The sequence below is a fragment of the Stegodyphus dumicola genome, chromosome 5, assembly GCF_044657685.1.
Source record: "Stegodyphus dumicola isolate Sdum_Otavi_A_Nest chromosome 5, ASM4465768v1".
In the NCBI taxonomy this organism is placed as follows: domain Eukaryota; kingdom Metazoa; phylum Arthropoda; class Arachnida; order Araneae; family Eresidae; genus Stegodyphus; species Stegodyphus dumicola.
In genome coordinates, this window is record NC_140772.1 from 154,747,319 (window position 1) to 154,957,950 (window position 210,632).

The 210,632-nt window shown below is 32.5% G+C and overlaps 2 protein-coding genes across 8 annotated transcripts; one reads left to right on the forward strand and one right to left on the reverse strand.

Moving 5' to 3' along the window:
- Nucleotides 1–26,691: 26,691 nt before the first annotated feature.
- LOC118203459 (transketolase-like) lies at nt 26,692–124,552 on the reverse strand. Of its 4 annotated transcripts, none has more exons than XM_085817278.1 (11): nt 124,534–124,552; nt 58,457–58,574; nt 54,345–54,458; nt 51,365–51,462; nt 42,513–42,704; nt 41,980–42,107; nt 38,875–39,074; nt 35,522–35,843; nt 33,596–33,810; nt 30,865–31,081; nt 26,692–27,001 (listed from the first exon to the last, which is right to left on the reverse strand). In XM_085817278.1, the coding sequence occupies exons 2-11, from the start codon at nt 58,538–58,540 to the stop codon at nt 26,832–26,834; spliced, it is 1,740 nt and encodes a 579-aa protein (XP_085673404.1). In that variant the 5' UTR covers nt 58,541–58,574; nt 124,534–124,552; the 3' UTR covers nt 26,692–26,831. The 4 variants fall into 4 exon arrangements, with proteins under 4 accessions (XP_085673404.1, XP_035231654.1, XP_085673403.1 ...); XM_035375763.2 differs by lacking the exon at nt 124,534–124,552 and adding an exon at nt 101,347–101,635; XM_085817277.1 differs by lacking the exon at nt 124,534–124,552 and adding an exon at nt 62,671–62,960.
- Nucleotides 124,553–140,732: 16,180 nt separating this feature from the next.
- On the forward strand, nt 140,733–203,856 carry LOC118203544 (uncharacterized). Of its 4 annotated transcripts, none has more exons than XM_035375916.2 (6): nt 140,733–141,202; nt 183,393–183,527; nt 188,551–188,685; nt 195,371–195,479; nt 196,656–196,788; nt 197,253–203,856. In XM_035375916.2, the coding sequence occupies exons 1-6, from the start codon at nt 140,953–140,955 to the stop codon at nt 197,976–197,978; spliced, it is 1,488 nt and encodes a 495-aa protein (XP_035231807.1). In that variant the 5' UTR covers nt 140,733–140,952; the 3' UTR covers nt 197,979–203,856. The 4 variants fall into 4 exon arrangements, with proteins under 4 accessions (XP_035231807.1, XP_035231749.1, XP_035231932.1 ...); XM_035375858.2 differs by having other exon boundaries at nt 140,735–141,202; nt 196,644–196,788; XM_035376041.2 differs by lacking the exon at nt 140,733–141,202 and adding an exon at nt 170,723–170,896 and having other exon boundaries at nt 196,644–196,788.
- Nucleotides 203,857–210,632: the final 6,776 nt, after the last annotated feature.

Genomic DNA, 210,632 nt, shown 5'->3' on the forward strand with positions numbered 1-210,632 from the left:
TGTGGTCATGTTGGAAGAAATAACCGCTGTAACGGTAAGAAAATTATTAGACATTCCTCCTTTTTTACCGACAATAAACTAATTGCTGTCATTTTAGCTCTTGTGTACGAAGCTTTCTTATTTACTTATTTTAAAGTATTTAATTTAAGTAATATTTTAATTCTTTTAAACGTTGGTATGAGGGTTTTTAATTCGATATTCAATTTACGTAATATTTTAATCCAATTAAACTTTGGCGCAATGTTTTTTATAGTGGTATTTTTATTCTATTTCTATGCTATATGAAAGTAATAATTTAACCTTTCTTTATTATTTTATACTCGTAGTAAATGTATTTATTCTATATAATATATATATATATATATATATATATATATTATATATATAACGTATTTTAAAGTATTTAAATTTAATAATATTCTAATTCTTTTAAATGTTGGATGATGTTTTTTATTTCGATATTCAATTTCAGTAATATTTTAATCTAATTAAACGTTGGCACAATGTTTTTATAGCGGTGTTTTTATTCTCTTCTTTGCTATATAAAAGTAATAATAACCTTACTTTAGTATTTTATACTCATAGTAAATGTATTTATTTACATTTGCCTGCCATCTTAAAAAACGACATTTTCAACAAAAAAATTAATCCATTATTTCTAACGATACTTATTTAAGTTTCGAATACTTTACTATGCGTAAAAACAGCGTTTTTCAAGATGGCTGACGTTTGTAGAAATCGCGCCAATAATTGCGCCAACGTAAATCGCCAAAAATCCGTGCAACCGTCTACCAAAGTAGCACCACAAACTGCTTTTCATTTTGAGATCGCCGTTTGAAGAAGTCCGGGATAAATTAGCAGGACTGGTTTCTGAGTCGTTGAAGCTGTTTCAGCACTTTGTACTGCAGCAAACAAGAACCTATAAATCAGTCTCCAAGGAGAAAGGTGTTTCGAAGCCGCACCGCCAAGAATCCTCGGTACTGCTAAGTATCTTCGTCCTACGATTCCTATAAATAGATAATTCCCAGGAGATTTGAATTTATTGAAGAGAGTCACTTGTTTACAGAGCCGACAGACAGACAGATGTCTTGTTTTGCACCCGCTAAGTCTTTCTGCACCGATAGGCAAAAATCAAGCTTAGGTGCGAAGGAAAGGTATATAGAAAGGGGGCAATTTTGGTTTCCAGAGGAGAGTAAAAAGAACTTCGTATTGTTTTATACGAGTTCAAAAGACCTGGAAGAAAAATTGGAACAAAATAAATTTTAAAATAAATGGCCCATAGTAGTTTAGAGGAGAAAGGAAAGGATTTAAAAAAAAAAAAAAAAGATGGGCCTCGAGAGGAAAAGGAAGAGAAGTAGAAGATAACTTAAAATGTTATAGCGTCCACTAGGTGTGTGTGTGTGTGTATTTGTGTCAAAAACAGGAAAAAAGAGAGTGGAAAAACCTATGATTAGGAATGTGAAGTGAAGTAAACAAAATGATCATAAATTTGGTATATATCCTAGCATAAGTTTGTAAATGAGCATGTAAAGAAGATTTAGTTTTGTGACTTATAAGGTATATAATATATCATATAATTCTGAGCACCACTGGGAAGGAAAGGCATGCTAATATAAAGAAAACCTTACCAGTATATATTGACAATATTAATCAATGCGTAAAGCATTCCAACAGTAGGTAAGCAAAATAGCACTTACCTGAATCACCGGGTTCTTCATTCAGGTATATCCAAAAAAACACGCACAGATTCAGCTTTTTAAAATTTTAATCTGTACACAAGTTATAAAAGAGAGATTATATTTATTACAAGAGATCAAGAACTACGCATCCATTTCGCAAGCCATTCAAAAATAAACTAAAATAAAAAAAGAACGTTGATTACATCATAAATCGTTGAGCGCGCGGTTAAAACTTGCGTAATCAGTTCAATCCGTTATGCGCGCGCACAGGCGGAAGTATCACATATCCAACAGTATATACGTATACAAAACTGTTTTTCATTTTGAGATTCCCGGTTGTCGTTTGAACGATAAATTAGTATGACTGTTTTCTGAGTCGTTCAAGCTGTTTCAGCACTTTGTATTGCAAGAATCAAGAATCTGTAAGTAAGTCTTGTTGTTATGAAGTGACTATAATTTCGAATAAATAATCCTAGCTGCAATTACCTGATGAATATGTCGTCTACAACTCAAGAACACTAAAAAAGGGAATCCTGAAATAAAATTTAAAAAAAGGGGGGAAGAAAAGAGAACTAGCAACTTATGCGAAAAATTAGGGCAGGGATTATATTCTATTCTAATGAGGTAAATGAGGTAATCCTAACAGTAATCGCATGATGAATATGTCGTCTAGAACTCAAGAATACTAAAGAAATGAAACCTGAAATAAACTTTAAAAAAAAAAAGCGCCGCATGATGAATATGTCGTCTAGAACTCAAGAACACTAAAGAAATGAAACCTGAAATAAACTTTAAAAAAAAAGCGCCCAGACAAAGAGCGCTGCGAATATGCGACCGCTTCAGTCGATGGTCGCAGCGCTCCTCCCATATGAACGACAAATTTTCCCCTGAATTCCCTAAATGAATAGCCTTCCTCCAGTTATTATGATCACAGGCGAATATATCGGGGTCAAAACATCGTGGAGAAAACAACGCAAGGCGAAACATTGTTGGAGAAACATAGTGGGAGAAAAGAAAACAAAGAGAAGACATTGTGGTATAAAATATCGTTTTCTAAAATAAAGCTTCCAAACTTTCGAAACGAAAGCTAGAAAACTTCGCAGTTTAAAAACATCGCCGTCGAAAATATGGTAATAAAATAAAACACCTACAAACACCGCAGACATGCCTTTTTCAGGCTTTAAAAGTTGCAAATACACATTCACATAATGATTTGCTTACGCAAGAAGGAATGAAGAATAGTTTTACTTTTGTACAGGGTTAGCAAAAAATAAGTTTCTCACTTCAGCAGGCTATAGAACGCGTTCTATTGGCGCAAATGAAATAAAATTTGAACTACAGATGATTAAAATGATGCACTTGTCATTTATTAAATAAAATTTTAGTACAAAAACAGCCGATGGATGGCGCCATAATATAAATGATACGCCATTTGCGTTATAGAGCATGCCTATTAACATTATACTTGGGATAAAAAGAAAGCGGCTTCTGCACGAGAATTGGTTACTTCCTTGCACATCGAGCTTACGTTGCAAAAAAAGCGCTACTCGTAAAATTGTTCTGCCAGAACCAGATGCATTCCTGTGCAGCTGTAAAAGAATTCCGTCCTATGAAGCAGATACGAAGAGGTCCAACTTCTCTATATGCCCTACGTAAGACGATAAAGAAAGTTGGAACAACTGAGCAACTTGGCGTTCTTTCAGGTAGAGGACGAAAGCAAATCCCGTTGTAGCGAAGCGGTATCTTAACTTTAAATTAATAAACCTAAGAATACATCACTGCGAGTGGACTGTAAAATTTAACCTTTATTCGGCGGTTTGAACTTTCGAACACAACACAGCACAAAGTAAAGCGACAGAGTTACAATGAGCGGTTTTAAGAATGCAAGAACAAAATGCGAGCTACGCATACAATCTGCGCATTGCGAAATAATATCTCACAGACAGGCAGAGAGCTCTGGTGGCCGAAACATTCCGCCCGGCGTTGAAACATCGTTTCAAACTAAATAGCTTTTACAAAATGAAATTATCATAACAATATTAAATTATGCAAAAATGTATCATTAAAATATTCACAAGAAAACGTACTATGAAATTATGCAATGAAACTAAATTGTTCTCAAAACAGATGCACAGAAGCCTTAATACAATTCAGGAACTTATATAGCTAAAGCAAAGTACAAAGTTATAATGCTTTAGGAAAAAACCTTAATCATTGATAGGCAAAACACTAAGTTTGTGAATTGGCCTTTTGAAAACTCCGGTAGCAGTTTTGATCTTGATATTATCTGAGCTAGGAAAAACTTCCAGCACTCTTCCCAATTTCTATCGTAGCGGGGGTAAATTGTCTTCCTTTATGATAACTAAATCATTAACCTTTAAACTAGGTTGCACTTTCAACCATTTTGAACGTCGTTGCAAATTAGAAATGTATTCATTGGACTATCTTTTCCAAAAGCTTTGAAACATTTTCTCAACAAGCTTCCAACGTTGCAATATAGGAATTTTTTGATCGTGTAAACTTTCTTCTGGTAAGGCAGTTAGCGGGGTACCAATTAAAAAAATGGCCTGGCGTAAGTGCAGAAAATTCTGATGGATCTTCAGACAGTGGACACAAAGGTCGCGAATTTAAACAAGCTTCAATTTGAGCTAGCAATGTCGTAAATTGTTCTTGCGTTAGAAGTTGTTCACCTATGGTTCGCTTGAGATGTAACTTTGTAGATTTGACTGCAGCTTCCCATAATCCTCCAAAATGTGGCGCTGCGGGAGGATTAAATATCCACTTAATACCTACAGTAGAGCAATATTTATTAACCAATTCATTTTCCTTCAAGGAGTTTATTACTCTTTTCAATTCCTTATCTGCAGCAATAAAATTTGTGCCACAATCGCTATGCACTTCTATCGGTTTTCCTCTTCGAGATACAAAGCACTTCAAAGCGGCAATAAATGATTCTGATGTAAGATTACCTACTAATTCAATATGTATAGCTCTTGTAGTAAAACACACGAATACACAAATGTAGCATTTCATTGGTTTTACTCCTCGACCTTGCCTGGGCTTCACTTGAAATGGCCCGGCGTAGTCAATTTCAACTTTGGAGAAAACCTTTGACGGAACGACTCTAGACGATGGTAAATCAGACATTACCTGGGTAGATGTTTTAGCTCGTACACGATGACATTTCACACATTTCCAAATCTGTTGTCTTACAACTGACCTAGCGTGGATTATCCAATATTCTCTTCTAATTACTGATAGCAATAGCAGGGGGCCTGCATGAAGATGAGATTCATGAAAATGATTCACTATAATCTGTGTTATGTGATGTTTCTTGGGCAACAAAATAGGATATTTTCTGTCCTGCGCGATGTTGGATTGTCTTAATCTTCCTCCAACGCGTATAAGTCCATTCTTATCGATAAACGGGTTCAAAGAAAGGATCTTACTATTTGAGTTTAACGGTTGATTCTTTTTCAGAAGATTATATTCATTAAAAAACTCATCCATTTGAACTACTCTAACAATTGCATTTCTAGCGTATTGCAATTCTTCGGTTTTAAGGCAACCCTTAATCCTTGTTGCGGTAGATTTAGCTGAATTATTCGCAAACCGAAAACACCATGCGATGATTCTTTTAAGTTTCAAAAATGATGAAACTTCATTAAGGACTGGAATTTGCGAAGCGACTGTTCCAATTGAACAAGAAATATTTTTCCGTTGTTCCCTTAAAGACTCTTCTGAAAATGGTAAGTTGATAGAGAATGGAATATTATTTGAATCAAGCCACTGAGGACCTGTCCACCACAAGTCATGAGTAGAAAACTCTGAAGGCAAAAGACCTCTTGATGCGCAATCAGCTGGATTCTCCTTTCCTTTTATGTGATTCCAATGCGATGAAGGTAAGACTGATTGAATTTCTGAAACGCGGTTGGCTACGAAGGTTTGCCAGCGTGTTGGTTCTGATTGTATCCAGGACAAAACTATCATTGAATCACTCCATGCGTAAATACTGTCAACATGAATTTGCAATGAATTCTGCACTGCTTGAACCAAATGCACTAATAGAACTGCAGAGCAGAGTTCTAAACGAGGAATAGAGATTACTTTCAGGGGAGCTACGCGAGTTTTTGATGTTAGTAGCTGCACCGAAATTGAAGAATGATTTGAAGACTTTAAATAAATCACTGCGGCGTAAGCTTTCTCTGATGCGTCACAGAAACAATGAAGTTCTACATTTGTAGATTTGGGCAATAATACTCTCCTAGGAATATGAATGCATTCAAGATTTGCGATATCTTCACAATAGATTTTCCATCTTTGATTGATTTCATCTGGCAAGGGATCATCCCACGAGATTTGTAATTTCCATATATCTTGAAGCAAGATTTTTGCTGCAACTATAAAAGGTGCTAACCAACCAAGTGGATCAAAGATTTTCGAAATAGAAGATAAAATTATTCTTTTAGTAGAACACTCTCTGTTTTCGAGATTTCCAAAGTGACAAGTAAACTCGTCTTGCGTTGGATACCACTCCAAACCCAATAATTTTATTGATTTAGTATCAACTACTGCACATGAAGAATTTGAGTTCCGAGCACTCAAAGCAGTTTCCAAAATCGAGCGATCATTTGTACACCATTTATGCAATTGAAAGCCACCTTTTTGTAAAAGTTCACTCAGTTGTGAAATTAACTCTACTGCGTCTTCTATTGTGTCTGAACCAAATAGGACATCATCAATATAACAATTGTGTAATATTGTTTCAGCTGCCTTTGGGAATTTAGCTCCTTCGTCAATTGTTAATTGTTTGAGTACGCGAGTAGCCAGGTATGAAGCGGAAGTAGTGCCGTACGTAACTGTGCACAACCTGTAAGTTTTAATCGGCTTCAATGGATCATCTCTCCAAAATATTTTTTGGAAATCGCGATCTTCATCATGAATTTGAACTTGTCGATACATTTTTAATAAGTCGCTAGTAATGGCTATGGGATAGCATCTAAACCTCAAAAGAATAGTAAATAAGTCGTCTTGTACCTTGGGACCATTCATTAGCGTGTCATTAAGCGATATCCCTGATGTAGTTTTGGCACTAGCATTGAAAACGACGCGCAGTTTTGTGGTAAGACTGGATTCTTTTAGCACGTGATGATGAGGTATATAATAATGAAAATTTACTTTATCTGGATTATCATCGGATAATTCTTCCATGTGTCCAAGTGATAAATATTCGGACATGAAGTCTTTATACTGTTGATATACTTCAGGAGTTTTTATTAATTTTTGTTCTAGACTAAGAAAGTTGCGAAAGGCTGATGGTCTGGAATTACCCAACTCATTTCTCTTAGGCTTGAATGGCAGTTTTACTGAGTAACGACCCTTTTCACTACGCACGTGATTTTACACGAAATGATTTTCACACAATCTTTCCTCTTTAGTTAAAGGTTTCGATGTGGGAATTTGTTCCAAATCCCAAAATGATTTAACTAATTCCTCCGTGTTTACGTTTAGCGTATTGACTGAAACCTGCTTACGGTTTGGGAATTCAAAATGTGTAGTTCCAGCAATTATCCATCGTAACTTAGAACAACATGCAAATGGAAGATTTTTGCCCCTTTTAATTACCTCGCCATTTATTAAAGTAAGGAATACTTTAACTCCAAGTAAAATATCAATTTCTCCCGATTCATGAAATGTAGGATCTGCTAAAGTTAAATCTTCGAAACTTTCATATAAATTCAAAGGTAATGTTACACTTGGAATGTTTCCTGTAATTTTGTCTATTATGTAAGCGGATGTTGAAATTCTGTAATTAGTATTAAAATGAGGTGTAAACAACAACTCAACTTCTCCAGTAGTAGTTGTATTGAAAGTACCTAAGCATGACACTAATATATTCGAATCCTTTATGCTCAATCCTAAATTGATAGCTGTTTTCCGACGAATGAATGATTTTTCACTACCTGAATCTAGTAAACATCTACAATTTATGAAATCATTTTTTGAGTTTTGAACCTTAATTAAAGCAGTACACAAAAGTACATGACTACGTTTACCATTAGCATGAGCAAATTACAAAATGTTGATTTTCATAGTTGTTTGCACAAACAGTTGGAGAAACCTCACTCAAGTTGTTTTCTGGTTTAATTTGCGATTTCGGAACAAACACTTGTGCTTCCGGTGAAGGGAATCTAGATGCATTTTTTGGTTTGAAATTATTTCCTAAATGCAAAATGCTATGAGGATGCTTAAAACAATGCTTGCAGGTGTTTGCACTCTTACACATTTTAACTTTATGGACATTAGACAAGCAATTAAAACAAAGTTTATTAGTCTTAACAAACTCTATTCGTTTTTGCACTGGTAAATTTAAAAAAATTAGGACACCTGTATAAAATGATCTTCTTTACAAAATAAGCAGGTAGAATTAGTAATCAGAGAAGTAACCCTATTATACACTGGTTTATCTGATTTATGCGTTTTACTAATTAAAGGTTTACTGTTCTGTAATGTTCTAGCGTAATTCTTCAAAAATTCTATCAAGTCATTCAACTTTGGTATTTCGTCTTTTTTTAATTGACGCTCCCACCACAGCTTTGTCGAAACGTCAAGTTTTTGCAAAATAATATACAACAACAAAGTATCACTAAAATTATCTATCCTTTGATCTAATATTTCCAATGAGCGAGTTATTTCGTTTACGTTATCTACTAAACTTAATATCGAGGATGCAGATTCCGTTTGTAATTGTGAAACGTTAAGAATTCTTTTAATAAAGGCAAATATCTGTTCTCTCTTATTAGAAAATCTCTCTTCTAGTAAATTCCAAGCAATACTGAAATTTTGATCAGCTATGGGAATTGACTGAATAATGCGATAAGCATCATTTTTCAAAGAACTCTTTAAATATTGTAATTTTTGAGCTCCAGAAAGATTTGGATTGTTGCGAACACTATCGTTAAATAAATCTTTAAATGTTATCCATTTAGTTAAATTTCCGCTAAATGTGGGTAAAGATAATTTCGGTAACTTTAAACTTTCAGAGATTGATTCAGGTACAACAGGTTTGTCGCCATTTGCATTTACGATTTTGTAAATCTTTAACTTACGAATAATTTTTAAGTGAACCTCCTCAATTTTCTCTAAAATCGACTGTTCTTCCTCAACGAAAGTGTCTATTTTTTCATCATCACAATTTGTATAAATTTCTCTAAATAGAGATTTAAAATCTTCCTTAAAGATTTTACATTTTTCTAAGATTAATTCAGCTTCAGCATTATCTAAGTTATCATAGTCTATTCTCTCGATAAATTTCGTTACCTGTGTTTTCAAAATTTTCTTTCGTTTTTTTTTCTATATCTGACATTTTGAAAATATTCTAAATTCACGATTTTACTAATACTTTAAACACAACAATAGTAGCAATAAGGAAATCTCAAATGCAATTAAAATGCGTTAACTCTTTCACTCACCTCGAACACTGTATCCATTCCGTAACTCTTGAGAATTCTAAACCGAAATTGCATTATCAACTCCATTACGGACACGTAGAATTCTTATTCACAAGCGCGGGTTTTTCTCGAAGCTCCGGCGTAGGACGACCAAATAATGTAGCGAAGCGGTATCTTAACTTTAAATTAATAAACCTAAGAATACATCACTGCGAGTGGACTGTTAAAATTTAACCTTTATTCGGCGGTTTGAACTTTCGAACACAACACAGCACAAAGTAAAGCGACAGAGTTACAATGAGCGGTTTTAAGAATGCAAGAACAAAATGCGAGCTACGCATACAATCTGCGCATTGCGAAATAATATCTCACAGACAGGCAGAGAGCTCTGGTGGCCGAAACACCCGTCTTCTAGTGTCAAAAATATGGCTCGTTGAAGACAACAATCAGTCGTCGCATGGTAGAATGCGGGTGCCAGTTGTTTTCCGTGTATTGGATATGCCGTATTACACCCTACCGAAAATTTGACGAAGAAATTTGAATTTTTATCCCTACAAAATCAAGCCTGTGCAGCTATTGCAGGACGGAAACTTAGAGGTTCATAAAACTTTTGCACTTCAGTTCCTTGCTCGAATGGTGGTTGACTCACTTGGCCATGGAACATTCTGAGGACTGAGGAAGCTCACTTTTGCCTCACTGGGTAAGTTAACACCCACAATTGTAGAATTTGGACAGCGGAAAAACCCTCACCCTATCCAGAAGCAACCCTTGCATCCCTTGTGGTTTTACATCTACCTTTATCATTGGATCATATTTTTTGAAGAGATAACTGGAAATGGAATCCAAACCTGTTCCGTAACAGAACAACACTATCGCAATATGCTGAGAGAGCAATCTCACAATTTCAACAGTACGGATGCCTTCAGGACATCATTTTCATGCAAGACGACTCACCTCGTCGTCGAATTAAGCAAATGCTAAGACAGCATTTCACAGATGAACGAGTAATCCTCTGGCATCTTCCAACAGCAGGGCCTCCTCGTTTGCCGGATTTCTCCCACCTGCAACTTTCTGTTGTGGGGTTTTCTGAAGAGCAATATCTACCGTTAAAGGCCAGAATCTGTGCCAAGATCTGAAAGACAGGTTTCGTGCCAGGTTCTGCATATTCCGGCAGATCCACACCAGTCAACTGTGAAAAATATGGTTCTGCGTTTATAGCGCATTGTTGAAGAAATATAACAAATCTGCACTTGTGATCGAGCATGTAATATTACAAATATAAAAAAATCTGATGTGTACACCACATGACTTCCTTGTACGGAATATTAAATTACACGCATTTTTCTTGCATTTCATTTAAATTTATTGGATTGAATTAAATCTGCTTCGTCGATAGCGCATAAACCACAATAGAATAAATGCACTCTTTAAAATTGACGATATTTGTTTACCATAGCTACACTCTGGCGCTATACTAAGTTTCCTTATCAGCGTTACATTTCATTCATTTTATAACTTCGACTTGTAAAACATATCGCCGGAACTATTACACAAAAGTGTACTTTTGCCGGCTCAGTGAGAATGAAGCTTAAAAGGCGGATGACGATAAGAGTTTTCTGGCATGGTAATTTCTCTAAGGAGAAAGGGGAGAACGAGAAAAAAGAAGGGGGCCTTGAAGCCTGAAATCAGAGAAACGGTCTGACTGATGAATAAGCTAGGATTTGATTGGACTGTTCCTTTTATAATTCAGAATGGACAAAATTTATATCATCTGAAGAATTATCTAATCGTTGCCACACGTACTATTCAAATATTATAATAAATCTAAAACGATGTATAAAAGAAATTAAAACCATACAAACGAAAACAAAAAGGAAACAGTTTTTCACAGACGATTCAGTATTTCTCATTCAATTAATTCAGTCCTCACTTCTCTACAAGGTTAAAATACATAAAAACTCAAAATATCTATATTAAAAATTACGAAGTAAATATTAAACACTTATTTCCTCGAATAAATTCTAGAATAGATTAAGCATGATTTAATTCGCGATAATTGGTTTTGCACAGGCACTATAACAGGCACATTATAATAAACTTGGGAAGAATGGACTGTATTATATCACACTTTATTCTCATTAACTTAAACCTTTCATGGCCACTCGAAGCCACTATTTGTCTCACACGCTCTTAGCTCACAATCTTATGTCACAAACTCGAAGAGTTCAAGGCGCATGCGTAGACGCCAGTAATGAAATGCGGGCGCAGACGCAACAATAATAAAAGAAGGCGTTATCTTTGTTGTCGCGAATCTTAGTTTCTCTAGATTGGCAACAAATCACTATTCTGCCAAGTTTCAATTGTAAACAAATATGGCCGTTATGGAAAAATAATTAGGCTTAGCCGCGATTAAACAACTTTTAAATTGTCGATAAAGTTTAAATTGTCTGATAGGTGTCTGATGTTTAGTAAAGCACTGAGTAGCTATAGATACTCTCTCTTCACCTTCAATTTCATCGATCAAAAATGAAAGCAAACCATTTAAATCCATGCGATGTGTTGACGCATTTTTCTCTTTTTGCTCACTACTTTCAGATTCTCTCTGACTGCGATTAATAACTCGGAATCTTTGCCATGCTCTTAATGTATCATCCGGCAATGACGATTCGACTAGAGGATATAACATTGCCGCATATTTATCTCTAGCAACACCCAGAACTTCTAACGCTCTTAGTTTCGACTCTAAGTTATCATAGAGTTTTCGTAATGAAAATTTCTGCTGAGAGTTTTTTAATAATACTAACGAAAGTAGATCTCTAACATAGACTTCTATAAGGTCTTCTTTCCCAAAACGCGATTGCAGTTGTTCTAAAGTTTTACTATAACTTTCGCCACCGGGCGGAAAGCTTTTGATTAACTCTTCAGCAGATGACCCTTTTTCCATAGACTGCAATAAATATGCAAATTTATCATGATAATCTAAATTGGGATCATTATCGATCTTTTTAAACTGGCCCCAAAATCCTAACCAGCTGTTAATATTCCCATCGAAAATCGGAAGTTTAAGCTTAAGATAACGTATAGTAGCATATTGAGTTAAGCTTTCATTAACAACAGAACCGTTTTCCTTTTCAGCTAGAATCGAAACTAATTTGCTTTCTACCATTCTCCACTGATCAATATAGCATTCTGACTCATCAAACTCATTATTTATCACAGTTTCATCTTTTTCAATTTTAATCAATTCTTCTCTATAAGTCTGTTCTATTTCAATCATAAGTTTCGCTTTGTCTTCAACTAATTTAAGTTTCGAAATTTTTCCGTCTAAAGATAAATCATTTTCATTCTTCTCAAAATCATTTAAAGCTTTTGTAAACAATCTCCTAAATTGAGATCGTTTGCACTTCAAAACATCCATTATAAATAAACGAAAGAATTCTACTTACAGATAACAGTCCAGTCAGAGGACGCCAAATGTTAAAAAATTCTCACCAAATTTGTTACCTCAAGAACTATTTATTACTCGAAAATAACTATCTATATCTATTTAGTTATTTAAGACTGTACAATAATTAAATAGTTCTTTTATTCATACTCTCAAATGATGAAAACAAAAGTTACACTTTACTCTCTAAAAAACGAACAACATCATAGTATGTTCCCATTTTCTGAAACATAAACTGTTACAAAACATAGATAATAATAATATGAATAGATAATGAATAAAAAAAAAACCTATAGAGTAAAGAAAACGATTACATCTGCTTGAAGCTCGTGCAATATTACTCAGAAGTTGCAGTTACAAAAAAATATAAACAAAAATATTATAGTCAAAATATTGTTCACATTGTTTGATTAAGGAGTTAAAACAGATATTGTAATTCTCTACTTAACCTTCATAATACGGAGCAGTTCGCTGGGCTTCCGATCACCGAGGCTTTCGCCTGCTAGCAACTGACGAATTTATTGAGTCTTTGACTCGGAACATCTTTCGATAATTTTTTTTTTAAAATCCTCATATGGTTTGACTTTATCAGGCTGAATCATAACATAACTAACAACAGCGGCTATATTAAGTGGTAAGTGAATCACGACGTAGTTGAATTTTGTCTTTTGCTCCGCTATCTGTTTAGGAATAGCTAATTCAAGCGTCGTTTCCAACATGTGAAACTAAAGGGATGGCTCAACTTGAATAAAAGGTGAACTCACCAAAGAGAAAGTTTCGGAATCAGCCGTTGTTCAAGTGGAACACGCGCCAGCGGGAAGAATAAAAACCGAAAGTATCCGTTATTGTAAACCATTTCACGACGTAAAGTCACCAATAAAGGTGATATTGATTGATCTGACTCATGGATATGAATGGAAAAGCATTTAGTATAAAAATATATTTTATGTCACACACAGAAACGAGATTCATACCAGGAGCATTGTACAGAAATCTTTCTTCTCCCAAAGGCACGCGCCAAAATAGACTCTGAGGCGAGAGGGAAGTTGCGACGAAAAACGTTACACGTGATGTGCGCTAATAGCTGACTGGCTGCTGCGGCGCATCTATCGCTCGCAAGAATGAAGTGCTACACATTTAAACCACATAAAATTCAATTCAGCAGGAATATCACGAAATATTTAAAAACAGCATACCTTTAGAATTTCCGATAAAGAGTCTCGCGCTATGGAGATAATTTTTTTTTTTTTTTTTTTTTTTCTCCCGTAGAGTTTAGCTCGCTTCGAAATCGTTCAATTTGTTAATCAATCAAAAATTATTTACAATACATGTTTAGAAGTTTTACAACATTAAATAGGTAATGAAACATTTGTTTTATTTGTCGAAATAGAACTTCGGACGCCGAATGTCCAAATTCGCTGTAAATGTCATACGCCGAATTGTCCAAATTCGGGCGTCTGTGTACTCGTGTTCGGGCGGAGGATTACATTATTCAAAATTTGATGGCTCTAGTTACCGTCGTTTTTTTACAATGGGAGAAATCATTCATGCAGATTCTTCATTATTTAATTTCTTTAAATATAATACATACCGATAATATTTAGTGGTAACAATTTAAAAAGTGACAGTTAAACGCCACAAAATGCCCTTTTGAAACTAATATCTCTTCTGGGCTACTATTCCTTTGGACTAATGATGCCGATTTTTTCAGACGTAAAATTATATAGAGTATTAAGTAATTAAGTTGAACTTATACTATTTAATTAATGACTCAGTAAGACATTTGAATTTGAGTGGCATCGTATTTTGAGTTACTTTTGTCGCTAAAGATTACTACAAAAATTAATTTATAATAGTTCTCTTACTTGTGAAATGTCTTTGGCTCCTATGATGAGCGATCACTGCGTATAGGAGTATCTTTATATTCCGTGAAACTGTGTGTCAGCTTTACATTCCGTTAATATTGGCTGGGATGCCATCTATTATCCAGAAGGTTGTTCGCAGTTCGAAATGCCGAATTTTCTATCTAGAAACGAAAGCACCAAATATTTCTTAGTGATTCTTATGCTGAACTTGGGTGCTCAGATTTTTTGCTGAATTTTGCATGTTATTTTGTGACTAAAGTAGCCGACTGCACATTGTGACTAAAGTAACTGACCACTGACAGCAAGCCTAACTTGAGTGATTCAAATAAGCGTTAATCCCATAAATGTAAAGTATGAGATGCATGTCAAATTTACTAATTTCGTTCTTAGGTAATGACATTGTTATGGTAGTTTAATTTTGGACCTTGGGTCATTTTTTCTGGAAACGTTACTTTTTTTTAGAACTCGAATCATTTCTCTCTCGGTCATTTGTTGTATGTTTCTGTTTGCTTTTTGTTATTTTAAACCGGTCTATTTTTAAAAAGTTAGAAAAGAGAAAACCTCTTTTAGTATTTTCATTACGTTGGAGTGTATGAAGGTGAAATGTTTCTACGGGTATCGTGATTATGGCTGGTGCTTCCTGGCGAAGCTATGCGCGATGCCGTGGTTGTGTCTGATGTCGAGTTTGTGCAATTCTTTCGTGATTTTTTAGCGAAACATATCGCTGGGTACATGGGGAGAGAAACAGCATTATATCGTATATTATGTGGCGTGTATCATTTTTGTATTTTTAATTTTCAGTTATTGTATTAACTATAAAATGTATTTTTAATCATCTTTTGTGGTTTTAATATTTTCTTTTTGATATGTTGATATATTTTCCGACATACGATGAATTTCGATCGTTTGACAGTTTTTAAGTCAAATGTCGAGTTGCGAAAATTGCAAACTTGCATTCGATAACTAATTTTTGCATTATTAAAATAATCTTGAAAAATTTACTTATCAAGTGCAATTCAAATAGTAAACACTTTGTATTCAAATAATTACTTAGTGTTTGCTAATGCAATTGAATTGCTATTGCAATTGAATGATTTTATTTTTCAATTTGAAATAATGCTTATTATTATAAATGTTTGGTTTTTATTTTCATATCTTATTGTGAGAAATTAGGTTTTTGCCAGTTATCGCATATTATTATTCACTAATATGTGATAACTGGCATAACTGGCGATAGTTCAGAAGAATTTAAGCATAAGCTACACAAGCTGTAGCTTAGGCCCCCCAAATTAAAATATAATATAAATATAATATTAAAATATAACAGACTTATAAAGGGCCCCATAATCTTGAGTAGCTTAGAACCTTTTTTGCTTTAAATATTATCGCATTATGTTGTTCTTATCTTACAGTTAATGCCTCTATGCCTTTAATTAATCTGCATGCAATAGCTGTAGAATTATCAGCAATTTAAGAATTGTTTAAGCGCAGGTAAGCCTATTTTTTACCACAGCAGCCATATTTTTTAGCCTTAATTGTTTATTTTTGCGTAGAAACTCTAATATTAATTATAAAATTTTAAATTGTTTTAATTGTATTTGGTGTTTCATGTTTTAAGAACTGCCCTGAATTCAATTGTACACTATTTGTACCTGACAAAAAAGCAGGGATAACATTTTTGGTTGACAGTGGTGCGGATGTAAGTCTAATTCCAGCCGCGTGTAATGACAAAATAAGTGACAACTTTATGCTGCAATGTGAAATCCCGTACTTTTTGCTGTACTGAAATCCCGTGTTTCGGATACAAAATTTTAACTCTAGATTTAGGTCTTCGCCATAATTTTCAATAGTCATTTATCGTAGCCAAAGTTACTAAAGTGATTTTGGGTGTAGAGTTTCTTAATCGGTTTAATTTATTGACTGATATTTAAAACAAAAAGCTAATTATTGGTGTAGCTAAACTGAGCATTATTAGTGAAATTACATCGACAGCCGTTTAATCAAATGTAAGCACCTTAAACAAAAATACGTTTTTCTAATATTTTGACACAACTTTCGGAAATAACAACACCTGATTTCCTAATTTCTAAAAGAAAGTACAATGTTGAGCATTATATAACTACTAATGGCAAACTAGTTTATTAAAACGCAAGACAAATTCTAAAAGATAAGAAATAGCAAAAGATTAATTCAATTTTATGCTTGAAAACGGTATTATAGAACATTCAAAATTACCATGGGCAAGGCCACTTCATTTAGTCACATAAACAGACGGAACTATTGAGCCCTTGCGGAGATTATTGCCACTTATCCCCTTAAACTATAACTACGTATGAGACACAGGACCAAAGCTGATTATCACGGGCCTGGCCTGTAGTACATCGGTCGAGCCAAATTTGTAAATATCACGGTATAGCCCGTGGTACAATGATCGAGCCAAATGTAAATATCACGGGCATGGCCCGTGGTGCGACGGTTGCGCTTTGTAATTTGCTCCATCACAAACAGCACAGATTGTGATAGATTCTTAATATCTTTTTATACCATAATCAGTTAGATGTTATTCTTGGTCACGTTCTCACTTTGAAATATATATTTTTTAAATATTACAGAAGTATCCTCACAAGATGTTTTCAAAAAGAAGATTTTGTGATGAGAACAGTGAGAGTTATGCTGATACTTTTGCTATCGAAAGTAACAGTAGTTGCATTATACGTTCTATGCGGGAAATGCACGAAAACTTTATTGAAGATACCTCTGACGAAGATCAACTACCAGAACTCTAAGTTTGGAAAAAAAATAAGAAATAGTCCAAAAATCTGGAACCATATGATGACATAAAAGAGCCTTACGTTAGTTATGAGGAAATAAAAGAGGATTAGATATATTTAATACAATATTTGATAACATGTCCTGGAAGAATATAACCGAGAATAATCGATACACGGAGCAAATACGAACCAATCCAAACAGAATACGAATAATGACACTTCATTTCCTGTGGATTCTAATGAAATTAAAAGGTATTTTGCATTGTCCACAATAATGGCTCGGGCGGAAAAACCAAGAATTTAAATGAATTGGTCGAAAAGGACTGTTATAAAATCCCCCATATTTAGAAAAGCAATGCTGCTAAAAAGATTTCTGAAAATTTCAAGAGGTTTGCATTTTGCAAATAATAATCTGGTAGCCAATAGAGCCAAATTGAGCAAAATAAAACCTGTGATCAATTTTTTTAATCAAAAATTTAAACAAGTGTATATAGTGAAAAAGGGCATTACTATTGTTATGTCGCGAATTTTAATTATATTAATATGTGTTTTAAGTTATCATTATGCTAGTATTTTTATTTGTACTCATGCATATTTTAATCTGGTAAAAAGAGTTTTCTTAAGTTGTTAGGGCTTTATTTGGTTCGTTATTCTTGAGACTGTAGCGTAAACATAGACAAGAAACGGTTGCAATAGCCTTTTTACTAATGGCGTTGTAACGAAAATCGTCTTCCTTTCGCTTTGTTGTATTTGCAATGTTTCTTTCAGTAAGCTTAGGTAATTGAACTTTCTAATCGCTAGTTTCTGCTTGTTAGTTGTGGAGTTTAGTTACCATGTTTTTTCCGAAGTACAGATGTTTGGCTTCATTGTCAGATTTTTCTGATTATTGATTCGTCGTGGAGGATGGAATTTGTCAGTTAAAGATAAAGTAAAATTCTGGGATTGGTAAGATTTAATTTGATGATTTTTTGTAGGCCAATGAAATTTTCGGGGGGGGGGCGGAGATGAGAGTTTACCTCAGTGCTTGCACCATGTTAGAAATCATTCGGATTCTGATTTTTTTCGAACAAAAAAGAAAAGGAGAAAAGAGTGGGGATTGACCCCTTGCGGGTCTTGCTCTCGCGTTTTGGAGCAGAGTCTGAGATTGGAAGTGAATCTTGACAAGACGAGATGTAAAAATAAAGGAAAGAGTGGTGGCGCTTCCCTTCTGCAGGGCGAGCGCCGGCTGTTGATTCAGGATTTGGAGCTGGAGTGATGTAAAGTTTCGTTAAAAAGGTTCGAAGGGCATTTGCCTTGTGGCGGGGCTTGTCCTCTTGCGGGGGCCCGCGAGTTTGGTAACATTTCTCTCCGTTTTGCTGCTGATGATACTTTTAGAAAAAAGGAGAAAATGCTTTACGCTATTCTGCAGGAAAATTTACTGGTGTCGGCTTTCGTTGAGTTTCAGCTAATAATCCGGCTAAAGCAGTGTAATGCGGGAAATTCTACTTTACTCAGAATAAGGGACTTATTCTAGAAGTTATCGTATATTCTGGTTCGAGGGACGAAGGTTTTTCCTGACTACTAACTGTGAGTTCCCCCCCCCTTTTTTTTTTTTTTTTTTTTTTTTTTGCAGGAATCATACATTATTTGGCGCGAAAATGTTAACTAATCTTGCATTTTAGTTTAATAAGGGGAAATTAATTTAGTAAGGGGAAAATTAATAATGATATATAAAATTGCTTTGTATCTTAAAGAGAACTAGAAATTGTTGCCTTTAAACTGCATAATTTTTTAAATTGTAAAATTCTTGATTAGTTTAGGTGAGATCCACCTTAAATCTATAATTTAATGTTAGCGAATAATCATGAGAATCTTTTATTCTGTTAATTTAGAAATTTGATCTTGATAAATGAACATTTAAATTGATACGTAATGTGTAATATCAATAAGTGTTGTATGTAAGAGTAGTCTGGCCAGCTATCTGAAATTAGATATTCTAGAAATTAATAAATGTGTTTGGTTATATTTTATGTTTCATTTGTTTAATTTTGTGTGTAATTTACTGTGGCCTATCATGTCACTAAATTTGTTTGAGCCGGTAGGTTTTTAAGAAACATGGAGTTTTATTTGAATTTGGTATTATCGATTTTTCTTTTGCATAAGTTACTCACAACGCGAATCTAAAATTTAATTTGTACTACCACTATACGATTGTTCTTACGATATGATATGAAGAATGTGATTTATTTTGATTTTTAGTGTGTTCGGCACCTAGAAAGTTTAAAGGGTTAAAGTTGTAAAAGTAACAACCCGAAATTTTCAGATATTTAACACTATCGATGTATCGCTCATGAAATTTAAGGGACGCATATCTTATAAATTATTCAATCCATCGAAAAGAAAAAGATTCGGCAGTAAATTTTACAAATTATGTGAGTCAGATTCAGGTTACTGCTATGATTTAAACTATATACAAACCATGATAAAATAAATTGTGATGATAATGTTTCTGAAAGTGTTGTCAAAGAGCTATCAAAGCCAGTATTGCACAGAGGTCACACTTTATACACAGGTAATTGGCATTCTTCGCCAAAATGATTTATGACACTGTTTAATTATAAAACAAATGTCATTGGCAAAGTACGTGGGAATAGAGAGAATATGCCAAAATATTTGTGTAAAATAAAATTACAAGGGAGGAATACACAATGAGAACTTGCAATCGAATACGCTGTAAAATGGAAAGATGAGCGAGGTGTTTATATTCTGACGACAAAATACTAAACAGTAGAAATGGCTACATAAGGATCCAATCGTATTTCGAAGCCAAATTTTATTATCAAGTACAACAAGGGAATGATTGGAATTTATCAACAAGACCCAATAACGCATAAGAAAATATACAAAAGGATATCGAAGAATTTTCTTTATCTTTTCGGTCAAACAAAGTTACGTTAGGATCGAGAGAGTCGAATCATTATTGAAGAATATGCCAGAACCAGATTATAAAGAACGAGGACAATTATAGTACTGAGATATACCAGAGAGACTGCACGCGAAACATTGGGCTCATTTCCCTAAACATATTGACCCAACAGCATCAAAATTAAGGTCATCAAGACCTTGTAAAGTTTGCACGAAAAAAAAAAAGTTGTGAGATAAAGTGGGAGTGCAAGAGGGACTATAGGGCTCTACGTTGAAGACTAAGAGCAAATTCTCGCTATGTCTTTAAGAACAAAATACTGCAGAAGAAAATGTTTAAATAACCTTTTTATTTAACTCAAAAATTAAAACACATGCACGTACTTCGTGCTCCCAAATAACCACCACTTGTGGCTATGAAAACAGAAATTAAGTATGTAACAATTCGATACTAATCTAAGATAATCTAACGCTAATTCGGCTGCACACAGCAAAGCCGAGCCGACGAATATCAGTATAAACTAAAAGGTGCCAAACAGCGAACTAGAGAGCTAATTTGAAACTCGCAGCATGAACATCAGAACTAAGTCCTCAATACTCTTTTGAACTCTAGAAACACAGCTTTAATACTGCTTCTGAAACTCGTTGAGAGTTTACATGTATGTCAACAAAATTTACATTCCAGCAGGAAACTGAAATCGGGAGAAATAGAAAAGTTAAACTCAAAATAACTGGTCGGACTAAAGTGAAACCTTACAGTGCAAAGCTTCCATTACATGTACCAGTATGTTTTGAACGATAGCACACCATTGGAGATTATTAATATTTTTATTATTGATTTTTTTATAAATGCTAATTACGCCCATTGCTAATTTTTTCAGGAATTGCAGATAAATGTTATTGATTTATGCTATATTTTAGTAACTGATAATACACCTTTTGGGTATATCTACCACAATTATTACATCAGGTTGTAATTACTCATCAAATATTCCACAAAATTAAACCGGTTGTATCTTACACATGTATTTACATTCCGTAAGCTGAACCATAGAAAGGCTCCAAGGCTGCGCAATCTGGTTTACGTTTTGGACCAAGGATGTTGAAACGTAAATCGTAGGTTAAGGGGTTAAATGATATCACAGTACCAGAACGCTATCCTTTATCCAGAATTGAAGACTTCAATCACATTTTAAACGGTAAGAATATATTTTCTAAACTTGATTTACTTAAAGCCTATTTCCAGATTCCATTAGTAGAAGAAGGTAAACAACAAACAGCGATAATAACAGCATTTGGAATTCTTGAATCTAATGTAAAGAATTTTGGCTTAAGAAATGCTTCCTCCACTTTTCAAAGAATCATTAATACAGTTTTCAGTATACTAGATTTTACCTTTCAGTATTTGGATGACATCCTAATAGCGTTGGAAACTGAGGAACAGCACATAAAGAACTCTTACGGAAGTATGTAATAGAAGTTCAATAGTATGGTCTACGCATCAACCAATCGAAATCAGTGATGAGAATGAACAAATTAAAATTTTTAGGATATCCGATAACACTAAACAGCTCAAAACAGAAAAAGTATGTCAGAAGATATTCAAACTTCCTAAAACTATTCACGAACTTCATAAATTTTTATGAATGATTAGCTTTTATAGAAGATACTTAAAATATAATACCTAACAGCCAAACTCCATTAAATGAATATTTAAAAGGTTCAACAGAAATCAATGACAAAACAAAACAAAACAAAAAAAAAAAAAAAAAAAAAAAAAAAAAGGGAAAATTCCGTGGACAGGAGAAGCAAAGAAGTTCTTTGAAAAATGCAAAGAAAATTTTGCCAATCAGACTCTCAACAAGATAACGCTACACATGATAGTGACAAGATAACGTTATAAATATAAGCAGCTAATGCGAGTTGGATGTGTATGTAGTTTATAAACCCAGTACTTCTACAGCATTTATACTGTATTTGAGAGTGGTTTAGCGATTAAGAATCCCATACCTTCCTCTCCATTGGTTTCCGACATAAATTTTCTTCTTGCTTTAATTGAAATCTATAAAATTCAAATTTCATGGATCAAAGGACATAGCGGCCATTTTCGGTAAGCAGATGCATTAGCCAGAGAACAGCTCTTATTAAGATGGTCTTGAAATCACCCTTGCATGGCCTCCTCGTTCAAATTTCAAATACCAACTAAAATAACTTGCTTCGAAATATCGACAAGATTTATGGAATAATGCATCACAGACGCACATATAATTTGATCCCCAATGTAAGCATCGCATCTCTGTACTCGAGTCCTTCATTGAATTACTAGATAGCAGGACACGGACCCTTTCCCATACTAACATACGCAAGAAGTATGGCGAACTTCATCTGCATGTTTGGAGAACCGGCAATTCCTTATCACTACACTTTTTCCTGCTCCTTAACTGAGGATAATCACATAAATTCTTCACAAAGTGATCTTCTGGCATTCCAAAGGTTTCGAATTTAAGATACATATCAGTATCTGAAGTTTAAAAAAATTACGCAGTGACTCTTTTCCTACGTCCTAGATCTTTTTCAAGTATATGTTTCTCATGTTGCATAACTTTAATGAACTTTCCAAATGAATTCCATTTCTGAACTTTATAAAACTATAATAAACTTTTATAACTATAATAACCCCACGGACACCTCTTTAGCATTATTATTACATTTATTATAATATTGTGTTACCAGAACTTATTATATTTACCTCATTATGTTTATCTCTTACTTATTATGCTTATCCGTTATTTTTGTTGCATTAAAACAAATGTTCTCAATTCAATTTGTGAATTTCAGATTCTATTAAAACTATACTGTAATCTCTTTGTATACTAAATCATTATTTGTAATAAATAATGTGTGTCGTGATTGGGACTGCACGGTTGCACTATAATAGGTAAATTCTAGATCCTTTGGTTTGGTTTATTAGATTACGGCAAAGCACTCGAGGGCTATCTGCCTTAAGAGAGGGATGTCTGCATGGAGGACTTTTTAAGGGAAACTGCCTCGTATACACGTTACACATGGGGAAAACCGCGAAAACACCCATGCAGCCAGCACGTTTGCGGGATTCAAACCTCGGACCGAACTACCAGTGTTCAGCGACGTTACCGCTCGGCCGCTGGTGGAACTAGAGCTTTTAAAAAGCTTCAGTTGCTCATTTATTCAGCATTTCTTTGTAAACTCTTATAAAACTTGCAGTTTTTTTTATTAGTTAGTAAGGGAAGAGATTACCAGTTGACCCATGGTACATCGCTCTTGCTTCCCTATACATTTACCTGTAACTGTCTGAGGATGGTAATTTAAGCGTGAATAAAAGTATAGAAATAAAGAAAAAAGAAATAGATTACTTGCAAACCCCATAAACCAACGTTGTAAAAGGACTAGAATAAACAATTTTTGAACATGCGGGGAATTTTTGAACAGGGAAGCATAAAATAAATCAAAATACACTCATGTCCATAAATTAAGGATAATTCGGAGTCACGCGGAAATCGAACTCTAAAATAAATATATCACTAAAATCACTACACACATCTTCAAGAATCATATGCAAATTTCAGGAAGTAACCAGATGACACCAATGGTACGTCACAATGACGAGAGTGAAAGAGAGTGATATATAAGGAATACAGGCAAAGAAGTAAAATTGTTCGTAGGCGCTTTATAAGCATTTCAGTGCAATAATCGAATAGTTATGACACAAAGGACGCATTTGGATGATTTTTTACGTTGTAGAATTATCGGCCGTCTGGAATGTGGGCGTACCCAACTGTAAGTATCAGACGAACTTGGAATTGCCCAGAGTGTCATCTCCAGGCTTTGGCAATGATTCCAAGATGATCGTTATGTGAGTAGACGTTACAGCACAGGTCGCCCCAGAGTTACAACGCCGAATGAGGACCGGTATTTGGCAGTTACTGCCAAAAGAAACAGGCGGAGCACAGCCTCAGACCTGTCTCGTCAGCTCTCTTCAGCCACTGGTACGACAATTTCAAGGCATACCGTGTACAGACTCTTAGGGTACATTGGTCTATATGCTCGTAGACCTGTCAGATGCGTTCCACTTACTGCAACTCACTGTCGCCTGCAGTTAGCCTGGAGTAGAGAGCATGCATTGTGGACACCGCAACAGTGGGCTTGTGTGATGTTTTTCGACGAGTCCAGGTTTAGCTTGCAGTCTGATTCTTACCGGACTTTCATATGGAGAGCTCCAGGTACCCATTACCACCAAGAAAACCTCATTGAACGACACCGTTACGGTGATGCAGGAGTGCTCGTTTGGAGTGGAATTATTCTGCTTTCAGAACTGACATGCATGTTCAAATTGGAACCATGACAAGCCAAATCTATCGGGACGTCATTCTGGAACAACATGTACGTTTGTTTCGGGGAGCCATGGGAGCACAATATGTGTTTATGGATGACAACGCCCGTCCTCATCGTGTAAACATCGTAATCGAATGCCTTCAATCGGAGGATATCACCCGTACGGACTCGCCAGCATTCTCACCGGACTTGAATCCAGTAGAGCACGTGTGGGACATGCTTGGCCAACGAGTTGCAGCTCGTCAACCTCCTCCTACATGTCTACTGGAACTTCGTGAGCATTGCTTTTTGAGTGGTGTAATATCTCCCAAGATCAGATCGATAATTTGATACTCAGCATGCCTAGGCGTTATACGGACTGTATTGCATCGTCTGGGAGACATTCAATGTATTAACAATCATACCAACCATGTAATATTGGATTTTTGTAAATAGGTTTTTTTGTAATTTGCTCCAGGGAGAAAAAATCGCTAATTTTTTTTTTAATAATATCAAACATATAGCATCTTTTTTTTGCTCTTTACCTTGTAGGGTTTATATTTATTTTAACTAACATTTATTTTAAGTTTAAACTATCTTTCCTGTCAAGCCTTACTTTCCCCTGGAACTGCCAATGCCAGAATATGTAAATTTGAGTAGAACGCGCAAGCATTCAAATTATCAGCGGAAGTATTCTGATTTAAATAGAATGAAACGAGTTCGGTGTGATAATTCTTACTTAGCGAGCGCGGAGGTAGTTAGCGAGAATTGAAGAACCCCGCGTTGCGGCCTATGTGCTTGGCGGGAAGTAGTGGTGATCGTTCCAGTGAGCTTCAAGTCTGCTGAATTAGCAGCGGTATTGTAAAACGCGGTGAGTTAGTTATTTTAGAGAGCCTCGTAGTTAGAATCTTGTCTTTACTTTCTTTTCAGTTTATTATTTTTATTTGACTGCCAAGTGGGCACCGTCTGTAAGCGTCAAGAGAACGCAATTGTAATTTATTACGTTGAATAAAAAGGGACTTAAACCCTTCACAAGGCTCTATCTTTTATACAAGCTTTCACAGTCACCTCTTGGTTGCGTGCAAGTCAGAGGCGCGCAACGTTATAACCTTTTGTTTAATAAATGAGCTTTACAAATAAGTCAAATTTGTTTTGATTCTAACTCTTCCTTTGCCTGATTTTGCATTATCCTTAATTTATGGACATGAGTGTAAAAACAAATCAAACTGTGAAATAAATATTTTCCTTCGCCGGGTATCTATTTACTCTTAAATTATAAGTAAGTATAACTAGAACTATATTTTATTGAATTATATGCTATTTTTATACTAATACTCTTTGTTACTACGCTCTCCGGTAGAAGTGGTGAACACCAGAGTACCTGGCTGGAATAGTTTACCTCCATAGAAAAATCTTCATTCCGAATATATCTCCACTAAGTACAAAAAGGCTTAGCACCCTTCAGAAAGTACCACGTTAAACCGACCTAATAAACAAACGTTAAATAAAACACTCTAACAAACAAATACCACGCTTATACACAAACTACTAAACAAATTACCAAGCTAATAGAAAAAACACCACGCTAATAAACAAATAACAAACACTGACTGCTGAGGAAATCTCTAAGAGAGAATTAGATTAGAGAGAAAAAAAAAAAAAAAAAAAAAAAAAGAAATTTGAGGAAAAAAAGGGATCGGGTTCGAGACTGCAAGTAAAAAATATGACCACTGTCTCTTTAAAAGCAAGTACGTCATCTGATAACAATCGTACAGATGGATGATTGGGTTATGCCATAACGAGCTTTTTCTCTCTCATTTGGTCTCAAGTTAGTTTCTAAGAAATTCTAGAATCTTGGTTGGTGTTCATTTGGTGTCATTTAGTGTCAAGTTAGTTTCTTGGTTCTCATTTGGTGTCAAGTTAGTTTCTAAAAATTCTAGAACCATCGCATTTATTTTACTTCTTAAGAAAGAAGCGCATTAAAAAGTAGTCAGAGATCATTGAATACATGCCAGTTTTTTTTCCTTTTCGACACATTTATTTTATAAAATAACTTAAAAGTGTCTTGTTGGAATAAGAATGCCCTGTGGTTCACACGCTTTGAATTAAATTAGGGATTGAACTAGCTCATTGTAAAATTAACAAATGTCTAAAGATAATTTACTTCTATTACCTTACCCAATCTTGGAATTAAACTTTATTTCAGAAATTCTGTTTGGTTTCTAAAAAGATCATCACAAAACTTTTTAAAATTAAGAAAATGTTGATCAAAATTTATTTAAAATATACATAGTAAGGAAAAAAGACAAAAAGCAGATTTACATTATGTGCTTGTATAGGCTTCTACTCCTTTCAGCTGAAGTTCAATATTATCGGACGTATTCCTTGACAGCTTCTGCTATACATCTGGAACTTATACCAAACATGTCCAAGAGAACATCTCCAGGTCCGCTTCTTGGAAGCTTAGTGACTGCAATTCGTTTAAGAAGAAGATCTTTTTCCTCACAAGTTATTTCTGATACGGCATCTCCTAAACCACCTATGAAAATATCTTCTCTCAGTTTAATTTATATTAACAATTTGAATTTGTATTAAAAATTTTCACAAAACTGTGTGATAAATATAAATCTCTATTAAGACACAATTCATTAAGATAACGTGATTGTGTTTTCTTCGGGAACTCAATTTCTTCATGAAGTAACACCGAGAGTCTGCGATACAAGATATTCTCTATGAGTTGAAAAACAGAATTAAAAAAAATGCACTGAAATTTTGAATAAAGCAGTTTTTTTTTCAATGCACTATACTTTCCCCCCATGCTCTAATGAATATTCAAACACACAGCTTATTACTACATCCATTTACAGACCTAGTATTTCAATCCATTTTAATTACAAAAAGACGTAAATCATTTTTTATAAACGTAAAAGCCGTTATCTATATATTTCTTAGTCAGGAATCAAACTTTTAAAACTGATACTGTAAACTGAATCAAAGAAAATTAATCTGAAATTCATATGTACATTTAAAATTGCTTATTATTACTTATTTATGTTTACTTAACTTTTGCACTAAAACAATATAATGAGTGTCAAAAAGAATTCTATTTAAATTGTCTTCGATTATCATATTTAATTAGCAAGTTTTTTAATGTTACATCTTTCCTGCAGTTCTGTTTTCCGTCAGCTCCATCAAAAATGCAGATCTAGTGTAAATAATAAAGAAAATCAAAGTTAAGAGACAGTATTGATATTTTAGATCAGAAGCCCTGTAAGCTTCAGTTTCTACTCTCTATAGTGCTGTACTGATGGTCGGTTAAATTTTGGCTTTCGATTTGCAGTTACATTAGAAGAAGCGAAAGCATAGGAGTCAGATTCTTGGTCTTTTATTCTTATTTGAAAGTAACTGAACTATTATTATATTCTCAGGGCGCAAGAAAGGAAAATATTTTAGTTTTTGTGACTTCAAACGGAAGTATAAATAAATATTGGAGTAACTTCTTTAATTATAATCACTATAATTAGTTGTAAATACTTGATTTATTGGATCTAAATTAATGACAAGAACAGAATTCTTCTTGCAGTTTAGGAAGGTTACCAGTGTCTAAATTAAGGCCAATTAAGATATAACATCATAATTAAAATTAAATGCAAGAACTAGGCCAGTTTAAAGAAGACGAAAGTGATTGAGTATTGTTATCTTAATCTAAATGACATGCCTAAATTTGCATGAAATATTGTTTTTATAGATTCTGTTCCTATTCCCGAAAGTGACTGAAATACGATCAACTGATTCCGGAATGCGCCTAACTTTGAAACATTTACAATGATTCATTATAAAAAATTCTGTACATGTACAGTAAATCCCCTTTACCTCTTTAACAGGAACTCGCTTAGGGCGAATATTTAGCTAACATGAACAAAATTTCGGTCCTGGCAACGACGTACATACATAATCTTACAGAAAGTTTTATCGGTTTTATCGGATATTTCATTTATCGAAATTCGGTAAACTGTTTTTTAGTTAATTGCGTTAATTGTTTTTTAGTTAATTTTCTTTTAACATGAAGTTTCAAAGTTATTTATATTTTGTCCTGTTATTTTTCTGCTAGGGCTGGGTTCAGAAATATTCTGTCATGTTAAATTGAAAACCTCAGATAATACACTGACTGCATTCTTGAAACATAGCCAGCATAAGTAACATTGAGCGACAATCGCGGTCAGCAAGTCGCGAGCTTCAACCAATAAATGCAATTCCGTGTTCAGATGTGTTTCTCTATTCTTTAAGATTTAGCTAGTATTGCTAATGTTAATCTTGAACAGTTCTTAATTAAGATGTTGCGAACATTGATGTTACATATCAGGAGCTCTGCAGGTGACGATGTTGTCGTGTGTACTCCAGCGAAGTCGGTTGTGACAGAAGTGCAAGAAATGTCATCAGAAAAAAACGTGAGGATGACAATATCATTCCTTCCTCCCGCCAGGAAGTGTTAGGTGCCTTGGACACTGTAGAGTGTTTTGCTGTAACATGCAAACTTACCGCTAGTTTTACAGAAGATATGGATGAGTACTACTGACCGTGAAGTTGGCAGGCATTTTCTTTCCTATCTGCGACAGAGCAACATATAAGAATTTTTCACCAGAAAATAATCAGCGAGTGCAATTTTTCAAGTTACAGTGTAGTAATTAATGCCGTACTGTGATGGTTTCTTTGACGACATGCATAACATACTGCATTATGTATGTATCTATATAGTATAAAGGGTTAATATATAGAAAATAACTATTCCAAAATTTTGAGTTCTTCAGCTAACCAAATTTTTTTAACATGAAATCTTGATTTTTCTGTCCCTTGGGATTCGTGTTACCGAGGCTTTACTGTAGTACAATTTTTATTGTTATAAACAATTCTGTTATAGCAAGTTATATGGATAATACAGTTTTTACTGCTATATGAACATAAAATTGTATAATTATATAAGAGGAAGGTTAATATTTACATTATTCATAAATAAACAGTACTTACATCAGCACAACGTAATTCGGTGCAAAACATATTTCTTTTAATATCTTGGAATTTTAGAACACCAATTAAGTCATTATATTCAAATTCATTTATTTATACATAGCTGTCTCAATTTAATGCTGTTTAACGATTGAAGAATTTTCATTTCTGCCCTTTTTACTATAGATACAACGCGTTTAGATGCTGATGTTTCTTTTTGTCTGTACTTACTACTCAATCTTTCATTATCTCGCATTATAAGACGTACTTTTCTACAGAAAGGAAAAAACATGGCTTAAAATTGGTGTGTGTCTTACAATCTAAAATTAGATGATACCTCAGTATTAACATAGATTTTCTGAAAATAGTCGGATGTACTATGAGTGTATTTCATTTTTCGAAAAACTTGGATTTATTTTAATTTCCTTGTCCTTCACTGCTCAAATCTTAAGAATTTCTATGATCTGCAACAAGTGTACATTTTTTCATTAAGTGTAATACGTAACTGATTCAACAGGGTTTACTCATTCTTTAAAAATTTTTCCCACTTTTCCGAGTAATCAGGATAATCATGTGCATAAATTGTTATTTGCGAAATTTTTTATCATCGTTATTTACTAACATGAATTCATTAGCGATTTGGCAGTGCACGAATAAATGGTTAATCGTAAAACGTGATTATAACTATTAATGTACATAACTGAGTTTAAGCTTCACATTTTGCTCAATTTTTATGCGCTTAAATTTTATTTTATGCATTTAATACAACATAAAATAATTTTAATAAAATAATTTAATATTTTATTAAAATTGTTTTATAATTAACACCTTAACTGCGCAGCAAAACAGTAGGGAGCAAAATTAAAAACTCTGTTTTCATCCTTATAATCAGAAAAAAAAGTAGAACATTTAAGAATAATAGAATGAGTTTAATATCAGCATAAATCTCATTTTATAATTCACATTTAAGTCAATGAAGGAAAACAGAATATTGCCTGAAAATAATCTATCAAGTCATAATTCATAGACCAACGATAATCTTTGTTTTCATCTATGACCTCTTACACGAATTAAAACTGATAACTGAATGCAAAGTTCGACTACATTTACCTATTTACTTTAATGAGTTAATTTTAATGCAATTTACTGAGTTGATTATTTCAGTTTTGAGGATTTATATAATATATCAAGCATACAGGAAATAATACAAATAAAGTTTTGCATTTACTTATGTGACATCAAGGCAGAATCTCAGTAATGTTTCCCTGAAAAATTTCCTGTGCAACATCTAACACGCTGTCCAGACTGATTTTATATAATTTTCTCATGCTCAGTATTTTAGTCATTTTTTTTTCTGCAGATATTTTAATTAGTGCTTTAAAGCCACTATTAACTTACCTTCTGGATAGTGATCTTCAACAGTAATAATCTTCCCCCCACATTGACGAGCATTTTCAAGTACTGTTTCTTTGTCGATTGGTTTTATCGTAAAAGGATCCAGTACCCTGACATTAATGCCACCTTCAGCCAATATGTCACAGGCTTTCATAGCCTCATGCAAAGTAACTCCTGCACCTATGATGAGAACTTTGTCTTTTTCCGATTTTTTTAAAACCTGCAAAACGAATAGAAATAGTATAAAACAATTTAGAAAGTTAATTGAAAAGTCTTCTTGACAACACTGAGAAAAACAGCTAAAAAAATTGTTATTATACGTAAATTAAGTATACGATATAAGTTAGCTAATATATTATTACATTGTTATTACATTGTCTCTACATTGTAGAGACATTAGGTGTTTTGGAAGCAGGAAAGATGAAAAATTATTTCGGGTGCCACTGTAGAGATATTAATTTTTTGGGGGGGAGGCCGAAGAGATGAAAAACACGCAACGCCTTCGCCGGGAATTGAACCGCAGACCTCCCAATTACGCGCTGAGCGTGCAGACCACTATACCACGAAGGCTCGCTAAGAAGGCGCGAGAAATACCTTATAACATATAATAAGAGAAAGAGTCTGTCCGGGATATTTGACATTAAAATAAGCAATCGTATTCAAGGACTGTTTAGTTTGTGTACAGACCTTGAATACGATTGCTTATTGCTACGAAATGTTTGCATTTGTACGTAACTAAAAATGAAATATCATTTCGAAAAATGTGTCTTGTGTTAAGAGATTATGTGAAAAATATTTCTTTGCAGAGTAATGAAAAATACTATTTAATATAATATTTTCAATATGAAGATCTTATTCGCAGAATCTTATAGATTTCGTCTTCTAGAAAACACTGGCAGGTTTCAGTATTGACACATAGCCAACTGATAGCATTATTCGCATAAATTAAATTAAAATGTATCTAGAATGAAAAAAAATCATTTTTAAACGATGATTATTTCATTTATTTAACAAAAAGTTAATTACAGATTATCCTTTCGATTATACACAGCATTCTACTGAATTGCAAACTTGCGACAAATATCACTGGGAGACACCTGTCACTTACATGCTTAATCTATGATTAAAAAATTATCTCCTACAATAATTTTTTTATTAACCAACTCTCAATTTAAATACATAATGATATCAAATATCATAAAATTTTTATTAATTATCTCGATGAATTTTTGTGTTTTATTTTATAAGCCTTATGTATTTTATTTTTTACAATGAGTACAAAATTTTACCTAAACATAAATATTCAGAGGAAGTGTAAAAAGTAAGATTTCAACTTTTATACAAAATTAATTCTTGTCTTAAATTTTAAAATACAAAAACATGAATATTTGCTTCATTTAAAACATTTTTGTAACTCGAAATGTATGTCTTCGACCAACGGCTGCAATAATAAAGGCCGGGTAAGGATTTTTGTGGACACGGATCTTTACCTTATTTGAAGTATGCTACTGAAATGACAGCTAAGTATATTTTCTCTGTATAACCTTGATAATTTTTTGCAACAACTCACTTCCGAAGATTTAGGCTCTCGATTGGTCTACAGCTCATTTTATATGATTACGCGTAGAATTCAACATCTTCCTTCTGCGTAGTAAAACATAAATTAACTGACCGCTTTTAATTTGGACCTCCATTTTGCAACCTTCGGAGCTCAGTAGAACTGTTATTATGCTCCGTAACAATGTATGAAAAAGAATAGGCGTAGAATCCGAATTGACTACTTTTGTGTTTAAAACTAGTCTCTCGCATTCGATATTGTACGAAGGTCTAAACTTTAGGCTTTCCTGACTCTAATTTCCGGATGCACAATGCATGTTAAAGTACTAATTCCACATTCTGTGATCATCAGAACTCGCATTCATTCATCATGTAACATCTGAATTACTGTCGTATGCCTTGAGCCTGCCGACTGCATTAAATCGCAACCCGTTTGGCAAACCATGCATCTTTTTTATAAAATTTTCATAAGATTTTATAAAAATGTCCTTTTTATAAAAGACAGGTCTTTTTTATAAAATAGCTATTTTAATTTATATTTAGAACATGAAATAACGATCTATTCCCAAACACCTGCTAAAAGATGATTTAAATTCCTACAGCCCAGACCTTTCATATGATATACTGTTGCAATAAAAGTCGTTTATTTGATATCCTAAACAACTTTAATAAAAATTATAGGGTAACCAAGTAATTAGAAACTAAATAGAGTAATTATAGAGTAATTTAGGATAGTAACCACCCTTTTATTGATTGTTTCTTGGTTGTAAAAATTGTACTATATATTTCGATCTTCTGCCAATATTGATTTATACTGTATCAAATCACTTTACCATTTCATTCTTGGTTGTGAAATTGTACTATATACCTCGATCTTCTGCCAATACCGATTTATACTACACCAAATCCCTCTAGCATTTCAGTTCACTATTTCTGTACAAATTAGACATTGAAAGGAGCTAATAATTATGATAGCATTAAAGAAGAATAAGAATTCATGAATAACATTAATGACATATGATGCAGTAAAGAATCAGAAGATATATCTTGAAAAAAAAATCCAATTCTGTAAAGGAACTTTTTACATCATGTGCCTTATAGTTTTGACGATTAGGCAAACCGATACTACAAAAATAAAGAAAACTTAAAATAAATTTAAATATCAATATAATGTTACCTTAGCCTTGCCAACTTCGAAGTTTTCAGTATTTTTGTATATAACTGGAGTTTCAGGGCGTGAGGTCCTAATGTAGCAGATTCCTTTCGTATTCGCAGCTAATTCACAGGCTCTTTCCGTTGATACTGCATCGCTCGGGTAGAAAACTGTACTACCCGGTATGGAACGGAATAAAGCTAAGTCCTCCAGTCCCATTTGTGAAGGGCCATCCTCCCCTATAAAAGAAATGGGGGAAAATATCGATTTAGAGAAGGATAAATTTTAACACTACCTGATTTCTTCTTTCATTCCCTTTATTTTTTACTACATAGATTCATATACAAGTCGTCTCCATCTTCTAATAAGAAGACATATGATTTTTGATTTTAGATGCAGGTAAATATCCCGTGAATTCAACAGAATTTCCTCTCTGATGTAATGAGTATTTAAAGGTAAACGATATGAAAACTGCCAGGAGAAACAGGTGTTTCAAGCAATATTGTCGTAATGCATAATAATCGAAACGGAAAAAACTTTTGGATTATTAGACATCTCTGATATCTACCCCTGTGGTGCAACCTAAGCAAACCTCTGGGTGATGGGATGGATAATGAGTAATGTGTACTGCCACTCCTGCCATAGCTTAATGAGCAAATATCCATTTGAAAAAAAAATTAATACTTTCTTGAAAGACGTAGAATCATAACACCTTTCGATATAAATACGTAAGAAGATATACTAGCTGTTCAACATTTTAATTTATAATAAGTATCGAATCAAACAGTTTTAAGGATACATCCATTAACGGAAATCTTTTGAGCACATTTAATATTAAAATAAGTACAAACTTTGATGTTCAGTTGATAAGATGAATTAGGGAAATATTAAACTGAAAAACAGTTGCTACATAATTGATAAAATGAGCTTTTATAGAATAAATTTAACAGTTTGATTTTTACACATAATGCTTAATTATTTTTTTAATTACATATTTTATTTTGTGCTCTGCCATTAGGCTCTACACGGAAAGGGAGGAATGTCCCGTGAAAGACTTTCTGAGGGAAGCTGGCTTGTATCCATGTTACATATGGAGAAAACCATGAAAATGCCCATGCAGCCAGTAGGACTGCGGAAAGTCATAAGACACGAGGTATTTATCTGGTTGAAGTTTTAGTTACAAAGGGCAAATTAAGGTAAAATGTCTCGTCAGCTTCTGAAGAAGTATCTTAAACCAACCCATGCCATTGTGGGTCCTTATCTTGCCGAAAGATGGAAAGTGCATAAATAGAGGATCGCCCAGTTGTCCAGATCCCTTTCCGGGAAACTTTCTACTTCCCCTATTTTTGGTATAATTATTTACAGCAGGGAAAGCAAGGATACCTGTTTAAGGGTAGGGATGTCTTCGAGGAAACTTCTGTGCAAAACTGATTAGTATTTATGTTATGTATGGGGAAAAACGTAACATAAGTACTAATCAGTTTTGCACATAAACTGATTAGTAATTATGTTGTGTATGGGGACCACCTGGTCTCTGAGAAATTTCCATGAATCACCTAGCTTTTTGTCAATGATAGATGTTTAGATTATCGATGTCAATGTTTAGAGACGTTTTGTGGAACACATTGAACGTTTTATGCAGCACTTCTGTCAGAAAGTATCTTTAACTGTCTCGCGAAATGGAGAACTGCAGGCTGCAGTTTCTTTGTAATACATTAAACCCATCGGGTCTTATAACCATGCTTCAACAATTCATTACAAAACATTTGAAACGCAGTCAAACTGCGCATATTTTGCATTTGAAATAATGAATTTTTAGAATACTTTGAGAAGCAAATGCTTCTTTTCTAAACGAAGATTATATCATAAAAGACTCGTGGCAATAGAATGATTGAAATAGATTGCATCATAAAAATTATGATCGGGAAGATAGAACGAGTTTATTATTACCTATGGATACCCCGCAGTGGGAGCCGCAGCAGTTGATGTTTGATTGCGATATAGCCGCCATCCTTAACTGATCCATCCCTCTGGTAAAAAATGTGGCAAATGTGCTGACGAAAGGTACTGTTCTTCCTCTGCAAGATGCTCCTACGGAGACTCCCACCAAGTTCTGTTCAGCAATGAAACATTCTACGAATCGTTCCGGAAAAGCTTCACGAAATTTTACAGAATGTGTTGAGTTTTTAGTATCTCCATCCAAAGCTACGATGCGGTTGTTACTCCGACCGAGTTTGGTAAGCGCTGTTCCATAAGCCAAACGAGTTGCTACCTTTAAAATTAAATATAATTAATTTTAATATAATTTTATTTTAATAAAATATAACAATATTTTTTATTATAAATTCATTTGTAAAATATAAAAGGATCTATGAATCCAGTCATTTATGAAAGAAAAATATTAAAATTTTTGTATTTTAGATACCAATCAGAACATCCTTATTTTGTGCTATATAATTTTCTCCTTAAACTAATGCTGCAGAGCACTTTTGGGGATGCTAGCTACTGTGAACTCGTATAATTCTGAGAAAGGCTCTTTAAGTTTTACTCATCCCATGCCGTTACGATTGCGTATTTAATAAGTATTAATGCAATAACCACATCCTTTTAACAGAGATTTCGAAATTGCTCAAAAGTCTATTAAATTTCCGATTGCAACTTTCTCTCCTATGATTCCGAAAAATATAGAATTTTACGCTTTTAGACTTTAACTTGCAAATCTTTGTAATAATAAGTTATTCATGTTTTTATGTGTTTTTTGATTATAGAAACAGTTACATGGAATAAGTGAAGAATATATTTATGCCATAAAGTTGGTTGCTTTACATGCGATGTCTGTTACTTAAGTTCTTTATTCTTCTGTACTCTGATATTGTTTATTTCTGTTTATTACGCAAATATTTAAATAAAGAAAATAGAGATGATATTTATGCCATGAAATTGCTTTCTTATATTATTATTTTTACTGTAAAAAGAGTAAGTTTTTGGTAAGATAGGGACAAAGATATCGTTCATTGCAATTCCCTAAAACATTCACTATTAAAAAAAGAATTTACAATGCTTTTTATTCAAACTGCATTTTGTTCAACATTTAGGCTTTTATTAACATTAACAATTACTAATACAAGTTTCTCTTACGTTAACTTTTAGCATTTGCTTATAACTATTATTTATATTCCCAAAGGCATGATAAAATTGTAGCAAATGCTATAGACATAAAGATCCACTAAGGGTCTTTAGAATGTTCTCTTATAAGGTATTTCTCCCGCGTTCTTAGCATGCCTTCGTAGTGTAGCGGTCAGCACGCTGGGCGCGTATTCCACAGGTCTGTTGTTTAATTCCCGGCGAAGGCTTTGCTCATTTTTCATCTCTCCTGCTTTCAAAAAATACCTAATGTCTCTACACTCTAACCAGAGAAAATTATCTATTTTATTGTGAAACTATCATGACTAAACTTTATGTCAGTAATACAACCGAACAAATGATCTCGCAGTTGATTGCAAGGCAAGATGCCGTTAAATTTTTGATTAAATTAAAGTTACGAAAATAAAGTACATTAAATACTAAATCTAAATGATAAATTGACATTTATCATCAAAAGGGTTAGTTTAGATTATTTGTATTCGTAAAGAACACGGGGACTATCTATTTAAGTGATGGGATGCCTTCGTGCAGATTTTTCTCAGGAAAACTAATTTGTATTCACGTTGTACGTGCGAAAATCTACGAAACCCATTTATTTTACCGTGCTACTATTATAACTAAAATAATCGTTCGACTGGAATCGAGCCCGGTTCAAAATCGTATATTCATTAATTTTAACCACTCGTCCACTAATGGGGCTCCTGAAAAGGGATAAGATTTGACTGATTGTACCTGGTTACAAATCCTTTTTGGATATTTTGATAGAGAAATAAATTTTAATGATCTCAAACTCAGTCAAACATTATAAAAGGGTGAACTAATAAATTCGCACTAATTACTTATCGTCTTTTTACTTGAAATTTTAACTTTTACTTAAAATTTAACTTTTACTCGAGATCTTGCACTCCTACTGTTTATCTACTAAACTGGAGAAGGAGTGAAGTACATTTCGTTGAAGTATTTAACAAAAGTTGAAGTATTCGTTGTATTTAACATAATACCTAAATTTTAATTGATGATGTATTTAAATTTAATTTTCCAACACCATTTATACGAACCCATATACACACCATACATTATTTTTTATTTATTTAGGTGCATAAAATATCCTTTGATTCTAAAGCCAGCGAACAAAGTCTGCGTTGACAGAACAGTTTGACAAAGAGAAAAAAAGATTGATTTGGTACTTAATAATAGACAACAGAGACCTCTTTGTTTTAGGGAGTTGCTCTCGTGGAATACTCTCTAAAGAAAATTGATTTATATTTCCCGTATGTATGGAGAAATCACAAAAACTCTAATTCAAGCAGTAAATAAGTCTGGATTCGAATCCCAGAAGTTATCTGGTTTCGGAAGCTTTAATCAATAGGCCATAAGTAAAAATCCTGAAAATTGGGAACTTCAAAGATCAGTTAACTCTATATTTGAAGTTCAAATGGTGTATTTTGTCACTTTTTAGGTAATTATCAGCACAAAAAGCACAGAAAGACAATTTAGTCCCATATTTGGTTTGTAAGGATTATGTTAATTTTATTAAAAGTTAAATTTTGAGTTAAACTTCTTAATTTCAGCTTACCACTTCCGGCCAGAACTTAGTTTTAGAATCACGTTTGAATGCTAATGGGGAAGAGCGATATTTAACCGCGAAGTTTTACTGTCTTAGTGAGAGAGATACCAAATATTCTGGCTGCACGCGTCCGCCTTTTTAGGCTACTCTGTTATTACGATCGGCCGTACTTTAGGCCCTTGATAGCTTCGCAGTCAATTAGCGTTAAGGGGCCAACACTGTTAGAATTTTGATAGGTTCGGCTATATCTCTTTATTTAAGATTAGTTTAGTTTGATTCTTAGTCTCTTAAGTTCAAGCCCAAGTACAACTCCAAGACGGAGTTCTGTTAAACCTTATAACTTATTAAATATTTATTGCAACGTAATGCCGGGAAAAAAAAGAGGAAAATTATTTCCAGTGCTTCAAATCAGATTTACGATTTATATATCTAAATACTAACCATATGCAAGATAAAATAAAGATTGGTGAATATAATTACCATCCTAATTTAAGATTATCAAATCACATTTTTTTAAAAAAAGGAGTATAAAATTTAATAGAAATTTTTCTCCGGTAGCAAGTTAAAAACTCTTTTCGACAGAAATAATTACTTTTTCTCCCACTGTGTAATTTGGATCCTCCGATAATTTTATATTCGAAATATTCACTTCTTGCACTTCTCCCTCGGGTGCCGCTGGAGAAGGTTTCGTTGTTGCTCCTTTCTTCGCTAACTCATCCTGAAGTAAATTGATAATTTCAGTACCTTTCTCTCCTAATGGTTTGCCATGCCAGTTCTCTTTGTCTTCTATGTCTACAAAAATTACAGAAACATTAGGTGATTTATTCAATTAATACGTTATTTCTTATGAACAAATTTCTTGCAATCCTACTGTTTATCTACTACAACAGAGACTGCAAATGAAGTGAGTTTAAATAACAAGCAAGAATCTAAGTTTAGGAAAGTAAGTTGGCAATCTCAGCTTGCTTTACTCCTCTGTTACCGACTGCTTTTAGCTCTGTACTACTACTTGATAAATGTATTTTCGGTTAAATTACGTTAGTAGAGCCAAACTATTACTAGGATTTAAACTGGTACTGATAAATAATTTGAACTGTTTTCTTTTTAGCCTACAGCAAGGAGAAGTTAGTCTCCGGACTCGTTTCTTAATTTCACAACTTCAATTAATTTTAAACATGGAGTTTATAACTATTATGTATAAAAATTATATGTTTAGGACAAAATTCACTTTAGCTCACTTCACTTAGGAATTATTTTAAGCTTTTCTGTCTGAATATTTTACCCTAGAAAGGATAAAACCATAATTGTGAAACAGTATATGTAATAATAAAATGTTTTAAACAGTGTTGAAAAATTAAGAAATTTCTAATTTGTTTATGATTGGTTTTGCCATTGGCATTACAGTTAGTTTTTAAAAAGTGATGAGAAATTTACTTTCTTTTTTAAATAGCTTACTTTACATATACTTAAACATAAGTTACATGAATTTTTCCCAATAAAGCATATAATTACTTCGGAGGATGTTGGACGTTTTAAATTATTAACACAACAGTTTTTTTTTCTTATACATCTTATTTAATATTTATTTATTTATTTATTTTTGCATTAATATTTAAAAGATGAGCCATTATACTGCGTTGGGATATTGGTTCAACAGCAATAAGTCAGCGCAGGATGTTCTTGAGTTTATTAACGCAACTCAAAGAATTCTTATGCATGTTAATTATTCGAGAAAACTATCGCATTCTGAATTCCTTTTTCAACTTATTTCACTGATTAAATATTTTATACATATCTTAACATCTTATGCATTATCTTAGGCTCCTCAAAAGGTAATGGATTCTCGATTTGCATCTGTTCAGACATAACACGTTTATTGTTTTTTTAGTATACCCAAATAAATTCTGCTGACTGAATTCAGCTTTTAAAAATTCCCTGAAACTGACATTTTCTACATTAATGATATTTATTTACAATTATTTTTCTGCCTATACTGCAAGCTGCACCTTATATAATATCAAACTTACTGAAATTTAAATAACCACATATTACAGTTATCATTCATCATTTTTATTTATTTATTAATTTTCTGCGCAAATTTCCTCTCGGACATAATTTACCATTTTGTACTTTTCATGTGAATTTAACTATTGTAGACTGAAAGTTTTGTTTTAAGTCAGATTTTTCATTTCTGGAAAGGTTAGCTGCGGAATTGTTCTGCTGTCTAGTTCTTGTGTAAAAAGTGCTAGATAGATTAAGAAATAATGTACGACTGAAAAAGACATTTCAAATGGGAAAAATATTTTTTTTCTGGTTAATATAATATTAAATATTTCGCCTTCTATTGACGGCACATTACTTTTAAATGATATGTCGTTTTATACGACTTCAACTTTCAAGCAACGTTTACTTCCCATTTTAGAATAGTCTTTTGAGTTTGTAGCAAAATATGCATTTATTAAATTTTTGACCTCCTGATGATTATGGAATTATGAGTCCACCAAAAATATTGCAGTAATCTAAAAGAGGTAATTATTGAAGGAAACCCTAACTGGATTCCTAGGAACAGAATATGAATTTCCCATTGTTATACTTTTGAAGAGTCACTCATACTGAATGTGACTGAGCGTTATCTTGATGAAAAATCACATCAGATATGTTGATGAATATAGATCTCTCGGTGGTTAAAAATCGCTTCAAATTATCTAACTAATGGCAATACATACCTGATTTTAATGGTCAGGATTTTTCCCCAATTATTTCAAAACAAATCACTCATTTTTAAATCGCATCATAAGCAGAAAAATACTTTGTTTGAATATATTCTCTAAGGTGTGTAAAAATTATAATAATTTATAAAAATTTGGAGTGTAGAATTTGGATTGTAGAATATACAACTACGCACTCAAATTTTGGCAAGCCAAAATCCAACATTATTTTTCGATCATCTTATTAATTAAGAGCTAGTTTCTTCTGAAACAATCTACCATATTCAACATTAGTTGTTAAACTAATAAATACAGATAATGTGAAGACATTATGAAGACAATGTGAAGCATTTTTCTCAATTTCTCTATCAAGATCTTTCACTCTTACAAGAGAGACAAAGAAGGCAAGCATTTATTCGTATCTAGGGTTCCAAGTATTTCCCGAAACCGCTCAGATATATAATAAGATAACTGAATTACCAAGAAAGGTGTGCGAATTCAATATAATGCTTTGATTGAGAAACAGCATATCAATAAAAACATATATTTTATCTTCACTTTTAATTATCACAATTCCTAGTTCGAAGCGTTTAGGCTTTAGGTCACCTTCCAGTTTACTTGTGTCTTTTTATTTGCACGTTTTGTTCACTTCCTGAGTACGTTTTTATATTTGTTCTCCTATTTTGCTCGAATTCTGAAATTCATTTGAAAACAAATCTTACCATTTCTAAGAATATTCTGCATATAAGTATTTAGGAAATGGATTTCTATTTGGATGGGATTAAAATTAATTGGTTCATGTGCTTTTGCTCAATAGATAACGTTTTTTTTTTTAATTTTTTTATATTTTTTGTAAACTAAATTTGTGCTTTGTGCTTTTTATTTAGGCGAGGAATTAAATATGAATTTAAGCAAGAATACAAGCTCAGTACATACTAAGAATACAAAGTCCACACGATCTTTGTGAATTTTAAATAAATTACACATACCTGGGAATTTTCTACCTTTAAACGTCTTCGCAACAATAGCAGTAGGAAATCCTTTAATTCTTTTTGCATCCTCTAGTTTTTTGCACAGTTCCGCAACATTATGTCCGTCTATCGTGTACGTTACGCAGCTGCGTTTGATTGAACAAAGAAAAAAGCAAAAATAAATATGAACTTCTATGTTTAAAGCTAAAAAGCATTTCTATAAATACCACATGATTATATGGCATTGATATATAGAGTATTTTAATATTTTAATTAAATAAAACTTTTAGTTGATAATGACTTAAATATAAATCTTTTTGGTGCAAGTTAAACATTGAAGTTGAATCAAAATGCATTTAGATGCAAATAAAATCTTGAAATTATATAGAAATGATTTTGATAAATGCCTTGCTTTCATAGTTTACTTTTCCTCTTATTTAAGACATTTGTATTTTCAAAAAATATTTTTTGAAAAATTCTTGGATTTATTTTTTTCAGTTAATTAATTTATCTGTACTCTTTACTTTTAGTGTAATAAAAATACAAGTTACCCAAATGCTTCAAGCCTGGATTTGTACGCATCTAAATTATGTTGTAGAGGTGCGGCTTCACTTTGTCCGAGTCGGTTAACATCGAAAATAGCCACAAGATTGTCCAATTTGTAGTGAGAGGCAAAGGATAAGGCTTCCCAGACTGATCCTTCTGCTGATTCTCCGTCTCCCAAAATGCAATATACACGATAGCTATAACATGAGCAAAAATTTCTAATAAACACATTACAAAAATCACATAATTAACGATATTTGTCGTACTTTAACGAATGCAGTTGTATGACAGTGTTCATGTAAGATTTGAAGAGAAAGATAAAAGAGGATTTTTCCTTTAGCTAGATGACAATTTCGTGAGCACAAATTTCGTTAGGCAGCGAATTCAGTGTAACATATCTTTCATAAATTGAAATAAATTAATTTAGTATTACAAACGTGTAAATTTGAATTAAAGTATAGTTGAAGAGTAGTATTTTCAGCAACACTTCATTTTCACATGTATGCATATTTTCTTAATTCTTTAACTTTTAAGTAATTGTTAGTATCGGTATAGTAACTCAAATCATTATGCCAAAGTATGAATATTAAAAGATTTCTTTTTTCATATTCACTATTCCCAAATTACGAATGAGGAATATTTAATCATTACACTAAATAAATTTGGAATTTTAATTACGGTATACAAGTATAACTGATAAAAGAATTATAAAATTTTAACTATTACACTAAAAATTTTAATCTTCTCAAAATAACTAGAACTTCTATTCCATATACTTCGAAGATGTGAATTAATAATAACTAAAACAGTTTTGGATTTTTAACTTAAACCATAATTTCAGTTTTTTTAAAAGAAAGGCTTATGACAGAGATTTAAGTATATGTTCAAAATTTCCTTTAAATTCTAAATATCATTATCGTTTTAGAAAACTAAATTCAGCAATTTCAGATTTACATATTTCTAAGCATAAAGAAAGCATCGTGATCTCTTTCTGCTTCTGCAGTATCCCGTTCATCGAAGTAAAATTTTGTATTTCATATTCTTCAAGTAATGATTTAAACCTTTAATCTTAATCGCCAGCTCTAACGGCTTTGTTCATTCTGTAACAATTATAATAGCCGGATTTTTAATTTCTTTCTTTCAAAGAAAAAAATTAATAAAAGCTGTGTTAAATTTCCTTTTATGTTCAATAGCATGAGCTCCTCATCAAAGAAAGCACTCGTTGTATTCAAGTAATAATATCATCTCTTCAAAGAAACGATCATGAAAATTTTATTAACTTTTCTTCACCACCAAATAATTATTTCGTTACTAAAACATAGCTTACATTGCAAAAGTACGCGGCCAACCTTCGTCTGGCTTTTAAATGTATCGAAAAAATGTGTAAAGGGAACACCAAACATTAAGCTTAAAAACTGCACAGAATTTTACCCTATAGAACAACAACATTAAAAAAAAAAAATTAAAAAAAAATAAAAAAATCTGAAATGTTTCAGATTTTAAATTACGTCCGAAGGGGCGTTTTTTAACATTTTGTGTGTTACCTTTCTTTATTAAATATCACGTTCCTCGCACTTAAACCATAAGATCCAGTGCAACAGCAATATCGCAAAATAGTTAAATAGTTTTAAAACGAGCATATCTTTAGAATTTCCGATACAGAGACTCACGCGCTGGAGATAAAAATGTTTTTTCTGCACAACGTTGCCATTGCTCGCTTTGAAATCCTTGAGTTTGTTAATCAAAAATTCGTCAAAGTTTTAAAAAATAGGAAATCGATCATAAAACAAATTTCAAATTTCAAATTTGGTCTTCCACATGCTCATATTCGTTGGAGGATTACGTTATTCAAAAGTCGATGACTCTATGTACCGTTATTTTATGACAATGTGAGAAATATACATACATTTACGCAGATTTTCATTATTTAATTTCTTCAAATATAATGCAGGACTCTAACATTTTATGGCAACAGTTTGAAAAGTGAACCGACATTTATCCGTCCGACGCAAAATGCCAAAACGAAACTAATAGTTCTTCGGGATTCAAATCCCTTTGGACTAAAAAAAAAAAAAAAGACAAAACTTTCAATAAAAGTATATTACATATAAAAAATTACAATGAAATAAGCAATATACCTTAATACAAATATTAAATATCCTAATAAATAAATTAAATAACTTCCCGTTGCCTTCTCTAAACAAACATCCAGTACCCAAGAGAAACATTAAATTTAAAAACCACACAGAATTATCGCTCTCATTTTCTCAAGTGGCAACAGTGCCAGTCAGCAGTCCAGTATACAAAGCATTGAATGACGAACTGTTGTCGAAACCATATTTCTAAGAGAATGAAACAATTCAAAAATTCGTCGAAACCATATTTCTAAGAGAATGAAACAATTCAAAATGATGCGATTTCATCAATAAAGATAAAATAAAAAAATCTGATTCAAATTTTGAAAAAAATTGCTTCGAGGTGCACTGGCTCTGGTCTAGATGCACCTATGTACCAAATTTCGTAGCCCTGGGTCTATTAGCTTAATAATTTTAATTGAATTGAGAACAAATTACCATTTTCGTACATCAAATGTAAAATTTCTAAATATGTTTTCGAGGCATTCTTTAAATGTTATTCTTTTAAAATCCATAATACAGATATATCCGGTTATGCATGTATGTCAAAAAAAATAAGTGCAGAGGAGCTTTCTATTTGAAATAATATAGATAGGCAGATCGGAGTAAATTCATAAAACAGATAAGATATTAATAATTTTACAAGTATTTAAGTAGCGCAAAATGTAAATACAGATGTCCTATATCCAGGAACAAAATTCTTATTCCCGTGTTTCTGTTTATGTCTTGAAGATGGAAAATGAAAATTGCTCAAAATGTAAGGTCTCCTAATCACTTCAAAGCAGCCTAATAAATCAAAGAACGCATTCTGTAAATCTGATATCTTCCGCTAGATCCTGAATTTTATCATAAAAACGTTATATTTAGTTGTACATTTACTTCAATCTTAATAATCTCACAAAAGTAATTGTACCTCTCATATGATAAAATTCAGATAACGTAAGATATTTTATCTTCATTTCAGGAAGGGGAAAATAATTTTGCTTTTCTCTTATACCATATATTCTGCGGAGTTATTTGTAAAGAACTTTAGTGATATTAAATGACATTTACAAGAGCTGAAATACATTTTAAAAGGAAGAGAATAAGATCCAGTAATTGCAGTGTCTCCGAAAATCACAAAGTTATTAAGTTTCATATGGAATCAAACACCATAAAATTAATTATTTCAAAATTCTGAATACAATATTACGTTGGTGATAACATTTGGTCCAAACTGAAGAGACGGAGAAATTAAGTTCATGTGAAATGTTATCTAATTCTCAAATCTACACATAAAAACACTTTTAGCATCTGTCACGCGTTATAAATTTATGCTTATTTAAATTTTTCAAATATAAAATGGCAACATTTCTTTACTTACGTCTAGATGAAAAGACTAACTACTTGCACGGCTACCCACGTAAAAATAATTAATATTAAAAAGAAAATATACACAATTATTTTAATGAGTTTAGCTAGTGCAATTCCATGGGTACAGCTAGTAATTAGTACTGATAGAGAAGAATAATTATATTTACTGCTTTTAAGTCGCTTAGTTTGTTAATCAGTCAATAACAGGCGGTTTAAATCTAAAAGAAAAATTAAGTATCTTACACTCGGCAAAATAGCAGTTCACTGGCGCATGGAACATAAAGATATTTCATTTCAGGCAGCAACAACATATTATTTTTAAATTGCTAAGATTGTTGTTTAAATTTGAAATACACATACATTTCGTTTGCCGAGTGACAACCTATTTATTTTAAATCGCTGACTTGAGTTTTCTGATTAGATGTGAAACTCATTGTACGGAATTAAGCTTTAGCCTCTAACTTCACTTTTAAAGGAATGTTAGTCACAGAGAAAGTCATGGCTATGTCATGGAAGTTATTGTACTTCGTTCTACACAGGATCGTGCTGTGAAGCCCAGGAACCTGAATCTAACGGATAATCTAATTCATCTTAATAATATGAAACAGAAGTATCTTACATGAAATCTTTAAACAAATGGCAGCAGATTGCTATTAAATTGCTCAGTTTGTTAATTAAAAAATCGTTAAATTTTCTAAAGGTATGAAATAAACGAAAAAGGATTTAAAATTCTGGCCTGGAAATGCCCGAATGCCACAAATGTTTCAAAAAGGCGGGTAGAGAATTAACTGTGTTCAAAATTTGATGGCTGTAATAGTCGTCGTTTTTCCACGATGTGAGGCACATACATGCATGCACACGTGTATGCATGTGCACATATGTACATGTATGCAACATACATATACAGGGTGTGAGTCAGAAGTTTCAAGACTGGTTCATTTCTGAGTAGGGGGAGTGCCGGTTCCGCCGGGTGGGGGAAGTAAGGGGTTCTCAGAGAACGAATTGACGTTGCGGCTGTTGCCTCCGGAACCCTGGAGAGTGCGCATCGTTTGCAGCGTGAGTGCGCGTTATTGACCTCGGTCGAAAGTGAGTCGGTCGAAAAGTGGGAGAGGCGAAAATGGAGCAGCACTTGGAGCAACGTTATGCGATTAAGTTTTGCGTGCGACTGAACAAAACCGCCACGGAGACTCTCGTCCCGTGCAATGGTTTTCATGTGGCACAAACTTTTCAAAGATGGCCGCGGGAATGTTGAAGACGACGACCGCTCTGGGAGGCCATCATCAAGCCGAACGGATCAAAATGTGGAGAGAGTGCGGGAAATTTTAAACAATGACCGTCGTCTTAGTACTAGATTAATTGCCGATGAACTGGGACTCAATCAGAGTACGTGTGGAGGATTGTGACGGAGAATTTGATGATGCGATAAGTGTGTGCTAAAGTGGTGCCAAAAGTTTTGTCGGTGGATCAGAAGAAACGGCACATGACTGTTTGCCAGGAAATGCTCCAACGGTTGAATGTTGATCCGACCCTTCTGGAGAAATTGGTTACTGGTGATGAGACCTTGGTCTACGAGTACAATCCTGAGTCGAAGCGTCGAAGCTCAAAATGGCACACTGCTTCCTCGCCGAAGCCCAAGAAAGCTCGCCATGAGCAAGTCGCATGCTGATTGTTTTTATTATTTTTTTTATGGTAAAGGATTGATTCAGTTTTTCGTGGAGGAGTTTGTTTTTCGTGGACAGACTGTCACAGGTGACTTTTACGCTGGAGTGCTCCGCCGCTTGAGGGATGGAGTCTCCCGCGTTCGCCCGGCGATCAAGGGCGATTGGATTCTTCACCACGACAACGCGCCCGCTCATATGTTGCGCTCCGCCGCCGAAGTCTTGGTCAAGTTTGACGTGACAACACTGCCGCAGCCACCCTACAACCCCTACTTGGCTCCAAGTGACTTTTTTCTTTTTCCCCGAATCAAGACAGCCCTAAAAGGGAAGTGATTTGACTCCATCGACGCCATCCAGCAGGCTTCGACGAGAGTCCTTGACAGCATGACGCCTGAGACCTTCCAAAAAGGCTACGAACAGTTGAAGACGCGCTGCCAGCGCTGTGTTGATGCTGAAGGATCATATTTTGAAGAATTTTAGTCTGCTGTACTTTAAATGTCCAATAAATTTCTAGTTCTGAGGTAAGTCTTAAAACCTTCGAATCACACCCTGTATGTATGCATGCGTACATGCATGCACACATGGATACATACATATTTTTCATAATTTAAAAATAGAAACAATCGCAAACATCGCAATAGATCTGCAGCAAGTAACAGCGCTAGTAAAGTGTACACTTGCGTCATTTAATGGTATGGATCTTGAGCAATAAAATATGAGTGATAATATTTATAAAAGACGCGAAAGACTTAAAAAAACCGTATTAATTATAATTAAAAAAGCATCTTTTTGCCAATATATCTAAGAAGTTCTTCGCCAAATTGCCTCTGAGGCTAACATTTGTGAGCAACCTTCGAACAGTGTCGATTCGATTTCAGTACATTTTGTTTTCGTGATATAGCATCTGACGCAAAAGAAGTAAAAGACAAATAAGCGAAGCGAACTTTGAAATCGTAGGATATTCAGTATTAGTAGCATCAACAGATCTACAAGAATCTGAAAAATTTCTCAGAGAATTGAAGTCGAGATTCAGAATCACAACTAAACCAGCAGTATACTTTCTTGGACTTGAAATTAAACATTTTGAAGATGGAAGTATTAAAATTAGTCAGCAAGCTTATGCAAGAAAAATTCTTCAAAAATTTGCGATGGAAGATTGCAAGCCAGTGTCAACTCCTATCCTGAAGGAAGGTCTAACTGAAAAGAAAAAGGAAGATAAATCAAACAGAGAAATTTTTCCTTATAGAGAAGCTGTAGGAGCTTTAATGTATCTTATGTTAGGCACAAGACCAGATTTAGCTTACTGTGTTGGCATTCTATCACGTTACCTAGAAAATCCTTCGAAAGATGATTGTAAAAAAGTGAAACGTGTATTCAGATACATAGCAGGTTCTTTAACTAAAGGTGTTACATACAAGAATAAATACAAACCAGGAATTCTAGAATGCTATAGTAATGCAGATTTTGGAGGCTGTCAAGAAACAGGAAAATCAACGAGTGGAGTAATGATATTATATAGTGGTGGAGCTATATCATGGATTAGCCAAAGGCAATCAGTTGTTGCAACTTCGACGACTGAAGCAGAAGTAATTGCAGCTAGTGAATGTTCTAGAGAAGTAATTTGGTTAAAGCGACTATTTAGTGATGTAACCAAGTTACGTGAAACTCCAGTAATTCAAGTAGACAACGCCGCTGCAGTGAGACTGTCACAAAACCCGGAGTTTCATCGACGCACAAAACACATTGATATCAAGCACTTTTTCATACGAGAGAAAGTTCTAGAAAAGGAAATCATTGTGCAGCAGGTACCTACAGAGGCGCAAGTTGCTGACATAATGACTAAACCTTTATTTAAACCGAGACTGTTAATTCTTTGTGATAAGATGGGACTTTTGTGACTTTTTTCTTTTAATTTATTATTATTATTTTTTTACAAGGGGAAGTATTAAAGTATGTTAATAAAAATAATAATAATATAATATATAGTTTAGATAAGCTCTGGCAACAGTGAGTGTTGTCGTCATCAGGAGATCGTGCTTCGCGATACTGTTGTTCAAAAATAGCTATAGTTTGTAATTCCAATGAAAGCATCGTATTTTTCCTCTGCTATTTGTTTTTCTCTTTATTTTTAGAAATACCTTTTTAGATTATGTATTTTTAAGAAATACTTTTTTAGGTTATGGACCCAGCACGCTTCCACTGCGCATTATGGGATGGAAGATTGCAAGCCAGTGTCAACTCCTATCCTGAAGGAAGGTCTAACTGAAAAGAAAAAGAAAGATAAATCAAACAGAGAAAGTTTTCCTTATAGAGAAGCTGTAGGAGCTTTAATGTATCTTATGTTAGGCACAAGACCAGATTTAGCTTACTGTGTTGGCATTCTATCACGTTACCTAGAAAATCCTTCGAAAGATGATTGGAAAAAAGTGAAACGTGTATTCAGATACACAGCAGGATTCCAGCATCTGGGGTGGAGAAGTTGCTAATCATGCTTATTTTTAAAGGTAGGAAAGCTCTGACCATGTATGAAAACGTGATCAATAATTTTCTGAAAGCTGCTATTTAGCCATATTGTTGTGAAGGCTTCAAAACATATTTTTAAAGTTATGCAAAAATTCGTATTATATAATTGATTGGCTCTGTTGTAAATAAATTTATTAAATGCTTGAAATGCCCGAATGAATGAGCTTAACTTTCTACTAGCAGCAACCCTTCAAAAACGTTTCATTGACAACAACAAATATTGCATCTAGTCGAAATAAAGTCTCATCTACAGTCATTTTGACGATATCGATTATGGTTGGCAGTAGTATCAATTTGCTTTATGATTAGTATTACCTTTAGTACAAATAGCTAATATATTTAGTAAACTTAAACTTTGATGCCAATATTTACATTGCATTTTTCACAAATTCGTCACTAAAGAAGAAAGAAAAATAGGAAAGCATAAGAAAATCCATGAACCTTTCTCAATCTTCTCTTAACGCTCAGAAAAAGCCTTTAGAAAAACGACTAGATATCCATAGATCTTCCTGAGTTTCAGTCTTAACAAACATAATGAGTTTTGTTGTTTCCGTCATTTATTCCAAAGTTCAACCTTATGAGAAAAACCTTATGAGCGAAAGAATTCAACCTTATGAGAAACCAACCAAAGAAATTCAACCTTATGAGAAAAACAATGCTTGTATAATTTCCAAGCCCGTTAACCAGGTGTCTAGCGCCGCTTGAGATAACCACTGACCTGACTTTGTTGTAAAAATCTTACAGTGTTAATAATTAACCTTTTGCCAAAAAAGGGGGCATCTTCTGCCCCCCAAAAAGTCTGAAAGCTTTCAAATTTTATATTACGCCCAGCAGAATTTCGTTTCCCTTTTACACACACATACACGTTTCAAGAACAATTTCGTGAGAGTTTGTGCTAAAAATATTTAAAAACAACATATCTTTAGAATTTTTGATAATCAGTCTATCTCGCTGGAGATAAAAATGTTTCATTCCATACAGTATTGTCACTGCTCAATTTGAAATCTTTGAGTTTGTTAATCAAAAATTCGTTAGATTTTATAAAATATGAACAGATAACAACACAAATTCGAAATTAAAAATTCGAGCTTCCAGGTGCCGGTGCTTGTTACAAAAGAATTTTTATTCTTTTAGTATTACGCCTTAAAATCTGATTATACAAATAAATAATAAAATTATTATACTTACCTAGCTTTATCTATGTATTTTCCAACATATGCCATTCCAGCTGCATAACTCAGGCCTTGCCCCAGAGAACCAGTAGCCACATCGACAAAATTTAGACGCTGTGAAGAGAAATATTATTGAATAATAACATTTTCTAAACGTATCCTAATATTTATCTCTTTTCCAAATGTACTCAGACTGAGCACATAAAACAGTGAAAGATTAGAAGTGTTAAAAGGAGGTGTCTTCTTTCCCTGCATGTCTCAATATAATATTGGACTTCTCTACTTTCATTTAAAAGGTCTTCTCTACCAAAACATCTTTTTAAAAACTAATTAACATCTTGGAGTAAATTGGTATTTTTAAAAAATATGAAACCGGCAAATGCTGATTGGTTAGAGCACTTCAAGACAGCTGTGAGAGTTTCTTTCTGGAGAACATATTTTTAATTGATAAACAGAATTTTTTTAATTCTAAACCGAATTTCTTTATTACTGCAGAAAAAAAATCGTTTAGGTGTTGGAACTTAAATTGTTAAAAAGACAAGTTACTACAAAGTAGTTCATAAAAATAACAGGAACTTTTTAACACTTCAATAGTCTTGAGATCAGTTGTGCTCAAGAATTACTTATTTCGATGACATATAGCATTCATGTGTAACGTGTATACGAACTAGTTTCCTTTGTAAAGTCCTCCGCGAATACATCCCATCCCTTAGGCAGATAGCATTGATTTGCCAGCATACTAAGTGCCAATATTATGATACAGTTAAACAAAGATTTAGGAAAACAATAAAAAAATTCAGTTATCTTTTATGTCTTAGCTAATCAGAAGCTATATAAAAAAATAAATTACAGTGAATCAATAAATATTTATTCAGCTTGAGAATTATAGGTGGCTTCAAAAGCGACTCTAAGCTTGAGCTAGGGATCCATCTTAAAACGACACAAAACTTCGCGTGTGTATTTAGAAATTAGATGATATGACATTCGAATGTTTATCGGAATGAAACTACTATATTATTTTTAGTGTTAGAGTCCGTTGGTGTAGAAAATGAAGAAATTTATTGTGTTAGAAGAAGATTTAAAGTTATAACTCGTGCTTAGAAAATTTTCCTGTGTCTGCAAACTGTGATATCAGTGGAATCTTTCATTATGCTAACAGTTACAGTACATCAGTAAATTAGTTTCGGAACTTAAGTGCTGGCCGGGCATAAGTGATAAATCATGAAATATAATTTATGCAAATTTCGGTATAGGACGCCAGTCTAAATTTTTTTTTGTTTGATTAATGAACATACAAGTACAACAAGAACCTTTAAGTACAACTATATATTTAAGGCAAGAGATGCCTTTGTGGAGGACTCTGTCAGGGGAATTAAATCATTTTCTGGTTGCATATGTCAAAATCGTGAAAAGACTCAAGCAACTAGCCCGTCCGCTGGGTTTCAAACCCGAGCTGACGTAGTAGACCTAATCGCGAACACTCGAGGGCCCAAATCAAAAGTCATTAACTTAACAACCATATGGAAAAAGAAGCAATATGATTTAAACACATAAATTTAATTTATAAATTGTAACTAAGTATTGCTTTATAGAAAACCCGTGTTAACAGAAATTTTACAAGAGAAAAAAATAGTTTAAAGGACTTGTAATGGAATTTTTTTTCCTTAACTGTGTTTCATGATAAGAAAACTATATTTGGCGATTTATCATACTATTAGTTTCGATGCATCATGCATCACGAAATCATTTTTGTGGCAATACGCTGTTTTATTTTTTGTCATCGGAGATATATAAATAACAAAGATTGACATATTTACAATTGCTAACTACAAAAAGGTCATGATTTAAATATTATCACGTAAATTTCAAATCGAGTATATTTAAAGATGTACTATGGTTAACTGTATAAAACAGGAATTCTCGATCTTTTTTGCTCCATGCACCCCTTTCGTCAGTGCTAGAATTTCATTCTCCCCTTTCCAAAATTTGAAAACATAAACTAAAACTAAATATTGAACAGCTAAATGAAAGGTAACTTTGCTGATATCCGTAGCAGAAAGATCTTCGTCATTTTTCTGTTGACAGGGGGCTAGTTATCAAATGTGGTTATCTATTTATATTGCGTTGTGCGATTATAATCTATGTAACGTTTAATGGGCACAGTGCCTAAATTATGCTATTCTCTGATGTTTTTAAGTGAAATCAAATCGCTGTGAGCATAGAGAGAACGAAATTGTTATTCTTGCGAGCGGCCTTGGCACTGCACATATTAAACATTGTACGGTACTTACGGATTATCCAGTCGACCATGAAGCTGTCTTCAAGCAGCGAGACTCAGCACCAGTTTCGGATAAGCGAGATATCACGACACACTTATAATATTTGCGCCTTCGTTTGATGTAAGCCTGACCGATTCTTGATAATCCATCTTTTGTTTTTTATGAATAAGGATATAAATTAACAGCTATTGGTGTATATGTTTTGCACGAATCACATGTGACCACACTTCGGTTCATTTATTACTGGTTGAGAGAATTAACATTCGTTGAATAGAGAATAGATGGATATGGCTGACAAAACAGTAACAGATTGGAACAATCTTAAACTTTAAGTTTGTACTCACGAACGTTCTAAACAGAGGGCCTAACAAAACAGAAGTCAAAGAAAACGTTTTTACAAAGCGCAAAGAACGAAACGAGTCGATCACTTCGGCAGCGTCGATTATTTAGTGGGATCGCACAGAGACTAACGAATGTTTTATTGTAAGAGCTGCAGGTAGAAGTGCGGCTTAAAATTCCGCAGGAACAAATGGTGCAATCTGGCAGGATCTCCGTCAACTTTGATTTCTTGATTTTAATTTTTTAGCAGCCTTTGTAATTTGAATAATTAAGGATTAAAAATATTGATATATAAATAACTAATAATACAGCTTTTAAAGAATTTCTAAATTTGCACAAAAGATAAAAGTAATTAAAATATAATAATATTTAACATACCGGTGTAGGATGACCTTCCAAGTCGGAATCCACTTTTCTCAGATTCAGTAAATCATCCACAGAGAATAAACCAGCTTCTGCCCATGCTGCATACAATATTGGCGCAGCATGACCCTATAAACATAAATAATGAATAGAAGTCTAAATTTCAGTAATTTAGAAAAAAAAAAAGTTTAATCAGGTTTTGAAATTTATTTCATAATTAACTTAAGAATTTTGGGGCGTAAAAACACAGAAAAATAAAAGTTATAGCCTCTCGCACAAATGTTTAAGACAGAAATTTTTTCACAAAGGATGGCATCCCAATGATTATAAGTAGTGAATCGGAGAAGAAATATTTTTATTATCATTGCCACTATGAATGAAAGCGTGGCTTTTAAAGAAGTACCATTAGATAATGCAAAAACTACTATACGGAAAAAGCATTGTTTATGTCCAGCATTAATTACTTTTATTAATATAAAGGGTGCTGCTAAAAACGAACGAATTCCAAAGAGGGATAATTTGCATGAAGGCAAAGAAAGACTGTATTTTCAGGTCACTAATCTTGTTGGTTGTTTCAAGACAGTACTATATGACAGAAATGTGATCAGGAGATAAATTTACATCTATTTAATTACTATTTGAGAAAACTCATGAACATTATCTGAACTGATCATTGTGGCAACGAATTAATAAGGTACGATAACGGCCCACAGTGAAAGTGAAACTATTAATCAAGTAGAGTTTTAACGACACGGTATTTAAAGAAGTTAGGCAGCACACTGGCATTTGCTTTCGGAGTATCGTCCAACATTTTTTGCGACAGCGGAGCACAAACGAATTGTTGAATCGACTGTCGGCTGAAAAAGCCCTTTTTTCACAAGACTCAACTCCCCTGCCACCCTTTAATAGTAGACACGCTCATATTTGCGTGTGAAGATTGAGATCAGTTTGTACAGTTGGATGTATACATTTATGTATAGGAGGAATATGTAGGAATTGCGCGTACTTAAGCGATTTTACTCTTGATTGAAAGTAAAAACGAATTAATCCAAATATTGATATGAAAAGGCTTCTATAAATATTTTACCAATAAACACTTACAGCATCGTAAAACAAATCGAACAATAGGCAAAATGAAAATAGTTATTTGCGCGCCAAACTTCTTGGGATAATGATGCATATGAGGAGAAAAATCGCGGAGAATATCGCTTAATAAAACCTTGATCTAATATTTTCTTTCTCCGGATTGATTCTTGTATTCCAGAAAACATTTCTTGTTTTATCTTCCATTTTTCTTCCGGATGAGACGATGGGCTGATGGACGACTCCATGTAATGATTGGTACCTGAGTTAGATTGCATATTACTTACTGTATACAGAGAAAAAACATATTTATTATAAATCTACGAGAAGCTCTATTAACAGTATAATAACAACAACTGGAAATTATATTTAATGCATGGAAACAAATATTTTGTAAGTAAAGACATTGTCCTTCTTATACGAGATTGTTAGCCGGACAATGCCTTCTTGCTAGCCACAACAGTCTGCCTAGTCGAGGACCTTAGAGCGTTCTGAGATATTGTTCTGTCTAAAACTAATCGCAGACTGAATTAATGACGTTTTCTTATTTTTTGGCTGTGTTTTACGTCGCTTGATTCGCTATAGTAGAAGACGATATTAAAAGAGCTAAAGGGTCATTGGTTTGAGAAGCCTTAATGAGAAACACAGTGCAGATTGCTAAACTCTCTCTAGAAAGCGATTTTCGTTCCTCTTCATAGTTTTTAGTTTTTCACAGCAAAATAAAACTACAAATCTTATAAAATTATTTTGAAAATAGTGCGGTTAACGTACGTTTCAAAAAGGCGAAAAAATTCTTGGTTACTGGTCCTACACCTGAACCAAAAATTATTTTCTCTCAACTGAAATAATTGAACTGTAAAAACAAATAAATTTTTATTTCAGTTTCTTCTTAACTACAAATATTTATATAAATTTTGATATTAATAATAAATTCATGATAGAAATTTATAGCCTGACACAAAAGATGAATTCTTTTGTTTCTAGATAATACACAGCATTTATTTATTTATTTATTTTTTGTTAATAAGGCTTCACTTGGCTCATGCCGAAACTGTGAATGAGACCAAATTTCTAAAAATTCTCAAATTTTTTGTTTTAAGCAAATCATCAAATAATTAACACAAATTTGGAAACACACACTGTCTTACGCACATCTTACGCACATCTTACACACACTAAACAGCGCATAGGTATTCATGACGAGATATAAACAGGCTATGGCATTTAGCGCTTGGCATAAATTTGGAAACTGGCGACTCATTAACAGAAATGTATCCAATGCCGGTTTCGAGCTTGTTAACATCCTTTGCCGATAGTTGTTAAAATGTTGTCTGTGATTCTCAGTTAAAACCTTCGGAAGCGTTTTCAGATACAAAAAGGATTCAGTACAAATCGTCTTTCATTAAATGTTCAAGACATAGGGAAAAGATGAAAACAAAACTACGATTCGAACGCACGGCTGGGCGCAAGAGCTTCTAATGCCTCTAATAACCAAAGAAATTCTAGCCCGCTGTGTGCGTTGTTATGTGTAATTACATAATGTCAGTCATCCAAACCTCCAGACGATTTTGTGTTTTGGGAAATGGTGTGTGTGTATTTAATTATGGCAAAGCTCACTAGGGCTATCTGCCTAAGGGGAGGGATGCCTTCGTGGAGGACTTTCAAAGGGAAACTGGCTCGTATACACGTTACACATGGGGAAAACCACGAAAACACCCCTGCAGCCAGCCCGTTAGCGGGATTCGAACCTCGGACCGAACTACCAGTGTTCAGCTACTTTTACCGCTCGGCCGCTGGTGGGCCGTTTTGGGAAATGAATTTGTGTCTACGTTACATAAGGAGAAAGTTCTGAAAATTCCCTACATCTAGTTCGTTTGCATAGAACTGAATCCGGGAACCAGTATTCAGTGGTCCTATCTCAGCAGATAGAAATTAATCAAGGAAATGTTATCCTCATAAATTTTGCTATATCACTTGAAATGTATTTAGCCGAACCATAGTTATTATACGAGAACTGGTAAAACATGTATTTAAAAGATGCATGGCACTTTTCCGAACTTCATAAAATGGTCCACGAATGACCGAGCGGATAAAAACTGCCTGAATAGTGATAGTATATATAGGATTATGTTTCCTTGCGAGAGAGTTATCGGCATACGTTTTTTCGGAATTCGCCCCATATAAAAACTTCTTTCTTTTAAAAATATCCTATCAAGTCATATCTCTTAGTCTTTGTGTGCTTTGCCGTAATTCTATGAATTAACCACACCCTTTCCTCTACTACGACTTACCTCTTCTCTTCTACTTAATAAAATAAAACATGTATTCGAGCGGCAAAAGGTTAAAAATATTTTGCCACACAATCAACTGATACTGCGACTAATTCAATCTCCTTTGCACAGAGCGATTAATCAATCACTACAGTACCTTATCTTTAAAAGTTTCTATTAATTAGATTATTTAAATTATGGCAAAGTATACAAGGGTTATAACGTCTAAAGAAGGGAAGTCCTCGCGGAGGACTTTGTGATGGAAACTGGCTCTTCTTTATGTTGTATGTGAGAAAAAATTTCAAACCTCCTATGTAGCTAGCCCCTTCTTCTGGATTTGAACCTGTGTCAAATTAGCAACGTTCAGTGATCTTACCCCTTGGCCATTGGTGAGCCTTCTACTAACTCCGAATCACTTTGGATACTGCAGATTTTTTTCTTGAGAATTGCCAGATTCTGAGTGGTCTTTCATGGATCGCATCTGTCAATAATATTTATTCAAACTATATGTAAAATTAAGGAATTTAAAACTGGTCGAATTCAGTTTTTTTTATAGATTACCACTGTTATCTATTCTGATGAAAATGAAGTAAATGAAGAAATGCATGACTCTAAAGTAATCGATGATGTTACTTTACACAACAGACCTGAAATAGAACAGCATAGAAACAAACAGTATGGAAACAAACACCTGAGGAACAAATGCATGAATAATTCGCTTAAAGTATTCATAAAAATATATATTAATTTATTTATTCCATTTTATAAACTTACTTTCGATAGAATCAAACGATCACTAGCGGGATCTTTGGGATTCGATATCTTGTACCGCATAGTGTGGAAAAAGAGCACAGACATAATTTCTGCGATGGAAGAACATGATGTGGGATGGCTGCAATAAGAATAAAGCAACATATTAAAAATGAAATGGAATAATATGTAATTTAAACAGAGTATTCAAATAAAGTGATTACCAGTTTTACTTCTTTAAGTACTGGTTGGACGGCCTAGTTATTTAAGACTAGATTAAAAAAAAAGAAATGCTTAGGCCAAGTATGCGTAAGTTACCTGTTTTAAGAAAGTGTGGTGTAGTGTGTGGTGTATTTAATTATGGCAAAGCACACTAGGGCTATCTGCCTAAGGGGAGGGATGCCTTTCGTGGAGGACTTTCTAAGGGAAACTGGCTCGTATACACGTTCCACATGGGGAAAACCACGAAAACGCCCATGCAGCCAGCCCGTTCGCGGGATTCGAACCTCGGACCGAACTACCAGTGTTCAGCGACTTTACCGCTCGGCCGCTGGTGGGCTGTTTTAAGAAAGAGGGATACTTTTACAAACGTATCTGCTATTCACCTTCCACATGGGGAAAACTATTCTTAAATAACATGAAACGGTACTTACGTATTAACCCGTTGGACGCGAATGTTAGCTATCATCGAACCATAAAAGTTTGCGGATATCTCGCCAAAGCTGCCGCAAAAGGTTTCTCCTGAATTCTGAAGGAATTGATTCCTCTTTATTTAAAAGCCACTTTTTTGACACACTTTGTGATAGTACACTTCGTAAAAAGGCTTTCGTTGATTTCAACTATATTGTTAGGCTTTCTAGTTTTACTGAAAGTTCTGCTTAGAATGTAATAAGTGCAAACTTTCTGCAAATTAGTTATTCCAGTTTTTTATTGTTTTGTCCGCTATATTCAGCTGACCGTATCGTGTTCATTAATGTACAATTTTTTTAATGGTAGGCTCCCATGCGTATAAGAAATAATTCACGGCTTGCTCTTCTTTAGGAGGCAGGCTCCAAATTTTAAAATACTTTTTTTTTTTTCAAAATGCAAGAAAAATATATCAATAACAGCTCATTTATATCTTTGCTGATGCCTCCCAGACGGTAAGTGCCTTAGGTACAGAGGACAATACCGAAAAGCCTGGGTTCGAATCCCAGAGAAAGCATAGTCGTAATTGTCCGTCCCTTCATAGGAAGTAACGGTGGCCCACCTATTAGGTACTTCTACAGTAAAGTGGTCATTACTTAATGGCTGTCAAACCTAAGTCGGCTAAGTTCCCGCCGGTGGAAAAAAATATTCTTTCTTATAAAAACAAAAAGTGGCTTATCCAGTATCAGTCGGGGGGAAATCAAAGGAAAACGCAGATGTTATGAGTGTGTTGTTACATCGCACTTATCCATAATTACCGCCAAGTCATACTGCTTGGCGACAATTTCACGGTCGACGGGGTAATACGTAAGTCCCCATATAACTACTAGATATGAAATTTTTCAGGCAAAATTTTATGAATGCTTTCTCAGTACTCTTAGTGGAAAGAGATTTGTAAAAAGATTTTTTCTGATTACTACAGGATAAAAGCATCAATTAATACATTAGCTTAATTATTAATTAAGCTTTAATTACTGAAACACATAAAATTCGACAACTTTACGTGTAAAGATATTTCTGAGTTTTTCTCATAAAGGTTTACTCGTGAAAGAATTTATTAATGAATTAACTTAATCATATCACTTTCGCATTTTTATTGTGCAGGAAACTCAAGCATAGTTACGATACAAGATATGAAACTCAATTTAGAGTAACTACAAATACTGCTTCTTAGATCATTAAATATTTCAAGCTCGTTAAAATAATAATTGTTACTCAGTGTCTCGTAAGCTGATTTACTTTCAGTTTAAAAATTTATTAGGCGCATGGCAGCTAATTTTGTTCAGAAATTTATGGAACTTCCTTTTATCTAATTTAAATACAATGGGCATTTTTACTAATTGAAATTTTTATTCTGTAGTAGATCATATTTAAATTTAGGTCCAAGCAAGATTGTAGAAGAAGAAAAAATAAATACTTAATTTTTTGTACTACTTAATGAGACAGTCTAAACTGTTAATATACTTTTTATTCGTTTTTCTGTCTTTGTCTATTACTCTTTTCCTCTTGAAATGTATGAAAGGCCTATAATTTACAACAATTACCTCCATCGTAAACAAGTGATTCATGAAGTAGTACCTACTGCTTTGACCTTCAGCCAGGTACATATAAAAAGCTTACCTCATTCAAACGGCGGGCTTACACATTTCGAGTAGCTACTTAAGAGAGGAGGAGGTTTGTAAAACAAGAAACGTCAGTTCTCCTTAAATACAAACAGTACTTTATTCTTCTAAACATACCTCCCACAGGTAAACGTTAGCTTCGACGAAAGTCGAGCCTCAAGGCCGAGAGCGAATTGCATCAGCTGCTGAAATAGCCATGACAATGGCTTTCCGTTACTCTGCCAGTTTCATACCATTCCGCACTCATGCGTAACGTCCGTCAATGGACGCTATTCATACATGGTACCTTTTTTCTCTTAATTGCTATTTCAGCTTTTTAGAAATATGCCATTTTTCGCTGTTTTGGAGTATAATTATTCATTGTTTATGCTAAAATTACAGTTTAAAGCGAGAAAAATATGAGGAACTAGTGGATACTACATCTCCAGGAAACGGAGAACGGCGTTATGTTTCAATAGTTTCGTTGCAATAATAGTAGAAGAAAAGAAATATGTTTCAAATCAGTTTTAATTTGGCTGGCAAAAATTAAAAAGAAAGAAATCATTAAAAGCTTTAAAAAAATTCTAGAGCTTTCTTTGGAATATAGACATATTTGAAAGGTTAAAAATCTTATTTGCAAAATTTAATTATTTCCAAGTGACAGAAAAATTAACTATAGTCATTGAAGACTTTTGAGGTTCTTTAATAATATTTAATTTATTTATATTTTTAGTATATTTAGTTTTTAAATTTTATTTTAAACATAAAGATAAAATTAAAACATTAGGTATTTTTAAAATTTATACTGTCAAGTTTAAATTTTAAAAATACCTATTTTCTCTGTAATGGAGTTAAAACAATTTTTAATTTCAATCTGGTGATTTTCAGTTGTCCTTTCGTTCTAATGCAACACCCCCCCCCCCCCGCGCTTAACACTGATGTACAAACTTTTATAGAATGCGTGTAAATATGACTCGATTAAATATCTTTTGAATAATTAGTCGTAGGCAATCGTTCTAGCTCAGAAAATGAATCAGATAAGTTAGGCCTTTAGAATATAACAATTTTGTGTACTTAGTACTTTTCCAAAGGTGTACCAAATTAAAATTTTTATAACCATTTCCTGCAAGTGACGGTGACGGAAAGTGGAGACTCCTGGTGGCTACCGAATGATAGCAGGAATTGTCTCCTCTCTCCTAGACCATTTCCCGCTGAAGAAATTCTAATTAGTAAGATGTTCCGTGTAAGCATTTCAAAGCATTTTATACATCGGATTCTCTAATAGTCGATTTCGAAGGTCGTATAGTAGTTAAATTTCATTAGATAAAAACATAAAATTAGTTTATTTATTCTATTACACTGCTATTTTGCTACATAAATTTTGGAATGCAACTTGTATTACTCTTAGAGATAAGCAAAATTATGTTAATAACTTAAGTAAAATTATCCAATTTGAAACTTTATATTTCTACATTTGGTAGCTGAATACTTAACTTCATAATCTGCTAACATTCCACTACGGTTCTGTCTGTCCTTAAAGTGTCCTTCAAAAGTTTAAAGTAGTAATCCTATTGTTGTGAATTATTAACTTGTGCATATTACACAGAAGTATCTGTAGAAATAAACTGGTTACGGTAATCCGATTATTGATAAATATCTTTTGGAGCATATCCTCAACTTACGTACGCAGTCTTAGAAAAAAATCAAAATTTAGTTTGCAAATTAACACATAAATTTGCAGTTTAGAAGCGTAGTTCTGAGTATTTTAACAATTAATGTGTTATACTAAAATTCTTTACTGGAAATACTTTTAATCTGAGTTCTTTGCAAAATTTCAGATCGCGGTATTTAAGTAAAAAAATGGTGGAAGAACTTCCGTTGAATATATGAAGTTTACCGAAATAAATGACAAGGAACCTTTTCATTCATATAATAATACATAGTACGTACTTTTGATATCTGCAGTCTGAATACCTTTGAGAACACAGAAGTCAGATTTTTGTAAGCACAAACATTCACTCAAATACGTAACTACTAAACTCAGTGGCATAGTGCCCGAAAATCTGCTTTCTTGACCGTGGGCCCGAGGTGCGTAAACATATGCCCTGAACAAGTGGTCAGCTTGTCACAGGACTCCTAGTTTTTAGTCCCCAAGCGAACCTGGTACTGTTTTATCGACCGAAGTGGTGGAAATTAAGGGATGAAAGGCTGAGTCGACCTTGCCCAGTCCGGGAGTCGAATCCCGGACCTGTGGTGCTGCTGCGCGATCCGCTAGCCACTGCGCCACCGGGCCTCCAAATACTTAACTGACACGCAAATAATAAGACAGTGAAGACCGAGAAGATAAAAAAACGTAAAGAAACCCAGCGTATAAATTGATGCGAAGGAAGTCGGTTCAAATTTCCTGATTACAGCGTTAATAGCGTTTCGAAAAATCGTTCGCATGGGCGACCACAAATCGGGCTGACTTTCTAATATGTTGCTAGTTTACAGGTACAGTAACGAGAATTCGATAAAGCTTCTCATATCTTTGTTATCTTATGTTTTTTGCATGAATGCGGTTTGTGTTTATTTCTTATCAATCACTTGGCAATAAGATGTTTGCTTTTATTGATTACAAAAAGATATCGATTATCAAAAATTGGTACACAGAAGAAAAAATGACGCAACGGAATTTGAAATAATTCAGATATCTATAATCAAAGTAAGTAAATTTCTTCCAATAGCAACATCTCTTATATATTAAACTTCTATTTTATATTAATGCCAAATGTAAGTTAAATTCCCCGAACTATTAACTGTTTTAATTCGCTATTAACTTTTACTCTATATTCATCAAAAAGCCACCATTGCTCAAATAAAAAGTAATTATAATAATTATTTCATACCGTATCTGACCAAACTTATAAAAGTGCCAAAAGTACTTCATAGGAATCTCACGATTTCTGCAGATTAATAACTCTTATAGATAACTTGAAGATTAGATAGCTGTTAGAGATAAGATGTTTATCTGTAATTACTTGGAAAAGCTTTAATGCATAGATACATAATGATAACATAACGGAGGAAAAAAAACTTGCAGACGTGGCGTTAATAACAAGACATATAATTTTATTTCTTGACACTTAATTTTTGAGGTTTATATTCTTGCAGACGCATCATTATTGAACCACACATCATTATTGCACCACGTATAATTGCACCAAACATCATTATTGCACCACGCATAATTTCACCACACATCATTATTGGATGCAAAATGCACCTATCAATTTTGTGTATCTTACGTATTTTGAAACAGTGGACAAAGCAAAGCGAAAAGCACAAGTTGCCAGCAGCAAGCGGAGCGGGGGAAAAAAGTGGGTGCGCGTGAGTAACAACAGTATTTTAAGACTTGGTGTCTCGAGCTGCAATTGGATGACAGCAAACTTCAGTGCAGCATGATTACATGAACGGATTAATTTGGAAGGAAGCAGTCCAACAAAATTATTCTAAGCAGTTAAAACAGAATGGGGAGATAGCCAAATTAAAATGATAAAATAACTTTAAGTTGTAATTTTGATTTAAATAGTTTTTACCTTACCTTCTCTGTCGCCAAGCCTTTTCGTTTGTGAAAAGGGGAGTAATATGCAAGATAAAAATATGTAAATCAAAATTATAACTTAAATCAGCAACAGGCCGTTAATTCCTTCTTTCAGTTTGAGTATTTCGCCTCTCTAAAAATAGTAATAACGTTTTCTGGGCTGCGTCATTTTTAGAATAATCCATATTATACGACTTTTACATAATAGTGATGACGCAGCTAATTTGGAACTTAAAATTTTCTGAACTGAAAAATTTCTTTTAATAAGCTGCCGTACTGGGTAATTACGCAATTTGCTTTTACCTCTGTTGCCGCTAAGACGGTGCTGCACTGCTTTCTTCCTATAGCAAAAATGAAAATATTACGAAAATAGGCACAATTAGAGTGCCAAGTTGAATTGTGACCACAAATTAGAATTGAAACAGAAATGAATATTTAACCTGTCTCTGCTTTCCAAGACTGCTGTCCGTTATAGATTAACATTATATACGCAACGCAATCAATATCTCTACTACAAGATTGTCTGTATGTCTCATTTTTGTGACCTGAGAAAACATTGCCAACAATATTTAATCTCATTTCATTCTAACGAACAAAAATCAGTTATGCATACAATTTGTTTAAGAACCGCACTATTTTAAACACTTCTCAGGCAAAATCTCGACTACTGTAAGCAACTGAATTAAGATGTTTCTGTCCTTCTTTTATATATTTTTAACCATGCACGAGAACATTCTGGTAAAATCTATTTTCTCGATTTTTCTGGATAGCAAAACAGTACTATTACCATTAAATGCGCGTGCTCCTGTATTTTTACTTTTCGGCGTAGCTTTCTCTTCTCTTGAAATAAGTCTCGTTGCTGCATTGTACGGGGATATAAAACAATTTTAATTTCAATTCTACTAAAAACAGCGAACCAAATACAAAAACCGTAACCCTAAGAAATACTTCTAGATAACTACAAGCTCAGATGTTATGTTATGTTAACCGTTGACCAGAAATTGACGAAGAAAAGAACAGAAACATTAATATGAACTCAGTGTTCACATAAATGGTTTTTGTCACTTCTTTATAACATTTTAAGAAGCACAGAATCTCTGTATTTCTTTCAGAGCTGCTTTTGTCTTTATGCCACAAGTCCCAGCTCTCCTGTCGTTCTACAGAATCTGAATTTAAACAGTTCATATACCCAGAAAGGCCACCATCGGCAAGCAATAAAACTGCCGAATAACTGGTAGTTTGATATGGTTTACAAGCCAAACTAGCAGTATAGTGGATTTTCCATTGAATGCTAGCCAGGTTTCCTTCATTTTAAGGTTTCCTTAAAAGTCTTTAATAGAGGCTTCCTTTTTTCCCAGATAGCCCTCGTGTGTTCGTAATAATATAGGCAACCTATCTCACTGTTAAGTCCTATTATAGCCTGAACATGATATGACAAACTGCAGTTTCTGTAAGTCACATTCAGCCATCCTCGCTTAAAATTTCTGATTTATTACAGAACATTTGCTAATCAGAATAGCAAATTGAGATATTTTAAAATAACAGATATATAATATTAATCTTTATATTACTAATATAAATTTAGAAATATTATTATAACTCCGTATATTATATACATACTCTACGGAATTTCTGTTTATTGAATAATATTTACTTAAAACATCTGAAACAAAATTTTCTCTTAATTTGAATAATTATGAATAATTAGAAGTGTTCTATCAATTACATTAAACCAATTATTGTTTACAACTATATTTGTAAATATCTGATGAGAAAAGATTAAAGTCAAACAAAAAATTTACAGCAATTTTAAAACAAACATCACCAAAGATCTTGTAGCTCTTGCACTGACTTACTGAAGTGCGCGGAAGATAAATTTTATAATCATATAATGAACGCGAAGGCCCAAAAATCTTACAGAGGTTTTATTAAAGACCGATTTTATTAACATCAATTATACATGCAACAAAAACTCTTAATTTTTTTTTTGTTTGTGCAGATTGTTCGATTCCAGGCGAAGGCGGTTGCATATTTTTTATCTTTTCTGCTTCCAATTAACCTAATGACTCTACAAGTGGCGCCCGAACTAAAAAGGGTTGGGGATGATGATTCTCCGCACCCAGGATTTGATGATTAGGTCCTCTAAAACCCTAGTCGCCTTTTAAAAAGGGGAGTATATATAAGGTATTTCTTCCACTTCCCTAGCGTGCCTTCGTGGTGTCACGGTAGCACGCTGGGCCGGTATTCCAGAGGTCCGTGGTTCAATTCCCGGCGAAGGCGGTTGCATATTTTTCATCTTTTCTGCTTCCAATTAACGTAATGACTCTACAGTGTGTCTGCATTTGCCGTCTGGACTCTGTACAGACTCGAATGGGATCTTTTGCCACACCCACCATTTGCCACTCCACCTTGACATCGCTCCTACGGACTACTTCCTTTTTTCACACTTGCAGCTACCGTCTTGCTTGCGCTATCTTCCATTTTGCACAGGACATCCGAAATGCGGTTCATCTGCTTTTGGACTCGCGGCCACTCGGTTTCTCGGCCAAAGGCTTTAAAAAACTACCAAAATGTTGGCAGCAAAACATGGATTTGGATGGTGATTACTACCCGCACTAAAGGTACTACTTTTATGTTTTATTTTCTGATTTTATTAAGAACGTTTTAAAGGCAAAAAACTTTCATTACAGCCAGATATTTCCTCTCGTTTCAGTGTTTGATTGGCATACAGCATTTCTCTAGCAACTAGTCAATTTTATTTTCGTCGAACAAAGAATAATTTTTATACACTGCATTTTGCAATACAAATATATTTAATGAATATACAATGAGCTAACAAAAGATCATAAACGGACAAAAAATTAAAATTTTAAGAAAACTCCATCAGAACAGCAATATTTTTTTTAACATGACGTGCGCCTAAATGAGAAAAAGCCCAAATACTACTTAAAAATACTTTAAAAAAAACTACTGACATAAATTAAATTAATGTTGATTAAATAAACAAAATAAATCAAATGTTTTAGCTACAAAAAGGCAAAGTTTCTGTCGAGGTCTGCCGCGCTTTAACAATTCTTTTTTTCAGGTAACTATGTATGTTACATATTATATGCAGACTGCTGTCACTATTTATAAATATTTCTTTTGCATGATACAAATAACTTTATTTAACTTGCAGGCAAGTTGATCGTCAAAGGTATAAAAATTAAGAAGACATTGAGCTAAACTGTTTTTATTTGGAAGTATAAATACATATAATCTACTCTGGAGATTATTTTAAGATTATACAGCTGCCATTTGAAATTAACAGGCTTTACACAAGAAGATATTTAAGTCAAAAATCTTGTTTCTGAGATTTAAAAGACTGAAAATGAATTCATTGTTAGATTGCAATAATGGACTGCAGACTGTAAGCTAAAAGCAAAGATTCTAGCCTATTATTAAAAGAAAACATCCTGGGAGAAAATAAAGCAAAGAAATAACATTGCAGTTCCAAACATCGCGGCAAAAAATAAATAGTGCGAAAATATCGTAGTTTTAAAACATCGTCGTACAAACTATCGTGGTAGAAAAAGACCACAACAAAACATCGCAGACATACGTTTTCCTGGCTGTAAAAATTTAAAGAGAATTTTCACGTAATGATTTGTGAGAAGTAAGCAAGAAGTAAAAAGTAATATTTTTACTTCCTTGTACGAAGTAAAAAGGAAGTATTGTAATCGCGAAAAGTTTCAGGCAGTATATTTCAACGAAAATATCCTTTTTGACCGCTACCGAATGCAATTTAACGATGTTTTTGCGTGATATCTGTACGTAAGGACAGAATAAAATACTCTTTTCCTTCAAAAAAATTATAAAACTACTTTAAAATGAATTCTGAAGAGAAATTTTCGTGGCATCTGTACGAACGTATGTACGTACGTGCGTACGTACGTATCTCGCATAACTCGAAAACGAGTAGCTTCAGAACATAACTCTTATATGTTGGTAAATTGTACATTTTTTGTTTTAAAAATGATTGAATTATGTTTTTATCTTCCGGTTAAGGATTTTATGCCTTTAGTAAATCTGTGTGCGATATTTTTAGAATTATCAGCAATTTTAAAGTTCTTTAATTGCCGCTAAGCCTGTTTTTAATGGCGGCCATTGATGTTTACATTTCAAACAGGAGACTAGTGGATTTGTTGCCAATCTAGAGAAACTTAGCTTCGATATAACGAAGATAACGCATTCATTTATTATTGCCAATTAAATCATGCTTAATTCTTTCTGGAATTTTTTCGAGGAAATAAGCGTTTGAGCTTTACTTCGTAATTTTTAATACAGATATTTTGAGTTTTTATGTATTTTTGCCTTCTCCCGAAGTGAGAACTGAATTAATTAAATGAGAAATACTCAATCGTCTGTGAAAAACTGTTTCTTTTTTATTTTGTTTGCTTAATTTATTTTATACATAGTTCTAGCTTTATTATAGTATTTGAACAGAACATGTAGCAACGATTAGATAATTATTTAAATGATATACATTTTGTGCATTCTGAGTTATAATATGAATGAAATATAATACTGTCAAGTAAACCTAGCGCCAGAGTGTCGCTATGGTAAACAAAGTGAATTTTAAAGAATGCATTTATTCTATTGTGGTTTATGCGCTGTCGGCGAAGTAGGTTTAATTCAATCTAATAAGTTTAAATAAAATGCAAGAAAAATTGCGTATAATTTAATATTCCGTACAAGGAAGTCATGTGATGTACACATCAGATTTTTTACTTTTGTGCTTCATCTATATTAACTAATAAATGTTTACTGAAGAAGAAGCCAAAAGCAAAAAGGAAGCAAAAAGGAAGCATAAAGGAGGCAAGAAGCAAAAAGGAAATTTCAGCATTCAGAATCTGGAAATAGTAAATGTTAGTGACACGTTTACCAGTTAATAGAATTTTAAACTTATGTTGCAACTATTAAACGTCTTTATTTAGTTAACTTCTTTTATCAATACGTGGGAAAAATATATGTAAAGAATATTATAAAGAGGAACATGAATAGGTTTAAAATTCTATCATCTGGTTACACATAGTATTTGGTTTTACTAATTTCCAGCTTTTGAACGCTTAAATTTCCTCCTTGCTTTTTCAGTAAAAATTTATTACTTAATACAAAAATATGAACCAGAGAGGTAAAAGTTTTACTTGCTTCTTCTTGTACTCACAATGCACTTAAAGTGTTGTTCAGATTTGTAGGTACTTTATTTTTACCACAATATTTACCCTAAGATGCTTTAAATTTGCAAAACTTTTACAATGCTTTATTTTCTACAAAGTGTTTCAAAACTGTATTTTCTCCTTGCTTTCTGTTCTCCCACGATGTTTTTGCACGACGACGTTTTCCTTTTGCGTCGTTTTTCCGCGACATTTGCGTCTATGATGTTTTCTTCTGTAATTCAATTGCCTTCGGTCGGCAGTTTTACCGCTCAACCTCTGGTGGTCTTACATTTCTAAAAGTTGCACTTTGATTCAATTCACTAAATATAAATGGTGTAAAATAAATTATTACTTTGATAATATTTTACTACACATCATATGTGTTATTTACATTCAATCCGCAGTCACCGCATTTATTATCACAAAAAAAAGTGCATTGTCCGCAGTAAAATGATTTATGATTTTAATAATTTCTAGGATTCTAAGCTAATTTTTCAAAGATTAAATTTTCATTCGGTTCTATTTGTAAATAAGGAAAACCTTTTGCTTGTTACCTCTTCATTCCTTATTTTATATTTTTTATGCCAAGATTGGTTTATTTTATTATCGCAAAGCACCACTAGGACTATCTGCCTAAGGGAAGGGATGCTTTCTTGGAGGATTTTCTAAGGAAAACTGGGGGAAACCCATGAAAATGTCCATGCAGCCAGCGCGTTCGCTTGGATTCGAACCCAGGTCGGAACTACCAATGTTAAGTGATCTTACCGCTCGACCGTTCATGGGCTTCGTAATCCAAGAATCGAATAAACTTGGTGAACTTCTTAATCCAAGAATCGAATAAATTTCCAAATTTTCAAAATAGATTTATATATATTTTATCTATATCTCTATATATGTATATACATGCATATTTTCAGAAAAATTAAGCGTTCAATATTGGAAGACCTTCTTTGTAAGTTGCATTCCTTTAATCGCAGTGCTGAAATATCATTTTTTTTTTTTTTTTTTTTTTTTTTTTTTCAAATTGATTTAATAATCCCGATTTGGCGCAGTTCAGTTCAATATCTACACTGCTAGCCACCCAAATCGCTACACCAAGAAAGACAAGAGATATCACAACAAAATTTATTTAGTAGATAACATGTTGACCAAGTACCAAATGATTAAATTTATAGACTTCTGTGAAGTGTGGTTCCTTCCAGAATCAGTAACCAGAGTAGCCGCTATTGTTGGAGATCACCGCTGCCACACGCCTCGGCATTGATTCAAAGAGACTTTGGATGTGTGATCTTGGGATACAGCAGACAAAGCAGCTTCCACACGTTGCCAAAGTTGATCTGGTGTGGCAGCTTGGGATGAAATCTGGGTCAATCATTCAGCAACCATGGACCTCATGTTTCCTATCAGCGAAAGATCCGGAGAGCGAGCCACCCAGGGAAGCAATTCAATCTGGCGATTGACGAAGAACCCTTGGATAATGCGTGCCACGTGTGGTCGCGCATTATCCTGTTGAAATATAGCTGTGGGCAAGCCCTGAAGGTAAGGAAGGACAACTGGCTCCAACACCTCGGAGATGTAGCGCTGGCTGTTTAAAGTACCAGCAATGCATATTTAGAGGAGTGCGAGAGTGATATCCAATACCGCTCCATACCATAATGCCCGGTGCAGGATCAGTGTGGCGGTGCATAACGCAGCTCTTCAGCATCCTCTCTCCACGGTGTCTCTAGACTCGAATCCGACCATCGTGGTGTTGCAGACATAAGCGTGACTCGTCAGTAAAGACAATTTCATTCCATTCTGCCGTCCACATCCTCCTTCCATCGCATTGGCACGGAGACGTCTGTAGTTCTGCGTCAAGGGTAGACGAAACAATGGACGTCTTGCGGACAGACCACTCTGCTGTAAACGGCGTCGAATGGTCCGCGCAGACACTGAATGATTCGTTACAGAATGAATGTGCTGTGCTATGGTTCGTGATGTGACTGAGCGATTCGTCACTGCCATGCGCACAATGTTCCTGTCATCACGTGAAGTAGTGCACTGAGGTGGATGCAATCGAACACGTCGGTCCGTCGTACCCTTCTGCATCCAACGGTCACATATCCGCGTTACAGTTGCTTGGTTTCGTCCAACACGACTACCGATTTCCCTGAAAGATAATAAACACTCTCGGTAGGCCACTATCTTCCTCCGTCGAACTCGGATACTTGATCAAACGATGATCGCTGTTTACAACGAGGCATAATTGATAGCTTTTATATATATATATATATATATATATATATATATATCTGATGTGTACACCACATGACTTCTTTGTACGGAATATTAAATTATACGCATTTTTTCTTGCATTTTATTTAAACTTATTAGATTGAATTAAACCTACTTCGCCGACAGCGCATAAACCACAATAGAATAAACGCATTCTTTAAAATTCACTTTGTTTGCCATAGCGACACTCTGGCGCTAGGTTTACTTAACAGTATTATATTTCGTTCATATTATAACTCAGAATGCAAAAAATTTATATCATTTAAAGAATTATATAATCGGTGCCACATGTTCTATTCAAATACTATAATAAAGCTAGAACTATGTATAAAATAAATTAAGCAAACAAAACAAAAAAGAAACAGTTTTTCACAGACGATTGAGTATTTCTCATTCAATTAATTCAGTTTTCACTTAGCGACAAGGCAAAAATACATAAAAACTCAAAATATCTGTATTAAAAATTACGAAGTAAATCTTAAACGCTTATTTCCTCGAAAAAATTCCAGAAAGGATTAAGCATGATTTAAATAATAAATGAAGGCGTTATCTTTGTTGTTGCGAAGCTAAGTTTCTCTAGACTGGCAACAAATCCGCTACTCAGCTGTTTCAAATGTAAACAAGAGCAATGGTTGGTTGGTTGGTAACGGAGGACGGGGACGCCTGATGTCTAACAGAGGTAAACAGGCATGTGTCCCGCGCCCTCCACTAACCAGGAACAACTCCCTGGGGCCTCAAGAGGCCGCCTCGGGAGCTTTTTAGGATGTTAACAAGATCATTTACATGGCCATACAAGGGCAGATTGCATTCGTTTTACGGTTTTGACATTTGTTGTTGCAATTTGCTATGGTAATTTTGCACATTCACAATAAAATTCTAATAAAATACAAATTAAATATACAGATACAAAAATACAGTTACAAAATAATAGGATCAAAATACAGGCTCATAGAGAAAAAAAAATAATAAAATAAAATAAAATAAAATAAAATAAATAAATAAAAATTAAAAAAAAATTAGTATTATGCATATACAGAAGAGGAAATGTTAAATACATTTGATTGTGCATTATTTGAAAGGTGTCTGTAATAGGGACTTATGTAAATTTTAGGAGTAGTCTTATGTGTCTGAGAATGTGGAACTGCATGCTGACTTAGTTAGTGTATCATGTCTTGAGAGTTTTGGTTAATGAGGAGAGCACAAATCTTGGCCCATTCTCTTGAGCTTGTTAACAACTTTGCAAATTGTATTTACTGCCAGTTTGTGCTTTATAAGGAAGCGGTGATAAGCTTCACTATTGTTGATAGGAAGAGGGAGGTGATTTCCTGCTGTCAGATGGCATTCAAAAACATAGTGGTCTGGGGAGCCTTCCGCTCCGCAGGCGCATATGTCCGTGGTTGTTATGCCATGTCTATTGAAGTAGGTCGGGAATGGGCCGTGTCCCGTAATATAAGCCGTAAGAGGAGCTATTGCAATGTTGCGTTCAGTGCTGACTTTCGGGAGATAGCTGTATGTACGTCTTCCAGTTGTGCAGTGCGTCCAGTCTTCCTGCCAAAGATTTAGGCCTTGACCCCGTAATAGCCCTTTGAGGTAGGAAGGAGGGGCTGGGATTGTGATTTTTTCAGCTTCTGGATCAGTGGCTGCTTGCTTGGCCAGGCTATCAGCTGCTTCATTCCCTCATTTTCTGCATGTGCCTTGATCCATGTTAAGGAGAGATGTTTCTGCGGGTTGCGCTGTAAAAGTTGTTGTAATTTGATGATCAAGGGCGAGGTGTGGTTGTGATTATCTAGTGCTAGAAGCGTTGACATACTGTCAGTGAAAATTTTCGCCCGTTCTATATTATTATTGAAAATGTAATCTACCGCGGTTATAATTGCTTGCACCTCCGCCTGGAACACTGTTGTTTAAGTCAAGGCGTCCTTTCCATACATGGATGATTCTTCCTTTGTCATAGTGTGCAAAGGCGCTGCCTACTCCGTCTTCCTGCTTAGAGCCGTCGGTGTATATTTGCGTATCCCTTGAAACTCGCGTCATTGACAGTGGCTGTATCCGTGAGATGTTAATTCTTATTCCTGTGCCTTTACGTGCAGGATGAGTGTGAAGCGTGTTACCTGGGCTTTGAAATTGCAGAGGGCTGTATGTTATGTTGCCAAATGTTGCATCTTTGCGGAGGTATATGAGGGTGGTGTACACTGCCTCTTGTTCTGCCCGTATGTGGAGTGGAATGAGCCCTGCAAGGACTGTCGCTGAGCTGGTGGCTGTGGTGCGGTACGCTTTACAAAGATTCAGGGCGAATGGTCGTTGAAGAGATGTAAGATGTTTGATCTTTCGTCTTCCCATCGGTTGGGCCCATACGGCAGCAGCATACAAGACTATTTTTTCAGCTACCACATGGTAGAGGATCTTCTGAATATGATGATTCTGACCCCAGTTTTTACCTTGGAAGGTGCGGGCCTTTCTGGCAATAGCTGATGTTTTGTTTTTTAGTTCTTGGATGTGAGGGATCCAGGTTAGTTTTTTATCCCAGATTACACCTAGGTATTTTAGCGTTTGGACAATCTTTATGTTGGCTCCTTGTAGTGTGATGCAGGGGCGGCGCGTTGGATTCGTGCCTGCTTTGGGTATTATTATTGCTGATGACTTTGCGGTAGAGATTGTAAGCTTTAAGTTGCTGCAGATATTGGCGAGGAGGGAGCAGACTTCGGTGCCGTTTTTCTCGAGCTCCGCACGAGTGCGACCTTTGACAAGAAGAGCTGCGTCGTCTGCGTAGGCGATGACACTTGTATGTCGTGGCCAGTTTGCATCCAGTACAGAGTTGAATGTTAAATTCCAGAGAATCGGTCCAGCACAAGAGCCTTGGGGACATCCTCTTTCTTGCACTTTGAAGGTAGTGTCGTTGTTGATGGCTATGAGAAGACTACGATTCTCTAGATAACTACTAAAAACGCTGAAGAGGTTGGATGGACACTGTGCGTCTCGGGCCGCCATCAAATTAGGCTTAGCGGCACTTAAACAATTTTAAAATTGTTGATAATTCTAAAAATATTGCATTCAGATTTACTAAAGCCATAAAACCCTTAACCGGAAGATAAAAACAACATAATTCAATCATTTTTAAAGCAAAAAATGTACAATTTACAAACATATAAGAGTAAAGAAACTGAGATCACTGAGCCGGGTAACAGAGTGGATATATTTATAAATATATTTATATACGTTTGGCGCGGCCCATTGAAACCAAAATACGAGGTGCACATCTACATGTTATAGTAGTCCTTATATATAAAATTTCAACGTTCTGAGGCTACTCGTTTTTGAGTTATGCGAGATACATACGTACGCACGTACGTACATACGTTCGTACAGACGCCACAAAAAATTCTCTTCAAATTTAATTTTAAAGCAGTTTTTTAGTTTTTTTGGAGGAAAAGAGTCTTTTATTCTGTCCTTACGTACAGATATCACGCAAAAACATCGTTAAATTGCACTCGAAAGCGGTCAAAGTGGATATTTTCGTTGAAATATGCTGCCTGAAGCTTTTCGCAATTACAATACTTCCTTTTCACTTCGTACAAAAAAGTAGAAAACCGCAAGAAAAACATAATTGCCGAACTTGAAATCGTCGAAAACTCTAAGCCTTCAATAGCGCTTTGAAGTGGCGCTACAGTCGTGCGTGATGTGCATCTACGCTGAAATTCTAATCATTTGCATATCTCACCTCCGCTAATGCATGTTTTAAATTTCATGTTATTTGCATGCTTCCTTCAGGATGTTGCATTTACGGTGGCCAGCAGTGTATTAAGTTTTTGTTGCAAATCCAGAAAACATTTGCCATTGTGACTGCCCAATTAATCACGTTGAAATTGAATATTCCTAATAGTCTCAGTCAAATTTACTCACCTGCGGTTTCAAGATTAAGAGTTTTTCCATTCTCAAATACGCGCGATATCTGTTAGTCGTAAATTTTGTAATGCGAGTTGTGTTCGTTTGCGCTCATTGCAGTAACGTAATTAGAATTGGATCTGACAGCTCGTTGAATACCACCAAAAAGTTAATAACTGAGCAGAATATAGTTAGCTATTGCATGCAGAGTATAAAAAGATAAAAGAAAGAAGTATGAAGGTTACAAGCAAAAATAAATAATGAACATTTCGTATTTGCTGAATGATAAAATTTTACTCAAGCAAAGAAATGATGGTTATAGGTAAAACTATATGACCAAAATATTGCAATTTACACATCTAACAATTTCAGATAATCTCATCTAGGGTGTTAACATACAAACTGAAAGTTTTAAATTTAAACATTCAAAGAAAAAGTGAAATATTAGGAAAGATTTTAACATACTTAGTGCTCATAAGAATTCCTTACTACTGTTAATCGTTGACAACTACTTTCCAAATGCTGAAGGTTATTAAGCATCCTAGTTAGTCAAATTATGAAATCTGAATTTTAGAAGGTCTTAAGGCTAATTTAAGTATTTCAAAATGATGTAACATAATTTGCAGTATTTATCATTTCTAAAACAAATTTAACACTAAAATATATCACTATTAACAATGCAGGAATTTTTTTCTTAGGAAGAAACTCATCTAAAAAAAGGGAAATGGATGCATAACAGTTCAACTTATTTCTATAATCAACATAATTAGGCAAATAATAATTAGGCAAAAGTTTTTAGAAGTAGATTTGATCTTTAAAAAAGGAAGTTTTGAATATGGATTTTCTTGTTTGCGAGTGAATCAGATTTCTTCACATTTAAAACTTTTGAAAAACAATTGCAAGATCGGCTGTTCTTTCAAGAAACTAATTTTTGCCCGAATATTTGTTTTATATTTTCCTTCTAAACTCATTCTAAACAAAAAAAAAAAAAAAAAAAAAACTTTTTACTTTCTATTTGAAACTCTTATGAAAGATTTCAACATTCCTAATACGAAAATGAATGAATCCATTAAGTTGAAACTATGAGCCATATACAACGCGTTTTAAAATGGGTTAATTTTCCTGATTTAGAATTGAAAATTTAATAGTTAGAGCTTTATTTTCCTTATTTATTAATTTATTCAGAAAATCAATTCGTTAAATTATATATATATATTAATTTTCAAAGGAGTTTAGCATATTTTGAAATATTTGCAAGTGTCATTAATAGGTTAAATTTTTTAATTTCTCCATTTCTTGATTACATTTGTCATCATTAAAACTTGGTAATGTTTTCATAACCATTATATTAAACATTTTGGAATTCGGATTTCATTATATTTCTTTTAAGTTTGTTTTTAACATACTGTCAGTTGTAGTATTTCCATGAGATCAAGTGTTTATTTATGTTAATATCGACATCAAATTTTTATACAATACAGACACCTTTCGAAATTTATTCTAGCATAAGGGACATGTAGAAAAAAAAAGTAGAGGTCTTAAACCAAAATTTTTATTTTCGAGTTGTCCATTGAGTTTTAAATGTATTAGAAACCTAGAAGTAAATGTTTGTGCTGATAGTGAAAGTTTTCTAGTTTCCTAGAAGCAACTAACGCAATACATTCGCCTTTCGTTTCCAGGACAAAAGAAACTACCGCAAAGGGCACATTCTTACTATCAGTCAGTAGCTTATTTGCTGCTACATCTCTAATGTATGAAAATCGATCGCATGCTCGACTGCTAATCCGGTTACAGACTACTAACCTTGGCAACCACTACAATGACCTATCCATATTATTGCGAGCTACGGGCTCGCTACGGTTTTGTGATAATTCATTGCAATTCAAAAGAGTACACACCAAAAATAACAGATTAAATAACTCAAGGAGAACGCAAAAATTAAGTAAATTCTTCTCACACGAGAAGTATCGTAGATTACCGAGATCATTTCTAGGGAAATTTAAAATACTATTGATCCAGCTCACTTTTGTCTATCACAATGTTTCTAAAATCACTCAGAATCGACTATCAGAGTATTATTTATATGGTGTTGCCAGACCTTCTGGAAGCTTCGAGAAAAATCTTTACTAGAGCTTCAAAAATATACTCTTCTGAAACTTTCTCATGTGCAACTACACTAATTTAAAGATGTGTACAGTTACATGTTATGTAAGAAAAGGGCGTAATAAAAGTGGCGTTTTTGAGCTCAGTTGTTACTAGAAGACTGGAGAAATTAATTTTAAGAATGAAATTTTTAATAACCACTGCAGTAAGAAGAGCTTGTTTTGAGTAATGGAAGCTTTCTTTCATTGTTCATAATATTTTTACTCTGTTTCTTATACTGTACTTACTTATTTAGATAAGAAATATGTCACTATCATGGTTATTTCTTGCTATATTTTTAAACTTTTCAGATAGCTTTATAGAAATTTTTTCTTTCAAGATGTGATAAATAATGATAGCACAATATGAATATTCAACTAGACGAAATTGCGATTTAATCTTTGATGACACGAGAGAAAATGTTTCTAAATTAGATTGATAAATTTTATTTTCTAACTATTCTTCTAAATTACTAATTTTTGTTGAAGAACTCTTAGAATGTTAAATTATGTTATTTCAAGCTTGTTTCTTTTCAAAACATAGATGTGATTTAAAGAGCTATCAACCTTATTAATTTCAGTGATTAGCAAAGTTTCCTTTAAATATCATGGCGAAATTACTTTTTCAACAATATGTTTCGTTCCATTACGTTTCAAACTATAATCTGAAAAGTTCATCGAATTTTTTTAAAATTATGGCTCATTTACTTTGTTTGAAACTTATTACAGACCAGTTTAATTTTCGTTCCTCAAACTGGCTTTTAAGGCATCGATGTTTTTGAAACTTTAAATTAAGTAATTGACCTTAGAAAAGGAATATGAAAGTTATCATTGGGGAATGAACTGAAATGTTTCTCTAACAGCCTTTTAATTTACTAATTTACCTTTTAAATTTTAGTATACATGAGCATTTTTACTTTTACGCATGTTTAGACAGGGGAAAGGAAAAAAACAGAATGTAGAGCAGAAAGAAATAATATACTGATAATTAATTTCTGAAATAGTAGCTTGCGAGTTGTCAATACATTTTTGTAAATGTAGTAATAGTAATGCAGTTCTTTATGATTATTTTTTAAATGATTCATTGAAAACTTACAATCTTTTAAACTCAAAAACAAGTAACATGTGAAAAAAACACTTTTTACATTCTGAATTTAATTAAAAGTATCGTTTACTAACTGAAATTGGTACTTTTCCGTTTTGCCGGAGCAAACGATAAAGTCGCCAATAATGGTACAACTGATGCTAAACGGAATATCTTCGCTGGTAACCTTTTACGCCTCATTTTCAAAACAAGTCGCAGCCATTTCTTAACCAGATTGTTTTTTTCAACACTTCAATACTGGCATACAATTACATAGAATATTTACAAAGCTAATTAAATTTTATGCCCTAAGACCATTCGCGGTAATTAAGTCAAATTGGATGCAATCACACCGCTCACCCGAAGGCGAAAATATAGAAAAGACAAAATCAAGGGTTAAGTTCATCCATTCTAATGAGAATGCATTAGCGAAGTAAAGCACTTCGGCTTTCCATAATTTCTGAGTAGGCTATTCGTACGAATTGATATAATTCTTGCATTTAAACTTATATTCCAAATTAACTTGTAATTAATGTAGATAATTACTGAAAGAATTATATTTTTGTAGCGTAGTTTGTAGTAGATGAGATCACTTGGACTCACGTGATACGAACTGGCGAATCAGGATATTGAACCATGATAGTATAGTAAATTCTTAAATTAATGTCTTTTTACAAATTTATTGTCTTTTTACAAAATTTTAAATTTATGTACAAATTACTAGATATAATGATACATTTAAGTCTTTCTGCCATGAAAAACAGGTACTTACATGTTATCGTAACAGCCTTTGCACAAATCTCCAGATTTTTAGAACGCGCCAAACTGTGTTAACTATGCGCATTACGATTCTCCAAGCAACCCTCCTATTAATCCTTCAGTTAATCAACGTTGTCATTTTCGTATGCGTTATTTTTGCTGTATTTCAAGTTCCAACGGCTTTTATAAAAAAATTTTGATAGTTTTCGTCAGACATCTAATATGCGCTTATGGAACTTGCTAGTGATGCAAGAAACAGCGGTAAAATTGTTATAGAGATACAGAATATTGATGCAAAATCTCTAGAGGGAACAACGAGAAGGTGCCGTGTGATAGATAACCGGTGTTACCGGACTTTGAGCGAAACTGAGTCTCTACAGTTCTGTCTTGGGGCAAAGAATAGCGAAAAAAAATTACAGAAAGATTTGAAGAAGAATGTAAGTGTTTTATTTTTTAATTCATCATATAATCTCTATTTAAAAATTGAAATTTGTATTTTGAATTGCTAAACTGTAATTTATTTTCATAGGGTGATAATGTTTGCCGACTTAAATAATTATCGATAGTTTGGGAATATTTAAAAAAAGTGTCGCGAAAATCACCACTTGTATTCGATAAGTAACTTTCATCTTTTCATTTGTAAGCATCTGAATAACATTAGTACGTAAGTATCTAAAAATATACAAGATTCAACGAAGAAACAGAGTCAGTTTTATGGAATAAAATAAATACGTTTTAAAAGATGTGTCAAGGCTTTTTGTTTCAAGAAATAAAAATATTTACCGGAATTGTTTTGGCTCTTTTAAGAATATAGGTCAGATTCTTTTAAACCCTTAGAGATTTTTAGACATCATTTTAAGACTTGTAGGAGACATTTTGCTGATCACAGAAAAATTTCTTGCACCCTGAAATGACAAATGCCTTTCTAAAAATTGACTTCAATGCAAATTTTACCTAATTACTTACCTGAACTAGCGAGGTTTTCTTTTGTTTTCTTCATGCCATATTAGCAAGAGCAAACACTAATTATTCATTTTATATAGCTTTCTTATACAGCATAATGATGATTATTCGAACTTTAATCACAAGAACGTGTTTGCATGATTGATTTTATATTTAATAGAAGTCTATTGGACAGTAGCGTTTTATTCTGCAGCACTGTCGAACTATGAGTTTTATTTCAGAGTAGGAAGCATGAAAATTGAGCAATACTCTCACGTTGATTCTAACTCCGGCCTCCCGATTTTTAACCGACTTGCTTTTAATTGCGTCATGAAGGCAAGCGGTAATGAGGAAGAAAATTCCCTTACATAACCTAATTTCGGTACTACTCTTATATACGCCCTCAGATGTATGGCGTCGCCAAATGTGACGATGTGTGTTCTGCGATGGTTTTTGACGCGATGTTGTTTGTATGGCAACTCTTTCGACGTTGAAACTTTATTTTGCTGGAGTGGTTGTTTAAAATACGGAGCTGATATGAGAACTCGTACGAAGAATGGCATTTCTGATGGACTTCTGTGGGTTTGCAGGCAAATGGTTGCTGTTAAAGTATGTGGTTGTCAGCAAAGTTTAAGATTTAAATCCTGGTTTTCGTGTAGTAATTAACTTTGGAGGAAGTTTTTATCGTTACTTTCGAAATTTTGAATCGCAGAAAGACGTGGGATATAAAAATTGTGGCACTTTTGTTCACAGACGTAGTGTGACTGCGAAATTTTATTCACGAATGTACGCTGGACTTTGTATGCTGTGTGTCTCAGAAGCTAGGGGGGGGGGTGGATAAAGTGGTGGAAACTGATGAGTTTTGCTGATTAAGACACAATAACATGCCAAATAAACTTCGGCGTTGTTTGACTTCTGAGTTTTGCTGATGTTCGAAATTGATATTTCTGCTGTTTGAAGCATTCACAAAGTTAAGTGAATTTTATTTTATTATTGTTCTTATTTTGTAAAACATTATGTTCATTGTTTTTTTTTTTTTTTTTTTTTTTTTTTTTTGCGCTATAAATTTCTGTCATTATTGTCGTTTTTTGAATTGTTTGTAATTTACTTTAGTTTATTTTGTTGATTTGCGCGCAATGCCGAGACTGTGCGCGATGCCTAGATTGTTCAATTCGTTGATTTTTTTAAAGTTAAAACAGAACTCCGTGTACATGGTATTCTTTGAAATTTATTGTGGTTATGTTAGTTTGTTTTAAAGAGGTGTGCATAATTCCGGTTCCTACGCTGCATAGATTGTGCAGTTCTCTGACGTTTTCTTAAATTAAAACAGATCGCTGTGTACATGGATTCCTGTCAAATATTTTTTATTAGAAACTTTACGTTTTTGCTATCTAAATTTTTTATGGTAAAAGCGCAGAATAGGCTGCATCAACAAAGTTCAGTAGGAGGAGCTTCGTAACGTCATTAAATGGGTGGGACTCAGCTTATGATGTCACAATGTAGTCTCGCATTTACACTATGTGCACTTTCTATTTTCTCTTAAAAATAACAATAATAAATTGTTTATTATTGTAAATTAATATCAAATTCTTTACTTTTAATTTACATTTATAACATTTAAGCTTAGGCGTTACTGATAATAAGTATAATAAATTGTTTATATTTAAAATTACCATGATACAGTGAGCGAATTCTACCAATTATTAAAACGATAAACAACGTCGCAGTCTCTAATAGTTGTATAGCTTCAATATTTTCAAAGATTTTTATTAAATTATTATTTTTTTTTATTAATTTTTTTTTATTTATACAAATAAACTATTTTTTTTTAAATTTAAATTCATATTGTGGAACATTTCAATTTTATCATTTTTACAAATTACCTTCTTGCTACGTAACGACATAATTCCTTACATACCAATAATTAGACGATTTTCATTATTTCTAAAAATTTTAAACTTTACATTAATAAAAAAAGAATATTTTTTATTGCATGTGAACATCATTACACAGCTTTCATATCAGTTTATAAAATTCCTAAATCACGCCATATTCTGTGTAGATATGCTAGAATTCTACGCATTAATAAATAAAAAAATCTAATTTCTCAGAAGATCCCTCAAAGAAAATAATATAATAAAATAAATACAACAAACTTGGAACACTAAGCAATGCTTCACATACGCACACACACACATATTATCAATGAACTCATATTATCAAGTGCAATTACGATACCAAACACTACGTATTAAAATATGAGGTAAACGTTACTTCAAGGGTTAAAGTTTACAGTTTTGCTACTGTTGAGTCGATCGTCGAACTATCCATATATATCGTAAGTCGGAAAGCGTTATAAACATATCAAAAAACAAAAAATTAAAAATACAATTTAAATGAAAAATTATGTCTTAAATATAATTCACAATTAAAACAACAATACAAATTTAAAATACACAAACGATGTGTTAAACATTGCACATAAATAAAGTTACATTACTCCTCGACATCACGCACAACCTCGTTTTCCCTTTTACACAACGATCAGTATTCCCTCGAAAAACATCAAAGAATTCCACAAACTCGGTGTCCATGTGCTCATTTATCTATTTTCACTTAAAGAAAAATCAGAGAATTGCTCAAACTCTGCATTGCGCACCACATTGGCTTTCCCCATGTGCACATCGATCTATTTTCACTTAAAAAAAATCCCAGAATTGCACAAACTCGGCATTGCGCACCACATTGAGTTTGCCCATGTGCACATCGATCTATTTTCACTTAAAAAATCATCCCAGAATTGCACAAACTCGGCATCGCGCACAAACTCGGCTTGCGCACCACATTGGCTTTGCCCATGAGCACATCGATCTATTTTCACTTAAAAAAAATCCCAGAATTCCACAAACTCGGCATTGCGCACCACATTGGCTTTGCCCATGTGCACATCGACCTATTTTCACTTAAAAAAAAATCCCAGAATTGCAAAAACTCGTCATTGCGCACCACATTGGCTTTGCCCATGTGCACATCGATCTATTTTCACTTAAAAAAACATCCCAGAATTGCACAAACTCGGCATCGCGCACAACCTCGGCATTGCGCACCACATTGGCTTTGCCCATGTGAACATCGATCTATTTTACTTAAAAAAATCAGACATTAAATAAATTCTCCATTGCTCATATACTCAGAAATTTGCTTTCACTTTAAGAAATCAGAGAATTGCAGAAACTCGCGCGGAACCAACTCCATTGATTCGAGTTGCAAAAAATGTGTCCAGAAAAATTATACAAAACAAAAATAAAGCTGCCAGAATAATGCAACTATCAAACATCCAAACTGCCATATTAGAAAAGCACCCAATATTTTACTTAAGTCAATAATAATAAATGAAACTTACCTTCAGTCCTCTCCTTTTGCAGAATATATGGCTGTGATCTCACTGAGAAATATACGCATCAGTTGGCTGGCGTCAGATTTCTTGTGTTTCCTTCTCCAAATATATTCCGCAAGATAGGAATCAAACTGTCCTTTTGCCTTACTAGAGTCACGGAAACTTCTTTTGATTGCCGCCCAAGTTTTTTCAATACTATTGGTATGCGCACCTGTTTATGGATCTTTAAAACTCAAGCTATGATTGACTTTCAGGTGCGCATACCCTTCGAACTCGAGACAGTCGTACGCTTTCCAACAATCGGATATAATAATCGATCCTGGTAGAACATTCTCTTTAATGATTTCTAGCAATGTTTCGGCACCTCTGTTTTCAACAACTCTAAAGACGCATTTATCTGTTCCTCTCTCAACCAAACCAAAAACCCATTTTCCTTCGACTCTTTCCCCTCTATGATACTTTTGCTTGCCAAACTTGCTTTCGTCGATTTCGACAATGACACCTTCCCCACCGAACTTAACATTCTCCTTCAAACATAACTCCATGCATACTTCTCTACAAAAACTTTTCCAATCTGTCACCGTATTTTTAGCAATACGTAATTCCGTTCGTATAAAATCATTCCCGCACTTACCCAACCACATATAGGTAACTCGCAAAACATCACACATGCTCAATTTACTCTTCGCAAACCAGGAGTTCTTTCGAACTGACCTTGAAATTTGATGCCTACATTCGCCTCCAGTAACTCTGCACATCCACTCATAACCGTCTATACGGTTTCTTCGCTCTACTAGTTTCATATTTGTTCCACAAATCGGGCACTTATACGATATTGCAATCAAACCTTTCTCCATACACCACTCAATAACGCATTTTTAATCTCTTCGCTCCAACTGATAAAAGAAATACAGATTCAGATACTCATCCATTCTGCAGTTAGCACCGAATTAGACACACTCATGAATAATCAAAACATTCTTTAAGCAAAAGAATTCTTTTCTGTATTTTCAGAAGTTACGGTTATAATTTTTAATTCATGCATTCAATATTTTCAATCGTTTGCTAATGATCATTTTCAATCGTTTGGTATCTTAATAATACATTTGTGAGAGATAATTCGTTGCGTTAAATGCTAACAATACCACACAAAACACAAAAGTAGATTTATAATTTAAAAAATCTCGCACAGAACATTATAAACCTACCATTTTAACTGAGTTAAAATATAATTCAAGTTTTCTTTAAATACGAAGCTATAGCATACTTATAACTTGTTTTGAAGAAGAGGCGTAACCAATATTACGTCATAAAAAGGCGTGTCCAAGCATAAGAGAAGTAAACACAGCATCGACTGATGCAGCCTATTCTGCGATTTAACCTTTTTTATTTTTGTTTCGGATTTTTGGCGTAAATTGTGTGTTAAAAACATGGTTTTTGCATGTGCGGAAACTGCGTTTTTACAGACATTATGGCTTAAAGGTTCGAAATGTAGACAAAAAATTTAGTACGGGCTGGCCGCCAAGGATTAATGAAAGAAATAGGCTCAAAATAAAAGACGAACCCACACTAGGCTAGCTGAAAGTCAAAACAATGGTAACGAGAAGTATTAGGGATTCAAGAATTAAACGATCCGGTTTGGGAGCAAATGTGAGAGAAGATTTCAAAAACATTTTGTTTACCTACCGAGAACTTTGCTGCATTGTTTAAACGAGTTTCAAAGAGGTTTGAATAATCTATCGCTCAGTTAACAGAAACTCATCTGTATTCAGATTTTAGAAATTTATAGAGGATTAATGGATAAATTAATGAAGAAGAGACAATTAAGGCAAATAGTCATAAGTTGTAATGAAAAAGTGATATTTTTCTTACGCTTCATTATTTGCTTTGGTGTAGAATCTATAATAACTAATAATCCTAACATATTGATAGTAATACGTATTCTAGCAAGCCATTAATATCTGACTATAAACAAAATGTTTACAAGAAATAGCAACTTTTATAGCAATAAAGATTAATCTCTTGTATGCTAACACGTATTTACAAACGGTTGACCCTTCGTCAGGATTTAGGTTGAGTGCTAGAGTCACTGATGTGTTTCCAAGCGTTAAAGAGTTCTTAGCTTGGCTTGAATAGGAATCAAGTCTGATTTTAGTTCACTTGAGATGAGTCAAAGGCAAAAGATTCTTTGGCATTCTTAACGCCTCTGTTAAACAGAGCAAGATTTTTTTCACTCTTATCTATTTAGGTGTTTAAAGAAAACTTCCTTCCCCTTTAACCTCTGTACTAATTGTGTACCATATTAGTCTGAAAATGACTGCATGTGTAATTTTGTTTTCATTATCCTTGTTTTTAAAATCAATATTTTGCACGAAATATAACCAATCTTGCTTTTATGCGCTCGTTTATTTCCACAGAAGCTGTTAGGAAGAGGAAAAAAAGGAGAAATAGAAAGTGCAAGAAAAAATATATTAGTTTCTGATAGGAAAAACCGCTATAAAAATATTCCGCTTGCAAATGTTAAATAATCTGAATTTAGTTTTTAACCAAATTCAGTTAATTTTTTTTCATAAGATGTATGAATTTCTAGAGATGTAAAACTTCGATAAATTATTCTTCATAAAGAAAATATTATGCCACTAATTCAAACATTTCAAAATTGTACAAAAACCATGAGTTATATGGTTATTAAATGGATTTTATTTGACATTCATTTTGATCACTATCTACTATGTCATTTCAAATTAGTTCGATTTTTTAGAGTTTTACTATCAACATATTTTCTTATTTCCCTACTTCAGTAGTATAAGTTTGCTATCTAAACGGTCGTAAGTTGGCAAACTAAAGTAAATAATTTATAAGGAAAGATAGTTTCCGTTATTTACGTAGAACATAGTGTTAAAACTTGATGTAGAATTATGCTTATGTAATTTTTCTTGCAAGTTTATTTAAAATGAATGTAAAGAAGGTGTATGTATAATCAAAATTTGTTCAAAACAATTTGACAATAAGTGGTATCTTAAATATATACAGAAATTCTAAACATTTTCCTTATATTAGTAGAAATATTTTTAAGAATTAAATTCAACTGGAGACTTCCCAGCAGACATCTAATATCTAATTAAAATATATCAAGTAAATAAAGAACCCTTGAAAATGATCGGTATATTAAATAATAGGGTTTGTAATCCAAAAAATATAAAAATCTTTAAAAGGGGGAGTATATAAGGTATTTCTCCCGCCTTCTTAGCATGGCTTCGTGGTGTAGTGGTCAGCACGCTCAATGCGAATTCGTGAGCTCCGTGGTTTGAGTCCCGGCGAGGACATTGCTCCTTTTTCATATCTCTTGCTTCCAAAATACCTAATGTCTTTTCAAGCTGATATTCCATTTCTAAAAATTCATACAAACGTCTATGCCGTTCCCTGAAATCGAAACTAAACCTATCAACATACAGCTTGCCTTCACTAATCTTCTAATTGATGAGATGTTCGTTCTTGGAAATAAAAGATATCTTTCACTTTGTAGTTACTTTTAACTATTCCTTCCTTCCCCTTGAACTTAAAAAGTTAAAAAAATAGGTCATCATCGTTTTATAAATGGAATATTTATGCTAAAACTACTTAATAGAAAGAGACATATTTATTGGAACCCATTACAGACCTGCTGATAGGACCGCTGAACTCTAATCCTTTGACCAGAGTTTAGATCTTAACGAATAGGCTGACTGCGGAGGTGCTTTCGTAGTTTCCCCATATGTAATGTGAATACTAGCTAATTTTCTCTAGAAAGTCCTTGAACAAAGGCACTTGTCTTTAAGGAAGATAGCCTTAATGCTTTGCCATAATCTCATAAATCCAATCCGAAGAATTATGCTGAATGCTTTGGTTAACTGAGAGGGGAAACACATAAGAGGCAGTACGTAACAGAGAATAGCACGTTAAAATAAGGTATTTTTGAAGAAGAGTTTCCAATGGAAACTCACCTTTTACCTATGCTGCGCTTCAGGAAAGTCATGAAAAATCCATGTAGTCAATCCGTCTACCAGAATATGAATGATTGAATTAGCAATACTCAGCTCTGTTATCCATTTCGTCATACACCTGAGTTTCAATCACATAAAAGGGGTCTTCGGAGGTTAAAGTACCTAACATATAAAAATAGCGGATGCAGTCAATTTATTGTTTGACATACTTTTAAATGTCTATTTTAGAGAAAATTTGAAATCATACGTTCTATAAATGTTCTACATTATTTTGAAAACAACAAGAATTAAAATTACAATAATATTTTCATTGCTTATTTAAATTCTGCACAAGTTTTCAAGAGTTTCCAGGTCATCATGTTGTGAGAAATATTACATATATTTTGTAACGGGGGGGGAATTTGCTTCTATCTAGAAGCTTTTAAAAAGAAGGAGAAAGAAAGACATCGTATAAATATACGATGTCTTTCTTTCTCCTTCTTTTTGTCTTTTATATAAAAAAAGTCTTCTTTTTGTCTTTTATATAAAAATGTCTTTTATATAAAAAAACGTTTAATTTAAATTTTTCTGAAACAAGTAAATAATTGCCCGGCTGAAAAAAAAACTGGAAGCAAATCGCAATTTTTTTTATTGTAAGCAATCATCTTAAAAAGGGCGCCCAAACGGTATAAAAAATTTTAAACAGTCATACAATCTTTCATAAAAAAATAAAAAATACAACATTTCCTTATTGAAAGAATCAGGCTGTTTACTCATATGCAACACAAGTACGTACCAAATTGTGTATGCTTTGGTATAACCGCAATAGCGTTACCCTAGTTCCGACTGTGTTCGTTATAGAATGCTGGTATTAACTTTAAGAATTTCCTTTCTGTTTCTCCTTTTTAACTTTACAAAGTCTTGGATTAAATCTTGCCTTTGACAAATTTCAGCAGAGAGAGAGGGAAAAAAAGAATAATAAGTTAGATAAATATGTTTAGGTTCTGCCTCTCTGACATGAAGGATCCTTTCTCTACACTAGGCTTTTGGACAAACTTAATTGCATTCAACTGGAAGAAATGCAGAAAGGGAAGAAGAAGAGTCAAAAGTTATAATAATTTAAATCTGTTTAAACGCTTCTGTGTCACCTTTTGTTTTATGCAGTTTGAATGGCTAGTTACTAGAACAGTTTAACTTACAGCTTAATTAGGTTGCATGACGGCAGTGGAGAAGGCTGTTGACTACATGGATATTTTCGAATTTCTGTAACGTAAATATCAGTTTTCCTCAGGAAGCTGTTCAAGAAAGCACTCCTTTTAACTACTCTATATAAACCAAATGATCTGTCTAATTCTTTCACTAAAGCAGCAATTTCTTCATGCATTTGATGTTAATTTGTTTTTAGATTGAACTGTGAATTATTTTATATGCATTGGGTATCCAACATACAATGAGAGACTGCAGACATTTAATTAATTAAAAAATAATAAAATAATAAAGGTAGGTTTCTGTTTTATATTTAACTTATGAATATTTCTGTATTTGTTACTAATTGCTAGATTATCTCATAAATAAAAAGGAACTGATCGTTGTGTACCCAATGTATCCAGCTAACTCTGAAGTTAATTTACAACTCTGAAAGAAGTAATCCTCTTAAAATAGGGCACATCTTGCTAACAATCAAACGTTTCAGTGCTTATCAGATTCAATATTGATTTTCTGGAGCAGTTTCGATGGCGTGTGACTAATGAATTGATAACATCGAAAAGCCCATACTGCTTTCGAAGAAGCTGATTAATTTTGTTTCTCCTTTTCTTTCAATATCAATAAGGAAAATTTTTACATGTGTTTCTTGTGATATGGTTTTTGCACTTAGCTCAGTGACTGGAAGCGTTGGAAGCAGACTGAAAGTGACAAACACATATTGATAGGCATGAAGGCCTTCTGGGAAACTAATATTTGCTGGCCATCAAGATGTGTGTACAAATTTCGATACAGGAAATATAACAAGGAATACTAATATAACAGTTTTATATAGTGAAAAATGTATACAGAAATATATGCTTATCTTGATTTCATTTCAAATACCTACAGCAAATCAGAATTTAAAAAAATGAAAATAATATGCTGCAGTCAAAAGTTCTTTTAAATTATAACACACCCTGAATATCATTAATTCATTCGAAATTTCGAAGCTGTTTGAGCATATCACGTTATGTGAGATATATTTTGTATTGTCAAGTACCCATGTGAGAAAAAATAAATGCTGAACAGAGTTAGGAATAATATAATGCCAAAAATCCGCAACCAGTCCACATGGGATTGTTAAGATAGTGACAACTAAGGCCAGCTTCAGACATTTGCGACATAAACAAGCTGCTTAGAACGTCGATTTTTGATGAGCGCCTGTTAATGTTTTCTCGCAGTAAAGGTACATTTTAGAGTTATGTATTTTACTTATACGAGGGCAAATCGCACTCATCACCTGCGCGCCGAAAATGCTGCTGCCAAGCCTAGTGACAACTTTTATCCGCATGGTTAGTTATATATATTTAAGCATCTTCGGGTAAAAAGTAATATATAAATGTATCTTCAAAATACATTTATAAAGTATCATTAACACTTCTATCAGGGTATTTCGTATGTGCATATTAATATTTCAGAATCCAAAAATTTCATATTTGAAAGCCCTTCTAGCTTTAAGTATTCCAAGTAAGATGGCAGCCAGTCATAAATTTAAAACTCATCTTTGGAAGGAACTAGTATGAATGCTTAAAGATCATTTCTTATATTTTTGATTTTAAACAACTCGGAAAGTACGAAACATTTTTCATATTTTCAGTCTGTTACAGTGTAAGAATTATGTTAATTTTATTAACAGTTAAATTTTAAGTTAAAGTTCCTTTCCTGTCGATTCTTAACTTCAACTTACTACTTCCGGCCAGAATGTAGTTTTAGAACCACATCTGAATACAAAATGAGGAAGAGCGGTATTTAACCGCGCAGCAGAGTTTCTGATTAGCTCGCGTCTGCCATTTTGGCTACTCTCTCTCAAAGCTGTTATTACGCTCGGCCGTACTCAGGTCCTTGATAGCTTCGCAGTCATCTCGTGTTTAAGGGACCAACTACATTAAAACATTGATAGCTTCGGCTATATCTCTTTAGTTAAGCTTTAGTTTAGATTAGTTTTAGTTTACTTCTTAGCCTCCTAAGTTCAAGCCCAACTGTCGGCCTTTATTGTACACTCCAAGACGGAACAAATGTGTATCCGACTTTGCATTGTGTAACCATTCTGTAAGCATTGTGTATATAACAAGCATCATGTATCTATTACAATACTAATATGCACTGTGTATTCTACAACATAGTGTTTCTCCTACAGTCATTGCCAGTACTGTATTACACAAACGCGTTATACAAACTATCTGCAATAAATATGCACCTCATTCTGCACTGAATTTGTCAAATTCTGCACAGTATCTGCTGTATATAAAGCATATAATTACTATGCAACTATCTACATTGCGTGTGCACTACCTGCAATACCTTACAACCTGTTGTGTATCTGACTTTGCACTGTGCATTTGTTCTGTGAGCAATGTGTATATAAAAAGTACTGTGTACCTACTTTAATCCAATAAACACTGTGCATCTAATATAATATAAAATAAGCTCAGCGCATTCTATAACATAGTGTCTCCACTACAGTTATTGCCTGCACATCATATCTGTATTACTCAAACTATCTGTATTATATCTGCACTGTATATGACATATGCATAATGTATAATTCATCTATATCTATCAATATTGTATCAGCATTACCTGTATAATCTCATAGCTTCGCATAGAAATATATAGCTTGGCAACATAGCATGCATGGTGCTGCGTACTATAATTGTGTGTATACAATAGTATAGATTTTTTTTTTAATGTGTAAGTATAATTGTGTTTATATAATTGTGCACAATTGTGTTATATACCATAGTATAGTGTTTTATTCTGCGTTTTAATACGTTAGTATAATTGTGTTTGCATAATTGTACACCATAACTGTGTTGTATATAGTAGTATAGTGTCTTATTTCGTTTGTACAATTGTGCGCAGTATAAATTCTAATATCTAATGCTTTACAAGCATAGTGTATCTGTTTTTACATTGTGTATCAATTCTGTAAGCATTATGTATATAAAAAGCGCTGCATATCTATTCAAATTAAATAAGTATTGTGTACCTGATATAACGTATTGCATAATGTATTCTCCAGAGTAAAGTTTCATCTGTAATTACTATATCATCTAATAACAAAATTTAATATTCTACAGTGTGCATGCTTTATGTATGTTTATTTGCGCATTTTACATGTGATATGTGATCTAAATGTGTCTAAATGATCTAAATGTGTCTTTAGTGTAAGTGTATACTATATATTAGCTTAAATATGTTTCATTATAAGTATGTGTTTTACTTGTATAAGTGTGTGCAAACTAGTATCTAATTTCTATTTTTATATAATGTGCTTACATGTTTTATATGTGTTATATATGTGCTTTTATATGTGTTTTACAAGTGTTTTGTATGTATCTTTATATGTGCGATTGTATGTACTTGTATGTGTATGTATATGCTGTAATTAGTGTCTAACAGTGTCTAAAAACCAAGATGTAACAAATCATCCGCCTATCGATCAAAACTAATGTATTCCTAAGACGCTTCTGTATGGCCATGTACAATTACGTAAAATTCTTCAATAAACTCCCAAGGTGGCCTCATGAGGCTCCTGGGAGTTGCTGCCACTAGATAGGGGAAGGCGCGGGACATATGCCTGTTTACCTCTGTTAAACATCTGGCGTCCCCGTCCTCCGTCACCTGTCACCTGTCACACGAACTCAAGCCTTTATATTATGTTTAGAGTAATAAGAATTTATAATATTTGAAGGTCTCAGTGAACAAAAAATATACGCACATGTCTACTGTTTTGAATTTTTTTCGCTCAATAAGGATTGAGAAGGCATTTGTTTTATATTAAAAGAACTATTACAGCATTGGCATGCACTTATATTCTGAAGATAAGGTTGGTTTAGTTGGTTTATTTGATTATGGCAAAGCACTCGAGGGTTATCTCTGCCTAAGCAAAGAGATGCCCTTCATGGAGGAAGAAACTAAAGAAAACTGTCTCGTATACGGGTTACACACTGAAGAAAAACCACGAAAACGCCCATGGAGCCAGTCCGTTTGCAAGACTCAAACCTCAGACCAGAACTACCTGAGTTCAATTCAGCCACTGGTGGGCCTTTTCTGAAGATAAACAAAATAAAATCCTTCTTTGATAGACGTAGAAAGGAGACTTACTCCACAAAAGTCTGAACGGTTTAAAATCGGTGATTCTCATTAACTAACATGAATGCAACGTTCCAACCAGAACAATATTTCAAATTATGTGTGGATTATCTAAGGTGGAATTAATGCACACTATTAATCATATATGTTACATATAAAGTATAAAATGAAAGGTAATAAAAGTGTTTTTAATGATGGTTTGCAAAATTAACTGGACTAATTGATTATATAAAGTACTCGTATAAAATGAAAGGTAATAAAAGTGTTTTTAATGATGGTTTGCAAAATTAACTGGACTAATTGATTATAACAATAGACGCACACGTGCGTATAGTAAGTGAAATGATGATAATAGGAGAAAAGTTATAAAATATTTTAGATAATTTATTAAGCTGAAACTTTGCTTAATCACAGAAAAGCTCGTTACGCACATTTTTAAGAAATAAGTAAGAAAAAGTAAGATAATGTTCATATTATTTAAGCCTTCATTTGCTGTGACATCACACAGATTCATGCACATGCGGCTGAACAGGTACACTGCAACCCCCCCAAAAAATGGGACAGTTTTATATCTCCCGTTCTACTGGGCCGATTGACGAAAATTCAACTTTCGTTTTTCATCTCTCTAAAGCTAGACTTAGGATACGTATTAGATTTATATATAGCATTGTTCTAATATAGGTATAGGTATTTTGACACAAAATCGGGCTTTTTCTGAAATAAATTACCAATTTTTTTTCAATAATTCAATTCTGTGATTCAAATTATACCATACTAGCAAATTTTGTAAAAGTAGCACGAGTAGTTTTTAAAAAATTAGCTCTCAAAATTTTAGCTGCTCAATGTCATTTGAGTTTGGTATATATTTATTAATCTCTGTTTTTTTTATTAAACTTATTTGACACTTCCTTTCCGAAATTTAGGTTCATTCCAAATAAAATTCGTCTATTTTTTAAATTTGTATTTTTAAATATTTTTTTTTTTAATTTTTCCTTTTTACCATCATCTTTAAGTAGACGTATTTCTAAACATACCTACAAAAAAAAAAAAAAAAAAAAAATTAAAAATTTTTATTCAAAATTTCCGAAGATATACGTGAATTTATGTATTGGCGCGTTTTGAAATTTGGCATATTTGTTGGGAGCGATAAAACATCATATGTGGTTTAGACACTTTGCTAAAATTATTAGTCCAAAGAGGCTTTGTCCCTGAAGGACTATGGTTTTCCTTTTGCGATTTTGGGTTGGTTCACTATGAATGTCTGTTTCATTTTTCAAACTGTTGCCACCAGATGTTAGAGTCCTGCATTATATTTGAAGAAATTAGATAATGAAAAACTGCATAAATGTATGCATATTTCTCGCATTGTGATAAAACAACGGTACCTAGAGCCATCGAATTTTGAATGACGTAATCCTACTGCGAATATGGGCATAAGGAAGCCCAAATTTGAAATTTGGAATTTATTTTATTATCGATTTCATATTTTGTAAAACTTTAACGAATTTTTGAGTAACAAACTCAACGATTTAAAAGAGAGCAATGGCAACACTCTACGGCGGGGGGGGGGGAACCTTTTTATCTCCAGCGGGTGGGGAACTGTATGTCGGAAATTCTAAAGATATGCTCAATTAAAATTATTTTGCGATATTGCTCTTGAACTGAATTTTATTGTTTACGTAAACGTGATTTTTAATAATGATATTAGGAGAATGCGTAAAAAAGTAGGAACGAGGTGCTTTGTTTTTCCGCTCCGGCATAATGGAAAGGAAATAAAAATTGGTTGCCACATATTAAGAAGTTCGCCAAATGAATTTATTCTTGGCGCGAGCTAAAAAAGTTGGGCCAAGATAAATTTGTGAAATTCTCCGTAAATTTCACGCCAGATTTCACAAAATTTAATATCTATGCCTAATTTGAGTCGTAGAATCGAAATATGGAAAAACATTGGTATGTTATTTCAGAAAAAGTCCGATTTTGTGTCAAATTACCTATGCTAGAACAATGCTATATATAAATCTAATATATATCCTAAGTCGCGCTTTCGAGACATGAAAAACGCGATTTGAATTTTGTCAGTCGGCTCAGTAGAACGGGAGATATAGAACTGTCCCCACCTTTTTTTGCGCAGTGTCCCATCGATTACTACATGTTAAAGTGCCAAATTAACCAAAGACCTATGTTTCTGGCCGTATAGAGCTGAAAATGCCGAGGTAAGGCTGAAACAACTCCAGAAAAATAAGCTGCTGCAAAGCAAAATTAAAACTCTCATAGAGTACTTGGGAACCTAAAAGCAATCTATTTTTTTTTTTTTAAAGGAAAAGGAGAAGAAAAAAAAAGCTCTCAGCAAAGATCTAGCGGATGAATGGTGGTTCAATGAACTTATACTTTCTAGTCCGATCTTTTCAAGTGTTCTATACCAATAACCGGTACAAAATGCCAAGCAGATACTAAAATGATGATATGCGTATAAGTGAACCTCACATGATTTTCAGTGAACACATAAATTTCCAACTCTGCACACTGATTTGTATTTCTTAGCTTCACCTTCAATTATTAGGCAGTGTATGGGAACCATAAATAAGTGAAAAACACAAGTGACTAACTACTATGAATGTGACAAGCAAATATTACACAGGAACTCAGCAAATATGTGAACAGCACATATGATGTGCTTTAATATACCCAGTTGATATTGTTCAGTATAATGCATCAGAATAACTTCTTAAAACCAAGTTACCATTGACTTCCAGAGCAAACATTCTCTGTTAAATTAGAATCAGAATCATAAAACATTGCTAAAATCCTCATTCAGCACAGTCAAAGTCTTTACAGAGTCTCTTTAATAACAACAGGTCACAAATACCCATCTTCCGAAGTAACTTTATAAATTCAGCTACAAATGTTAATATTCTATAGAGACTTTTGGTTAAGCCTAGAGACAAAGACTGATAGTCATATAACAGGCGGTACAGCAACTCAGCTGGTGGTAAGTTTCTTCCATTATTCGAAAGTTCCAAGTGTATATTTTTAATTTGAGTTTAAAATAATAATTTGGCTATTCCTGTCTTGAAAGCGATGGAACGAATACAACGAAAAAAATTGCATACGAAAGTGGTGGTGTTGCTTATAAAACTGAAGAATTTTTATGCACATGGTTACCAGAGTTTAGCGCATTCTAATAATCTGGTGATTTCTACGAAAGTACTTCAATGGGTAATATTTCAATTATATTTTATAGAATAAACCAGAATTTTTCAACGAATACATTGTTTGAGCATCTCTTTTAAAAAAGTAAAAATTTTACTGTTATAGATAATACTCCACTTGCCTAGTTTTACTCATTAGCAGCATTCTAGTACTCTCTTTTCGAAGTCTTGCATCGTTTATAAAATCGCTAAACACTGGTAGTTCGGTCCGGGGTTCAATTCCCGACGAACGGGCGTTTCGTGGTTTTCCGCTTGTGTAACGTGTATACGAGACAACTTTCCTCAGGAAGTCCTCCACGAAGGCATCTTTCCCTTTAAGTAGATAGCCCTCTAATGCTTTGCCATAACTAAACAAAGCAAAGCAAGCATCGTTTGTAAAGTCTAACTATACTAATGTCACAGATGACTTGTTGAGATTTTCTATAACTATGTATTACAAAAAGCTCTTATCATATTCCTATTTTATGTAGTTACAAAAATACAGATTATTTTATTCCTTGCATTTTTTAGGATGAAGATTCTATTTTAACCTCTCCTGGTATCGCGGGCAACTAAAAAGAGAGTTAGGAAAAAAGAAAGAAAAACCTGAAATGTCATTTTTGTTTTCTGAAACTTGCAATAATTGAATTTAGATGTTACAGAGGATTATCGTACTCTTTATTGAAGAAGTGCATGAAATGGTATCATTTGTGACAGCATATATTGTGTTGCAGTGCAAACGTCTACAATTCAGTTGATATTTTATTTTGAATAAATAAGTTGCAGGTTTGTTTGGTCAGAAAAACATTCCCATCATACCATTACTGCATTATTTTCTGGGTTTCTCCTTTTCTGACCTATTATTCTGTGTTTTTAAATGGTTCGATATCAAGGGTCAATATTTTCAGATCATTCAAATTATCATCCCAAAAACGACGCAACAGCCATCCTGTGACATATATAGACCATCAATGCTTCTACGAATTTAAAGATCTCTGGAGCAAGTACGTTTATTTCGTATAACGGTACTTCGAATGTGAATATGTAACGACTCTTTTTTTTAATTAAAATAGAAATGCCAAACAAGCATTTTCTGCGAACTTTACGAACATAGAATATTCTATCACCGTATCTCATATATTGTTTGTTATATGGTAGTAGAATATCCTACTACCAAAATATGTGTAAATCAGATTCTGTTCTGAAACTTCAAACAGAAGTAAATAATGGCTTATTAAAATGTGTTTGAAATTTTTAGGCCAAACTCAGACTCAGTTAAGAATTAACCAAATTGATGCAATTTTACTAAATGAGAGTAAGTTAACTAGTTAAAGTCCGATCGATCACTCTGGAATGACCTTAGAACAAGATTATTTTGCTTCGCATTTAATGTGCTATTAGGTTAAATGCACACAGCAAATTATTTTATACGCTGGTTCAGGAGACTACCAGCGGCCGAGCGGTAAAGTCGCTGAACACTCGTAGTTCAGTCCGAGGTTCGAATCCCGCGAGCGGGCTGGCTGCATGGGCGTTTTCGTGGTTTTCCCCATATGTAATGTGTATACGAGTCAGTTTCCCTTAGAAAGTCCTCCCCGTAGGCAGATAGACCTCGAGGCTTTGCCATAATCACACACACATACGCTGTTTCAATTAAAACTTATTTTTGACTAGTTTTTAAATCAAACTGGAAGAGATATATGCCATCTAAAATTTAAAATTGGACATGACAGTAACCTCATTTTGGCATAGATTTTGAGTAAAACTATATTGATTTCGAGGGCAAACTCAGGCACAGGTCAGCCTTCTTAAGACTTAAATACAGTTCTGGACTTTTTTTCTGCCCTGAACAAGAGAGAGCTGTGTATATTAATAAATAGAATTTTATTCAAAATATATGCCAAAATAAGGCTATTATTTGGTCTAATTTTAATTTTTAAATTTTCATTAAAAGGTACGACAGAAATAGGTACATAACATCACGAAAACTCAGGTACTATGCCTGTAGTTCGTATTTACAGTCATTAAACTTTTAAATAGCTCTTGAATGTTCTACTGGAAAAGATATCAAACCATCGTCATACGAATGAACGATAAAAGTCCATTGTGTTTTTCTCAAGAACCGATTGTGTGATCACTGATTGATACGCAATACGGAAAGAATAACTTTTATGGGAAAATGCGTCTGCTTCTGAGTATTTGTATTAGGCACTGTCGGTTTAAGAAAAAAATTGAGTAGGAAGTTTTTTTTTTTTTTTTTTTTTTCATTTTTTGACCTTTACTTTTAGAGGAACGTTATTGTGGGCCATTTGCGTGTAACTGATGCCCGTCCGGCTGACTTGACTTGGCTTGGTTTATTTGATTATGACAAAGCACTTGAGGGCTATCTACTTAAGAGGAGGGATGCCTTCATGGAAGAATTTTTAAACGAAATTTGCTCGTATCCACGTGAAACACAGGAAAATACATATGTAACCATCTCTTTCCTTGGAAACTAGTTTCCCTTAGAAAGTCCTCCCCTTAGGCAAATAGCCCTAGTGTGCTTTGCCATAATTAAATACACACCACACACACTTTCCTTGGAAACGAACCCAGTCAAACTACCAACGTACAGTGACTTTACCGCTTGGTCGCTACTGGATCTCTGTTCGGCTAGCAATTTTGAGATCCGGATTTCAAATCTCAATAACGACATCGCTGATTTTTTATTTTTCCTGCTTCGTATAAATTCCTGGTCGGTCTATAGTTTTTCGTTACGCTGCCGTGTATTTGTCACATAGGGCGGCAAATGTTGCCGTTTGGCATAAAATCAATATCAGACTTTTCCAACGCCATAACGTTATGTGCTTCGGTAAAGATTCGTTTAATTTCTTTTTCTTTTTTAATAATCAGTTTTATAATTAAAATATTAAAATATATAATCCTGTTATAGAACTGACTTTAATAAATTTACTAAATTAAGTTCAAAGATATAAAAATTGGAAGGATTCTTCAGTGGAGATATTGCTTTGAAGAAAACCAAAAAAATATGTTGCCTATAAGCTCCATCGTAAAAGCGTAAATTCCATCGCTGAATTTTAATTTGTATTTTTATCTTAAATATAAAAGTATTCCAACTAATTCTCTACGCTTGGACTAGCACTATACAAAAAGACAAATTTTCAAAATGCTTACGCAATTATTTTTCTAAGTTACAAATCATTTTGCCGAGAAATGTCATAACGCAATATACATTTCTTCGAATCCCGTTAAACGTTAAATAACCCTTTCTATGCATAAAATAGAGCTTTAACATAAACAAAAGCTTATCTCGGTGTATTCAAAGCATGACAAAATAATTCGAAAGAGTAATATATGCATCGGGGCCGAGTTAACAGACATAATTTGATGAAATGAATCAACGGAATTCAGAGAATGCTTTTAGTAGATATATTTTTATGTTACTGTCAGTTAAGGAAGCAAAAAGCTGAGTTTGATTCTGCTTTATCTCATGACTCTCTGCTTTAGGGCATATCATCTCGTCTTCCAATGGGACCAGAATAATCCAGCGATTCCTTATAAGTTTGTTTTTCCTAGAAGGAATGGCAGGTAAATGGACACAGGGAGTCCCTGAATGAGTCTTGCTGTTAGTGCCTTAGCTTGGGCTCTACGATTAAGGAAATGAAAATTAAATCATAGAGAACATCGTACATAAAAAATTTAGTTAACGTTTCGTAAAGTTGTAATAAAACAGAATACATGCAACGCCTTTTAGTTTTGTAATCAAATCCTTAATTATACATACCGTAAAAACTACTAAGTAAGAGCACTAAACTTTTGTTGGAATTCAACTTCTTCTTTTAAATTTTTCATATTATTCTAGATGCAATACATAAAAACTAGAATTTTTTTAAAATTCCAAATCACTTTAAAACCCGATGCTTTTTAATTATATATATCTGTAAATCAACAAGAACCACATTATGAAAGATTATTGCATCATTTAAGATCCAAAGCTCATACGTCCAAACCTTTGTGTGTGTATATAATATACACGAATTTGTATCTCCGTTTTCTTTCAAATATTGAATGGAAAAACTTCACTATTTATATATTTTCACTAATGTTACCTAGATTCATATACATTAGTATTCGAACTGATGTTGAATTTAAAAATATACTGTTTTTTTAATCACTACTGAGCTTTGATCTACTTAACAGGTTTTATGCCGCTTTCGAAGGTATATTGCTTTAAAATATCGCTTAACATATTACTGCCAAATTTGAAAGCAATGGAAAATTAATAGTAAATGTAAATGGAATGTAATGGAAAATTAATAGTAAAAACTTCCGTAAAACAATTATGTTAAAAACCTAATCCTGCTTTTTAAATCATCTACCCTCATAAAAACGTACTTTCTAACTAAGATTAATCTTGCGAATATATCAGTTTTTAATTATCTAACACATTTTTTAAATTAGCATGTTTTTAATTAACATCAAAATTTTATTTTATTAACATCTTTTACACTCTAACAAATGGAAAGACAAATATTCATATATACCTCATAATGCTGCTTTTATTGAAACAAAAATGTCTCTTCTTTACGTGAACTACGTTTTTGAACCGGATTTTTAAATTCATTGTTCCGAAATAGCTGAAATACTGACAAAGGTATAAATGGCAATCAAATTTATGAACTTCAGCGTTTCATTTTATGCAAAATACTATGCTTCTTAAGTCATTTAATACCAAAAGGAATAAACGATATAAATCAATATATGGTAGCATCTAAATTAATGTTTTTTAAAATTATCATATGTGAAATAAGCAAACGTTTTAGTTAAACTAATGTACCTTAAGATATGTAGCTAATTTAGAGTAACACAGACTCCTTACCCACTTCCTGCCGCATTAGTAGCTCTTATACTGTGCACTCTGAGTCTGTCTGCAATAGCCTCCAACGCAGAAATTTCCATCGTCCCAATTCTTCCAAATTTTGCTTGAGATGAGCAGTAGGATCCCATATTGAAATCAAAGGAATATGACTACTAATATGGTAATTTATTCACATAAACTAATCTAATTGATTAATATTGCCTGTTGTAATAGCTAAACATCTTCTATCAGCAATATCAAACAGTGACAGGTAACTGTTTGCATGACTGTGTTAACATATTTGGTTTGACAATCTCTTACAGGCAAAGATAGATGGGCGGAGAGAAGTGCGTGACGAGACAGTTAAAAGTAGGTGAAAGAAGTTTTTTAGAGCAAATAAAGTAAAATTTGCATCAGGAAAAGGGACGGTGTATGTACTTACTGACAGCAAATGTAGGATGATACGCTAATCATCTCAGATGTTCATCTCAGATTTAATTGCAGATTAATTTTTATACAGCTGCCCACTTTATTTTTAAAATGTTTCGCATTAATGTGTCTGCTCAAAATTTCTATAAAGTAAACAACATTAAAGAATTTAAATTTTTATTCATTGTAATTAAAAACTGAAAAATATTAAAAACGTATCAACTCATTAAAGTTCATCAGTGTTCAATGCATTATGAAAATTTAGAGAAAAATAGAAAAAAGGCACGCCCAAAAGAGCTTTTTTTAACGTTTTGTATGTTAACTTTACTTTATTAAATAGTATGTTCTTTGCAAATAAACCACATAAAATTCAATTCAATAGAAATATCACAAAATATTTAAGAACAGCATATCTTTAGAATTTCTGATACACAGTCTAGCGCGCTAGAGGTTTTTTTTTTTTTTTTTTTTTTTTTTACAGTGTTGCCTTTGCTCGCTTTAAAATCGTTGACTTTCTTAACTAAAAATTCGTTAAAAGTTTTACGAAATTTGGAATATATAATAAAACAAATTCGAAATTCAAAATTCGGGCTTCCAAGTGTTCGATTGGAGGACTACGTTATTCAAAATTTGACAGCTCTAGGTACCATTGTTTTTTCATAATACGAGAAACATTAATGTAGATTCTTCATTTATTAGTGTCTTTAAGTATAATACATGGCGATAATGTTTGATGGCAACAGCTTGAAAAGTGAATGAAATCAGAAACTGAAACGACGCAGAATGCCGTTTTCAGACTAATAGCTCTTTGGGCTAAAACACGCTGAAACATTTTGCAGGCTTTCTAAAATAGTTTTTATGCTTCTGTAAATTCTGTAGGAAACCTTGTAGCATATATAAATTCATTCATCAATTTGGCAGCTGTACACGGAACTTCTCTTGCCGTGAACTGTTTCTTTCTGAGAACTGTGGAATGTTTATTTGCTTCAATTTCCTTCATCCCAACGCTGGACTATTCTTACATCAGTCGCTCATCAAACCCTCAGCTGTGTCGTAGAAGCTCATTAAAGTGCATTGTGAAATGTAGCTGAATGTTTCTCAAGCATTTTAAGTTTGTAGAGACATTGGGTATTTTTTTGGAAGCAGGCAGGATGAAACATTAGCAACGCCTTCGCCGGGAATCGAACCACGGACCTCTGGAATACCGGCACAGCGTGCAGAACCAGTACACCACGATGGCACGCTAAGAAAGTGGAAGAAATACCTTATAAGTTCTGAGTAGAACTGTTTATTAGTGAAGAAGTAAATCATATTCTGTGATGCTCTTTTTTGTGTTTCCCCACCTTGCGTCTTTTTTGTTGGAAGAATTCTTCCTTCTGAAACTTACACGCACAAAAGTTTATCTTAAACTAAAGGATTAAATATAAAAGAGTATCATATTAACCTATAAAAGCTTTTTTTCACTGAAATTTTAAGGGGAGAATTAGTTTAGACCAAGGCTGTCCAACTGGCGGGCCGTATAAATTATTTTACTATGTGAAAATTTAAATCTAATTTGAATTTAAAGTAGGTACTATTTAGTTTGCGTAACTTCACTTAACCTGGCTGAATACAGCAGGAATCCGTTTAACAATGGTTGGCGCTCGTGATGCGCACATTACTTATTATTAACTTAATTTCATATTTATTTATTAATTAAAATAAAAGTTGAATATGAGTGCTACTAATAAAAGAAAAATAGACCTCGAAAATCGAGAATTTCAAGATCGCTGGGAAATAGATTATTTATTTATTCTGAACAAGAATGGTAAACCACAGTGTTTGAAATGTTAACAATTCATAGCTGTGTGTAAAGAATATAACTTGAAGCGCCATTATCTTTCCATGCATGAAAAAAAAAAGTATCATTCGTACACGCGAGACGTGAAAATACCACTAGTGAAGAAAATGAAAAAGCAGCTGGATCATCAAACGATTTATTTTAATCAAGAACCAAAATTTCAAGAAGCACTTGTAGCTGCATCGTTTGAAGTTTGTTTAGAAATAGTAAAGGCAAAGAAGCCATTTGTGAATGGAGAATTCATTAAAAAATGTGCCATAAAAATGCTCAAGCATTTGACAACGAAATGGTAAGAAAATTTCAAACAGTATCACTTTCTCACCAGACTGTAAGCCGACGTGTAAACGAAATTAGCATGCATGTCACTAATAAATTAGAAAACCTAATCAATAGTTACTGCTATTTTTCGGTAGCATTGGATGAGGTGAAGATATTTACAAACAATTAAAATGTTCAGTAGAGCCGTATGGCGGATTTGACAACTGCACTGCTATTCTAACCGACGGTGCTAGAGTTATGACGGGCAAAAATATTGAGCTCGCGGGACTTTTGCAAAAAGAAGGAATAACATGTCGTATGTTACACTGTATTATCCATCAGGAGGCATTATGTGGTTTATCCTAAAACTTAAAGTCGAACTGGACAAGGTTTGCAAAATTACTAATTTAATTTGCGGCGGAAATCGTTCTCTTACACACCGAAAATTTAAAACATTTTTGGATGAATTGGAAACTGAGTATGGAGATCTGCTTTTGCATAGTAACGTTCGTTGGTTAAGTGCTGAAAAGTGCTTGAGGAGATTCTTTACACTTCGAAAAGAAGCTCATCTTTTTCTCACAGAAATTGCCGTCGATGAAAATTTGACAGCAAATTTAGTCGATAAAAATTTTATTTATTCACTTGATTTCCTAACGGAGATTACAAATTATTTAAATATTTTGAATAAATCCTTGCAAGGACAAGATCAAAATATGTGTTGCCTTTATAAATATGTCACTGGATTTTGAAACAAATTAAAATTGTTAAGGTTTAATTTGGAGCAAAATAATTTATTTCATTTTGAATCTTGCAAAGAGATCTATGAAGGAATGTAATATAGAAGCGAATTTTAAAATATTTCTACCAAAATTGGATATGCTAATTACAGATTTCAATGAAAGATTTTCTCAATTTGATGATCTTAAACCGTCTATTGATTTATTTTGTAATCCAATTAATATTGATATCAACCCTGTTGATCTTAAATATCAAATAGAATTATGTGAGCTGCAGGCTGACCCATTTTTTACATCTCGTGGAGTAACGGAATAGAAATATTCAAATTTTTAGATAAAGAGAAATATCCCAAATTGAGATATTTTGGACTTCAAATTGTATCAATTTTCGGAAGTGCATATATCTGCGAGCATGCATACTCCGATATGAAATATGTAAAGTCAAAATATAGAAACAGTTTGAAAGATTCCACTCTTGAAGATATAATTAGACTTGCCACAACAAATATTGATGTGGACATAAAATATATTGTTGCTAAACAATTACGGCCACAATGTTTTCATTAATATATTACGAAAGTTTTCTTTTTAGTATAAATAAAATATTTTTAATTAACATAAACTGACTTTTCATTTATTAACCTTCTTGCCCCCCCCCCGACATGTTTAGTGAAGAAAATAGGGCCCGCGGTCTATGATAAGTTGGAACAGCGCTGGTTTAGACGAAAGAAATTTGTAGTAAGCGGGGGTAATGACGGATCGTCAGGGCAAAAAGAAGAAATTGATGACAAGTGAAGAATCGGATGATGTTCAACTGAAGATAGAATGTTTGTCCATTGGGCGGCAAAATGATCCTAGGTGTGTGTGTGTGTGTGATTATGGCAAAGCCTCGAGGGCTATCTGCCTAAGAGGAGGGATGCCTTCGTGGAGGACTTTCTAAGGGAAACTGGCTCGTATACACGTTACACATGGGGAAAACCACGAAAACGCCCATGCAGCCAGCCCGTTCGCGGGATTCGAACCTCGGACCGAACTACCAGTGTTCAGCGACTTTACCGCTCGGCCGCTGGTGGACCAAAATGATCCTAGGAATCACGAGATTACAATAACAGCTTATTCTTACTATTCCGTTCTTATTCCCCGACTATTTTATTCTAAAATGCAATTTCAAAATACTGAAATACAAATGCGAATTAGCTTAAAATAGCTGAAAGTGTTCTTATTGTAACAGCAGTTATCTAATTAAAAACTGATTAATAATTGTATATGATGGACAAACAAGAACTTGCACGTACTGTGTATAATAAAAAAGCAAGTGAGTAAAGAAATTTTTGCTAACATTAAAACAAGAAAAATATTCTTAGAATGTTAATTTTTCTTCAAAACTAAGCACAGTATTTTAGCTTCTTTCGTAGTATCTTGCTTTGTAATATGGTGGCTTTCTTGGTGAATACTGAAAAGCGGAGAGGAGGTACTGAGACAGTTCTCTGCACAAAATACTCTGGCTATACTACTGCTTCGATTGTAGTAGATTTTGCATAAAACTACTTTGACAGAGTTTTATACAAAATATAAAACTAACTATAAGGTATTTTTTCTAATTTTGAAAATATCTTAAGTTTAATCAGTTAATTAGAATTTGATCTGAAAGTTTCATATGATCACAGAAGATTTGAAAGCTTAATACGAGCGCATAAAAATGGTAAAGGTGAAATTTAATTGTTACTATTATCATAGCAAATATTAATATTACAGTGTTACTCTTATAGTAAATTGCTTGAATTGTTGTTACATTACTATCCTCTTCGAAAAAGCTATTGTTTCTGGTTTGTTGCATAATCGCATTTTTAACTGCGTGTATACAAATGAAGATAAACTGTAGAAAAACTGTAAAGTAGGAGCTGTATGAAAAACTCTCTCACCAGTTTTGCTTCCTAACGTAGATGGATGGATATAAGACTTTTCGCCGTTGCCTTTTCGCCTACAGGACAATCCGCCGTCCTGATACAGGACAATCCACCGACAGTTGATTCGCCATGGATCATTTAGCCGTCAAGTAGCTATAAAATGCGTAGTAAAGGTTATTTAATATAAGTAATTACCTACTTACAAATATGAGATAGAAAGAAATTACACGTAGTTCGATAGAAAATTATCTCAGTAGTAAATAGAAAAAAATTATCGCATTTTATAATTATGGACTAAACCTCAGAGATAGTATGTTATCATTTCTAAAATTATGCAGATGCAATGTTTACAGGATTCGTCAAAATTTCTTATCACCCCATGAAAGTAAGCACTTTACATTTTTATGAAATATTAACAAATAATGAAATTAATTTGGAATCTTGTTAACACATCACGCTTAAAGTTAATAAATATATAAATAGATATACTAATAAGTTATATGTCATACCTAACGATGCATTTGCATAAAATTTAAAATAAAATATACAGAATCATTTTATGTATTATTCAAATGCTTTTAATGCAAGGAATTTGCTAAAATGTAAATGCTCACGAATCATCTGGTTCTTTAAAGAGCAAAAGTTTAGAAAGATGTTTTACCACAGCTTTGGCTGTAGAGCAAATTTTTTACATGCCATTTATTTTTTAATATCTGCCTGAAATTGAGTTTTAATATAAAATCACAAAAAAAAATTCAATTTTTTTTTTAATTATACAAAGACAATACTCCTTGAATATTATCTTAAAAATGGTCGATTCATTTTAAAGTTCCAAAAAAATTTCTTTTTTATTATGACAGATTATATATATATTTACATCACGTCATATTTAATTTTAATATTATGCTTCATGTTATTTTTCAATTATATTATATTTCATCTCAATTATGAATGTTTTTAATTACCGATTTTAGTTTAACTAAATACCGCCTATCATTAATGAATTTATTAATTTAGTATATTTTAATAATTCTAGAAGCTGGGTTTAGTAGCAAAAGTTTTTTTCTTTGAGAATTTAAGACAGCCGAAGGTATATATTCAGTAAACAAAATTCGTAAACTAAATAAACATAATATAATATGGCAATATATAATATGAGCATGTAAAGAAAAATATATTTTGACGGCGAATCAGACAGCCGGCGAAATGACATGACGGCGAAACTGCGGCGTCGAAACGGCAGCGGAGAATAGCCCATGGAGATAGGAAGTAAGTGAGAGGCCATAACTGGTTTTCTCCATTCACTGCTTTGAAGCAGTGGCGATTCCTTCGTGGAAACCAAACCATTCAGTGACTTACCATTAAGGGGGGATGAATGGGTTTTGACATGATAGGATGTAAACATTTTGTAAGTACGCTGTAAATATACGCATAAATGCATACATTTTCTTTTTCTACAAGATTTTAGAATCCTAAGTATGTGAAAAGAATGCATTTTTAAACATCATTTCATTCTGAACGGAATTAACTGCTATAATTTTACCAGAACAGTTTGCTCAGAACAGTTTAATTTAAATGAAATATTTTCCCAGGTTTTCGTTAATTACATAAGAAAAAAATTAAGGTAATTCGATTTTATTAAGTTAAATATTACAAAAATTAAAATCAATGTGTATTGTATTATTAATATTATAATTAAGCATTATTTCTTTTCTATTTACAGAGCTTCTTCGTAAAATAATTTCTCAAATATGTCATGATTATCTAGCTTCCGAGGCATCTTTTAAAGCGAAAATCTGAATCAGTTTATAATTAATACTCTGCTCGTTTCATTTCAAATTAGAGCGCCTTTTATTTTAATAACGAAATACGTTAAATATTGGTGCTGATTTCCATGTATTTAACTTTTTATGAATATTTCCAAAAGGGAATGAAAAAAAGGATTCTTTTTTTAATATTATTTAAAACTTGTAACTGAGTTAATATAAAATGTAAGGAAATAATTCTTTTACTACTGATCAGATTTTTTTTACCCTTATTTCAACAATACATATTCTAAAAACTATTCTTTATTACTTCCTTAAATACGCATAGAGAATTTGCTTTACAATAACTTTTAACAAATTGCTCTCCAGTACGAATAATTCTTGTTTAACTAGTTTTATAAACGTATTTGTTAGCAGAATTTCAATTTATGTTTACAATTAAATGTTAAGGTTATTATATATTTAAATAATATTTATAATCATTATAAATTTAGATATATTTAATAACTAGATTTCTTCACAGTAACTTTCACGGGAGTTTATGAATAATAAATCCTTCATTTCCAAATACATTTATAAATAATTTAATAAATATTTACGTATTTTGGTAAAGGCAGATATATGTTTTTTGCAAGCATATGCATAAATACCCGTACATATTTAATATTTTTCATTTTCGGCGAGTGCAAATCTTTAATTTCTGTGCATTCACTGTCTTTTTTCGAGTAAAGTAATTTACAATAGTTTAGCATATACCAGAATTTTCTATATAAATATGTGTAAATATAACTTGAATGAAAATTACATGCATTCTTTTTAATACTCACTCGAAGTCAGTTTTCCTTCGAAATTCCTCCGCGATTGCATCTCTTCCTTTAGGCAGACAGCCCTTGCATGCCTTACCCTATTTAATAAAAACTTAACCTGACCTATGTGCCTAATTAAAAATATTTTAACATGCGTAATTTAGCTATCAAGTTTCAAACTTTTGACTTCAAACACGTTTTAGGATACATTCTTTATCAAATTCAAATTTTCTAGTAAATATATTTTAGCAGAGCATTCAATACCCCTTTTAACGATTTTAACCAGTTTAATAGTTCTCTGATAATATTAATAAATAATAACTATCCATTTCACATTTAAACATTAACCTCACTGTCATCAGATTGCAATCTTGATTGCCTTACTCTGCATTATATTGCTTCATTTTTTAAAAGAGTTAAAACAAATTGATCTAAATTCACAAATATCTGAAATTTTCATATTTCGAGGTAATCCAGAAGGAAGTATATTGCTATACCGATTAATAATATTAATGATGCTTTTTTCATGTCTTGAAACGCTCTCAAAAATAACAGACCACTATTCAAGTATATATATTGAATAACAAAGATTTTTCATTCATAATTTTATATTACATTTAGTCATCAATTAAACATGTTGCTAAATAGAATTTTAAAAAAGAGAGACGAAACATAATTTTTTTCATTTTTTAGTCAACCCAAAGAGTAAACCCAAGGTGATTATTTTTGAATTGTATAAAAATAAAATGGTAATATGTGGATGATAAAATATGTATTTTATTTAAAACATTTTGGTATTTGAAACATAAAATTAAAGTAGCGAATACTCTATCAAGGGTATCGAAAGACATACAATTTTAAAAGTACCGCAAAATCATTGTTGCAAGTTATCGAAAAATAACCAAGATGTGTATTGCGTAAGATGTATTTTTGGGTAAAGTAACTAACCTGTACAAATTTCTATTATCCATCCAACAATGAATGTTTATTTTATGCGTTAATATACCGCTTTTCGGGTTTGTATGAAACTGTTGTACGTGAAAATACTACCAAAGCGCTGTTAAGGAAGCACTGCATGTAAACAAAAAACACCCCATCTGGAAACCAAAGCCTGGGAGCAGTGCTTCACTCGTAGTGCAGGGCTGGCTCTCCTTTCATTCTTATCTCCATGGAATAGTCCCTTTTCCTAGATAGACTTAACATGTTTTACCATAATCAACTTAACTACCTACTTCCTGCTCTAGTACCAAATTTCATATGTGTCATATGATACGCTATCTATCAGTGGACTTCAGTATAAAAAGAAACTAGTGGAGAGTTCAAGTAGCTCTGCAGTAAATTTAGAACTTTATTTCCTTAAAAATTGGGTATATTTTCATACTGAACTCGAAGGCTGAATGACAGTTTAAATGAAACGTTTCGTAAAAGAAACGAGAAACTTCAAAATATTCTTACTAGTGAATATTACGCAATAGCATTTTTTTAACATATGCGCGATTTTCACTGAAAAATGTCTTATTTTATAGATCTCCGGTGAAATTTTATTTGTGTCTTATTCTGTAGAGTTTTACTTTAATGTTCAGAAAATGCCTATAAAAAGAATCCTTATCCGATAAAGTCAATAATTTATACAATAACATCATAAACATTATACACGAAAATAATTTAAAAATATTATCGAAATTACAGTTGTAGAGACATTAGGTAATTTTTGGAAGCCGGAGAGATGAAAAACTAGCAACGCCTTCGCCGGGAATCGAACCACAGACCTCTGGAATAACGTCTCCGTGTGCAGAACCACTACACCACGAAGGCATGCCAAGAAGGTGGAAGAAATACCTTACACAGTTTAAATGTGATTTTTCCTTTTATGAAATAACATACAACTAAATGGATTCATTGAATTGTCATATTTCTATGGATAAAACCAAGACTGTAAAACTCGAGATTATTACATCAAAGCAAATCGTGAAATTGAAGAATAAGGAAAAATTACATTATGTCGAAATTTCTGCTGTAATGTATAAACTCTTGGAAAATGTTTTAATTAGAGCTTGGATACGCGTAAATTTAATTTTTATGATAAACAGAGAAAGTAATTCAGTCTTTCTTTATGTGGTACCTCTAAATTTACAGAGATTGATGCGAGTCTGAAGATTAAAAATATAAAAAAATATTTATTATTAAATAGCTTAAAGAGAATAAATATTATATAAGGGTTACAGATTATGCTATTCTAGTAAATGTACTTTAGGCAATTAAGTAAAGCAATTTGTAAATAAATTTTAAGTTTCTGATATATATAAAAATGCTAAGGTTTAACTTAACTTGTACTTCTTTTGTACTATTCATTATATATTTATATAATTCCCTCCTATTTGTTTAGTTCTTTAAACTTTATTAATTCGATTTATTCATTTCTTTTCTTATGATTTTATTCCAAAGCGGCCGATCTGCTGAACAATCGATCTGCTTAAGTTAAAATCCCAGCGAACAAGATATCTGAGAGTATTCATCGTTCTCGCTATGCGTAACGTAAATACGATACAAGTTGTCTCCACGAATGCATCCTTTCGGTTTGGTATATAACTCTCATGCGCTTTGCTATAATCAAACGAACGAAACCAATTTTTTCTCATATTCTTTTTATATTGTTCCAATACGTTCTTCCTTATACTTCTAATAGCTTATTTTTTCACCTTTATTATTCTGGTGTATCTATTTTGTTTTTTAAATATTTAACGTGAGTAATTTTCTTTAATTTGTGAAAGAGAGTCTTTTATTGTTATTTTCTTGTTTGTTTTTAAATATATGCACTTAGAACCTTAGCAAGTTCTGTCTAATGTATGATATAAAAATAATTTAATCAACTTCACTATGATTGTTTGCGGGCGTATAATTCTTTATTAATTGAGGCAGATTTAAACAGCTGTAAACAAATTCAGCTATTTTGAATATACATTTATGCTTTCCCGTTCCGAGTAATAAATGCGTGACATTCGTGGGCTGTTGACTTTCAATTATTCCAAAAAAAATCAATGCTTAAAGGGCATCGACCGTTGTAACGCAATTTTTACGATTCAGATGCTTTGCGTGCGGAAAATACTGCGAATTGCTGTAGCTACAAGAGATCCGCAGTTAATGTTTATTAGCTTATACGGAATTGCTCTTAAACATGAATATTTATTATTGAAGAAATTGTTTAGTAATGCAATATTTAATGCGTGCGGGTAGTGTCGTAATGTTGATTTCAGGACGCCTAATGGTATGACGCCGATTTTGTTGATTATTCCCTCTTGTTATTTTCTATTTATTATTGGAGGAGTTAAAGCAACAAGAATCAGCGTAATATTCCTAAATTTGTAGGGCTAGTTTGGAAAGTTTAAAATGTCTTATCACCAGCTTCTCTTTCAACATTTGCGCCCACACTGTAAAAAAAAATCTGTAAGGTTACTAAGAAAACTCATGGAAACTGGGATGCCATGGGTTATTTGAGTAACAGCAACAGGTGTTTTCTTTGTAACTTTACAAGAGTTTTGCCTGTAATGGTTACAGATCTTTTTCTTGTAATATCACAGCATATAGTTATGTAAGTAGAACATATTTTTCTTATGTAAAATCCCAAACGATATATCTGTAATGGTTACAGATTATTTGCGTGTAATATTACAACAAATAATTATGTAAAAAGAACATGTTTTTCTCATGTAAGATCTCAACAGATATATCTGTAACCGTTACAGGTTATTTGCTTGTATTATTACAGCACGTTATTATGTGAGTAGAAGATACTTTTCTTACGTAAAATTCCAATGGTTGTATCTGTAAAGGTTTCAGATTATTTCCTTCTAATATCTCATTAAGTAATTATATGTGTGTAGAATATATTTTTCATAGATGAAATACTAAAGGATATGTCTATAAAAGTAATAGATTTTTGGTCTAAAATAATGCTTATTATAATAAAATACATTGAAATGCATATAAAGCAATGATATATGTAGGTATATATATAATTTTGATTAATAATCGATTTGAGCTTAATTTGATAATTAAGTTCAAATTGATATGCTACTCCTTACATTAAATTACATGTATATCCTTTACATAAAATAATGGAAAGTCATCTGAAATTTATATTTGGCCTGTAAAATAGCAAAAAAAAAAAAAAGAAAAAAGAAAAAAACAGTATGCTTTATTTGCATGTTTTAGTGTCAATTATTAAGATATGTTCTAGAACTTTCTTTTTAGTAATTTTAGTTAAAATAGAGACATGTTCCTTTAGATTTAACTTATATGAGTAAACGTGTTGCATGTTGATATGATCATATTATTACAATAAAAGACATTTTGTGAAATATTTCTATGAAGAACTCAGAACAGCTGTTCTTTATGTTTCAAAAATATTATATTATCTCCTTCTAAAAAATAACATTTTCAGTAAATCAAAGAATTCAACATAGCAATGAACTTTATTTTGTTACTACAAGGAATTCAAAATTTTGTTCATAAGCTTGAATTACAACGTCCAACTAACCTTTTTATTCTTATCTGCACTCAGTGTTTGACAACAGTCTGCTATTGTTTGAAGTAATAGATGGCAACTGCATAACGTTTTTACCCTACCTTAAAATAATTTCCTTTGAATTAACAGATAGAAGTCTTTCATTAAAAACCTAATATCATGCTTTTTGAATAAGCATAAAACTTCACCAACTGACCTTAATTTTAAAAGCCTTGCTTCCATTAAAATTCTTGATGCTTAATACAATTATGCCTTTAACAAATTGGTTTCAAAAATTAATACTTCAGTTTAACTTAAAATTTAATGCATTTTAATTTTACCTATAATTTTTTACAAACGTGATATGTAATAAAACTTTAAGCTTAGTAGTTACCATTTAGAAAGTGATAAAGTATTCTTAGTTATTATAAATTTCGAGATTTGCATACAAAATTGTGAAATATACATGTGACAACAGAAAACAAACTTTATGCTCTCTCTCTATATATATATTACAGCATGTTAATTATGAAGTTTATTAAATTAATAATTTTATTGTGAAACATTATGAAGCAAATAATATGCTAATTAAAATACAGAAGTAAAAATAATTTATTACTTAATTCATAAACTTTACATAAAACCTTAAAAAAAGAATTAATTAAAAAATAACACAATATAACATTTCATAAAAATTCGTTTCGACTGCTTGGAAAAAATGAATGGTTTTTCCCCTTCTTTGTAAACTATGTCTCCTAAATAAAGAAAAAAACATTTCTTTTAAAATCATAATCATGCTCTTAAAAAGCTTATAAAAATTATTTTAATAGATGTTTTAAACATGTGCTCATAAAACACTTTTAATCATATTTCTTTATAATATCTTAAGTAATCAGGAACAGCTTAAATACTTTAAAAAATTGCATTACAATGAACCGTCTCATTACTACAAGCTACCTCAGTCAATCACTTTTTAAATTTAACCAGCATTCCTCATAAAATAACTAATTAGTAAACATAACTTCTCTAAGATGCCCAATATCATTAAAGATCAAAATCTTTAGGAATCACGCATAGCTAGCTTAGAGAAGGTTCATTGTACAAAAACAGCCAATATGCAAATATTTTTCATAAATGAAGCCACCATAGTTATTAAATATAATATACAGTATACTTATATTCAGAATTCAGAACTTGAATAAATTTCTCGAACTGTTTTAGCATTCGAAAAATATTATATTTATTACCTTAAATTTCTAAAACAATATTACATATTGCTCCAAATGAATCACTGGGACTCGGACAACATTTTCCCCCAAGCTTTCTTTTAGCAACAGGATTCTGAAATTGTTTTAATGATTTAGGTAATGTTTGTCTCTCTTAAGACGCTCACAAAACAAGTTACCCTAAATTTTTCGTCTGCATAGTGGTCATTTTCATCTTACTAACTGATTTGCTAGTGGATTTTGGGTGCATGGCCTATTATTTATGAAACGATAATAGTGAACAGCTTCAAGAAAATGGGGATATCTAATGCTCTTGATGCTATATTCCCACTTATTTTTACTAATTTTATCTTCCGAAAATTGAGAGGGAAAAATTAAACGAATAATTTAATTTCCAAAGGACACAGTCACAGTAGGAATATAACAAATGAAAAGTAATCATGTATAAACTACTACTATCACAATATTATTTCTTTAAAAGAAACCTCTATTTCAATAAGAATACACATAATTGCAACATCAAATAAGTTATCTCATTTCTTTATAATTTGAATTTCTCTCATTCTCATTGTTGTTCTTGCAATTCCTTAAGCCTCAGATCATACATAAATAATTAGAGAAGATGAATATGCAGCTGATATGGCAAAATTGCACAGTGAATGGCAGTTGGTATTTCCTTTCACTATCATAGATCATTTTTTGTATTAGGCTGACATAATATTCAACAGTTAGAAGAGAAAGATTCAACGGGGCCTTTAGTGTACTAAAGTTTGCCTTTGTTAGTATGACGAAAACAATCAGTATGTCGATAAATCCATTTTAAAATCTTGGGATATTCATTTTCTAAATGCATTAAAAGGGGGAAAATTATGCAAATATTTTTTTTAATATTCAAAATCTGGTTCTAAAGCTGGGTGGGATAGAATATGCAACGCAATACGGTAATTCTGAAGATCATTGCTCGTGGTAGTACAAACGGAGTGGTGATTACATGCTGTAGAAGACGGCACAAATTGCAGTTCCAGATGCATTAAATGCTTTGAGGTCTAGGGAATAGCATTGGGCAATAATAAGAATGAAATTCAAGGTATAGGGAAGTAGGAATGAAGATTATTATTATCAGATACTGAAACGTTAATGTTACTAAACATTCTTATTGGAATGTAGGTTTCTTTTATATAATAATACTATGATAGTTACCAGTAGTTCATTTATGAATATTTTTGATTGGTTATGGTCTTACTGTAATCACATCCTTCAAAATTAAATTATTGCTTAATTTCCCCCTTGATTTTCATACTATAATATTAGTAAAAAGGAGGAAAAAAGTCTGCAAGTAAACATAACTCCTCTCTATATATCATTATGTCGATAAATCCATTTTAAAATCTTGGGATATTCATTTCCTAAATGCATTAAAAGGGGGATAATTATGCAAATATTTTTTTTTTAAATTTTCGTGGGCAACTAAGCAAAACAAATGTGACTTTTTCTTCTTTCAAAAATTTGTGTTAATAAATAGGATGAGAATTAAGTTCATTTTAAAGACTTATGACACATGAAATATACATGATCAAAATAAATTAGAAAATTAAGTTCAAATAAATTTTAAGCTAAATTACGTGTTTAAGTTGCAATACTTCAGTTTGATCTATAATCCGGACCTCAAAGCTACAAACTTTCTGCGCATGTGTCGCGTTGAGGCATGCGCGTAAGACCTTTACGGCTGCGAATATGCGTGTACGCATGCGCATAATACGTTTACACATGTGCGTTTAATGTATAACGGACGGTATAAGCTAAGCTAAAATTATCTAATTCAATTAATGTTACAGATTGCGTTGTTCCTTAATCTTCGAATTAGATCCGGCTTATTATTTTTTGAAGACTGTTAGAGCAATTTTATAAAAGTAAGCTTGAACTTTCAATTATGTCAAATAGAATTTCCGATATATATTTACTAATATGTAAAGGATCTACAAAGCGAAAGTATGTTTCGAAGTCCATTAAACAAAAAGTGGAATTGCTGCAAAATAATGGATAAAGGCATAATCCTTTGTTTATCTAACCATTCAGAAATCTGCTGTTTATCAATTTCGCGCTACTGTGCGGCGGCGGGGGGGGGGAGGAACGCCGCGGCGCGCAATGTATTGGATGTTCATCTGTCAGCAATCCTTATCTTCAGGGCAGATGTTTTTATTTTATTTGGCTTATAATTCCTTACTTAGTATTTCATCTCGATGTACTCCGTCTTGTTTATGATTTAAATCAAATTCCTCGTCAATATAATTCGCTTCCGATAGTGAAGAAAGTGATACAGAGGTTATTGAAAACGAAAAAATTTCGATTGACAAATTAGTCGGTATTCTCGACACAGCAATTATAGGACTTCAACAGCGGAACTTTGTAACTGAAGCAGAAATTATGGCTGTTTATAGAATTAAAGAGAAAGTATTATCACATAAAACGAAGCAACTTAAACAACTTACATTGAAAGAAATGTTTAATAAAGTAAACAAATAAATATTAAGCTTTTTTTTTTTTTTTTTTCTTTTTTTAAATTTTGATACCCTTTAGATCATAATTGTTCTTTATTTCATAAATTACGGTTTCATATTTTTAATTTTAAAATTTCTGCATGCCATCTTACCAGATTTAAACTGATGATCTGTAATCCGGGAAAATTGATAATCCGGAATCGCCGAAGTCCCGACGAATCCGGATTAACGACTTTTGACTGTACTAACAAAACCAAACATCATATTCCCATTCTGCACAGTATAAAAATTCTTCTGCAAAACTGCAAAAATTACCAACACTTTGGCTTATTTGATAACTTTCAAATTCACTCCTTTGTTTGCATTTAGAATTTATAACTTTAATTTTCCACAGAAATTTGTTTTTGATTTTAAAAAATTTCACTGGCATAATTTCATTCACTTCAGCATATATTAATAGATGCAGAAGGTTTTTGTACCTTACATAATTTTAAATCTTATGTAACCTAACGTAATTAATAACAAAATCAAAGCGTAGATTAGAAACTGCATAAAATTTAATAAATAATTTCTACTAGTGTCACACGAAATGCTATGAAATTAATCAATAAAATGAGATAAAATATATAGAATCAATATTGCACATGTGTGAAGCTGGAAGTTTTATGTTAAATACTTTTTTTTAATTAAGTATTTTTAAAAATGACCTCTTAGAGCATGGGACCTTTCGTAATTAGAACTTGCAAATCCACTTCGCTAGTCTTTCATAACATTGCTTTTCTTTTATTAACAAGAAATATTGCATTCAGTTATTTAATTTAAGATTTCCAAAAATAATGCTACTGAAAGGCATGAATACTTACTTAAATTTGAAATTAATTTAGTTGACTTAAAATAATATTTAAAAAAAAATAAATCTTCATATATACGTCTAACAATCAGACCTTATTAATTTTCTTTTATTTGAACAATATCTGAATTCTGCATTAGTTTGGACTAGTAAATCATTGGACAATTAAATACCAAGCTATAAGAGAACTAATGTAGTTTACAAATGCACTGAATTTTATTTCCTGCATTAACTTTCAAAGAAAGTAAAATTTTCTGCATATTTGCATCATTTGGATTGATAGAATATGGCAAAGCATGCAAAGGCTATCAGTCTAAAGGGAAGTATATATTCATGGACGGCTTTGTAAGGAAAAGTAACTAGCATTGCCATTTATTCATGTGTGAGTATATATATATATTTACAGTTGTTAATCCTAAAATCAATGCTTCATTAAAAATTTATTATTATTTTATTTTTAATACTAACATATAGATACAGAATTGTGTTAAATTCCAATACACAATCATAATTTATTTAAAAAAAACTTATTTTATGACTTATATATTATATTACATGAATAAGAGAAACATTTGTCAAGAAATATATTAAACTTGTATTAGCAGATTCATAATATCCTAGTAACAAGACTATAATACTTCAAAACTGTATTAAAATTGGGCAAAATAAAATCAACATAAATTCTACATTAAATGTTTAAAAACTTGTAAGTATGCAATGGTAGTTATATATACAATATAATAAATTTTGTAACTTATAAAATATTAATGGAATATTTTTGGAAATAATGTACAAAATTTTAGTTTTCTTTTATAACTAGTTTAACGAATATTTAGAAAAATATTTTAGGTCATTTCCATCTTTTCCCTGTTGATATTGGTATATTAAAATATATGGAATAATTAAGTTGCATCTAGTTAGTAAACCAAAGCATTACGAAAAGTATGATGCGACATATTTTTAATCAATATAATTACTTCATTTTGGAATTATAACATATTCGTAAGAAACTAATACCATTGAAAAAATAATATTATTATAAAAATAATATTATTACACTAAAGAATAAACGAGATTCTCGACCGCATTGTTCAAGTTTTTGTAATTTTACTTCATAACACACTCGTATATAAACATATTAGACTGAATTATAAACCGAGTATAATTAATTAGGTAATCCTAGAAAAAGAATAAACTAAACCTAGTAAGCAAAAAAAATATATACATTACATTCAGAATTCTAAATGTTTACATAAACTTTTCTCGCAAGGCCTGCCGGGAAAAAGATGTCAAACTTTCTTTGGTCAGACGATTGCAAACGAATGCTAACATGATTAATTTTGTTTTCAACAACCACATTACCGTTTCAATTAAATACCACAACAGTGATTAAATTTTGGAATAATTAGTTATAAATAATAATATGGGCAATTTAAGGCGTAATTTATCGGATGCGCAATGACAAAATACTACTATTAGATCTGCATTTGGAATAAATATTCTGTACTCTTTCAACTCATTACGAACACTGATATTAATTAATCGCAAAGCTTAAACGTTTAAATACTTACTCACTACATATAACACTGCAAAGTGCATGAGAATAATCTGCATAAAATGAACAAAAAATATTTCAAACGTAATTGTAAACATTTTCTTACTTACCTGCGCTATACAACCAACATGCATTCAGCCATGTTTTTTTCTGCAACTAACTTTCAAACACTTTTCTCCAGTCAGTCACGTGATTCTTCCGCGCGGCTATTGAAACATTATCTGTAATGTTACAGGCAAATTAGCTGTACCAGCCACAGTTTGCTTTCAACCTGTTACCATTACAGGAAATTCTTGTGTAACTTTTTGATTTCTGTAACTTTACAAAACTTTTGCCTGTAAAGAGCGAACTTTTTTTTTACAGTGCACCAGCGGCCGAGCGGTAAAGTCGCTGAACGCTGATAGTTCGGTCCGAGGTTCGAATCCCGCGAACGGGCTGGCTGCATGGGTTTTTTTGTGGTTTTCCCCATGTGTAACGTATATGTTACCGTCAAAGACCGAAACTGGAGAATGTCGACTTTCACCGGAGAATACGTCCGTAAGACTTTCACCGGAGAATACGTCGGTGAAAGATCGAATATTGCATTACATTCTTGTACATTCGGACTCTCACCGGTGTATGTCGACAATCACAGATATGCTTTGGTGTAGGTCGAAAAGAGAGGAGTATATTTACACGCTGTCATTGCAAAAAAAAACTGTTCCACAAATAAATACAGTTGTAAAAGCAAGGGCCTCTTGTGCAATTCAAAGTGTCATAACAGTTTGAGTTGTTGCAGTAATAAATAAGATTTGAATCACATAATTTAGTAAGTTTTTAACTTCTATTATTTTTCTTTCTCATTTTGAATGTACTGTGTGTTTTAAGTTCTTATATTCTTAAGTTCTTATTTTAAGTTTCAAGTGCGTTTTTTCGCGACTGAATTACGGAGAAGAAAATATTATAATATTCTTATATGTTCAACATTCACCATTAGTACATGGTGAATGTCGACATTTACCGGTGTAAATCAGAAATAAGAGTATTTGGAAAATATTTCGGACATACACCAAGCGACTATGTGAATGTTGACATTCACCGGTGAAAGTCGACATTCTCCAGATTTCGGTGTTTCACCGCAACATATATACGAGCCAGTTTCCCTTAGAAAGTCCTCCACGAAGGCATCCCTTCCCTTAGGCTGATAGCCTCGAGGCTTTGCCGTAATTAAATAACCTAACGTCTTTCAACATTTGCGCTTCTGCAGCTAACCACATTACCGTGGTTCTTCTGTATTTAAACCTTTGAAACTAGTCTTGTAAATGTACAAATTTTATGCTGCTGCTTTTTGCTTTAAACCCCCCCCCCCCAATAATCGTTATTCGGTATGTTATTGTAACTGAAATCTTTCTATTTATCGTACAAGAACTGTTTTTCGATAGGTTAGGAAATGAAAGCCAAAAAATGAATTTCATTCTTGATATTGTAAAGCATTCCCCCCCCCCCTTTTTTTTTTTTTTTTTTTTTTCCCAAGGGATCTGAATCTTTTGGAAATAGATGCCAAAATGAGGATTTATTCTTGCTATTTGCTTTTAATAGTGAAACAATGGATGAAGCGAATACATATACTCGTATACTCCCGAAAATGCTATTACTACTCCAGCATCCGACTATATCATAAAGAACCTCACATTTGGTTGAGTCAGAAATCTCGCATTGATTGGAAACGACACAGTCTGTATAAAACAATTATAGATACGCGATAAGCTCGGGGTTTATAATCAGAATGCAGGAATTCAAAGTAATTATAAATACAGGAATCCCGTGTAAGAACATTTCTTATATGAATAAAAATAAATAAATAAAAATACTAATTAATAAAAAATAATAAACAATAAAAAACTGAATTATATGTAAAGAAGTAAATAAACATATTGTGAATTAAGTCAAATTAATGAAAAGGATTATTTTCTGGTAATACTGCGAATCAGTTACACAACAAAGCACAGTAGTACAATATATATGGAGCTTCGGATGGAATTACTGCTACTTTATAAACTGAGAATTACCGAAGTCGGACTCACTGCTGTTCTAGTTGAATTTAAGCGTAGGTAAACTTACAACTAATATCATTATTTCTGAAAACATTAGTGACACTTTACACTGTAAATAAGTAATTTTTGTCCCATTTTAGAACTATGAGTTAGCTTTATAACTATAAACTAGTTTAATCCTTTATTAATTATTGGAAAGCACTCGAAAAATCCTATTTAAAAGAGTAAGGACTTTGTGAAAGACTATTTGTTTAGTTTAAATTCGTTATGTGTTATTGCTGAAATATTCATGTTTAGATTAGAGAAGTTATGAAATTAAAATTCGTCGAAACCTGGTCGTGTCTTTCCGAAAATCGAACTTGAGACATTTAAAGTGCTAAATGAATAACAAATAAATTTTTACAAGAACATGTCGGAGGAAGGAAGAATAGCCTTAATTTGAAGTCAATTAACATTTTTCAAGGTATCTCTAGGAACTTAATGAATTTCCTAAGACACTTATTTTAAAAGAAACCAGAATTCGATTACAAGTATCATTATGGATATCAACTATAAACTGCTTATCTAATCTGCCCCTTATTAGGACAGGAGAGTGTGCGTGAGTCTAAAGGAAGTATTAGCTGAATATTTTGGTTTATTCAGTTATATAGCAAAGCATTTGAGAACTATCTGCCTAAAGGACGTTACGCATGGGGAAAGCAAGGAAATACCCATGCAGCCAGCCAGTTCGCGTGGAATCGAACCCAGGTCGAAAATACCAGCATTCATTGACTTTACCGCTCGGCCGTTGATGTGCACAGTTAGCTGAACGTTCTTTTCTTAAAACGCATTACAGGTCAATACTTTAATTGCATTCATGAAAGTAAAAATTCCTTTTGTATATTTCAATTATTATGTTTTGCCTTTATGAATTCTTGTTTATTATACTATGAGCATCATATTGAACATCATTGTAAAGTTAATAGTTAAAAATAAGGTTCAGCTGGTTAAGGAAAGTTGCAAAAAATAGACTTTCCAGAAATTTCACAATTCATTCATCTTTATCATAATATAGTTTAATTCAGCAATATACTTAGATCTGAAGACTTCTTTTCAAATTAAATCTTGTTGCACAAACTCTTTGTTTGAAGTATTATCACAAACGTTAATTTTTATACGTCCCTTTTCATTTATAATCTCTTGAGTAAAAACGATTTCAAAGAGAACTGATTATTTCTGAACCGTGAAAACCGTTGCGCGTGAACAGAGAAACACGAGTGAGCAGACGACAATAAAGAAACTCCATCATTAAATGAATAAATAATAAAAGTAAATAAATAAAATGTCCTGTTGCGGATTTGAAGTCCATCTTTACGCACCACATATAGCATAGAACGAAATTAAAAGAAAAACCACTCGTTGAGTAATTTTTACGGTTGAAGATCAGATATCAATGCAAACGTATACTGAAGCGAAATCTTTCAATATACTGCTTATTTTCTTGCCAGTAGCTGCTCCATGCTACGTGAACAGTAATTACTTCTCTCGTCTCAAGCAGAGTTCGTTAGGTTATTTCTAATTGTTATCAATTTATTAAACTTCTCTGAAGTGCGAGTAGCAGGTGGCTGAGTGATAAGGCATTGCTTCTTATCCAGTTATTTTTTTTTTTTCAAGGTCCGATATTCAGCCAGTACCTTGCAACCTGCATCCCACTCGGTCGTCGATCTATGAACTCCTTCACCGGTCATCACGACTGCGATGGTACTTTCCATATTTTCACAAAAATTGGTACACAGAATCAAAAATAAAATATAAGATGATAGTATAAGCATAATTTCAAGTGGTTAGCAATAAAAAATTTACTTGTACACTTGACTTACATGTCAAAATAACTTAATTTTAATTTCGACAAAGTACTTAAGCTGATCTGGCCTAGGTGGAATGTTCGGATTTCAAAAGAAACAGATACGAATTCAGATTATGTATATAAGATATAACAAAATATGACAGCTGTTTCAAAAAATAATTGGCGACTTCAAAATTAACATTCTAAATTCGGTAATCTGCCCCTAAATTCATCTCTTCTCACAGGTTCCAGACTTTTCTATCTTACGTAAAGTTTTAATGCAGATGCCTCTTGTCCAATCAAATTAATTGTAAACCAAAACTCTGAACTGAAACTTTCCCACTCCCAGCCTTCTTCCTCTGAAAGTACTAAAACTCTTACCTTTTTCCGCATAAGCTCTCCTGCCGGCAAGATGCTTTTTATGTATGCTGCTGCCGCTTGCTTAAAACGACGTCGTTTGGCGAAAGAGGAAAACAATACACCACTATTTGATAACTTTTTAAAATTTTAAAATTGCAGGTTTCAAAATTTGGAATGTCAGCAAGTTGATTCGATTCCCGCGGTGAAGATATAAAATAATTGATGAAGCGATAAAAAAAATCAAAAGAAACGTATCTGACCGTTGATACATACTAACTTAAAATGAAAGGTTAAGTAGAACTGATGGAAAAGTAATCCATTAAAAATTAGGTTAGAATGCTAGAAATGCTGGAAACACTTTACTGCGGAAATAGGACTCAAATTTTAGTCATTTTATACCGATACAAGCAATATATATTTTTATCACATAAAAATACTATATTCTTTTATCATGTGTGTATGGGTTTGTATCGCTCTAAAATACTCTGATTATGTTTCGCCTATTTATGGATTGAATGTTAAGCATAGACGAAATGCAGAAAAAAGATAAGTGACAAATAATAATTTACACAGTTATAACTGATAAAATAAAATTATAAAAATTTTAAACATACAGAACTACGGATGGCGGAGATGAAAAATCGCTGACCGCAGCTATTTCGATGAAGGGCTCAAATGACGGTGAATGGATTGGCTGAGTTGGTGTTTTCATGGTTTCCCTATGAGTAAACATGAATATTAATCATTTATTTTTAAAAGTTTTCCCTTTATTTTAAATTAATAATGCTGTAAATGTTTTAGCTGTTTAATTTTATTTCGAACATACTACAAGATTCATTTTTGGAAGTCCTTTCTTATATTACGCTAGAGTTTTACCGCTGTTTCCTCATTTCTTATGAAAGCATGTGATACATGATAGAGGTTTCAAAGATTTTTCATTATTTGACAAAACAACTGTGAGTTCACTTTCAAATGTATCATTTGATTAATATTCAGAGCCAGCCTTTTCGTTCTATGAGGCGAGGATTTCTATTCTTTCAATCAACCGTAATTTTCCTTGGACTAGAAATTTTACTCTTTCAAAATCTACGAAATTAGATTTTTCAGTTAAGTGTCTATTGGACAAAATCTATTAACTTTACATGTCTATTGTGTAATCTGAAAAAATAAATGAACAGATGGATTTTAAAATATATTTTGTATATTTTCATATATTTTGTATATTTCGCAGCGAGTCCTGATGAATAAAATTCGGCCTTCAATGACAAGAACTTTATTTCCTTTTTATTTATTTATTTATTTGTTTGTTTGTTTGTTTGTATCTTGTTCTTAAAAAGCTTGTAAATTACTTTCATAGGAATTTAATAGTTAATTTTACAGTTTTTGTTTCTTTGAGGTTGTAAAATTAACTATATTTTCGTCCCATATCCATTCAGTGTTCAAATAAGTACACACTGCAGTTTTATTAGGAAAATAATTACGAATTTATGGCAAAACGTTGAAATTATTAGAGCACAGCACTATGCAAAATCCTGAAAATACTTTTGGTCATTTAGAAATACATAGTATTGCCAAAACCTTCTACACTCTCTAGCGCGTCCTTTTATTGCTGCAATAGGCACCAACAAGATAATTATGGACGATAACGCCCTTCCATATAGAGCTCGAGTGGTGCCGAGTTATCTGGAATCATTTCACATCTGCCGTAGCCTGTTAGATCAAAGGACCTGAATCCCATAGAGCATGTGTGGGACATGTTGGGACGACAGGGGTGTATTTTAAAAATTACTTTTCTCTGTTAGTCTTCTATATGTAACTAGAAATAAACACTGTGGGCTTCAATGACATTAAAAAAAAATTAACTCTATTTGACACCAAAGGAGCATTGATTTGTGATATGCTACCGACTACGAGGATGGGAAATTTGAATAAATTATTTTTTATTAAGAGTAATGATTTAAAAAGGAAACCACGCCAGTGGACGAGCGTTAAAGCCGCTGAACACTGATTCGGCCTATTTTCGATTCCAGGCGAACGGGCTGACTACATGGACGTTTTTGTGATTTTTCGCTAGTGTAGCATGGATACGAACCCCTCGAAAGATCTTCCGAAACTACCGTTTCTCTTAAGCAGATAGCCCTCCCGTGCTTTGTCATAACCAAATAAACCAAACCATGTAAAGATGGATATATTATAATTGTTGAAATAAGCCTATAATGACGAATAACGCTTTGCTGATGGATGCAAAAATTCAAATTTGATCTGAAAAAGATTCAGAAATTAATAACTACTGCCTTCTTTGTATTATTAAGTGTAGGTTAGGTTGTTTGAATATTTCAAAGCACACGAAGCGTATCTGGCTAAACAGAGATGACTTCGCACAGAATTTTCTAAGAGAAACTGACTCGTAGTCAGGTTACACACGGGAAAAACTACTCTTTCACCAGGGACTGATCCCAGGTTGAATTCTCAGCATTCAATTATTTTAACCACTCTGCCACAGTTGGGGCGCTGTTAGAGTAGAATTAAAATTATAGCCCCTTGATTTATTTAACTCCTAAAATGTTCCAATCTGATCGTGAAAGCTTTCTTTTAATGGCCTCTGGATTACAAAATGATCATAGAAGAAAATCGTGTAATTGTTATGGATATCCAGTGTTTATTTTTGCTCTTAGAAATATTGGTCGCTTTCATATTGGTATTATGAAGAGGGTTGTCAGGAGAATGCTAAATGTATATAAATATCACAATGTTCTTAGAGGTTAAGATAAGAAGCACTAGGAAATAAAGACTTCATTTACACATGTGACGTAATTATTCTCGAAAGACATTCCTTGAAACCATAGCTTGAGTTAACTAAATCTGTTACAGTTTGAGTATAATAATTAATTTAATTAAATAGATGAAAACCCTTCAGTGTTTCCATTTTACTTTTCGCTTTAAGTACTAGCATCTAATTACTTTCTTCTTTAAACAGACCGAAAAATTTCAGAAAGAGTCATGATTTCAATGCCTCAATTCATACGATATTTAGGACAGACCAGCGTCCGAGCGATAAACCAATGAATAGTTCCAGCTACATTCATATCGTAGCGAAAGAAGTGACTACATGGGAGTTTCAAGGCTCACCAGCGCCCGAGCAGTAAAGTCGCTGAATACTGGTAGTTCGAACCGGGGTTCTAATGGCCCGGTTGGCTGCAGGCGCGTTTTCATGGTCTTTCCCCATGTGTAACGAGCCAGGTTCCGTTAGAAAGTCCTTCATGAAGACATCCATTCTCTTAGGCAGATAGCCTTCGAGTGCTTTGCCATAATCAAATAAACTAACCAAACCAACTATGGAAGTTTTGGTAAGGTTAAGGCACATACAAGCCGAGAGTTTTTTTTTTTTCTTATGAAGTGCTTTACAAAGGTATTCTTCCCCATGGATGTAGAGCCATCGTGAGCTTTCCAGTAATGAAAATTATCCAGTCTTACATCAGTTAAATCAAACAAATAATAAATATTAAAATCAAAAAAACATCCAGAAGCTTCAAAAATTGTATTCATAAGAGAGTTTCCTATATATACGTATATATATAAGAAACTCTGTTATAATAGTATGCGTTTCATATATATATATATGAAACGCATACTATTAGAAAATTCTTCTCGGGCGAATCTCTCCCCTTAGGCAGATAGCCCTTAAATGCTTTGCCATAATCAAATAAACCAAACCAAACCAGACACATACTGCATTTTTATTTTTGCAGCTAAACAATTTCTTTCTTGCGGATTATTTACATACTTTTTCATAAAGATGGAATGATGTCTAAAACTTTATCTCAGTTATAGAATTTGGAGTTGGATCTTTCGGTAGTTCAAAATTATTGAATCTAATTTTTCAGTTTACTTCATAGGAATTTATAATAATTTGGAGTTGGATCTTTCGGTAGTTCAAAATTATTGAATCCAATTTTTCAGTTTACTTCATAGGAATTTATTAATAATTTTCAGAATTAAATTAGCACTTTATTTATCACCGAATCAGTTTACAAGGATGTCTTATATCAGGCCATACTTCATGGTATTTTCAAGTTTTCGTGAAACAGGTTTTTTTTTTTTAGTGTTATATTATTATCATTATCATTATTTTATTTTTATTTTTATGTTTATTTATTTATTTATTTATTAGTTTTTCTGGCATTAAAAATGACCTACCTTAGAGCCAAACATAATCAAAGTAATTTCATGATTTCATGTCTCTTCTATTTCATGTTTCTATTTTGATTATATTTCATCTCTTGTGTTTATCTTCCTTCTATTTATGTCTCGTAGTATGCTTGATTGCGCTAAGAAATCAGTATAGATTGCTCCAAACCGTGTCTCCATCCGCTCGCCCACTGTGCAATATGCAACTCCTTTGCTACTTTTGCACATTTCAAGGACATTCAGCTAGTCTAATTTTACGGAATTTGAAATTTGCTAGTATGCCCGTTTTGCAACGAGCGCTGGATCTGAGCAAGGAAAAATATTCATTAAGCATATATGCAAAATAAAAGAGCGTATTTTTTTTAATGCCAAGTGTTAATGGTTCAATACGATTGGACCGAGAGGGGCGATGGCTTATGTCCCCTGTCTGGTGGTATTCGGTAGCGAGCACGACTTGCCGTTTGACCGAATTTCGTGTAATTCCATTTAGGTTTCATTAGCGGTGCAACGGCTAGTCCGTTCTATACCAGCGATTCTGTGTGAAATTTGGTGCAGTGCAGTGAAATTCGATACATTGCGGGCGGGGTAACTTTGACGACCAGTCAGATCTTCAGGCTAATAGAGCTGCACCCCATGGTGGTCTTTGGTCACAGGGAATGGTGACTCTGGTCGAGCAGTTAAGCCACAGGTTTTAGATATCTTGAGTCTGTAAGTGTGGGACAAGCGGCAGCAAAGTGAATTTCCTGCGCTCTCGTTGGAGGCACGATTTGCCTGATAAACCCACCTCCTGCCTAATATAGAGGTCCTAAGTTGGAATCGGACCTGGTTGTGCGTCTATCTGTGCGTCTGAGTTCACGGTACTACCAGTTAACAAACTAGTTAGAAAAATTCCACGAATGTAAATAAAAGGATTTAAAATAAAAGTAGGGTCGTTAGGTGATAAAACATAAGATGTGAAGGACACGTGAAATAACAGCTAATTGTCAACGTGGAAATGACGGTAGCCAACACGGCTGACTCCAGTTGGTAGAGATTGTCAACAATATTGGCAGTTAAGATACTTAAGTAATATCAAGTTTTTATTTATTTTATATTCCCCATTTCTTATGAAACAATAATATCGAGAAATATAAAAGCAATTATGTTTTAAGGCATTTGGCATAAACAGTTAAACTGATTATGCATATTTTACCTCATAATTGAGCTTTCTACTTATTTGAAACATGCTGGCCGCCATCGAACCATAAACTTTCCTGGGAATCCCATCAGAGTCACGTCAATCGTTCGTGCGGAATTCTGAACGATTTTATTAGATTAATATTTTATTTAAGAAAAATCAGCATTGGATCCGTTTCGTTTCTGCAGGAAGCTTTGTTTAGAACGCTCTGAGTACAAACTTCCCGTAGATAATTCTTCCAATCTATGACTCTCGGCAGGCCATATTATGTTCCAGATTGATGTGTGTTTGATGGCAGGACCTCATAGTATTAAAAATGCTCCCTGCTTGCTCTTCTGTGGAAAGCAGGTTCAAAATCTTAATCAGTTCTTGCAAAATCCATGAATAGAACAATAACAGTTAATTTATACGAGTCTTAAACTTTACAACAGTCTTAAACTTTTATGGTTCTTTTGAAATGCAAGGGAAAGAAACAATAATAGTTAATTTATATACTTGTTTCATAAAAACAAACGACGGCTTATCGAGAGTCAATCGGGTTGCATCAAATGAAAGCGTAGATATTATGAATGTGTTGTTACGTCACGCTTATCAATAACTAATGCTAAATCGAACTGCTTGTCGACAGCTTCACTGTCAACGGGATAATGCGTAAGTACTATTTTTGATATTTCCACTTGTCTTTTACACGGGTCTTTTTCTTCAAAAGTTATCATTATCTTTCACAGGGAGAGTAAACGCAACTGATTGAACTTAGGAAGTAAATAATCCGTGTGACCGCGCCTGCAAATTTACATTGAAACTTTACTAAAAAAAAGTGCAGGCGTTACATGAATACATACTGCATGTAAGTCCTATGTTTGAATGAAAAAGAATCGAAAGAGCTAATCGTGGAAAAGCAAAATGTGGATCATAACTATAAGTTTCTTTTTATTAACAAAATATTTAGTTTTTTTTAGGGGAAAAAAAGGTTAGGTAAATGTTTAACAAACACTATACTTATAAGTTTCAATGACAACAAACTGCAAGTTGATAGCCAAGAAGATAAAACTGATGTATCCTGACAATGGAGTCAGGTTCGTTTGTTTTGGTTAATGTGATCTTGGCAAAGTAGGATTATCTACCTTCATGGAGGACGTTTTAAGGGAAACTGGCTCGTATCCTTGTTATACATAGATAAAACCACGAAACCGCCCATATAGCCAGCCCATTTGCTTGGAATCGAACCGAGGCCGAACTACTAGTGTTCAGCGACTTTACCGCTTGTTTTTTCTCTACATATAACGAATATGAGCCATTTTCTTCGAAAAGTCTTTCGTGAAGATATATTCTTCCTTTGCCCTTCTATGTTTTGTCATAGTCATTTAGAACAAATAATAATAATAATAATAAAACATGTCTTCTGATGCTGAAGCGCACTTTACATCATAATTTGTTAAGTACGTAAAATTTTGTTTACTCTTCCCTCTTCGTTTTATTTAATGATTTATTTAACTTATTTAATGCGAGATATAAGTATTTACTTTCAAAGGCTATGCTTCCCAATGAAAGAAAATTTATTCCTCCTAAAAAAAGAGCTGGAAATAATTTGTGATTGAGTTTTAGACCTGTGTATCAATCATAAAAATATTTAAAACGTTTCACTTCTCAGAAACTTATCGCTTCATTGCTTTGCATGTTAGGTATGACCTTAGTAAAAACATACACGGCTATCAGTAACTTATTTCAATTGGAGACTGTTCTCTACTACTTCCTTCTGAGAACCTAAAAATACCAAATAAAATTTCGATTATAATATCTACCTATTTGTTCTTTTTCTTCCGACTCTTTTCTACTTCCTTGTACGAAGTAAAAAGGAAGTATTGTAATCGCGAAAAGTTTCAGGCAGCATATTTAAACGAAAATATAAATTTTGACAGGTATCGAATGCAATTTAACGATGTTTTTGCGTGACATGTGTACGTAAGGACAGACCAAACGTATATAAATATCACATCCATAGGTATTTTACTGTATTTTTTGCCTTTACTAGTTTTCAACGCTAGTATTTTACTGTGTTTTTTTCCTTTCTCGTGTAGCATATTTCTCACCCTTCAATGACATTGTTTCATAAAACGTGTTGAACTTTTTGGAGCCACAGCTACTGGTAACTTTTAGGCGAGCTTACTACAATTTCTAATTTACTTATTTTGCAGCATATTGCGCAAAATGTTATCTAGACCAAATTAGTCATACAGTATTGTACTAACTACCTTGCTTGTTGTAATATATTTATATATATATATCCACTCTGTTATCCGGCTCAGTGATCTCAGTTTTTTTACTCTGATGTGTTTGTAAATTGTGCATTTTTTGCTTTAAAAATGACTGAATTATGTTGTTCTTATCTTCCTGTTAAGGTTTTTATGCCTTTAGGAAAGCTGTAAGCAATATTTGTAGAATTAATAAGCAATTTAAAAGCTGTTTAAGTGCGGTTAAGCCTAATTTTTAAATAACATGGCGGATATGTTTGTTTACATTTGAAACAGAAGAATAATAGATTTGCTGACAATCTAGAGAGATTAAGCTCCGCAACAACAAAGATAACGCCTTCATTTATTATTGCGAATTAAATCATGCCTAATCCTTTCCGGAATTTTTGAGGAAATAAGTGTTTAAGATTTACTTCGTAATTTTTAATATAGATATTTTGAGTTTTTATGTGTTTTTGCCTTGTCGCGAAGTGAGAACTGAATTAATTGAATGAGAAATACTCAATCGTCTGTGAAAAACTGTTTCTTTTTTGTTTTGTTTGCTTAATTTCGTGTATACATCGTTCTATATTTATTATAGTAATTGAATAGAACATGTGGCAACGATTAGATAATTCTTCAAATGATATAAATTTTGTGCATTCTGAGTTATAATATGTTAAGACTTTCCGCTTGTTCGATTTTTTCTTCTCGTCTTTATGCCATTAGGAATTTAAGAAATATAGAATGGTAAAGGCCTCAATAGGCCGCATGGCTTTTACACGAATGATGATATATGATCTGTTATAATATGAACGAAATATAATGCTGTTAAGTGAACCTAGAGGTAGATGGTCGCTATGGAAAACAAATATAGTGAATTTTAAAGAGTGCATTTATTCTATTGTGGTTTATGCGCTATCGACGAAGTAGATTTAATTCAATAATTTTAAATGAAATGCAAGAAAACATGCGTATAATTTAATATTCCGTTCAAGGAAGTCATGTGTTGTACACATCAGATTTTGTTATCTCGAAATTCTTGTATCAAGGAATTGAAAGGGCATCGCAATTTTATGCTGGATAGAATAGAAATTTTACGCCAAAATAAATATGTGAGTATAATCTCTTTTTAAATTAAGATAATGACAATGAAACAAGATTAATGTTTTAAAAGTTATTTGTAGCTTAACGATAGATACGCAGAATACACTTTCGAATTCATTTATGCTTTTAAGTCAGCAAATTACCCGTATCTGTCGCACCTTTACTGCATTTGTGAGCAATAAATGCAAGATGCGAAGACGCACTTCCTGGATGGTCACCACGCATGATGCCATGAGAAAAAAGTTGAGTCTAAGTTTATTTACGTAACCAGTATGCTCCTTTTTTTTTCTCCTTCTCTAAGTAAATGCTTCATGGATATTTTCCCAACACAGCCCTTTTCTCAAATAATGTTTTATAGATACATTCTTTGGACAATGGAATTGTCCTCTGCTTGCATAAATAGAAGCTATGGAAATAATATTTATTACAAAATTATACTTGCTATTATCAGCTATAAATATGACTGTAGTTAAGAATATGTCCTGTTATTATGGAATACTTTGGTGATCGTACCAAAAAATCAGAGTTCTTCCTATTGCTATTAAATGATATCTCAATTATTTGTTGAACATAATAAGTAAAAATGTACAATTATAATTAATTAACTCTGTTGTTGGCACAATCTAGTATCTAACCTCAAATTTCCAAAAATTATCTGAAATATACGTAAGAGATATCGTCACAAAATTGTAACTAATCTTGGAAAGTTACTTCTGTAGACGAAATTCAAAATCATTGGAATTTTCTCTCGAAACTTTATTAAAAAAATTTGTTCGATTTTCAGAAATAAAGTGTAACAATTGTGGAGTCATTAGACCTTTTTTGTTGCTGTAGGCGTGAAAAATGAGCAATGCCCTAACCGGAACTCGATACTAGACCTCTCGAATACGCGCCGAGTGTGCTACCGTTATACCACGAAGGCATGCAGATAAGAGGGAGAAAATATCTTATATACTCTCTCTCTTATAGGGCGTCTGGGTATTAGGGGACCCAATCGCCAAATCCTGGTAGTGAAGAATCATCATCCACCACCTGTTTTAGTTCGAACCCCACTGTAGAGTCATTAGACTTTTTTTCATTCTGGAGAAGTGAAATATGAGCAATGCCATCATCGGGACTTGAACCTGGACCTCCCGCATACGCGTCGAGTGTGCTACCGTTATACCACGACAGCATGCAGAAAGGATAAAGAAAATACTCACTTAATTGTTCATCCGTCATTTAGTTCATTTATGTTGAAAAATTAATTTTTATGACAATATCGCTAATAAGTTTGAAAATTTAAACAGCAATTTAACTCTGCTACACATTAAAATTTTAACAAAATATTATTTACTCTCCAAGGTATTTCCTCCCTCCTTATACGTGCCTTCGGGGTGTTACTGAAAGCACGTTCATTTTGCAGTCAAGAGGTCCCGAGGTCGAATCCTGGCTAAATTACTGCACTTTTTTCACGTCTCCTGCTCCGAAGTAAAATTCTTAATTACCTCACAACTCCAGCTGTAGTTCAGCCTTGAATTAAACAAGCCAAAGTATGCGGTAAAGGTTTTTTTTTTTAATTATAAGCTTTTATTTAGATCATTCATGTGTTTTCTGTGTGGGTGGAATTTTGTCATCCATTTTTATCCTACTTCTTGATAAGCTATCGAGTTAATTTTGTACACACACTATTTGTCAATAACAATGCAATATGATGAAGCGATGTTTTCAAAATTTGATTAGGATATCTTTGATTTAATGTTTAAACTATTTTTCATACTTATCTTCATTTAACGAACAAACTAAGCATATCAGAATTTTACTATTTGCACCACGAATAAATACGGCAGAAAAAAAAAATTGAACAAAACTTGTATGAGAATTGTAACTTTATTACTAGATGTTTGGTGAATTTTTTAAAATCGCTCGATTTTTTCGACTATTTGACGTCTATTATTTTAAAATTTCAACATCTAAAAGTGTATCGGATATATAAAGATTTGAAATTTTAACAGATTATCAAACCTTTTCGCCATCTTTTAAAACAAGAATGGTAAAAAAATATTAATTGGGCAATTTTCTTCACTTTTTTGAAAAGTATCGTAGTCTGAAGCAACCGGGAAAAAAGTTTCATACGTTTGCCATCTCGGCACAATGAAGAATTGGCAATATTAGTTTTCTCAGTAAAATAAATGCTCGTTAACTAACACCGTTATTACATCGAATTTCCGAAAATGAATATTCATAGCGATATCTTCTTGCTTTGAATGTCGTTTAGATATGTTTCTTTATTTCATAACCGTTCATGATTTATTGATGTTAATAACAATTGAAAATTTCCTCTCTGATAAAAACGTAAATGAGACTAAAAAACAAAAAATAAAATACAATTAAAAAAAAGTTTTATACAATAAGCTTTTATCTAAAATGGATATGATAATTATTGCACTAAAAGGAGAAAAAAGTTATTTTATATTTTAATGGGAATAATAGATTTAATAATGTTATTTACTGAATTCAACTACGATTTTATGCCGCGAATAAAAAAGCGGGGGGAACCTAAATAATGAATTTTTTAAATTTAATTGCATTGTCAAATTTATAAGCCATTATCGTTTTTAATTTTCCATGGGTACACTGCGCCAAAAAAAGGGGGAGGGATTGTTTTTTATCTCCCGTTCTACTGGACCGATTGTTGAAATTCAACTTCCGTTTTTCATGTCTCGAAAATGCGATTTAGGATATGTATTAAATTTATATTTTCCATTGTTCTAATATAGGTATTTTGACACAAAATCGGACTTTTCCTGAAATGATATGCCATTTCTTTTCAACTTTCGATTCTACGACTCAAATTATGCCAAACTGCCAAGTTTTGTAAAAATCTCACGGGTAGTTTTTAAAAAATTAGCTCTCAAAATTTTAGCTCCTTAACGTTTATTGAAAATAATATATTTATTAATCTCATTTTTTATTCACCTTATTTGAATCTTCCTTTGAAATTTCGAAATTTAGATTCATTCCAAATAAAATTCGCCCATTTTTTATGATTTATTTTTTAAATTTGTATTTTTAAAGAATTCCAAAAAATTTTTCAAAAAGCAAGACAAATTTATGAATTTCTCCGTAAATTTCGCACCAAATTTTACAAAATTTAATATTTAGGCATAATTTGAGTCATAGAATCGAAATATGGAAAAACATTGGCATGTCATATCAGAAAAAGTCCGATTTTTGTGTCAAAATACCTATAATAGAACAATGCTGTATATAAATCTAATATATATCCTAAGTCGCGCTTTCGAGACAGGAGAAACGCAATTTGAATTTCGTCAAAATTAGCCCAGTAGAACAGGAGATATAGAACCGTCCCCCTCCTTTTTTTCCCCGCAGTGTACCTCAAGCTTTTGTTATTAGAGATATAAACATTTTGAGGAATTTTGTGAATAGAATTTCCCATTAAATTATACGATAAATAATTGTTCGCTTCTTAATACATTAATTATCATATCATCTTTAAAGAAAACCTTACTGTGTGAAAATCTTTTTTTTATTGGGTTTGTGTTTAGATGTGATGAAATTTAAGTTTTAAAAAATATTTCAGGTATAAAGTGTGTTGTAAAAGGAGCAGAAAAAAATTCAGTGAAATAAGCAAGTAATTACTTTTCCTATTATAGTAGATTCAAAATAATATTTTTATAAAAGCTACTTATCATAACTATATTGAAAAAATGTTAAATTTTATTTAAAATTCTTCCCTTGCGGAATATTTCTTTACTTAAATGTTTATATAAAACGAAATTCTCGATTCGCGTTTATGAAGCCCTTAATTCTGAAGGAGGTTTCTGAAATTCTGACTTGATTTAAAAAAAATGGTTTTCCATCAAACTGAATGTACCGAAATGAAATATGATTTTGGCTTAAACTAGTTAAAGGAGAGTTCTAAAATTTGTTTAAATTAAAAGAAAGAATTAATTTTAAAGAAGATGAGCAATGTAGAATATGTCACGGACAGCTTTATTTGTGATAAATACTAATATTTTCTCTTAGGAAATGTACTCTACTTACACAAAGTTTCCAGCGCCTATTCAATATGGCATCATTATGAAGAAGTCCCTCGAAATCAACATATGACTGCTTGCCAACTAGCAGTTGGATGATAAATGATTTTTCACCCTAGCTAAGTGCAGCTAGAAGTGGGTTAACCATTAAGCAAAATAAGCAAGTGCTTAGAGCATCAAAAAAAGGGGCCACCATAAAAAATTGCTTGTGTCACGGAAAAGAGGCACCACAAAATTTCTTATTTTCATTGTTACATTGTTACCGTGGAATGCATGGTGCAGATATACCAAGACCGAGAGAAAAAGAAATGGAGAGAAAAACTAGTGTAAATGTATGGGGTGGTGCTTTTAAGTGCTTACGAGCAGGTCTTTTTCAAGTATTATTTCATTGTTTGATCTTCACTAAAACCTCTTATATAGGAAAAACTAAAAATTTCTGAAAAGCACTACTTTTAATTCGCAAGCCGGAGCTAAAATCCCTATCACTGCCCTTTCTCATATAATACATATACAAGTACTATTCAAGTTTCAACAGTTATCACAAGTTTGTTTTTCTCTTACCACTGGATTCTACAGTTACAGGACCATGCACGAAACGCGGTTAAGAATGCGCTAATATTTTATACTTATATATGTATATCTTAAAATCTCCTCACTAAAATTATATGTTGTTCCCGAAAGTTCTTAACCCAGCTTTATTTCTGCTGCCGTTGGTCATATACATATAAAACACACAGCGAAAACCCGGGATTTTTGGTTTCTCTGATTAATGTTTGCTAATAACTTTCATATGTAAGTCGGAACATATTCAGTAAAAGTTGTATATCTGCGTGAAAGATAAGAGTATTTACGGAAAGAAAACTTTTACTTAATCTTGATTAAGACATTCATATTCAGCCTTCATGTGTGTAATCTTTTATTAAATGTCACCAGTACCAAGAATAAATAAGGAAGAAACATGGTAAGATAATAAATTACCTGCAATCAACCTTGGTTTTCCCACATTTATCAAGTGCAAATCTTTTAAGACAGCAGTTATCGCTATCGTCAGAGGTAAACAGTATCCAAAACAGTCTACACTGTGTTTGAAGTTCCTTCTCAGGAATGTATTCAATTAAAATAAGAAAAGAATGAGAACTTGGAATTTAAATTTAATTTATCATAGTAAAATGATCTAAATGTCTTTCTTGATTTCTTCTCCCTGGTTTCCTTGAAGCTGGAATAATAACCATTTTAATTACTTATGATGTAGCTTTTATTTTTTCTCTATGATTGTGAATATTTATACTTTTTCTTTTGTTTTTTAAATTCACACAGTATCTTCTGCAAAGAGACCTAATGCAGACGGAAATTTTACGAGTTAATGTAATAATGAAATTTTCTGTAACTATGACCCTTATTTAATTGATTTTATCATTTTATAATGTAATTAGTTGTCTTATTCCATGGGAATAAATCACAGTGATGACTCTAAAATTAAATTGATTAAATTCTAACTGAAGTCTTCTATCTAATTTAATCTAACTAAATTCTAACTGAAGTATTCATGTTTTCTCGCAGAAGACTTCAGTTAGAATTTAATAAAATATTTCGAGAAAAATGTCTAAAGGGCTTACTCTTCTGTATCCTGGTCCAGTAAAATCCTGTTTAAACGAAGTACTGGAGTAGAGCAATTTCAGATAATGCTTTTTTTTTCTTTCGTATAACCAATGACCATATCTTATTTCATGAAAAAATTTAAATTAAAATTGATTTTTATTAACAATGATTATTATCCTTATTACATTATTTTCCATATTATTTTTGAATACATTATATAAACTAAACTTATCAGTTACCTTTTAAACGCATTATTTTCAATTTGATCATAAAAAAAGAATAATAGCTATTTTTAATTTTAAAAAACACTTAACTATTTACTTTACTGTAATCGTTTTAAGTTATTAAACCAACTGCCTGTCGATAAAATAGTAAAATGACATACGAAAATCAGTGGCGCTATGCTTTACAACAAATTTACAAAAATGTAAAATTAAAAAAAAGAAAAGCTATAAATAAATGTAAATTTTTTTTATTGAAATTTTTTGCGTCTACATTTTTATATATTAATAACTATAAATAACGATTATTATCTTAAGTTTCAAAATAATAATTCCATCATAATAGAATTCTTCATTTAGAATATCTCTGACATCTGAAACGAGGCACAAGCAAATTTTGTAATAGAGTAATAAGAAAGTTACTGATATCATTTCAAGACTATTGTTAGGCATTTTGCTCTCCGTGCAATCAGTATTCATGAAATATGCTGCCGAGTGCTTCTGTAAAAACGTCCATTGCCTGAAAGGCCATATACTATATACGGCCTAGATTTTTTTTTTCTTTTTTTGATGTCTTTAAGAAACTCTATACATGTGCATCTTGAAATATGTCCAAGAAATTAAGGAAATACATTAAAAATACATAAATCCAGGTATGCAATCCTGGGAGCAATTTGGCTTTAAAATGTAGGAAATACCTCTTTCTCATGGCAGTTTCCGGAAATTTGCGCTTCCTTAGCGAAATCCCATGCCGTCAGAAGGTAAATTCTAAACATTTTTGCCGCCTCTATATTCTACTACCTCTGCCGCCGCAGAAAGGTTGTACTGTTGTCGATACCGCAGTATCACTGATTTAGACATTGCAGCATGTTTAGTAATTTACTGAAGTTTTCAATGTTTTCTTTTTGGTAATTAATTTATTTTCCAAGAATATTTTTTGTGGAAAGCAAATTTTCCTTGACATAAACTACCAGTGAAATTCTTTACACGATTTTACAGTCTACAATTTTTGCATTCAGGATACTGATATCACTCTTGTTCACTCAACGAAATACATATTCATCTATACATAATGACTTAATATAATAATAAAGACAGTAAATAAAAACCTTGATTTGCAACAAAACTAAAGATTGTTGGCTCACAGATTGTAATACTTCAGTCTATTTTTTTTCTGCGGTTTCTGTTAATCTAATAAACGGTTAACAATGGCTTCAGTATACTTCATCTTGGATTCTTTTCCAGACGAATGCTTACAGAAGCAGATCCGGAGTATTAGTTTTTTTAATTATTATTATTTTAAATATGAAATATAAATAGGAGCCAGTGTCCTTAAGGAAGTATCTATTAGTTATAAGAAACCAACCAATCTATAACACTTATACGTAAGGAATGTAAACCTGCAAATAAAATATAAGAAATATGCAAGAAGAGTAAATCACAGTTTAAATAGTTATCCAGATATCTTAAATTAGAAAAAAGGAGAGCAAAAAAAGAGATGAGATTTCCAAAGAAAAAAATAATCAATATTTGTTTTTCTATTCCAGGGTAACTTCATGTTATAAAATACTTATTATTCACTTCTTGACAACTTCTTTCTACGTATTATACTGGTAGTTTATATGGATAAATTTTGCAAAATCACAGGCAAAAATATTTTAATCGCAATATACACACAAAAATCGCATTCAAAGTATTTTCACTTTTATACCATGTTAAAAGCTTTAAAAATGTATACTTTATGAAGCATATTTTTAAAATAAATATTTTCATGTCATTTAATGTTAGTAGCAATTTATATTTAAATAAGTCAATACGCGTTTCAATTAAACAAAAGATTTTAGATAGTTACATAAAATGAAAGATAATTTCTACTAAAATTTTTAAGTTCTCAGCTGTAACATTTTTAGACTTCAAATAAAATGCAATTTAAAGTAAGAATAGTACTTTCAATCATTTGGAAATGATGGCATTTTTAATTCTCTTTCTATCGTTTGAATATATTATTAAGTAAAAGAGAACGCCTAGCTTCGCCAAAAGTCAAAATGAGCAGACGGCAACATTTTTAAAAGGAAGTGAAGCAGGCGAAAGAGAAACTCCGAAAACGGTTCTTTGCGTCAATAAAAATATCACATCGGCGTCAAAATTTCTGGACTTTGTAAGTCACTCTGAAATATCACCTGTAGCTAAGGGCTCATCATTCTGTTACCAAGGTAAGATGATAAGACTGTTTAAAAATATCTGGCATTTCACGATAGCTCTCTCAATGAATAGCGGGATAGAATAAGGAAAAACTTAGAAAGTTTCTGGCTTTTGCCAGGGCCGTCATGTCTATTATTGGTTTTTTACTGAGCATTTACAGATATCAAATTTTAGTAATATTTTGAAATTGCTTACAGTTTTTATAAAATAAATAATATTTTCTGTGCGACTTCAGGCATTATTAAATGCTCAAAGAAGAAATTCTAAAATGTCAATAATTATGTTGTTGAAACTGAACCAGCTTCATCTTTCCTGCATCAAAAACTTTTCCTTTGTGTTATTTACCACTGTTTTCGTGATGAGTTACTCTGAATATTGTAATTGTCTAATCATAAGTTACAATATAATAGCTGCGAACGAGACATCTCTTTCAAGTACAGAAGGCAATGAAACCACATTCCCTTCCGCACTAAGTTCTTTGAAATCTTTTCTTGGAAGTCTGCCGTGGAAATATAAAGGTAACTGTTTTTGTTGTTATTTTTTTTTCCATTTCCATGTTTTTGAGAAAACGTGATTTCATTTTCATCTTGAGTTAATAGTTGCAGGAAGTACCATAATTTCTTGTATTATTGTTTGCGTGTGCTCCAAAGGTCTGCCAGCTTTAACGTGTTCGATGTGTCCGCCAACTGCCGATAGTAGATGTCGCTGAACGGTGGTACTTCGGCCGGGGTGCGAATCCTAGCGAATGGGCTAGTTTCATGGGAGTTTTCGTGTTCTTCTCCAAGTAACATAGATACGAGACAGTTTCTCTTAAGAAATCCTTACGAAGGCAATCCTTCCTGTAGGCATATAATCCTCGAGTTACTTTGCCTTCATAAATTAACCTAACCTTACCTAACTTTAATCTCTTCGATAGACATATTCACCTAACGTGATTACCGTTAGGCGTTTTTCCGCCCAATACTTTCAAGATTTCGTCGCCCCTAAATTATATTTCACGATGCGGCCACACCAGCTACACCCGCTCTGGTACCAGCTATTGCTGTATGTATTAGCAAATGCTATTCTAGTATTTTCTTATTGGTAGCAGCCCCTGATAAAGGTAACCAAAATGTTATTTTCAAATATTCTTCAGAATACTTTAATTCTTTGTTCTCAGTGATATTAAATTCCGTGAAGATACGAGTATAAAAAGTTATACAAGTATAAAAAATATATTTAATGTATTCATTCCCATTATATCTTAGATGAATTTAATCATACAATATTCGTATTTCAATGTGTGTTACATTTATTAAATTTATTAATTTTCCTATTCAGGCTCAAATATACGCTTCACTATATGTAGGATGTATTTATATGCTACACTTCATATAGTCATTCTCAATGCATTAACTGATTAATTCTTATCTATTTTAAATTATTCTTATCTATCATATTTAATGTATTTCAGTGTTTATGCGTTTAAACTGCTTGCATTATCAATCATAAAACAAAATCCCATAACATTCAACCATGATGAAAAAGTTCAAAATGATTTTTCACTACCTTTTTCGCCGACTGACAACAACTGACGACTTTTTGCAGCAGACAATAAAGCTTTTCTCTTAAACTTTGTAGCCACCTGTAGAAAAGTACAGTTATTCTTCGATTGAAAAATAATACATTAAAAAATTTTTACTTGTAGGGTTATAGAAATATTAAGTAACATGGAAAGATGACTCTTGATTGCTCTAAGTTAAAATTTCATTCATGATTAAATTTTCATATATCTGTTGTGCTTTATAAACAATACTTCAGTTCTCAAGTTTAACAAGTTATCAAGAACTGAAGAAAGCCTCATTTTTCGCCAATTAGCAATTACTATATTTACCAATAAAATGAGGTAATACTTAAAAATATTGTTAAAATCTAAAGGAGAAAGTACATAGATAGTGAACATGATACTAAGAAATAATGTAGAATTTTGCATTGAATGGTATTTAAGTTGACAAAAGATTGTCGATATAAATTTGCTCAATAATAAAAAATAGTGATTAGATGAAATATAAAAAGTAAGTATTAATTATAATTCATTTAATTTCGTGTTAAAATATTAAAAAGTTAAAATTACAATTTAATGTTCTGAAAATAATATATTACAAATCTGTACAGACATTAGGTTATTTCGAAGCAAGAGATATGAAAAATGAGCAACGCCTTCACTGGGACTCGAACCACGGGGCTTTCGAATACTTCCCGAGCGTCCTGACCACTACACTACGAAGGCATGCTAAGAAGGAGGGAGAAATACCTTTTACTCCCTCTTTTAAAGGATGACTGGGGATTAGGGGAACGAGTCGCCAAACCCTGGGGGTGAAGAATCATCATCCACCACACTTTTAGTTCGGGCGACACTGTAGAAACGTTAGGATTTGTGGAAGCAGGAGATAAAAAATCAGCATTGCCCTCGAACCAAGAGCCTCTCGAATACGCGCCGAGCGTGCCGACCACTACACTACGAAGGCATACTAAGAAGGCAGGAGAAATACCTTATAAAGTACGAATGAATATCACTCTCCCATTTTTCACAGGTAATATAGTGCCTATTTTTAACAAGCACTTCAGCTTCTTTCCTCTGTTTCTTCTATGGTGTATTGATAAGATGGTTTCAATAAGATAATTTCAATAAGGCATAGATAGTTGTATAATAATCTGTATTCTAAAAGGAAATGTAAAAGTTGAGCACACCCATTGTAATCTACTTTTTTAATCCATTCTGGAAGTTTCTTTTGATATATATAAGCAAAAATTTTAAATATAACTAGCAGATTTAAATATTCAGCTAAAATGGATGTATGGGTTTAAGTAGTGGAACAGGATTTACTGATGATGGCGCGCAAGTCTCATTTTCAAACATCTATTTTATAATGTGATCGTTTCTAGTGCCTATTAGACCTCAAATTGGATTTCAGACGGATTTGTGGCAATAATCCCATTCTATTGACAATGCAATGCAATTAACAGATTAGTTAAAAGACAATTTGTTGCATATTCACATATTATACGCCCTTGCAGCGATTACTAGATAAGTGTGACTTGCGACAACATGGTTTACGCTTTCGATTGATTTTGTAATCTTCCTGATTACCGCTTATCAAGGGACGCCTTCAGTCTCGAGTATTCCTTCTTCACAAATTATATTTCTATTCTATATACTATCTTCGATAAATAAAGTAAGCTTGCTATAAATGCACTTAAGCTTAAACAAAAAATTGGCCTATTCCTGTTAAGATGTCTTCTTTCAAAGCTGAAAAGTGATACGCGGACTGAAATTAATGTCATTTTCAGCTCAAGATCCCTATTCTTTAATGAAAGAAAAAAATTGCATTTATATGCTAAACATTTTAAATTTTCAGTTTATTTCTGGAATATTTAAAATAAATTCATTCGAAACCATACTTTTAGGTTTCTAAAGAGACATAATATTGCCTGTTATTAGAGGGCTCATTCTCATGGTTTTTTTCCAAGGAAATAAGTTTTCTTGGAAGGCTTCCTTTAATGAAAACTGGCTCACTGACGTAACGCATAGGAGAAACCACAAAAATGCCCATGCAGCAGGCCAGTTTTTCAAATAGGAATGAAACGAGACGAAACTGCAAATGTTAAGATATTTTCAATTCTGAACGTTAATGGAGCTGTAATTTTTTTATCAGGTCTTTAAGCCAAATGCCCGTACAATTATTTCCGTAAAAGGTGTTTATTGGGATTACCGAAATCGCTTTCAGAGAAAAATTTAGCGTTAGCTTTTATATGTTGAAAAGATTTCCATAAATCTCATAAGCATTTCTTATTAATTTATTTAATTAACGTCAAGGATACCTAATCGTATGTGTTACACAAATTTCGTATGTGTTACACAATTTTCTTTTTTTTTTTTTTTTTTTTTTTTTCTTTGCAAATGTTTTCAAAGAAAACATATGCAATACGATAAAAGATACCTGTTTTTCCTTGAATTTTTTCTGAAAGAATAAAATAACTTCTAGTTGCTACAGATGTATATTTTTATTAAGCTGAAAAATGGATTTTTTGCAGCTGAATAAAAAGAAGATTACAAGATGAAGTAAAAAAGCTTACTGAAACGTGCATTGTGACATGGCAATTTATTTTCAGATTTGCAAACAGGAATGAATTATTATAAAGAGTATAATTATAGATAACGCAAGAAAGATACTAAGCTGAACAATGAGCATAAAAATAATAAATAAATGGTTTTAGTTGAGTCTTTTTGTCCATCATTATTGAGACATGGATCAGGACTTGGAACTGTCGTATTTCTTTTTCCTTCTAAAGCACCTGACTTATGAAAAGATGAATGAGGATTTTATTTTGATTTTTTAAATTTCCGTACCAAGGACAAAAAAGAATTAATAAAAGATTGTTCTTAGAAAGTACTAAGAAGTAAAACGTTACCTGCGAAAGAAAGTTTCAGCAGCTATAACCCCATTATTAAACTTTTGAAATCGCATATATAAATTCTGTTATATATCACAGAATATTCTGTCATACAGAAGTTTGAATTACATTTTCAACGGAATTCGTAACTTTTTTAACATAAGCTAATACTGTTTGATAAATGGATAACTGTAGTGAATTAAAGCTATTTTCTTGCATTCTTTCTTTTTTTTTTTAATTTTCAAGCTCTTCGCAATAAAAGAAAAAACTAGATTTAATTTTTTCAACGCCTTCAGCAGAAAAAATACCTCCGTATAACACTAAATGTTTCTTAGCGACGCATTGCGCAGTGTCAAATGTCTTGCAAAAAGTAAAAGACTAAATCTATACTGAAAGAAAATAAATGCAGAAGACAGATTTGGTCATAAGACATATTGGAACTCCAGCCTCGGAAATTTCAAGAGTAAAATTGATATAGGTCTTGTAGAGTCATTCAGAAATTTTAGTGTCAGGCAACAAAAAATCCGCAATGCCTCGCCGCAATTCAAACTCCGGACCTCCAGATTAGGCGGCAGAAGTGCTTTCAGTTACACCACGAAGCCAAACGAAAATAAGGGAGAAAATACCTTACACACTTCTCCTTTTAATGGGGGACTGGGAATGAGGGGACTCAGTCACCTAATCCTGGAGGTGACGAATTATCTACCGTCACCTTTTTAATTCGGGCACCCCTTATAGAGTCTTAGGATGTTTTGAAGAAAGGAAATCGAAGAAGTCCGCAATGTCGTCCCCGGTATTTGAACTCGGAACCTCTCGATTCCGCGTGAGACGTGCTTCCAATTACACAACGAAAGCACACGGAAAGGAGGGAGAAACTACATTATAATCTACAGTAGAAAGAAACAAGGACAAAAATCAAAACTGGTTTAAATTTGAGAGGAAGAAAGCTACACGATATGATATAAGATAATAAAAGAAAGATGCATCAGACCGCTGGTGATACAGAATAAAACTACAGGCTCTTAGCGCCAGCTTAATGGGAAAAATAAATGATGATATTTCAAGCTATATGTATGAAATATGGAATATTATCTTGTATTATATTTGTAATCATACTTTAGTATAATAAATATTAGATGCATAAATTTCAGCACTTTTTTATTTATTCTTAACACAGTAGCTGACTTAAGTGTCCTGAAACATATGGTACAGAAAATGTTTTTGATCTATATGTTTTTGATCTACATACATTCATTGCTAATATGTTAGTTTTAAACAAATACTTGTCGAAAGACAATGAAAGATATTCAAATTAGCTAAGGCAATGAAATATAGTCAAATTATCTTTATAACTTAAATTTCTAACATAAATTTGTATGGAGATGCACGATTTTTTGTGAAGAATCTCTTAAACAACAATGAAAATTTTAAAGATTTCCGAAATTTGCCATCTGTAATCTCTCTTCCTTTAATTAAAGTTTAAGATTATATTCGTTATGTAAACCTAAATAAAGTTTGGTAGAAACGGATATTTATAGAGAAGGGATACTAGGAAAGTAATAGTGTTTTAAAATCGACCATAGTTTTGCTGTTATAAAATATAACTCCTCTGATAAACGGAATTTATCATGTTAATATTGAGGCAATTTTTAATTCTTTTGAAATTACGCTCATTTTTAAGTACGCTTTATATAAAAACCGAGAAAATTATTCTTTTATTTCACCTTTGGGATGTTCGTCATCAGCATATTTTATTTTCCTCACAAGCGATATAATAAAAGTATATCCTTAACCTCACAAAAAGTGCACAACACCATAAAATAAGAAATTTAATATCTTAATATTACACTATGAGCATGAGAAATTGTACATTGTATAACAATATAATTACATATTGAAAGTCAAATATGTTTATAAATGTTTACAAAATAGACTAAAAATTCATTGAAGCTAAAAGAATCGTATGTGAAATTAAAATAAAAATAAATTTCTTGAAAGCAAGAAATATTGTTGATTTGTTCATGAATTTGGGTACTAAAATATGTTTTTTTTTATTTGAAATGAAATGAATGGGTACTGGTATAGTATAGAAGTAAATAATTATATAAGGTAGTATATATTTAGTAGTGGCTGCAGCTGGCTTAATTGCGGAGTTTATCTCCGCTGCTAGAGATATCTTCGAGGATGATTTTTTAAGAGAAACTTTCTAGCGTTCACGATGCACATACGAAAACAATAACACCTAAAGTAATGAGCCTGTTCACTCACTAGGAACAGTAATCGAGAGGAAATATTTGGTATTCAATAAGATGTGTATCTTTGCATTCTGATCTTTCTAGTCAGCAGTATATCCGATTCTGCTCTTAATTAGTACTTTGCTCAATGCGATAGGATTAAGATATATACTCGGACTGCATGACAATTTTATTCGGTTCAGTACTCAGAGGAAACTATCTTAGCTCAGAACTTATTCACTCGGTCATTGGTGGAGAGAGATAAAGGAAGCACATTTATAAATCTATTAAAATAAATTAATACAGAAATATATTTATTAAATTCAAAAGTAAAAATTCTCTCTCTCAAAACCAGTTTTATGAACGAGTGCCAAAATCAGAGCGAAGAAAAATACAGTTTTAGGTTTTTAAGAGACACATTGCCTCAGAAGTTCAAATCGCTGTAACATCTGATTAATTATTTTATAGCACATTGACTAAATACGTATTAAATCTGATGCTCAGTCATTCTTTTTATGTGTAATATTCATATTAAATACAGCGCTCATATAGTAAGTACAGTTTTTAGAAGGAAAACATTTTAAAAAAATTAGCAAAGTAACGCTTAAGGATTACATTTGCAACACATAACGTGCAAAAGAATTATTGGATAAAAAAAAACTATTATAAAGACATATCCATTAATTATGCAACTCAAATTTCGAAAACTCAAACTGGTGAAAAATTAACTACGGCAAATATGCGAGAGTTATTTATGTTTCCATGGAATCATTCATGGAGGACTTTCGATTGGAAATAGATAGGTACTGTTCAATGCTCATTCATGGAGGAGCTGTTCAAAGGTACTGTTCAATGCTCATTCATGTTCAATGCTCATTCATGGTTAGGAAATCCGAAAAAACGAAATCTAGAATGAACAACCACTCTCATCCAGATTTCATCATCCCCACCAATTACGCCCCAAACTCTGTATGAAATTAATTACGTATTGCAATTATCTGCATAAATTGTTGGAAAACGTAAAATGGCATTCGCATGCTTCTTTTTTGATTTGTTTATTTATTTGATGTAATTGAATAATACATCATAAACAAGCTTTCATCAGAATGTACTAATCATTGCAACAATAAAATCACACGGATCTCAACGTGCGAATGAATGTAGGGGTATTTCAGAAATATTTTTTACATTTAAGGCTACAAGCAGGATTATCTACCCTAGAGTGTATGCTGAATAAATCATAACTGGCTGCGATTCTGATGCAAATTATCACTTTATCTTTCCTGAATATGAACATTGTACCTTTCAAAATATGAAGCAATAACTTGTTTTCCCCCAGTTTCGCAGACTCTTGGTGAAAGGAAAGAATTATCTATGCACGTAACCTAATTATATTAAATATTTACAAGTGACATGATAAATGGGAAGATAAATTCAAATGGGAAATGATAACCTCTCTTCAGTAAAGATCCTGTGATACTATTTGCATAAATTTTAGGATTGTCACTGCATTTATAATTGTTTGCGAATTACTTGCTAATGAATACAAAGCTAACCATCTCAAACTTCTTCTACTATTTGTCGAGTACGATCATCTTTACCATGTATTCATGTTTTTCTCACTGTAATCAAACAACGGATATATATCACATAGTCTAGAGACATCACATAGTCCGCCACCCAAACTTGTGCACCTGCAAAGCCCGAATGTTGTATTTCGTATTTATTTTATAATGTATTTCATATTTTGTAAAGCTTTAACGACTTTTTAATTAAAACTCTCAATGATTTCAAAGCGAGCAATAGCAACACTGTTAGGAAAAAATCCTTTTTAATCTCCAGCAAGCGAGACTGTCCATCGGAAATTCTAAAGACAGGCTGTTTTTAAATATTTTAGCCTAAAAGAACATTAGGTCAAATGTTCTCGAAATGTGCATGTGTATATAAATGAAAAAAACACGTACCTTTGAGCGTTAAAATATCAAATGGTAAACCATTGCAGTGAGGGAAAACTACCTGCCCCTTTAAGTAAACCAATTTAAAACTTTATTTTTTTAATTAAATTCATAAAACATACAAGAGTAAACTACATTGCACGTTCGCAATTAAAATATTTAAGTTTGATATGTATTGTGTAAGATATTTTGTGAGAGATAAACATTGCCTGTGTGCTTCCCGGTTTTACATCCTTTTAATATCGAAAACTTTGTTTATAGAACTGTGTGTAATTTGAGGAGGAAATCTTAACAAATCTGATTGTAAGAAATTGTTTTCTATAGTTTAGTTGTAATTATTTTTAAGTTTTGTTATTACTATTTTAATTAATAGCCATAGAGCAAACAGCTCTTAAATGTCAACCATCCACATAGTTCTTGATTGATTCGTGCTTTAAGCTTATTTAAAAATTTAAATTTTTATAGTTATTTTGACATGACTCAGAAAACATAGTCTAGTGTGATTAAGTAATTGATTCATCTCAAACATTCCACTATTTTATAACAATATCATTCAAATGCCATCTTAAATCCAAAGTACACTAATATACGTAAATTTATTTGGTAAAATTATTTTATAGAAACCCTGTATTTTACGAACTGTAGATGCAATAACGACCGAATCTGAGTAATGCTTATATAAATTAGAAATCTGTGCTGAAGTAATATGGATTATCTTAAAATATATCCAAAAAGATGAGATTTATCGATATAGATAAAACTTCTTATCGTGCGCTTGCTGTGTAATGACCGCAGTAATATGTCATCAAACCGCCTTTCCAAAATAAGATGCTTTAAGCTATAAACAATTTGCCTTACTCTCTGACACTTTATTCAGGAAGATAGAGGTGACAATTAAGCTTGTTAATAGTAAATACACCCTATCGTTGTCTCCTAACTTGCAAATTCACAGAAAGCTTCAGAACCACATTACACTGAGAAACATTAGTGGCACAGATTACGTAATATCAATCAATCATTATTTATATATGTAACCACATTCAGAACTTTCTTTGCCTATTCAGATAGGAAGATCCTCGGCGTCATAACATACATAAACAGACTTAATTTATCTTTTTAAGAAAAGCAAGATGTTAAGGAAATTTTGCTTTATTTCCTTCGTTAATGATCATTTTAGCAGGAGATATTCATTCCTTCCAATTAAAAGTAGATGTACCTTTAAATGGCTTACGTTTAAAGGGAAGTGTAAGACCAATTAGCGTTAGGGAATTGTTAGCGCATATAGCCTACCAATCTGGCTGCTCTTAACCTCTGAACTATAGAAATAGCACATTTCAAAGTTTTCATACAGAACTTGTTTACACATTTTTAAAACGATTTCTGTAAAGAAGTGGAAAAACAAATGTTTTGGAATAAAAAATGTCAGCAACGGCTTGTGTTTTTGAGCTTTCGAAGAGAAATTTTCCTATGCCATAATTCAAAAACGTTTTGAAATGCCTGGTATTAAACTTCTAAGTGCAAAATAAGCAAAAGGGAAAAATTAGTCAATCAATATTTCTACGTGGAAAGAAGCGTCCAAAACCAAAAATAGGTACGTACCGAAATACCCCCAAAAAAGGACGAACTGTTTCTAATGTTTCTAAAATTAAATTGTTGGTAACAAAGGAAAATCCCCCGAAGCAAAACTCAATTGCAGGGTCTTTAAGTACATCTGTAACAGCATTAAATAAAATGATAAACCAAGATTTACAACTTAAAAATGCTAAAAAAATATACTAACATAATGTTCTTCCTAATTCCATCTTTTGCCGAGGCATGTGGCTCAATACAGAACAACTTGTGGAATTCTGTATAAAAACTATTTAGCAGGATATAAATGGAAATACATTGTGACTCTTGATGAAGCATGAGTTTACCTAATTGACTGCAACAAGAAAAGGTATATTTATTATCGAAAACGACGAGAAAACAAATGTACAAACTTGGTTCCGCCAATGCAAAGAAAATTTTCGTAAAAGGCTTATAACTGTTTCAGGATTCTATTGCAATGGGAAATTAAGAAGAAGAGGAGTGGGAGAAAATGCTAAAATCAACTCAGTTATACTATGCTATCATGAGAAAGTTTTACGTATGGTGATTACAGAAGACATTCCATTTCCTTATCCCAGCGAATTTCAAAAAGTGAAACTTTATCAAGACAAAGCAACAAGTCATATTCGAAAAGTATCACTGCATTCCTTGAAAAAAAAGTGAAGACTGATACAAATATTTTATGTATACCTTTTTTAAGTATTCCTGCGAAGTCCTTTGATGTTTTACGTAGGGAATATTGTGCCTTTATTCTCTTGAAAAGAGCGCTTTGGAAGCGCAAATTTCCACGATTGATGGACTCTAAGACGTAGTGAAATAGGAATGGAAATTCCTTGCCCTGGAAATTTTACGAAATGCCCACCTATCATGGAAATCACGATGCAGATTTATATAGTCCAGAAAAAACGGCTATCAGATCGAATTCTTTTTTAAAATGCTTTTTAATTTTAAATAGTAATTGAACGCCCCGACATCGTTCTAAAAATGTGTAAACAAACTTTGTATTATTTATGAGAATCTGACATACTAATTTGGCAGTGATCTAACTAGACGCGCCTTCAACATACCCTGTCTTTTACAGAGGGGGCATAAAAAGAACTCATATATGCACTCCTAGCGGCCTATCTTCTCAACCAAATCGAAATGTAATTTCAGATATTGTTATTTGAAGATATGCGCTCAAGATTTTGAGAATTTAAGACATAACCTTCTCACTGTTACAGTGAAAAAATTTCGAATATCTTCAGTACTTACTTTTTATGGAAGCTCATATCTGAAAATATTAAAGTAACCTTGTACCACACGCAAGTCATGTTATAAGAATCGAAATCTTACTTTATGGATTACCTATTCTGCATATGAAAATTTAATTGTTATGCTTACACTGGATTTTGTCTTGTATATGTTGGCTGTAAATATTAAGTAATAATACTTTCAAATTTTTGTTGTTGTTTCACAGTGCCTATTGATCAGAGAACTTTCTTACAAGTTATAGGCACGTGTTTTCATCCGTTTTTGAGTTTCATATTGAAAGTGTGTTTACGATTAAATTCTAATTACTACATAATATATTTTGTAAACATTATTTTAGATACTTTTCTAATATCTTTGAACACAAATATTATGTACGTTACAGGTTAACTCAGAAAATCTTTTACGAAGACATTTATCCTATGAACAGATGGGCAGGATGTGCACCCATGCCTTATATGGCATTCGAACTTGAGCCCTTCTGTACGGCAATCGGTCAATATAATCACTTACCCGTCTCTAAGGAACTAATCAGAAATATCAAATTATAAAAGTATTCTATTAAATTCATCGATAGTTCTTAGCATAGAAATAACTATACTTTGAAACTGCAAAAGAAAAAAAAATACTTTTTGATCTGTTACACTATTATATTAGTAATGAATGATGTTTAGTGCTGTGCAGTAATAAGTAACAATATTTTTTTTTTTTTAACAAACGAAATTTTAGTTTACAGACGCAGTTAAAAACTAGTCTGTACGAGGTTTAACTTGCTTTAATTTGAATTTATAAACAGAAGAATAATTTTATTGGGCTAAAAAATTCATTGCAGTTTCTTCGTTCATTTTCTGGTAAGTTCTTTAATAATGAGAATTAGTTTTTCAAAGCGACTGAGGTAAGAAGTAACTTATTTTTTACCTCTCTGTAATAGGAAAATAAGGTTTGAGAATGGGAAGAACTAACATTAAGTTCTTACTCTCCTCAAACCTCACTTTGCTACCTCTTTAACCATACAAATATTCGGTCTTTGCTAAACAAAGTGCGAAAAAAATATATCCAGCGCTCTGCAGTCTTATACGTTATGCCGACAATGCTGCACGACTCCTCATAATTTAACAATAATTGCTGCTTTATTAATTTATTTGTAACATCCAGAAAATGCAGTAAACACGTTTCTTCAAGGTATATAACACAAAGTTAAATGTTTTTATGAAAACTCAAAATTAGATAACGGATTAAATAGATGTTCAAACTTTAAATTAAAATGATTTAATTCTTAAATTAAACGCGTCCTTTAAACTCAGCAGTTTTATTACTTTATTTTATACTATAAATAACAATTGAAGTTGAAAATCTTAAAGTTTTGATCATCATTATCATTGGTCGTAAAACTGCTTCTCAAATTTTCTTTGCTTTAGAGAAACCGAGCTTCGCTCAGAATGTAACACCTCTGAGCACTTTTTCTGTAGCCGATGCCCCAAGAAGATTTCTCTTTTGTTAACGTGGCAGATTTATGTGTCAGACCTTCCCTTCTTTTGTATCCCCCTACAAGGGAAACATCCCTTCACATCCCTTCCCCCTTCACAACAAAGTCGCAAAACGCCCCCAACGGTTTTAATTGCTCCGTAATAGTGATATCCTTGAAGAACCCCACAAAGTGGAAAGTACACGTACTTACTTTCTGATTTCCAGAATTCAGCTATTCTGCTAAACGTTAATAGCCGTCGTTCCAAATTCTCTTTCAGTTACGAACTGACTTGCTGACGCTTGCAAGCGTTACATTGACAGAGTGTGAAAAGTAAGTTTTTAAATGTTTCCTTTATTCTACAAAAATGATCAGAACTAAAAAAAAATTATCTCAGATATCTAAAAGACGGATTTACAGCAGAATAAATCAACGTATATTATCGGATTCGTCAGAAGATAAATTTAATTATGAAAAAGGACTGTGTCGAATTTTCGCGCTAGCAAATATTCTTTAAGTTCCATTTCAAACTGTGATTCGAAATATGAACTTTTATGTCTCAAGAAGAACTGACTGATGACGATTACCAAAACGATTATCCCATTTTAAGGAATATTCCAAATATAGAACTAATAAATATTCCGTTAGACTTTATGTCCCTTGTGTGCTTAGGAGCAGTACAAAAAATGATTACTATTAGGATAGGCGGAGGCACCTTACAAGCACGATTACCACATAAAAATGTTGAACTAATTTTTTTTTTTTTTTTTTTTTTTTTTTTTTTTTTTTTTTTTTAATGACCAGTTTTTAAAGCCTTATGTACCAATTGAATTTGCAAGAAAACCAAGGAACCAACTCTAAAAGAATTGAAACACTGGAAAGCTACAAAATACCATCAATTTTTACTGTACACTAGCCCACTTATTTTTATTTATTTATTTTTTAATTTAACAAAAAGCTACATGATCATTTTTTACTACTTCATATTTCGATTAGACTCTTATGTAAAATACAGAATCAGACGGCAATTGATGAATACGCACAGTCTCTATTAAAACTCTTCGTAGTAAATTTTGGGCTTTATTATGAAAAACAGTATATGGCTCATAATGTTCACGGGCTACTGCATATTTGCGAAGATGTAAAAATGTTTGGGCCGTTAGATAATTACAGTGCATTTAAATTTGAAAGCTATATATCTTCTATTAAAAAATTGATTAGAAAATCTTCCGCTCCATTACAGCAAATAGCAAGACGAACTCATGAACTGTTTAATCATATTGTAGCCATGAATAATGATTCAATCAACATAACCGACTTAAGTTCAGAATTTCAAAATTTACATACATCTGGTCCACTACTTAAAGGTTATTAAATGCTTAATTTTATTATTGAATTTTGAATACAAATTAACTAAAGTCAGAACTGAATTTGTAGAATAATTTAATTATAAATATATCGAAGAATTCAGTTTTGGGCTATTGAATGGTTAAAAATGATCGAAAGATTTTTAATACTTTAAAGCAAAATTTTCTCTTATAATATTTTGTATTAATAATTCATTTCAAGTCTCTTGCTCAGTTTTAGATATATTTACAAATTATTAAATAAATTGAAATTCAAATTAGAAAATAAATTGTATAAATATTCTTAACATTTCTTATTTTTCCATAGTAACCACAGATGGAGGACCTGAGACTGTCTGTGGAAAATAAGCAAGTTTCAGGTTATCACAACACCTTCACACACTTTCACTGGAATATAAAGAAGATTTCTGGGGATATACTGGGATGTAACATTAAGCAGTTGAGAGTATGTATTTAAGAGGTTAAAGGAATATTGTAACTAGTATTTCAAATCCTGATAACATCCCATACGCTGTCGGTGGGACCTAGATAGGATGTCCTAAGGATATACTGGAATGTGACATTAAGCACTAGGGAGGATGAGTTTAGGAGGAAACTGGGTTATTACGGGATGTCCTGAGGATGTAGTAAGTAGGACTTTAAATTCTAATAACATCCCATACGCTGTCGATGGGACATAGATAGGATGTTTTTAGGATGTAATGGGATGTGTTTAGGAGGTTAGTGGGATATCCCGGGATGTCCTGAGGATGTAGTAAGTAGGAGTTCATATCCTAATAACATCCCGCACGCTGTCAATGGGACTTAGTTAGGATGTCCTGAGGATATCCCGGGATGTGACATTAAGCACTCGGGAGGAGGTGTTTAGGAGGTTCACGGGATATTGCGGGATGTCCTGAGGATGTGCGCATATCCCGCGAGCAACATCCTCGGGATATCCCAAGGATGTTTTTGTGCTATGTGGGATCGGATGATCGCGGGATCGCAGTGACTATGAAACTGCAAAATTACGGCAGATAACTCTATCTTGAAAGGCTGTACAGGTTGAACACTTATAATTCTAATAAAAGCTTTTTTTGTGTCCTTTCTTGTGTTGTCATTGGTCCTTTACAATGCTTTTCTTTGCAAATGCTTTACGCCTGCAAATTTTATGACACGTGTATCGTTACAACGTCATTTGAGTTTTTCAATGCGCTGATCAATTTGGGCAGGAAAAAAGTGGCTACTGCTATTCAAAAATTTAAAATCTTTTCCTCAAGAATCGTAACTGTGAGAGCTCTGTTGTTTTAAATCACCGCAACCTCGAGTGCATAACTTCACATGACAATATCTAAAATTTCATTTCAATTGGTTGAGTAGATAGGCCGTTTAGGGTTCATGCATTGGGGAAGTTTTTTATGACCACCCTCTAGTATATGGAGAAGAAGTGTACCGGCCAATTGCAAAACTATTAGAGATTTTCCGGCACCCTCCAAGAACTCTTCTTTAGTCGGATGTCCTCACAAACATTTTCATGGATAGCATTTCCTACGCACTGAGGTATCAAAGTAACCAAACCAGCTCTTAATAGCTTTTAGAATTTTCTGCTTAACAATGAAGTTCTAACTAGCCAATCAGACCATGATCTGAACATGTGTGTACCTCTTCTTGGTTATTCTTTATAAGTTTATGAAATTTAATGCTTTAATTTACCGAAATTTTCCCCAATTTTAGTTATGCTTGAGCTTATTAGTCCCAAGGACGATTTGATTTAATGCAAATCGCTTTATAATTCACTTTATGTTTGACCTTATGCATGGAATAGACATATACTGATAAAGAAGACAAAGAAAAATCCGGTTGTCTACATGCGATGCAACATAAAACACCAGTTTTCATTTACTATACTGTTAAGCAAATCAATAAACGGTCGTCGGGCGAGGTTTTTATTGTTCTTTACGAGGCCTTTTTCTTGACTTAAGTAACGCGAGGGTATTTTCCAAGGTTTGGCAACTCCTTTTATCTTGATCTGTCTCACGCTATCAAGTAATAAATGGTATGATGGCGAAATATAGGAAGAATTTTAATAGCATCTGTCATTTCTTTCCCAGGAAGGTAATTTTAGTTTCGAAGTCTACTCTATATCACAGTGGTTTGAGCGTGAAAGAAATATTATAACTTATTACACAGGAGATATCGCTATTCGACTATGAAATAACTGATCCATAAAAATTTGTATTAGCAGAAGAGCTAGAAGTCGTATTATAAGTTCGCGCATGAGTTGAGCTATTATTGGAAATTATTTAACGCAAATTTCAGAACACCTATTATTAATGAATAATCAAAAGTCTGTTAACTTTCTAAATGCATAAGCAGGCTAAGAAATTTCTCGTAAATTTTCACGCTGATTATTCCCTGAATCACAAATGATGCCATTTAAAATCGAGTGAGAAGTTTCAACTTTAAAGTCGAGACTTTCAAAAATTCACTTTATGAGTAGTATATAAAATGCAAATGAATTCCACAAAATAACTTATTTAAAACACTGGTTAAGACTTTGTGGTGATTCGCAGAGACATATAACTGGCGAATCTCGCAAAAGAACTTATATAGAGAATATTACTCACTCTTCAAAGAAACTGAAATTTTGAAATGGAATAAAAAGGAAATGGAATAAAAAGATGTAAGAGGAAACATACAAAAGTGTATCTGTTAAATTCATTTCAAGCTAATGTGTTTGAAAACTGCCTTCTTCTGCATATAAGTTTTCGTAATTGTTTGCATTTTTATTATTTGAAAATCAAGATTCAACACAGTATTTAAATTTTTCAAAATTTCAGTTATGCCGATGTTTATTGTTGTAGCCTAGCTTTATTAACAGAAGAAATCATAGTTTTAAATATAGATTTATGTTTTAAAATGTTACATATAACATCCAAATAGGGTGAATAAATTCCAAAATTGCAAAAGTTCCGAACTGTTCATCATATGTATTCTACCCTTATAGCATACCTTCGAAGCTAATCAAAATCTGATTCTCTAGCACCTACACTACCCCTAATTACCAATCGGTAACGGGAGGCGTTACATTTGATGATAGCTACTTTTTAAAAAATTTTTATTTTGAACGCCCCGTAATCTCGCCGTGCGCCACAAATGTAAAACACTGAGCTTACAAAAGTGAATTAATTAAAAATTAAATATTGCATGCATTAATAAAACAAAAAAGCAGTGAGCTGCAGTCTAGGCTTCACAAAAAGAGATAAGTTCACTGGCCATATTCACCAAGCCTTTTTAAATCGTTCTGCAGGCATAATCTAGGGCCATCGAAGATTTACAGAAAGAAATTAAATGCTCCACATTTTGAGGTACCTTTTTCGAACGTTCAATATAAGTTTGATCTTAGATTGAAATCAAATAGGTAACTTAACAACTTTACCGTGACTAGATATAAACGAACTTAAAATTAGTAAAGAAGACTCGAAATGTAGTCTATGGTTAGTAGAAGGAAAGACCTCTGGTGCACTCAGTATTACAATATGAAATATATTCTTCATTCCACTTAGATAAAAGCTTTTTATAATGAAAAAACTTCCAATAACTTTTTGGAATATCTATATTGATGTCGATGGATAAATTTAAAGTATTTCAAGCTAAGAAATCAGTTCTTTCATTGCCACAGATTCACGGACATAAGCAAAATGAATATCAATATCCTTATTTTTAAGGAACTAAAAACTCAGAAATTTTTGATTGCTAGTTCCGTTGATGCTGGTAATACTGTTCAAAGAAACAGAATCAAAACATGTAAGGTATCTTGAGGATGCAGTTGTCTTTGATCCTCTTGACAGCATGATAAATAAACAGAAGTTTTGCTTGAAAAATTGTGCATTCATTTAAAATATAGTGTTTAAAATGTCAAGCCTAAGATTGGTCTTCAAAAAGAACAAGTGCTAGATCAATCTTATTGTTGAATTTGCTGCCATCTGTGAAGGTCATCTTTTGAAACCATACTGTTTCTGCTTATTGAAAACTGTTTACTGCCATCTGTGAAATCTATGGAAAACCTTTTCATCAGTCTCTTCATAACTGCAGAAATTTATGGACTGGATTTACATTTGGAAGAGTACATTTGGATTAGGAACTAGGAAAGAAAACATTTCTATTAATGCAAACTTGCAAAATATCTGTTGCCAATGCTTCGAAAATATCATTTATATTTCAATTTTGAAATCAATAGGCAGAACTCCTGCAAGAGCAAAAGTAGCCTCATAACTTATTTGTTCTATAAGCACTAATAATACGAAGAGGAATTCTCCATCGTGTTTTTCTCAGATTTCTTTTATTAATCTTCTTTGAAAGAACACGTTCCGAAGCACGAGAACCAAACGAAATGAAAGGCACAATACATTGCTTATACATTAGTTTCTTGATTTCATAACTTATTCCAATATTATTTTGGTAATTCGATAAAGATCAATAGTTTTTTCACATTTACTGGAAAGAAATTCGTTGTGATTTTTCCATGTTAATTTTCGATCGAGTATGACACCAAGGTACTTAAAACTCTCTACATATTCTGAGTGTGAATCATGAGTACCAAATGGAAAGTATTTTGTTCACCAAAGTTTCTGGAAACAATCACAGCTTTACTTTTTGAAGGATTGAAAGCGAACTTAGATCGCCCAACTGGAGACAAAATCCTGCACCGCTTGCGCACTAAAAAGAATATTAGTCAAAAGCTTTCATTGAAAAATTTAAAGTAATTCGTATGCAAATGCAATTTTTAAATAACCGTTGAGGTGACTTAGATCGCTTCAATGGTCGTTCTTTCGTCAAGCAAAAACCTCAGCCGTCTTCCGTTTTAAGAAATTTCTAAGCTGTTATAGATATTATGTAGTATACTAGAATCTTTTAGAATGTTTGATAGATTAATAGATGGTCACCAAGCATTATCGAAAGCACCTTTCATATCCCGAAAAATAAGAACTGTAAAATTCCCTTTCTGACCGTAAAATGATTAGTTTTGAACTTGCTTTAGGTCTCCGAATATATCTTCTTATTTGAATACTTTTAATTAAAAAAAAAAAGAACTGATTTTTATTTATAGAGCTTTGTAAGAGAGAATCGGATACTTAAATATCCTTCATGATTGTCTCTGTGATATGATTACATTAGAAAATGCTGTAAATAATCTTTCTACCGTGAATTTTAATTGTACTTCGTTACCTATTCCAAAGAATAAAAGTATGAAGAATGGTTTTCCTTAGGGGTCTAAGGTAATTGGTCGTTATAGGAAGCATTGAAAATACTGCTAGGCATAGACGCCAGAGATATCTATAAAATTTGGATAACACCTTTTGCACAGACTTTTTAATCCATTGTTTGTTATTAGGAGTCTTTCCAGTAAAATGGAGTAGAGCTCGGGTACTTCTGATCCCTAAAACTGTAGATGCAAGGACTCCGTATCTTAACAATATTAAATGCATTAGCCTAGTACCTACTTTGTAAAATGTCTTGAAGCTCTCTCCATTAGTATAATAAACTGTAAATTGGCATCTGATTACAAATACATTTTTATAATGATTCTCAGTTCGGGTTTACTCTTCGGAAGTCTACGAAAGATGCCTTTCTTCTCCTTAGTAATATTTGCCTTTGTTTCTCATATCTTGCAACAACCCAGCTACTTTGAACTTATTTATTCGTATCTGGAATCAAACTGTAATGTAATTAAATATAGAGAAACAAATAATCAAAAGTATTGATTGTGGTAACTAATAATTATTATAAAATAAATTGAATTATAGCTTCATCACAGAAATAACAAACGTTTATTAGAAGAATGGAAAAGGTAAACATTCATACAACAGCGATCAACATTGCGACGACTATGTAACTCAAGTTCAGAGCCTAAAGTTGGCAGATCGCCCAGAAACATAAATTACGTCATTTAACGCTCTCTCTCTGTAGAATGGTGTTTACAACACCGGGTGCCTGAGCCAAGGCTCTACCCCTTGTAGAACAGTTTGATAAATTCGAAAGGTAGTATACAATAACCGAAAGATAAATCGAATAGTTTTTTCCCCCTTTTTTTTAATGAATTTGTTAAGGTGAGATGAGAATATTATTAACTTATTAATATCAATGGAGTTGTTGTCTAAATTAGTGAGAGCAGAAAAGTCGAGAAACTGGTGACTGTGACAAGAATGAGGTAGTGCAAACATAGGCAAATTGAATCCATTAAGGATTATCAAGTACACAACATCAAATATTAAGACATGAACGAACTTGAAATAATTTCAGGCTGTTTAAGCCACGGTGGACCCTCCCACCATCTGGATCTGAGCAAAACTCCAGCGGAACAACCTCTGGATGGGAGATCAGCCTGATTGTCGCTTCCTGGAATACGCTTCCATTGTTCCTTTGATGTTAAATTTCTTATCTCTTTCACTTGATTATTTACAAATGTTCCCCAATTATCTTCATGCTTGATCCAGAACATAACGGACAGTCCAACGGGCACTTGATATTCCCTTTAAATCCATCGCTTCTTTCATTGTTGCAGTGAGACGACCTCCGATCAAGCATGCTAACAATTCTAATCGAGGCATCGTTATCTTTGTTAAAGGAGCCACTCTTTAGCTTCAGGCAAATAAACCTTTACCCCTTTCTCACATTCACTTCGTAGATATACGATTGCACTATAGGCGGACTTCCTCGCATGACAAAAAATATGAAAACTCAATTTTTCTTCCGAGACATTGCTTTGGACATATTTTGAAATTTTGATCTCTGTCAACAAATGTAAATCTTCAAGCCATTTATTGAACTCCAGGCAAATATCTTTTGGACAGGCTTCATCCCAACGAATCTTTAGGTTCCAGCTATTCTGTACTAACAGTTTCATACGAATCGTTACTGGACACAGAATTCCTATAGGATCGAAGATGCTGTGAACTGTCAAAAGAATATATCTTCTAGTAATGGGTTTTTGCTTGAAATAAATTTTTCAAGGTCACAAAGCAGAACTTCTTTAGTTTTATCTCAAAATAATCCAAGAACAAGGACAAGTTTTTTTTTTTTTTTTTTACATTCTTCACCTGTTAGACTGGAATGTTCCCGACCTCTTAAATCGAAACAACCTATATCCAGACCAGTTTTGCTTCAAAAATGAAATTCCTCGGTTCATCTTGACTAATTACCGAAGTTATGCAGTTATCCACATAGAATGCATTCCTCAGCTTTTCTACGGTTTCCGGAAAATGGCTTTCATTTTGCCGCAAATGGTAATCTAGAATGGCAGCTAGGAAGAAAGTGCTGCTCGTAAGTCCAAACACTACTCGTCGGTGACGATAAATTTTTTGTTTTCTTTCCCTATAATCTTCCGACCATGTGAATCTAAGAAAATCTTGGTCTTCTTTGGCCTACAGATATCTGTAAAAAGGCCTTTTTTATATCTGAAACTACACCGATTTCTTTCTAAAGAAATCTCATAAGTAATGGAGGAATTTTTTCGATAAGATTTGGTCCTCTTTCTAGACAGTCGTTGAGCGAAAATGAGTTCTTACTGCTACACGAAGCAACAACTACAGGGCGTACCTTCGTAGTAGAATTTCCTTTAAAAATACCTCTATGAGGGAATAATGACAAGGATTTCCCAATTCACTATCAATGATAGTTTCCTGTAACCATTTCTTAAATACAGCTTCATAGTCATCGTATTTTCCTTCTTTAAGAAGTTTCTGAGTAGTAGTTATGCATCTTTTTCCAGCTATATCTTTGTTTAAGTTTCTGAGTAGTAGCTATGCATCTTTTTTCAGCTATATCTTTGTTTTCACTTAACGTCTTGTACGTTTCTAGCCAAGGTAGTTTGACGATGTAACAGCCATGTTCATCTCTGAACGGTTTTTTCGAAAATGCTGAAGAATGGACTGTTCCGTTTCTTCTTTAGTTCTTGTTTCAGTAGGATCCTTTATACCTATAGTATCTAATTTCTACAAATCAGCTACAGAAGAATTTTTAATCAGTAAAGATGTCACTAAGTGGGATGAAGTTTCGTCAAACCTTTCTCGGTTAAATTTTTGATTATTACGCATTTTTAATCTAAGTAACCTAAATCTCTATGTCATTGTTATCACCTGAATTTCAATGCAGATTGATTAAACTGCTATTACTAAATTGTATTCTGACAAATATCTCTTTCATTCCTTCTGAAATATTGCTGAAACATTTCGTATTATTTCCGATTTTCTGTCTGTATTTTTGTCGTTAATCAAAAATATTTAAGACTTTCAACATTTTCCTATATTCTTCAACTGCATGCAAATAATAATTATTTTAAATAATTTCTTTTTCCCCTAATTATTACGTAGTTTTAAGAGTAATAAACGGAACATTTGGGTGTTATTTAAGGGTGATAATATTAAATTTGCATTTTATTTTTTTTATATACATTCAAGATATTCAGATAGGGAATTATAACCTGAAACTGTTTTCAGTATATCATAAATTTATTGACAATTTAAACATTCTTGCTTTCCTGTCCAAGAAACACTAGTAAACTTTATTTGAAATAAGAAAGATGAGATATATTAATAACAAACAAAGCAATTAATTTGGAAGTCACACAGCAAAAATCAGCGTTATATTTTCAAATTTCCGCAGGACTAGTTTCGATGGTTTTATCGAACCATCATCCTCAGCTGCAAAAGCGCAAATGAACGAGATAAGATAGAATGAAAATTACATTGTGAAAATATAACGCTGATTTTTGTTGTTTGACTTCCAAATTAATATTTGTTCGGCGTGTTAACAAACAAAGCAACCTTAGTTAAACAAAGCAATGTTATTACGCATAAGCTTACAATATAATTTATTCATTATGGTATTTTTGTAAAGAAAGAGTGTTGCTGTACATTTTGTAAAGTATAAATAAGCATTGCATCTAATAATTATAACAGTTATTAGTTGTTTAATAATTAATCATAAGAATATGAATAATTAAATATTTTTCGGAGATATATTTTCCGGCGATTTTTTTTCTAGGGATCCCAGCATAGATTTTTGAAGCATTATGCTCTAAATAAAAGTCTTGTTTGAACATAGCATTAATTATTAACACCAAATCTCCAACCAAAGGAAATACTTTACTAGGTAGAATATTTAAATAAAATTTTTTATTAGAATAAATATTTTCGTTATTTTAATACTACTAATAATATACAAACAGTAATTTAAATTCACTATAGTTGAGTGAATAAGATTGCTGGATGTTGGTAGTTTGTTGTCGGCAACGGAACAGTTTAGCTGCTTGGTGTCTTTATCATTTTCCTCATGCGTAACGTGAATTCAAGCCAAATTTATTTAGAAAAATTACCCACGAAAGTGTTCTCTTATAACAGATAACCCATGACTTCTTAAAAACTGTAAAATATAATCTGTGGATATTTTCCGTTATACGATAACACGAACAAAATGATTTCCTATACAAAAACATATGATAAGCGCTATTATTGGCCGCCGTTTAATTAAATGTATCCATCTTATTCCTTACAATTAATTTTCCTTCTTCAAAGAAAGTTTGTTTTCAATAAAATGTACTATTTACAATGTGCCAGATTATTTTGCTCGTTTTTTATGCAAATATCCAAATTCAGATAGATATTGCGTAAGTTCAGAAAGCCAACTAGTCTCCAAGCGGTAAGATAGCTGAGCACCGGTAAATTCTAGCGGCTGCATGGGAGGTTTAGGAGTTTTTCAGAAGTGCAATTGGGAATTAACAGTTTGTTTCCTCAAAAAAATCTACCACGAAGACTTTCTTTCCCTTAGACAAATAGGTCCTGTGTGCTTTATCATAATCCAAAATCTTAAGCGTACAAACCTTTTATCATAGCCGATGATGACGATAAAATATTTTCTATCTGATGTGTTAAGTTATCATAATTGTATATTTCTAACGAAAACTGTTTGGCTCATGTTATCTTATAATGAAAAAAAGAATCAAATTGGTTTTTAGCTTAAACAGTATTTTCATTATTAATTACATCACGAATTTTATCAATTGTATTCTTGGTATTAATTGCAGGCATGTATTCATAAATATAATATACACAAAGCTGTGTAATATATACAAAGCTGTGTAATATACACAAAGCCCGATTTTGCTTTGTATTCATAAATATAATATAGACAAAGCAAAATCGAAAAATTTACCACTAAGTACTATAAAAATGTAATGCAACACAAAAGAGTACAGTATTATTTTAAGTTGTTTTGTGGATATACGGAAGACAGAAACATGTTTTCTTCTGTATTCATTCATCAGAGGAAAACTTTTCATATAACGCTAATTTTTTCAAATCTTTCACTATACAAGTAATACAAAAGCAGTATAAGAATTTCTTTTCTTAATATCCTACCGAAGAGTTGAGGGGACGTACAATGATTAACATACAATGGGTGCCTGGAATTATTTTGCTTTACATGCAGTTTCCTTATATATGTAAAACAAAATAAACTTTCATCCATTCCAGAATTTCAAAAACACACACAGAGAGAAATATCTATAACAAATTTTATTGCTGTCTGACTGATTGCTTCGGGAATAATAAGTCTTCCAACTCAAGCTTCTAGTTATTCAAATACGAACGCTTCTCGGAAGCCATTTGGACCGCATCTGCTTTGTAAAGAAAACTTTTGGGGATGAAATAATCCACTTCATCGGGTTTTTCAAACAAAGCATTCAGTGGTTCTGCTACTACCACTGAACCTAGAGAAATTTCCCAGAAACTTTTTTTCCAAAAAAACGAGTTTTATATTTTTAAGAATTTTCAGTCTGATAGCAAGATTTTGGCATTTTTCATATGTAGATGAAAAAGAAACTAATTTGATTTTAATAAAGAAGAAAAAAATTAATAAGCTTATTTAAATTGTTTTACACAACACCGAGTAAGGAGAAGAAATTTAATTTTCTTTATAAATATTTTTCTCAGACAATACTTTACGTGTAGTGTTTTTCAAGTTACGAGAATAGCGCGTTAGTGCATGCATTTTGAAATCAGATTAATTTAATTAATATATATAGATATGCTGAACAAGCACACTTTCGCACATATAAACTGTATATTCGTACATACATAAAAATGAAAATAAAATTTGAAAACAAAGCAATTTAAAAACTACTGTATTAAAAAATGATTAAAAATTCGTTTTTAACTCTTTTTTTTTTTTTTTTTTTTTTTTGTTATATACATTTATTTCAGTTTTGTTATATGCATTTACTTGATTTTATTTTGTTATATGCATCTGTTAGTCTTTTTGAAAAATTTTTGGATTATTTGAGTATGGCATAGGAAATGAGATCTATCAGCTTAAAGGATGTCTCCATGGACGACTTTCTAAGTAAAACGTACTCATGTTCATGTTACACATAGGGGAAATCACAAAACCCAACCATGCAACCAGTTCGTTTGTTTGGGTTCCTATATGAATCGAACTAGCGGTAATCAGAAATCTTAGCCAGGAGGCCATTAATTGGGTTTGACAGATTTGAAAATCTAATAAATAGTATTTAATAAATATAATATTATTAAACAAATCGGATTTATATAAACAAAAGAAAATTCTTATATCGAACAGAATTAAATCTCGATATAATTTACACTGATAAACTGATGTGTAATAACACTGATAAATTCAAATACTAAAGGAATTAATTCTGCATGGATAAATTTTTGTAATATATTTCGCTGGGAATGTCTGGCCGCAAAATCCTGATTATATATACTCTTATATTAAGGTTATCACATATCTGATGGTTTGACTTTTACCTCAAAACTCAAAGAATCCACAGAATTCGATAAAATTAATAACTTTATTACCCTGCTGAAAATTCTCTGGATATTTTCAATTATAAAAGTACACGCGCCAAGCAGTTTTCTTTAAATAAATACATGCAGGAACGAGAAAATGCGCTTTTAACAGCAACTCGTTTCGACAAGCGAAAATTTTTCTAAACGTAAGAAATTTGTCGCTTAAATTAATTTTTCATTAAACAAAAAACAAAATAGAATTGCATATTATTAAAAATATTTTATTGATAATTCAGATTCTAAAAACAAGAACATTGTTATAAAAAACAAAGAAAAAAATAAACAACATATTTCATTCAACGGGGGCCAACTTTCGCGCATGCACTTTTCAACAGAAAAATATTTGAAACATGTTATGGATAATGGTTTATTTTATTATGGCAAGGTACTCGTGGGTTATTTACCTAAGGTGAAGGATGCCTTCGTTGGAGGACTGCCTAAATTGGCTTGAATACATGTTACACATATGGAAAACTAAGAAAACGTCCTCGCAGCCAGCCCGTTTGCCGGGATTCAAACCCCGGACAGAACCACAAGCTATTTCGTTAGACTCCGCTCAGCCGCTGATGGGCTGTCCGATAAAGGAAAAGCTCAAAATTTCATATTAGAGAAAAATGGTAGCATAGTATAATATGAAGTTATTGCCATTTCAGTAATGTGAAGCGATTTCAAGAATGTTTAATTATTTTATTTAGCTTATAGCAAACTATACGAGGGCTATCTCTTAACATACTGGTAGTTTGACCTGCATTCAAACCCCCGTGAACAGGCTGATTGCATGGGCGTTTTTATGGTTTTTAACTCTTTGTACTACGAGATTGTTTCCTTTAGAAAACCAGTCACGAAAGCATACCTCCCCTTAGGCAGATCGCCTTCGCGTGCTTAATAATCTCACAAGCCAAACCAAACACAACCCGAGCGAGGACTTGTAGTCAAGGCACGTCATCATGAAAAGCTAACTTAAATTGGCTCATATTCACATTAAACATGGGAGCAAAAATTCGCGAAAACTGGTATGCAGGCAATCCGTTCGCCAGGATTTGAACCCGCTTCAAACTATTAGTATTCAACGATTTTACTGCTATGTCGTTGGCGGCCTTTTGTAATATTTATATGAAAAGTAATCGCAAAGACACAATCATTGCGTACCGACGGATGAATTAAGTTCGGAACTTTCATTCGTGCTATTGCTGTTAGCATTGACATTTGGAGAGATGTTAATTTATTTTAAATTCTTTTAATGTAATTAATTTAATTCTTTAGGTAATTGTTCTTCTGACTGTAATTTTTTTGTGCGGAATATATCTAACCCATCCATACACTAACTGTTTTACTTAATTTACACTCCATTAATTTTAAGTGAAGTTTGGTTAAAATGCGGTTTAGCCCATTGCTTGGCGATTGTTTTTCAATGGGCAATAAACGCGCCAACATGGCTAACCCGATGTTTTGAAGCTGTGTTGTTATTCTGTTGCCACTAAATGTTACCGCCCTGTGTTATATTTAAAGAAATTAAATATTGAAAATTCTGCATAAATGTTTCTCGCATTGTAATAAAACAACGATACCTAGAGCCATCAAATTTTGAATAACATACGTTTGCAACCTAATACGGGCATCTGGAAGACCAAACTTGGAATTTTTTTTATTATCTGATTGATATTTTGTAAAACTTGAACGAAATTTTTATTAGCAAACTCAAAGATTTCAAAGCGAGCAACTGCAACACAGTACGGGAAAAAAAAAAAAAAAAAAAAACATTTTTACCTGCAGAGCGCAAAACTGTGGATCAGAAATTCTAAAGATATACTCATTTTAGAATTATTTTGCGATATTGCTGTTGAACTGAATTTTACGGTTTAAGTGTAAAGAACATTATATGATAAAGAAATGTAACACACAAAACGTTAAAAAAAAAAACAGGGCGTAATGTAAAATCTAAAAGCTTTCATTATTTTTATTTTATTTATTTACTTATTTACTTATTTATTTATTTATTTATTTTTTTTTTTTATTCTGTGGCGGTTTGAATGTTCTTATGCGGTTTCTTTTTTTAATCGAGTGTTTTCCCCCCTGTTTTAGCCTTTTTTCTGCATATATTACGGAAACGGCGTATAAACGTTTGTAAATTTATTTAAAGATGAGGGGGGGGATCCAAAAGGGTTTTCCCCCTGAAATAAATTCATATATAAAACCCCTCAAAAAGACTTTACATTTTTCTTGAAAAGGGTAAGTGAAAAAATTTTTCTTGTATGGTTCGTTTTAAAGTTGCTTATTTTAATATTTTGTATTTATTTTTGGCTCAGTCCTAGAAGATTGGGAAAGATAACGTTGTGCAATTCTCTGATGTTTTTTTAAATGAAAATAGATCGATATGTACATGGGCAAAGCCAATGCTGTGCGCAATGCCGACGTTGTGCGTGATGCCGAGTTTGTGCAATTCTGAGGTGTTTTTTTAAGTGAAAATAGATCGATGTGCACATGGGCAAAGCCAATGTGGTGCGCAATGCCGAGTTTATGCAATTCTGGGATGTTTTTTGAAGTGAAAATAGATCGATGTGCACATGGGCAAAGCCAATATGGTGCGCAATGCCGAGGTTGTGCACGATGCCGAGTTTGTGCAATTCTGGGATGTTTTTTTAAGTGAAAATAGATCGATGTGCACATGGGCAAGCCAATGTGGTGCGCAATGCCGAATTTGTGCAATTCTGGGATGTTTTTTCAAGAGAAAATAGATCGATGTGCACATGGGCAAAGCCAATGTGGTGCGCAGTGCCGAGGTTGTGCGCGATGCCGAGTTTGTGCAATTCTGGGATGTTTTTTTAAGTGAAAATAGATCGATGTGCACATGGGCAAAGCCAATGTGATGCGCAATGCCGAATTTGTGCAGTTCTGGGATGTTTTTTTTAAGTGAAAATAGATCGATGTGCACATGGGCAAAGCCAAGGTGGTGCGCAATGCCGAGGTTGTGCAATTCTGGGATGTTTTTTTAAGTGAAAATAGATCGATGTGTACATGGGAAAAGCCAATTAGCCAATGTTTCAAATTGTGGCCAACAAATATTATCGCCCTGTATTATATTTAAAGGAATTAAACGATTAAAAAATCTTCATAAATGTATGTATGTTTCCCTCATTTTGATAAAACAACGGTACCTAGAAACATCAAATTTAGAATAACGTCATCCTCCTGTGAATATGGGCATCTGGAAGCCCAAATTTAAATTTGGAATTTGTTTTATTATCGTTTTCATATTTTGTAAAACTTTAACGAATTTTTCATTAACATACTGAGGAATTTCAAAGCAAGCAATGACAATGCTCTACAGATAAAAACATTTTTATCTCCAGCGCGCGAGACTGTGTATCGGAAAATCTAAAGATATGCTTATTTTAAAATTATTTTGTGATACTGCTGTTGAATTGAATTTTACGGTTTAAGAGCGAAGAACCTGATATTTAATTAATAAAGGTAACACGCAAAGTGTTAAAAAAACGTACCTTTGGGGCGTAATGTAAAATCTTAAATTTCAGATTTTATTTTGTTTTTTAATTTCATTATATTTGTTGTCTCTTTTTTAAATTTCCTATCGTTGACAATATTACCTATCGTAGCTTTAGATATCGAAAAGCCATGGCTTTCACAGCGTTTTTTAATAACTAGATACGAATAAATTTCTTCGGAGAGAGCACAAATGTCCGACAAATTGTCAAGTAGCAGACGATAATTTATGCTTTCAAAACTATACTTGCAGTTAAAAAGAATTTCCAAGCAGACGATTTCTTTTGGAATTTTTACTTCGTAATTTGAGCAGTTAATTCATTTGCCGTTTGAATGTTCTTATGTGGTAGTTATCAATCGAGTGATTTTATCTGTGTGTTTTTGTCATTTTTCTGTATATATTTCGTTAAATAAACAATCGCTATGGATTTATCTGTGATGCTGAGAGAGGTGAGTGAATGTACATGTAAATTTATTACTTTATTGGAAATGCAAGGGAAACGTGCCGTCATTGTCAAAAAGACTTATTATTTTCCTAGAATTATTAGATTATTTTCCTGAAAAGGGTAAGTGAAAATATTTTTTCTTTTTAAAATTGCTTATTTTTAATATTTTCTTATTTTTTTTCATTGTGAGAAATTAGATTTTTTTAATTTATTAATGTGTATAATTCTAATACGAAAGTATAGAACGTGGTTTAGGAATTTAAGAAACATGGAAATGAAAGCTGTGTATGATGTTGATATTCAATAATAAATATTTTTCCTTTTTTTATTAATATAAAGCTTAAAAATTTTTAGAAAATAATGAAGATTGTTTACTTACTAGTATGTAAGAGATGGTGTCGTTACGTAGCAATAAGGTAATTTTGTGAAGATGTTGAAGTTAAAATGTTCCGCAATATGAAATTAAAATTTAAAAAAATTTGTTTTTATTTGTATAAATACTAAAGCTTAAAAATATTCACCCTGTATGAGAGACTGCGACGTTGTTTACAGTTTTAATAACTGTTACAATTCACTTACCGTATTTAATAGTTTGAAATACAAAAAATTTAGTATACTTATTTCTACATCTGTAGAAAATACATTGTGACGTCACAATCTTAGTCCCACCCATTTATGAACGTCACATAGCTCCGCCTTCGCAACTTTGTTTATACAACGTTTACTGGCGATTTTAAAATAATCGCCGTTACTGAAAATCGCCAAGCAGTGGGCTGAAGCACATTTTCACCGTGATTTTATATCGATAGATTTCTTTCCAAAAACGTTTCAAGGAATACGTATTTTTTCCCTCGGATTTTAAGACATTGTGGATTTAAAATCTTAATAATAAAATTTTTAAAACAAATATTTCTAGAAATTCCTTCGGCGTATTGATTTATTCCATTTAATTGAAGTTTTCGAGTAAAACATCTTCCTTTCAACATTAATAAAATTTTCGCCATTTCTACGGAACACAGAGCCACACATACGAGTACAAAACTCAGGCATGCTGAAAGCACAGTTTTAACATTTCAGAATATAAAAAGAAGAATATACCATTATAATAACGCGCATTTCAAATATAAGTGCAAACGAGAAAGCTGGTTGCTACATTTCATATTTTTTCCTAACGAATCAGAAATTCAACGTTTAATACAAAAATAAAATATTTGATTGTATAACATATGATTTATTAAAAAGGGAGTCTTCCGTTACAATTCTTATTTTTTCCTGTTTCTACTAAAATTCGGCAATGTACTATAACAACGTATGATCCTGTTTGACTTTCATTTGTATAAAGTACCATAAAGCAAACAGTTGTAAACGATTTATCTTCATTCGCAAACTTTTAGTCGCCACACAGGTAATACATACCTGCTGTCTGACAATGATACTTCACTCTCAGGACTCTTTCGTAAAGTGCTCTTTTCCAAGGGAATTCACACTTTGTGCTTGTGTCAACTGACAACCGCCTGCAGAAAGGTAGAGGAAAGAACACCAGAGCACATCGTCTAAACGCGTCTTAAGCAATTTTGGCAAAATTTGGTCTTCGTGTATACACGTCTTAAACATTTTTGGAGCGATTTTAAATTCGTGTAAAGACGTCTAAAGCATTTTTAAAAGAAACTCTGAAAACGTTTAAACACGTCTTAAGCAGTTAAAGGGTTAACAGATCAATATCGGGACAACCTTCTCCATAGTCAGTGAGCCAAATTTTATTTTCTCTTAACTTTACCTCATAAAGGTCTCTTCTCAACCGAGGAATGTTGTCATAAATAATCTGTTGATCCAGAACCTTTATGTTACAGGAGAAGTCCCCTTTCGAAGATATCAGGTTAACGTCATAAACATAATGCTCCCTTTTCTTAGTTGTAATTCTCCCGAGAGTGAATTAAGATTCTCTTTTCTGTAGGCTTCAAACCTAGTTTCTTAACTGTTTCTTTAAGAATGTAACAATGTTGTGGGCCAGTGTCAATAAGTACACGTACTTGTAGCTCTTTCCCTTTAGTCTTCAGTTTCACTTGTAACATTTGAAGCAATATTTTATCAGAAGTGCATAAGTCCGCACAATAACATCAGACGACAACGTCTTCTCAAGTTCCTGTACGTCACCTTTCATCTTATTTCCAGGGATTTCTGGGCACATCAAAATCGAATATTTTTTACTGCAAATAACACATATGATGTTGGACTTGCCAACTTTAGAACGATGTCCAATTTTTAAACAGACAAAACAGGCCTTTTTGTTTTTTAAAATTTCTTGTTTTTCTTGAAACTTGAGTTTATGTGCAGAAAAGCAATCTTTACTTTCGTGAAATTTGTCACAAAATATACAAACATTTTATCTTTTATTCTTTGTTGTTCCCGCAAACAAATCTGCTGCCGTCGGTGGATTACTAGGAACAGAACCTTGTATTTTTTTTCTTCTGAAATTTGTGTTCTTTACCTAAAAACCCCTTTGCTAAACGAATGCGTTCTTCCCCTTCAACTTCAGCTTTCAGGAACAATAATAAATTTCTTAATTTCTTCCCATAAGCATTTTCTTCAGAAGAATCGAATTTGGTGTTAATTATAGGGTTTCTTAACCAAACTCTAAAAATGTCTTTCGGAATACACGATTCTACAAGAGGGAAAAGTATAGCTGAATATGTATTGGGTGTTAAGCCTATGGACACCAACGCTCTTAAATGTTATTCTAATTTATCATAGAATTTCGACATGTCTAATTTTCTTTTTTCTTCGGTAACATTTTTTACAACAAGACTTAAAAGTTCGTGTATATAAAATTCAATTAGTAATTCCTTCCTGCCGAATCTTGATTTTAAACATGCAATAGCTTTATCATAATTTTCACATGTCCGTGGGTAACTATCAACAATATCGCGAGCTCTAGAGCCTTCAGTCATACATTAAATTAAATATTGAAATTTATCTTCTTTCGCAATATTTTCATCGTCATGTATTGTTTTGAATTGGCTCCAAAACGCAAACCAATCTTTGATTTCTCCGTCAAATTTCAAAGGTTTGATCTCCAGTAACTTTCGTTTTTGAACGGGCAGAATCAACAGAACTTTCGGTTTTAGAAATTCTATTTAAATACATTTTTACGTTTACTTCCACCTTTACGAAATTTTCATTATATTCTTCTTCTATTATCGCATACTCGTTCTGATACTTTTTATCGTCTTTATCTTCTAATAATAAAGAGCTTATTTCCTGATCTATTACAGTTAGCTGACAATAAATTCCACGTAAATTAGCAAAGTTAGATCTAATGCTCTCTTCTTTAACATTATCTGCCTTTAATAAGTCATTCAAACCATTAAAACACTTTGTGAAGTTTGTTCTTATAGGAGAGAGTTTTTTAACAAGTAATTCCATTTTCAAAATAATAGGTAATTCAAAATAACGTACTTTTAATATTACGTCATACAGTCACCATGTTACGATACTCTACCTGAATTTTGTTCATTCATTCGGAACTCCATTGAGAGATTTATAATTAAGTAATACGAGCAGTCCACCGAATTAATTCACTATAAAACAGGCAATCCACCTTAATGCAAAATCATGGTGCATTTTTTTAAATTCTAAACATAAAAACGATACAATGTTGCCAAACCGTAAAATTTAACCTTTAAAGAAATTACATTTATACAACCGTTGAGTTGCTCGCGACAAGTATTACCAAAGAGGTTAGAATAGCTATTCTAACCTCCTTGAGTATTACGGAAAACACGTTTAACAGCCATAATGTATCTTAGCATTACTAAGCGAAAATGAATTTCGTATCTCAAGTTCTCAACATGTATACCCCGCTTTTGTTAACTAACATTTATTAATTTAGTTTAAATATCACGCTGAATAACAATCAAAAACAAAGTCCAACGTTAAAAATCAGCGTAATTTACGCTTATTTTAAATGTTGGACTTTGTTTTTGATTAACATTTATTATTTAACATTTACAAAATTAAACTAACATTTTATAAACTCTTTAAAGATAATGTGATTTTTCAGTTTTCAGCCCAAAATTTGATTGCAGAATATTTTGCCTACATACAGGTTAAGCCTTTTTCATCCATAAAATATTTGGTGACATTGTATTGATAAATAAGCAGTCTTTTTATATATTCTTCTAAATCACGTGCTATTTGCCTTTCAAACCGATGCAATCTATAAACTGAAGACAGCCAAAAGCGGGTATATACCTGTCTTGAATACAGTCAGCGTAGGTAACCCTGAAATATATGCATAGTTTTCAAATTTCTTAACTATTAATTGGACTTATTTTTATAATTTTCAACTAATTTTTCATACAGCTGTATAAATAGGACCTGATTAAACTAACTAGTACCTTAGATTCAGTGTTTTTTAGTCTCTCAACTGCCTATATTCTTCTCGCTTTTATTAAGGGAGAACAAGTACACTAGGTAGAAAGGACTCTCAGACCTTAGCTAAAAGAAAACTATATACAGTTGTGATACCCCAAATCCTAGAGGCAACGGAGGGGAACAGGATATTGCACATGGCTTTTGACAGATGATTTAGGAGTGAGGCAATACGCGTAAGATTTCTTGCTTTCAAGAATTTAACTTCAGGGAATCTATTTTATGTTTTAGCTCAAATACTACTAGCTGTAGCTTTTCCCTTCAAAGAGGTCAATTTTTTTTTTAATGATGGCAAAAAGTTAGAAGGCAAAATTCAAAGTGGCTTTTCAAGGAAACTTCCTAAGCTAACATTTCTCAGTGAGGAACTTCAGTGCAAAGGGAATATCAGTAACTATGTACACTATAAGCAAGTGAGAAATCCGTCTCGTTTTTCTGTTACTCCAAACATTTTTATACTGTTTTGGTGAATTCGTGGAAATGATTTGTGTACAATTTGTTTTCATTCAATCAGTTATTGAATTTTATTTTCTTTACAACATTATGCATTTTTTAAATGACATAATCATCTATTTAGTAATAATTTAATTTTGTGTGTTTTTATTCTCACATTCGGTAAATGCATATATTACATTTGAATTCAGAACTATGTACCATGTTTGAACTTATATATGAGAAAAGCCAGTTACTGAGCTTTGCGAAGAAGCAGCTAAAACATTACGCGCCATCATTACCGTAAACCTAAAACACCTCTACTCCATGTTATGAATCTTCCTTTGTCACTATAGAAACCATCAAGATTTCCGTCTTCGAGTTTTGGTTTTTGGTTACTATAGCAGTTAAGGAATTGCCTACGAATTATTGCCTTGCCTAATAGTATAAAAGATATCCATGCTAATTGAGTAAATATATCATTTTATTATTTAGTTTTATGTAGACATTTACTCTTTGTTTGGATTTGTGTGTTTACTTTGTATTTCCTGAAAATTTTACATGTACTGTAGTATACGTGTGACTGCAACTCTGTTAGAATTTCTGCTTGCTTTCGGTTAATGCTCTGCTTCTAAAATAATCGAAGAAAATTATTTGACTCAAATATGTCATGTTTCTAATTTAAAATTATTTTATGTTTCAAAGCTAATTTTTGTCGTCAATATTATCAGCAACGGTAAACATTTGTATAAAATAACAAAGTTTTTTTATACAAATAACGAGCTTAATTTCCATATAATGTAACTTTTTTGTTCCATGTAATGTAACCAGATAAAAATAACAAAGTTTAATTTCCATATAATGTAACGTTTTTTATTATACAGTGATTCATTTATATGTATTCATTAATTTTTGACATGAATAAATTTGTCAAACATCAGAGTGAAATGGCTTTCCATGAAAAGTTAAAATTTTTAAAAGATTAATTCAATAGATGATGGTTTCAGATAATCTAGTCCTTCAGAGAGGCAAGCCTTCATGTATTTAGGAAAATTAACAGCAGATCTTTGTGATATTGATTGACCACTGATTATATTTGCTAAAAATGTAAAGTTGTTTTGTGAATGTTTCGCATCTCAGATAATTTGAAATTCAAAGTTCACACTTCTTTCTATCACTGTCTGCCCCAGAATCAAATTTCTGCTGAAATCTTTTTAGAAAGTGGACATTTTTCAAAGTAGTCTCTCTTCATAAAAAGTCTAGGGGAGGAAACTGATTTAAATGTGATAAAATAATGAAACTAATGTACAAATTTAATATTGCAATTTAATTTCTATTACATAATCTCTACAGGTTACATGTACATAATGAGATGTAAGTTACGTCTTTTCCATTTTCTGGGAACCTAGCCATTAGATTAGCTGAAAGATAATCATGAGTTGTGTTTAATGTACTTTATATATCTGAATCCTTGGATGGCATACTGGTTTTCTGCCTTCCTCAATCCGATTTTCTCCTAGAACTTAACAGAGAAAGAAATCTTTTGTCCTTGTTATAATCTCTTGAGAACAGAATGCCTTTATGTGGCAAGGCTTTCTACGGTTAAAATACTATAATCTGAAATTTTACTTAAGGTAAAAGCTTTGAAAAGAAATGGTTTTTCACAGTCAAAATGATTAGACAAGCCTATGCATTTTTTATAAAATATTCTGTGTTTATTGGAAATGTTCAAAATACTTTCTTTGCACTTCTTGGATTTTTCTTATAATTTGGGAGAAATTTGTTATGTGCTAATTCATTTAATGGATGGAAAGTATATTCTGCTGTTAAATTTTTATTGTGTAAATATATGTTTCTGTAACTATCTCTGAAATCTGGTTTTCATGTATACATTTTTTGATGTTCCAAATTTCTCTTTTCCTATTTGAAAGTTAAAAATCAGTATTGCTAGCTAGACAAGATTATGCTACAAAAAATAGTGGATTCTCAAGTTAATTACTTTGCCAGTGATTTATAAATGATGTACAAGAGATATAATTCTATTAATCAGTGTTAGTATTTGATTTTGTTGTGCATCAATACATGGTACATTACATAGTTTATCTACACAGTATTCTTTTTATTAAAAACATAAACAATTCCCCATGTACCATGAAGCATCACAAGGGGCTTACAGAAGTAAGTATAAAACACAATACAAAAAAAAAAAAAAAAATAAAATAAAATAAATAAAATAAAAAAATAAAAAAAAAAATAAACAGTGAAAGATTTTTTTTTTTTTTTTTTTTTTTTTTTTTTTTTTTTTTTAAGTATTTCGGAAGGATTACAAAAATTTACAATGAATTTACAAAAATAGTCAAAGTTGGAAATAAACTGATGAAAATTTGGAGGCCAGTTAATATTAAGTGCCAGTTTTAAGATCTTTCTTTCATTGTCAAATTTGGGACACAGAAGAAGTATCAACGTTTCCCTAGCCACCGATGCTGCAATGACAAAAAATCTGTACTCAACTTTAATAAAATGGATTCAGATAACTTTAAAGTTTCTATGGCCAGTAAAGAATTGGATCATTTTATAACTTATACAAAAATGATGACATGATAATCTTAGGGGCATCAGAAAAGTCTCTATAGTTAAGCTTTCTGTATTTGAGCTAATGAATTTATGATTCCATGACTCCACAATACTTTCATTCATGACCTTCTTGTAAAAGGATTTAGGGATATTGATAAAAATGCCAGTCTCACACTTTGCAAAAAAACTGGCCCGTTCATTCCCAGCAACACCCACATGTCCCCAAACAAATGTAAAAACAATTGAGATTTTTTTTTTTTTTTTAATCTTTTAAGTTGTCTTTGAATCCTGACAATTATGTTATTAAAAGAAGAAATACATTTTAGGGTCTCCAAGGATGAAAGGAGATCAGTACAAATGAGATAGTATGAAACAGCACTATTTTGTTCAGTGATCCATTTGATGGCAAAATTTAAACACTAAAGTTCAACTATAGAAACCTCGGTTGATCTTTGAATTATGGTAACTTGGCGATTTTTTGGCGAAAATTTGGCGACCAACTCTGCTACAGCAACCCTCTACTTTTTTTTTTTCGCCGCCATTTTATCTTCACGAAGTAAAGACATATTTCTCTTATTTTTATTTACTCAACACCTTTTCCAACAATCTACTAGCCGAATTACGCTTATGATAGAAATTTTATGTAACAAAACTGCTTAATCATGACAAATATTAACTGCAAAATTGGGAAAAAGTGCACAATCGCAAACTCCTTGCGCGTTTTTCAGAATAACACACACACATAAACCATTTACACGTCGACTTATTTTTACTTAAAAAAACATCCCAGAATTGCACAAAAATGGCATTGCACACACTCTTAGCTTTATCCATCTACACTGCTATTTTCTCATAAATTACAAAAATTTGCACGAAAATGCAGGAAAATTTTCTTAATCTTTAAACTCGGTAAAAAGCACATATATGAAATCACCTGATCGCGAAAAAATATATACTCTTTCCAAGGATGAACATTTCCATGTATAAAATAAATAAAATATCCAAAAGCTTTTACCTCTAAATTATCTATTATATTATAAACGTCACCAACAAATTTATACGCAAACATTAAAAATAGTTACAAATAATTAGTGTCAAATATTTAAATTATTTCCATGCACGTTTATTTCAACTTAAACGTATACCAAATTCCTACAAACATAAAATTCACAAAATAACTATCATTTAATTAAAATATCACTAAACCATGGACACGTGGACTTATTTTTACTTAAAAGAACATCCCAGAATTGCACAAAAATGGCATTGCGCACACTCTTCACTATATCCATGTACACTGCTTTTTTATCATAAATTAGTAAAATTTCACGAAAATGCATGAAAATATTCAACGTATACTACTCAAACGTATTCCAAAATACTACAAACATATAACTCACAAAATCACGATCATTAAATTAAAATATAACTAAATTAAAAAACACTACTTTAAATAAGCACATACATTAAATTAATTAAAATTAGATTACAATCCTAATTACTTTAAACTAAATCATTGCTAATAACAATTTTCCAATAATACCATTTTAATTTATTTACTCCTTACATTTAGAACAATGCATAAAAATAATATCCTCAAATGATTAAAAATACTAACTTACCTAATCATCTTCAGAATCTTCATTAGTGGCAAGCACACTTCCCTACAGAAAGAGTTCCAATCGGCTGCACTACTACTGCTAATTTCTAAATCCGAAATCCAGTAGTCAACTTATTATGAATTTTTACGTATTAAAAATTTAGAATTCACTTTACATAGCGCCATGCAATCCGAAAATTAATCAACACTATTTCACACAACACACAATGAAGCTTAACACAAAATAATTTTTCCAAATTTACCCCTTTTCCGATTAAAGAACTGTAATTCGTCCATTAATGTCACATGACATATCTCATGATCTCTCATTTCTCTTACACAAAATAATGCGTAATCGAAATGGAGTGCTTCTCACATTATTACCAAAGTCCTAGGTAGTAACCTTTATCGCCTCCAAAATGTCACCAAACTACCTGTTACCATATTCCAAAGATCAGCCGAAACCTGTATTCACCTTGAATTTCAAACTGAAAATGCTCAAATTCAGTCTTGAATTCAAGCATTTCTGAAGACAACAAATGCAAAGCCAACTTTACTACAGTCAAAAGTCTTTAATCCGGACTCGTCGGGACATCGACGACTCCGGATTATCGGTTTTTCTGGATTATAGATCATCAGTTTAAATCTGGTAAGATGGCATGCAGAAATTATAAAATTAAAAATATGAAACCATAATTTGTGAAATAAAGAGCAATTGTTATCTAAAAAGTGTCAAAATTTACCCCCCCCCAAAAAAAAAACTTAATATTTATTTGTTTACTTTATTAAACATTTCTTTCAATGCTCACATGCGTAAAGTATACATTATACATAGTCGAAATTAGAAAATTGCAACCAGAAAACTATTTGATGTGTATTTGTTATATTTATAATGACGAGGAATTTGATTTAAATCATACCAAACACGGAGTACATCGAGATGAAATACTATATTTAGTAAGAAATTGTAAGCCGAATGAAATAAAAACATCTGCCCTGTAAATAAGGATAGTGCTGACTGATCAACTTCCAGTTCATTGCGTGCCGCAACATCCCCCCCCTTCCCGCACAGCAGCGTGAAATTGATAAACAGATTTCGGTATGGTTAGAAAAACAAAGGATATGGCTTTATCCATTTTTTGCAGCAATTCCACTTTTTGTTTGATGGACATCGAAACATGCTTTCGCTTTGTAGATCCTTTGGCTGCTCCAGAATCGGAAATTCTTTTTGACATAATTAAAAGTTCAAGCTTACTTTTATAAAATTGCTCTAACATTCTGCAAAAAATAATAAGCCGGATCCAGTTAGAAGATTAAGGAACAACACAATCTGCAACATTAACTGAAATAGATAATTTTAGCGTAGCTTATACCGTCCGTTATACAATAAACACGCATGCGTAAACGCATATGCGCTTACGTAAAGGTATTATGCGCATGCGTAAATGCATTCATGCGTTTACGCATGCGCAGAAAGTTTGTAGCTTTGAGGTCCGGATTATAGATCATTCCAAATTATGGACGTCCGGATTAAAGACTTTTGACTGTATCAGTTTTACTGCAATCAGTATAGCAAGTTACAGATATACACAATATTTCATGCATGAATTTAAAATTTTCTTTTGTTATCCTTAAAAATGCTTTTCAAAAATAAAAGCTTTATTTTATTACTCAGGATTTTCTCAGTAGAAAAATCTATATCAAATGAAATTTTCTGAATGATATAAAATGTAGACTATCTGCTTAAATATTAATATGGAGAATTATACTATAAATGTTTCAATAACCTGAATGGTAAATTTAACTTAATTTGGAGTTTTTTGAAATTGTGATGCTATGCAATGTAGAAACGTCTTGGAGAGTTCTAATAGGGGAACCGGAAAGTAATGTCGTTTCTGCACATATCGACAACAACATGCTGAGGGCAGAAGTGGAAGCAAATCCATGTCAAACACTCTTAACCAACCTTGGTCGACCATCCAAGATCATTTAAAGCAGAATGGAAAAATAAGCACAGGTGTTTGAGTCCCCCATAATCTGCCTGAAAAGAACAAAGCCAACCTATCCATCACATGCAACGTATTGCTTCAATGGCACCATACAGAACTGTTTTTTGATCGTTTGATTTGTGGAGACAAAAAAATAAGTCCTATATGATAATCCAAAACTCAATCAGTTCTAATAGGGGTTACAGAGGGTTTACATCCTGAAAAGTGCTTATTCCTGGAATTGTTCATTTTGAATTGCTGAAACCTGAACAAACTGTTAATGCAGACCTTTATTGTGAACAATTGGATGGAGTGAACCAATCTTTAATCGAAAAAATATCAATTGTCTACAGAAAAGGTGTTGTGACACTACAAAGCAAGACCTGCAACACTACAATGCAAGACCACACTGTGCAAGATGAACACTGGAAAAAATTAATGAATTGGGGTGGGAGGTACTGCCATACTCACCCACCATACTTGGCCGATATCGCAGCAATGGATTTCCATTTATTCGGGTCCCTACAACATTTTCTTAGTAACAAAAAATTTGAAAATTTGGATGATGTCCAAAATGTCCTCTCAAGGTATTTTACTCAAAAACCAATTGAGTTTTTATCGGTCCAAGATTGAAAATCTGCACATTAGATGGCAAAAGGTTGTTGATAATGAGGATGATTATATTATTGATTAAAAATTAAAACTTGTTAAAAATGTATTCGTTTGAATTTAATGTAAGAAAGCGACATTACTTTCCGGTCCCCCTATTAGTTTTACACATATCATGGTTGGCAGCTCTAGTTTATCTGACTGAAGAGGAATAATTGACTTGTTAAAATTGTAAAGGATTTTTCCACCCTCTGTTATTAATAACCTATATTCAATAAAATGATATTTATGAAGCAAAAATCCCATTTTTGAATTTTTGGTTCTTATTTTCTTCTTCAGTGTGATTGTTCAGTTGGTATTTACATATTTGTGTTAATGGAAACATTGTGAAATGTTTCATATTATAATGATACTTTCAGTTTCTCTTTGAACATATATTTGAATCATCATGAAAGTTTTTCAATTTTTTATTGAAAAGATAAATTTTTTTCAATAAATAGAGAATTTTAATGATCGGTAGATATTTTTTTTTTTTTCTTTTTGTGTGTGTGTCATTATTTTAGATATTCTGGTATGTGTTCAACATATTAATTGATTATAATGTATTTTATGGTTAAGGTTTTGATTAAGGATATTTAAGCAAATTGCCAAAATTTCATTAAAAGCTGTGCCAGGTCAAACAGTGGGCTATAAACTGGGTGCTACATGTTGATGCATGTAGTTAAAATTTGTGTGGTCAGGCACTTTGATCTGTCACGTCAATAGGCCTCTCAAAAAAACAGTTCGAAGGTAAGCGTAAAACAAAAATACTAAATTCCAAGCTCAATTCTTCGTGATATCATTCTGAATGTTTGATATCAATCATAAAAAAGCATGGATACTAGTTAAAATAATTTAAAATCTTTTGTGATGATAAATAATAGTTACTAACAAATTTCTGCATTTTAATTTTCTAATAAATTATTATTTCTTTTTTTATAATTAGATAAGTATATGGCACACTGTAATGCAAAAGAAGACTGTGATGCTGGATTTCGTATGATATGCAACATTGGAAGATGTATGTGTAAAACTGGAGACTTATTTCTTGAATGGCCTAAATACGGATGTTTTTCTAAAGGTCTGTATAAATTCTGTTATTAGGACTGAAACTAAACAGTTTTCTTTCTCAGAAGTTCTTAATTCAGAAATTACTTTTAATTAATGACAAAAATATTACAGCCTTTTATTTTTATTTTATTGGAGGGCATATAAAAAGTTGTAATGTTTTTCATAGGATTAGTATAAATACTGTATATAACCAAATAATGTGTTTCTGTGTATTAAGAACTTTAGTTTTTATATGAAATCAGATATTTTTAATGAAACAAATGTGAAATCAGTTTTATAGCATTTCATGTAAAAATTTAGACAATTCATTCAGTTTTGCTGTTATTTATTTGTCGGACAGCTGCAATTTGTAAATGAGAACTGAAGGAAATTGGGCTTGTTTAAATTTGTTAGAGTGATTTTCATATTTGAGTTAAATTTTGAGTTTGATTCATTGTGAAATGTAGAATAGATTAGTCACATAGAAAAACAACCTTTGTTGAATTATATTACAGCAAACTACCAATTTGAAGTGTTTTCCATTGTGTTTTTTTTTTTAACTTCTAAACCTGCATGGATAATATGGTAGATAAAAAGTGTCATAAAAAAAGAGATGATTTAGTCACATATCAGATACTATAGCCTTAAAATAAAACCTTGTTGCAAGATGAAAATTTCTAACAGTCCTAATTTTTGGAATTTGTTGCCATGACTTCAGGAAAAAAAAAAAAAAAAAAAAAAAAATATGGGTTTCTGTTCAAAATTTTTAACTTTTGATTTTCAGAAAACAAGTTTCCCTGTACTATTTTCGTACTAAGTTCATGTATTGCAAGATCCTCAAATTCTTTAAATTGGCAATGAATCATAAAATTAATTAGTTTGATATAAATTACGAAATATATTCAACTAAAGAGAATTGCCCTGGTACGTAATCAGATCGAAATTTTTGGCTGTTATTAGTCAAATAATAGCAAATTACCTGGTTATACTTTTCATACATAGTTTCTGATCAACTAGTTGAAGTGTTTCATTTTGATATTTTTAAATATGTATATTGGTATGTTTTAAAAATGAAATATATGTTTCTAAATATAAACTTCAAATTATATTCTTTTTAAACTTACAGTTTTTTTTTTTTTTATATGCTCAGTTATTCAGAATGTATTTTACCAGATATATTTCAAAACTTTTAAACAAAATTATGTGCATATGTAACAAGAAGGAGAGCTTACAGAATTAAAAAGTTGTACATAATTCAACAAGCAACAACAGTTATGCTGTATTATGCATTGTAGTTATAACAATTAAAAAAAATATTAGTTTTTTTTAAGACACCAATTCTCTAACTTAAAAAAAAAAAAAAAAATTAAAACTAGCTAGTTTTTATTATTATTCATATGCTTATTCAGCAGATAGATGGGAGAGAATTAAAACTTTAAATCATTCGACAATTTAAAAAATATTTGTAATCCCTGTTTGCGGAATCCAGATAACTACATATTAAAAAGTTTGATTTATTAGAATCACTTCAAGGTATATATAAATATATATATATATAGAGAGAGAGAGAGACAAAATGTAAGAAATTTAGAACCAAATCCACAAAGATTTAAAGACAAAAGTGAATTTCTTACTTTTTATCTGTAACTGATTCATTTTCAGCAGCATATTGTGCAGAAATAAGATTGGAATAATTTTGTTTTAAAATAAAAGTTTGTGGTACTGTTATTTATGTATAAATATATTGAAACAATGTGAAAAAATTGAATATTGATATTCAAGTCAAGTTTTAAATAATATGTTTGATTAGAATATTGAACTGCGAAATTGTGTGTATTAGCATGGCATAATTTTGCCAATTGTATATGCGTAATATTTTTTAAGTATTAATGAAAACAAGAAGCATCAGATTCCACACATACTGAAGAAGTGGATTGTTCTGGAAATTCTCTGGCAACAGAATTATTGTCTAAAGCATTCATAAGAAACTGAAACATTTAAAGAAGAAAATATAAATTTATTAAAGTATCTTATGTTGCACCTGATAAAAATTAAATTTTTTAAATGTTGAGTAAAAAGGAAACACATGTCCCTGAAAAAATTGGATCCTTTCTGTTGCAGGACAGTGTATGCCAAACAGTTTTCTATTGAAAAATGCATCTACCAACTATCTACTTCTAGTGAGAATATGCATTTGAAATTAGAAATCCTGTTAGAAAATATGTTAATAACCTAGTTGTGCTTCCCTTTTATCCTTTGATCAGTTTCAAAATTGCAAGAATTCTCCAGAAGTTTAATTTTCAATCATTTTCTCGTCTATCAATAAGGTCCATGGTTCAGTTCTTAAAGATACTATTTATGACTTCAATTCTTGGGAAATTTATAGCATATCTTGTCAGTGTGGCTGGAGATATATATGCCAAACCAGATCATTAAGATTTTGCATTAAAGAACATGAATCTTATGTCCAAAAAAGTGAAATTTACAAGTCTTCGATTGCTAATCATAGATGGAAATTCAATCACAGTTTTGACTTGGGTCTGCAAAAATTATCCAGAAAGCTTCTTCCACTGGAGAATTAGATTTTATTGAAGCATTTTACATTCACAAACATTTACTGTGCTTAGTTAATGATTTTAATCCAATCCTACCTAATGCTTTTAAATACTATGCTATATTATCCTAGTTTTTCAATTTTGTTATTATTTCGAATAACAGATGGTGCTACTCTCTCGTCTCTCTTGAATTCCTTAGGGTATAAATATATTCGTAACTTGGTTTTTCAGTTTCAGTTTTTCAGAGAAAAAAGTCATTTGAAGAGATCTCAACCAGTGTTCTAAGCTGGCCAATTTAATGTTTTATTCTTATATAATAATATCTTGTTTTCAAAATAAGTAGGTAAGATGAAAGATTTTTAAAGTGTGTCATTCAGTTCTACTTCTATGTTTATTGAAATAATTAACCTTACATTTACTACTTTTTGAGACACACTTTACTTGCATATTGTCCTATGTGTATGAAGATTCAGAATTTCAACATTAAAGGTTCTAGTGTTTGTTTCTGTATTTCTTTCATGAATTTAATATAAGCTGAAATATAATCAAAATATTGGAAGTGTATATTACCATTTGAATACAATAAAAATGCATATGGGCCTACAATCATATAACTACATAATTTCATCATAACAACTGAATTTTATTTTTAATACTGATATACACACAAGAAAATAGTTAAAACTTTAACATTTTATAGTTGGAAATTTAATATATTTATGACATTAATGCTATAATGCTTCTGATACCACATTGTGGAAATGACAAGATACAGGCAAGAACAGCCAAAATAATATCTGGAGCTATTTCATCTACCAGCAACATTAAGGCAGAACAGGAGTGCAGACTTCCAACTCTTTTTACAGAAGAGGAAATATCTTGCACTCAAGTTTACAAACAAGGCCAGGAGCCAAGATGTGGGACATATCTCCAGAAGGACTTTTGGAAACTGGAACACCAGGTCAAGACTTACGAGGTCATCTACCCTGAAATATGATAGTGAGATCAGAGAAATATTGCTGTCAAACATGACGCCAACATTGTCCTTCAAGAACCTAACCTGCCCTCTTATATCCCTGTTAACACCAAGACAAATTTTGATCTGGGGGAACAATGTACAAAAAAGGAAGCTGAAGCTGTTATCAAGGCAAAAAGGTACTCAAACAATTAAGTCCTTTTTGGGAGCTGATTTGATAAAAATTTACACAGAATGAGACTGTTCAATAGGATGTAGCCAGTAATTCACATCACTCTACCAAGAGGAGCAACTATACTCTAAAGCCATGAAGCAGGCACCATCGCTTCCAACTTCACATGTAAATTAAGAGCAATCCAAGAGGCCCTAAGAATTAACATCGACTTGATAATGATAAAGCCAGCAGACTTGTAATTTACTGTGACTCTAAGACAGCCCTAATGGCAATATTGTAGGGGCATTCAAGACTCATCCAGGATGTACACCAGCATCTAGAAATGATCAATCAGATGGGAAAGATGTGCATTATGCAGTCGGATACCTGCACATATTGGAATCAATAAAAATGAGGCAGCCGATGAACTGGCTAAAAAGACAAGAAATCTCAACAACTCAATCCCCGTCACTCTTGAAGATGCTAATGCCATTGCCAGATAAAGAGAAATCTGTTAAGAAAGACTGGCAGGTATACGAGATTGATGCAAACAGAGAAATCACAAAAACCATTACTAGCTTGAGAACCTGCCATTTTAGAGGAATAAAAATTAATGAAGATGATGCCAGACCATATAGAACTTGTAGAAACTGCCTTGAAACGGAGTTTCTCCAGAACACATTTTCACCTGTCTGGCAATGCTTGCGGATCTGCAAAGCTTGGGGGAATTTCCTTTCCAGGAAGAGCTGTATAGTGAAAACTGACAAAAGCAGTGATTTTCACGTATCCATTTGACTTCTCAAAGGACATGACACCAACCAACCAACATTAATGTTATAAAATAATATTTGCTGCAAAATCTGATTTAAAAGTCCATATAAAATGTTTTTTTAAATAATTAACTTTGTAATGGGTGCAACACACTTTTATAATTTTGAATAATAATAAAAGTAGTTATGCAATATCTGTTAGCAACGATGTCTATTTACAGCAAACAAGATTTTATGTTTAGTTGAAGAAAATAACATCTCTTCAAGGTGTGTTTTTATTATTTCAACCCACTAAAAAATATTGCTTATTGTTAAACATTGTATTTCAAAAAAGACCATGTAAAGCTCATTTCTTTTTATACTATTTTTAATGATCTTGAATTTCTTTTCATTATTTTAGTTTTTGCTGGAACTTTTCTGGACTGAATTAATTATCAGTTTGATTTATGCAGTTATATTTCACAGTAAAATAATAGAGGCTGCATAATTCAATATATATGAGTTCAACTCAGACTATTAAAATTCATGTTTATTTTATCATGTTAAAACTTAAACTAAATTTATGAAGCCTTTTAAAATAATTTCCCTTCTTTTTTTAGTTCAGATGTTTGGCCCGTGTGAAGTTACTGGACAGTGTGTGGCTATGAATCCAAACACATATTGTAATCCTGAGAATGGTCGATGTACATGTTCCCCTAGCTACTTTTATAATGGACGAGAATGCAGTTTGCGATGTGAGTAGTCCACTGTATTATTTTTCTATTTTTAGTGGTTCAAAAAGTATTTTAATGTTTAAATTTTTGTGTGTGTGTGTGTTGTTTTTGTTAGAATTACTGGCTGATCTTTGGAATATGGTAACTGATAGTTTGGCGACATTTTGGAAGCGATAAAGGACTTTGGTAATAATGTGAGCAGTACTCAGTTCCGATTACGCATTATTTTGTGTGAGGGAAATGAGAGATCATGAGATATGTCATGTGATATTAATGGATGAATTACAGTTCTTTAATCGGAAAAGGGGGGGGGAATTTGGAAAAATATCTGTGGCAGTATATTATTTTGTATTAAGCTTCATTGTGTGTTGTGTGAAGTAGTGTTGAATAATTTTCGGATTGTATGGCGCTGTCTAATATTATTTTAAAGATCCAGGAACAGGTGCACATACTAATACAATAGAGGGCACATGGAGTGCTAGAAAAAGCGCCATTCCGAGGCATTGTGATAAAGAGAATTTTGCTTTTTATTTAGCGGAGGAAGTGTGGAGGAAAAATTTGCAGAAAAAAATCATTCAATAATTTTATTGAATCAATAATAAAAGTGTATCCACCATGTAAGCAAGATTCTGAAGAAGATTAGGTAAGTTAGTATTTTTAATTATTTGAGGATATTATTTTTATGCATTGTTCTAAATGTAAGGTGGAAGTAAAGTAATTTGGTATTATTGGAAAATTGTTATTAGCAATGATTTAGTTTAAAGTAATTAGGATTGTAAGCTAATTTTTATTAATTTAATGTATTTGCTTATTTATATTTTAAGTAGTGTTTTTGAATTTAATTATATTTTAATTAAATGATAGTTATTTTGTGAATTATATGTTTGTAGAATTTGGTATATGTTAGAGTGGAAGTAAACGTGCATGGAAATAATTTAAATATTTGACACTAAGTATTTGTAACCATTTGTAATGTTTGTGGTATGAATTAGTTGGTGATGTTTGTAATATAATAGATAATGTAGAGGTAAAAGTTTTTGGATATTTTATTTATTTTATACGTGGAAATGTTCATATTTGGAAAGGGTATATACTTTTTCGCGATCAGGTAATTTCATATATGTTCTTTTTACCGGGTTTAAAGATTCAGAAAATTGTCATGCATTTTTGTGAAATTTTTCTAATTTACGAGAAAAAAGCAGTGTACATGGATATAGTGAAGAGTGTGCGCAATGCCATTTTTGTGCAATTCTGGGATGTTTTTTTAAGTAAAAATAAGTCGACGTGTACATGGTTTAGTGATATTTTAATTAAATGACAATTATTTTGTGAATTTTATGTTTGTATGAATTTGGTATATGTTTAAGTTGAAGTAAACGTGCATGGAAATAATTTAAATATTTGACACTCAGTATTTGTAATGCTTGCGGTATGAATTCGTTGGTGACGTGTATAATATAATAGATGATTTAGAGGTAAAAGTTTTTGGATATTTTGTTTATTTTATATGTGGAAATGTTCATATTTGGAAAGGGTATAAACTTTTTCGCGATCAGGTAATTTCATATATGTTCTTTTTACCGGGTTTAAAGATTCAGAAAATTGTCATGTGTTTTTCTAATTTATGAGAAAAAAGCAGTGTACATGGATATAGTGAAGAGTGTGCGCAATGCCATTTTTGTGCAATTCTGGGATGTTTTTTTAAGTAAAAATAAGTCGACGTGTACATGGTTTATGTGTATGTGTTATTCTGAAAAAACGCGCAAGGAGTTTGCTATTGTGCATTTTTTCCCAATTTTGCAGTGAATATTTGTCATGATTAAGCAGTTTTGTTAGATAAAATTTCTAGCATAAGTGTAATTCGGCTAGTAGATTGTTGGAAAAAGTGTTGAGTAAATAAAAAGAAAAGAAACATGTCTTTACTTTCGTGAAGACAAAATGGCGGTGGAAAAAAAAATAGAGGGTTGCTGTAGCAGAGTTGGTCGCCAAATTTTCGCCAAAAAATCATTAAGTTACCATAATCCAAAGATCAACCGATTTACCTAATCGTTTTTCTTGTTAACCTAATCTTGATAAACAAAGTATGATTCAATAGTAAAATGTTTCCTAATTCAAAAAAAGTTACAAAATTCTTCTTAATTATTATAAATATTTGCTATATCATGTATAATAAAAAGCTCTATAAATATCCCAGTATTAAATACACCAAAAACTAACTTCAGCAATGTAACAACTTCTAAAATAAAGCAGTTGACTGTGAAAGAGTATTCAATAAAATACAGTTATATTCTAACATATATTTCATTTTCAGTCTTTAAATGTACTAAAAATTAAAGCTGCCATTCTCTAATAATTGTCATGTATGCAAAGTAACACAAAATATACAAATCATAAACTCAATTAATTATTCAGTAATAATATAATTTGACAAATTTGTTAGAAGTTTATTGCAGAATAATGAAAATTTTAAAACGTAGTGATGTGTTTTCAGAATTGACGTTAACTCTTGCGAGTTTGATATTTCTTATACATTCTATAACAAAGCTATGCACAAAGAAGTAGTTATCCGAATGGGAGAAAACTAGTTAGCTGTATAGTATGTTTTTATATACTGAAAACAAAGTGCTAACCGTATCATAGGAATTGCATGGTTTATTCAGAAAATATAGCTATAAGAACAAAAAAATCAATAATTTGTTGGCCCACCTCTGGCCCTGATGCGAGCTGTTATCCAACTGGGCATTGCCTGTAGAGTTGTCACATATCCTCCTGCAAGATTGCTTGGCATGCATGTTCCAACTGGTGAATTAGATTGCTGCAAGGATAGGGATAGTCAGAAGTGCCTGCTCATCAGAATACAAAAATGTTCTATTAGCGAGAGATCCGGTGATTGCTGTAGCAAGGAAAGAATGAGAGATGCATGAAGACAAGCAATATAAATGTTTGTTGTGTGAAGCCAGGCATTATCTAGTTGAAATGTAAACCCTGGGATCCATGAAAAGAAGGACAACACTATGAGCTATAGAATCTCGTGAAAGGGCACTCGTACCTAACTCCTGATTACTGGCTTGTGTGGCAGGCAACAGTCAAGTGAAAATCCCACCACTGTCCTGGATATCTCCAGACACATCTTCATTGGTCATCAGGGCTCATCATTACATCAATTCTATTCAAATCTGTGAAACCCCAGGTCAAATGCACACAGCACCACTGCACACGTGCCAGGTGGTATGCATTGTGAAGGGCAGTCAGTGCATTATCTTCCATGGCATAAGGCTCTGTTCTCTGAGTTGCCTGTCAATGGTCATTGTAGTTACTGTGGTTTCAGTTGCACATCGGATCATTGATAAGGGTTCATCAGAAGTTGTGAGTGCAGTTCATATGATCACTATGTCCTCTCATTTTGTCATCGCTCTTGGTTAGTCAACACTTTCATAAAGCTCTACTGCCCATGGTTCACCAATTCCTAACAACATCATCAAATGGTAGCTTCACTCCAACCCAAATATTAGTGACCCTGCGATTTCATCATCCTGCCGCCTGTAGTCCGATTGCATGTCCTCCCTCAAATGGTAATATATGCTTATAATGTTTGCAGACCCATTTGCAAGGTATTCGTGCAGTCTCTGCGGGGGTCAGTGGAACCATATTCCCATCAAAATTATGCCTTAGCTTTGGAACTTTGGAATACCTTCTGTTTTTGTACACCGTCTGGATGCTCCATTGCAATGTGCTGAAGCTCCAGATAGGCAGTCACAGGCTGCCAGAAGTTAATCTTTTACAAATTCTCATTCATCAAAGATTTGGGCACACACAATTTTGTTCCATTTGGATAACTCCTTCTTGGTACAGTATATTGTAATACAATATATTGGAATGAGGATTTTGAGTCTCATGATATCCCCAGTTCAATAACATAAACTATTCGGCTGGAAAGGATTGTTGTCATTTAAATATATGTTCTCTATCCCATGAATTTTCTATCTGTTGATTTCACCAATTCATTAAAACTAGTTGATAACCTTATATTTGTGTGACTGGCATAGTGCTGTCTAGGTATTCCTAAAATTCAAAATAATTCATTTTGATTTTTTTTCCTGTGTTAATTGCTAGTGATTATTTATTTCCATTTAATGGGAAAATGAAAATGCAAGCTAGATCTTTAGTTCATACCTTTTAGGGAATTAAATTTTGAATGCATCCTTTTAATAGCATCATATCTTGCTATAGCTGTGAATGACATTTTAACAATTTTAATTTTGGTTTACATTTTTATATAACTATGGATTTCCATTACCTCATTCCAAACATTTCATATGAAGCATTTTCATTAACTGCCAAAACTACAAGGAATGTTTCTTTTCTCATGAAAATAATAACAAATATTAAATTAAGCATTTATAACATAAATTTACATTGAAAATAAAAAAAAAATTCTCGTACGTGTGGAAAAAGCGAGTGTTGCATTCACGCAATATCAGTAAAATAAGACTACGAATGTTTAGTGAGTAGAATTGTACTCGTGTGATGTTTCTTTTGAGTGGAGCGCAGGATTACTTTTTAGCTGTATAACATTTCATAAATCTACAAATCACTTTACTTGTAATTAATTTAATATTAAAATATACATTGTATTTCTTTTACAAATACAGATTATTTCATTTGAAAGATTCAAGCATGTAAAGCTTGATTACGATCATGATGTAAAGCTACATTACATACTTTGCATCTATAAATAGTCTGGCTATGGTAGTCTTTACAACAAAATCTTTTGTTATCAACGGACTTTATGATAAAATGTCTACCATCTCCATGCAATGGTTTTCGAATGCTGAATTTACTAGGTCTTCCTGTTGCTGATCTATTTCTGGCCAATTCTACGCTCTCAATAGGAGTTTGCAAAAGAAATTATAATGCATTCTCGCGTCTGAAATTTAAAAGAGACTTTATATTTCCAGTAGTCAAAAGTGGTGATATTTAGTAAGTTTAAATACGGTCTCATATAATTTATGAGTATTGTCAATTTGACTATTGTCGAATGCAAATTCTGCTTCATATTCCTGTACTGCAAACGTGATATAAATTCTTGTACAACAGGAACAGAAATGTCCTTATCAAAAGAGAATACATTTTTTGAGGTAAAGAATGATATCCTGTAATCAATAATATTCCAATAAATCTTCTCATATAGGCTTCAGATGCACTAAATTCTGGGCTGGTCCCCTCCCCCTGAGCATATGTATTTGTCTGTTCAATGAGAAGAGAGTAAATGTCTAAACCAAAAAGAAAATCGAAAATCTGTGCACTAGTTTTACCTTGTGTTTTGTATTTTATAATTTCTCTTCTATCTCTTTCTTCATGTTTTTCCTGAGACATAACTAACAGTTCCTTTTTTATCCACTTCAAGATTTCAGTCTTCTGCTTTTTAAACTTTTTAGTATGACTATAACTGCTTTCAGAAGGCTGAAACTTACTTCTTACGTGAATTTCAACTTCCCCAGCAGTATCATTTGGTAAAATATCATTATCATTATTTAAAACATTGCCATTCCTTTCTTCTTCGTCACTAACCTCTGCAGTTTCTGGGGGAACAACAGCAGTATCAGTTTCATTCTAGTCATTATTAACATTATCATCATCTGTTTCTTCATCAAAAAATCTTTGAAGGGCTTCTTCTAATATAAGATACCTCGTTCTAGACATTTTTAAACAACCAGAACATGAACCAGAACATCGAAAGGAATGAGTGAAAAAGGAGATTGACTACCCGTTTCCTGCTGATGTTGCGGATTGAAATAATCTTCATAATATTCCCTACACAAAATCATCTGCTGATATAAAATATCTTAGGTAGTTATATTTATATACGCATTTATTTTGACCGTTGCGTCAACGCAACACCAGCGGCTAATGGGTTAAGTTATGAATTGCTGATGAGTACTGATTAAGGTACAGACTTGAAAATATGCTTAATAAATTAGTGTTTATGTGTTTTTCTTTTAAAAATTTTAGTAGTTTTTACCACTAACTAATAAGTAATAAAATATGTTACAAAATTATTATAGTCACTGTTCTTTTTTAAAAAATTTGTTTGTAAAAATCAGTCAATTGGTATCTTAATAAAGTTATTAAATTCATTATCTGATTTAAATTATTGACACTGTGCACAAATTGTTCCCGCCCCCCCTTTTTTTTTTAAGAAAATATTGCTGTCTTAATTGTGAAGAAGACTTGTTGCAGTGGGTGTGCTTTTTCTCTTCATTGATTTTGCAACCTGATATGTATTTTATTCTGTCATAATAATAGACTGTTTGCCAAGTAATGTTTATTACAAAGATATGATGATCTTAAAATTTGCTGTTTAACTTACAGAATTATAAAAACATGGCAAAAAATAGCCACGTGTACATTCAGTAAGTACTGAAAATTATTACACAGTCTTCACTTCAGTTAAAGTTTCCTCTGAAACATTTTTTTTAACTGAATTTAGTTTACTTTAGTGATTTTTGTAAAATTTTCTGCAATAAACGGATGTTTTTCAAAAAATAAACTTGATAGCAAGGTAAGGTATAAGAGGTATATAAATAAATCTATGGAAGTGCAATAAGGATGTTCATTTACATTTTTTTTTAAATCTGAATTAATGTATATAAATTTTGCTGCATATATTGACATAAAGTTTGTTAATGCAAATATTCTTTCCTAGATGACAATTCTAATTTAAAAGCACAAGAAGTTTATAAAGCTGCAGTGGTAGCTGCTGCTTGTTTTATAGTTGCAGTTGTTGGCATATTTGTTGCCTGCATTGTAAGAAGGTAAGAAAAATAGTTTTTATTTATGTTTGTAAATTAATTTGTAACTTGATTACAATTGAGCATAAGTTAAATTATATTGTTACGAAATGTATAGGCGCGGTAAGATGGCTTCCCCGGCAAAGCAGTTTTAGGGTTGCCATAAAATAGCAAGGAAGGCAGAGTTGCCGCAAATTCCTTGGGAATTAGTGAAGTGTAATTTTAGTCTACCTTAATAGCATCCGCTATACAATACTGGCTATTTTTCATGAGATTGTTAATGAAAGGCAAGTTGTTCTGCTAAATTTTGTCTTGTTTCTATCATGCACAGAGACAATTAAGCCTGAATTGTGTTATTTATTATATTTATGTCTATTTCTTGCACATGCTTAAGGCTTTGTTTCTGAAACATGTTTTCTATAATTTGCTAAAATCAGTCAGGTATTTTTCACTTTTATTATTATTACCAGTATTAACATCATCAACAAAATAGATTTTACTTCTTCACACAGAGTTGTCTCAGTAAGGTTTTATTATGCTTCATCCATCAGTAATTAAAGTAGCTGCTTATATCATTTCATTCTGCTATTCTTTATGAACATGCTCTAATATATACCTACTTGAAACATACTACCTACTTTTCTTGAAGGTGGTTTATATCTTGCAACGAGTTTGGATATGAGTGCTTTAAAATGTTCATTTTCACATGTGAAAATGGTTCATTGCAAAATTAAAAGAATATATCTGCTAGTTTGTCTATTTCTTCTCTTGAACGTGAGAAGTAAAATAATTAAAATCATTCAACTTTCAGAGATTTCTTTTGAAAGAATAATTTTTGTTACGTCTTTTTGTTTTTCAGAATCAGACTGAAATACTTTCTCTAAATAATTCAATATAAATAAATAATATAAAGTATTTTTCATATAAAATAGTAATGATATCTTTTTAATAATTTTTAGTCTGTCAAATATTTGGCGAATAAAGAGATATATATTTAGAAACTTAAAATGGAATTTGGCCAGCAAAAAGGTGGGGAGCTGCTTTCACATTTTAGACTTGTTTTCTTATATTGAAAAAATTATGTTTTTTAGGAACTATGTTCTCATTTGCTTTTTATGTATGAATAAAAACTAAAGAGGAATAATTTTATTTACATGCAGTTTATTTATTAGTGATTGTAATTTTTAGGTCATTTTGCAGACGAGAACAACATATGCAACAAAGTGAATCAAATCGAAACAGCGATATTTTTTCCATTAGTGATGAAATAGCTGCTCTTAGAGCTGTTGATAAGCCACCTTCATATGAAGAAGTATTACAGATTGAAAGAACGGTAATAAAGTGTTAATAATAATAATATACTGTTTCTGTTTGAACAAAATACAGATCTTCAGGCTATATATAATATGTAATAATGCTATTGTTGAGACTGTTATTACTGTTGTTATGAGAAAATTTTTGTCTATGAATTTTTTGTTATTGTTTATTTATTTTACTTTATTAGTTTTCAGTAAAAAAAGTATTTGCTGTGAAGCTTTAAATGTGTTAATGTGAGCATTAAAATTAGAAAGAATTTTTGAATAACTGCAGTATCTCATCTGCTGAGTAGTTAATGGTGTAATGAGTCATTTTGTTTATGTTCTTTCAGAGTCTTCTTTTATCTTCTGAAATTAAACGCTAGATGTTTCTCAGTTTTAGAATCATTAGTATTTCATATAAGAATCTAGTATTGTGCTATAGTGAGCTATTATTTAATACAAATTTGATTTTTATTTAAAACATATTTTCGATTTCCAGTTTTATGGTATCCCTCCACCTGAATATTCAGCTTCCAGACATGGCAGTTCTGCAACAAATACACCCCTATCAACTCCTGCTTGTGCATTTTCCCATGCAGATGATGCAAGTAACATGCCGTACAATCCAGATTATATGCCTGTGAATGAAGCTAGCAGCAATCAACATTTCGATTCTGTATCTGTGGAGTGTATGAAAGAATCTTCCCAAGAAATTACTATGTCATCTAGAGATTCTTCCACTGTACAAAATACAGGTGCTTCAAACTTCCTTGCAGCTGCCGAAGTTTTGCCTCAGCCACCAGACATTCAGGAAGACAATGTCCAACCTATAACCACACATTCAAGAGTAGTTAGTTTGGATATGCATTCTCATTCTTCCACTCAACTTCCTTGTCATAATCAATCGTACTTGAAATCTGTTCACAGCTCTTCATCCTTGCCAGGATCTCCTCGTTTAAGTTCCATCTCATCAAGGTCAAGTGGAACAATTTTAAACCATTTGTCCACAAGGAATGGACTACTTAAACAGAACTCATCCTCATCTGTACCTAATTCACCAGTTCATCTTTTGCCAGATTTGCCATCAACAAGCCATACCGAAGTTTCCAATTCATCCACTTCTAGTGGCAGAGTGAGAGATGAAGACAGTAACTTTAAACCAGATTGTAATCATTCAGATGTTGCTTATGATAACCTGGGATTTGTTTCAGATGTAAATGTCTAGATTTCATGTATATTCAAATCAACATATGGGATTTTATTCCCATATCAAGAGTAAATGTATATTCTGTGTATCAGTAGTATTTTAAATCTGGAGTTTTATCTTACTCTAGTGCTTACATTTCAAATGTGAAAATTTGTAACTCACCTATTTGTCACAACTACCTTCTTTTCATTATTCATTTTGAAAATATATGCATATTTTGTGTGTATTAGAGAATTTAAACATAATCATTTGCTTCTGAAGATGTTGAAAGGATGTGTTAATTTATTATTATTATTATTTGTATATTTGTTTTCATTATACTGTATTAACAAAAGATAAGATTAGATGTTTTTATAGTTTTCAAAGTTTGAAGATGTGTTTTTATATATAAGGTTTACTTTCTATGGTGATGCATAGAATATGTATCAGCATGAGTTTATTTTACACCTGTTTTGAATATTATTATATATGTTCTATTTTATGAGATATTTTATCTAGAAATTATAGTAAAGCATTTTACATTCATTAAATAAAATAAACTTCTGTTACAGTAATTATGAATATTATTTTTTCAGTCACTATTTCACTGTTAGAAAAACTCTATTGCTTTTAGCTGCTAAATGTTTCTATTATTAATAGCTTTTTGTGGCATATGCTGTATTGAAATAAAATACTGATGTGCCTGAAGAATACAAATGCATTTGATTTTGAATGTATCTATTTTATGAGACTGTTAGAAATTAATATTTCTAGGAAGAGCCTTATATCATATTTTTTACCAAAATATTTATCTGTATAAGGCTCCTGTCACATTCAGCAGTATTTCAGACAACTAGAGTCAGCTAGAACTTTTCTAATATGTTTTTGTTAATTCAAAGGATTTACTCTCGCATATAACATTTTACTCAGAGATCCAAAACATCATGCATTCATTATGCAATTAATCAGAAGCAAGCCTGATGATTTTGAGAATCCTTTGTCATCAGTGCAAGTAATTACAGATTTCTACTTGGCAAGATGGTATAACATGACTATAGTGAGTTTGCAGAAAAGTTCTAGCTAACTCAGGTTTGTCAAAATTTGTTGTTGAACCTGAGAGGCCCTTAATAGTGCCTTTATTTTTATGTAAAATTTATATGGAGTATTAACATTCTAGTCATTGTGACAACTTAAAATATTAAAAAATTAAAAAAAAAATTCTTTTAAATGTTTTTATGCTAAAAAACTGTTAACTGCCATTAATTTTATGTTTGCCTTTCCTGAAGTTCTTGCATATATAATGCTTTGCTAAAGATTATTTAGTATTATTATAAGTATATTATTTAGTATATTTCTCTGTTTATCGTTGCTTGAGTGAAGTAGAATAAACCGAAATAAGAAAGAGTATGTCTTAATATTAATAGGTTATTTAGAAAAATATTTCATGCCACATAGTCCAAATGTTTGGTAATTCCTGCTAGTGCACTGGAAAACAAATTGCTGAATCTCTATTACTGCCAATTTGTAACTGTATTGTAGGATTATTATTAACAAAGATGTGGCAAAATGTTTATTTCTTGGACTACTTGTGAGTATTTTAACTGCATGAAATGCAATGGATTTTGAAGAGATGCAAACTAATGTGTTGTATTAAAATATGCTAAATTTAAATGAGAAATTGTTTCTATTAAATATTTTTGTTTAATAATCTGCTATATTTATTTTCACAAAAATTATTGACCAAAGCAATTAAGAATTTTGTTTTTAGAATGTTGCTGAAACTGTTTTTGTGTATATTAATTTGTCCTGTTAGTTCAATCTAGAAAATATAAAAGAGCTAGTGAATGGTAAAAGTATACCAGTTAGTTTTTTTTTTTTTTTTTTTTTTTTCATTTTATCAGGATGCTTCATTAAAAATATTGAATATCTCTTTTTTTGAATGAATTATTTTGTTTGAAACATTTATGATTGCTTCGTATCTGCATATTTGTGGGACTTTTGTAATTCAGTGGCGTAAAGTTTTGCTTTATAAATTTTTCCCTAGTGATCTCAGAATTCAGATTACATAAAGATCAAAACTATGTTAAGGAATTTACTTTGCTTGACTCTTTCTTCTAATTACTAATTTTGAATGAATAAATTTATTCATTATTACTTCATTTAAAAATTAGAATATTATTAGCATCAGAATTTATTATAAAGGTTGATTAATTGCTTATTAATCTATTTTCACTAATGAATTTATGAACTAAATTGACAAATATACATTAAGTTTTTAATAAATATGTGTAAGTTATTATAGAACTGTGCAGCAAAGGTAGCTATTTGTAGTATTAATGCAGTTTTGCTGTCTAATTAAAAAATTTCTTTCTTATTTTTGTCATGACTAATGCACATTTGAAAGCACAATTTACTTTTATTTCTAATGAAACTGCAGCCAGCCACCCGGGAAAAGGATGAAGGTGCAGTATTTAGAAGTGATTATGAATTTTTCCACTATTGGAAATACATTATCTCTGATTTTGATAGCATACAAGTTGTATTCATACTGAGATAGTTGTATTGTGTTACATGATAAACAAATATATGCATACTTGATCTTTAATTATTTTCTATACAGTGGATAATGTTTGGTTTAATTTTACAGTACTATTACATGTATATGTATTATTTGATATAGTAATGATATTGTATGTTGATTAAAACTAATATTTTATCCACTGTGGAAGTTGATGTCTAAAAATAATAATTAATAATTCATATATCAGAAATTTTCTGAGTATACTCTTATGACACTGTGCGAATTTTACCATTGTTTGAAATATGGATTATAATTATATGTTGGTGTTCTATAAAACAATTACAGTGCCTTCAACTTTTAGATTATTTTGCTGAAAGCTGACAGAAAACTGTCATTGTGCTTTTATTCTTTATGCTCGGTATATGATTGTTATAGCTTGGAAATTTTGTTGTTATTGTTCTTCAAGTTGTGTAATATCTTTAGCTGTAGTACATATTTAAATAGACTGTTGCAAAAAGTCATTTTTTGTGAAGTGCACTTTGTTACAATATGCATCACATTACTGAATTGTAAGAAAGTTGTATGTTACAAACTTCTTAAGCAGTAGTATGTTCATTCAAAAATAAATATTTTTATCTTTGCCTTCATATAAGTTAAATTGATAAATTATGCATATCAGTTTCTTTGTACCTCCATTCTTAATCTTCAGTGCCATTGTTAGATTATTATTTTATAAAATTTTTGTCACTTCACCTAAATTGATTCAAAATACACTCATGTCCATAAATTAAGGATAATGCAAAATCAGGCAAAGGAAGAGTTAGAAGCAAAACAAATTTGACTTATTTGTAAAGCTTATTTATTAAACAAAAGGTAAAGAGCAAAAAAAGATGCTATATGTTTGATATTATTTAAAAAATTAGCGATTTTTTCTCCCTAGAGCAAATTACAAAAAAAAAAAAAAAAAAAAAAAAACTATATACAAAAAAACAATATTACATGGATGGTATGATTGTTAATACATTCTATGTCTCCCAGACGATGCAATACAGTCCTACAACGCCTAGGCATGCTGAGTATCAAATTATCGATCTGATCATGGGGGATATTACACCACTCAAAAAGCAATGCTCTCCGAAGTTCCGGTAGACATGTAGGAGGAAGTTGACGGGCTGCAACTCGTCAGCCAAGCATGTCCCACACATGCTCTACTGGATTCAAGTCCGGTGAGAATGCTGGCCAGTCCATACGGGTGATATCCTCCGATTGAAGGCATTCTCTTACAATGTTTGCGCGGTGAGGACGGGCGTTGTCATCCATAAACACAAATTGTGCTACCATGGCGCCCCGAAACAAGTGTACATGTTGTTCCAGAATGACTTCCCGATAGATTTGCTTGTCATGGTTCCAATTTGAACATGCAGGTCAGTTCTGGAACCCAGAATAATTCCACCCCAAACGAGCACTCCTGCGCCACTGTAACAGTGTCGTTCAATGATGTTTTCTTGGTGGTAACGGGTACCTGGAGCTCTCCATATGAAAGCCCGGCAAGAATCAGACTGCAAGCTAAACCTGGACTCGTCGGAAAACATCACACAAGCCCACTGTTGCAGTGTCCACGATGCATGCTGTCTACTCCAGGCTAACTGCAAACGAAAGTGAGTTGCAGTAAGTGGAACGCATCTGACAGGTCTAAGAGCATATAGACCAATCTGCCCTAAGCGTCTGTACACGGTCTGCCTTGAAATTGTCGTACCAGTGGCTGACAAGACAGGTCTGTGGCTGTGCTCTGCTGTTTCTTTTGACAGTAACTGCCAAATACCGGTCCTCATTCGTCGTCGTAACTCAGGGGTGACCTGTGCTGTAACGTCTACTCACATTACCATCGTCTTGGAATTGTTGCCAAAGCCTGGAGATGACACTATGGGCAATTCCAAGTTCGTCTGATACTTCCAGTTGCCCACATTCCAGAAGGCCGATAATTCTAGCACGTAAAAAATCATCCAAATGCGTCCTTTGTGTCATAACTATTTGGTTATTGCACTGAAATGCTTATAAAGCGCCTGCGAACAATTTTTTTCTTTGCCTGTATTCCTTATATATCACTCTCTTGCACTCTCGTCATTGTGAAGTATCATCAGTGTCATCTGGTTACTTCCTGAAATTTGCATATGATTCTTGAAGATGTGTGTAGTGATTTTACAGGTGATATATTTATTTTAGAATTCGATTTCCGCGTGACTCCGAATTATCCTTAATTTATGGACATGAGTGTATTTATTTGTGTTGATGACATGCTACAGTTTCCTTTTAGATTAGGAAATGATAATTTTTTTAATCATCATATGGTTTAAAATCAGTCATTTAAAAAATGCGATAGCCTTAGCTGTAAATTACATTAAAAAACAAAAAAGTTGTAATTTATAATTGCACTCAGGTATATATTTCAAGTGTTTGAAAAATAACAATGTAAACAAGCAATTAAGCTTCATCAGTCATGTGATGAACTGATTTTGATTTTTCAAAAATGTATGATTTCATTGGAACATTTTATAAACCTGTAATTCATCAGAGCATATCCAAAATAATATGTAATTTTTATACATCAGTGTATTTTTAGATTATATGTAATCTGTATCCACTTTTATGGTGATAATCAGTATAAACATCAATAGTTATATTAGTCATTTTACTCAAAAGTTACTCTGTATTTTGCTTGAAATAGAGTTATCAGTCAGTGTAATGTTAAATGTATACTTTGTTGTACTTCATTATTAGTTATAAAATGACTTTAATTACAATTACACTAAGTTTAGCAATAGACTTTGTATACAAATTTAAACACTAGATTTTGTATACAGATTTCAAATCTGTATTCAAATCTGTATTTAGAAATTTAGATTTAATACAATGCTGTTGTATTAAATCTAAATTTTACAGATTGTTAGGGACCAAATCATTTATCTGGCACAGTTTCTAAATAATTTTTTGTCTTATTCAAAAGTGCAGTTAACAAGTAAATATAAAATTCCATGTATATTTTATAATCTATTTTTATAATTTTTCTTATGCTATTTTTTTTTTAAATTTAAATGCATTTGCATGATTTAAAATATGTTAAAAATGTTTTCCCCTCCTTTTTGTGCCCCCCCTTTTTTTTAGAAGGGAGTTTTCCATTTTGTAACTTTCTGTTTCCTCTCCTTAAAATAATTTAGCTCAGGTTATTCAGTCAAATTTATTAACATATGCTAGTCTGGAAAAATGCTGTAAACATTTTTTATGAATCACCGCTTTTAAACCTTTTAAGTTATTGTAATGTTTTATAAGCTTATAAATATTGTAATGTTTTATAAAAGTCTTATTTTAAAGCAATAAAAAGCCATTGCATTAAAAAAAGTGTTAAACATTTCATTTGTTTGATGCTAAAGATACACAAGCATTAAAGTATTTGTCATAATATTAGTATCATTTGTTGACAGGTCTTAATTTAGCTCAGGTAATAAGTCATAAAAAAGTATTTAATTATATATTATATTTATATTTAATTATATATTAATATTTATATAATAATAATATTATAAATTAATATTTCTCTTCCGAGCAATTTTATTCTTTTTACATTATTATTTTTTAATGGTTTCTTCCAATGCCAAAGTATGCTATGTATATTTATTCATTTAATGTAAAAGTGTTGTGTTACATTGAGCAAGTTTTATATTGATTTAGAATTGAGATAGTATCAATATTGATTCTATTAAGAGTTTGCTGCCTGTGTTGTTAAAAGGTTTTATGAAGTGAATAATATTTCTAACTCCATAGCAGGAGAATCATCATAAGTTGAATCATAAAGTATATGTGATTAATATGATATAAATCTTTATTAAATACAGTTTTTTATGTGACTGCTAATAATCATACAAATTATTAAGTGAATGCTTCAACTAGGCAATAAAAGCCTGTTCATTTACTCTTAAAGGAATTAAGTTGACCTTCATTTTTATGGCATTTTGAAGATCTTTTAGAGTCGCAGAAAATAATTACAAGAAGGAAAATTAAATGAATATAATAATGATTTTTAGGACAGAAAAACTGATATTTTTTTCCACTATCATTAAGCCATTTCACGATACACTAAATGTATCGAATGGAAAAGGCAAGTTATATGCATGTTTATGTATCTAATATCTATTTCTGTATGCTGTTATACATACGTAATAATTTCTAAGAGAAGGAGAAAATACTTATAAGCATTTCCGGTAGAACAATATTTTATTTCTTACCAAATACTTTGCTTTAGATAAACATTCTTAATCCATTATTGATAAATTGGCACAGCAAGCACGCCTTCTGTCAAAGATGTTGCAGCAAAAGCAATCTGGCTAGCCAGAGAAGCAGATATTGAATGCAACTTATCTTCCATGAAAATTTAGTGCAGAATAATTTAGTTTTAGTTTACCTTTAATCCCTGTTGGTTATTAAAAATTTCACTTTCCATGTCTGAAATTATTAACTCTCTGAATGTTAAAGTATCTGGATTTTTGCGTTTTGTAAGAATCTAGGCCAGCATTTGATTTTGAAATGATGTAATTTAGGGAGGTTTATTACTCGTATAAGCAGTTATTGTTAGGGTGGTTAGAGGAAATACTCAAGTTAAAATGAAGAATAAGGAATTATTGCAAATTAAAATTAGTAATTTTATTTACATATTTTTTATCTTGCATATATAACTTCAGTCTGAAGTGTGTTTATTTATTTATTTATTTATTTGACTGCATGGAGACGGAACTTTATTTTTAATAATATGAACCATTACATCCTTTCTCTCAGTGTATGGTTTTTACACATATTTTGTTCACATTTATTTTTATTTTCTGATGTTATTGGGTATTGGAACATAGATATTAATTTTTATATATTCCAATGCATAAATTTAGTACAAATGAATCTTCCTTGTACTGTTCAGTGGCTGCAAATGTTACTATTTACAAATTGGTTAGTTATTTTAGTACCAAGCGGCAATGTACAGATGTTTAAATTTAAATTACCTCCCTATTTCATTTTGAGCCGAGAAGTATTATACAAAGCTAGCTGGCTTTCTTTATTTGTCTGATTTTAGTATTTATTTTATCATTCCCAACATATAGATGATACTTTAATTTCTTGACATAATTTTCTTATGTAACCTTTGTAAAACATTTGTTTTCTTTCTGATTTTTGAAAGCTTTATGTAAAGCTTAGTGTTCAACGTTTTGCTTCAAACATTACAAAATCTCACTCTTAACTCCAGTGTTTAGCAGCAGTGCTCATGCTGTGAAGTTATAGAATGGTTCATTTGAAAATCATTACATGTTTTCAAAAGAAGGAAAAGGAAGAGTTTCGGCCGTCCAACAACAAATGGAAGAAAGAGTTTCTGCCATCCAACAACGCAGTCCAACATATTGAACGACAAATTGAAGACAAGAGTTCCTGCTGTCGTCGCCAAAGAAGTTGATACGCTGAAGAAATGCATAGCGGAAGGAAGCAATTCCGATGGTTTAAAATTTTTACCGGTGCCTGCTTGTCCGTCTCTGAAGCTATCCACGCATGATGGGAAGACCTCCTGGCAAGTATATAAGATACAACTTTCTGTAGTTGCGGATGCGAATGAATGGGATTCCCAAGCTAAGGCCTGTCATCTCGCCGCTTCTGTGAGAGCAGACGCAGCGGATATCCTGCAGACGCTTCCCGAAAACCAAAGACTTGACTTTGAAGCTCTATCCGGCGCATTGGAGCTGCGCTTTGGCGAAAAGTGTTTGAAAGACTACAGCAGGCTTCAACTAAAATCCCGTCAACAGAAGCCCACGGAAACACTTCAGGAGCTTTCCACGGATGTTGAAGGATTATCTCATCTCGCCTTTTCGGAGTGCCCGACAGAAACAAGAGAAATCCTGCCCCTGCAATACTTTATCGACGGTATCCGGAATCCTGAAATACAGAAAGCTCTACGAATGGCGGATGTTAAAGGTTTAAAAAGCGCTCTAGTGTATGCCATGAAATTCGAGGCAGCCCAGCAAGCAATTCGTAGAGACCGCCACCCATTCAGAGCTGTTCATGTCCAGGAGCCAAGAGATCAAGTCACTGTTCGTCTAGACGATATAACCAAACAACTCAGTGCCTTGAGACGAAATATCAGTGACAGGAAACCGACCTTAAAATGTTTCAACTGTGAAGCTGAAGGACACATACGATGGAACTGCAGAACACCCCATGGCACGGATGTTACGACCGCTCCTAGCAAGTAGCAGGAAAACTAGTTAGCGGCTATCTCACGGGGCAGAGTTTGTCAGATAATGAAAAGCCCCAGTTTTTAAGCGCTTCAGACTTCTGCAGTGAGAGGCGGCAGTAATGGACTTTTCATAATAACACATATTAATGGAGTTCCCTGCAATATGACAATAGGTACAGGAGCTAACGTTACCATCATGCGAAAAGATTTGGCTCAACAACTGGGAAGCGAACTTAACCTGGACGCCGCCCTGCGTTACCCTCAAGACTGTTCGGTGAGAAGATCGAAATCGACTTAAAAGTAAACGTTAACAATCACGTTTGGAAGTACCGCTTACCATAACACAGCATATGTGGCAGATATTATAGATCCTTGCATACTCGGATTGGACTTTCTAAGGAAATACAATTTTTCTTTGAACTTTAAAAATAACGAATTGCATTCTGCCTCTAAGAAGATAGCGTTATTTGGAATTAATGATGAAGGAGTTAAATCTGTCCATAAAATCATAGCACAAGAATTTATCACAATACCGGCAAGAACAAAAATTTTACTTCCTAGATCCGTAGCCGAAGACAGAAATTTCCGCTACGGCATCGTAGAATATTCCAAGAACTGTAATAGCCCGAAAGGAGTACTAGTAGCCTCAGCTCTCGTCGACCTGTCGAGGATCGTTATCCCGGTGGGAGTTGTCAATGTAACTGAGAAGGCGCGAGAGTTATTAAAAAAGGTGAAGTGGTTGCAGCATGTGCTGCAGTAACCAGCGTTGAAAAAAAAGAATAACATCCCAGAATCCGTGTCTTCAGAGAGCATTACATAGAAGTTATTGCAGCACAATCAAATGATGAAGAGAGAAATACTACCGATCGTGTCATTAAAGATCTTCAAGATGTCTTCTGACGTGGGTCGAACCCGTTTAACACAACATAGAATCGATGCCGGCTATCATCCCCCGATCAAGCAACACCCAAGACGTCCACAGCTGAAGGTGAACAAGAAGTAAGAACACTTTTAAAGGATTTGGAAGAAGGCGATGTCATCGAGCCTTCAGCAAGTTCATGGGCATCTCCCATCCTCCTCGTCAGAAAGAAAGACGGCTCAACAAGATTTTGTGTTGACTGTCGCCGGTTGAATGAGGTTACGAAGAAAGACAGTTACCCTCTTCCTAGAATTCAAAACATTCTGGATACTTTTTCTGAAAACAAGTGGTTCTCAACACTTGATGAAAATCAAGTGTTGGGTTGGTGGGTATAAAATAAGAGTGGGTCTTGGCAGGTATAAATACATCCTGATGATCGAGAAAAGACGGCATTTACTACGGGACAAGGACTTTCACAGCTGAAGGTGATGCCGTTTGGACTCTGCAATGCGCCGGCTACGTTCGAACGCCTAATGGAGACTGTTTTGAAAGGTCTTTCCTACGAGACCTGTCTGATATACCTGGATGATATCATCGTCGGAAAGACTTTTAAAGAACGTCTAGAAAATCTTAGAAAGGTGCTTCAGAAACTGAAAGAAGACAGTTTAAAGTTGAGTCCCGCTAAATGCAAATTATTCAGACAGGAAGTTACCTCGGACACGTCATCTCTGCAGAAGGTGTGTGCACGGATCCTGAAAAGGTGTCAGCCGTTAAATCCTGGAAACGTCCCGAAAATGTTCATCAGCTGATAAGCTTCCTAGGGCTTTGCACATACTATAGAAGATTCGCGAAGGATTTTCTTCCATCGCAAGACCTCTTCAGAAACTGATAGAGAGCAAGCAAAAGTTTTTTTGGACAAAAAAATGCCAAGATGCATTTAACAACTTACTCCCCCGAGCGTTACGGCTTTTCCAGGAAACGGCATGAAAAATAATCGTGTGTACTCATCGGTGACCAGACAAAAGCCCACTGGACGAAAGCGCACGCGACAAAAGCCCACAAAAAAGACCCCACTGGGATAATTGCTTACGCGACTAATACCCACACCGATGAAAGCGCACATTGATAAAAGCCCACACAGATAAAAGCCCATATAGATATAAGCGTACGCTGATAAAAGCCCACACTGACAAAAACCCATACCGATATGTATGCTACGTTAAAATTAATATTTTTTCCCTTTTTCTTCAGTTTCACAAAGCAGATTCATGAATAAAGATAAAATAAAAAAATAAATTAAATTAATAACAAATAATTGAACAATAAATTTAAGTAGCGGAACACATTTCATTTTGGCTCCGGCTGAATAAAAATCCTATATGTATATAGAACAGAGTGTCAATAAAAATTAATATAATTAAAAACATATACATGTATGTGTAACTTTGTTTTTATATTTACGCGACAAATGGAAGTGCCCTCGTGTAAGTCCGACAAAGGGAATACTGGCCGCACTGTTTCTTTTAATTCTATAAAATTATAAGGAGTATAAAATATATGTAAACTTTCATCATATACACACAATAATTTAACACTGCAGAAAATTTTGCATATAATGAATTTAATATGGAGAATTAAAGCCGAACTTTCATTTCAACGAAAAAAATAAAAGTATCGTATTCTATTATGATTAAGAAAACATTTGTGTGCGCTATCACAAACACTGTTTTAATGGTGAATTAAAAGCACGGTTTCAAATAACCTAGTTAAATTTTGACAACTTGGATTTTACATAAATTAATTTCATTCCCACTTGAAATTTCATTTTTAATCATAATAATTATTACGCGTAAAATTTTTCAGGAAGTCGTAGCTATTTTGGATTTCCTGAAAATGTGGGCTGTTTTTAAGTGGGCATTCGTCTTGTGGGCTTTTGTCTTGCAGTTTTCTAATTCGCCGCTGGCTAATTCAGGCGGGAAACCGTTGTGTTCCTTTTCTTTTGCCCCCCCAGCTGTGTGAAAAAGTAGTTAAAGAGAGGAGAGCCTTGCTTAATTGCTTTATCCCCTATCGAACCTGGGGTGCCAAAGAACGGCCTCAGAAGGGCCGGGGTGGCAGGAGATCAATTAAAAGGTGGTCAAGAATAAATTAAAGAGGATTTTAAATGTTTTTTGTTAGTTACTAGAAAATAACAATATCTGAAATTCCGCTGGTAACTAAAGTTAACCCCTTTCCTTGCATTTCTTTAGTCTAGTTCTTGAATAACTTTTTATCTAAGGATTTCCTGAAAATGTGGGCTATTTTTAAATGGGCATTCCTCTTGTGGGCTTTTGTCTTGCAGTTTTCTAACTCGCCGCTGGCTAATTCAGGTGGAAAACCGTTGTGTTCCTTTTCTTTTGCCCCCCAGCTGTGTGAAAAAGTAGTTAAAAGAGGAGAGCCTTGCTTAATTGCTTTATCCCCTATCGAACCTGGGGTGCCAAAGAACGGCCTCAGAAGGGCCGGGGTGGCAGGAGATCAATTAAAGGGTGGTCAAGAATAAATTAAAGAGGATTTTAAATGTTTTTTGTTAGTTACTAGAAAATAACAATATCTGAAATTCCGCTGGTAACTAAAGTTAACCCCTTTCCTTGCATTTCTTTAGTCTAGTTCTTGAATAACTTTTTATCTAAGGATTTAGTTAGAATTTCAATTATTTTAAAAATTTCAATAACTGGAAAACGAAAGGAATTAAATATTTCTGAACTATTTTTATAAGGGATAATTCACTGTTTTTGCAGTAAAACTGCAGAGTGAAAAAATAGGCTAGTGCCTGATTCGATAGTGTCTCTAACAACTTTTTGATGAACTAATTAAACTTGTTTGTTATATCGAAGTAAAGCCATTGTTTAAAAGTAAAACTACTGAACTATTTCTAAAAAAATTAAATTATTACATATATTAAAATTTACGTAAATTTTTCATTTTAACTTTAATATGGTTGAAAACGCAACCATATGAAAGTCAAAATGAAAAACACGAAACCATATAAAAGTTAAACTATTCGAATAATTT

What these genes read in the sequence shown, in the direction of transcription:
- LOC118203459 (XM_035375763.2), bottom strand. Translation starts at nt 101,474, where the DNA reads ATGGGATCCTACTGCTCATCTCAAGCAAAATTTGGAAGAATTGGGACG. An exon ending in ACTAATGCGGCAGGAAGTGG is followed by an intron (nt 58,575 to 101,346) that starts GTAAGGAGTCTG and finishes TTCTTATTGCAG; the next exon opens with CCATCCCACATCATGTTCTT. An exon ending in TAAAGGTAGAAAATTCCCAG is followed by an intron (nt 39,075 to 41,979) that starts GTATGTGTAATT and finishes TAATTTTTGTAG; the next exon opens with ACATAGAAGACAAAGAGAAC.
- LOC118203544 (XM_035375858.2), top strand. Translation starts at nt 140,953, where the DNA reads ATGTCAATAATTATGTTGTTGAAACTGAACCAGCTTCATCTTTCCTGC. An exon ending in TCTGCCGTGGAAATATAAAG is followed by an intron (nt 141,203 to 183,392) that starts GTAACTGTTTTT and finishes TTTTATAATTAG; the next exon opens with ATAAGTATATGGCACACTGT. An exon ending in TATTACAGATTGAAAGAACG is followed by an intron (nt 196,789 to 197,252) that starts GTAATAAAGTGT and finishes TTCGATTTCCAG; the next exon opens with TTTTATGGTATCCCTCCACC.